General features: G+C 49.1%; 11 protein-coding genes, 1 non-coding gene and 1 pseudogene across 19 annotated transcripts in view; 9 read left to right on the top strand and 4 right to left on the bottom strand.

The window, feature by feature from the left end:
- Positions 1-3,290, top strand: part of CLPX (caseinolytic mitochondrial matrix peptidase chaperone subunit X) — a 35,691-nt gene extending 32,401 nt beyond the window's left edge. For both annotated transcript variants that reach the window (XM_037054140.1, XM_037054139.1), the window contains 2 exons: positions 828-934; positions 2,143-3,290. In XM_037054140.1, the coding sequence (XP_036910035.1) occupies positions 828-934; positions 2,143-2,233 (198 nt within the window). In that variant the 3' untranslated portion in view covers positions 2,234-3,290. The remainder of the gene's footprint in view (positions 1-827; positions 935-2,142) is intronic.
- Positions 3,291-8,721: 5,431 nt separating this feature from the next.
- Positions 8,722-21,197, top strand: PDCD7 (programmed cell death 7). Its single transcript, XM_037054138.1, has 5 exons — positions 8,722-9,610; positions 12,480-12,618; positions 17,824-18,060; positions 18,316-18,403; positions 20,271-21,197. The coding sequence occupies exons 1-5, from the start codon at positions 8,756-8,758 to the stop codon at positions 20,392-20,394; spliced, it is 1,443 nt and encodes a 480-aa protein (XP_036910033.1). The 5' UTR covers positions 8,722-8,755; the 3' UTR covers positions 20,395-21,197.
- Positions 21,198-23,925: 2,728 nt separating this feature from the next.
- On the top strand, positions 23,926-44,383 carry UBAP1L (ubiquitin associated protein 1 like). 6 transcript variants are annotated; one of them, XM_037054136.1, is made up of 7 exons: positions 23,926-24,075; positions 25,239-25,417; positions 29,692-29,974; positions 35,706-36,269; positions 38,413-38,619; positions 42,039-42,140; positions 43,015-44,383. In XM_037054136.1, exons 3-7 carry the CDS (start codon positions 29,855-29,857, stop codon positions 43,147-43,149), a joined length of 1,128 nt encoding a protein of 375 aa, XP_036910031.1. In that variant the 5' UTR covers positions 23,926-24,075; positions 25,239-25,417; positions 29,692-29,854; the 3' UTR covers positions 43,150-44,383. The 6 variants fall into 6 exon arrangements, with proteins under 6 accessions (XP_036910031.1, XP_036910026.1, XP_036910029.1 ...); XM_037054131.1 differs by lacking the exon at positions 25,239-25,417 and adding an exon at positions 24,333-24,474 and having other exon boundaries at positions 29,854-29,974; XM_037054134.1 differs by lacking the exon at positions 25,239-25,417 and adding an exon at positions 24,333-24,474.
- Positions 44,384-60,694: 16,311 nt separating this feature from the next.
- On the bottom strand, positions 60,695-62,947 carry KBTBD13 (kelch repeat and BTB domain containing 13). The gene has a single exon (XM_037054130.1). It carries the CDS (start codon positions 62,812-62,814, stop codon positions 61,306-61,308), a length of 1,509 nt encoding a protein of 502 aa, XP_036910025.1. The 5' UTR covers positions 62,815-62,947; the 3' UTR covers positions 60,695-61,305.
- Positions 62,948-68,598: 5,651 nt separating this feature from the next.
- RASL12 (RAS like family 12) lies at positions 68,599-82,071 on the top strand. The gene is made up of 6 exons (XM_037054128.1): positions 68,599-68,743; positions 69,016-69,125; positions 71,099-71,155; positions 76,627-76,700; positions 77,393-77,583; positions 80,243-82,071. Exons 2-6 carry the CDS (start codon positions 69,023-69,025, stop codon positions 80,616-80,618), a joined length of 801 nt encoding a protein of 266 aa, XP_036910023.1. The 5' UTR covers positions 68,599-68,743; positions 69,016-69,022; the 3' UTR covers positions 80,619-82,071.
- Positions 82,019-93,132, bottom strand: SLC51B (SLC51 subunit beta). Its single transcript, XM_037054129.1, has 4 exons — positions 92,963-93,132; positions 86,225-86,436; positions 85,002-85,092; positions 82,019-82,357 (listed from the first exon to the last, which is right to left on the bottom strand). The coding sequence occupies exons 2-4, from the start codon at positions 86,343-86,345 to the stop codon at positions 82,213-82,215; spliced, it is 357 nt and encodes a 118-aa protein (XP_036910024.1). The 5' UTR covers positions 86,346-86,436; positions 92,963-93,132; the 3' UTR covers positions 82,019-82,212.
- Positions 93,133-102,323: 9,191 nt separating this feature from the next.
- Positions 102,324-119,993, top strand: MTFMT (mitochondrial methionyl-tRNA formyltransferase). The gene is made up of 9 exons (XM_037054127.1): positions 102,324-102,587; positions 104,367-104,576; positions 106,402-106,524; positions 108,242-108,344; positions 109,804-109,879; positions 112,879-112,970; positions 116,917-116,995; positions 117,865-117,947; positions 119,578-119,993. Exons 1-9 carry the CDS (start codon positions 102,367-102,369, stop codon positions 119,761-119,763), a joined length of 1,173 nt encoding a protein of 390 aa, XP_036910022.1. The 5' UTR covers positions 102,324-102,366; the 3' UTR covers positions 119,764-119,993.
- Positions 119,994-127,936: 7,943 nt separating this feature from the next.
- SPG21 (SPG21 abhydrolase domain containing, maspardin) lies at positions 127,937-145,795 on the top strand. Of its 2 annotated transcripts, none has more exons than XM_037054126.1 (9): positions 127,937-128,167; positions 132,058-132,143; positions 135,045-135,206; positions 136,544-136,624; positions 137,493-137,638; positions 140,416-140,524; positions 141,215-141,322; positions 143,675-143,815; positions 145,069-145,795. In XM_037054126.1, the coding sequence occupies exons 2-9, from the start codon at positions 132,081-132,083 to the stop codon at positions 145,183-145,185; spliced, it is 927 nt and encodes a 308-aa protein (XP_036910021.1). In that variant the 5' UTR covers positions 127,937-128,167; positions 132,058-132,080; the 3' UTR covers positions 145,186-145,795. The 2 variants fall into 2 exon arrangements, with proteins under 2 accessions (XP_036910021.1, XP_036910020.1); XM_037054125.1 differs by having other exon boundaries at positions 127,937-128,195; positions 132,057-132,143.
- A 3,653-nt stretch (positions 145,796-149,448) lies between these two features.
- ANKDD1A (ankyrin repeat and death domain containing 1A) lies at positions 149,449-190,080 on the bottom strand. Its single transcript, XM_037054123.1, has 15 exons — positions 189,923-190,080; positions 184,962-185,065; positions 182,837-182,935; positions 177,863-177,961; positions 173,747-173,851; positions 172,945-173,043; positions 168,852-168,950; positions 167,996-168,094; positions 165,661-165,759; positions 159,674-159,772; positions 158,325-158,423; positions 157,028-157,123; positions 154,896-155,100; positions 152,056-152,187; positions 149,449-151,045 (listed from the first exon to the last, which is right to left on the bottom strand). The coding sequence occupies exons 1-15, from the start codon at positions 189,954-189,956 to the stop codon at positions 150,984-150,986; spliced, it is 1,530 nt and encodes a 509-aa protein (XP_036910018.1). The 5' UTR covers positions 189,957-190,080; the 3' UTR covers positions 149,449-150,983.
- A 29,026-nt stretch (positions 190,081-219,106) lies between these two features.
- LOC118992703 (U6 spliceosomal RNA) lies at positions 219,107-219,212 on the top strand. The gene has a single exon (XR_005067703.1). It is a non-coding gene; the product is annotated as a U6 spliceosomal RNA (small nuclear RNA).
- Positions 219,213-232,693: 13,481 nt separating this feature from the next.
- On the bottom strand, positions 232,694-255,374 carry PLEKHO2 (pleckstrin homology domain containing O2). Its single transcript, XM_037054122.1, has 6 exons — positions 255,237-255,374; positions 248,632-248,781; positions 244,052-244,168; positions 239,648-239,752; positions 238,081-238,179; positions 232,694-235,679 (listed from the first exon to the last, which is right to left on the bottom strand). Exons 1-6 carry the CDS (start codon positions 255,246-255,248, stop codon positions 234,660-234,662), a joined length of 1,503 nt encoding a protein of 500 aa, XP_036910017.1. The 5' UTR covers positions 255,249-255,374; the 3' UTR covers positions 232,694-234,659.
- Positions 255,375-260,343: 4,969 nt separating this feature from the next.
- LOC118992488 (protein NipSnap homolog 1-like) lies at positions 260,344-263,341 on the top strand (annotated as a pseudogene).
- Positions 263,342-266,503: 3,162 nt separating this feature from the next.
- On the top strand, positions 266,504-274,150 carry PIF1 (PIF1 5'-to-3' DNA helicase). The gene is made up of 12 exons (XM_037054121.1): positions 266,504-267,778; positions 268,673-268,805; positions 268,892-269,017; positions 269,140-269,293; positions 269,385-269,499; positions 269,582-269,688; positions 270,901-271,040; positions 271,382-271,488; positions 272,222-272,309; positions 272,450-272,595; positions 273,442-273,633; positions 273,808-274,150. Exons 1-12 carry the CDS (start codon positions 267,242-267,244, stop codon positions 273,868-273,870), a joined length of 1,908 nt encoding a protein of 635 aa, XP_036910016.1. The 5' UTR covers positions 266,504-267,241; the 3' UTR covers positions 273,871-274,150.
- Positions 274,151-281,706: the final 7,556 nt, after the last annotated feature.

Below are 281,706 nucleotides of genomic sequence, written 5' to 3'. Positions count from 1 at the left end.
GAGTCTGAGTCTGAGAAATCCAGCCTATTTTTAGCCACAGCCCACTCTCTTCCTTAGAGTTCTCGCCCCTGCCTGCAAGGTCTGGCTGTACAGTGAGTGAGTCACTATTTCTCTACATGCTCCAAAGCAAGGTCATGTTCCTATTCTCTCTTCAGGATTTCACTGCCAAATATTACTTCTCTCCTCTCAGTGGGACAGTTTGAGATTATACTCTCTAATGAAGGCCTACACTGCAGGTGCTGCTGATCAAGGACAGATTTATATAAACATGCAAACTAGAAGAGTAGGTGATAGCGCTGCCTTTTTTTAGGAAATCTGATGTACTCAACCAGTATTTTCCTTAAGATGGAATATAATCCAGCCCTTACCTGTAGGTGAAACTAGTTTTCTTTAGTAAGCAATTTTAGACCTATTGAAGCACTTGAGACAAATGCTTATTTGAAGTCATAGTCAAAATTAAAGAACCTGGTAGAGATGATTTAGGATTAAATCATTTTTTAAAGTAAGGATTACCAGTTGACCTTCTCAGTCAGAGAATATGCCAGGAATGGTTTTGAAAAACATCTGAATCCAAAAACAGGCAGAGAAGTACAGACAAATAGCCTTCCCTTATAGAATGACTTATTTCTGAATTTAGTTAGAAACTGTTTTAATATGAAGAATATAAAAGCTTTTATGCTGACTTTTGCAACATTCAGTTTGTGGTACATAATAGGGATTCCATAATATTTGTTGAGTTAATGACTTTGATTTGTAGCTGGGAGAATACAAGTATGTTGTGTGTAACCTCAGTTTTCCATGTCATTCATTATTTTTTATCTTTTTAGGAAAAGCTTTTATTAGAACCAATGTTTGAAGTCCCTAATTCTGATATTGTATGTGTGGAGGTTGACAAAGAAGTAGTAGAAGGAAAAAAGGAACCAGGATACATCCGGTAAAGTGTACTGTCAAGCTAGAATGATCTAAAATTTAAGATCAGCTCTGTAGTGCTAGTGGTTTGTCATAAAAATCCTTATATTCATAAGGGAAACAGTAATCATAAATTTTCTATAGAAAAATGTTCTAATTTTGGTTTATAAATAATAATTTGTGAGTCTTTTGAAAACCGAGCTTCAAAATTGGCCTCTACTTTTTCCCCTAATGAAGATTGAAAGAGATACACGAGTAATCCAAATGAAAAGATTTAAATGAACTTTACTGCTAATTCTGTAATTTGTGAATGACTTGTTTTATGTCTTTCACGAGATCAAAACTTTTTAGACATAATTATTCTCTCATTGGTATCATATCAGTTGACAGATTTGATGCATCTTTCACTGTTGATCTACTCCTGGGTCAGCAAACTTTCTTTTTAAGGGCTAGATAAGTATCTGGGAGCCATACAGTCTGTACTGCAACTACTCACACCGTCCTCATGGTGTGATAGCAGCCATAGACAATCTATAATTGAGTGTGTCTGTCTCCCAATAAATCTTTCTTTACAAAAACAGATGATGGGCCTGCAGGATATAGTTTACTGACCTGATCAATAAATATTTATTATACAGTGTTTGACATTAATGTTACCTGTACAGAAATTAGGCTTCTGTTTTAACTTTCACAAGACATGTCTTCTGTTTGCTTATCTTCTAAGATAATTTAGGAGGCAGTTTATTGATTCTGAACAACTTCTGTCATTCAGAGAGACAATCTGTTGTTTTTCAATGACATTACTATCTAAAGGAATTGCAGACTAATCATAATTCTGATTAGTCTGAGTCAGGTCAGGTTTCGTCTGAAGCTGTCATCTTCTTTACCATAGACTTATGTTAAAAGTTAAGCAGTTGAGTTGAAATAATATATTTTAACTTTTTGCTGGAGAAATGGATTTTTTAAGCCTTAACAACTGAAGTTGTTCATTTATTTCAGTAACACATCTGTCAGGGAAAATGTTAGGAAAATTACAACTCTTGGTTGTGTGGTCTAAATCTTTCCCATGTTTCACGACTAAGCAATCTTAATATTAAGAGTGCTCTTAGTATTTTTGTTTGTTTTTCCTTAGTATTTTTATGGTGTTTTTTAGCAAGGTGGATTTATTGAGTCTAGAAATCAGGGGGACCCCTCATTTTTATTTAAAATAACCCTGATGGCTTTTCATTTTAGGGCTCCAACAAAAGAATCCTCTGAAGAGGAGTATGATTCTGGAGTTGAAGAAGAAGGATGGCCTCGCCAAGCAGATGCTGCAAACAGCTAAACTGTCAGACTTTCGTCCTGTATATAAAGCTTTTCCTTCTCATGTTTAGGATCGTGACTGTCCCTGTAGTCTGACATTAAAGCATTGGGTCTGTCTTGGATAGCATACATGGTCAGAAGTCTTTAGGATAAAAATCAGATCATGTGTAATAGGTAACATCATGTTGATTGGTACGGAGGACACTCTGTGGACTTTACACAGTGTTCAGAGATAAAGTGTACATTATTTTGGTTCCATTTTTTAAAAAATATACTTAAACAAAATTCCTAGGAGTTCTTTTAAGCAATGCAGGTGTTGCAATAACTGTGGATTTTACAATAATGTTACTCTACAAATGGGAAAATAAATTCTTTAAAATTGAAGATTGAGATACTATTCTTTAGTTTAATCTTTTTTACCCATATTTCTTTCCTGAAAATACCAAGTTTCCCACTAGTTAAAATTTTCATGGAAAAAGTACCCTGAAGAACCATATTTTAATAATCCCTTTAGCTTTATTCCAATATTCATAATATTCCATTATTATTATGAAGCACCTACCCAAGTATTTCATAATAGTAATGGAAGTGAGGTATTCTTAGTCTTACCTGCTAATGCATGACACTAATTTTCCAATTGGTACTATAAGAAAGGCCATTCTCTTGCTGACTTGTCTGATTTATTTGCTATCTTCAATGCATTTTAATGCCATGAGTGAGCAGATGGAATTGAAGTCTGCCTTAAATCTTCAGGAAAAGATGACATCTAACTCTAAAAGTAGCATGCAGCATCAGTCATACTAACAGCCATGTGCTGAACTAAATAAAGTACCCTAATATTGTGCAGTTACCTAAAGTACTGAGCTAGTTTTTTGTTTTGTTTTATTTTGGTGTTTTTTTTTTGTGCTGGATATTGGTCTAATTCTTTGGCTTCATAGAACATTAAAGAAAATTGTGCTTTGCTGTCAGCATAAGTTAATGTGTTCACACTAAAATATAAATTATTAATCTTCATTATAGAGTGGGGCAAAAGGTTTACTGTTCCTATGGAAAATAATACAACAATTAATAAATAATAATACAAGAATAAACTGTGTTTTGTGTACTCACAACTGTAAACCTACTTTTACCCCACCCTCTATAAAATTAAACATAGGGAAAATTTGGGGGACTTAAAAATGAAAATTATTTGTTTCCATAAATAATAAAATATTTGGGTAACTTTTAAACCTTTTCTTCTATAATGTTGATACAATTTTCTATACTATTCATTCAGTTCAAATGTATTTGAAGTTGTTCAAATACATTGAGGTATTCATTTTTACTTTTTGGTTTCTAAACTCTTGAGTTTTCCTTTTACCCCCCTTTCTTAGAAAGAGAACTTTAAAGCCATTAGCATATTCTCAGTGCTGCTGATGAAGAGTTGGACTTTCTGGGGTGTAGTCAGAGATGTGAGGTACCTGTTTATGGCCAGAGTAGGACCAGGAGTTCACTTTTGCCGAGTGTTTAAGCCCAGTTGCTACAATAGAACAGAAACAGGTATCCTTCTGAGTCTCCCTAGTAATGGTTAAAGTTTTTCTCAGGAAGCCTTTCATATTATAACTGTTCATTATCTCTCTCTTACAGCACCATTATTTACCTTTTGTAGAGTGACAATCGGAGTAGCTACTAAATAAATTAAGGGTAATCCTCCAGGAATGGACTGGGAGACATTTTAGTCACAACAACTAACTTTGGTTTGGAAGTTGTTAACAAAACATTGATGTTTTTAAATCAAACTCAACTGAGTATAACTACAATTTTTATCTTGACACTTATGTTTTAGCATTTGAATAAAACAAAAGGACTAAATGCCGTGTGGTGGTGTGTCCGTAATGCAGTGCCATTTTTGAGAGGACACAGATACTGTGAGCTGCTTTATTCTAATGTTTGGTTAATCCTTGGCACTTTTATTTTATTTCAAAGATTTTTGTTTATTTATTTTTAGAGGGGAAGGGAAGGAGAGAAGGACAGAAATATCAATGTATGGTTGCCTCTCGTGATTCCCCTGCGGGGAACTGGCCTGCAACCCAGGCATGTGCCCTGACTGGGAATTGAACTGCGGTTGTTTGGTTCGCAGGCCCGCGCTCAATCCACTGAGATACACCAGCCAGGGCTCCTTGGCACTTTTATATCCTGCTAATAAATTCTCCTGGTTATAAATTCCATAGACAAAAAGTCCGTCATTAAGGTTTATGTTAAATATTTATTCAAAATCCTTACATAAATATCATGCATGGGCCCCACACTACGGACACAGACCAAGCTTTTCAAGAAGCTTACGAGTCTAGAAGGGCAAGCAGACACAAACATCAGTGCATTATAGTAATGAGAGTGAGGTAAACAGGTGTGGTCGCACAGAAGGCAGTGGCTCAGACGGGTCTAGAAGAGCAAGTAGAACTTTTCCAGAAAGGAATAATGAAAATAACAGAAATTGGAAACAACAACTAGGGAGATTGAGGACTTGAGAAATAGGCAAGTGTGACTTCCCCTACTGCTCTGAGATGAGTGTTTAATATATTCTCTCCCCATTCAACTGAAGACTTTGCTTCATATTTTACTGAAAACCACCAGAACATCGAAGTCACCTTCCCATCATCAAATCTGTAAATCTACCTGCTTTAGGACCCAACCTTTTTTTCTCCTGCTAAAACTGAAGAATCCCTCTTACCAAAACTCAACATCATTAAAGGGGATCCCATCATTTCTCTAGACCTTTATTTCTTCTGTCTGTATCTCTACTACATTGTCTCCTTCGGAATCATTCTCAGCAGCATCTAGACACTGCCTAGTATTTCCTGTCCTATAGCAAACACCCCAAGTTTATTTTCCACTTGTTTGCCTTTCCTACTGCACACGGTGAAGATCATGCCTGTTTCATTAAGTATAACAGCACCTACCAAGGTGTTTCATATATTTATTTGGTGCTCCATACATTTTAAAACAAATAACAGTATCTTGTATACTAGGTTGACTTGTAATTTTATGCAGAAAGTAGTAGGGCATTAAAAGGGTTTTAAATAGAAAAGTTGGACACTATTAGGTGTGTTTTTGGATTGTTGGGAAGGGGAAGCTCTGAGGAAAATGGAGGGAACCACAACTCGAGGCCTGCTCCCGGACATCTCTTCAGCACTTGCCCTTTGTATCTCCTACCTCATCACTTTCCTCCTGTTTTTCAAGTCAGTTATCAGTGTGCAAACAAAATACAACTCCCATGAACTAGAACTCCTCCACAGTAAACTGAAAGTTGGCTCTGCTGTTTCTAATTCTTTTCCAGGCTTTGATTCAAAGTGATGAGTTATTGGAAGGTTTTGCACAGAGAAATGTCATAATTTGACTGAGTTGAAAGACCATTGTGGTGGCAGTGGAAGTGAAGAGACTATAAAGAAGCAAGGATTGAATTGGACGTTTGGGGCCACGAGTATGGGGGGGCCTCCCAGGTGGTGGTGATGGATTGGACTAAGGTGACAGCAGTGGGAAGTGGAGTAGGGAGTGGGTAGGCAGCTGTTTTTGAAAATCTGATGAAAAGGGGTATCCCATGTTCTTCAATGGAGAAACTCAGTATTACAGAGATGTCTTATCCCTACATTAATTTATACATTTAATGTTCCAATAAAATATCAATAAGGTTTTAAATTAAAATTGGCAAGTAGATTCTAAAGTTCATATGGAAAAGTAGGCAGGAATGGTAAACAAGCAAAATGAGAATGTGTACTCATATAGTGCTTACTCTATGTTCATTTAATGCAACCACTTAGGCAGATTCTGTTCACCCTTCTTATAGATGAAACTGAAGCCCAGTGGTTAAGTAGCTTTCCCAAGGTCACACAAGTAGTAACAGTCAGGATTTAAGTCCAGGTAGATTGGTTCGAGAGCCCCTCCGCTTAACCAGCACACTGAAAGAAGAATGAGGAGGTACTGCCTCTGCTGTTTAAAAAAATAAAAAAGAGTTATATATAAAGCTTTACAAATTTGTGTGTACCAGTGTATGAATGAACAGAGACGAAAGGAAAAGCATGTAAAGTCTAGAAATGGATCCCAAATATACATAGGAATTAAATATTGGAAATGGTGGTAGTTCAAATTAGGAAAAGGACATTCAATAAATGGTCATGACAACTGAGTACCCATCTAAAAAATACAAAGTAATAGCTATGCCTTATCCTAATAAACTTTTAAGGTAAGCCTTTAAATGTTATGTAGAATATTATGTAATTACTTAACATGTAAGATACAAGTAAATATTATGTAGACTATTACAAAGGGTTCTGAGAAATATGAGGTCCCTTGGGAAGTGGGGTCAGGCTCCCCTTGGGTCTTTTCACAGTATAGAGCTGGGCTCTTACCCAAGAGGGTATCCATTACCTTTGCTTTAGAAAATAAAAATCTAATTATATGATGCGAGAATAATTGGATGCCATCCAAAGTGGGGCGGGGGAAGAACCTTGGCCTAAGTCTCACCCTTATACAAAAATTCACTCAAAATGAATCACAGACCTAAATGTAAACCTATAAAACGTATAGGAAAAGCACAGGAGAATTTAAGGATCTAGGACTAAGTGAAGAGTTCTTAACACCTGACTCCAAAAGCATAATTCATAAAAGGAAAAAAACTGGTAAGTTGGACTTCATCAAAATTAAGAACTTTTGTTCCACATACACAGTCCTGTTAAGAGGATGAAAAGATAAGCCATAAACCTAGAAAATATTTGCAAAGCATGTATTAAATAAAAGGCTAGTGTCTAGAATATATATAAAGAACTCTACTCTCAACAGTAAAAAAATTAGAAAACGGGCAAGACATCAGATATTTCAGTGAAGATATACAGATGGCAAATAAGCATATGAAAGGGTGTTCAACGTAATTAGTCATTAAGTGAAAATTAAAACCACAATGAGAGCTCTGCATACCTATGAAGATGTCTAAAAAGAACAGTAACATCCCAAAGTGCGAGAATGCAGAGAATCTGGATCACTTATTGCTGGTGGTAATGTAAACTAGTACAGGCTCTCTGGAAAAAAATTTGGCAGTTTCTTTAAAAACTAAACATGCAACTGTCATATGACCCAGCAATTGCACTCATGGGTGTATATTCCAGAGAAATGAAGGTTTATATTCACAGAAGAACCTGTATACAAAACGTTTATAGCAGTTTTATTCCTGATAGCCCCAAATGGAAACAACCCCGAAGTGGAAACAGCTCCCAACAAAATGATTATAAACAAAGTGTGGTTTTTAATTCTACCCACACTTTTATTGCAATAAAAAGGAATGCTATTAGTACAACAACCTGGGTGAACCTCCAGAGGATTATACTGAGTGGAAACTGGTAGTCCTGAAAGGTTATTATTCCATTTATATAACATTTTTGAAAGGACAGGACTTATGGAGAGCAGATGGGTGGTTGCCAGCGGTTCAAGAAGAGAAGTGGGTGTGGCTATAAAAGGGCAATTTAGGGATCCCGGAAGTGATAGGAATATTCTGTACCTTCACTGTATCGATGTCAACATCCAGATTGTGATACAATCTGCACTACAATTTTGCAAGATACTATTTGGAGAAACTGGGTGAAGAGTGCTCTATTATTTCTCACAACTTCATATGAATCTATAATGATCTGAGTTTAATTTAAAAAATCATTAGCATGACCTATCCTTCCCCTCCTGCTTAAAATACCCCAGTGCTTTCCCATTGTTCCTTAAGATATGAGAGCCGGGACACTATCATCGCTGTCCACCTCCAGGGATCACCAGGCTCCCTTCAGAGTTTCTGTGCTCTCTCCGCGCTGGCGTTCATTCTTTCAGTTTCCCCACTAAAACTACTCTTACCTGCTAGGGCGCTTTTACGCATGCTGTCCCCATATGAACGGTGCTTCCCTCTCTTCTATTTAACTCCTACTTATTGAACTCCTCAGATGAAGCATAAATCCATAGGACAACCTTCCCCACCTTTTCTGACAGTCAAATTCTTCTACAAGCTCTCCTCTCCCTGTGTTTTCCTCTTTGGTATTACTGTACTTACATTCACCGCAGCACTTTTGCATTTGTTTGCATAATTACTTGATTAATGTGTTTTCTTTTTTTAAGATTTTGTCTATTTTATTTTTAGAGACAGGGGAAGAGAAAGAGAGGAACATTAATGTGTGGTTGCCTCTGAGGTGCCTCGTACTGGGGACCTGGCCTGCAACCCAGGCACGTGCTCTGACTGGGAATCCAACCAGCGACCCTTTGGTTCACAGCTCGCGCTCAGTCCACTGAGCTACACCAGCCAGGGCTTAATGTGTTTTCTTTACTAGACTGGTAGTTCCAAGGACAAGAACTGTATCCGTTAGTCTCACCGTCTGCAAAGCAGAGGAATCCACACAACGCTCAATTAACAGGATTGAATGCCCACCCTTGCGCCTAGCGCGTCACACTGGCGTCGCGCGTAGTATACGTCACTTCCTCCCGGAAGACTCTCGGGAATCAGGTTCCTGTCACTTCTCAGAATCCTTCAGTGGTAGCCATGGCTCTGCCGCCGTTCTTCACACCAGGTCGCCCCGGCCCACCACCTCCGCAGCCGCTGCCTCCCTCTCCCTTCGGCTGTGCGCCACCGCCGCTGCCCTCCCCCGCTTTCCCGCCTCCTCTTCCCCAGCGGCCCGGCCCCTTTCCGGGAGCCTCCTCTCCCTTCCTCCAGCCCCCACTGGCTCTGCAGCCCCGGGCCCCTGGGGAAGCCTCTCGTGGCGGCGGCTCCTTCTACCCGGTGCCTCCACCGCCGCTGCCTCCGCCACCTCCCCAGTGCCGGCCCTTCCTGGGGATCGATGGCGGCGAGCGCCCGCGGCCGCCGCCTCCAGGCCCCGGGCCACCCTGGAGCCCGCGCTGGCCTGATGCGCCGCCGCCCGACGGGCTTGGGGACTCGTTCCTGCAGCGCCTGCGCGACCGGCAGTGGCTAGAGGCTGTATTCGCAACGCCTCGGCGGGCTGGCTGCCCCGTGCCCTCGCGCGCGCCTGGCGGGCCCAGCCTGGGCGAAGTGCGTGCACGGTTACGGGGGGCTCTGCGCCTGGTGCGGCGGCTGCGAGACCTGGGCCAAGCCCTGCGAGAGGCCGAGGCCGACGGCGCTGCCTGGGCACTGCTGCACGCCCAGGCGGCGCCGCTGCGCGCCGAACTGTCTGAGCGACTGCAGTTGCTGACCCAGGCCGCCTATGTGGGTGAGGCACGGCGGAGGCTGGAGAGGGTTCGGCGCCGCCGGCTGCGGCTTCGAGAGAGGGCCAGGGAACGCGAGGCCGAGCGGGAAGCAGAGGTTGCGCGAGCTGCGGAGCGCGAGCAGGAGATTGACCGCTGGAGAGTCAAGTGTGTGCGGGAAGTGGAGGAGAAGAAGCGGGTAAGAGCTGCGGTGGCGCACGGGGATAAATGGAACGTGAAAGGTCGTGAGGCTTTGCACTGCCATTCCCCAGGGCAGAGCCTTTTTCCTCATTTGTAAAGTAAAAAGATAGTTTGCCTTTCCGATCTTATATCTCCGCACTGATTACGTGTTAATGATGTATAGTGCACAAGCACAGATGCTTCACTGCCAAGCACTGCGAACAAAGTAAATTACTCAGTGGCGTTGCTGGGATGACAGAACTCCTGAGCCAACGTTCTGACATTCTGACACCAACATCACAGGACTAACAATCCTATGGGACCTACACGATTTTAAGAATACAAAATATAGAGTACTTTGGGCTTTTCCTCAAGGAACATACACCCTAATTGGTTGATGGGTCAGTAGTGATGATTTCCCCAGGATGCCTGTGTTTACAAGTTCTAAATCACACATACTGAGTTTCAACAATGGTATTTTTCAGCACTTGATATGTATAATAGGCACTGTGCTAACATTGTTACATACACCAGATGTTGAAACCTTGTAATAACCCTGAGAGGTAGGTGGTATTGGATTGGCCAAAAAGTTTTTTAGCTTTTAGTTTTTTTCTGTAAAATAAAACGTATTTTTCATTTTCACTATAACTTTATTGAATTGGATATTTTGAGTATGCCGGCTATGTCCTGCGTGGTAGAACGCTGATTGTTCTCAGTTAATGTCTGGAGTTGATCACTGAAACTGGTCTACCCAATCGCGAAGCATCGACCAGTGAGAAATACAGCATGAAACTTCACAAACCACTTTTGACACGTTTGATCAGTCACAGCACCTTCTCTATACATTGCACAAATCTTTTTTTTTTTTTGCGTTTCAGTTGCCTTTTTACCTTTGTGGGAATAATAAAGCATAATGTGTTCAAAACATTGCATATTTTCTTACCTTCAATATTAAAATGACCAAACAAAAATTCACCAATTTGGATACGTTTTTTTAAATGCACGCTTATATGACAGCTGCCACATGTATACAGCCTAACAACAGGGGTATCAAACTCATTTTCACCAGGGGCCACATCAGCCTCGAGGTTGCCTTCAAAAGGCCAGATGTAATTTTAGGACTGTATAAATGTAACTGCTCCTTAACAGTTCATGGAAATCTCGCCACTGCAGCCGGGTGGAAACAAGTTGCTGGGCAGATCAAACAAGGTGGAGGGCCACAGGCCTTGTGTTTGCCACCCGTGCTCTAACAAAATTATTTTGAGTGAAGTTAGACAACTAAGCACTAGTAGAGCTATCTTACAGAAAAAAAATGAACATTTTGGCCAACCTAATATCCCAATTTTACAGATTAGGGAATTAAAGTATAGGGAGGTTAACCAGCCAACAATCACACAACTGGTTTATGGCAGTTTCACTCCTGATTTGAGCCCAGGTCATGTGATTCCAAAGCCTGTTGACCTCAAACTCTTAAGGGGGGGCCAGGGTGAAACTGGAAATTGGTCAGATAGTTGTTTAAGACATCCTTACTACTTTTGAGTAGGCATGCTGCACCATCCTCCTCTGTCCACCACCAGCTAGTGTTCCCTCTTCCTCCTCCCGGTGTCTGCTCCTGCCCTAGAGTGTGATGTAACTCCCCCCGCTGAGGTATATGGATGGCTTTGTCTGCAAGCTCCAAAGAATATCAGTGCTTTTAAGAAGAATACTCCCTTAGACTAAGGGAGTTTGGGACAGTTCAGACATTTAATAAGTGCCCCTTATGTACCAGGCCCAGTGCTGGTGTCTGGGGATAGAGATAAATAGGACATAATACTTGTCCTGCAGGGGCTTAGAACCCCGTGGGGGTCATGTCTGTATTGTATTCTGTGTTAAGATTTCAATGGCAGGCACTATAACAGCCCAGAAAAGGAATATCTAATCCTTTGGGGAAGGTAGCAGGGAAGGCTTAGATGATAAAGTGACAGCTGAACTGAGTCTTGAAAGAAAAGTCAAAGCCGAGTGAGAGCAACAGGTGCAGCTCCGGCAGACGGAGCGGCGCGCAGAGTGGAGTGCAGCAGCGAGCACAGTAGAGCTGAAATGGCGAGATTACAGGTGCTGACTTGCCTGGTGGAAAAGAGGTTTGGGTAAAAGACCTTCCCTACCATATATGATGTGGGTGTTGGAGACAGAGTCCCTTGAGTGGTGGCTTGAGGAACCAGGATTACTTAGTGTACGTGTGCATCAACTTAAGAAAAGTGGGATAGAGTCTTCAAATGTTTGAAAGGCTGTCATGTCGAAGAGATCCTTGGCAGTGGAGTTTTTTAGGTCGTCACTGAGCATTATAGAGTGCTGGGCCTTTCCGACCCCATTCCTTATCTTCCTTGCTCACATCAACCTTAGTGTCCGCGTGTCTGCATTTTTAATGAGAGCCCCTACTTAACAAGGTGAGTTGAATGCAGATGGTCCTTGGGCCAGAGTTTGAGAAACTCTGAGGAAGAAACAGAGACCAACACCCACTTGGAAGCTACAGAGAGGGTAGCCCTTTGACTGGACCAGTGTAGAGGGGTGGGTTGTGCAAGCCAAGGAATTGAGATATAGATCCTGTAGAGTCCCTTTTTTTTTAGATTTTATTTATTTATTTTTAGAGAAATGGGAATGGAAGGAGAGAGGGAGAGAACATCTATGTGTGGTTGCCTCTTGCACACCCCCAACTGGGGACCTGGCCTGCAACCCAGGCATGTGCCCTGACTGGGAATCGAACCGGCGACCCTTTGTTTCACAGGCCAGCACTCAGTCTACTGAGCCACACCAGACAGGGCCAGTAGAGTCCTTTTTACCACTGAGACTGTCTGATCCTCTAAAATCCTGCTGCTGGGCAGCTGTTGTCATGGGCTCTCTATCTCCTCCAGGAACAGGAACTTAAAGCCGCTGCTGATGGTGTCTTATCTGAAGTGAGGAAAAAACAAGCAGACACCAAAAGAATGGTGGACATTCTTCGGGCCTTGGAGAAACTGAGGAAACTCAGGAAAGAGGCTGCAGCAAGGAAAGGTAACCGTGGCTTTGCATATCTACTTGCATTTCTTCCTTCATTCCACTATTCCTTCCCTTTCTTTACCATAGTGTTTGCCCTCCCCCAGAATTTTGAAGGAAAATGCTTAATACTTTGTTGTTGTCACCCAGTAGGGTAACAGCATGTCAGTGGTGCCTCAGAAGCTTTGAAACAGGAAACCTCAGAAGGTGTTTAGCTCTTGGCAGCCAAGTTGAAAAGAGAGGCAGGTGTGGGACCCGCTGCACCGTCTTCTCTTTGATTCGTGCTTCCCACCCCAGGCAGTCCTGAGTGAGGTTGCCATGCCGGCCAACTTTACCCACCTGCCAAGGTGAAAGCTGGCCTACCCTAGTCTTACTTGATGCTTCAGAAGGTGTTGAAAACTTTGTATGTGCCTTCAGATGCATTTCAAACCTGAAACCTGGATATTTGAAGAGGCGAGAATGGTTGGACTGGGCAGGGAGTGAGTGCCCCACAGACTGCATGGGTCCCCCCCACCCCCTTCACCCCCTGTCACCTTTGGACTCAGGAAGCCTCAGTGGTCCCCTCTTGCCTCTGTAGTTCCCCAGTTGTGCTTTCCCTTTGCCTGTGTAGATCCTTGCTCTTGCTAATCTATTTGGCTGGAGGCCCCCAGCCCCATTTTTGCTGTTAAGCTCTCTGTATCCTTCAAAGCCAAATTTAGACACAACATCCACCATCCCTTCTGCCCTGGGCAAAGGTGACCTCCTGCTCCTTCTCATCTGGTTGTAAGACATTGGCATTCACCAGGGGTATTTAAGAGTACACAAACACCACGCTGTCAAATGAACTCCTCTGTGTGGTTTAAACTGTAAGTGAAAACTGTGATTCAGACCCTTAATAAAGTTGTGTTGGGTTGTGACCATTGTACATTTAGCTAGGTTCGTTCACTCGCTAAGTGACGAGCTTCTGTGTGCCAGCCTTTAGAGTGGCTGACTCGGATTCAGGCCTCAGAATCAGGTGGTTCCATAGGGCATCCGTGCATCATCTGCTGTGTCTGTGCACGTCTCTTCCCTATGAGACTGCAAAACCTGAGGGCTACTGTCTCATGCTCCCCTGCTCCGTGTCCTCTGTGAGGCAAGGGCCAGTGATGTTTTGCCAGGTTAATTTGCCAGCATAATTTCTCACTATTAGTCTCCCTCTGTTTGGCCCAAAGTAAAGGCAATTGTAGGGGCAGCTAGGATATGTAAAAACAAGCAGGCTCTGCTGCATTAGCTGACTGAGTGTGAAAGTGTTTGGTCACTGCAACCACTGCACTTGTGCTTTAAAGGAAAACAAGAGGCTTTCTAACTCCTCTTTTTCAGAGTGTATGCACCTACATGTAAGTGCTGAGAGAATGAGGCTGGGTGTGTAAGTAGGGCCACATCACTAAGTGTCTTATGGGCTGGGCTAGACTTCTTCCCTGTGCTTAAAGCTGAAGGGAACCACTGGGAGATTTTAAGCAGAGTGTGAGATGGTGACAAAGATCAGGGCCAGCAGAGCGAAGAAAGGTTGGGAACATCCAACAAGGGAGACGGGATAAGGCTGTTGTAGCCTGGGCAGGGATAGTGCGGGAGGGTGAGCTAAAGGCCAGATGGTGAGTTGGAGAAAAGTAAACAGATTTAAGAGATATGAATAAAGTAGAGTGTATTTGTGTGTGTGTGTGTGTGTGTGTGTGTAAATAAGTAACTTGGGGAACTCAACTTGTGAGAGCTGAAGGGGGAAAAATGACTTCCAGTTCTCACTTGATCTACTGAGTGAGTGATGATATCATTGTTAACTGACCAGGGAAACAGGAGGAGGAGGCTTTGGGTTGAGTTCAGCTGGGGACCTCTTGAGTTTGAAGAGGCTATGGGACATCCTGGATGAGGGCTCATCAGCATGTAAACAGACCGAAAGGAGGGTGTGCAGTGAGGGATGAGAGCCAAAAGGACAAAAATCCAGGGGAATGTTAAAATCAAGGTGAATAAAGGCGATGCTGCCATAAAAGAGACTGAGAGAGGTCAGAGGGAGGAGGAGAAGGTAGACCTGCTGCCTCCATCTGCAAAGTGGCAAATGCTTGGAGATACTGAGGAGTCTTGGCTTGTTTACTTAAACTGTGTGCCTTGGTTTCCTCATCTGTAAGAAGGGAATAGTGATGGTGCCTGCCCATGGGCGGTTGTGATGATTAGATTAGGAACCATGAGTAAAGTGCTTGAAATGGTTCTGGCACTTAGTAAATGATGTGTATGTGTCCCATCTTATTTTTATTATAGAGTGATAAAAAGTGAGAAACACCCATGGGAGTTAGTACCCTGCAGATCAGTCATGACTTATGCCTGGGGCTTTTCAGTGGAGTGGAAGGAGTAGAAGCCTGACTAGCGTGGATTAGAGAGGGAGTAGGACAGAAAACAACAGTGAGGTCAGCTTACGAAGGTTTGCCTGTGTAGGAAGGAGGGTGCAAGGTCAGCACCTGGCAGTGTGTGTACATGTGCTGGGGTGGAAGAGGAGGCATCTTAGGGTCATGGGAAGAACTTGCATGTTTAAATGCTGAGCCAAGGAGAGAACAGAGGGAAAAGGGTCAAAGAGGAGCAGAGGAATGGTCGATGGCTCAGGATCTTGCAGGAAGTAGTGAGATTCGTATCCCAGGTGGAGAGATTCACTTAACTGGGGAACAACCCATCTTCCACCGGCATGAAAATGAAGGAGACAAGGATGGGTAGCAATGCAGACGAGTGAAAACGGGCGCAGGAAGTTAGGAGATTTTCCTGCCTGGTGGCCTGTCTTCTCTGGGAAGTAGGTTAGATGGTTTGCTCTCAGAGTCAGTAGAGAAGCAGGGCTTCCAGAGATCTTTGGACTAGCTGCTGTGAGGAATGAGTGACAGCCACGCAGAGACCCGCAGGAGTGTGGTTGCAGAGATGCCGTGGTAGCTGTACACTGACTCCCAGTCATGTGATCAGATGGCTTCTTCCAGGAGAGCTCCCACTGGCACATGAGCACGGAGCACTGGGCTGCTGGGGTTTTGCTTTGTGGGTGACCACAGGTTTGGGGGAGAACAAATGGAAAATGGGTGGAATCTCATACTTGAGGTGGGAGAAGAAGGTGAGAAGACTAGAAGGGTAGGAAATTCTCAGAGAAGAGATTAATCGGGTTTCAGATTTAAGGGGGGAAGTTTTTTCTGAATACGCCAAGGTCTGAAGACTGGATGAAGCCCCAAAGTGCCGGTAGCAGAAGGGGAATAAAGGCGGCTGGTACCTAGGAGCTGCTGGAGTAAGTGGTAGAGGTGGAGATCTAGACCATGTCAGCACATGGGGCCAAGAGGAAGATTGAGTGAGGAGTGCCATTTCCAAGTGAATGTGTCAAGTTAACCAGGAGTGATCCATGGAAGGGGAAGGGAGCTACGGGTGGGTGGCAGGCCGCAGCACCTCCTGTGGTCTGGAGCACTTAGGGACCGACAGAGTGTCACATATTTCCAACATACGGCAGATTTTAGTGGTTGCAAAGAGACTATATGGCCCACAAGCCTAAAGTATTGACTTTGTAGCCATTTGCAGAAAAAGTTTGCTAATCCCTATTCTAGGTAAAGAAACTAAAGCCATGAAATCATTACAGACAACATAATGACAGCTTAAATTTCTCGTGCATAAGAATTTTGTGTGTATTTTGTATTTAGAAAATAAGAGTCCAGCAGCTTAGTAGAAGGTAGAGTTGACTTGTCGCATCTCCGTCTCCGGTGGGGATGAGTGAACAGAAATCTTGTCAAGCAGAGCGGTCCTGAGAACTTGATCTGGAGAAATCTTAGCCTCGGATGAGAGTGCGCGTCGGCCAAAATTGAAAATTTAGTGCCAGAACCCTGTTGAACATCATTTGCTAAATGAATCAGTATTTATCACTTTCTTAGTGTCAAATGTTAGGTACTGAGTAAATGTGTAACTTTTTAAAGAAACAATTTAGTACTGTACTTAGGTCTCAGGTAGCCTTGGGAGTATTCATAAAATTTCCACTCCCGAGAATTTACGTTGTACAAGTAATCAATACAAAGGAAAAACGTAACATGCCCAAGAGTGTTCATTGTAGCATTATATGATCACAGGACCTTTGGAACAGCCCCAGGGTCCAGGAGGAAGGAGCTTATTAAGTAGATTTATGATAGATATATTGATTTGGTGAAACAGGATAGAGCCATTAAATAATTATAAAGAGAGGGAAAGAATGTAGGAAACTGACGTGACGATGTGGAAATTACACACACAGTATGTTGAACTTCGTGAAGTTGCCAATCTATGGGCAAAACGCCTGGAGAATCAACATGAGGAAATCAAAATGCTTGATCATGTCAGTGGGATTAGAAGTCTTTTTTCTTTCATGTATCCGGCATTGTTGAACTGCTGCCGTAATAAATACGTTTTCCTTTAAAATCTTCAAGGATGAGCAGGATGGACCACACTCCCATCCCTCGAAGACGAGCATCTGGCAGCCTCAGTGGCTTTTGTATTGCATGCAGGGTCGATATGGCGGGGCCTGCATGGCTGTGATCTGCTCGAGTGTTCCTTTAATTTAAAACTTTCCTTACAAGATTTTATGAAAATTTTCATACATGCACAAAAGTAACACACCTAACTAAAAAACCCATCATCAATTATGCCATTATCCCATAGAATTAGTGAGAATTCTTGAATATCACCTAGGAACTAGCCTAAAGTGTTCCCAGTTATGGCTCTAGCTATGGTGGCTCTACTATTAGCCGACCTCTCAGGTAAATCAGAGTGGCTGACCAGCCCAGGTCTCCGAGGACACTGGGATTTAAATGCTAAAACCTGGCAGACTGAAACAATCGGTCACCGTTCTCTCAGCAGCAGACCGTGAGGTCCTTGTGGTTGGTTAAGGGTATTTCTTCCTCAGCAACCACATGTGCTCTCCCAGAACCTTGCACTCAGACGGAGGGTGTTTATTAGCTGTGGGAAACGGGAGCCACTATCCAACTGCAGGATCAAAACCATTAGAAATAAACAAAATCAAAGGTTACGTGGCACCGGAGAGAGGACTTAGAAAAAAAGGGAAAGTCGGGGTAGTCAAATTGATTGGAGATTCGAGATCAAACTGACCCTTGAAAATTGGTTAGAATTTACAAATTCACTCCATAAGTAGGACTTTGAGTCTGCTCCTTAGAACACAGATTTGAGGATAAGAAGAAGTTGTAACTAAAATGCTATTTGGATCTTTTTGCCCAGGGGTCTGTCCTCCGGCCTCAGCAGATGAGACTTTTGAGCATCATCTTCAGCGACTGAGAAAACTCATTAAAAAACGCTCTGAACTCTATGAAGCTGAAGAGAGAGCCCTCAGAGTTATGCTGGAGGGAGAACAAGAGGAAGAGAGGAAAAGAGAGCTAGAAAAGAAGCAGAGGAAAGAAAAAGAGAAAATTTTACAGCAGAAGCATGAAATTGAGTCCAAGTTATTTGGGAATCCAGGTAAGTTCTTCTGTTGCCAGTGGAGAGAAGGAAAATACTAGACTGACTTTCTGCTCGGGGCTGACTCTGCCCCGAGCTAAGCAGTACGGCAGTGACACCTTCAGGATCTGCAGTTCCAAACTGTATCCTGGAAATCCTGGATAAAGATGAAACACATTTGGTCATATTGTCATCAAAGACCCAGTTATCTTGCCTTAAGAAATAGATTCTAACTAGGAAGCAGGATGATGTGCTACTGTGCCTTTTCTTTTGCAGGTGAGTTCCCACTCGCTCACCTCCTGCAGCCTTTCCGACAGTATTACCTCCAGGCTGAGCACTCCCTGCCGGCGCTCATCCAGATAAGGTTAGAGGGGCCTCTCCACGACGCTGTGCCTGGTGTTTTCACGTTTCCTTTGAGTTTATGTAAAGTTTCTAAGTTTTAGGGATGCCACAAACGTCTTGTTTAGTCTTATTTCATCCTTGAAATGCATATGGATGTCCCTATTTTAACAGGTAAAGAAACAAACTCAGGTTGTGACCTGCCCTTTTGTATTCTCCCAGGCTGTGCTGACTCAGAGCATTTTTCTTTTTCTAGTTCTCTTTTGCTGCTAAGTCCACCCCCCCTGTAGACTTGCCTGTGGAGACTGTTTAAGACCCATGCTGCTGACCTATGAGTTCTTACAGGTCAAAGTCAGGAGACCCAGGAACGAGGGTCTCATCTGCACATGCGGTTACTGAGGGGCCGAACTTTGCAGCTCTCTGGGTCTCACTTTCCTCACCTGTGAAATGAAAGTGGAGGACTACAATGTGGCCCTCAGACTTTGGCAGTAATGCCCTGTCCAGATGCAGCCTTTGGACAGATCAGTGTGTAGAGTAGTGAGAGTGAGTGAACGGGTCCCACAGGCAGCTTGAATCTGTCCCTGACAGGAAGCACTGTGTTGTTTCCAGGCATCTCCTCGGGGCATCTACTTGGGGCTTAAGGGTCTTCAAATCCTAGTTTGAAAATCACTGACCTAAGTGATCTCAGAGGTTCCTTCCAAAGCCCCCCACGATGCTCTTTTGCATACCAAGTTTGTGTTTTGGGAAAAGTGTATGTATTTCTGGCTAATATACGGGTTTTAGCTTTTAAATGTAAGTGCAGTCAGTCCTGTACGGACTGCATTCTGTAAACCGTGACACTAAAGCAGAGGACCCCGAACTGCTGCTCCCGCAGGACGTGCGGGGCGAGGTCTTCGTGAGCCTCTGGCCACGATGTTTTTGTCAACCGATGGACACATGATATTGTTTTAGGTGGATTTTTTAAAAGATTATGTGTTTATTTTTAGAGAGAGGGGAAGGGAGGGAGAAAGAGGGAGAGAAACATGGATGTGTGAGAGAAACATCTGTCAGTTGCCTCTCACAAGCCCCCAACCGGGGAATTGGCCTGCAGCCCAGGCGTGTGCCCTGACTGGGAGTCAGACCAGCGACCTTATGGTTCACAGGCCGGCGTTCAGTGCACTGAGCCACACCAGCTGGGGTTACGTGTGTATTTTTAAAGACACCTCATTTAACATATCTTGCTGATTGATTGACATCAAACTCATAGCTAACAGCATAATTTATGCCTGAATATAGCTTATCTAACATCTGTTTATTCTCTGTAAGACATGTCATAGCCTTCTCAAGCCAGTTGGCACTTCAGTACTCTACTTGGGGGACATTTTAAATAGCAAAATCACCAGTAAAAAGCACAAAATGCAAAAAAACCACATGGCACTAAATAGACTGCAAAAAGGACACTGGTTTACAATATGAGAGCTAAAACAAGACGGCAGAGTGTCGCCTTGTCTGGCCTCAGTAGGAACGTGCCTGTTGGTGACTCAGGTTTTACACCGCTCTGTGCATATTGGCAAGTGACCACAGAAGCTCCGCGAGTAATGACTTTGGGGTCACAACTAAACTTGAGTGAATAGGCAGATTTATAAATATGGAATCTGCAAATAATAAGGATTGCCTGTGTATTAATTATTTGGTTGTCTATAAGGTTATAAGTTTTGAAGTTCCTTCCCTTTTATTTTCATATTTAAGAATTACAGTCTTTTGCATAATTCCTGGTAATCTAGTTCTTTTCGTGGACTAGTATGTCAGTCGTTCATTGAAACGGTGAATCCTGAAATAGAATACTTAGTTGCTGAACATCTTGCTTGGACTAAAACAGAAATAAATAGTTGTTCTACCATGTTCTTATCAAGGCACGATTGGGATCAGTACCTGGTGCCATCTGATCATCCTAAAGGCAGCTCCGTTCCCCAAGGATGGGTCCTTCCCTCGCTCCCTAGCAACGACATCTGGGCCACCGCTGTAAAGCTGCCGTAGCGAAGACGCCCCAGGACTGTGGACCAGGCGATGCTCCTTCCAGCTCTAAATATTAGTGATGCTGCCATCTCCTTGTGCTGTAGACTGAACATCAGCCTGTGACTCCGCATGGTGTGGCCCTACCCAGAAGTTACATTTTCCTTCTGTGCTCTGTCCTGGCCAGTGGTGCTTCTTGAATCAGGAGAATAATATGGTTCTTTAGGAAAGGACCTAGGTAAACTGGGGCTACGACTACATACCTTGGTTCGCTGAATTTGCCTCTGTTTTGAGGGGCTTGGTCCAGAGTGACTTTATAGTTCACTGAACTTTCTTGAGTGGTGATGGGTGAGTACACGCCATACACTCAACACAGGTGTGCACTGCGTAGTGTAGCAGCCCTTCCCCCAGTACTGAGTGTGGAGCCAAGCTTGATGCAAAACCTCCATACCCTTCCTATCCAAATAGCCCTCTGACTTCCAGGAAGAAAGGTCAAAATGCTGTGTCTTTGATTTTGCGGGTCCCCCTTCCGGTGCACCCTGAGAGGCTGCAGGCTGCAGCCTGGGTTGGCAGAACAGCTGGTGGCTGAGTCAGGTAGTCATGTGGAGAACGAGGAACACCTACGCAGTGCCCGAATTTGGATGGCGTCTTAATGGAGGACGGCTCCCTTTCCCCCACGTTAGAAGGATCCTAATGAAAGGAACTGCTTTTTATGTTCCTAGAGGTCTAGTTCAGAATTCCCAAGGATAGAAATGTATTTCCCAATGGGATTGAGACCTCGACCTCATGCACTCAGTAGGAGCTGGTGTGGCTATGGACTTTTCTGAGGAACTCAAGCTCCAGAAGTATCCACGTATTCAATAGTTAAAGCTAGGGGGAAAGCAGATAAAAATAATGCAGTTTATTTTTTTATGCTCATTAATAAATGCTCTTGTGCCTGGAGTTGATCAGTGGTATAACATGTCAGTTCTTTGTTTTGTTTTATTTTGCCAAACTTATTGTTATTTATATTTACAAAAAGCTAAATAAATATCATTTTTATTTTTTAGTTTGAGCCTCTGCCCCCAATTTGTTGCTGCCTTCCAAATCACTGTACACACTTTCACATTGATGAAACACATTTTTCACTCCAAAATTCAAATGTATCACATAGACATTTTGCCACAGTAGCAGACTTTGTGGAATCCAACTCTGGATAGAGGGAAAGGACACATCAACTGGAAATGATGTCGTGTATTTGGAAGCTGTTGGGTGCAAGATCCTGTCACCTTTGTCCCTTTCCGTTGCTTAATTTGTACTGTGCATCTACGTAGTGTGTGTGACATAGTTAACAGGGTATGAGAGCCAGCTCGCCTCCCGAGTGTGTGTCTAAGCCCATAAACCTGAAAATCCGATATGATTAGCCTCACATAGCCCTTTCTTTATAGCTCTCCACCATTTGCTCTCTGATTCAGGAAAAGTAGAAATGAAAGAGAACTTGTATGTTATAAAGAACTTGTATGTTATGTGTTTGGCATCCAAACGGTCTGGCCAGGGAGCGTGAAGCAGGGACTCAGGAAAACTCAGCCAGTGTAACCCAAGGAGAAGGCATTCAATGCCAGGGGGAAACAACCGTTCTTCCTCTGCCAGCTTTTGCAAAGCTTTAATACAGTGAGTGTTATCTTTGTCTGGTTTTTGTTTTTTAAGGTTTTTCTTGGTTTGTTGCCTTGTGTAGTGGTGTCGGCAGCAATTACTGCTACTTCATGGGTTTAGAAAGAAAGATGGTGGTATCTTTAACAAATTATACATCTGAAAATATAGACAGTGTCATAATTTTATCCTTCAGTCTTTTAAAATAAGTGGAAAATTTCAAACATCAAAAGTAAAGAGAATAGTAGCGTTTTCTCCATGCACCCATCCTCAGGCTCAAAATAATGGTCAACTCACGGGCGGTCTTGTGTCATCTGTGCCCCTAGCACTCACTCCAGATCATTTTGAAGCAAATTGCAGATACCACATTACTTCACAAGTTTTTCAATATATAGCTCTAAACGATATTTTAAAATTTTAACCACAGTGCCCTGTCACAAATGAATCAACTCCTTAACAACATCCAAATTCCAGTCAGTGTTCCGATTTTCTTGTCTCATAAGTGAGTTTTATGCTTCGTTCAAACCAAGACCTAGCTGCGGCCCCTGCATTGCTGCCTGATGTGTCTGGTGATTTTCTCATCCCCTGCAGGCCCCACTTACTCCTGCGCTCTCTTGCACTCTTTCTCTCCCATGTGATGTGTTCCTTGAAAAAATCAGGTCATTTTTTCCTGAGGACTTCCCAGTCTGGATGTTGCTAATTGCATCCTTGTGACAGCATGTTCCTCTTTTCCATATTTCTTATAATTTAGTGGTTAGAGCTGTACTCGGCTATGGTAGCCATGTATGGTGATTGGGCGCCTGAAATTGAGAGTTCGAGTTGAAATCCGTTTGAATTGAGATGTACAGTTACATCTGTGGCTCACATTTCTATTGGACAGTGCTGATCTTAAGATTCGACTAGGTCTTGGATTGGCATTTTGGATCGAAAAATCCAAAAATCTTGGATCAGAATTTTCTGGTGAGACTATTCCGCAGACTGACTGGTGTGTGCTCCGGGACGACTGACATCTGGTTGTCTCTGTGATCTTCGCAGCCATTGACGATCAAGAGCTGGACTTGCTCATTTGCAGAATAGTGATAGTGTCACTCTGCCATTCCTTCTTTATTAGCTGGAATACTTCTAAAAAAAGAAATGTACCCTGGGGTACAATTCATATTGCAAAAGCAAGAGAGAAATATGTAATTTCCTTGATTTCCTAGTTTTCAGAATAATGGTTTCACATCTAAAAGTGAATCAGGAATTTTGTGTTTTAAGTATTAGGATGAACTCAGGTCCAAACATACTTGTCTTTCAACCCATTTTCTTGTTTTCTTTATTGATCGCGTCCCCTTTGGCCAGTGGGAGCATCTTTAACTCAGCCCCTGCGTTCCCAGTCAATCCCACTATTTTCCATGTTTATTTCTCACACTTCCTGTCCCCAGCCTGGAAGCCGTCATTTCCCCAATGACCCCTGGTCCCTCTTCAGTGGAGAAGGTGTCTGTAGGCCACACTCTGCATGGTAGGGACGCCCCTCGTTATTGCTCATCATTGCTAGTCAGGTGTTTTTTTGTGGTTGGAATTAAGAACTACAGTTCTGTTGAGCCTCCAGCCCTTTTCTAAATCATGTGTTTTTTACACCCATACATACATGTTATGTACATTAAACATAAATTAAAATAGAGAAACTCACTCAAAGACTAACCAGAAATGTGTTGCTTCATCATGTCCGATGTGCAAGAATATTGTTTATCTGATGTCCCAGGAGAGGAGACCCTGGACTTGTGAGAAACTTTAACAAAAGCATTTCTTTTTAAGAAATTAAGTAATACAAGGAAGAATAGAAAATGAAATAAAGAGATTAATTATACATTAAATATTAAGAGTTTTCACCCCAAGTGGCTGAGTTTACGACGTCAAACACTTTGCTATAAGCCAAGCAACTTAATCACTCTAAAACCATTCATGTTTCTGTGCCCACGTGACTGCTGTGCAAAGACGTGTCAAGAAGCTTAGCTGGGATTATACCATCTGCTGGGGCAATTCACTCACTTCTGTGAGCTTCGTCTACAGGGCAGCTATCCTGGGAATTACAAGGTAAGTACAAACTATGTCTTGTTCCATTCGCATAAGTGTAATATACAATACATAATATATAGCAAGAGTGTGAATGTTATGAAGTATTAGCAGGGATATACATCTTAAGGACTAGAGATTACACGAAGCATTTCCAACTTTCTATTTTTTTAAATACTTATAACCAATAAACTCCTTCTGTATAATTACATGTTTACTTTTGGGTAGTTCCTGACCTCCACATCTGGCTATCCGTGAAGATTTTGTTTCCGATATAGGTTCCATTTGCCTTTTGGAAAAAACCGGCTTTCCTACAGCCTCTGAAGTGAAGATCTAAGTCTGAGGCAATTGGTGTTAAAGTACGTACTGTGCAGAGCAGGAGACACGCCTCAACTGTAACTCACTGGTGCTTGACAGAATGTAGGTCCCTGGCTTTGGACGGTGGACTTGGGAAACGATTTTTATTTACCATTCTCCTGGTGCCATGTTAGGTGCTGGAGGCAGAGAGAGGAGCCAGCAGGGTTCCTGCCTTCCTGGAGTCAGGGTCTAGAGCAGAGAATCTAATGATCCTGAAGGAAATTTTAGAGTCTGTTGTAATCATGGTAAGTGCCAGAAGAAAAAGTGCTTAGTTACCAACTTATATTTTTCATTGTTCAAATATTAAGTGGCTGTTGAGGCTCAAATAGTTTGCTAAATATAAGGGCTATGGTAACAAGCAAAATACCAAACACATCCTAACACAGATTTTGAGAGAGAGATAATCCAACAATCATGAAAAATACACTGAGTGCTTTGAAGGGCAGATATGGTTCTATAAGGTTAATTAGGCCTTTATTTTCTTTCCATAATGAGTCTTCCATAATGCATTTAAGTGAAATAGTAGAAATATATTATATAGTAGGGGTAAGAATGGTCATGATTCAATTTACCTGTATATATGCTATGTCACAAAGTCAAATGTACTTCATCCTGTGGGTCACAGTTAAAAAAAAAAAGTCCAGAAAAAAAAAATAGTCCAGAAAGCCACTGTTCTAAGTGGCTTATATGTTTATTGATTTGAGGGCAGGGCAGGCAACATCGATTGGTTGCCTACCATACATGCCCCAAGCAGGGATCAAACACACGACTTTTTGGTGTACGGGGGGGGGGGGGGGGTGCACTAACCAATGTAGCTACCCCCCCAGGGCAGAGACCACTCACTTTTTTGAAGAAATGATGTTTTAGCTGAGCTCTGAAGAATAAACAACTATTAACTGTGGGGAAGAGGCAAGGAAGAACATAGCAAGTATCTGGAATATGCAAGGGCACTGTGTTAGGCCAAGAGATCAAAGCTTTGAAGGTCAACATGGCTAGAGCAAGGCGGGTGAGAGGGGAGGGGCCAGTCACTGCACGGCTTGGGAAGCCCTCGTCAGGAATTTGATTTTGCTTCTGAGAGTAGCTGGGAACCTTGGGAGGCTTTTAAGCAGAGGAATGGCTTAGTTTGCCACTTCGAAATGATCACTTTTGTCCCAGCGTGTGGAATAGAATTACAATAGTAGGGCATGAGAGGATACGTGGACACTGGTTGTCCAAGTGAGAGACAGATGATGGGGGCTTGGATTCCCGTGACAGCAGTGGAGGTAACATGAAACGGCTGGATTCCAAAAATTTAAGGGAAAAAACTTGGCAGGGATTTGAGATGAGTGGCAGCTAAGGAGAAGAAAGTATCGGGATGAATCCCAGGCTTCTGCACCTGAGACGTTCCTTGAGATAAGGAATCCTAGGGGATGAGGAGCAGTTCAGGGGAAGGGAAATGAGGGGGTCACTTGGCATACGTTGTATTTGAAGCACCCTTGAGATGTCTTGGAGGAGATGTGTTGTAGTCAGTTGTGTTGACGAGTTTGATCTCAGAAGAGAACTGGAGAATTTTATTATAAGTCGTTGGCACATAGATTAGTGAAGCCATAGACAAGCATGAAATCATTTAGAGAGTATTATGGAGACCTTTAAAAATACTAGCATCACTGCCTGGGGTCCTGGTAAACTGATTACTATAACCTCCACCCGCTCTGCCCCTTGTTCCCAGGCTCAGACGCAGCCAAGTGGGCACAGACCCAGGGACTGGTGTTGGAGAGATCCTGTACCATGCTGCTCGCTAAAGCACCAGACTGGTGTCCCTAAATCCCCATCCCCCACTCTCACTCCACCCCTTTGGCCCCTTCGGTTTTCTCCACTGCCTGCTGAATGGAGTCAGCACTCAGCCTAATGTTCAGGGCCCATGCAGCTTTATCCCAGTGCAGACTGCCTCCCAGCATGCACCACCTACTTGAGTCAAGCAGCTTAGCTCCCCCTCATTCTGCCCTGCCTCTGCTCCCTGGCTCAAGTTGCTTCCTCCCGGACTTAATACTCTTCACCCCACCTTTTCCCTGCTCCCAGGCTGTTCCCTGTCCCCCAGGGTCCAGGTCAAGGCCCACATTTCCTGAAGCTTCTAGGATACTCACCTTCCTCTAAAGAATATGGTCACATAATGTCACATAATGGTATGTACTTCTCACCTGGTACTTAGCAGAGGTAATCATCATTTTAGAGTATGTTCTAACTAGATCACTGTAGTCCTTGCTATTCTTAAGAGATGTATTTCCAGAATCCTCAAACTCTTAAACTGCTTCAGGAGCAAGGTTAGAACTGAGTAGAGAATATCTATGCAGGACGCAGGTTTTGGGTCACAGGTAAGGGACAGGAAGTTCATACTGGGGTCTCAGTAAAACTGTGGTGCTTCCCCATAGCTCAAAATTCTAATGGTGACAGAAAATCTGAGTGATAAATCCAAGAGTGCCAAGATTTGCTAACTTTCTTGTGTTCCCTACAACCCCCCATTCCTTGATGTCCCCTGTAAGAATAGGGTGATGGGGCAGATCACTTACTGATTACCCTGGGCCCTGTCTGATTCTGTAGCACAGAGAGACACTCCAATGTGCTGGGAAGCAGTCTTTTGCGTCTTACAGACAATAAGACACCGACAACAGTGAGTTTACAGAGGAGATGTGGGAATTAAGGGATTTGTCCATCTGGCCTCATTTGACCTCTCCACACTCAGATTACCTAAGATGCTAACACATGGGCATGGGGATGACCGCAGTGACCCCTAGCAGCAGGGCTTTGCAGCATCCTGGTGGGGAGGACAGATGGTACTAAGCCAGAGGTGCTCCCTGGTAAACCCTGGATGTTTGCAAAACACCCGACTGCGGTGAGGACCGTACAAGGGATTAAAACATATATTACAGGCAGTGATGAGCTTGAATTCTTGTGCATGAGTGAATTCTTGTGCATAAGGCAACAGAATCTTTATTTAATGTTGTTTAAAACTATTTAAAAATCAAATCCCTCCTCTCGTGATTATTAAACTGAAACATACTGCGCTTGATCTTAGCCTAAAGGCCCAGAAGCTGTGTGGGAATGAGCTTTTCATTCCTGGATTTCAGTGTTGGGAGACGCTGTTGACTGACACTCGCCGACTTCCTTACCAGAGGTGCACGAGAGTTCCAGATGTCCCCACTTTTCCTATCCCCTGATCCTGTCAGGCTTTTTAAATTTTGACTGTTTGAGCGTGTACGTCCATGTGTAGTGATATCTGATTGTTTTATTTTGCATTTCCCTGATGGCTAATGTGGTCAAACGACTTACCCAGTTATTGGCTATGTGGATAGTCTCTTTTGTGAAGTACGTATGAAAACTTCTTGCCTGCCCTGGCTGGTGTAGCTCAGTGGATTGAGCACAGGCCTGCGAACCACACAATCGCGGTTCAATTCCCAGTCAGGGCACATGCCTGGGTTACAGGCTGGTTCCCTGCAGGCCAACTCCCAGCAGGGGATACACGAAAGGCAACCATACATCGATGTTTCTCTCCCTCTCCTTCCCCTCTAAAGATAAATAAATAAATAAAATCTTTAAAAAAAAAAGAAAACTTCTTGCCTATTTTTGTATTGGGTCTTTTTCTTATTGATTTGTTTATGCTGAATATGAGTCCGTTGTCATTACATGTGCTGCAAATCTCTTCCTCTGCTCTGTGACTTTTTACTCTCTTAATGGTATCTTCTGATGAAGAGAGAGTCTTAACTTTAACCCAACTTACCAGTATTTTCCTTTATGGTTAGTCTTTTGTATAATCTGTTTAAAGAATGTTTGCCTATTATAAAGTCATGAATATATTCTCCAATTTTATCTTTAAGCTTTACCTCTTTACCTTTTATACCTTTTATATTTAGATCTACTGTCTAGCTAGAATTGATTTTTGTATATGACGTGAGGTGAGAGGTCAAGATTTTTATATTCTAGGTGGACATCCAATTGACCCAGAACAATTTACTGGAAGACCTTCATCTTCCTAGTGCTCCGCAGGGTCATAGGTCAAGGGTCCGTGTGTCGGGGTCTGTCTCTGGCCTTCCTCCTCTGTTCTGTGGGCCCTTCAGAAGTGCTCCCGTCAGGGCCACTCTGTCTCACTTCCAGTACCTTTCAAGTAAGTCCTGACATCGGAAAGTATAAGTCTTCCCACCGTGTTGCTTCTCCGTAAAGATTCTCTTGGCTTTTCTTCACCCTTTACATTTCATTTGAATTGTAGAATTAGCTTGCCAATTTACACCAAAAAAATTGATGGAATTTTGATATGTGGGATCTGTAAATCAATTCAGAAAGAGTTGAAATCTTTATAAGAGTGAGTCTGACCATCCATGGTCATGGCATGTTCCACTTAATCTAATATTTCATAATTTTTTGTCTTACACATCCTATGCTATATTGAGTCCTAGGTAGTTGATGCTAATATAAATGGTACTTTTAAAAAATTTCAATCTCTAATAAAAATTTTAAAAGATAACATTGACATAGTTTGATATTTGTGTATAGATACATAATTGATTCTTGCGTGTTGCCCATGTAGCCAATAACCTTCATAAATTAACTCATTCTAAGAGTTTTATTCTTACAGGATTTTTTTTTATTTTCTACATATAGTTATGTTATCTGTGAATAATGATAGCTTCATTTATTTCTTTCCAATCCTTATACTTTTGTTTTCCCCCTCTCTTATTGCACAGGCTAGCATCTCCAGTGCAATGCCGAACAGGACAAATGGTGGGGACTCCTCACCTCCTCATTCCTAATCTTGGGGATGTCTACCAGCTTTTCACATTAAATGGGATGTTTGCTTCAGCAATTTTAGAGATATTTTTATTAGGTTAAGGAAATTCTTAAGTTGCTAAAGAGTTTGTTGTTTCTTTAAATCATGAATAGGTATTAATTTTGTCAAGTACTTATTTTTGCATCTGTGGAGAGACATAATTATATAATTTTTTATTTTTATTCTATTGATGTTTACCTTTCTTCCCACTGATTGATTTTGGAATGTTAAGCCAACCTCTCATTCCTGTAATAAACTCAACTTGGCAGTAGTTTTCTATCCATAATTATTTTTGTTCATTTTCATTTATGATTTTTTTTCATTTATGTTCATGAGAGATGGCCTCTAATTTTCTTGTCAAGTTTGGTATCAAGGTGATGTCAAATGAGTTAGGAAGTATTCCTTCCTTCCTCTTTTGGAAGAGTTTTTGTAATTTGATATTTCTCCCTCAATTGCTTAAGTGAAAAACTCTTTTTTGACAGCACTGGCCACTTTGCCTTTTCCCCCTTGGCTGTGGGACCCAGCTAAGTCACAGAGCACTGAGGCCACCTGAGGGTCCTGAGCCTGGACCTCAGGGCTAGGCTCTCTGCCTGCCACCCTGCAGCCCACCTCAGCCTGCTCCCCATCTCCACACTCCTCCGCAGGATGAATGCCCTCGACGGTGTCCCTTTCAAGGTGTCCAAGGGCTTTGTGATAAGCACAGAGCTTCTGCCTGGGCCAGAACTCAGTGTCCCAGCCTGCAGGGAACTTCTGCTGGGTTCTATGGTAAGTGTATCTCTCTGTCTGTCTGTCTGTCTGTCTATCTCCTAGTTCCTGGGTCTGTGGGTCTGACACCGAGCCTCATGGGACCTTGATCCTTGATTTTAAAGGGCAGCTAAGCCTGCTCTGGTATATTCCATGGAATTTGGAAATAACCCAAGAGGAAAGGTGTTTCCTGAGGAAGACTGGTGATGGGGACTATTTAATGGGTCTTATTTTAGCCTTAGAATAACTGGAAGGTTGCCTATATAAAGTGAATGAGGCTCATTGCACAGATGTTCCAGCTCCTCTCTTCTCCGTCAGCCTGCTATTATGTCTAAAATTCCAACATTAGCTCTGGGTGGTGTGGCTTAGTGGATTGAGTGCCGGCTGGCACACCAAAGGGTCACTGGTTCAATTCCCAGTCAGGGCACATGCCTGGGTTGCAGGCCAGGTCCCCAGTATGGGGCACATGATAGGCAACCACACATTGATGTTTCTCTCCCTCACTTCCTCCTTCCCTTTTCCTCTGTTAATAAATAAATAAAACCTTTAAAAAATAAAATAAAATAAAACTCCACTATTAGGCCAGGCCTGGCCAGTGTGGCTCAGTTGGTTAGAGCATCATCCCATAGATCAAAAGCTTGCAGGTTTGAATTCAGTCTGGACACATGCCCAGGCTGTGTGTTCAGTCCCAGTCAGGGCACATATAAGAAGGCATCGATGTTTCTTACATCTGTATCTCCCCCCCACACACACACACACACTCCCCTGCCCTTACTCTCTAAAAACAATGAAAAAATGTCATAAGGTGAGGATAAAATAATAATAATAGAATAAAATTTCACCATTAGAATGACCCCTCTAGGTTAAGACACTAGATCTAGAATCCTCTGTTGAAACACAGAGTTGCCCAGGACTCATTAGAAAGGATTACTATTCCCCACGTCTGTCCTAGTGGCACCCTTAAAGCGCCCCCTGGCTCCCACCCTGGACTATGCTCCCAGTGTATGTGGTCACATCACATACCGCCTTAGGATAAACACAATTATTTAACTTCCAGGAGAATTGAGTTTACTTGAAGATTTACAGGGGAACCTACTGCATTTAAATTGTAACACAGATGTATCATTGGGTAGAATGCAAAAGTCATATGAATTCTTTAAAAATGAAAGAATAAGATTGCCAAGAATGTGGAGCTGGCATTGGGCCTCTTGAGACTGAGTCCTCAGGCTCTTGGGTGCTCCTTCTCCACTCTCTGCTGGGTGCTTTGTGGGAAAGTTTTGGGGATCTACATCAGCTCTCACTCATTTCGAACATGAGGAACCTGAGGCCGAGGAAAAGGAAATGATTTGTCCAAAGCTAGTGGCTAGACTAAAACCCAGATTCTGACTGCAGATCATTTGTATTAGCTAAGAGCAGGGTTGGAACACGAGGGACACCAGACAGGTTATGTTTGAAAGCAAAAAAAAAAAAAAAAGGTTGGGGGNGAAAGCAAAAAAAAAAAAAAAAAGGTTGGGGGGGAAGGTTCGGGAAGTCAGGAGCAGAGAGCACAGGCCAGGCAGGAGAGGCCTGGGCAGAGTCAGGTAGAGGGGCTTGAGTGGCCTGGGGCACCGGAGCAGGAGACCAGGTGCAGTTTTGCTTCATCTGCACCCTGGACTTGCACTGAGGATCCTCAAGTCAGGTGTCCAGAGTTGACATAAGCTTTGTAAAGCCCAGAGCGCCCTCTGTGGGGCAGGAGCCCTTGCTCTCCAGCCTGTGCTGTGGGCGCTCTCTCTGGCAGTAGAGCCTAGTACTGGTGGGAAAGGAACTTGCTTTACTGAGCTCCAGGGGAGGTGGGTTATCGCAGCCTTTCCCTCCCTGATGAGCTCAAGCGAAGCTGGGAAGAAGCCAGTCTAGTAGCAGAAAATAGGCACCCTTCTGCTAAGTCCATGTCTAGTGTCCTAGCCAAATTCTGACCTGGCTTTGCCTCCTCCTCCAGGGTGGGCACCTGCAATTCCTTGAGCCACTTCCCCTTCCTGAGCCTCCATCTCTTTTCCTGTTGGCCCAAACTAAAAAATAGAGAAGCACGAGACTCCAAGTATGATTTACAGCCTCAAGTTCACTGCGCTATATTCCCAGTGTTAAGAACTCGAAATACATTTTCCCATAACAGTGGTGTGATACATGGTGGTTAGATTACCAGATGAACCTATAGTGGCCTAAAGGGAAAAATAATAACAGCTATCATTTACTGAGCACCTGCTAGGCACCAGGCCCATGCTAGAACCTCTTTACATGTTCAGTCTTCTCTCTGATTTGTATGACCTTTTAGCATCTGGCTGTTCCTACCCCATGGCACAGGAACGAAAGCTCCCATCTGAGTGGTCCACAGGGTCCCATGGCTGACGAGCAATGCAGACAGGATTCCCACAGGGGTCGGTGGGACCCCTGAGCCCTGGCCCACCCCTTCACCCTGCTCCTGCCCAAGGAGCCTTTCCTTCCACACTTAGAGCCTCTTTAAATCTGTTGTGTGTGTGAATAATATATACATGTTATGTATTATATATATACACATACACATATATGCAAATTTATATGTATGTATAAAGTGTTATAGAGCAGAGTTGACAAATATTTTCTATAAAGAGCCAGAAGTAAAAATTGTCGGGAAAGAGCAGGTTTGAGTAATTGCCAGAGTTTTTATAGACCTTAGGGAAAGGAGAGGGTGGGCATGGCTCTGTTTCAATAACACCTTATTTATACAGACAAGGTGTGGGCATCAATTTGGCCCCCAGGCAGTTTGCCTACCTGCCACTGACACCTTCCCATCTGCCCTGCCCCCCAGCTTCGCCCCTTCCCTGATGGCCTCTGTTATTCATTCTTTATATATTCTAGATTCTTACATGTGTATATGCAAGCAAATACAGCTATTTCCTCCTTTTTATACCAAAGGTAGCACTTTATAGAAACTGTTCTTGATTTTCTCACTTATAAAAATCTCCCATATCTGACCATAGAAAGCGTCTTCAGTTTCGTTGTTCACTGAAATATTGCATTATGTGGACACATCACATTTTGTCACCTGGGTCCCTCCTGATGTACACTTAGATTCTTCCAAGGCTTTTCCCACTACAAATAGTGCTGCAGGAAATGAGTATATGCAGATGTCCTTTCGAATTTGCTTATGTAAATTGTCAAACCCGCTCTGGCTCTGCATAGGGGTTGTCCTGATTTACATCCTGACCAGCAACACACCGTGACTGCCTGCACCTCCCACACGCCCCAACAGGATGTCATCAGAATTGGGTCTTTGCCAAGGGACAGGCGAATGGCATTTCAGCATAGTTTTCTTTTGCTTTCTCTCATTATGAGTAAGGTGGAGCAGCTTTTTCTGTGTTTAAGAGCCATTTGTATTTCCTTTTCTGTGGACTGTCCATATTTTTTTTGTCCATTGTTTTCTGTTTGGCTGTTGGTCTTCTCTATTAGTAAAGTTAGCTTTTGTGTGTGATGTGGGTGCTGTTTCCACTCCACTCCCCAGCCCCCCAGTTTGGCACCTGCCTTTGACCTTGCTCATGAGGCATATTTGCCCTGTGGATTTTGGGTGCATGCCTGTGTGCATGTGTATGGCTTCCAGGTTTTGATTCAGAGAAGAAAGTCTGTCCCCATTTGAGGTTGTAAAGGGTTTCTGTCCTGTTTTCTCCTGGTACTTCTATGGTTTAATATCACACATTTGAATCTTTGATCCTTTTGGAATTTTTCCTTGTGTATACAATGTGAGAATGGATCCAACTTTATTTTCCCCTGAATAGCTAACACCATTTATTGACTAGTTCCTCTTTTTCTCATTGCTTGAAATGCCATCCTTATTATTTGCTAAAGCCCCATAGATATTGAGGTCTATTTCTGGGCTTTCTATTCTCTACTTTTAATCCATCTTTGCCAGTATCCTAGCTTTAATTATTGATGTTTTATAATATAATAAAACAGCTGAGAGGGCCAATTCTCTTTATCTTTTCACCTCCAGAGATTTTCTATCTATTCTTATTTGTTTGTTCTTCATATGAACTTTAGAATCATCCTGCTTAGTTCCCTGAATTATGTTGGTATTTTTATTGGGTCTTTGTCTCATTTTATCCCCTAAGTCCCACCAGCTTAGTGTCTTTCTCCGCAATTCTGCCTCATCAGTTCTGAAGTTGTCTTTTTCCTCCTCTGTTTTTCACGACTCATCTATTTTGCTCCAGCGTCTTTCTCTAGCCATGTATTCATCACACACACTTAACTAATGTCCACTCTGTGCCAGGCCTGCCTGCCCTGGGCCCTGAGGGTACAGAGCAGAGTAAGACACAGTCCTTGACCTCAGTCAGGGAGCCACTCTGGACCAGCTACATGATGCTCTCCTCCCCAACCTAGGGTCAGGTCAAAGGCGGGAAGGTGGCAGTGTCTGTGATCTGTGTCCGTTTTCGTCTGTCTGCCTCCCCTTTCGCACACCACTTCCTCCCGCCTCTCTCTTCCGTAACTGGCCATCACAGAGCATTGAGATTGCCTTTAAATTTTTAAAAATATTTTAATGGCATTTTATATTCTTGGTTCTTAATTTTAAAGGTAAGCAATGGGAATATTTTATTTTTGCCTCAGTTTTAAACTCTCAAGCTAGATTGTATATGTGGACTCCAGACCGCTTTTTTAGGTGGCCGGCTATGTAGTGGATAAAGCCCTATAGTCAGATGGACAGAGAAATCCCATCTTAGCCTCCAATCTGACCTCCAGCAAATTAAATTTTCTGAGCCTCATTTTCATAATCTGGATGTAGGAATACCGGTAATACAAAAACCTACTAAGTAGGATTCAATAAAGATTAGTGAATTTTACACGTCCTGGGTCCCAAAGTAACCTCGAATTGCAGCTAGGACGTTGGAGGAGGGTATTATTCCAGAGGTTCCCAGCCCCCCAGGTGGAGAACCAGCACTGGTCTGTAGCCTCTTGAGAATCGGGCCATGAGGGAAGCTCGCCTGAGCTCCCTCTGGTGTCTCCATCCCATACCACCCCCGACCCTGTCATCAGGAGGTGAGGGGCAGTGAGCAAGGATAGCTGTTGTGAGCTCTGCCTTCTGCCCCCAACCCCACCTGAGCTCCGCCTCCTGTTACCCGCCCCCATTCTGTCCCCCCAAAAAGGTTGGGGACCGCTGTTTTACTCCACAGGGAAGTTCATTTGTCTGGGCGGGTCTCCAAGGCTGGCTGTTTACTGACAAATGATGCATTTGCTAAATTAAGATAATTTTTTGAGAGGGGAAGGGAGGGAGGGAGAGAAACATCAGTGTGTGGTTGTCTCTCGCTCGCCCCCTACCAGGGATTTTGCCTGCAACCCAGGTATGCATCCTGACTGGGAATGGAACCAGGTACCCTTCTGTTCATAGGCCGGCACTCAATCCACTGAGCCACACCAGCCAGGAATGCTAAAACCCCATTTTACTGGAGAAAGCTTTTAAGCTGCTACTGTTCAATTACATACTAAATAGGAAAGGGACTTAGATACTAGATTTCACTACATTTCACTGTGTCCGTTATGCAGAGGTTACCGTTACTTTGTTACTGATGTCTGTCTACTCCAGTGTTCACTAAAATGGGGGTGGGCTGTGATGGCTGCCTGGGGCTCAGAATTGGGAGTGTGCAGGTCTGGCAAGTCTTTGGCTAACAGGGGCTCCGGAGACCAGACGGTAGGGGTGTGCCCTCAAGCCCTGGCTTGCCTGCCTGATCCTCATGTAGCCTTCTCTCTGCAGCACGACTTCAGCCTGGAGAGGAGGACTCTCTTCTGGGTGGAGGCTGTCGTCCGGGGACCCTGCCAGTTCCAATGCGATGCCGCCGGGACAGCTTCAGCCCCTCCTGCCTGGTACCTGCTGGCTAGCCCGGAATACCGGCCGACACCTGCGCCGGCCCCGGCCCCAGCCAAAGGCCCTGAGGCTGGACCCCAGGAGCAGCTGGAGGAGAAGGGAGAAGAAGAGGAAGAAGCCTCCCCTGCCAGGGAGGGAAAGCCGGGTCCTTGCAGCCCCCAGGCCAGCGCTCCTGCGAGTCCCAGCTCAGGCCGTCACCGGTCCTCGCTGGACTTGCTGCGCGGCGTGAGGCTGGAGTTGGCGGGTGCCCGGCGGAAACTCTCGGAGGGCAGGATGGCTTCCCGTCCCCGCACCCTCCTGCAGCGCATCCGCCACCGGGCGCTGAGCCTCTGCCCCAGCCCCGAGCCTCCCCAGGGCGCCGAGCCCCCGCTCCCCAGTGCACCCGCGCCGCCTCCTCGGCCCTCCACGGCCGGTGCCATGCCCCCGCTGCGGAGCCACAAGCCCACGGTCGCGGTAAGGAACTTGCCCGCTCTGCCAAGTCTGCAGATCAGTAGCGAAGCCCCCACTGTCTGAGGCCCCAGCCTGGTCCACGGCCTCAGTCCCCTCTGGTCTGCGCTCTTCCCCGTTACTTTATCTGCTGCTCTCACCAGGCGCTGTAAACAGTGCTGTTGTTCTTCCTGCGGCCCTTTGCCTAGAATATTCCCTGCTCAGAGGGCCCCCATTCCCTCTGTTTCCTTTGAGCCTTCTGTGCCTCTGTTAAGGCGCATGTCACTTAAATGGCATTATCTCGTACCTGTGTGTCTCTCTCTTCTAGTGGAATATGAGTTCTTTCAGGGCAAGGGGCGAATAGTGTTCATTTTTGTTTCCAGAGCACCCAAGAGCAGGCTTGGCCGATAGGGGGCGCTCAATGAATGTCTGTTGCATTAATGAATGTGACTCAGATCCAGGGCTTGCCAGGGGCCAAGGCTTGCTGTAGACTGGGAGAGCTGGAGTCTCAGTCAAGAAATAGTCGCCGTCCCTTAGTTCCTGCCAGACACTGGGTTGGAAGAGACAAGGTCAAAACCACTGGATGAGGAGAGTTTCCCAGGGGGCGTGGGGACCAGGCAGCACTGTAGAGGGGAGTGATCATGTGCTGAGAAAGGTGAGGGTTGTGAGGGTTGTGACGGTTGGAAAGGCTTCAGGACAGGTCTGTACCTGTAACAATGGGAGCAGAAGTGAACTTACCGTGAAATCAATGAAGCTTTAGCCTCTTTCCTGGCTTTGCTCTATCTGAAGCTTTATGCCTGATTTATGTTTGTAATTGTGTCTGTTTTCTTTAAGAGGTACAAATTGTGTACCCATAAAATTCCACACAACCACGATCTAGATCAGATGGGGCCGGTCAGGACTGGGAACAGGAGGTAGGGACAGGGCACAGCTTTTTGCCCCACCCCCAGCAGCCCCACAGCCAAACCAGGAAGCACAAGTCCAACAGGAAATTAAATACAAAAGAGACCCGAGGTCTGGTTTTTCTGCTCACTGGTGTCACTGAAGCGCGCGCTGAGCCATCCCTTTTCTACCTTGTAAAGAGGGCCAGCAACCCTGCACACAGTTGTTTGGAGCAAATGTAGGGATGGGGCTCTGTGAACTGGACCGGCGATTCCCACATCAGGGACCAGGTGCAGACACCAGGGTGGCTCTTCCCTGATCCAGACTCCGTTTAACCCTAGCAGCAGTCCTGTCTGTGAGTGTGTGTGTTGGGGGTCCGGGGACTGGGGACAGGTTCTGTACAGAAGGAAACTGAGGCTGAGAGCAGCTAAGACTCTTTTTTGAGGTCACAGCATAGACTCAGATCCTAAGATTTGGATGTTTTCCACTCTGGGGGTAAAGAGTAGGCCCAAGGGTGAAGTCACGGCAGAGAAATCCTGAGCAGATGGGAATGGGTGGGGCAGGAGGGGACAGGTGGTGCGTTCAGGGCTGGCAGATAGGTGCTTCTTCATAGGGGAAGGGTGAGGAGTGATGCCATCCAGACCAATTGAAATGCCCTTAAGCCATCAGTCTTAGCCCAGGGTTTGTATGGGTCTCTCCAGCACCATGGCTGTGTCCTGTCTCTGCCCCACTCTATGCCCTGCCAAGCCTCAGCCAAATTCAAGAATGAGGTCTGGCCGGAAGATCCTCCTAGCGGGTGAGGTAAAGAACCCTGGATTTGATTCTGAGCAGGGTCTGGATTTGATTCTGAGCAGGGTTCAGGTCCCAAATATGCACAGCTTGCCAGGTCATTAACTTCTCTGAACCTTGATTTCAATACCAGTAAGGTGGGAAAACAGGATGGATCTATCCTGTTTCTCTTACAGGGTTGTTCTAAGCTATAAATGAAATAATTATCATGTACTGGCAATTTCTGTATGCCAGGTCTTTTGCTAATTACTTTTCTCACATTGGCTTATAGCCTTGTAACAACCCTTGAGGTATCTAAGTATGTTTGCCTTCATTTTACATGTGAGTAAACTGAGTAAACAGTAGAGATGTGGGGTTCAAACCCAGGTCTGCAGGACTCCAAGCTCTTCACAGCATTAGCCCCCGGACTCTGTAGAGAAAGTGGCATGCAAAGGCACCTTTAAAAATGTGCTGCCTGGCCAGATGATAGCTTGACACATTCAGCTTGTCTGTATTTCAGTCCCTCAGCCCATACACCTGCCTGCCACCTCTTGGGCGGGAGCCCCAGCCTCTCGTCACCCACAGATTGCATCCTGATTCAGCTGACGTGCTGTCTGCCCTCAGCCAGGAGGAGCAAGACCTCATTGGGCCAGTGGTGGCCCTGGGGTACCCGCTGCACAGGGCCATTGTGGCTCTGCAGAAGACAGGGCGGCAGAGCCTGAGCCAGGTGAGTGATCGTCCAGAGCTGGGGGGCTGTGCAGCCGTAACCCGGTGGGTGGCCATGTGGTTTTATCTTCACCTTGAAGAAGTTTTGTTTCCTTATCTTTAGAGGCAGAATCTCGGCCTCTAATTATCAGGGGTTGTGAGCAAGTTTCTAGACCCTCATGCTACCATTTCATAGGAGTTTATCAGGAACCCCCATGCCCACGGGGGGAGTCTCCATAGTCTCCTCCTCTCCTGGTCTCTGCCCCAGATACAGGGGCTGGAGCTTCAGGTGGCCAAGAAGCTCTCTAGAGCTGCCCAATAGAACTTTCTGCGATGAGAGAGATATTTTATACTTGTCCAACACAGTACCCTCTAGCCATGGTTACTTGAAATGTGGCGAGTGTGACTGAGAATTTTATTTAATTGTGATTAATTAAAATAGTCACCTGTGGCTACTGGATACTATATTGGATGGTGCAGCTCCAATCACTTCCCTCAACAAATGGTTTGCCCATACTGATCTCTCTTTTCATCCATCTGCCCATCTAATCGACAGTACTCATCAGGCACTTCCTGGGTATTTAGATGCAACTAGGAGGTATGGGACACCAGAGTACGTAAAAACCAGTGCTGTGTGTTGGAATCCCCAGGAAGCAGACTCAGGTGGAGGATAGGATAGGATAGGATAGGATAGAATAACTATCCTATGCAGGATAGTTATCAAGGAGGCTGTTGGGGCCAACCCCTGGCAAAGGAAGTGGACAGAAGCAGAAGTGAGTAGATGGAGACATTGAACTTTGTAGACTCAACAGCATCGGCTAAGCCTATAGTTCTGGAGCTTACACGGCCTTTCAGAGTCACTTGAAGGGTGACCGAGGTGGTTAGGTCTTTATATCCCTGTATCCATCAGTCATTAGTGGCACTGATATTTTGTAAACACCTTCTCTGTGCCAGTTCCTCAATCTGAATGTATACAATTAGGCCTCCTCAATTCTGCATGGTTGCTATTGCTGTCCCCACTTTGCAGATGAAGAAACTGAGGCTGGCCTAACTCTGAACCTGTGTTGCACAGTGCCCTTCTCTCATTTTCTGTGTGAGAGCCCACACTGACCTGAGATTTAAGAATAGATCTCAAGTTGCCCCTACCTTCAGCTGCCACCGAAAACCAGGACTGTGGCTAATAGACTAGCCAGAGGATTGTGAGGCAACTGGTCCACAGAGCGGGCTCTGACATGCCCCGCCCCCCAGTCTCTAGGTCCTGTGACAAGGCTGAGGTCTCATCACTGTGAAGCTCTGAGGATGAGTAGGAGCCAGCACAGGCACTGGCCTCCCCATGGGTGGGCTGGAAGAACCCACCTCATTAGGAACGTGGTGTTTGCAGACAGACTGACCACCTGCCTGGCCTGCCAGGTCTCTGGGCAGCGCTCTGCCCTGGTGGGCAGTCAGGGGCTATGCCCTGAGGGGTGGGCCGGAAGGTCCATTGGATAGCTTCATCTACCCTCCCCCACCAAGTACATCTTTCCCTCTAGTCTGCAAAGTTCCACCACTAACTAAGCAACTCCTTTGGGTTCAGGTTCCTTCTCCCCTTGAAAGATATATGCTGCAGTAAATCCTTTATGGCCAGAGACAGTCCACAGGGAAGGGCACCAGAGGGTCTTCACTGAGAAGAGCCAGGAAGAGCGGAGGAGACATAGACGATAAGCCCTGGCCATCACTCCTTCCCTTTTTCACAAGGGTCAAAGTGAGGGACGGGCATGGGTGGCACCTGTGAGGCCCATAGGCCAGGTCCAGACTTGTGATGGGGCGTCAGGCACGGGAGCGCCCCTCCTCGAACCTCTCCTTATTCACAGATTGGATGGAGGAGAATATGTGCTGATCATCAGTGACTTCTGGGGTCCCATCCTGGGGTCTGAGGCAGGCCTGGTGGCATTTAAAGTCCCACAGGTCCCCCAAACTGACCAAGTAGCAGAATCTTTACAAATGCAATCAGCACCAAGGTCACAAAGCACTGCTGTGGGTGAGCTAAGAGATGAAGGGAGCACCCCCATCTGCCCTTAACCCTGCTCCCATTTTCATCTTCAGAAACCCTGTCTACACGCAAGCTAGCTCAGGCCCCTCCTCCAGCAGCTGGCCCTGGGAGAGTGAGGTGATCTAGGCTCTAGTCCTGGGCCCCGGGGCAAGCTGCCCATGTTGCCTGGACCTCAGTTTCCTCGTTGCGCAAGGAAGGCGCAGCTGGGTGGTTTTCCAAATGTGCTCAGAGCAAGGTCTAGGTGTTCTGGGGCAGATGCTTGGAGAGTTCGAGAGCTGAAACCATTAGCCTATATTGTCTGTGCTTTCTGCCCAGCTCTGAAGGTCTGCAGAAACCCAACCTGCTTCCTTTCTACTCGTACCCATAATTTTTAAGGTCTGGCGCCTTCATTTGGCACCGACTCCCTACAAATCCTGCTCTGGTTCGCCTGGCCCTTGTGATTTCCTATATCTGGTTTATCTCCCCCACTGAGCTGTGAGCTCCTTGAAGGTAGTTCTTAATTCATTTTATAAACACAGCACGTATTTACTGAACTCCTTCTGCCTGCCATTGGGGTGCGGGGAAGCGGTGGTGAATAAGACTGACACAGCCCTTCCCTCAGGGAGCAAAGTCAGTGGACAAAAAAGATGAGGAACATAGTAGGGCAGTCACACAGGTACGTGCCGTGGGAGCGGCAAGCAGGGCGCCTTGGAAACGGGGCACAGTGGTCCCCGATAAGAGAAGTGAGGCTGGCCTTGGGGAGGGGGCTGGGTCTACAGAGGTCAGGGGGCTGGGGCTAGAGCTGAGGCAATGACATGACAGGGGCAGGAGCAGGCAGGCCTCTGAGCCCTGGTTGGGAGACAGAGCTTCATCCCGACCTGATGACTAAGTAGGAAGTGAGCCGAACAAGGGTCCAGCCTTGAGATCCTCCTCCGCCCCCTCACTTTCTGGCACTGAGGCAGGACTATTGTGTGGTGGGGAGTCAAGAAGTCCTGGGTGGCAGAGATGCACTCGGCTAGGGGTGGGGTGGGGACACACAGGTGTGGATGGCACCTTCACACAGGTAGGTGCTTCCCAGGAGGGTGAGCAGGCTGGGATGGGTGGCGGGTGAGACGCCTGTTTTGCAGGCCTGTCCCCTCCCAACGTGGGTTCTGGGAACACCTTAACTCGCCCTGGCAGTCCTTTTCCTGGGTTCCAGCCCTCAGTTTGGGATAGTTGGTCAGGACTTGCTTTCCGCCTGTCTCTAGAGGAGACCTTGGTTTCTCTTCTGTTGACTCCTGGGGTTTCTGGGCCTATGTTGGGTGTGGTGGGGTGTCTAGACAGCTGGTCTGAGCTCAGGCCTCAGTGAGGTCCTTGGGGTGACTCCTCCACTCCGCCCGCTGCCCCAGCCACGCCTCTCATCACCCCTCCCTCTTTGCCCCTCTCCAACGCAGTTTCTCAGCTACCTCAGCGCCTGTGACCGGCTGCTGCGGCAGGGCTATGAGGAGGGCCTGGTGGAGGAGGCCATGGAGATGTTCCAGTTCTCTGAGAGCCAGGTCAGCCCCGCCCCCTGCCTGGGCCCCAGGGAGGCGAGGGATGGGGGTGCACACGCAAGCCTGGTACGTCAGGGGCATGGTACCAGAGCCAGCCTGGGGACCGTAAGGAGACGGTGCAGGGAGATGAAGCACAGAGGTGAGGGGACAAGCTAGGGAGACAAACCAGGGGCAAGGCTTCTGTACTATTTAACAGAATCAACACAGGTGTTATTGAGTGCCCGCTCTTTGTTAGACACCCAGGTGGGAACCACAGGCAGCACAGAGATACTTGAACTTGCTGCTCAGGGAGTCTGCTGCCTGCCTGGAACCCGGGGTGCAGGCAGCTGTGGCTCAGGAGTCATTCTGGGTGGTGATGACTATGACCTGTCCACACTCAGCAGCTGGTCTGGGATCCTCAGCAGCTCTTTCCAGAGGCCTAGGGAGGGACCAGTGAGGGGGCAGGATACAGGAGGGAGGGAGGAGGAGCAGAGAAGTTTTAAGCACTGGGGCCACAGGAGGAAGGAAAGTGGAGGCTGTACTCTGTGAAACACTGGCAGAGTTTGGGGTGCGGGCAGAGACCCCAGGCTGTGCATCTCTGGGCACCAGGATTTGACCTTCTTTCCCTCCCTGCCCCAGTGCCCAAGCACAGGCAGTCAGCAGTGAGCTGGAGTCAGGGGGCAAAGCCAGGACCAAGTCAGGGGCCAGGCTGGGGCCTTCTTCCTCGGCACAGAAGAGAGGTCCAAGCCCAGGTCACTTCAGCAGCACAGGGGAAACACGGGTGTTGCCCAGGATCAGGCCACAGCTCTTTGGGAGCAGATACAGAGAGGACACCAGGGCAGGGGCTCTCTGGAATGGAGACCGAGCCTCAGTGGCCTCTCTGCCTCCCCTTCCTCAGGCCGGGGAGTTCCTTCGCCTTTGGGAACAGTTCAGCGACATGGGCTTCCAGCAGGACCGGATCAAGGAAGTGCTGCTGGTCCATGGCAACCACCGCGAGCAAGCCCTGGAGGAGCTGGTGGCCTTCGCCCAGTGACCACTGGGGCACTCTGCAATGCCCGGGCACCCCAGACCTGTGCTAAACCCAGCAATCCGAGTTCTAACTATGGACAACATAAGAATGACAAAGCGATGCATGTTCACTACAGAATGCAAACAGTGCCAAGGGGTGGGAGCAAATACTATAGAAGGAGGCAGCACTTGGCACCTTGGGTTTTCAACTAGACCAGTCAACGGGAGAAAACCAGCTTACTGGCACACGTAGCGCACGTCATGTGGGAAGAACCTCAGGGAAAAGTAGCTCAAAGCAGCAGTTTAGATCTCTGGTGTATGTAGCATCAACAAAGAACAAATTTGCAGAGAGATAACAGGATACAGGAAATCGGTTTAGGCTTCCAAGAATGGCAAATTCTTGGAAGGTGAACATGGGAGGGACCTAACAGTAAGGTTCGTTTGCAGATTCATTCCTCTGGTGCATCTCTGGAAGGAGAAACATCTGTCTCAAGGAAAGGGAGATTTTTCTCCTGCCTTTAGACAGAAAAGGGCAGGAGGAACTTTTCCTACATTTGCTGCTGCTTCATTGCCTTCAGCTCAAAATAATCTTCATGTCAAAGAGACATACTTTGGGGTGAGATTCTGGTCTCTTTCAATACCAAAAGAATCAGCTAAAACAGTAGCCTGTGGGGAGGGGCAGATGGGAGGGTGTGGGCATGGAGTAGCGTTTTCTTGTGCAAACCTTGTAAAAACTACCTTGGTTTGACTCTTTAAACTGTGTGCATTAGCAACTTTGCTTTTGAGAAACTGAAAACAAAGAAGGAATGATGGGCAATTCTTTGGGGTCCTCTGGGCACCTGGTCTAGCTGTGAAGGAACACCTAACTGTGGGGCCAAAGATCTCATTCCTGGTTTTGGGTCTGCTGATGACTGGCTCCATTTCCCCAGGAAAAGCAGAGACCAGACCTGGCCGCTGTTCACAAGAACCCCCGGGGAGGGCTGTAAACAGCTGCAGGTCCCACTTTTGGGTAATCTGACTCAGAAAGTTCAGCTTGGTGGGCCCTAGGGATCTGTTTTGTTTTTATAAGAAGCTCTCTGGGGATTTTTTTAAAGTCTTTTAAAAATATTTGCTCTTTGTCATTGATGTTTGCCTTCACTCATTTCTCCCACCCCCTGCCACCTCCTAGCCCCACCTCTGGCAACTGCTAATCTGTTATCTGTATGTGTGAGTCTGGTTTTTTATTTTTAGATCCCACATATGAAATCACACAGTATGTATCATTCTCTGACTACTGTTTCATTTAGCATAATGCCCTTGAGGTTCATCCATATTGTTACAAATGGCAAGATTTCGTTCTTTTTTTATAGCTGAATAATAATTATGTATAACTATTATATATATGACATATGTATATGTCACTATTTCTTATTTATTCCTCACCTGAGGACATTCTTATTGATTTTAGAGAGAGGGTAAGTGAGGGAAAAGGAGGGAGAGAAACATCAACTGGTTGCCTTTTGTAACGGGGGACCAAACCCACAACCTAGGATATGTCCTGACAGGGAGTTGAACCCAAGACCTTTCAGTTTGTGGGACGACCCCCAATAAACTGAGCCACACTAGCTGGAGCCACAATTTCTTTATTCATTCACCTATTGATCTATTCATAGACACTTAGGTTATTTCGATATCTTGGCTGTTGTAAATAACACCGCAGTGAATATAGGGGCATATATATATATCTCTTACTGATTTTGTGTGTGTTTTTTTTTTCTGGATAAATCCCAGATTTGAGATTGTATGGTTTTTCTATTTCTAATTTTTTGAGGAACCCCCACGGTGTACATTCCCACCACCAGGGCACAAGGGTTCCCTTTTCTCCCCGCGTTTGCCAACACTCCCTTCTTGTCTTCTCGACCACAGCCGCTCTAACAGGTGTGAGGCGGAGCTCGCTGGGGTTTTGACTTGCGTTTCCCTGGTGATTAGTGATGCTGAACATCTTTTCACATATCTTCTGGGCATCTGTGTGTTCTTTGGCAAAATGTTTCTATAGATCTTCTCCCTATTTTTTAATCTGATTGTTTTTTGCTGTTGAGTTGAGTTCTCTATGTATTTTTGAATATCAACCCTTCATCAGATCTGTGATTTGCAAATGTTTTCTCCCATTCGTTGCGTTGCTTTCCGCGTGGCTGATGGTCCCCTTTGCAGAGCAGAAGCTTTCTAGTCGGATGTCGTCCCACTTGTTTACTTTTGCTTTTGTTGCTTTTGCTTTCAGTGTCATATGCAAAATATTGCCAAGACCTATATCAAGGAGCTTACCACCTATGTTTTACTCTAGAAATTTTATGGCTTCAGGCCTTCCATTTAAGTCTTCAATCCATTTTTTGGTTAATTTTTGTGTATGGAGTAAGATAGTGGTAGAGTTTCACTGTTTTGCATGTGGCTGTCCAGTTTTCCCAGCACCAGTTTGCAAGAGACTGTCCTTTTGCCATCGTATATGTTCTTGTCTCCTTTGTCATAAATTAATTGACTACATATATGTGGGTTGATTTCTGGGCTCTCTATTCTGTTCCATTGATCTACATGTCTGTTTTGATGTCAGTATCTCTCAGGATGCTTATGCACTGAAATGGGCCCGTGGCTAGTGTGTGTGACCCTCAGGGCCAGCCGATCTGGGCTGCCTTCTGCTCTGACAGTCTGTGGTCCTATGTCATTCTGTCCTCATCTGGGGAATGGGCCGGTTGGGAGCAGAGTTGTCTTCGATCACCCAGGCCTGTCCTCTGGAGGCCCCAGGGATTGACGGAACCAGGTTTTGGAGCTGCCTGTGACTCAGGCAAGCAGAGGTCAGAAGCCAAGACACTGGTGTCCCTGCCCTTCCCAGCTGGCCCTGCACAAAGGCTTGCAGCAATTTCCACAGAGTAAAAACTTTTCACCCACTCCAGCCAGCAAACAGGGCTGGACCTGGAGTGGAGGCCTGTAAAAAAACAAATGAAATCTCCCACATTTGTCATGGCTTCGACCCAGACACCTTGTCTGAGCGCGTAGGGAGGATTTCTGGAGGCACACACAGGCCTAACAGCAAGTACGGGACTAGAACCCAGGTCTCCCGAGGCCCAGCCAACTGCCGGCTGCCTTCCACTAAGCCTCAATGCCTGCCAACTGGAAATCACACTGAAAATATTCGTTGCCCTTAAAACTTGATTTGAATAACTTGCAGCAATAAAAAACTATTTTGAGAAAATCAGCAAAGTGTTCTAACGTTGATCAAAAATAAAAGTGTACTTGGAAAAGACCTTAAAACTAAGTTCAATTTCTATGATGAAACATTAAATCCAAAGCTATTTATGTTTTGACTAAGGCAGTCTGGCCTCAGCCTGCCCCTTTATTAAGTCCCCTTGGCTAGTGGGAGCAGTGGGCAGCTCTTCATGCCTGTCACGTGTCCTGCCCCCACGCCTCTCCTTTCACCCTTCTCCCACCTGCCCCACACCTCCCCATCCCTGGAAAACTATTGTTTGATTAAAAAGTCAGACATCAAGACATCATTGTCGGGCCCTGGCTGGTGTGACTTAGTGGGCTGGGTGTCCTTCCACAAACCAGAAGGTTGCTGGTTTGATTCTGGGTTGGGACCAGGTTCTCGGTGGGGGTGAGCAAGGGGCAACCAATCCACGTTTCTTTCTCACATCAATGTTTCTCTCCCTCTTTCTCCCTCCCATCCCCTCTCTCTAAAAATAAATAAATAAACCTTTTTAAGCCCTGGTGGTTGTAGTTCAGTGGATTGAGCATGGGCCTGCAAACCAAAGGATCGCGGTTCAATTTCCAGTCAGGGCACATGCCTGGGTTGCAGGCCAGGTCCCAGCAGGGGATGCATGAGAGGCAACCATACATTGATATTTGTCTCCCTCTCTCCTTCCCTTCCCCTCTAAAGATAAATAAATAAATAAATAAATAAATAAACCTTTCTTAAAAAGACATCATTGTTAGTTTAAAATATTTTTTAGGAGGTAGAGTAGTGTGGTAGTTAAACACATGGACTGTGAGGTCTCACCTGGGTTGAAACTACCCAGGCGAAACTACCAAGTCCTATCATGAATTTGCTGTGGGACTTTTTGAAAGTCACATGACCTCTCTGTGCCTCAGTTCCTACTCCATAAAATAGGAGTGTCGAAACTTCCCAACTGGGATGATTACACGGGATACTGCTTGCCCTGGCTGGCATGGCTCTGTGGACTGAGTGCCACCCTGCACACCGAAAGGACAGTGCACAGAAGGCTTGTGGCATGGTCTCTAGTGGCTACTTATTTGTGCATATGTATGCCCTGCCCTGTTGTGTAATCAGTACCACCTTTACTCTGATCATGCTCCTCCCCATTGTCATGGCTGACAGATCTCCAGCATTTACAACCAAACTCAGAAAACCTGGGAGAACCTTGCTCCATCTCTGGTCAAGGGGTTTATGAAGGTGGTTGGAGCAGAGGGTTCTGGGAGTAACACCTGGAAGAAAGACAATCTTTACAGCTAATACTAAGGGTCCGGTTGCTGCATTAGTGGCTCCTTGAACTAGCAGCAGATGCCACACTCAGCCTCCTGAAGGCAGAATCTAGACAAAGTGATCCTTGGAGAGAAGACAAGGAGAATGGCGGGTCCTGGGCGCTAGGTGGTAAACCAAGGTCTGACCCAAGAATGAAGAACGAAGTAAGTTCTGCCTTGATTCTTGCTCTCACTTCTGTCCCCTTATGCTCTGTCACTTCTGTGTCCCCACTATGTTCCCTCCCTCAGGGGCCCAGGGCCAGCAGGTTGAAGAAGGCCTTTGGACTCGGATGGGATTATGTCGGGCCCACCTGGATAATCTAGGATAATCGCCCAGTGCAAAATCTTTACCTTAATCACATCTGCAAAGTCCCTTTTACCAAGTAAGGTAACAGGGACATGAACATCTTCGGGGGACCATTCTTGGGCCTACCACAGAGGGGCAATGCTTAACCTAAAATAATATATGACTAATGGTGGAATTTCACGCAGTAGTCATCTGGAGTTTTGGTGTGTTTTGTTATACGAAAGACATTTCTATTTTGGAGCAGAATGACCGAGGAGGAGCCTTACCCAGAGGCCCGGGTCTCAGGCGAGACTGGACCCTCCCCCTGCTCAAGCTCAAGCTGACACAGCTGGCTCTGATCCGTCTCACCTCTGCTAGGAGCCTCCCGGGCTCTTGCTGCAACTTGGGTCAGCCTCCTGCGCTGACAACTTTCTCCTGGCACCGGAAGCAGGGCCCACTGAGGGACAGCCAGAGCCTCCTCTCAGCCTCCCCTACCTTCCACTCTGGGGAGGGTGGAGGGGGTATCCCTTCAGGTCACAGTTGGCCTCCCAGGATCAGCGAAGTCAGGAGCTTCCTCTTCTCAGACCCCCCCTCCCCTCTCAGCCCCCTTCCTGCCACACTTCCTCCCAGCCCCTCTGCCCAGCCAGACCGCTAGCAGCCCTGTCCTACGGTCTTATCTGGTGTTAGAGAATTCCTTTGCCGGACCCTGCAAGGAACACTATTTGCCATTTAAGAGGATTTAGGGAGAGGGTAATGTTTAACTCACGGATGGTGGCCCCTAAGTGGTGGGGTTTCACTCTGGTGAGGGCTGGCAAAGGGAAGGGGTGGCCCTGCCAACTCTCCCTCTCATCGAGACCATCCATGCTCTGTCGGTAAGACCCACCACGGAGGAGTCACATCTTCGGGGAGCTCTGGAAAGCTTTCTCTCCTGAGGGTTGGGAAAGGCATCGACAGCCCTTCCCTCAGCCTGGGGACCTCCCGGTGTTCACCTCTTCTCACCCTCAGATCCTTGGGGCCAGAGTCTTTGTTCCCAGACATGTGGGGTCAGAGGACCACAGGCCGGACTCTCCCAGAAACTAGCTAACTCTCCTTCTCATCGCTGTCTCCATCTCTCTCCCCTCCTCTTCCTCGCATACACACTGTCCTCAAGGGGAGTCAAACTCCTGCCACAAACATTACCTGGCGTAGTTTTGGGGTGTGCAGGCCTTCATGCTGGGGACAAGAGGGATCCTGAATGGGGCAAGAACTGACCTCTCAGCTCTACTCGAAGGCAAGGCCCACTCAACCCCAAACCCTTTGTCAAGCCTCCACCATGCATTCAGCCCTGCCCTGGTGCCTCTGAGAAGACACAGCCCAGCTGATGAGCCAAAACTACCCCTGAAGAACTTTCACTTCCTAATTCTTCCACAAACCTGGATTGCATATCAGCTGGCTGCCAGGCCTAGCGGGGTCCAGGAATGGGGAGATGTGGGAAGAAGAAGGAGGAACAGCCTGTCCTGAGGTGGAAGGTCCCCAGTGCTAGCTGGACAGTGCAGGTTAGCACGACAGCTGGCTGAGAGTGCACCTGGCTAGTGCGGTCAGTGCCTGTGCGGGTGATGATGGCAGTGAAGGAGGACAGGCAGGCTTTGACCCAGTGAAGGCCTGTGGAGGTGGCGCTTTGCCAACTTCCCCTGAGGAACTGGGTCCTAGCCAGCACCCCTGCTGGCTCCACTCCCAGGCCAGCGGTGGGACACAGCATCCCCCTCTACTGGCGGGTGGCCCTGCCTCCTACCCACTTTCCTTCTGAACCTGTCCTTATAAGGCCACCTACTCAGGGGACGTGTATTTTCTGTCCTCTGGGAAGTTGCCCGTACAACGTCATCTGCTGTTCTACTGCTCAAACTTTTTAACTTATGATTTTTTTTCTGTCATTAAGAAAATGTTTTCAGGCTTAGCAGAGATATGAACTGGGCACCAGGTGCTGATGGAAGGATGGAAGCTGGGGCCTGGGGAGTCAGGGTCCCAGAATCTGAGGCACAGATTCGGTATAGTCTCAGCCGCTGAGTAATTTGGTGAACCTCAGCAGGCCCTATGCTGGGCACAGGAAGGGATGGAGGTGAGCAAGCCCTCAGGGACTCTACCAGGGGGACAGACAGCTCACAAGCCATAAATTCCAGTGCAGTGAAGGTGGCTTCCGGGCAGACGAAAGACCTCACACTGTAAGATTTTGAGCCAGGCTGAGAGATCAGCCTCAGGCTGGCACAGGCGTCTTCTCGGAAGGGCCACAACTGAGCCAGGCCTTGTAGGGTGGGCAGGCGTTCTTTATATGGAGAAGTAGAGGAAGGAAATACCAGGCTGCAGTCACTCAGGCATGCGACATCCTGGAACAAGAGGGGCCCTTGGGGAGCTCCTCAGTGTGCCTGGAAGGTGGGGACTGGACCTTGAGGAGTTTGGAGATGACGTTGATACTGGGGAGCAATGGAGTGAACGCAGTGCAGCCAACAGGGGTGACGGAAGGGAGCCTGTGGTGGTCACTACTGTTTTCTGGTCACCTACTTAGGGGCTGTTTCTCCTTATTCTTTTTTTAAAATATATTTTATTGATTGTGCTATTACAGTTGTCTCAATTTTTTTCTCCTTTGCCCCCTTCCACCCAGCAACCCCCTTCCCTCCAGCAATTACCTCTTAGTTCATGGCCATGCATCATGCATATAAGTGCTTTGGCTTCTCCATTGCCTATACTTTCCTTAACATGCCCTGTCTACTCTGTGCCTACCATTTATGCTTCTTAGTCCCTGCACTTTTCTCCCATTCGCCCCCTTCCCCCTCCCAACTGACAACTCTCCATGTGATCTCCATATCTACAATTCTGTTCCTGTTCTGGTTGTTGGCTTAGTTTGTCTTTTTTAAGATTCAGTTGTAGATAGTTGTGAATTTGTTGCCATTTTAATGTTCATAGTTTCAATCTTCTTTTTCTTAAATAAGTCCCTTTAACATTTCATATAATAAGGGGTTAGTGATGATGAACTCCTTTAACTTGACCTTATCTGGGAAGCACTTTATCTGTCCTTCCATTCTAAATGATAGCTTTGCCGGATAGAGTAATCTAGGTTGTAGGTCCTTGCTTTTCATCACTTTGAACACTTCTTGCCAGTCCCTTCTTGCCTGCAGAGTTTCTTTTGAGAAATCAGCTGACAGTCTTATGGGAACTTCTTTGTAGGTAACTCTTTGCTTTTCTCTTGCTGCTTTTAAGATTCTCTCTTTATCTCTAACCTTTGACATTTTAATTATGATGTTTTTGGTGTGATCCTCTTTGGGTCCAACTTGTTTGGGGCTCTCTGTGCTTCTCGGACTCATATGTCTATTTCCTTCACCAAATTAGGGAAGTTCTAGTTCATTATTTTTTCAGGTAAGTGTTCAACTTCTTGCTCTCCTTCTCCCTCTGGCATCCCTGTGATTTGGATGTTGGTATGTTTGGAGATGTCCCAGAGGCTCCTTAGACTCTCCTTTTATTTTTAAATTCTTTTTTCTTCTTGCTGTTCTGGTCAAATGCTTATTTCTTCCTTATGTTCCAAATGGTTTATTTGAATTCTAGTTTCCTCCCTCCACTGTTGGTTCCCTGTAGATTTTTCTTTATTTTGCTTAATGTACCTTCATTTCTTCCTGGGTCTTTTTTACATTGTTGCCATATTCAGTGAGTTCTGTGAGCATTCTGATCACCAGTGTTTTGAGCTCTGCATCTGACAGGTTGGTTATCTCTTGTTTAGTGTGTTTTTTCCTTTGTTTAGTGTGTTTTGTTCTGCTCTTTCATTTGGGCCATATTTTTTGTCTCCTCAATTTGATAGCCTCCCTGTGTTTCTTTCTGTGTATTAGGTAGAGCTGCTTTGACTCCATGTCCCGGTAGCATGGCCTATTGTGGAAAAAGTACCTGCAAATTGTGTGGGGCAGAGCCTTAGGTAACGGCCAGGGCAGGGCAACCCATTTCACTGCTTTGCTCTGTGCAGGAGGAGGGCTCAGTGAGTAGACAGTGCTGCTCCCTGGATTCTGGAGGTTTGCCTGGCACTCACCCCATTTCAGTCACTTCACTCACTCCCCGTAAGTGACTGGTGCCCTTCTAGCCATTGCCTTGGTGCTGAATTCCAGCATGGATTGGGTTTGTATACATTCTAAGTCTGCACAGGTCCTTTAAGCCAAATCTCCTGAAAATCCAGCAGGTTCTTCTGCCGCCCTAAACCCCACTGGTTTTTACACCAGAAGTCATGGGGATTTACCTTTTGGCACTGGAACCCTGGGCTGTGTGGTCTGGCCTGGAGGAGGGATTGCTCGCTCCCAAGGTGTCCCTCCCAGTTTCTATGTACCACGTGCGAATGTGGACCGCCTATTCCACTGCCACCGCCTCTCCGCCACACTGCCTCTCCACCCATCCTGCCAGTCGGGATGGATGTGGCTACTTCCAACCCTTGGTTGTCAGACTTCCATACAGTTTGATTTTCTGGGTGTTGTTTTGAGGTCTAGTTGTAATTCTTTCTGTGGTTGCACCAGGAGGCGAAGTGTGTCTACCCATGCCTCTATCTTGACCAGAAGTCCCTCCTTATTCTTAAGTGACACCTGGTAAACTTGGGGGAATTACCTCTCCTGCCACTGTGGGCCATCTTAGTGTGCTATCAGCCACAGTGCCCGCCTTTCCCTGGCAGGAGGGTGGGCACAGCCAGTCACACAGGGCCAGGCTGACTCTGACGTGTAACCCTGGAGTCTGGGCACCCTCACCCTGGCTGCAGCCTCAGAGGGACTGGATGCAGTTCCTGCTGCTGCACACCCTGCTGCTGCACACCCTGCTGCTGCACACCCTTGCAGCTACTGGGCTCCTGTCCTCTCCTAGCCAGGTGCACTCAGCTGCCCAGGGGCACCTGGAGCTACCAAAGTCCTTCCAGTAGAATCTTGTTCTTCTAAACTTTGTTGACCATCAGAGCTCCCTGCTGGATGCATTGAGAGAGCATGAGTAAGGGCAGTGGCCAAATGTGGCAGAGAATAAGTCCTGCCACCCCTGGAACCTAGAGAAAGGTCTCAGATGGCAAAGCAGGACAGGGCAATGTGGACTTCCAGAGGCTTGGAAGTCCTGGTCCTTCCTATCAGGAAGTCCCTGATAGAGGGGGGCTATCTCATCAGGGAATTCTGTTGGGAAGCCCTGGGGGCAGGGACTGGACCAGGTTTATCTCCATCCTCCGCCCCCAACTTGTGGTTAGAGCAACTGCTCTGAAGTGTTTGCTGAATGAAGAGGAACAAAGGGAGGCAGGAAGGGAAGCCCAGGAAAGCAAGCCCCCCCCCCCCCCCCCCCCCGTGCCCAGGAGTGGCCCTNCCCCCCCCCCCCGCCCACCCCGTGCCCAGGAGTGGCCCTCACTGGAAGGTTTACAGAGAGGTTTCACAGAATTGCCAAGAGAAGGCCTCACCAGAAAGTGTTACAAGAAGTTCTGGGTACTTGGTCTGTCACTATCAGTGAGGTGATGCCAGGGGACAAAGGCAGCCATCTCCATCCCTTAGTGCCCAGCCCCTCAGAGCCTGGAGGGACCACACTGCTGGGCCTGGAGTGAACAAGAGATCCTGGTGGCTGCAGGGAGAGTCCTGGTGTCCATCTGCACAAGCCCCCTAGTGCCCCATGGAAGGGACAGAAGTCCAACCTTGTCCATAGCCTTCCGTAATATGCTCCTGTGGGGAGCACATGGCCCCTTTGCAATGGCAGCGGGGCTGGGCAAAGACCAGTGTGGGTCACCGTCCCTGGCGTGCCAGCAGCAGTGACCATGCTGTCTGCAGTGGGCCAGGCTGAGCTCTGAGAAGCAGGGTGGGTGCCGCTGGCCAGGGAAGCCACCACCTCTGTCTCCATGATGAGGAGCTTTGCTCTGTCCGCCTCACCCCCAGTGTGGGGAGTGGGGTAGGAGGTACAGGGGGATGAGGTCAGGGAGATGGCTCAGTGGCAATCCAGAGCTATTTTCAGGGTTCAAGGTAGGTCACTGCTTCTGAAGCTAAGAGAAGCATTTGAGCTCCCCAGGGATGCAGGGCCTTCAGTGACAGGGGCTGGGGCCCAAGGACCGTAAGGATGATACCTTCTCAGTAACTGGTGAAAGGACTCACATGCCTGCCCTCCCACCTACCTGCCCTATGTCCCTAAGACAGTGCAGGGTCAAGGAGATGATGCCTACCCGGAGGAATAGTGGGAGATGTTTTTAAGGCTGAAAGCCCTGACTTTGGGGCTCCCAATCATGTAGACATTGTTTTCCTTCTCCATCCGAAGCCAGGCAGACTGCTACAGCTGAGATACACCTGCATTGCTACTGTCCTCCCCTGAGGACAGAGGGCTTTCTGGTTTATTGACACTCGCTGTGCACTGGGAACCGTTCTAAGCTCTTTCTGGTACTGTCTCACTCACTGCGGCAGCCTCACTGACGGACGCCACCTGAGGCTCAGAGAGGTTAACAACTACACAAGGTCACATGGTTAGGAGTGCTAGAGCTGGGTTAGAATCCAAAAAGTCAGAGCTGGAAGCTGGAGCATCTTAGCTCCCCTCACCTGACCACACAGCAAACATGTGCACCACATAGGGGCTGTGGTCTTCGATGACAGGTGCAAAGTTGGGCACCGAGAGGTGGGGCAGCCAGCAAATGGGTGGCAGGGCTGGGCCTGGCATGTGGGGACCCAGGGCCAGGGTCAAGGCCAGACCAGAGAACCAGGTCCTACTAGAGGCAGGGCCTACAGCCCTGCCTGGTCCCCCACTTGGCAGCAGTCAGCAGACACTGTGCTCCCTGAATCATATGTATCTGGTTCCATTTCCGTTCCTAGCCACTCCACCCAGAGCTTCTAAAGGTCACTTTTTTCCCCTCAAATTCAAGTGGCTTGGGAGGCAAAGCCCTAGCTTCCGGTCATGAAGGCACCACCCTTTCTGGTAAGACATTCCCGTGGTTCTCATCACTATGTAATCAGGCCAAGGCACTGAAATGGGCATTTTCCAGTATTCTTTGCTGTACCCAAACCAAACCACCCAGTGACCGAGGCCCAGAGAGATAAGAGCCAGAGGGGACAGGGCACGGTGGGAAAGAGACAGCACACTCCAACTGGGTCCCGGGAGGAAGCAAAGGAAAGAAGCTGTCTACAAAGAGTGAAGCTACCATAGAGCTGTGTCAGGCTGGTGACAGTGGGGCCCTCGCCTTTCCTACACCTGGGAGGGGCACCACCACCTGGAGACTGAGAAGACAGCACAGAAAGGGCCACCAGATGGGGCCTGTGGCTCTGGTGAGTGGAAGGACAAAGGTCAGTGTGAGGCAGCCCTGCAGGGAGGGATCAGGAACAAGTGAGACCTCCCACTTCTCTCCACCCCCACCTCCTGCTAGAGTCCCCCATTGGGAACCAGAGTCAAGAGAGCCCACTGATACAGCCCTCCTGGGGTGTGGAGCGTGAGAAGGGGACAGTGAGTCTGGAGGATCAGACAGGAGCCGTGCAGCACAGGGAAGGACGAGGGGCTTGGGATTGGTATCCGTCTTCTGTGGTCACCACCTCAAACACTTGCTGTGGCTCCCCACCTCCTGCAGAGTAAGGCCTGAGTTCTGAGCCTGGCACTGAGGGCTCTTCACACTCAAGCCGCCTCCCTACCCGGAGAGCTACAGGTGCTCCACACAACCTGTCTGCACAACTCTGCATACAGTAGGTAGATCCCATCATCATCAATATTTTATACGGAAACCGTTTGCCCCAGATGGCACAGCTGCAAGTGGTGGAGCTGGCATATGAACCCAGGTCCCCTGCCACCAATGCTGATGCTGACCCGACCCACTCTGCCGTCCTGCCTCCTCACTGAGGGGTAAGTGCAGGGACAGCAGAACCAGGTGCATGCAGCTCATCTGACCCATGCCTGCTTCACAGAAACGGTCTCAGTAAAGGGCTGACGGGAAGGAGTAAAAAGGAGGGGAGGAAGATGAGCATAACACATGCTGGCCTCTAGGTTCTCATTTTACTCATAGGCGTCAGAGCCAGGGTTTGACTCAAAAACCAGCCAACTGCCCGGCAGGCAGAGCTAGCCTCTGCAGAGCGCTGCCTGCGAGATCCTCTGCCCCTTATTTCCACCCCAACCCAGTGCTGCATCCCTCTCAGAGCACCTGAAATGCCCTCTGCTAATGTCGGCTTGGAGTTAGGCACAGCTTAGAAGGCTCCTGGTAGAATGAAGATGTTACTGGAAAGAGAAACATACTGAGCCAGTGGCATCGAGCTACCTTAGAGCTGTTGAAATGTGTGTGTGTGTGTGTGTGTGTGTGTGTGTGAGAGAGAGAGAGAGAGAGAGAGAGAGACTGAGTTAGCTGAAGGACCCAGGAGCCCAAATACCACCATGAGAGATTTGGGGGAACCTCCCTCAAGGGTGTCCTGGAAGGCAGCACAAGACATGCAGCATGGTGTGGCGAGAAGAGGATTCTAGAGAGGTGGGTTTGGCTCAGGGTGCACCACTGCACGGCTGTGTCTCCAGGGGACTTACTTGCCCCACCTTGACTTCCCTTTGCTCCCTGTAGAAAGAGAGGGGTTGGATGAGACGCTTACATCCTGTTCCAAGACCCTGTGGCCTAAAGGCCCATTACCTTTTATTAGCTGCTGAGACCCCAGAGAGGGGCTCCCTCTGTTCGCACACCCCCATTCCAGCTAGGGCAGAATCATGAGGGCTGCAGAGGACACTGTTCGAATGAGTCCTTGGAGACCCCCTCCACTAGGGTCCCATAATCCCATGCCCATGACTGGCACGCTCCAAGGTGGCCTGTCAGGCTACAGCTGTGTATCCCACCAGCACAGTTAATTCGCCACTGCTGTTCCTGTTCAAGTGACAGCAACTTGAAGCAAAGCAATTAGGATGAAAAAGAGGCCCAGCTGCTTGGGGCCAAAGGAAAATAAACAGACCGGCCCTGTGTGTACTCCACCGCCAAGAGGAGCAATTCTTCACGGAGTGATTACCACTTCCAATTCCAGTCTCTGCCCCTCCACTGAAGGCAGAGAAGTGACCTCAGCTGCTGCTGTTCTCAGATCTCGTTCTTCCCAAAGTGTATGGTGGAATCGGTGGACTTGATAGCTCATCACCTCCTGCTGAGGGTCTCCCCTAATTACCTGGCCCACAAACCCCTGCAGAAATGATACCCTCTACTCTGAGATCTAATAGCCTCTATGAGTTTTTCCTTTGATTGATCGATCACTTCACTCATTCTTCCGACATCCACTGAGCACTGTTCATTCATTCATTCACCCAATATTTATTGAGCCCCTTCAATGTTCTAGTCACCGTTCTGGGATCTGGCTGACCCAGCAATGAACAAACATGGGGCTTGGTTTTAGTAGGAGGAAAAGACACTAAACACATAAAAATATAGCGCAGTAGACAATTCTAGATGCTATGGAGGAAAGCAAAGCAGTAAAGGGGAGGGAGAGAAAAAAGAGGTATATTTTAAAGATTTTATTTATTCATTTATTTTTGAGAGAGGGGAAGGAAAGGAGAAAGAGGAGAGGAACATCAATTGGTTGCTTCCTGCATGCCCCCCTACCCCAGTAACCCAGGCATGTGCCCTGACCGGGTATTGAACCGGTGACTTTTTTCTTTACAGGACAACACTCAACCAACTGAGCCACTCTGGTCAGGGTGGAAGAGATTTTAAGTAGGGTAGTCAGGAAAGGCCTCTGAATGAATAAACAGAGGGGCTCCCTCTGTTCCCATGCCCCCACTCCAGCTAGGACAGAATCATGAGGGCTACAGAGAACACTGTTTGGATGAGTCCTGGGAGACCCCCTCCACTGGGGTCCCATAATCCCATGCCCATGACTGGCAGGCTCCAAGGTGGCCTGTCAGCCCACAGCTGTGGGCTGATATCTGACAAAGGCCTGTAGGAAGTGGGAAGTGAGCCAGGCAGCTAAGTGAGACAGGTGTGCCTGGCACAGGGACACCGAGCGAAGGCCCCGAGGTGGGAGTGTGCCCTGTGTTTGAACTCCAATGAAGGTAGGCTGGATTATGAAAACTTCCCCCACACTTCATGAGAGGGAGGGCCTCAACCAGTCACCAACACCCTCATGACGTGGGCCCTTAGTCTCCTAGCTAGATCCTGAGGCAAAAGAACCCAGGGGAGTGAATTTTCCCATCAGGAGGAGGTAAAGGGTTGGATCCAGGTGAGCAGATGAACCCTAAGAAGAGAACGTGCAGAGAGAAGGGTAACAGAGGGGAATGTTAAGGAGACAGGCAGGAAAACCGTGTCCATCTTGCTTGAGATGTCAGCCAAGCAAGGAGACAGCAAGAGAAAATAAAACATGGGGCCCTGGGTTCAAAGCTGGATTCTGCTACTTCCTAGTTGTGCCTCTTCCAATCGCATAACCTTTGGGTAGTTGGGGTTTTTTATTTTTATTTTTATTTTATTTCTTTTTTAAAGATTTTATTTATCTTCAGAGGGGAAGGAGAGAGGGAGAGAAACATCAATGTGTGGTTGCCTTTTGTGCATCCCCTGCTGGTAGTTAGCCTGCAAGGAACCGGCCTGCAACCCAGGCATGTGCCCTGACTGGAAATCGAACCGCGATCGTCTGGTTCGCAGGCCCGCGCTCAATCCACTGAGCTACGCCAGCCAGGGCTGTTTTTTATTTTTTATCTTTTTATTTTAAGAGGGGAGTGGGAGTATTACTGAGCTGCCTATCACTTAAAATTCTTACAAAGCTTAGATAAGTCACCCATGGGGAAAGCTGTGAATATCACATTATTATGCACAAAAGACAGATCAGAAAAGGCTGCTCTGGCTCAAGGAATGACCAAACCTCAGGGGGCCAGCAGGCCCCCTCTGGGCCGGTCCATGCAGCCAGCTGCAGAAGCTGACAAACACCAAGCTCTGTAGGCCGAGACAGCAAACAAGCCCATGGATCTCGAGACTGCATGTTCAGGGTGGTCAGCACTGGGCTGGGTGGTCAGCACTGGGCTGAGCAGAGAGAGTACTCTGCGCTGCTGAGCCAGCACAAGGAGGGCTGCACGACCTTCCCGGGTCATTTGGGGGCAGAACCGAACAGCTGAGGGTCACGTCATTGTCTAGGGGAGTATACTTTTGTTTCATAGTTCACTGCTGATCAAGGTCCTGACTTTATGAACTTATATGCTGACATGTTAGCTGCGCGTACAAGTATGTATGTGCATGTATGTGGAGATACAAAGGGTTTTAGTCAAGGAGAGAACCAAAGTAGTTATGGTTTTATTGCCCTATAAGACATTAACCAGCTTTATTTCTCACCTTAGCAAACTTATTTATGTCTTTTCCAACTAAATACACAAATCTCTGTCTCTCAAATGCTCCTTTGATAAACCAGTTTTACCATTCTTCTGGGTCCCTGTTCACTGAGTTAAATACATAGATCTTGGACATGCGGTAAAAGAGATTACACTTGGACAAAACCTAGAAGTGAGTGCTCTGCCATGCTTTGGCATGGGCCAGTCCCTCAGCCTCTGCACCTCCCATGTCTCATCTGCCACCGGGAAAAGGTACCTAACTCCCAGGACTGAGGCAGGGCTGCAGTGGGAAGACGGATGTGAAAGTACCTTGTACACCATTAACAGGATGCAAAAGTCAGGATTTATTGTTGTGACTCATCAGATTAGGCTACTCCCGAGCTAGAACCACCCAGGCTTCTGAGGGCAGCATTCTCCGAGGCTTGAGACATAGGTCAGGTGGAAAGGTAGCTAGGGGCAGCCCTGATCCTAGACTCCATGTCCAGGCAGTGCCATGCTGATGCTGCGTTCTCCACTCATGAGGAGGCTGGGATTTCCCATGGGCCTCAGATCCTGGAGGATGGAGACCATTCAGGACCAGTCAGAGAAGTCTGCCCAGGGGCATGGAAAGAATGGACAGGGGTGGGCATCTGATCAGGAACCAGGGTCGGGTATTCTGAAGGAGGGACAAGAGTCTTCATCTAACACCAGGTTCTTAATTAGTGGCCTCTGGAGCATGGGTACTGTCAGGACCTTACCATGTTACTCTGTAGGCGGGAGAGTGCCCCAGCTCAGCTGACGGCACAGTGGGATCACTGCCCTTGCTGTGTGCACACCTGTGTGGCTGTGCGCACACACACTCAGAATGACATCGGTCAGGGGTTCAGTAAGCAGTATGGGTGGCCAAGGTCAGGACCAGCCAACCCTGAGCAGAGAGGGTAGGGACAGAGCCAACAGAAGGAGAAGAGAAAAGGCATTCCAGGCCCAGGGAATAGCAAGAGCAGAGGCTAAGAGGAGAGAATTAACCTGTAGAATGTGGGGGAAGGATAGGATGAGGCAATTAGACCTGGTCAGGATTGGCTCATACCTTGAGTGGCCTGTACCAATGGAAGGGAATAGTCTACTGCCCCTGGGGTGACGAAAAAAATGAGGGGAGGCAAGAGGCTTACAACTGGGTTCTCCCATGCAGATTCATACCCTATAAGGGGGTGAGGAAACCCCTTTTCTCCTCACAGGTTTCTCTCCAGGTTCAGTTCAGTTATTGTCTCTACAAGCCAGCCCAGCCTTGGCCCCACCCCAAATGTCTCCACCCACAGCTGCTCTGCCTCAAAGGCGGGGTCCACAGAGACTCCCCATCTGCTGACCCCTTCCCTCATCTCTCCTCTCCTGGGCCTTCTGAGCTCACACTGTCTCCACCATATGGGCCTCCCTTTCAGCAGCTAATCATCCTGCCTTTCTTCTTCACATAGTATACCCTCCTTCCTGGAATTGCTTATTTTTCCTTTCCCTGTTTACTCTTTGCCCTAATTTTTTCAGTACGTTGTTTTATATTTATATTACATTGTGGGGGTTTTTCTTTTCTTTTTCTTTCTTTCTTTCTTTTTTTTTTTTTGCATGTTGCCTTCAATCCTTTGTGGACCAAGACAGGTATGTGTATATCTTTTGTCGTCCTCTAAATGTTCTGTTAGGATTGAGTTTTTCTGGGCTAAACTCTAAGTTTTGTGGACCTCTGGCTGGCAACTACAAACTACACTAGGGGAAGCAGTGTGCTGGGCACATAGTAGTTGCCTAATTTTTGCCTAGTGATTGGCAGTTTGATTAACATCACTTAATCCACTCCTACCCATGCTCACTTCCTGGCCCACTCACACACAAGCCTAGATGACATCAATTCCTCCCCCCCCACCAACCACCACCACCACTGACATTGTGACCCACCAGCTTTCAGCAATGCCCAAGTAATTTGAGGGCTCAGACCCTAGCATCCTCTTTGCTCCCTGAGTTTCCTGGACATGTTTACACCACCTGACAACATGAGATCTGATCGTCTCAAGCAGGAAGAGAGGAATTCCCCGCTGCTCCAAAGGCCCACCTCACAGACTCAGCCATGACTCAGGGAAAACTCAGGAGGTCGTCCCCTCCTAAAGCCCAGTCCAGGAGTCACAGTTCAGGTGTTGTTGAGGCCACAGGCCCCTGAGCACCAGTAGGCAGCCTCAGGAGAAAGGTCTGCAAGGAGCCGGGCCGTGGGAAGCCTGCCTTTTCCCTGAGCAGCCGCCAGGCACTGCCCTCGATGGCATACAGCAGTGTGAACATGCGGTTGACAGTATAGACGGTGTCACCACGCACCACCGCTGTGAAGAGCGCCCCCTTGCTGTTGACAAACTGTCCGGGCAGCGCCGTCCACTGACCCGTGGCCAGGTTGAAGCAATCGATGGCACAATGTAGAAAGTCGTCGGATGGCCCGTTTCGCACCACGTAGAGGCTGTCGCGGTGGGCCACCATGCAGTGGCCATAGCTCTGAGGACGTCGCAACTCAGCCACCGGCAACCAGGCGTCGGCCCGCACCGTGTACTCCACCACAGCCGTGGTGTCAGCCGGCCGCCACAGACACACGAAGAGGCGACCACATGCCTGGGCGCAGGGCACGCCGGCAGCCGGCTGCGGCAGGTCTGCCACGAAACTCCAGCAGGCCGCGGCCGGGTCGTAGCGCTCCACGGAGCTCATGGGCATCCTTTGGAACTCGCCGCCGATGGCGTATAGGCAGCCATCGAAGCCGGCCAGCGCTGTGTCATAGCGAGGCTGATGCGGGCTGGGGAACTCGCACCAGGTGCCACTCTCAGGGTCGTAGCAGAAGCCCAGTTCCACCACCTCCTTACTGGGACCCCGCACGCCTCCCACGATGTAGAGCTTGTTGCCCAGCGTGGCCACGCCGGCCAGCATTGTGCTGGCCTCCAAGGGCAGCATGGCCAGCGTGCGCCACGCATCCTCCTCCTCGTCCAGATAACACACCGTTCGCGACTGGTCCTCCAAGAAGCCAGGCGCGGGCGTGTGCGTGCTTAAGGCCACGTAGCTGCTGGGCCGCAGCGCCGCCACGTACGCGCGGGCCTCGGGCAGCGCCAGCTCGGTCGCCAGGTCGCGCGTGCCGTCGCGGATGAAGAGCGCGGCGCTGTGGAACACCTCTCGCAGGCCGAAGGCGGCGGCCGCGTCGCACAGCAACGCGCAGTTGTCGGACGTGAGGCTGTGCTCCAGGAAGCGCGCCAGCGCCGGCGCCTGCAGGAAGGCGGCGCACTCCACGGCCTGCAGCAGGTCGTCGGCGGCCTCCAGTGCCGGCCGCTCGCCGCGCAGCACCTGCAGCGTAGTGCGGAAGCCGGCCGGTCTCAGGGCGCCCAGCCGCACCTCGGCCGCGCGCGCCTCCCTCATGCCGGAGCGGAAGAGGCCGCGGAAGAAGCCGCAGTGCTCCACCAACAGGGCCTGGTCGGCCTGGAAGAGCTGGCCACCCACCCACACCTGCACCGGGGTCTCCGGCCCCTGAGGCATGGCGAGCGGGGAGGGCCCAGGCCGTTGCCGCGGGCCTGGATTCAGCGGCCACTGACTCTGGGGCTCCCCCGTAGCAGAAAAAAACTCCCCCCGGATATAAATATCTCCCTGGCTAAAGATAGTATGGCTCATGTGATGTGGTGGCTAGCGGGCTGTATGGTCCTGGGCCCAGAGGGCATCCAGAGATCTTCACGGTCACTCAGTCCCTCAGGGGAAATGATAATAGTGAGCATATACTAGCACCTGCCTGCTGCCTGCTGGGCACCGCGAGGGACCCTTAACCTGCCCGAGACCAGCTGTATGCCCTTGTGCTTGTGCAAGTGCCCTAACTCTCTGACCCTGTTTCCTCAAAACGGGGCCATGGTACAGGTATCCCCTGCTTTTTGAAAGTTCACTTTATGCCACCCTGCTTTCTCGAAAGACCTACATTAGTGTCCGCCTTCGCTAACTAAAAGAAACTCTGAAAAGTGAAAATAGCGTTCAGTGTTTCCCAGCCAGTCCTTGCAGAGGCGGCCTATGCACCCTGAGCAGCGGGGAGCGTCCCCCTCCGCACTCTTTCCCTGGGAGCTACGCTTAGCATCTCAACATCCAGCCGCAATAACTCTGAACTGTGTCTGTGAGCATCTGTGCTTCATCTCGACTTATTTTCTGCATCTGTTAGCAAGATGAGCCCTAAGGTAATTGCTTCTTTGCTTTAGGCCATTTCCATTTACAAAAGGTTTTGAAGGAATGCTCTATTTTCAGATAGTGGGGCAAGCCTGTATTGGGACAATATCTGTAAAGTTTTCAGAGAATTTATGTGACTTGTTCAGGGTCATTCAACTGGGAAGAAGCAAGGACAGGATTAATGCCTAGCCCACCCCTTCCACTGGTGGGCAGGGGGTACTTGGGCACTGGAGGGAGGAGACACAAGTGGAGCAAACAGAATAAGACAGGTGGGGTCTGGAGCAGAGTTCTAAGTTGGCCCGAGCCCTGACTGCTGGCTAGTCTATTCTCATTTTGAGCCCGGATTCCTTCTCTAAAAATAGGAGGGTGGCAGGTAGTGTCCAATAAGCCCCTGAATGTGGAAGTACTTCCCGAACTGAGATGGGAATGGGAAGCTGATGTCTATATTCTCCACTTGCCAGCGCTTCATTGCTGTGTCTCTAAACCTTAGGAAAAGCAAAGTGGGGCTGCTGATCATATAACTATGAGAGAAAAGAAGGGCTTCATGAAATAGAACAGCTATCACTTAAGTTGCATGCTGTCAGACACTTTTGCGAGCACTTTCATTCCTGTAACAATTCCATGAGTGCATGCTATTATTTTCTTTGATTTCATAGATACTGCTTATAACAACACTATGAGTGAGATATTATTAATGGCCCCATTTGTTAGATTTGAAGACTAAGGCACTAAGAGGTTTAGTCACATGCTCAAGGTCACAGGGCTGGCAAGTGGCAGAGCGAGGACTGGTGCTCAGCCAGTCTGACTCAAGAGCATGCGCCCTTAAACCATGGCCTGCTGTCCCTCTGTGCTACAAATGCTAAGCCAGGGGGTCGAAATTGGAAGGAACTTCTAGCTCCTGTGGTTCAGCCCCTTCATTTATAGTGAATGACCAGAAAGAGAATTGCCCAGGGTCATTTAGCTTGGGACACAGTCTCAGGCCATCTGCTGCCCAGCCCTGGGGCACTTTCCCCACTGCACTGAACTTTCCTGGGTGACCAGCTAAGACTCTGGGTTCCAAAATGTCAGATGGAAGGGAGCTTAGTGATTACCTTCTCCTGCCAACTCCTTCTACAAGTGGGGAAACTGAGGCCCAGACCCATGGACCCATGTAAGGTGGTATTCGCCATTCTGGAGATGTTCAACTGCAGGACTTCTCCAGGAGGATGGAGAGGCTCTCGATGACAGAGCTGGCATTGGGAGGGGGCAGGGGAACTTCCCTCCCCCTGGGACACAAGTATGCACACGTCCTCACGTATGAATCTGCAGACCCAACACAACTGTGCCTCCCCTGCCAGAGAACTCCCACCCAGGTCACTCCATCAAAGCAGTCTGGGGTGTGGGGACCACTTGTGTGAGCCTGGGAAGCCGAAGGCCTGGAGGAGGCAGCCAGAAATATCCCAGATGCTCTGCCCTAGGGACCAGACAGGAAGAAGAGGAGGAAACGGAGGGGGTGGCAGGAGTCCCCATGAATACTATCCCAGGCCCTCTGCCAGCTTCTCTCCTTCCCCGAGGCCAGCCTTTGGCCGACAGGGAACAGTTCTGACAGTCTCCCTCTTGGAGGAAAGTAGGCTCTGCAGTGCCTGGTCCTAACTGTTCTTCCTATCAAGGAGCTAGTGGGCTCCTTGGTAGGAAGAGGGTGTCTGACTCTTTCCATGTCACAGATGAGAAAGGGGAGGCCTAGAGGTGGGATGGACTTTTCCTTGATTATGACTGAAGATGTGGGACAACACTGCACCCTGTCCATGACCCCAGGTCCCAGCCCAGCTGCCTCTCCTCACCAGCAATAGCCTTGTTTCAGAGGAGAGAAACTGCTGTCTCCGGGCTCAAGCTAAGAGGTGGTGTTAGGGAGGGGCTGACCCCCAGGGGGCCTGTTTCAGGCACTTAGTAACTGGCAGGTGCAACCAGGGGAAGACACTGCCTGGACCTCTCCTGAGAGCAGCAGGGCAAAGGAGAGCAAATCCCTCCTGGCTGAAGTTCCCAGTCCCAGTTTTTTCCAAGGCCAACCCTGGCCTGAGTGGGCTGGGACACTGGTGTACAAACCCAGTTCCCACCCTCAGGAGCCAGGCGGCAGGGGGAGGTGGTCGCAGAATGTGGGGGTTGTGGTTCTGAGGCAGAGCTGAGGATCAGGCCTTTAGAACTGCCCCACGGCCCCAGCGGGGTGTTGTCCGCAGCTGGTGAGTTTCCTGCCCCCAGACAGTGCACGTCCCTCTGGGACTTGGAGAGGACAAGGAGCTGTCCTGGCTGTGGGCAGCCCACGGAGTTCCCAGGCCCTGCCCAACCCCACACCAACATCTGTCTGCCCTGCGCAGCCCCAGCGCTGTGCAAGGCGGGAGGTGGGGGCGAGGAAAGAGGCTGTGTGTCAGACTCTCTGAGCCTTTCTAGAGCACACATTCAGCCCTTTTCTCTATCCACAATAAAGGGTCTGTTAGGTGGACTCCGGGGCGCTGAACTCAGTCGGAGTCCTCAGTCTGATAGAGGACACACAACCCCATCCCAGGAGAGCCTCTAGTTGAAAGAGGAAACACAGCCTTGCCCTGGGAGACACCCCTGCCCCTGTGGCCTGATGGGGTCCCCTGGCCTTTGCTGCCCCTAGTGGTATTTCTGCACACAGGGCAGTAAGGAGCTTGCCTGGACCTGAAGAAGGAAGAGCACTGGGCTAGGAATACCAGGACTACTGCCGGGCTCTGGCGCTGGAACGACCACTGACTTGCAGAAGCTTCCCAACCTCTGTGGCCTCGGTTCTGCATCTGTAGAATGGATCTTGGGTCTGACTTCTAAGATCCTGTTCAGCTTTGACATCTGGATTTACTGTCATGTAGCCACAGGAGTGGTTGTCATATTGTGCCTCCAGAGAATGCACTGACATCACAACAGATGCACTGACATCTCAAAAGCTTAGCTTTAGGTGGCATGGCTCCTGGGGGTCGGGTGGCAGAGGTAGGACGTGGCATCCAGAAATCCTCACAGGCTCTCCCTATCTGGACCTGTCCATGCCCCCCTGTCCACTGCAGAGACGTCTTCTGAGCACCTGCCACAGGCCCGCTGCATTCGGAGATCTCGAGGGCCTCCTGCAGGAGCCTTGAAGGGGGCGGGGTAAGGAGGGTTGGGCCACTTGCCCAGCAAATAACCTTTCTCTTGACCTGAAGCGTCCAAACCTGTGGTCACTAAATGGTTTGGCTTCTTGGTAGGTGGGTGTGAGGTGTGTGCTATTCATGTCCTGGGGGAGTGGAGGGAACTATCGTCTGCTTTTCTGGGCCATGCGCCAACCTCTGTGTGGAATACTTTCATGTTATCTCATCTAATCCTTAATATTGTCCCTGTTTTAAAGATGAGGAACAGAAGGGCAAAGCAGCTTATCCCGGGGTCTGACAGTGGGTGATTATTCCAAGGGCCTTTGCAGTCCACAGCAGTGGCACTCCCGGGTGTCCAACAAGTGGCCCACAGCTGAGTAGCCCTCAGGCAAGGAAAGGGACTGGTTGCAGTTTCCTCCCAGCCTCAGAGGAGGGGCTGGTACTTAGCAGTCACAGCTACAGGCCTGAGTAGCCAGCTGGCAACTGGTCCAAATCATCTCTGAACTAGAAGGGAATTAAGGGTCATCTCATCCCCTCCTGCAAGTCATGATAGAGTCCCCTCTACAGCACCTCCTTGAAGTGGTCACCCCTGGGTTGCCTTCAATCTTGAGGAGCTTCACATGGCTAGAGTTCACCCTCACACTGAGCTAAAACCTGCCTCCTTGCAGCTCCCATCTACTTTTGAGCCCAGTTTTAAAGATAAGCAAAGTAACTCCTCCAGCCTCAAACAAGCAGAGAAGTAGGGGAACCCAAGTTTACACCTGGTTGGGCCCGTAGGTGTCCACGGCAGACCCTCTCTCTGGCAGCCCTCCAGTGAGACTGGTTTCTCTTCCCACAGACCCTACATCCAGAACCAATCTGTCCTCACAGGACTGGGGGGAGAGGGGGAGGCCAGGGATGTGCCTTGAACTTGGCTCCCACCTTCTCTCCTCCTACAACTTAAAGGAAAATCCTTGGCCCTTAGCTTTGTGAGCAATTCTGGCCCGAGGGTGTAATCTAAACAAATTCCTTGCAACACCTTAGAGTCTTAATAACACAGCTGTTTTACCATGATGATCTCCCAGGAGCACAATTATTGCTTGAGGTTGAGTCAATATTCATGTCCTGTCCTGGAAAATAATGTTCCTTCTCGGTTGAGGAGTTGTTACCAGCAGGCTCCGATGCCCTTCCCCGCTTCCCTGCCTGCTGACCTGGGTTTCCGTGGTTTCTCGTGGTTTCTCTTGTGCCCGCTGGTGGGGGTGGGGTGGCGGGTTGATTAGCAGGGGTGGGGGAGGGGAGAGGGAGGGGAAATGGGGCTTACAGAGAGAAGGGCTGCAGTGAAAGGTCTCTGAGACTCTCAGCCCCTTTCCCACTCTAGAATGTGCTGTATCCCAAAAGAGGCCCCACAGAATTCTAGAAAGCACTCGTCTGTCACTTTCTATTAAGCCAAACTCCCATCACAGAATTTTGGATTTATTTTCCCCCTCTTTAGTATTATAGGTGGGGACAGAAAAGCCCAAAGAAATGAGAGGACCTGACCAAGGTCACCAGCGAAGGAGCTGGCACTAGATCCTGAGTGTGTGGACTCCCCCCACACATGGATGCCTTTGCCATCTCTCCAGCATGACTTGACCAGCTTTACCCTGAGTCCCAAGGGGAGTGACAGGTGACCCTTGCCAGGCTCATCCTCCAATCCCAGAATCATTACCGGCAAGACAGAGTGCCAAATTTTAAGACAAATAAAACGCCCCATTTATACACTAGGCCACAACACATGCAACTCATTAACTTGATCAGGCAGCAAACAGTAATCCAAGATGGGTTAGGTTTCTTGAAGTTGGATCCATATTGACCATGAAACATTAGTAGAGACCTCTCCTTCTCCCGCTTAGGAGCCTGGGTTCTGCGTGGGTGCTCAGTGATGTCTGGGGATCTCTGTAAGGGCAGGGCAATGTGGCTCTGGAAGTTGTGTGCCAGGGCTGAGCTGGCTGTTACCTAGGAAAAGGGTCAGGCTTGGAGTTGAACCCAGCAGGCTTCCCGGAGGAGGAGGCGGAGGCAGCTGGGTAGAACAAAGGGAGGGAGGGATTTTCTGGCTAGAGGGAGAGAGTGAGTGGAGGTTCCTACTAGGCTGGAAACATCCTTCCTCTCTTATCTCCCAACCAGGGGCCTCCCTCTCTCTGGTCCTCGTCCTTCCCTGCCGGGTCTGGGGGAGCGCTCCGGGCAGTGGCAGCACCCCTGCCTTCGAGGCCAAGCACGTTGGGCTGCGCTGGCGGTCGAGCACCCTCCCCCGCGTCTTCTACGGGGTGAGTGCGCCCCGCGGGGTGCTCCTGCAGCCCTTACAAGGAGTTTGGCGGCGCTCGGGGCGGCCCCGCCCGCCGTGCTCCTCCGGCCCCTCCTCCCCCGCGCTCGGGCTGAGCCGCGGGGAACACAGTCCGCTCCTCGCGGAGCTCGGGGCGCAGACACCGACCGGGCAGAGAGTGCCGGGGGAGTCCAGGGTCGCCCGCCCCGGAGGGCCCCGACGGGCGGGCACGCTGACTGGGGCCTTTCGGCCAAGGACTCGCATCCCTCTTCGCAGCGTCGCCATGTCCTCGGTGTTCGGGAAACCCCGCGCGGGCAGCGGGCAGCAGAGCGCGCCCCTCGAAATCAACCTGGCCATCCTGGGGCGCCGCGGCTCCGGGAAGTCGGGTGAGTGGGGCGGGCGCCAGGACGGGAGGGGGTTTGGTGGGGCCCAGGGAGGCCACGAAGGGATGTGGACGCTGCCGTGGGCTGGAGGGCAGACTCTTCCATTGGCCTTGGGGGGTTCCCGCACCCAGGTAAGCTGGGCGCCGTGATTTTCTTCTTTGCCTCAGTTTCTCTGTTGCTTGGCGCGCTCTCCGCTTTGTTCTCAGCTCCTCCGTCTCTCATCTGTCTTCTGTTCCTTGCCTGGCTCTCCCTCTGCGACTCGTCCTCGGTGTCTGTGACCCCAGCTTTCTCTCCCTTCTGTCTCTGGCTGTCTCCCAGCCCTCTGCCGGTCTCTCCCTCGTGGACCCCTACCCTCTATTACCTCTCCCTGGGGCCAGCTCTGGGCTTGACACCAAAAGGCCACGTTAGGCACTGACCCCAGCCCACAGCCCCTTAATCACAGCCTTGCTCCTCCCTGATTTAGGCTGGAGGTGAAGGAGCCACTGGCCCCTGAAGGGAGTTGGTAGAATCTTTGGCTTTGGGGGTTTTCCAGGCCACACTCCCCACTCCCCTCCTCAGTTCCCTGGGATTCTGGAATAAAGTGTGCATTCTTATCAAATGTATTTGTTCTAAGTCAGACCCCTCTCTTGACTTTCTGGAAACAAATTGAACTATGGTCCCAGGTGCCTGGAACTAACCTCTACAAACCCAGGTATCATTTCTGTCAGCACCGAGCTCTGCCTTCACCACTCCTGGAAGCTCTCACCCACCTGGAGCCAGGGGGTGGAAATGGGGGTGTCACCACAGGCAGAGACCCAACAAAAGGGTCCAGCCCTCTCCTTGCCACTCACAGTCCCAGGCTGCTGAAGGTGGGAGGGGAGAGGGGGCCCTTCCACTGGCCATTTTCCAGGTGCAGCCATTAGTGAGTGGCCAGCACCAGCTCAGTTAGCGCTTGATGCCCTTCCCCAGGGGTTCTTTGGAACTTGCTGGGAGCTTCCTCTCTGCTTGTTAAGCCCACCCTCTGGCTCAGAGAGGGATGACTCTGAATCACCTTGTCCTACAGAAAAGATTTGCCCTCTTCCCTTTGAAAATAAAATTGTTATTTGGAGCTCTATCACTGGTACAGTTTAGCCAATGGCTACATGAATGAAGAAATTTAAATTAAAAAATATGTATTCCCTGGGTATGACTTTGCAAACTGACACTGGTAGGAATCCTGGGAAATAATTTTTAAGATTTTCTTTAAAATATCGCATTACTTTTTAAGAGTTCAGTATAATAGTTGGCTGGCCCTTGGCTTTGTGTGATTAAATTCTGAACAAAATCAGAATTCTGTTAATGTATCGCACCTGGGGAGAAATTCCTTCTAGAGCCTTACACGCTTTGAGACACCATGGTGAGTGGGGAGGCCCTGGAGCGGAGACTTGAGGGCTGAAGGACTGAGGACTGCAGTGTGTTTACTCGGGACACAGATTGTGCCTGGAAATCCCAGGCCCTCCAGGGGTCACACTGCCCCCAGGGATCATCCGCTGATCAACTTGGCCCTTACTCTCTTTGGCTGGTAGCCAAAACTGGAGTAAACGCCCCACTACGTTTCAGAATCTTCATGACTTGTCCAGGATGGAGGCTGTCTTTCTTCGGTTGGGGCTGACCCTAAGGTAACTGGTTGCCTGGGTCCTGACCCTATAGGTGGATCTTCACAGACATCCCTTAGGCTTGCCTCTCATTGCTTTTCTTGCCATTAAAAAACAAACAAACAAACAAAAAATCCCAGGATGCAACTGAAGGGACACAGTTCTCCATATTTCTGGTTTCTTTTGAGTCTCTCAAACCAACTCCTCAGCTCCCAGCCTCATTCCCCCAGAGACTGGAGCGTGGGGCCAGCCAGGGGTCACAGAGGCCAGATTAGGCCTTTCTGAAATGAAAGGGTTGGGCTCCAGGGGCCAGCAGCCAGACACAGCAGGGGGACTGAGCTGGTTTCTCTCTGCTTCTTACAGCCCTGACCGTGAAGTTTCTCACCAGAAGGTTTATCAGTGAATATGACCCCAACTTGGGTAAGAAAGCACTCCTCCCTGTCCCCTCTGCTGTGCCTCTCTCGGATCCAACCCCCTCCCCACCCACCCTGCTCCCAACAGACACCTACACTTCGGTGGGCCCAGGTCCAACCAGGACCCAACATCTGGAGGCAAAGGGCAGGAGCCACCAAACTTGGCGGTTGGCCAGATTCAGAGAGCTGTCTGATTTGCCCTAAATTATGAGGTAAATTATTCCTTTTTTAAAAATTGAACATAGCAGAGCATCTACATCCACCAAGTGCTGTTTTTCAAGAGGGTCACTCGGTGCACTTTTGCAGAAAAGTTCGGCAAGACATTTGAGAAATTCTTTGGTGGAACTGGCTTCCGAACCAGTTTTTGAACTACACAAGAAAACTAGTCTTGTTTTATTGACATATCATGTTATAATGACAAAAAGGATGAGCTGGTGTTGGTTAGAGCTGAGTTTGAGTCCTAACTCTGCCACATATTGGCTGTGCAGCCTTGAGGCAGTCACTAACATCTCTGAGCTTCTGTTTCCTCATCTCTAAAGCAGCCATAAAAAAACACCTATCTCAGAGAATTACTGTGGGGGTTAGAGATAACACATGTAAAAGAGCTAGCTTTGTACTTGACCCACAGCATACGTGCAATGAGCATTCATTTCTCCCTCCTCGAATGGTTTCCCTTCTATGGTGGCTGAGATTCCCCCAAATTAATCAGATCAATGTTTCTGAAAATTATTTTCAGCAGCAGGAACTTTTCCTTAAATAACTTCTTACACCCTAATATCTAAACGTTTCCTTAAATAACTTGGCACCCTAATATCTAAAATAAATAAATGCAGAGCTTTATTAGTATACAGGTCACCTAAAGCTCCCATTTATAACATTTGTTATTGTAAACTGGGCACTGAGAAAAATGAGTTCTCTGAATCTCTTAGCCTTTTGGAAATGAAGGTTTCGGTCTTGGATTCTTTTCTCCATTCATAAGAATGGAATAAAGCACTGTGGTACCCCCGAGGACCCCCGAGGAAACCTGGGACTCGGAGCTCAGGCCAGATAGCCGCACGGTGGGGCACTTCCTGCCGCAGGTGTCTGAGCACCACCATGACCCTGAAGAAAAAAATTCCTTAGCCCATGGGGACCACCAGGCCCTCAGTTCAGGCTGGAATGTTGAGTCCCAGTGTCTGAGCAGGACAGGACCTCAGGGCTATGTAGGCCAATGGTTTTTAGAGTATTTTCTGTGAGTACTAGAATCCCTTCTTCTGACCAGGAGGTTCATCCTTGGATATGACACCAAATTGGGTGAGGAACTTCTTGGGTAAGGACATCTTAACAGAACCCCGGGGTGCTAAACAGAGAAATTGAAAGGGCTCCCCCAGTTAAGTCGAGTGTGCAAGGCAAGTGACTGGCCAACAGCCCCTTAGGAGTTTGTCCCTCAAAACCTGGCTTGCCCACCAGTGCTCCAGCAGAAGCCCTCCATGCCCCAGTGGAGGCAATAGGCCCGAGGAGCTGAGGCTTCTGCGTGAAGATCACACAGCAGGTCTGAGGAGAGCTCATTTGACTTTGCAAACTTGACTTTGTGGGAGCGGACACAAATGTGACTGTGTGCTGGTGGGGTTGGGAGAAGCCAGAGCACGAAGTCAGATGAAGTGGGGGCTCTGAAGAGGGCAGGGGGGACAGAAGGTGGGGGGACAGAAGGTGGAAGGAAAGGCGCCCAAGCGCGAGTGTCTGGGAAGGGAAAACAGGGAGTCTCGAGAATGGCGCCCCAAAAGGCAGGCTCTGCCCAGCTCAAATACTGCATACACGTACTAAAACTTATCTGTGGTCTATCTGAAATTCAGATTTAACTGGGCACCCTCTATTTTATCTGGCAACTGCCTCCGTTCTCTCTCCCTCCCTGCCCCCTAGTCCACACCCTTCAGGCAGGGTCCTACCAAAGGAGCCTGTCACAGTGGTGGTCCGAGCTTCCTGACTAATTGTGGAGTTCTGACCTGCTAGTGGAATGTGTGGTCAGACTGTTTGGGGGGCAGTGGCTTCATAATGGTTAGTCGTCCTACCCTGAGTGCCTCTGAGCTGGAAAGATGACCAGACGCTCGCCCTCAGTTGTTCCGGGAGGCCAGTGCTACTCCTGCGGGTTCTGTGTCACTGTCTAAACACTGTGGCCACCATCCCATGGCTGCTCCCAGCGACAGTGGGGACTCTGGGGCCAGAGCCTTTCCTTCTGTGCAGAAAGGTCTGAGTGTCCAAGGGCAGAGTTAGCCATCAAGAGGTGGAGAGCCACTCTCCCCTTTGCAAAGGTCTGCCTAGAGCCTGAGCTCAGACGGAGGCTCCCGAGGGTGGGAGCTTGTGTAACTTGTTCCCATTGCCAGCATGCAGCACGGTGCTCCATACGACATAGATACTTGTAAACATGAAATCGAAGTTTGATTTTAGGGTTGTCCTTTACAGAGCACCTTCTATTATTATCCCCAGTTTACAGATAAAGAAACTGCGGCAGTGGTTTGCCTAAGATCATGGAGAGCCTCAGGTTCAAAGGAAGGAGAGACACCAGCCCAGTTGCTCCCCACTAAGGGCAGCCTTGTGCTGTAGAGGGCTGCCCGAGCCTTGGTTTCCCCATGTGGCAGATGTGACTACCCAGACTCTGTGTGTGTGAAAGCTGTGCCTCATTGTGGGTTGTGACTGATAGAGCCAGTGGGAGCCAAGAGATTCAGTGCCTGCCACAGGACTTTGCCTGTGCTGAACACTGGGGGCGGGGGCGGGCCTCCAGGAGAACACCCTCTTGCAGAGAGAGGCCTGCAGCCCTCTCACCTGGCTTGCCCAGGACAGTATGATAGCTACTCTCCCGCATCCTTTTCCAGTAAGGACATAGGCATCGTTTCTGAGACATCGTCCTCTTTACACTCTGACCCGAGCTCCTTTTAAAAGATTTTTACTGTACCTGGCTGGTGTAGCTCAGTGGATTGAGCGTGGGCTTGCAAACCAGGTGGTCGCAGTTTGATTCCCAGTCAGGGCACATGCCTGGGTTGCAGGCCAGTTCCCGGCAGGGGACGCACCAGAGGCAACCATACATTGATATTTTTCTCTCTCTCCTTCCTTTCCCCTCTAAAGATAAATAAAGTCTTTTTTTTAAATTTTAAAAAATAAAAGATCTTTACTGTAAATGAGAGAAAAATGCTTTCAGAAAAGAGTCTTCTACCAGCACTAAAGTCCACAGAATGGTATTTAGAACTAGAAATGATGAGGCCCACATATTTAAAGACACCAGAATGCCCTTAGGACAGGGACTAGTGATGGGAAGAAGGGATGTTCCTGTGACTTGGAAAGGAGCCCTCACCTTTCAGAGTCACCTCACTTATAAAGCGCGAGGAAGCTGGATACGATGGCCTCTGAGCTCCTCCCAGTTCACCCATGCAGTTCCACATCCTCAGCCGAGCTGGGAGCTTCTGCTCTCCCCCTGTGCTCCGCCCAGATAGAGCTGGAAGGTTGACTGGCCCACCAAGCAAAGGGAGTGAGGAGGTCCCAATGGAGAGGCAGCCCAGCCAAGGGTCCACAAGTTCAAGTTCCTTTGTGGACAGATGTTGTGTGGCTGTGGCCGAGTTCCCTCCTTCTCTGGGCCTCACCTCCCTGCGTCTCTCTGCCTCCCTGCCATCTCTGTGCTGTGCACCCAACAGCAACCTTGAAAGGCTGTTGTTCTATAAAAGATGACAGGAGACCAGGACCAGGGTTGGGCTGATATTTTTCCTTGGACTGGGCAGGACACAGTGCCTGTTTGGGGCCAGGAGCTGTGAAGTCTCAAAAAGGGGTGCATCAGACAACTTGGGCAGGAAAATCGGAATGAGATGTAGGCATCTAGGGGCAGCACTTCTTGTACCAAATATAGTTAAACATTTAGGGCATATTTTCCATTAATTTTTTTTTGGGTCTTTGAATAAGAGCGGCATTTGTCCAAGTCCCCAAAGCAGGCTGGGGACGGGAGCTGTCTGTGATTCCTGCTGGCTGCTGGAGGAACTGGCAGGTGTCCAGGCTCAGCTCAGCTGCCCATGACCCTCAGAGAGAACTATTTGACTCAGCCAGGGTTGGGGGGTTCTCTTCTCACAGCGGCTACTGCCAGGAAGACCGAGCAGGCCTCAGTTATACTTAGAAGGGTTTTAGGGTCACTTGGGGCATGGGGACACCCAGGGAAAGGTAAGGACCAAGTGCACTCCCACAGGTGGGCCAGTGGCACGGGGCAGGGGAGGTTGGGACAGTGATTGTCAGTGTGGCAGCAAGGTCCTGTGTGCATGCCTGGCCACTTGCTGCTTTCCCAGGTTTGAGGTCCTGAGCGCTGAAAAAAGTAAAAACTCACGAGATCCCAGTAAGACCAGTAGTTTAGTTTATAGTGTGGTACCAATGTCAACTTCCTGGTTTTGATCACTGTACTGTGGCTATGGACAATGAGTTAACGTTGGGGGGATGGGCTTGGTGCTTGTGCACACGTGGAAACGGGTGCACACCCATGTTCACTCAGAGGCTGCCCTCGGCCCCGCTGGGGGATGGTGCACAGGAGCGCTCTGCATCGAACACTGTCACATAACTCCTGTAATACATGAGTCTACGGTTATTTCAAAATACGAGGTGGAAATAAACCACCTGGGAATGTGGACCTGCCCTGTAAACTCTGGAGCACCACGGTCCCCACTGTCCGTTACCAGGCACTTGTGGAGGGCCAGGGCCCCTGCGCAGGTGCCCACCCAGTCCCCACACAGCCCTGTGAGATAGTGCAGGGGCAAGCATTCAGTGCAGTGCCTGGCACGGAGCAAAAGTTGAAGACTGTTAGCCAGTGTTATCAACTTATCCCCATTGTAAAATGAGGAAATAGCTCTTTTCAAAGAGCTGAGGTGACTTCACCAAGTCACACAGCTAAGTAAGTAGCTGAAGTAGGGTTTGATTCTGTATCTCCAACCTAAAACTTTCAACGACCAGATTCCTCTGCTATTATTTTGACAAGGATTATTTGTAAAACCTCCTTGGGATTTCTAAACAGGGTTCTTTCACTGGGGGCAGGAGGACTGTCCTTGGGGACTTCCTGTGGTAGAGTGGTCAAAGGTGGGGAGGGTGCGGAAGCTGGGAGTTCAGGAGGAAGGGGCTGGCAACGCAGCTCCTGAGGCCTCTGCTGCTCCCTGGGCCCATGGCCACACACTCCAACCTGCAGGCTTGCTGGGTGGACACAGAGCACAGTCCTGTCCCCCATGGCATCTGCTGCAAGTGGCCCCTGTTGCTCCGAGTCCTGACAGGTGAAACAGTGCTTCCTTGGCGGGAGGTTCCGCTCATGTCTCCATGTGGGTGAGAGCCAAGGTTTTGCAGTGGCCCAGCTCAGCCGACCCTTTGTTAGGTCCCCCAAGCTGCACAGGGTCCAGCACAGAGGGAAGCTGGGATTCAGGCCAGTCCATCGTCAGCTGAGTGGCCTGCTCTGCCTTTAACCTGGCTGTCTATCTATCTGTGTTGCAGAGGACACCTACAGCTCGGAGGAGACTGTGGACCACCAGCCTGTCCACCTGAGGGTCATGGACACTGCAGACCTGGTAACGTTACCCTCATGACAGCTGAGAGTCAGGGCAGCCTCCTGAGAGTCCTGGCCCCGTGGTGGGGGCGCCTCAGATGGGAATATGTATCCCTGTTAAGCTCCGGTTTGCTGTGTGACCCTCTCTGGGCCTGAATCCCTTCATTTGGCAAATGAAAGGCAATGCACCAGGCCTGGGGAGGCCTGATGATCGTGGCGCTGGCTCTGAGCCCCTGTGCTCTGGGGCCTGATGCCCGTGCACATGTGGAGACAGGTGCACACACTTGTTTACACAGAGGCTTCCTTCGGCTCAGGTCCCCCCCCATACACATCTCTCCCCTGTGTTCTCACCACCTCCTGCCAAGGCTGGATGGCAGTTCTTCTCAGAAGCCAAAAGGGCACCGTGAACCTAACCCAAAACCAGCAGTGCCCGGAGACAGCCAGGTCTCAGTAGGGGCCATGCTAGAGTGTTGGCTCTGTACCCCAGAGGTCAAGGTCTCCAAGTCTCTGAGTGGGTGGTGGGAGGGAGGCTCACGAGACAATGTCTCCTTTCACACCAAGCCAAATCCACACTCAAGTGCCCCTTTGACAAGGGCTGTGCTGGGGAACAATATACAAAGACCCAGAGTGGAGAGGTGGGATGGGGCAGCTCAGGTGAAGGCCTTTACCCTGACCTCCCCTGTCCCTGACCGGGGCTTTCCTCCTTTGCCCCAGGACACCCCCAGGAACTGTGAGCGCTATCTGCACTGGGCCCACGCCTTCCTGGTGGTATACAGTGTCGACAGCCGCCAGAGCTTCGAGGGCAGCAGCAGCTACCTGGAGCTGCTTGCTTTGCACGCGAGGGAGACGCAGCGCAGCTACCCCACTCTGTTGCTGGGCAACAAGCTGGACATGGCCCAGTACAGGTGAGTGCAGCAGTTCACCCCACAACTGGAGAGCCCCCTTTCCCCCTTTGTGAAGTCTGGGCATCATCTTCAGGGGTTATTTGGCTGCTAAGAACAGTAATCTCTTGAATTTATGTAAAAGAGGGTGTGTTGTGAGGGTGCGGCCCTCCAGGTAGCCCTGGCCAGAAGGGAAGGGTGTCTGGGCAGCACAGGGGCTGGACCCTGAAAGTCAGAAGAGAGGCCACTCCTTCCATCCTCATGGGGCTCTGCGGTCCCTCTCAGCCTCACCCTTTCTTGCATGAGTCTATGTGACCCTCTGTTCCCACTCGGCTCGTCATTCTGTGCCCAATTCCAAGTCTAGGGAGGGAGACTGATTGGTTTCTTGGGTCAGGTGTTTACACTGGTCCAACCAGCTCTCGCCTCACCCAAGCCTGGCCTTCAGGCTCGCTTCCACAGCCGGCTGTGCTGAGGAAAGCTTCTCTTAGGAAGGGTTGGACTTGAATCAGAGGTCACTGCCTGGGCCAGGGGGAAGATTTCCATCAAATATTGCAGCCATATTTTGCTTGGCCAGCACTGTGTTTTCAAAGACCTGGAATCGAAATGCTTCAAGGTGGTGCCTGCTCTTTCTAGCCGACCACAGGCCTCACCACTCCCCATGGCCCACCTCTGCCCTCACCAGGCATTTGAGTGGCCTGCCCACCCTGAAGCATCTGAGACTGTGATGCCTCCACTGAAATCCCATGGGCCGCCTTCTCCGGGACTAGCCTATGTCCTCTACAGCCAGTCCACCTGCGATGTATGCCACCTCCCACCAGCCTTCCACCAGTCCCTCCTGCTCTCCCAGGCCCCAAAGATGCATTGACTGGTGGTAGCAAGGAGGGGACCCTTTGTTTAGCGCAGGTCAGATGGACTGTGGGAAAAAGGGGTTGCAGGCTTAGGCAGGGGCCTTCAAAGGCGGGCGAGTTCTCGAACCCAGACATAGTCCATCTCAGGGAACATGGGGGCAGTTGGGTGATCTGAAAGCCTAAAGGAACCCCAGAGCCACAGAGCCTAGAAGAGGTGTCAGAAGACTGGACCGAGATAAACTAGTTTCTCCACAAGGGAAAAATACAAAACTTGACTGTTGTTTTGATACCAACCTTTGTCAAGCAGATTGTCTAACAGTGCTTTAGGAGCAAATCACAAAGGATATGGGCTCCAATGATGTGGCCTCAGTTACCTAAGAACAAGTCAGTCTATCCCCATTTCTGCCTTTGACCAGGTCCCTAGGTTAAGGGGCCAGGACTTGATGGGCATGGCAAATCCGACCTGAGCTGAGCATCCATCAGTGTCTCCCATGATTGCCTGGCAGCTAAAGAGTAAAACATAGTTTAGAGCTGTGGTTTCCAAAGCACTGATGACATTTCCACCGGGCTGCCACAGAATAAAACAAAAAGGACAGCACTACATACCTGTGTCACCCATTCACACACAAGTACACATGAATGCGTGCATGGGATTCTTGTTTCTGAAAGTCCCAATGACAAAGTTTCAGATTCAAGGTTATTATAAAAAGTAAGTAATATTAAATATTCTTTCTAAGGGCCTTCCTCAGGAAGCGGTGAGCTTACAGACAGGACACCAGCCGGGTTGGGAGGGGCCAGGCGCTCTGCCCTGACCCTTTTTGTCCCAGTCACACTGTCTCTCTGGTGCTGCCCTGCTCAGCTGGCCCCCTCCCAGCCCCCTGCTCCTGCCAAATGAACCTTGGCTCCCAAACCCTTTCTCACCAGCCCCCACCCTAGTGTCTCCTCTCATCTCATGGGCTGCGCCATTGTCCTCAGGAGTGGAGGGGGGGGCAGCTCAGGAGCGGGGCCCAGTCAGGAGGATTCAGCCATTGGATCTTGGCCTCAGCACTTAAGGGACCCCCTGCCCCTTCCGCCTTCTGGACACCCGGCCTGCCCAAGAACCAGTCTTCTTTTTCCCTTCACCCGGTTCCCACGGCTTCCAGGCCAGACGATTTCAGGACCCTCCCGGCTGCAAATGCTCGATCCCACCATCCTGGCAGGTGACCTAGGACTGAGCTGGGAGTAGGTGCTGTCCCCTCTCTCCTCTCCCCATGAAATGCCATCCCCCTTTCTCTCCTGCCCTCACCTGGGTGGGCAGACAAAACTCTCCACGAGTCCCGAGAGCCTGGCCAGCCACAGGCATCCTGAGTGACCTTGGCCCTCCACGCCTCTGGGAGACGCCTCACACCCTTCAGGCCAAACCACTGCAAGGCTGATCCCACAGGCAAGGGCTGAGGGGGGCTCATTTCCTGGCCAAGGGCCCCGAGTGGGGGCAGAGGAGAAGTGGGGCTGGGACGGCTGTCCTCCTCCAGCCACAGGCAGGGTCTGGGCAGGGCCAGCTTCTCCCTTGCCTTTAACTTTGTTTCTAAATTCTGGCTTTGGTGACATCAGCCACCACTGATTGAGCACTGACCTTGCCTGGTACCAGGCTAGGCACTCAACACAAGTTACCTTTTTAATCTTAACAACCCTGAGAGGCAGATGCCATTATCCCATTTTACTGATGGGAAAGCTAAGCCTCAGAGAGATGAAGATGACCTAATCCCTAAGCCAGTAAGTGGGAGCCTGGTGTAGGACCAGGCCTGCCTGACTGGCATGTGTGCTCCTGACCCCATCTCGCCCTGCTTCCCCACCAGGCAGGTCACCGAGGCGGAGGGCGTGGCCTTGGCGGGCAGGTTCGGGTGCCTGTTTTTCGAGGTCTCCGCCTGCCTGGACTTTGAGCGAGTGCAGCACGTCTTCCATGAGGCGGTGCGGGAGGCCCGGCGGGAGCTGGAGAAGAGCTCTCTGGCCCGGCCCCTCTTCATCTCCGAGGAGAGGGCCCTGCCCCACCAGGCCCCACTCACTGCCCGTCACGGGCTGGCCAGCTGCACCTTCAACACACTTTCTACCGTCAGCCTGAAGGAGATGCCCGCTGTAGCCCAGGCCAAGCTGGTCACCGTGAAGTCATCCCGGGCCCAGAGCAAGCGCAAGGCACCCACCCTGACGCTCCTGAAGGGCTTCAAGATCTTCTGAGGAACCCCCTGAGGATCCTAGGCTCAGAGGCTGCAGGATGGTGGCTGATTTCTGGCCACTGGCTTTCCTGCTGATGGAACAATAGCCTGCAGTGGACAGCTGACCCCTGCTCCAGCATCAAGCAGTGTCCTGGACACCCAGTTCCGTGTGTGAGCTGGAGGGACAGGCAGGAATGCTGCTTCTGTTCCCTCTGGGGCCTTGGTTTCCATGGTAACCACTGCATTCTCTGCCATTGAAGGGAAACGACTGCTGGGACAACCCAGACCCCTGGGGTCAGCCTTAAGTAGGAGGAAACTGTAGTGTCCATTGTGGTGTCACCCCTCTAGGTAGACGGCTCCAGGAGGCCCTGCCTAAGTGCAGGCCTGAGAACATCCTGCGAGAAGGGCAGCCCTGAGGTCCTTGAGCCACCTGGTGGACGGAAGGGCCGGGTGGGTGCAGGTTTTGGGGGGGTGGGAGTCTGGCCCTTCCATTGTCTTCTGACCTCACAGAAGCCCCAGGCATCAAACCTCACAGTTTATCCAATTAATAACTGGTTTAAACCTATGGAACATCCTGTGAGAAGTCAAGTCACAGGAAGGGCTATTTCCAGTACTTTGCCTCTCAAAGAAGGTAGAGGGAGAGGCTGTGGGTTTTTCAGGATAGGGGGCCTCTAGAAGTGGTCACCAGAAGGCAGGGCCCCCCTATTTTCCCACCTTAAGTTAAGGACTGTCCATCCACAGTCGGGACCAGCCTTCTCAGTGTTGTGACCAAAGCCATGGAGCCAAGCCATTCTCTCCCGTGGGGGCGACTGGGTCCATGGGCAGAAACAGTGGGCCAATTTGTAGCCTGGCTCGACAGGACTCGGTACCCTCGGCAATAGGTCTGCATGTTCAAAGCATTCTCTTGTAAGATAGAACCTGAAGCCTGTGTGGTTCCTAAAGCAAATTTTTGCATAAATTATTTGGGGTTGCCCCCTCGGCTTATACCACAGCACTGTGGCTCAGACAACATCGGGACCCTCCCTCAGGATCCTGTGGTTAGCATGATAAGGGTCTCGTAGCTTTCTAACTCTGTGTACCATGGGACCCCAGGCCTAACGAAAGTCTTTCACAGACCCTCAGTGGATAAGCAGATCAAGGAGAGGGCTCTGGTGGGAGGAAGGGGCTGGAAGGAATTCTGAGCTCAGAACCCTGCTCCTTCCAGGAGCTTGGATTGAAAGCAACAGCTCTAACCCAGCGTCCAGCCCTGCTTTACAGAGGTGGGGGGACTGGGGTCTGAGGGAGGCTGTGAAGCCCTCAGGACCACACCACCAGTCCCAGCAGGCTTCCCGACCCACGGGCTGGCTGTGGGTTTCACATTTCCGCTCCCCACCGCTAGTGTGGGGACCACCACCATGAACAAAATGCAGTTCCAACAGCCCATATCCAGAAGCATTTTAATAAAAAGGGTTTGTGTGGGTTTTTTCATAACAGAATCTTAGTTTGATGGCTGTTCCTTCACTTTATCTGCAGACAGCATGGGGGCGCTGCTCTGCGCTCCCACTCATTCTCTGGTTCTGGGTCTGGAACAAAGATGTGCACACCCTCTTTCTTCCTTCTCTCTCTCTCTTTTAACCTCATAACTCAATTTCCTCCTGGGCCAAATCCGGCTTTTCTGAGAGCAGGGTCTCTCTTACGATGTTCACACTGTTGTCATCTTTGGTTCTAATCTCAGCCAAGACCTCTGGAGCTTGTTTTGCTGGTGGCAGCTTCTTTAGCTTTCTGGGAAGAAAGGAAACACTGCTGAACGTGAGTCCCCAGAGCTGGGGGTACTGAGTGGTTGGGGCACATTCGAGTTTGAGGGGAAATCCAACAGGCAGTTCTGGGAACTCTTGGGGGAGAAAGCTGAGGTGGTTTGAAGTTCTTTTGGCAGAGAAACAGCTAAGACTCGCCCGTGCCTCTCCCACCAAGTGCTCACTGCCACCTTCGAGTTCAACTATCAATGTCATTGCCCCTCCTTACCAAGGAATTTGGCTCAGAGAAGCACACACCTGAGACATGCATCTAAGTCTCCTGACCCCAAGTCCTGTGTTTTCACCAAATCACATTTCCTCCTCTCTCAGGGCTGTCATCGTTCTTAGTACAGGTCCTCGTCACCCCATCCCGCATCCCCAGACACACTGCAGGAAATTCCCAACTAATCCTCCTGCCTCTGGGGGCCTGCTTCTCCAAACCAGCCTAAACACACCAGCCATGGTTCTAAAGCCCCAATGTGCGCACATCACCCCCCAGCTTAAGCACCTTCAGTGGCTCCCCACTGCCCACCTCCTTAATCTGACATGCAAGATCCAACCTTTCTTCCAGTAACCCCCAAATGTTCTCCCTTTGAGGTGGTTATACTGAAGGTGCACTTCCTGGCCAGGGTGGAGGCACCCAGCTGTGGCTAGAGCTGACCACCCAGAGAATCTGCTTGGGCCGGAGGGGGAGCATCTCTGTCTGCTGCTCCTGTGGACAGACGCCTTGTCTCTGAGTTGACCTTGGTGAGAGGGATGCTTCCACACAAGATGAGAGGCAAGGTCATCTTAGGGGTACACCCCACTGGGCCCTTGTGCATGCAGAAGGATCTTGCTGAAACACACCTTTCATGTCCCTGTGCAAAGACCTTCTCATGAGCTAGAACCTGAACTCCTAAGGATGGCCCTCAGAATGTGCCCACTCTGAGTCCTGCCCCCTCTCTTCCTCCTTCCTCTGCCCTCCTCACCCCGGGGCTAAAGCCACACAGGCCCCCCCCTCCCACCTCAAGCTCCGTGTGTGTGTGTGTGTGTGTGTGTGTGTGTGTGTGTGTGTGTGTGCGCTGTCCCTTGGTCTGGAGGGCTTCTGCAGCCCACCCTCCTGTTTGCCCTGAAGGCCCCAGGTTCCAGCTCTGTGCTCCCACAGTACTGTGTATGTCCTGGTCACCATTTGTCACCTTGAACTGCAGTCATCTCCTCGCCAAACTGTAAATTCCATAAGGCCAAGGCTGAATCTATCGGGGCCACTGCTGTGGCCCCCACTCAGCACAGAGCTTGGCATAGAGCAAGTGCTCAGCTCGAGTCTGTGGAATGATGAACAGGCTGTAGCAGTTCCTGATGACTAGTTCTCGGTGTGAACTACGTGGGTTATTTCTTTAGCAGGACTTCCTAGCAGGGCTATGGGGGAGATTCATAGATGACCAACTGTGGCACAGAAGGAAGGGCACGGGGGTTAGGCTGGATCCTTAAAGACCTTATTCTGCTCAAGGGGAATGAATGATTTGTACCTGTGCCACCTGACAGAGCTGTCTTGGGGGTCAGAAAGAGAANTGGAATGATGAACAGGCTGTAGCAGTTCCTGATGACTAGTTCTCGGTGTGAACTCGTGGGTTATTTCTTTAGCAGGACTTCCTAGCAGGGCTATGGGGGAGATTCATAGATGACAAACTGTGGCACAGAAGGAAGGGCACGGGGGTTAGGCTGGATCCTTAAAGACCTTATTCTGCTCAAGGGGAATGAATGATTTGTACCTGTGCCACCTGACAGAGCTGTCTTGGGGGTCAGAAAGAGAATGCGCAGAATTACAAGCATGATACAGATTTGAGGGAGAGATTCTTCTTATTGTTTCAAAGCTGCTGACGGTGGTGGCTGACGGGTACAGAGCAGTTGTTGAGAGAACGAGTGAGTGAATGAATGGGGTGAGCGAACTAAGTATCTACTGAGTGGTTTCTGGGACTAGACGCCGCACCAGTTGCTTGGGGAAACAAAGCGGAGTCAGATGTGGCCCCTGCCCCCAGGATCTCCACTCAGAGTGGAGTCACATGTGGATCTCTCAAGCATTAGCCCCGGGGCCACCCAGGGTTTAACCAGACGCCCTGCCCGGGTCTCACCCCTTGTGTCAGAATCTCTGAGGTGAAACACAGCGTTCTGTGTTTTTAATATTTCTCCTCGGAGATGTTGTTGTGCATCCAGAGTTAAGGAGCGTTGTAACTATAGGAACGTTAGCATTGCCCGAGGAGCCTCAGCTGCTCTCAGGTCTGCATCTGAGGCCTGCATTTGGCCTTGGAGCAGGGCAAGGCTTCTCCCTTTAACAGCATCCCCAACTCTGCCATGGCCACCACTGAGCACAAGGTGCTAACCACAAGGAATTGGTTGTAACCACCACTTATAGGAGAAACTGGTTCAGAGGCACTGAGTGTACAGCCCTGCTAGTGAGCTGGACAGAGCTGGGATTTGAACCCAGGCCTACATGACTCCAGGGTCAGCGGGTAGTAACTGGGCACAGTTGCTAGTTTTCCCACAATTCTAGGTTCTCAAAGGACCCTGAAGGCTGCATTTTTCTGCCCCAAAGGGTGAATAGCCAAGAGCCATAGGGTCCCCACCTTCCAGAGGCCACCCCCAGGCCAGCTCCTCACCTCCTGGTCTTGATGTTCCTTCCCAGGAGAACCATGCTTATCACGACCACCACACCCACCAGGACCAAGATGGAAATATTCCAAGGAGATGCTGGGGAGGGACACACAGGACAGGGAATGAGGAGAGGCTAGATGCCCCTCAGGCCCACCAACAGTTGGGGGTTGGGCCCAGACACAGTCCACAGCATCAACTGTCGCCTGCTGTGGATCAAGTGTTGTAGAGACTAGTTAAGGCGAAGCCGAGCCCCTGCCCTGTGGGAACTCAAGCATGTGTGTGGGAGGGGGTGGGGGGAGCCGGTCTCTGTCTTGGAGCAGCTCCAGTCTAACGGGGGACAGCACCGAAGCTGGATGACAGTCAAGCCAAACTTCACAATCTTCCGGATTTTGTCAGGGACTGGCAACCCTGGGTGGTGCAAGGGAAGGAGAGAAGAGATGGATGGAATGAGAGGGGGAGGGATGGAGGGAGAAAGGGAGGAAAGGAGGGAAAGAGGAAAGGAGGGGTGGCAGTTAAAATGGATTCAAAAACTGCCCACCGGTAATACATGAGGTGGCCGATCTGGATCATCAAGGTTTGCCCACACTGGACGAAAATGAGGCAGGACCCAGCCTCGGCGTTTGCATTTGCTGTGCCCTCTACCGGGAGTGTTCTTCCCCACATAACCTGCGCGGGGAAAACCCTTCACCTGCGTCAGGCCTTCGCTCAAAGTCACCGTCTTAGTGAGGCTTCATGACGGCACTACCTACCCTTGCTGCATACTTCCTACTCCCTTTCTCTGCTGAATTTTTCTCCTTGTTTTTTCTCTTAGCCCTGGAATCATCCAGAGTTTCACAAAATGCCACTGCCCAACTCATCACCAACACACTATGCATTTTTGTTGTTTATCCTGTTCATTCTCTTTCACTAAAACATATGCTTCATAAAGGTAGAGGTTTTGTTTTATTTATTACTGGAACCCCAGTACAGAAAATAGTGCCTGGCACACAGAGGGAACTTAAATATTTGTGACTGATTGGATGGGTGAATGAATGACCAAGCCCTGAGAGAAGGAGGCTGAGGGCCAGATACACCCTTTGGGCACTGGGACCCTCTGCCTCAGCCCCTGCTCTGAGGGAAGTGTGCAGCCTGCTGGGGCAGTGGCCCTGTCCAGGGCTTCAGCCAGCGTTCGCTGTTTGCATCGTGTGTTGAGAGCACACACCCCACACGCCAGGCCCCTGCCACTTACCATCTTCTACCCGAAAAAACCAAAGCATTTCTTCCAGCAGCTTCTGAGGCACGGCAGTACTAACTGGGGCTTGGGTGGCCCCCTCTCCAGGGTGCATGCCCTGCTCCTGGTTGGGGTACATATCTGACAACAAAGCCCTTAGGCCCCTTTGTCCCCTCAGCTGTCCTCTTGGCCTCCAAGGTGCTGGCCCCTGAGCAGAGCCTGGAAGACCCCTGGAAACAAAGCAGAGAGTGTGACTGGGGGTTGAGCTCCCCCCAAACCCAACTCTCTTCTGGCCCAAAGTTACAGGAGCAGAACGGCCAGACTCCAGAGCAGGTGGGGCCTGGGGGTCCGAGACCACAGACTTGGGAGTCACTCAAACCTTTAGCAAAACCCATCGCATGTGGGGAAGAGCCTGACCTGGGAATGAGGAGGACTAAGCCACCAATGGGCTGTGGGACCCTCGCAGGGGACATTCCCACTTTTTTTACCTGCTTGGCATCCCGCTTCTATAGCTCACACCTCCCCTTCACCCTGGTTTCTTAGCAAATTGCCCCATCCCTTGCCATTGATTTTTGTGCGGTAGCCAATCACAGGACCCTCATGACAAAGGCTGGGCCTATCACAGTCTCTTGTCTGGAGATTGGCCCGCCTGCCAGCCAGAGCTGAGAAGAGGAGAGAGTGCAGGCAAAGGGTAGCTGTTGACGGTGCTGCTGAGAGCTGAGTGCTCCCGCTCCCCAGCTGCCATCCTCGGCCTGATCGTTAGTGCTGCTCTCAGGTCAGCTGCCCCAGATCAGCTGCCCCATAACTTCTCTTCTTTACACACGTTATCAAAATTGCTTTCATTGTTTGCAGTGGAAGAACCTGAATCCATGCTTCCTGGTTAATCCCTTCATTAATTTCCACCTGTTTTCATCCCCACAGAACAAAGCAGGTTAAACAATCTGTGTTTACTAAACCCCAGTCAGGTGTTGAATCCTAGTAATAAAAAATAATAATTCCAATTTTGGATGTTGACACGAAGCCATGTCACTATTCAAGGAATCAGCACTGAAATTCCAAAGAGACTTACGTCCATACGGGAACTTGAAGCCAATAAAGGTAGCCCTACATCGGCGCGGGGTGGGGGGGGAGGGGAGGGGAAGGACTGCTTAGTGGAAGGTGTCAGGAAAACTGGCTCACCATGCGGAGAAAAGGAAGGCTGGATGCACGCCTAACACACTACATACAAAACAGGCTCCACAATTAAAAGCCTAAATGTAAGAGAGAAAAATACAAAGTTAATAGAAGTGGGGTAAAACTTTTTTTCTTTGCCTGAGGATACAGTTTGTTGTTTTGTTTTTTTAGACAGAGAGGAGGAGGGGGAGAGAGAGAGAAAGAGGAACATGATGTGAGAAACACTGATTGGTTGCCTCTCGTTTGTGTCTTGACTGGGGATTGAACCCACAACCTAGGTGTGTGCCCTGAACCCACAACCTTTTGGTGCACGGGACAATGCTTCAACCAACTGAGCCACCTGGCCACAGGAGAAGGGTAAAATTTTAAAACAAAGCCATAACAGCTCAAATCATTCAAAAAACAACAAAAAACTGATGCATTGATTATATCAAAAATAAGATTATGTGCTCAATGAAGAATACCATCCATAAAGTAACCTTTCTGACTGGGACAAGATATTTGCCACACTTAAACCAGGAAGAGAAGGATATATCTAGGATACACAAAGAATTCTTGGAAATTAATAAGAAAAACACATGGTCTCTTATAAATGGATAGAGATCTAAAACCTGCAGCTTCCTATTACAAAATAGGAAGCCCAAAGGGCTAGTGAGCATATGTAGAAATGCTCAAACTCTTTGGAACTCAGAAAAATGCAAATTACTTCCAGCCAAGATGGAGGCGTAGGTGAAAACACTGTGCCTCCTCGCACAACCAAATTTAAAAACAACAAAGATTTAGAAACAAAAACACAACCAGAACAAACAGAAAATTGAACTGTATGGAAGTCCTAACAACGAACCATTCATCCAGACGGGTAAGGGGGCGGAGTTGGCAGCAGGTGGAGAGAGGTTGTGGCAGGAAGAGGCGGTGGTTTGGTGGACCAGGGCACAGGGAGGAAACAAGCAGACCCAACCCAGTGAGGCGTGCGAGGCGGTTGGCTGACCATAGTCACACATTCACAGATATTTTCCCAGATAAACCAGGGAAAAATGGTCAGCGAGACAGACTGCACAGCCCAGGGCCCCAGTGCCAGGAAATAAAGCCTAAAAGCACAAATTGAAAAAACTTGCAGGGGTTGAGGTGCTGGGAGAGAGTCCCAGTCTCATAGGAGAGTTTGTTGGAGAGACCCCCAGGGTCCTAGAATGTACACAAGCCCACACACCCGGGAACCAGCACCAGAAGGGCCCAGTTTGCTTGTGGGAAGCAGCAGAGGGGACTGAAATCTAAGAGAGAGCAGAGCAAGCACCATTATTCCCTTTCTGACTCCGCCCCCACATACAGCATCACAACCCAGCCAGGTGGGTTGCCCTGCCCTGGCGAACACCTAAGTTTCTGCCCCTCATATGTAACAGGTGCAACCAGACCAAAAATTATGGCTCAAACAGAAGAAAAAAATCAAAGCCCCAGAGCCAATACTTTTAAGTGACAAAGAGATAGCCAACCTATCAGATGCACAGTTCAAAATACTGGTGATCAGGATGCTCACAGAACTGGTTGATTATGGTCGCAAATTGGATGAAAAAATGAAGGCTAAACTAAGTGAAATGAAGGGAAATGCATAGGAAACCAATAGTGATGGGAAGGAAACTGGGACTCAAATCAATGGAGTGGACCAGAAGGAAGAAAGAAAACAACCAAACAGAAAAGAAGGAAGAAACAAGAATTCAAAAACATGAGGAGAGGCTTAAGAACCTCCAGGACATCTTCAAATGTTCCAATATCCAAATTACATGGGTACCAGAAGGGGAAGAGGAACAGCCACGAGTAGAAAACTTATTTGAACAAATAATAAAGGAGAACCTCCCCAGTCTGGTAAAGGAAATAGACTTCCAGGAAACCCAGGAAGCTCAGAGAGTGCCAAAGAAGGTGGACACAAGGAAGAACACACCAAGGCACATCATAATTACATTAGCCAAGATTAAAATGAAGGGGAGAATTCTAGAAGCAGCAAGAGATAAGGGGACAGTCACCTACAAAGGAGTACCCATCAGACTGTCAGCTGATTTCTCAAAAGACACCTTACAGGCAAGAAGGAGCTGGAAAGAAGTGTTCCAAGTCATGAAATGCAAGGACCTACATCCAAGATTGCTTTATCCAGCAAAGTTTTCATTTAGAATGGAAGGGCAGGTAAAGTGCCTCTCTGATAAGGTCAAGTTCAAGGAGTTCATCATCTCCAAGCCCTTATTATATTAAATGTTAAAAGGACTTATCTAAGAAAAAGAAATAAAAAATATGAACAGTGAAAGGACAGAAAACTCACAGTTATTAACAACCACACCTAAAACAAAAGCAAACTAAGTGGACAGCTAGATCAGGAGTGGAGCCATAGAAATGGAGATCACATGGAGGGTTAGCAACAGGGAAGTGGGAAGGGGAGAAGCGGGGGAAAAGGTACAGAGAATAAGTAGCATAGAGGGTGGGGGGAAAATAGACAGAGGGGAGGGCAAGAGTAGTGTGGGAAATGTAGAAGCTAAAGAACTTAAGACACATGGAGATGAACTAAAGGGGGGAGTGAAGGGGGGAGAGGGTGTGCAGGGTGGAGAGGAGTGAAGGGGGGAAATGGGACAACTGTAATGGCATTATCAATAAAATATATTTTAAAAAAGAAAAATGCAAATTAAAAATGAAACACCACTTGACACCTATCAGATCAGCACAGGTTGAAAAGCGGGTAACGCTGTGTGTGTGCGAGGCTCTGGGCCACCACCTCGTGCTCTGACGGGGTGTGGGCTGGGGCCGCCATCTAGCAAGCAAAGTAGTCACAGTAAGTGTGCACAGTCACTCTGCTCCTGAGTGTGTATGTAATTACAGTTTTAATGTGTATGTGTGTGTGTGTGTGTGTATATATATATATAAATGGTCTGTCCGGAAGAAGTCCAGCCACTGTTAATATAACAAGAATGGGTTTTCATGACACCAATGTAACCTGACAGCCAAGGAGAGTGGACTGGAATGGATATGTGTGAACAATGATGACTTCACTGTACTGCAGTAGACGCCATGAGTGAGCGAGCATGTGTCCTGTGTGGCTATTGCATTCAAAATGACTGAGTGAGTAGAGCAATGAATCTGCATCAGATTTTGTGTTAAGCTTGAACGTTCCTCCACGGAAATTATCTGGACGATTCAGAGGCCACAGCTGTGGGCACTGGTGATTGGCAGCTTCATCACGACAACCCTCCTGCTCGTGCATCACATCTGGTGCAAAGTGTTTTGGTAAAACATCAAATCACCCAGGTGACTCAGCCCCGCTACAGCCAACATTCGCTGCCCTGAGATTTCTGGCTTTTTCCAAAACTAAAATCACTTTTGAAAGGGAAGAGATTTCAGACTGTCGATGAGATTCAGGAAAGTAGGATGGGGCAGCTGATGGCAATTGGGAGAACTGTGAGGTTCCGAGGTGCCTACTTTGAAGGGGACTGAGGCATCATCGTCCTGTGTACAATATTCCTTGTATCTTCTTAAATAAATGTATCTTTTTCATATTACATGGCTGGATTCCTTCTGGAAAGACCTTGTATGTCCCTCAAACACTATCCCTAGGTATCACAGGGGATGTGCCATTTATGAAAATGCAAAATACACACATACAAAACAACACATATTTTACAAAATTTCTTGTTCCCTTAAAAGAAAGGGAACAAGAATGGTGATAAAAGTAACTGAAAAAGCAGGAGAAAGGTTTTGAAGAGACCAACCACAAAAACATGTGATGGGGCAACTACAAGAAGGAAAGAGGTCCCCGGACGGTCTCTAGCCCGCCCACGTGAACACTGCCCTCCGAAATCGCCTTGGAGGCTCCACTAGGGACAGTCAAAAACAACTGATGGCAAACGGCCAAGTGGAAAAACAGAGCACTAAAAAAAGGACTAGCTTGACGTCGGAGTTTTCTTCAACTCTAAATGCTCTGAGAAAAGAGACACCTACAGATTTTGAGGGGAAATATTTTGACAGAGATATAATACTGAGCTAAGTTTTTCGTATGTGACGGATCACTCACCTGTCCAGGTGGCAACAGAATTCAGGGAGGAAGACCTTGTGTGGACTTCCAAGGACCCAGAGCAGAGCTACCTACTTGCCCTTTTGAGGGATATATGTATATATGCTGGATAATGAAAATGCCAAGTTACAGGGATGGCTAAATGGTATGGTCTTGTTTCCAGCTCCAAGTGTCTGTTCAGAGCACTCGCTAAGAAGGGTTGTGACTTTCTGTCCATCTTCAGATGCAGGAGTACCTGGATTAATTAGTAACATTGCCCACAGGCCCCTGTTGTATATGCAGACCCCCCACACCCACAGAGAAAAGAGTGCGAAGGTCCAGAAAGCAAACACCCACTCCTTCTGGGGAGGTGGGACGGGGCCTGGACGCATGGGAACACTTTGAATACTTCTGTACTGTATACATTTCTCATGAGTACATACTACCTTCATGAAAACAATACATGGTATTATATATTTTAAGTGTATGTATTTTGTATATATATATTTAATATATTTTCTGTATTTGCATGCATTTTTAAATGTATACATATATTGTATTTATGCCTTTGTAACTGCAATTCCAATTTTTAAAAAATCCTCACCTGGGGCTATGTTTATTGATTTTAAAGAGAGAGGAAGGGAGAGAAAGAGAGAGAAAGAGGGAGAGAGAGAAACATCTATGTATGTGAGAGAGAAACACTGACCGGTTGCCTCCCATACACACCCTGACCAGGGATCGAACCCACAACCTAGGTATGTGCCCTGACTGGGGATTGAACCCATAACCCTTTGGTGTACAGGTGATGCTCCAATCAACTGAACCACCAGATCAGGGCACAATTCCAATTTTGGATGTTTAATTAATAACACTAATCAAGATGTCAATTCTTCCCAACCTGACCTATGGATTCGATACAATCCAAATCAAAATCCCAGCAAGTTATTTTATGGATGTCGACAAAATGATTCTAAAGTTTATATGGCATGGCTGAAGACCCAGAAGAGTCAACACGACACTGAAGAAGAACAAAGGCGGGGGACCGGCTCTGCCTGACTTCGAGGCTCTCTGTAAGACTGTGGAATCCGGTAAGCGCACACATTTGTATGCAGGCTGATCCGCAGTGGAATGTGTGTCTTAAATATGGTAACATAGTTACAATAAATATATACCAACAAACAGAAAACTGAAGTGACAAGACGGATGCAGGTCCAGAAGCGAGTCCACCCTCCCGGACCGTGTGAGGCGCCACAGGAACAAAGACACATTTCCCTGAGGACGCTTCATCAGTTTCCTTCCCGATGGAGCATCATATTAATACCCCTGCTTTAAAAAATGTAACTAAATCTCATGATTTATTTGGATTTTACTTTCCCATTAAGGTCTTTTTCTGGTCCAGGATCCCATCCAGGATATCATATTGCATTTAGTAGTCCTGTCTCCTTAGGCCCCCCTGGGAGGTTCCTGCACTTTAAACAGAGCTAACCATCTGCCATCGGGCTGTGGTTCCTACCAAAGCCCGGGGCCCGCCCATCCCCAAGGGAAGCTGCAACACTCACCCCGGGGCCTGCCTCGATCTGCGGTAGGGAGCAGCACTGACTTCTGTGTCTCCTTCCTCCTCCTCTCACGGAGCCCTGGCTGGTCTTGCCCTCGAGCTCTCCCCAGGACTGTTGCCTGGGGCTGGGGCTGCAGAGCTGGTCGCAGCCCAGCCCACCTGGGAGCCCTGCTCGGGCACACGCCCAGGCTTGCCGTCTTCTCTGCTCTTCTGGGATGACTGACCTCTTGAATGAGTGGCCTCAGATGACAAACAGGCTCCACCCAACTTTAGTAACTTGAAAGAACCAGGAGTCCAATGCTTTTTTCTCACATGTTGGCCCCAAATAAAGAGAAAACATCCAGACCCCCTTGCCAGCACAGGGGAATGGACTTGAAGGGACACTGGGTCTGGGGGCTCCAGCATGGAGGGGGGCTACATGACGTGCCCTCCCCAGGCCTCTGTCTGCTGGTGTTATCAATATTTAACCACAGAGCAGGGAGCCAAGCCTGGCCTTTTACAGCCTGCTCGTTCTCACAGTCACGGTCATGGACTTACATGAATTCCACACAAGAAGCTATAAAAGACCTTTGGAGGGCCAGGGGTGGGGAAGGCCAGGCATGTGAGGCTGTGTGAGGGATACAGAAAGTAGGAGGCAGGCCAGGCCGAACAGCACAGAGTAGGGAGTGTGTGGTAGGGAAGCGGGAGTAACATGCTCCCTCACCAGGCCAGGCCCATGCAGTTCCGACCATCAGTGGGCTGTGGGCTTTTCCACCCACTGGCTCCTTGAATCTCCAACAACCCCTGGAGTTGGCTGGGCAAGGAGCAGGGTTCCCACTTCACATGTGAGGTAACAGAAGTTGAGTGAGTTCGAGTAACGGGTACAAGCTGCGCTAGGAGTTCAGCGGAGGTCGACAGTGTGCACAAGACCAGGGTGCAGAGGGAAGGGGGCCCAACGAGGGGGCTGGGGGCCTGCAGGGAACTCCAGCAACTCTTCACTTTGTAACTCACTCACTCACGAATTCGTTCATTCAGTAAATATCATCTGAGTACCTGCTACATAGATGACATGGTAAACAAGACAGGCACGAACCCTGCTCTCCTGGAGTTCACACTCTAGGGGGGATAGACAGACAACCGAAAAGTTACCAAAAACTTATACAAGATCATTTCAGCTGGTGTCAGTTTCTGCGAATCATTTAAACAACAAAATGATACAGAAAAAGATGGGGCCAGAGAGCTCTGATTGCCGAATTCCCATACTGAACACCGGCATTAACGAGGAGTGAGCCCCGCAAAGACCTGGGACAGGTGCAAAGGCACTGAAGAAATGAGCTCAAGGAGTCTGAGGAACGAAGGGGAGGGCCCGGAAGGGCACGGGAGCTGGAGGAGGGTGAGGAGGGGCAGAGGCATGGAATGAAGTTGGAGGGTAGACAGAAGCAGATCTCACAGGACGAGGAGTTGAGACAGGATGTAAAACAGGACGAGGAGCTGAGACGTCACGAGAAACCACTGGAGGGTTTAGGCAGGGAAGTGACGTGGTCTGACTGACATTCATCTAAGATCACTGGTCTACTGGGTGGAGAGGGATGGGGAGACCTACTGGGAGGTTGTTGCGTTCGTCCAGGTAAGAAAGAGGTAGCGGTGGTTTGGACCCGAGTGTGGCTGTGGAGATAGTGAGAAGTGGTCAGATCCAGGGCACTTTTTGGAGAGAAAAGTTGCTGATAGGTCTCAAGAGGAACTCAACACCCACTCTGTTAAGCACCAAAGGAATTCAAAAGGTGACTATTGGCTTGTACAACTGGGAAGAGCCAGGGGGAGCTGACCTTAGGGAGAGCTGGAACCAGGAGCCTGAAGATCCTTAGCTCTTTCTCTCCCTAGCTCTCTCCCTGCCTCTCTCCAGATATCAGGCCCATCCCCAGAGACTAGCCATCTCTAGGAAGCTGGACCAGGCTGCAGGAAGTTCCACTCACACCCTGACAGCTGGAGGAGAAGGGGTCCCTTCCCTCAACTCCATTTTGGCCATTTCTGAAAAAGGGATCTCCTTGTCCTGACCTGAGGAACTCAGGTCACATTCCCATGTTTCAAATCAGTTGCTTTAGCCAAGGCCAAGGTGCCATGGGTGACCAGCTCAAACCTCATGCCCATCGGGTCACCAGGAGAGAAAGGCTGGGAGCTAGACAGCCATTCCAGGAGGGATCCCTGAAGCGATCCCTGACCGAAAGTCTCCCTGTGAGCCTTGGAGGAGAATCACGGGGAACCTGTGCCACCCCAGGTTTTCCACTCCTCTGCCTGTTTCTCTTTTATTCCTCCTCTTACCCTAGTTCTCCCCAACTGTAGCTTTTCTAACCACTATTCTTCTGTGGCTGCTCTGTGCCAGGCATTATGCTAGTGATGGCCAGTCACAGACGATGCCCCTGACCTCATGAAGATTTCAGTCTAGTGGGGAGACACAAAGGTGGCCACACCAGGGATCCCGTAACTGCGACTGCGGTGTGACAAGTGCCTCAAAGGAAGTATACATGCCCACCAAGCTCTCCTTCCCTCCTAGTTTCAAATATCATTCTGGACAAGTCAATTCTGCCTTAGAATCTTCTTTCCTTATGTTTCCAGTCCCCTGTCCCGCTGCCTGGAAGATGGTGGGCAATTAGCAGTGCAATGCAGTGGAGTGCAAAGGGCTTTTGGCCTTTCTGTGCTATTCTAATGTCTGCCGTCGTAATATCTTCATAATTCTTCCAGTCTCGGCTTACGTGTCATCTTATCTCCAACCCTTTCACATCGGTTAAAAATTGTGCTTGGCTCTGGGTCACAAAGACCCAGTTGGAATGGTTTAAACACATAAGGGCATATGTTCTCATACAGGGATTTCTGAAGTAACCAGTGACTGATGTCTAAAGCTCAAGGAAATCAGGCCTGAGATTTCTGAGTTTCCCTCATGGCCTCAAGGTGGCTGATGCAGCCCCAGCCATTATGCTAAGTTCCAAGCAGAAAGAAGGAAAAATAAAAAAAGGACCACAAAATGGACCGTAGGATGTAATGGACAAATAACCTCCCAGCAGGTGAATCCAGACAACAGTGAGAACTATGGACGAGGGCTGACAGCCCCGAAGGCTTCATGGTGGCAGAGGCTGCTCTGTGTTCCCAAGTCCGCCTGCTCTGCTCCCTGGGGGGGGGCGTCCACCACCAGCTGGCACCAGCAGGGTGGACATGCCCTTGGCTAGCTGTTCATTCTTTTCTTCACTTCGATAAGCATCAGTTACACTCAGAAATCCATTTAATGATTTAACTTGAACAAGTTTCTGTCAAGTTTCTGGTACCACATTCTCTTCTTGGTAGAGAAAACTTCATGGAAAATAGAATTAAATCTAAAAGCGCTGATGTGAGGAAAGGTAACACACAGGAGCAGAGAAAGATGCACAAGGACATCCATTGCAACTTTGTTTAAGATGGTGAAAAAAGAAACAACCCTAAATGTTCAAGAGCAGGGGAGGGGTTGGTGTATGGTACCAATGGAACAGCATATTTCTTTTAGGGGCCACTTTTTATATTAAACCCAGAGGGGAAAACATAGAGTAGAATTAGCTAGGGCATTTTTGAAAATGTAGGGCAATTAAGTCCAAAATTATCGGCACTTCAGCACCGGCCTGATGTCTACATCTGCAACGGGGCGGCTGAGAGGAAGGGTGGGTGTCCAGCAGGAAGCCATCTACACACTGAAGTGAAATGATCTGAATGAACACATGCTCTTTCTTATTTATTTATTTACTAGAGAGAAGGCGGAGGCAGGGAGAAAGAGAGGGAGAGAAACATCAATGTGCGAGAGCCGTATCAATACGCTGCGTCTCTCCCACCCTCAGCTGGGGACCTGGCGGGCAACCCAGGCACATACCCTGACCAGGAACTGAACCAGTGACCTTTAGGTTCACAAGGCCAGTGCTCAATCCACTGAGCCACACCAGCCAGGGTGAAATGCTCTTTCAACAGACATGTTTTGCTGGCAGCATTTCAGGAACACTTACAAAGTATTGAAAGTTTGGGCGGAAACTGACGTGAAGCATGACACAAAGCACGTGCCTTCTCTGTGGAAGGTCGTTCTGCAGCCACCACCTTTACCCCTTTCATCTCACCTATGTGTCATGGGAGACTCCCCATGCCACTGGCCCCGCTTTAGAAAGCTTAATACTTTGTATGTCTTTGACCTCTTGTTTCTGGTTACACTGTAACTAAATATCTTCTTCAGTCCCTGAATAAATCAAAGTCCAACAGCAGAATAAAATCAAAGTGCTCAGCCTTTTGTTTTAATTACAGGAGGTACTTGGAGCTTAATCATTCCCACAAACCGCAGTCTGAATAGCCTCCTCCGGAAGAGAACTTGCTCAGTGTGTTTGAGGAATGTCAAAGAGCTTGGTAAGTCAGGCTTGGGTGTCACTTTGCTGAGTGTTGTGGCTCCCAGCTTCCACAGGCAAGTCAACATTCTTCGGGGGGACAGAGGGGGCATATAGTTGTCCCCAGTACTAAAGAAAACACTTCAGACAGTTCAGTTAGGACTATTTCATTAATCAGAGTTCTATTACAATCTTGCTGTAAGGGCAAAGGCCTCTGGCAGTCCCACCTTAGAAATTCACTTTCGGTGAATGGTTAGATAATAGTAATCAGTCTAGATTTTTTAAAAAAGAAAAGAATGTTCGATTAAAAGGTCATGGAGACTCTTGGCTGATGTCAGTTGGGTGAGTGGGTGATTAGTTTTCCAGAACAAGGCTTAATCCTCTTAAAGTTTACCAGAAAATTTTCTAAGCATTTTTACAGGAATCATAATTTCTTTCCAGAAGGAAGTTGTGAATTAAACCATTTAACAAGGAAAAAAGTTCTGTCCTGCATCAGATTCAGGACACTTTTTCTTTAAAAAAAATTTTTCAGCTACAGTTGACATTCAATATATTAGTTTCATGGTAGTTAGACATTTATGTAACTTCCAAAAGGCTCCCCTGATGAATCTGGTCCCCACCTGGCACCACACACAGTTACTACGGTGTTATTGACTATATTCCCGAAACTGTGCTTTACCTCCCCGTGATTGTTTTGTAACTGCCAATTTGTACTTCTTAATCCCTTTACCTTTTTCACTCGGGCCCCCAAGCCCCCTCTCATGTGGCAACCATCAATTTGTTCTCTGTGTCTTTGAATCTGTTTCTGTTTTGTTTGTTCATTTTGTTTGTTTGTTTATTCCACATATGAGAACATATGGTATTGGAACAATTTTTCTTTTAAAGACCCTCCTTTTGGCTCAGATAATTTTTGCAGATCTCTTTTGGTTTAAAAAAAGAAATCTCTTTACATTATTTAATTTCTTGCCCAGTTGAACACTTTTTACATTTTTTCCACAAACGGAGGCAAGTAGGCATACAAAATATACACAATCGCTGATGCCGGAAGTGTTTGTACCCATATTGGTATTATTCCTTTGTTAAATAAAAGCCTTCATGGACAAAATATTTTCTGAAAGAAGGGTCTATTTGGCCATATGCTAGCCAGAAAAAGGACTGGGTCCCGGGACAGACCATCTAAACCACCAGAAGCAGGGCTGGATGGAGGCGCCAGACATGTCCGTTGTCCTGGAGCTGACCGAGCTCTTTGAAAGGTGCAGCGGGCCGGTTCTAGGATAGGAATGACAAGGAGACACTTCTGAGACGTCCTGAGTGAAATCACAGCAGGCCGGAGGGTGAAAGGGAGAGAACAGAAGTTCTCCGGTTAACAACTGCAAACCAAAAGCAACAAAAGACTGCTTGCACTACTTAATGTTTAAACTTTGCATTAACTTTCAGGTGGCTATTTCTGCAGTTACTAAAGCAAATAGCCAGTAGCCACTGACCCCCAGGAGCCTCTACTTCTTGCTTGCACTTGAGCGTTCCAGACTGTTGCCCATGACCAATCCTAAAGGACAAACACTTTTTCCTTGGATTCTGCACCCCTTGAGGAACTAGCACCACTTCACCTTCTCCCACCCCCTTTATCTGTTGCCAGTGTGGATTCTCTCAAAAACAATTTACGTCTTTCTCCCCCTACCTGATTACAGAGAGGCTGTCAGCCCCAGGATAGCAGCCATGTTGCCTTCTCTATCTAGACCTTTAGAGTTCCTGCTCCAGCACCTGGTCCTTTTCTCTCTAGCATTTGGTTCAATAAATCTTTTCCTTCTAAAAAGCATTTAGTCATGAGAGTTTTTTGTTTAACAGGTGCATAATCCATGAGAAAGAAATATTTATGCTTCTGGATTCGTTGTGGACGATATTTATCTCTCCTTTGGTTGTGGGCAATATTTAGATTTCCCTTGGTTCATTAGGTTGACTGTCAACAATAAAGGTATAGCTCCTTATCCCTAAGCTGCTTCTCAGTCTTGTAGTCTCACATCTTGCCTCCTGGAGGTATCATGTGACCTCTCCAGTCTCTCTCCTCAAGGTCAGACACCCAGTCCTGCTGGCCCGCCCTGCCTCTTTAGTGCTCCCAGTCTCTGGGGGCGGGGGGGGCGGTCTGCTGCATAGAACAGCCTCATTAGTATTTCTCCATCATCTGTGGGCATGGGGCATGGCCAGCGTGTCCCGGTCTGTCCCCAACGGATGGCCTTGCCGCCCAGGCCTGCTTTATAGAGAGGCTGGACAGATTTTGGAGTGACATCTCCTACTGAGACCACAAAGGACAGTAACAATACAGATGGCCTAATCAGAAATCAGAAGCGAGGCTGCTTTCAGTTATCCCGCCCCAAACCTGTCAATGACTAAAAATGTTGGTGAGCAGCGCCCCCTCTCGGGCTTCCGCTGCATCCACAGGCAGGAGGTGGCATTAGTACAGTACATGGAAGTTCTCACTAAAGGCTTCATCCCTAAAGGCTCCGCTGGGCTGTGCCCCTAGGTTCAGTTTCTGCTCCTGACGTTGGTCCAATGCATGTGTATGGCAGACCTTCCCCTGGTCAAATGTGGCATGGTTTCCCAGGCCATATTCAGTTCTTGTGGATTCAGGCATCTGCCACCTTACCAACCAGAGCTCTGACCATTTTCCTCCTCCTGCTCCTGCTCCATCTCCCCCAAGGCTCTGGCTGCTCCTCCTTTTTGACTCTTAAAGCCAAAGGGCTGATCACACACACAAACACACACACACACATTTAATATGGCAAGTCTCCCCACTCCTCAGAAATCATACACACACATAGTTATGGTCAGGGTCTGACGATGAGGAACACAGAAAGGAGCTGTTTCCTACATTTTCCTTCCACTCCTGGATCAGCTTTTTTACACCAACCGCTGGCCCGTCCTGGAGGAAAATCCCATGTTCTAGATTTCTACCAAACGTCTCTACTTGCCTCTCTCACCACTTCCATTTCAAAGCATACAAAGCTGAAAGATTTTCATTGTTACCACCAAGCCAGTCATTCTCTGTCGGTGACATTGCTCTTGTCTTGCCACTCAGACTCAGAATTTGGAGTAATATCATTGATTTAATGTGCACACATTCTCCATTCATCAGGGGAGAGAAATTTGTGGAAACTAGAGCAGCAGCCAAATTAGCATTATCTTGGGTGTGATTTCTGGACGTCTAATTTTATTACCTAAAACTCCTTGCCATTAGGCGTTCTCATCCTCTCTGTGTGCTTTATAGTTAATTCAAGCAGTGGATTTGTCTGGGCTTGGGAATGGACACTCCTCTCCAACCCCACGCATCTCTAGCTTACTACCAAGAGTTTCAGAATAACTTCCATTTTATCATCCTAGGAAAACTTCAATCGTCACAATAATATTATTTTCAATAAAATAGAAGTCTGCTGCAAATCAAAATTAGATGTCTGTGGCGGGCAGCCGCTGTGTGTGGACGATGTCGGCCCCTTAGACTGAGAAGTCACCATGTGGTCGGCAGAGGGCGCTGTGAACAGTTCGAAGCAGCTCTAGGGGACAGCTGCTGAAAATTGAATGTAGCAATACAAGCTCTCTAACTCAAGGAGAGAAATGACATTAACACAAATATAAAGAGCCACAGTTTAGACAGCAGCCGAGTTCTAAGGTGAAAACCCAAATGACTATTTCGGTTGTATTTGTAGCTCATGCTGTACTGGAAAGGACCATTTTTTAAGATATTAGAATCATATTCCTCTTAGCCTAGGAGACGGTACTGAAAGAGAACTCAATTGAAAGAGTAAAAGGTTTGGGGCCCCACCTCACTTTCCTTCTCATACATGATCAGATGAGAAGAATCACTGAAAATAGTCTCTCCCTTCTTCTTTGCCCCTCTCTATTCAAGTTACAAGTGAATTTGTCAATATCTATGTATACATTAGACAACTTCCCTTAGTAACTCCAAACTGTGTGACAAGCAAAAGTCCCCACAGAACATCAAGGGGATGTGTGCAGAAAGACGTACAATGCATACAGTCAAGAACTCAGGGGAGTATGTCTGAACTTGGTATTGAAGAACAGATAGCACTTAGAGAGCAAGGGAAGTAGGGAGGGCATGTAGGAAAAAAAGCATGAGCAAAGGCAGCGATGTGCAAAGCTCATAGTTTAGGAAACAGGACTGGTCCGGGGTCACTGGGTTTAGACCTGTGTGATGGGGAAATTTGGTGATAGTGACTAGAAGGGAATCTGGTCTTCTCTCTATAGCCAGGGTGTGTGACTACATTTAAGGAGTCCACTGCATGGGCCTCGGGAGTACAGAATCTAATTACTAGAGGTCCTTAGAGGTCTTCTAAGAGCACCTCCCGCCCCCACCTATTTTCCCTAAGAATCTCCTATATGGTATCCTTCTGTGCCTTTGATTCGCCAGAGTAACTATGAGAGCAAGTAATTGAGCCACATTTTCCACATGTGCAAAATACGGATACCGACTTTCATAGTACATTGGATTGCTGTGAATGGTTAGGACCACGCTTTGGAGCTACATGGGCTAGCTGTGAAGTCCTTAAGTAATTACTTAACTTTACGGAGCCTCAGATTCTATTCAGTAAAATGGTTGGAATAATATCTAATTGGTATGGTTGATATGAGGATTAAGGAACTAATCAAAATGCTTAGTCAAAGAGCGACATAAAGTAAAATATACAGTAAATATTAGTCATCATGGCTGAGAAAATGACACAGCATTATGGAAATAAACGAGATTTTATTGCCTGAAACACATGATTTGTTCCCAAAAGAGTTCTCTCGGGAGATTAGATAAATCGTTCAAATAAATGCAACAAAAATCAGGTGGACTCTTAAAACCGGCAAATGCCTTCACCATCGCCAACACGACTGGCCACGCCTCCAATCAGGTAGACCCCGCCCCCAATCGCTGGCAGATCCCGCCCACGGGGCTTCCACCTCACCCCTCCGGAGTCCCGCCCCGCGAGCCTAGCTCGCTCCCTGTCAGCGTGACGCGCCTGCGCGGCGTAGGCGCCCCGCGGAAGGAATGAGGGTGCTAGTGAGGTGCTGCTGGGGACCCTTGCCGGGCAGTGGCGGCGCCGGCCGAAGGCCGAGCCCCCAGTGGCGAGCCCTGGCCAGCCTCTGCGGGTCCCCTGGCGTGGAGGACGGCCGAGGCGCCCGAGTCCGCGAGAAGCCGCCCTGGCGGGTGCTCTTCTTCGGCACAGACCAATTCGCCCGCGAGGCGCTACGGGCGCTGCACGCCGCCAGGTACCAGGGCCGGGTTTAGGGGGCCCGGCTGCAGAGGGCGCCGATGTCCAGCCTTTGCGGCCCCTCCCGACTGTTTGGGCTCCCGTAGGGGAAAGCAGCGGCGCCAGAGTTGGGTGGGCCCAGATCTCGGCGAATCCGGGCGCCCGGAAGGTGTGCCGCCCAGGACTGTCCGGACCGCAGCCCACACTCCAGGGCTCGTACGTTCGTTTCCCCGAGCGCTGCCCGGCTCCCCGCGGTGCCGGGTGCTAGCCGCTTTGCGGGCCTCACTTTCGTCCAGTCCTACCGCCTCCCTGTCCGTTTGCTTGTAACGAAAGCGGAGCTCAGAAAGGTTAAGCGATTGTCCAAGGTCATCAGCTGAACTGATTGGGACTAAAATGGGGTCTAACTTTAAAGTCCTCCCCTTTCTACTTCTTCGGATTCATCTGATTTGTACCCTCGGATCCCTTGGGCTTCGTAACAGGCACAGGCCTCCCCTTGCACACCCATGTCTTACGCCGTCGCTCGCCACCTGCTCCCTGTGTACAGCCAGACCTAGTTTTCTGGGGCCGGAATGAGGACGTAGTCCAAAAACAAACTGTTTTCAAATGAATACATTTATAAATCAGAACTCTTAGGTATACATTTATTATTTCTAAAATTTAACAAATCCTGTTTACTGGAAAAAAATTATTTGTGATCCAACCTGTCCTGAAAGCCAGTGATATGTGGTGTCTATACCCGTATATACTGCTCTGCCTCCTTTCCCCCAACCTCCATTTCATATTTCCCCACTTTTTTTCCTGCTGCATCCCGCCCACCACCCCCACTCATTTCTGTCTTCTCACTCCATCAAGTCTCCCCTACAAATACTGTACTTCACAGCAGCCCCTCATACTGACTTCCTTCTCAATCCCCTTGTATCACATTCCTCCCTCCACACACTGCCGTCTGTACACACACCGTGGAACACTCCCTTCCTACGTGATGCCTTTGCATGCCCTCCATAACACCCTCTCCGCAGGCCACTTTACCCATATTGCCTCCCACAGCTCTCGCTGTGTGTATGCTCACCCTGCCGCTGATGCTCCACTTGGAGGACTTGTGGGGTAATCTTGTGTACTCCTTTTCTCCTAACTTCTCAACGTGAAATGCAATACCTGCTAAATAAATGAACAGCCCCTGGGAGATGGAATACTATACAGCAAGTAAAAGGAATGGGTAGTGCAGCATGGACTATCATGGAATGATTGATGCCCATGGAACACGTTACCCCCCAAGAGTTTATTGTTTGAGTAACACACAGTTATGTATAGAATTCAAAAGATTCAAAGGATATGCAGTGAAGGGTGAGTTCCTCCCACCTCTGTTTCCCAGCTCCCAGTTGCTCTCTTCAGGGACAGCCACTGTTTTTAGTTTCTTGTTTGAGAAATGTTCATTGCATATATAAGCAAATGTATAATTAACCTATTTTTCAAAAGACTCCCATAATAGCATATATAGTGTTAAGAGGGGAGAAAAACAAAACCAAAATACAGAGTAGGATACGTAATATCCCAGTTGTATAAAATGTCTATACTGTATATGTTTCCGTGTGCATTAAGACATGTCCAGAGCCATGCTGTCTGAACAGTAACCACTAGCAGCATGCAGCTATTTAAAATAATCAGAATTAAATAAAAATAAAAACTCAGTGGCTTCGTGAATTTGGTCATAGAAATACTGTAGAAGTGTGTGGAGTCATTTAGCTTTGAGCTGTCATCTTAACACTATCATATTTTCTTCCAATCTTCACAACTTAAGGGAAAACAAAGAAGAAGAGTTAGTTGAAAAATTGGAGGTGGTCACCGTGCCTTCCCCATCACCAAAAGGACTGCCAGTGAAGCAATATGCGGTCCAGTCTCAGCTGCCAGTGTATGAGTGGCCAGATGTGGGGTCTGGAGAATATGATGTTGGAGTGGTCGCTTCATTTGGCCGACTTTTGAGTGAGGCTCTTATTCTTAAATTTCCCTAGTAAGTCTTATTTATAAGGAAATACAGTATAGAGACCTTGGTCTTTATATATAGACCTGGTGTCTCTGAGATGCAATGACTTGAACTCTTAATTCTGCTCCCTTTAGTATTTTCTCTTAAAATAAAAAATTTTATTAGTGGTATGAATTATTAAAGTGTATCATGTTCTTTATCATTATCTTTGGGCTTTCACCTACCCTCTTTAAATTCCTTGTATATGCTGACAATGCCCCAATTTGTCCCTCCAGTTCAGATCTCTCCCTGAACTCCCGGCCCCTGCTACCCACTGTCTCCTCCACAGCCCTGTTTGGATGTCTAATAGACATCCAGCATTTAGAGGTGCAGAACTGTATTCCTGGATTTTCCCCCAATTCTGCTCCTCCCCAGAATCTTCATCTCCGCAGATGGCACCTCCAGCCTTCTAATTGCTTGGTCCCCAAACCTTGGAGTCACTCTTGATTCGTCATCTCATACCATGCATGCCGTCCATCCGGAAATCCTGTTAGCTCTGTCTAGACTCTGACTGTTTCCCATCACTTTCACCACTGCCACTCTCACCTGTCAGTAGCTTCCTGACTGGTCTCTGCTTTCATCCTTGGTCCTCTCAGTCTTTACCAGTGTGGCAGCCAGAGTGACCCCTTTAAAACATAAGTCAAATCAATCATTCTGCTCAAATCTGTGGTCGTTTTACATCTCACTCAAAACAAAAGTTGAAGTCCGTATATTGGCCTATGAGGACCTGCCCACTTGGTTTGGTCTCCTGCTGGCTCTGGCCTCATCTCCTACTACTATTCCTCAGGTTCACACCACCCCAGTGCACCAGCCTCCCAGCTGTGCCTTGATCTTGCCATCGTTTACCTTCCTCAGAAAGGCTGTATTTAGCGTCTGCTCAGCCTGAAAAGCTTGTCTCCCATGTATCTGGCTGTTCATTTACACCCTTATGCTTTTGCCCACTGTCTTCTTATTGATAAAACCTCTGACCACAATTAGAATTATAATCTCCTACCCAATAGTCCTAGCCCTTTCTCTGCTTTATTCTTGTCCACAGTCCTTAACCCCAGCTGAACAACTTTTTACATATTTTATTTTTTTAACACCCATCTCCCACTCCTTTGCACATAAGCTCCCTGAGGGCAGAAGTCTTTTTGTTTGGTTCACTGTTGCTTGTATCCTCAGGATCTTTGACCACTGGCAGCATGTGGACTGTGCTCAGCTAATACTTGAGTGAGACTGAGCTGAACAGTGGAACTTAGAGTATAAGACTGTCTCATATACACACACTCTCAAGCGAATGCTCATGCTGATGAAGACCTCATTAAACTAATGGCAGATCAGTAAATTATTTAAGTTGTTCATTAATGGGTGATGGGTGTGTTGGGATTAATAGTGAAGGTGTCGGGGATTCATAAGAAGCTTGCTGAGGCATTCTGTACGCAAAACTAAAGGAAGTGAGCGTGGTGATGTAAGTAAACTAAATACGACTCACACCCTCCATGTGCTGCCCACATAATGGGGTTTGGGTGGTTTTCATACGGTAAAAAAAATGTTTTTCGTTTTTGTTTTAAAAACTCCTAGACATCATGAGCCACTGTGTGATAATCTTTGGAATAATGAGTAGTTTTTCTTGCTCTGTTTCTAGTTTAAGTTTCACTGGTCTCGTGGTAAGAGAGAGAACCTAGTTTTTCTGATAATACAAGACTAAATTTAACTTAGTTTTTCAAATTTTCTGGGAAAGTTTAATGATGAAGAGTAGTATATTAGTTTAGGTAGCGGCACTAAATGGTGCAGCCCACTTGCATACTAATTTCTGCTTTTTCTGACTCAGTGGCATATTGAACGTCCATCCCAGTTGCCTCCCAAGGTGGCGTGGTCCAGCCCCTATAATCCACACCGTGCTTCATGGGGACACAGTTACTGGAGTAACGATTATGCAAATCAGACCTAAAAGGTAGAGCTTATTTTCTCTTCTGGAGATTCTTTTGGTGACTTTGAATGTTGACAATAGACTGTTTGGAGGAGTATAATTTCTTAAACTCTAGAGTTCTTCCTTTGCTTTTGTCTTCTTTCCATTTTTCCCTGGTTTCTTACATAAGCCATGTGTGTTTTGGTGTTTATGCAGTACCTCTTTAAAGCTCTTGTGAAGTTTTTATTAATTGAAATAAATTGTATTATCAACAACTGGATTTTTATCTAATATATTATGTAAGTTAGAGATGGATTTCTGTGTGTTAGTTGTTATGAATCTTGTTCTGCTGGCCTTGGCTTCAATAGTCAAACTATGGTCTAAAAATTTTGGGAACCTGACATAAGAATATATTGTATATGGCCCTGGCTGGTGTAGCTAAGTGAATTGAGTGCCGGCCTGTGAACCAAAAGGTTACTGGTTCGATTCCCAGTCAGGGCATATGCCTGGGTTGCAGGACAGGGGCACACAGAGGCAACCACACACCGATGTTTCTCTCTCTCTCTTCTCCTTCCTTTCCCCGCTATCTAAAAATGAATCAATAGAATCTTTTTTAAAAAGAATATATACCAATAATTGTCTTAAACATTTATTTTTTTCTTACATCTATAATCTAAGGAGCAGTTATTTAAAATCGCTTCAGAAATGTATGAAGCCTTTGCAACTGTCACCTAATGTTCCATCAAAAAGAGTAGTTCATGAGTTCACAAAAACAACTTAGTATCTGGGATTTGCTTTAATTTACTTCAGAAAGAAAGGGTGGACTAGATGAAACAAGAGTGGTGAAACTCTGATAATTCTAAAGTTTGGGTAATAAATATATAGTGACTCATTAGACTGTTCACTGTTTTTCCAGATGTTTGTAATTTTTCATAATAAATATTTTATCAAAGCTCATTAGTTAAAAGTAGAATTAACAGAATTACAAAGTTAAATATCAATATTCAGAACAAAGCATATTTCTAGTAAAGGCTAATGGCCAGTATTTACAGAGCTTGGTGTAAAATATAGGACTTGTGGGATACAAATACTTGTACCTACTTAAAATCAACAATGATTATAATCCACACAAAACTCTTGTCCTTCGAGAAAGGACACATACAATAGAAAGAACTAATTGAAGCCCCAACTGGTGTGGCTCAGTGGGTTGGGCATTGTCCCACAAACTAAGAGGTCACTGATTTGATTCCCAGTCAGGGCGCTGCCTGTGTTCTGGGTCAGGTCCCAGGCTGTGGGCATGTGAGAGGCAACAATCGATGTTTCCCTTTTGTTTATCTCCCTCCCTTCCCCTCTCTCTAAAATAAATAAAATCTTTTTTAAAAAAGAAAAATTATTAAGAATTTCTTACTTGTACTTCCTTGGAAAAGAAATTTCTTGCTCTATGCTTTCATTATACAAATAGAGATTTTTTCATACTATTTATTACTAATGGTAGAATAACCTATAATTGCAATGAAATCCTTGATATGCAACTTTATATTTTTTTGTCTTTTAGGAAAAAATAAATTTAAAATATAAATACAGGCCAGATTTTACTCACCCTTCTTTGAAATTGACATTTATCCCTTGCTAATTAATGGCCAACAGTCAAATTTGTGGGCAAGGGTAAACTGTCCTTGTGATATGTAAACATGTCGACGAACATTTTGATTGTAAGAAACTGTCAGTAATCGTGTTGTTGCTGTGTTTTGTTTTTTGGCAGATTTGATGTGGGCCCAATACTCAAACAGGAAACCATTCCTGTGCCCCCCAAGAGCACCGCAAAGGAATTGGAGGCGGTGCTGTCAAGACTGGGCGCTGACATGGTACAGTTCTCTGACGTTCCGCCGCCTTCCATCACTTAGTACATCTCCCAGTGGTTATGATGAAAAGACCAATGTGATGATATGTAATTTTAAGTTTTTGTTTTCAATAGTGATTTCTATCCCTGACTTCCTAAAAATTAGCGTGGCATTTGTGATCTCATGTAAGTCTTTGCAAATTTACACAGAGTGGGTACTTCATAAAGGTTTTCAAATGAAACCCAGGTCCTTATATGGGCCGCGTTTTACAGCGAGGCTTTAGCCTGGCAGTTTTCAACCTCTTCCATTTCATAACAAACCCAAACTCATTACAAAAACTCTGTGCCACCCCCAAAATTAGATTTTTTGGCAATTTGACAAAAATAGGCATGATTTTGATTCATTCACGCCAGAAAGCTAATGTTGTATCAGCCATTGTCTTTTTTTTTCTTTTCTTTTCTTTTTTTTTTTGACAGTCTAAGGGAAAAGAGGTCAGTGCCCCTGACTAAATAGGTATTGCACACTTTAAAAATTCCTGCAGCACACCAGTTGCAAATTGCTGATTTAGACTATTCTTCCCAATTTTACTTTCCTCAGTCACTTAGACATTCTTTTCATCCCGGTCGAGCTGAACCAACTGCATTTCCCAAGTGATGCATAGCTTTCCTCCAGGCCGTTCTGTGCCTGTGTCCCGGTCATTTGCGTCCGTGTGCACTGGAATTCTGCTGACCCCAGTTGTAAATGTACTCCAGGGCTTTGCATAGCTCATTGAATCTGTATACAGTAAGGTCTGAGTACTTGCTTAATGACCAAATTAATCATTTTCATGTGAACTAGTTAGTTTTTTGTAGAGGAAAACTTTTCCCCCAACTATTTGTATAGATGACGCTTCCTGTTCTAGGCACTCACCTCGGAAATGCTGTTATTATAGTGGTCGTTCATTAAGCACTGCCTTGTGTGCCCGGACTGTCCTAGATACTGTATAGACTTGTTTTTTACTTTCCCAACAAGCCTTGGAGGTAGCTCTTGCTATTGACCGTTTTACAGGTGATGCTGTTGAAGGCCACAGACAAGTAAAATAACTTTTCCACAGTGACACAGCTAGTAGGTAGTGGAACTGGGGTTTGAATACAGGACTGTATGATTCCAGAATACACTCTACTGCTGTGAGGCTCCACTGCCTTCCCCATTGCGGGGTGAAGGTGTGCATAACTGAGCATACTCTGTCCTGACACCAGAAGCTTGTACAGGCAGGCAGACCTCAGCATTCACTGGAAACAAACCAATGACCTGCACTCCGTGGAGAGCATCATCTCCACTGCAGCCTCGCCCAGTAGACACACATGCTTTAAAGCCGAATCCAGTTTCCTACCTTCCCTCCCACACAGCTCTTTCAAAGCAGTAGATAACTTTGTGATCCTGACTTGTGATGTATTTCTGCTTTTGTTCTTTCCATCTTAAATATATTGCTCTTCTTTTTTAGCTTATTTCAGTTTTGAAAAATTTGCCTGAAAGTTTGAGCCATGGAAGGCAGCAGCCAACTGAGGGGGTGACCCACGGTGAGTGAAGGCTGCCGAGACTCTTGCCTCTCCCGGAGGTTGGTTTGTCTCGGTGGCATCTGAACAGTCTGACTTCTTCATTTGCGCCTTTCCCTTCGTTTTGACTAAAGGTTGAATGCCCACTTGTATGTCCTTTTCTAAAGAATGGTTGGTAGGCTCTCCTCCTCCCTCTTAACGTGCAGCCTCATGAAAGATTGGACATTTTTTCCCTACTCTTTCTGCTGATGAGATTCAGATTCAGGCTTAAAGTTTTTGGAAAGAGTATTTTGTAGATGATACTGTGTTTCAGTGATATTTGTTTCAGTTCGTTTTTAATTTTAAGGATTGCTTTTTAAAATTTATGAATTAATTTTATTTCTTTAGTGTGCAACACATTTACATGATTTGAAAGTTAAAACTATTTAAAAGGATATGCTCAGAGTAGCCTTGCCTCTGTCCCTTCTAAATCCTAGGGTGGTCACGTGAATAAGCCCTAATACCAGGCTGCATCAAGGCTAATGAAGCCAAGTTTGATCACTTGGTTGAGGTGGATTTTTTTTCCGTGTAAGAATGCATTTCTCCACTTGCAATTAGCAGGTAGTCTGTGGGGTAATACTTTGGTGCCATGCAAAAATCCTGTTTCCTAACAATTTTTCACATAACAATTTTAGCATAAATTGATGCTCCTTCCCTGAATTATTTTACTACAGTCTGCAAAAGGGGTTTTCCAACTCCTTTTACATTTATGTTTTTTAAAGATTGAATTTACTTATTTTTAGAGAGAGGAAGAGAGGGAGAGAGGGAGAGGAACATCAATGTGTGGTTGCCTCTCGTGCATCCCCTATTTGGGACCTGGCCTGTAACCCACTCCGTGCCCTGACTGGGAATCGAACCAATGACCCTTTGGTTCGCAAGCTGGCACTCAATCTACTGAGCCTCATCAGCTGGGGGCCACTCCTTTTACATTTGTTAGTTGGCATTGTTCTGTAAAGAAGAGCTTTATTGATTGGGGGTGGATTTTAGTTCATCCTAAAATAGCAGGATAAATGCTCAATGTTTTTCTCTGTCAATTTATAGAGTCAGGAGATGGTGCCATAATTACTTTCAGTTATGGTGGCAAATGAGGTTTTTAAAAAATTATATTTGGCTCATGAATCTTCATTTATCAGGTTTTACAGTTAATTACATTCATAATTCTTTGTGCTGCTCAGGTTGCCACAAATTGACCAGTGGGAACCTCAACATCGGCTCCCACGTCCTTTTGACACCTCCCTACCCCACCCCCAGAAGGAATTTTTGAGTGCTTCCTGAATTTCCGTCCCAAGATGTCCCAGGATCAGCTTGTAAACTCTCTGTCACACATTTTAGTGGGGGACGGCATTTGGGAACCACCTGGTACAATAGTGTGCTCCAAGGAGAGGTGTGAGGGGACAAGGGAGGCATTATAGCTTGAAAAATGTTTGAGTTTGTATTGTTTTTTGATTCAAATTTTATCTGATTCCAATTTTAAATTACAGGGATTTTTAGGTATATTTTTTCTTACACTAAATATCATTTTTAAGTTAATACTACTAAACTGTTTATTTATTTTCCATGCATGAAAGTTTCAAAATTATAATAGCTGTATTACCACAAATAGTAAAACTACTAAATAGGATTTAAGATTTCTCTGCAGTTTTTATTGGTTTTTTTTGTCCTTAGAATATAGCCTACTAAGGGTATATAGTCAGAGTGTTATGTTCAAAATTTACTGGAGGTAATTATTTTTTCCGTATGATTTTGTTTTCTAGTTTGGTGTGTAGTTAGGTTTATTTGTTTCATTTTGTTTTTAGTTTTCAAGGTTGCTTTTTTTCTTTATGATTAAAATCCTATTTTTGAATATAGCAAACATTTACATGATTCAACAGTTAAAACTATTTGAACAGGTATATTCAGAGGACTCTTGCTTCAGTCATTCCCTAGCTCCTCCAGTCCCGTGCACGTCCTTCTGTGAGGTAACTGTTTTTGTTAGTTTCTTATTTAGGCTTCCAGTTGTTTCCTTTGGTCCAAATAAGCAAGAATGCAGGTATTGAAATTGTCCCTCCCTACCCCTCCAAAAGGTGGCATAAAATATGCAATCTTCTGCACCTTTGGTTTTTTACCTAACAGTATATCCTAGAGGTCATTTCCTATCAATAAGAAGAGGTTTCCCTCATTTCTCTTTATGGTTGTGGAGGCCTCACTTATAACCTCCTGTTGGTGGACGTCTGGGTTGTTTCCAGTCTTTTGCCATTTCAAATAGTGGATGACTTTCTGCATATGTTACTTTCTACTCTAATAGATAAGAATCGCATTTTGGAGTAGTGTTAAATCATACTACCTCTTAAGCAAGGTTAAGGATCTTTTCATATGTTTAAGGATTTATTTGTATTTCTTTTTTCTGGGAAGGGTTTATCATATCTTTTGCCAAATTTTCTGTGGTTTTGGTCTTTTTCTTCTTAGTTTTTAGGTACTTTACATTATTGATATAAATAAATCTATTTTATAGATATAAAGTATCTATCTATTTTTTATAATAGCTGTAAAGTATCCCAAAAGATGATAATTATATATAAACGTCATATTTGTTTTATAGCTATATGTCATATATATCTATATACATAGATATAGAGTGCTGTGATATAAATTGCAAATACTTTTGGTTTGTCATTTGTTTTTTTGACTTACAGCATTGCTTTTTGTCTTGCAAAAGTTTATTTTTATGTAGTCACAGCTCTCATCTTCTTCTTCACTTGTTTTTGGATTCTGAATCATAGAGGATTTATTTCTATACCTAGGTTATAAAAAAGTTCACCCATGTTTTCTTCTAGTACCTGTATGATTTATTGATTTTTACTTTATATTATGGAACATTTCAAACATTTTTGAAACTGAGAAAATAATATAATGAATTATCTTGTGTCAGTCATTCAGCCTCCACAGTTATCAGTTCATGGACATTGAGCCTGACATTCACTCTTGCCATTGGCTTTGTCTTGTAGCCCCTAAGATTTCTGCTGGTACCAGCTGTGTAAAATGGGAGGGACAGACTTCTGAGGAAGTACTCAGGCTTCATCGTGCCATTGGAAATATAGTAAGTGGAAAGTCAGATTGCAGTTTTACTTAATTGTGTGTGTGTGTGTAAGTGTGTAATTCACTTTCAAAATATGTTTAGTAATGAGTCTCATAAACCAAACCTAAAAATCCTAAAATCATTTTTTAAATAATGTTTATTGTGGTAAAATATAAAAACATAAAGTTTAGCACTTTAACTACTTTAGGTGAGTAGCATTAAGAAACCTCTGATCTTTAGTTTGTTCATCAGAAAATTAGGGCTAATATGATGTATTAAAGCATCTAGAACAGTATATGGCACAGGTGGGTGCTCATTAAATATCTTCTATTATTTATTAATTCATTAAAGAAAATATTAAAGGCCTATATTATGTCAGGCATTATTCTAGGTACTAGAGATAAAGGTGATATGGGAAGGAAGACAACAAATAAGCAAATACACAAAGTGTCAGCATATTTTTATAGTGTGCTGATATTTTTATCATACAAAAATATGTGATAAGTTCTTTGATGAAAATTTAAAATGGATGTTATAGACTAACTAGAGGTTATTTTATTTTATTTTAGGTTTTATTTATTTTTAGAGAGAGGGGAAGGGAGGGAGAAAGGGAAAGAAATATCAATCAGTTGCCTCTCACACACCCCTATCCACGGACCCGGCGCGCAACCTAGGCATGTGCCCTGATGGGGAATCGAACTGGCAATCATCCAGTTCATCAATCCACTGAGCCACACCAGCCAGCGCTGGAGGTTATTTTATGTTGGATAGATGGTGAGGGCCTCTCTGAACTAACATTTAAGCTGAGAATTGAAAGACGATAAGGAGCCAGCCATGCCAAGATCAGGAAAAGAGCATTCCAAGCAAAGGAGCAACTAGTACAAAACGTAAGGTAGGCAAAAGCAGATAAAGACATTACAAGAAAAGAAAACTAAATGTCAATACGCCTTATGAATATACAGGCAAAAACCCTCAACATATTAGTAAACTGAATCAAACAACATATAGAAAAGAATTATACACTATTACTTAGTGGGATTTATCCAAGGAATGCAAAGTTGGTTCAACATACAAAAACCATATTAATAGAATAAAGAACAAGAGCCACAGAATTGTCTCAATAGATACAGGAAAAGTATTTGACAAAATCCAATGCCCTTTCGTGATAAAAATGTTCAATAAACTAAGCATAGAAGGGAATTTCCTCAACCTGATAAAGACACCTACAAAAAACCACGGTTGAAGTACTGAATGGTGAAAGACTGAAAGCTTTCCTCCTGAGATCAGGAGCAGGAGAACGATATCTGCTCTCACCACTTCTGTTCAACATGGTACTGGAGGAAATGGCCAGGGCAATTAGGCAAGGTGGGGAGTGGGGGGTAGGGGGTAACCAGATTGGAAAGGAAGAAGTAAAACTATTTCGATGTGCAGATGACATGGTCTTATACAGAGAAAATCATGAAGAATCCCCAAAAAAACTGTTAGAGGTAATAAACAGTCGAGAAGACCTTAGCAAACAGACCTCTGTGTTCACGGACTGGAAGACTTACTGTTGCTAAGATAGCACCAGTCTCCACAATCCCTATAAAAATCCTAGTTAACTTCTTTGCAGAAATGTCCAAGCTGATTCTAAAATTCATATGAAATCCTAAGAGGCCCAAAATAGCAAAAAATTCTTGAAAAAGAAGAACAGAGTTGGAGGACTCGCACGGCCTGATTTCAAAATGTGCGACAAAGCCACAGTAATCGAGCCGTGTGGTACTGACCTAACGGTAAACATGTAGCTCAGTGGGGTTGAACTGAGAGCCCAGGAATAAACGCACACATTGTGGTCGATTAATTTTTTATAAAGGTGCCAAGAATAGTCTTCACCACATGGGGTTTGGACAACTGGATATCCACAATCAAAAGAATGAAGTTGGACTCCTACCTCATAACATTTATGAAAAATGAACTCAAAATGGATTTAAGACCTAAATGCGGGAGCTATGAAATTCTTGGAAGAAAACATAAGATTTACCCCATTCTTGGGGTAAATCTTAATGACTTTGAATTAGGCAATGGTTCTTAGATATCTAATGGATAAGCAACCAAACTAAAAATAGAGAAATTGGACTTTAAAATTAAAAACTGTTGGCCTTCAAAGAACATTCTCAAGAAAATGAAAAGACAACCCACAGAGCAGAAGAAAATATTTGCAAAACATATATCTGGTAAGGGTCTAATGTCCAGAATATATGAAGAACTTATTATAGCAAAAAGACAAATAACCTGATGCACAAAGGATCTGGCATTTCTCAGGAAGACATGTAAATGATCAATAAGCTCATAAAAACATGATCAACTTATTTAGTCATTAGGAAAATGCAAATCAAAAGTATACTGGAATTCTGTGCACCTACTAGAATCACTGTAATTTAAAAAAAAAACAATAGCAAGTGTTGACATAGAGGTGGAGAAATTTGGAACCCTCATACACTGCTGGTGGGAATATAAAATGGTGCAGCTGCTGTGGAATACAATTTGACATTTTTTCAAAAAGTTGAACACAAAGATAAATTATTACATGATGATCCTTATTTCTGCAATTCACCTTTTTTTTTCCACTGAGAAAAGCTTGTGCTATAACAGAAGAAGTACTTTTCTTGGAACCAGAAGTGAGATTTGATTCCCAGAGCTTCCAATTACTAACCAAGAGCAAAACCCTTTTCTTCTCTGAGCTTCTGCTTTTTCACCTCCAGAACATGGTCAGTGACTCTGTCCACAACTGTCAAGATCAAAGGAGATAAACTGAATTTAACTCCTTGCAAACATAGGATTTTGATGGTAATGAAGGTAAACACTGAAGTGACTGTTTTTACCATCTGTTTCCTTTCTGCAATGCCCTGATGATAGAGGAAGGTAAGCTTTACCGCCTCAAGAACAAGAACTGTGTATTTGATTACATTCCCAGCATATTTATAGCTGTCAGTATATATAAATCTCTTTTTAGTCAGTAAGCATGTTTCCAAAACACATTGAGTCCTTTGAAAGAAAAAAGACACACACATGAAAAACCTGTCATTGGGAGCAATATGTGAGCAAAGCAAAGTGAGTCAGCAAGTTGTAGAAGAGGGTATTATATCAAAATGTGCCAGACATAAGATTATGAACACCTATGAACTTTTCTTCAAATCTGATTTTTTAAATTTAGTGTTCAGCCCTGGCTGGTGTGGCTCAGTGGACTGAGTGTGGGCCTCCAAACCACAGGATTGCTGGTTCAATTCCCAGTCAGGGCACATGCCTGGATTGCCGGCCAGGTCTCCATTTGGGGGTATATGAAAGGCAGCCAGTCGATGTATCTCTTGCACATTGATGCTTCTCTCCCTCTCTTTCTCTTTCCCTTCTCCTCTCTCTCTATAAATAAATAAATAGCTAGATAAATAAATAAATAAAAATTTTATGAAATACTATGCAGCAGATAAAAAGAGTGAATAGGTGAGTGTGTACTAATGAAAAGTTGCCCACTGTTTTATGCTTAAGTAAAAAAAAATTATAAAACTGTAAGTTCTAGATTTTTAATAATAATATTTGTTTTGAAAAAAACCTTGTACTTGCATGTGTCAAACTGTTAACAGTGGGTACCTCTGGGGGTGGGAGTACAGAATATTTTCACTTTCTAAATGTTTTAATATAATTGCTGTAATGTTTACATTTTATAATGTGCATATGTTTTTAATTAGCAATATTAATAAAGATATAAACATTGATTTAAAATAGTATTTAATGTTAAGATCTTAAAAATCCTGGAGACTGATGTAGAGGATCATTTGTGTATTCTGTTTGGTAAGATTTAGAAACTGAGTTCCCAGTTCCTCTGTGATTGGGAGATAAGTCAGGCCCGATTGACACAGAACAGTTTTAGTTAAAAAGGATTGGGAGGTGGAGGGTATTTCTTTAATCATACCTTCTTTAATTATATTTGCAGATTCCGTTGCAGACACTCTGGATGGATAATACCATTAAACTTCTGGATTTGATAGAAGTTAATAGTTCAGTCCTCACTGGTACTAACTTTTGAATAGCTAACATGGAAAATTATTCACTGTAGTCTGTTTGAAAATGTGCCCGTTTTATCATAAGTCACATTTACTTAAAATAAGGATTCCTTTAGGTTGTTTCGGTTCAACAGTGATAATACTTTACATTCATTTAGTCTTCATAGGGTTGTATTTTCTCATTTAATCATCATCGGAACCTGGGAAGTAGGCAGAGCAGTGTTACCATCCCATTGTTAAGCTCTGTGGTTTCCTACACTAAGGTTTTCAGGGAGTGCAAAATGACTTGGTTAATTTGAGTCTGGTAAATATCCTAATGAAAATGTCTGGGCAGCTCACTGAGGCTCTGAGGCCAGGGTATAGCATTTCACACTACAGGCCTGTTCTGTGGTCCATCAGTGCCCCCCACACACACACACAATGTGGTGGACTGAAGGAGTGTGAGCCATAGCAGGCGCTGCTGTAGTTCAGAGGGAGTCAGTTTCCCAGAAATCTAGGAATTGGGATTTGTTTGCTCATGGGTGAAGGGCCAGCTTAGAGCCTAAGCCTCCTGTGTATCTCTCCACTGGTAGCTAGTTATTTTCCCCAAATGGTCAAAACTTTAAGAGTCAACATTTTTAGGTTGATCTCTGAGAAACTGAGTAAAGGACTCATTAGCTTCTTATCTGTACGGGAAGCTTCTCTCTGGGTCTGAGATACGCACAGGGCACTATGGCTGCATCGTAAGGTTTGGGTCACAGAGTCGGGCCATCAGCAGATGTGTTCTCTCTAGTGTTAGTACTGCCTCCCAGGATGTTTTTTATCTTTAAGAAGCACAATGAAGTTGTATAGTTATTCTTCCTCTTTCATATCTTTTTCCCCCACCCTTCATTCTTTAGATCCAAAATTAACAGGACAGGCTGTTATTCCAGGATCCATAATATACCACAAACAGTCACAAATACTTCTGGTTTGTTGCAAGGTACATCTCCTTTACTTTTAAATTATCATACTTGCTTTATCGAACTTATATCATTTATCAATTTGTATCATTTATCATTTTTAATTAGGACTTCACTGAACTACTTTTCCATAAGATTGAGTCAATGGACAGTTTTTCCTAAGAAACAGCAGAGTCTTGCCCCGGCTGTGTGGCTCAGTTGGTTGGAGCGTCTTCTCATAAACTGAAAGGTCACAGGTTTGATTCCCTGTCAGGGTACCTGCCTAGGTTGCAAGTTCCTTCCCCTATGAGAGACAACTGATCAGTGTTTTTCTCTCACATTAACATTTCTCTCCCTCTCTCTTCCCCACTTCCCCGCTCTAAAAAGAGTAAGCATGTCCTCGGGTGAGGATAAAAAAAAAGAAATAGTAGAATCTCTAGTATAATTTTTTGAAAGTGATGAAATTTGCCAAGGCATTATTAGTCAAACAGTGAAAGGATATTCAGTAATTTTAGCACTTCCTTAAAAGCAACTTCTGTATTCTAATTAATCCAATTTAATTAAAAAACTCTTGTTTCAAGTACAAGTCATCTTGTTAATAGGGCTGTCATAAAAGTCGTGCCAGAGTACTGAGTTGAACTACAGTGCATGTGTCCCACTTGCTTTTACTGTTCAACTGTGGTTAGATGGGAGATTTCTTAATGATCTTAAATGACTTTGGAACCATTATTGTTTCATAAGACAAGGGTGCTTTCCTAAGAAGTGTTCCACATCCCTTCCATTTACTTCACGTGGTGTTTATGAGAGAAGTTTTGTGCTCATGGAGGGGTGTTTAAACTGTGATAGATTGAAATGACCTACACAGACTGCAGACACAAAACTCCTGCCTCAGCCTTTCTTTGTGTTTCTTGTGGAAGAACATTGGGTGCATATGTCTCCTCCTTGTCTGGCTCTGCAGTTTGCTCTCATAGAAGAAGCTGGTGTTGTTTGAAGATGTGAACGTAAGTCCCACCAGTTACGTCACCTGGGACCAGTCACTCACCCTCTCTGGACATTAGTTTTCTCTTCTAAACTCAGCTTTCTCTGTAGCTGGTATTGGCTCTGTCTACCTTCAGAGTGGTTGTATTTTGATGCCCAGTCATAATAAGATACATGGACCCACTCTGAAAACTGTAAAGTATCATGTAAAAATACCTTTTTATTCTGCTCCCCCTGTGTTTAAATAGGTTTATACAGATCTGTACATTTGTTATCATTCCTTAGGAATAAACTTTTTTTAAAGATATTATTTATTTATTTTTGAAAGAGGAGGAGATAGGGAGAAAGAGAGGGAGAGAAACATCAGTGTGCGAGAGGAACATCAATGGGTTGCCTCTTTCATGCCCCCAAATGGGGACCTGGCCAGCAACCTAGGCCTCTGCCCTGACCAGGAACTGAACCAGAGACCCTTCACTTTGTGGGACAAGGCCCAACCCCCTGAGCCAGGCTGGCCAGGGCAGGTAATAAACTTTTGGAGACAAAGAATCATATATGTTACAGTGCTCTTTGCAGCTAGACATTCAGTAAAGATTTTTTGATTGGATGATTTGTTTTCATGACAAAGTTGTATAAACCAAAATTTACGTAGTTTTACTACCATTTCATATTCATTACTTGTCTTTTGTCCTTTAGGATGGCTGGATTGGTGTTCGGTCAGTGATGCTCAAGAAAACACTAACAGCTACTGATTTCTACAATGGGTATTTGCACCCCTGGCACCAGAAAAATCCCCAAGCTCATCCAAGCCAATGCAGGTTTCAGACTCTCAGACTTCCAACAAAGCAGCGGGGAAAATTGTTGCTGTGCAACAGTGCATGAAGTAGTTAGGAAGAAGTGGACAAGACCTTACACATTTGTAATTTATTAAAAGCCTTATTTACAAGGAAGTACTTCGACTTTCAAAGAATGTGGCACTATTGGAGAACAGAAGATTATTGTCAAAAAGATTGATTACCTCACTTCCCACTTTTTAACAGTAATTAAAAGTAACTTTTCTACCTGAATAACAAAAGAAGACTTAATAAAACTTTTATTTATGTCAAAGGCAAGGAGAGTGTATCTTTCCCTAAGAGCAATTAGAACTAACTGGTATGCATATGTATACTAAAGAGAGGTGCCTTTAAAGAAAAGCACTATTAAATGTTTTAAATTCATGTCCTCATTCTGATTATCAACAAGTAGTAAAGTCAGTTTTTTAAATTCCTCTACCATTTAGTTCCCATCAAGTAGTAAACAGGTAGAAATAATCTGTCACATAGATCTTTACCATAAATTTAGATTTTATTTTTATTTTTTATTTTTTAATATTTTTATTTATTTATCTTTAGAGGGGAAGGGAAGGAGAGAGGGAGAGAAATATCAATGTATGATTGCCTCTGGTGTGTCCCCTGCTGGGAACTGGCCTGCAACCCAGGCATGTGCCCTGACTGGGAATCGAACTCCGATCGTGTGGTTCGCAGGCCCGCACTCAATCCACTGAGCTACACCAGCCAGGGTAAATTCACATTTTACATCTAAGTTTTCTTGAGATAGGAATGTCCTAATGTTTTTTCAACTTATTTATGCAATAAAAGTTATTGAGCATCTGGTCTGTATAAACTCACCTTCTCTGTCTCTAAGAGAGTCAGGAACTTCTGGAGGAGGTGCCCCTCCTGGAAGTGCGCCCCCTACTGGAGACCTGGCCTACAACCCAGGCATGTGCCCTGATTGGGAATCAAACCAAAGACCCTTTGGTTCACAGGCCAGCACTCAATCCACTGAGCCACACCAGCCAAGGCCAGCTATTGAATTTTTATTTGCAGATATTTATGTATCAGCTTTTCCTGCCTAGATTCTATCAGTTAAAATCTCTCCGCTCATTCATTCAAGAACATTTATTGATAGGGCAGTCGTATCATTGATCATCTAAATTAGGACAGGTTTGTGAGTAGAAGGAAGTACCCGTAATAATTACTCTTGGACCAGAGGCATAAACCAGGCCTCTCTCAAGTAATACCAGGTTGTATGGACTCCACATTTATTGAGCACTTTCTATGTAACTAGCCTTTATGCTGGTCACTGGTTACTGGAGATGAAGCAATCAAATAATATTTGGAATGTTCAATCCATTGGGGAGGCAAACATAGCAAACATAATACCTTTATAAGTGCCACAGTGGCATCACGGAAGCACCGAGTCTCCCTCAAGGGAGTCAGTGGAGGCTTCCGGAGGAGGTAAAGCTGAATCTGAGGTTCTAAACAATGAGTTCACCGCAGACTAAGGCCTGGAAGGGCGTTCTAGCATGTGCAGAAGCAGAGTCAAAGAAACGCTCTCACATGGGGTTCTAGTAGTGCTCTCAGACTGGGCAGTGGGACCGTGATTGCCTTTTATTGTTCTTTACACCATAAATTTGCCATACATTCTCTTCAAATGTATGGGCTAATTAAATACTTACATAAAAAGCTGCCTGTGAAAAAGGTAACAGTGAATCATGGAAGAAACACAAGGAAAAGAAGTGTCTAGAAGAATTGGTATGAATTGGTATGAATGAATGAGACGAAGAGCAAGACTAGATCACGTCATGGAGGACTATTTTGTATGCAAGTGGCTTGATCAGGAAGTCACATGACCGGATCTGCATTTTTGGGTCAGGTAACTTTGGCTGTGGGGTAGAAGGTAGATTGGAGCTAATACCTGGGGTAGGAAGACCTGCTGGGAAGTTGGAAATGTGAGGATCTGGATTATAGCTCATTACGGGGGTGGGGCAAAGGGTTTAAAAGATTTTTTCTGTGAAATTGAAAGAACATGGGTATTTTATTCTTATGGAGAGTTTTGACCTAGCCACTGATTGCTCTTTGATCTCTGACAGGTTACTTAACTTCATTGAACTTTAGATTCCTCGTGTGTGAAATGGGGCTGAAGATAAAAAGAACTAATGAAAAATGAGAAATCAGGGAATGAGAATCAGTGCCCTCTGGGAGCTTGTAGGTGTGTGGTAGTGGGGGTTTCTGCTGAAGACCTAAGGAAGCTAAGGAGTAGGGGCCTGTGGGTGACTCAGTGTGAGCTGGAAAGGGAAGTTGGTCATCATGGTGGACATACTTAGGACTGTATGAAATACTTTTCATGCATTTGAAATCGTGAGGCAAGAGTGCGAAGCCATCCTGTAAAGGACAGTTTCTCATCTAAAGAGCCTTGAGCCCATCCTGGGACTGGAGGATAAACACCAGGTTTAGAAATACCATCTTCTAGTGGGCAGCCCATTCTTTGAAAAAGTAGAGTGTGCACATCCCAGATGGGCCTTAGGAAACTATATGACTCACTGGGTTCAAGGATCAGAAGCCACAGTCCAGTGTGACTGAGCAGGGTTTCTCTGAATGAAAATCACCTGGGGTACCTGTTTAAAATGTAGATTCCTGGGCCCTACTCCAAACCATGAGTCAGAATCTCTGGATATAAACTCTACATTTTATCACCCTCAACAAATAATTTTTATACTAGAGTGGTAACAGCTTTAACTAGCCTGAGAGGTAGGCATGGATGCTGGCCCCAAGGTCCAGGGTCCTCTCAGGGAAGGTGGAACACAGTCTGTTCTGTGCTTTGGCTAAAAGGATAGATTTTCAAGCACTTTCCTCCTTTGCAAGATGCTTCTATTTTGATTCTTGTCATTGCTGAAAAAAACACTAGACTCAAAACAGAATTCAGGTATTCGTTATTAGTTAGGTGGCCCAGGATAAATTTTTAAAAAATTTAAACTAGGTTTCTCGGTTTAAGAACATGTGTAATACCGCCCTGGCTGGTGTAGCTCAGTGGATTGAGCACGGGCCTGCGAACCAAACAATCGCATTTCGATTCCCAGTCAGGGCACATGCCTGGGTTGCAGGCCAGTTCCTGGCAGGGGATGCACAAGAGGCAACTATACATTGATGTTTCTCTCCCTCTCTCCTTCCCTCCCCTCTAAAGATAAATAAAATCAGAAAAAAGAAAAAAAGAACATGCGTAATACCTACCTTGAAGAATAGAAAAACATATGGATGGAATATGCCCAGGGAATTGCCTGGCTTATAGTAGACACTCAATAAACAGTAGACAGTCTTGCCACCACAGTCCAAAAACACTGTGATTCCTTCTGTGGACCTGCAACAACGGTCCTCCTCTGAGCGGCAGCAACAGCTTGCCCAGGTGCTTTTAGACCAACAGAAGGGAAAGAATTTCAGAGTGGGGAAGGATGTACAACTGAGTGACTCAAAGTTTCATTTTCAGGATGATGAAGCAGGAGTCCAGCAACAGCTAGCTACTGATAATACTAAGATTAGAAACCTGGAGACCATGGATTTTGTTCAAATGGATTTTACCCTTGATTGGCTTTAGGGAACAAAAGAAATGTTCTGAATATAAAAAGGAGCTCTTGAGAATGGTTGCCAAAAAGGATGTTTATTGTTTTTATACTTTGTATGTAAGGTGGTGAAACCTATTTTCACCATTTTCCTTTATGTTAATCAAACAGTTTCAAGGTAAAAATATATTATTTCAAGAGGCAGAATCTTAGACTCAACGAACATGGTGTGAGTCCTGGTCCTGCCATTAAATAAGCCCAGGCTAGTTATCCACTTTCTCCAAAATCTGTTCCTTTATCTATGAAATAAAAATTGTACCAACTTTGTCATAGGGAATAGAAATAATATATGTAATACACTTAGCACAGTGCCCAGAACACAGTAAGTTCTCAGTACTATTATTTTTTAAAAGATTTTATTTATTTGTTTAGTGAGAGGGGAAGGAAGGGAGAAATAGAGGGTGAGAAACATCAGTGTGTGCTTGCCTCTCACACGCCCCCTACTGGGGACATGGCCCAAAACCCAGGCATGTGCCCTGACTGGGAATCAAACTAGTGACCCTTTGATTCACACGCAGGCACTCAATCCACTGAGTCACACCAGCCAAGGCTCAATACTATTATTATTAGCTAACATTTTATGAGTTCTGGCTAGGTTTCTAAGGGCTTAACCTGACCTATATCATTTAATCTTTTCAACAACCCTCTGAGCCAAGTACTGTTAATGATCCTTGTTTTTCCAGAATGTTCAGTAGCTGATAAGTGGTGGAGCTGGAGTTCACACTCCAGTAGTCTGACACCAGTCTGTGGTCCTAACCCTGGGCTACCCTGCCTCTATTTGCAAATGTTTTTAACTTTGATGAGCAAATTTAATGTATTAGACCTTTGTGCTCAGGAACAAAGACATGGAGCACATTTTGAGTGCCCATTATGCAAGGACTGTGCTAGACTATTTCAAAAACAGTTTACTCATTTTAGTTACTGTTTATCCACTGTCTTTATTACCTCTGAGAATTCATGAAGTTTTCTAGAACTCTACAGCTCTGTTTTGTATTATTTGTAGTGTATTCGTGCAGCTCTTATTTTGTAGGGTTACTTATTGCTGTTCTTCAAAGGTAGATTATCACATTGTTATTTATGGAAGAAAAGAGATGAAAGGTTGACAGGTGGTATCTCTGCTTAGGAACTTTTACTTTAAAAAGAATAATGGCTCTGGCTGGTGTGGCTCAGTGGATTGAGTACCAGCCTGCAAACTAAAGGGTCAGTGGTTTGATTCCCAGTCTGGGCACATGCCTGGGTTTCAGGGCAGGTCCCCAGTAGGGGGCGCATGAGAGGTATCCACACATTGATGTTTCTCTCCCTTTCTCTCTCCCTTCTCCCCTAAAAATAAAGAAATAAAAATCTTTTTTTAAAAAATTAACAATGGACAAACATTTATTTATCTATGAAGTTAAAATACTGTCTCCATTAAAGAGGCATTTTTGTGACACTTTTTAAAAGTTTGGTAGGAAAGAGAGAGGGTGAGGTATGATTATCAGAGAGAAGCAACCTTGAGGAAAGGCTGTTGTAAAAAGTCTGTAATACATCCCTCATAAATATATAAAATCTGAAATCTTAAAATGGGAAAGAACTTAGAGATCATTTAGTCTAACCTTGGCCTCATTTTATAGTGAAGGAAACCACCCCCACAGAGAGGAAATGTCTTGCCTAAGGACAGAACTCAGGTTTAACTCGCAAATGACAATAAATTATTAATTACAAATAACTGTATACAGCTTATTTGATAGGACACTTGGATGCGGGCTGTAGAAGAGTCGTATCAGTACCTTCCTTGGGCAGTTCTAGAGCCCCTCCCTCTCTGGGTCTGATCCCCGCACTCCAGTGCGGCGTGTGTTTGCACAGACTGTCTGGCAATGGGGACACAACGTTCATTTTCAATCTCTGGTGTCAGCTTAATTTGATACGTGACACTGCAGTCCATTGTACCCCGAGAAGCTTATTAAGAGGATGGTATTCCAAGAATTGGTATTAGTGTGAATACTTAGTGTTTTTGTGCCCCTTTCACCTTTTCACACACCTACAGTTCTGGGGGGTAAAACAGGGGTAAGTCACTGGTGGGTCAAGAGAGGGAGGCACCTGGCACGCCTGTATATAAACACCTCGAGGTCTGAGACCTTACAGAGTGTTCAGGGCCCTTTGAGAGAGTCAGGACTGCTCCAGACTGTGCGCCTTGGACTTTGGCTCCAAGTGGGTAGCTACTGAAGGATTTCAAACAGGGTTTAGGGCAGAATTTGAAACATGAATATAGTTGCTTTTAATTATTTCTATCACACAATAACATATGAATACATTCTTATAGAAATTTAAATACTAAATCTAAAAGCCAAAGTTCTCCTTTGCCACTCCGTACATCCCCATTTTCTCCTTAGAGTACTGTTCTGTTTGGTGTGTATAACATGTATTAGAGATATAGCTAGGATTATTGTTATATATGTTTTAAAACAAGTATCCATCCAGAGATCAATTTGAGGGATAGAGCGTGGGTTTAGGCATTCTGAGAGCCAGCTGGCCATCTGTTTATTTCAGTTGGTGTCCAAGGAGTATTTTAAGTGGAATTCTCACACAGGGTACCCTGGGAACCACCTGGCAGACTCCAACTATGACAGTTGCAAACCAGCCCAGCCTTAAACACCAGGTCCGTCTGTGCTGTGGCCGGCCCCGGACCAAAAGTTTGCTCTTTGCAGTTGTGCAGTCACAGGACAGCTGGAATTCGCAGACATTAAATGTCTCTGGTTGAGATCAGGGAACAGACAATGTGCTTGCCATGTGCTGCAGAACAACAGGAGGATCCAAACATGACCATCGGGTCCTTTTCTCACGACAACAAATTATTTTTAGCTCGATCTCTTACATTTTAATAAAAGCATATATGTAACAAAACATATCTACATAGTGAAGTGGTTTTTCATTATCAACAGTCAAGTTAAAAATTATTATTACTAAACTAACAGAATAAGGACTTATATCTGAGCATATATATACTAAGGCTGTTACTAAAGTGAGGTCTGGGGTGTGGGATCTAAGAAATACAGTTTTCAGAATACATATGGATAGATTTATTTATTCTCTCATTAAGCCATTCAATATACATCGAGTACCTATTATGAGCCTGATCATTTGCTAAGCACTGGTTGAGTCCCTCTGTTCTCTTTCTTCTCTTTTCCCTGAATTAAAGCCTCCAGCCCAGTTGGACAGGTAAGGTCATGGGTGCTCATAATGGGTTTTACATACAGACAGTGATTTGCCAGTTACTCCATTCATTAAACTGTTCCAAAGTTTTGAGGAAAAGCTCCAAGGTTTAAAATCTTCTGTGGAGTCCTGGCTGGTGTAGCTCAGTAGATTGAGCGCAGGCTGTGAACCAAAGGATCACCAGTTGGATTGCCAAGGTTGATTGCCAGTCAGGGCACATGCATGGGTTTCCAGTCAGGTCCCCAGTGGGGGCCACGTGAGAGGCAACCATACATTGATGTTCCTCTCTCTTTCTCCTTCCCTTTCCGTCTCTCTAAAAATGAATAAACTAAATCTTTAAAAAAAATCTTCCGTGGAAACATGCCCTATCACCTACGTGGTGTTTATAATAAAAGACTGCTTCCTGTGACTGATTTTAAATTCCAAAAAAAGTGATGGTGGGGGAGGGGGCGAATGTTGTTACTGTGCTGTTGGGAAATGTTTTGGGGATTTGTCCAAGTTCTACACTGAGACCCAGGAATCCTGAGCAGGAGGGCGGAGGTCATAACCAAGGATGCAATCTACTAGGATTCTCCCCTGACCTTAATCCCATACATAAACAGTTGTCTGGGGTAAGAGCAAAATCGAAAGGTATTTAAACGGGGTACAAGCTTTCCCTAAAGCAGATGAGAGAGAAGCACTTTCAACAGGGCCTTGCGGTAGAATCACTTAAAACTTCAAACACGAAGATTGAGTAACAATCTTCAAACACGAAGATTGTTACTCAATCTTATCATATATTGATTCAGTAAATATTTTACTCAAGAAGTCCTGACATCTGCAACATCCTGCTTAAGAAAAATGATTATAAATATATCAATATTCTCTACTCCTTAAGGTAAGTGACTCAGGAGCTGGAGGCTCCGTGGGAGCTGTTCCCAGAAAGCTCCCGGAAATCCCCAGATGGTCAACACAAGTCTGGAAAGGGGCGTGGGCGCGTTACAGTGGAAGACCAGGGATGGCGTCTGTGGCTGTCCCAAAGGAGAAAAACTTGCTAAGAAAAGAGAGGATGCAAAACTCTGCTCACCCAAGCCTGGAATTAAAAGGGGTCCCCCACACAGTTTTACACGGCAGAGAGGGAACCTGCTTCCTCCAGAGGACGCGAACTGAAGGCACAGGCAGGTCCCACAGGGGCTCGACGACCCCCTCCTTCCATTCCCATAACCTCTGCCTCGGCGCCTACGTTAGATAGGTGACCCAGACCTAACCCAGGAGCAACTCAGACCTCCTCTGCCCCCAGAGCCTGCCTCCAGAGCCTAGGCGGACCTCGCCTTCGCCCTCTGTGGGAAGAAGCAGGAGCGCTAGGATTCTGGCTGGTCCGTCGCCATGGTGACCACGGGAGCCCTGCAGCCCCTCCCCTTCCTCACGACGTGACCCCACCCCCTTCAAACCCGGAAGCGAGAGAGTTGCGCCTGATGCGCGGACGTTTCGGGAGGAGGGAGCGGGGCGGCCCAGGTTCGCCCGGCCGCGCGCCCCGCCCCTCGGAGGCCCGCGGTCCCGTGCGCCCCCACTGCTTGCTGCGCCTTCGGGTTCCGAGCGCTCTGGCCGCCGGCCCCCACGCGGTCCCAGCCACCTCCCCGGCTCGCCCCCGTACTGGAGGGAAGAGCCGCCTTGGGAAGGAGGGTAAGGGACGTGGGGGCGGCCACGGCAGGTGAGGGGTGGGCGAGGCCCCGGGAAACGGGGGGGTGTGGTGTGTGACGTGTAGGGGGTTGCGACTGCCTCAGTCGTTGTGACTTTGTGAGTGGTCCGATCCATGTGACCGTGCACGTGATCACATGTCCCTCTGCGTGTGTATGTGTGTGTATGAGAGAGAGACTGAGCTCAAGTCGAGTTTTGGGGGGTGGTTGATGTGCCTGTGACCCTGCCTTTGTGCGGCTGACGCTGGTGTGACTGGGAGAGGATCCGGGTCCGTGTGGGGATCGTCCGGGATGAGGGTAGGGGGCGCTTGACCAGGGCAAGCTCCTGTAATCCCATCCTGGGTCTACACTGCTGCAGCCCAGGAACATGTCTTCCAGTAAACTTTTAAGAACTCTGAGCCGAGGCCAGTTGTTTTGGAGTTTGTGCCTGAAAGTGACAAATGAAGTTAGGCCAGGTGTGAGACTTGTGAATAGGGGCTGAGAAAAGTAGAAAGGCTAGAGTGTCTCTTTTCCTCTTCTCATTTCCCCGAGGAGATAGGAGTTCTGCATTTATGCTGCTTCTCCACCTACAATACTGCAGCTCCTGTTAGCACAAAGATTCGAGAGACTGAGGGGTAACTTAATAGCTGTGTGCAAATTTCCAAAAGCTTTTATACCAAGACAGCACACAGGATGAGGTGTCGCAGAAGAAATGTCAAGTAGGCAGTTTTTCCTCCCATGAGGTTTAGAAGATAATGAAAAAAAAGTTCATGAAAAAAAAAGAGGTCTAAATCTTCCCCTGAAGAGATCTAAAGAAAGATAGCTGTTTGCTAGTGTGCTAAAGTATGGAGACTTACTTTAAAAAGCCAGTTGCATGGCCTGGGGACTCTCAGGTTTGATATTTTTTTATTGTGGAATTAATAATCACACATTGTCCATATGTAGATCAACTACAGATTGAGATAAAGGATCAGAAAACCTCTGACTAGTTAAGCTAGTTATGTGACAAATTCCTAAAGGTGATTTCATTGACTGTAAACTGGCAGGTTCTGTTGAAACTCTGAGATGTAACTGCTGGTAATTCTTAGTGAACACCAAAACTGTCAGTTTCATTTTCCAGCAGCTCTAGGGCCAGGGAGGACCAAGTGTCCAGAGCTCTCCAGAAGGAGGGGCTTCCTTGAGCAAGAGGAAGGTTAATCTCTGTGGCCCTTTCCCTACCAGCATGAACAGGTGCTTTTGTTTTGGGGAAGAATTGAATTGTGAGAGATCGAATCAGTGTTGAGCTCATGGCCCACATTCTTTCCTTTTTAATACCGACCAGTTTGGTCACAATCTCAGTTAACCTTTTTTGCCATACACAGAATGTTACTCCTGTGACTTGGAAAAGTATACCCCTTAAGTTGGTGAGAGAGGGCTGGGAGAACAAACTTTCTTTTCATACTGCTCACAGCTGCTTTCCCCTTGCAGCAGTGAGCTTTTTTTTTTCCCACTTAGACGTCAGTTGGTCATTTGCAGCATTTGGTATCTGTCTTACCTTTCATGTGCTGCCAAACCAGCACAAGTGTTAAAATCACCTGCCACTACAAAAATTTAGTCACAGTTGAGTGGAATCTCTCCAGGAAGATTTGTTATAAAATGTTATGGTACTGAGGTGGTTGTGAATAACATTGAGGACTGTGGTAAGGAACATCTTTCTATTTATTGCTTTGGGGAGAAATGGGTGACAGTGACTGTGTGTACCTGTGTATAGTAGTTTGGTTAGTACATTGCAGTTGATTACAGACTGTGAATAATTTGTTTTATGCCACATTTGGTAAATCTAGAGGGAAGCTTTCTGGTTTTAATTACCCATGGTTTTTTACAAACCTATTGAGATTTTCTTTTTGCTAAACATGTCTTTGATATTTTCTTATGTAAAATAGTACTTGTGTATAGTAATGCAATTGTAAAAAAATGTTTCCACTGGGAAGTATTTAAGATGATAGAGAAATATTTCAAATCTGTCCAGGTTGGAAATATTGCAGAATTACTATATGTGCTAGTTGCTTTCAATTATAAGTAATAACCAGCTCAGGGAGAGGCTGTAGCTCAAATAGCTCAAGATTTTTTAACATGTTAATATTTAAGAGAAAAGGGATATGCAAAGAATGGTTTTCTTTATTTCAATGTGGATAACTGTGCACACTGATTTTCAGGGTAAGACTAGCTAATAATTTTCTTGGTACTTTAGAGCAACTTATGAATGTAACACATTTTTCTAAAAGTTCCATCCTAGCCTTGAGAAAAGAGACCATTATTACAACACTAAGATTGTGAATCAAGTTCAGTATTGGGTATCTACATTTACTATTTCCTTGGAGTTCGGGTCAGTAACCTCCCCCCACCCCCACCCCCGCAGTGTTGGAGCTGACAGCAGAGGCCCCTGAGGGCCCATGTGCCTGAGGCAGCAGGTGTGGAGGCTGAGAAGGAAGGGCTCCATTGGGTTTAGAATCCCCTGCCTTTGGTCGGTCCAGAGGAGCTTCTGTAAAATGTCAGAAGTTAGGTCCTGGGGCTTCAAACGCATCCCAGCCCTGCTAGGAAATCCAGACTTGCCCTGGGGTAGAGGACAGGGTACATTGCAAGTATTTGAATCCTTTGAACCAATGGGTGGAAGTTCCTCATTTGGCAATAAGAGCCTGCAACAGGGAACTATAATTTCAGGTTCCTGTTATGGCATAACACAGATGCCTGAGCAATGAGAACAGCCTTTGACTTGAAGATGCCAGTTCAACACCCATAGTTGCCCAGGTTAGAAGGGACTCTAGGATTGCCTAGTTCAGTGTCCTTAAGACATAGTCACTCATTTAGTCAATAGATAATGTCTGCTGTGTGCCGAGCACTATTCTAGGCTTTGGACATAACATAGCAAAACAGTCATAAATGAGAAAATGAGCCCAAAGAGGGTCCGTGACTGTTCCAAGGTCACACGTTTTTCCTAAAGGCACGTTTTGTTTGGTTGCTTCTTCTAGTGCCTTCAAGCCTACCCTGGTATATTGTCATAGATCTTTCGGAGGATGGTATATCATTTTTTAAAAGATTTTTAAAGTTTATTTTCAGAGAGAGGGGAAGGGAGGGAGAAAGAGAGGAAGAGAAACATCAGTGTGTGGTTGCCTCTCATGTACCTCCTCCTGGGAACCTGGCCAGCAATCCAGGCATGTGCCCTGAGTGGGAAATTGAACTGGTGACCCTTTGGTTCCCAGGCAGGCACTCAGTCCACTGAACCACACCAGCCAGGGCAGATATGTCATTTTTAATCACACCTATATGAACAGCAATTTTCCTAGATTTTGTATTAAGAACTACATGGGAATTTCTGATGTTATGTTCCACTAGAGTTAGATTTATGGCATTTGGTGAATTGATCAGGAAGCAGGCTTACGTTAACTCCTTTCTCTAGTGTGGGCTGTTCCCTGTAATTCTGTCGGACAGGAACAGCTTTACTGAAACGGACTAATAAGGCATTAAGGCATTGTCAGAGGCAGGTGACGGTGCTGCAGTTTGGAGTCATTTAACCAGGACAGGCAACCTGGTGTCAGAAGAGTGTCTGGTCCTAGCTCCGCAATAGCCATGGGATCTCTGGTATGTCATTTACATTTTCTAGATCAGATTCTTCTTCTGAAGGAACTGAGGAGGTTTGAATAATTATGTCAGGGCTCCCTCCTGCTCTACAATTATATCACATTTCACTCGGTTGTTTTCTGTAGTTTAAGTATATACCAGCAGTGGAAAAATAGCTCATTTTCTTGGTTTTACGCTTTAAAGTATGTATTGTTGGTGTAAGCTAGACCAGACTCTACATTTATCTCTGATGTAAACATGAGTTCTTGACATGAAACATCACATGCTTTTCATTTCAGGGTTAACCTCCACTTCAGCCAATCATGGGAGAGATTAAAGTCTCTCCTGATTATAACTGGTTTAGAAGTACAGTTCCCCTTAAAAAGGTAGGTATACTTTTACTACACCTCTTTTTTTGCAAAATCTTATGTTGTTTTTGTGTGTGATGTAGATGTTCTGTTTTAGTCATGTTCGGGAGGAAAGGTCGTTTGCCAAGTGTCATGACTTTGAGTTGCGGAACATAAAGGTCACCCCGTCTGTCAAGTACAGTCAACTTTTGAGACTTATTTAAAAGTAAAAGTGAATATAACTATATTCATTATTTTATAATTATTTTTACATATTCAAGCAAGCAAAATATGTGTATTCCTCAGTATAGCTTAGTGGAAAGCTCACAGCGACAGCAACTATGCAGAAAAGGCAATGAGATACTATTATAAAGCACTTTTCTGTACCTCGGATTTAAGATTTATAGTGGATTACATTAGAGATCCTTCATTAGCAATGGTGTACTCACGCTGCCATGGTCATCTTCTGGAAAGTTTCTTTCCCTGGGATGTCCAAAAACACCAAACACTAATTTTGAAATTTCACTATTGACTCTGAATCACAAATTAATTCTAAGTGATTGGGATTCATGCTAGACAAAGGCTGTTGAAGTCGCAGAGGAAGATCTTTGCTGACAAAAGTATCAGAGTACAAGGATCTGAAAATCATCTATGTCTCTGTAATTTTGTCAGGGTAGACAGCTGTGAAGTGTTAGTTACATTTGAATTAATAACAAAATTACTCTCCATGTAGAAATTTGAGGTACAATTCTCCAAGTATAGACAGAATACCTTCTGTATACGTGGCACTATTGTAGGAAGTCCCTGGTATCTCATTTAATTCTCTCAACATAGTCAGTACTGGTGTGCCCATTTTACAGATGAGAAAACCGAGGTTCACAGTGGATTAGCTTGTTATAAAGGTCACACAGCCTGGTAGGGTCTGGATTAAACTCAAATTAATCTGGCTTCAAAGCCAAAAGTATTTTGCTGCTTATTGAAGGGAGCCCTTCCTTCTTGCTACCAGGGAAACTCCTTACAGCCCAGTGAAGAGAAGACTTGGCCTCTGGATCCCCTTGGCTTTGTCCCATCCCCTCCAGTTAACCCATGTGAGCTCCTCTTGATGGGCTCACCATCAAGCTGATCGCCAAAACCAAAACAACCCAAACTCACCTGAGTAGTCTCAGAAGCAGTTACAGGAGGTTGTTTTATTGATGTGATTTTCTGCAATCGTCATGTCAGTTTGGTCCACCAAAGTCATGATAAATTAATTGATAAATTTAGTGGTTCTAGACTTTATTTTATTTTATTTATTTAATTTATTTATCTTTAGAGAGGAAGGGAAGGAGAGAAACATCAGTGTATGGTTGCTTCTCGTGAGCCCCCTGCTGGGAACTGACCTGTAACCTAGGCATGTGCCCTGACTGGGAATCGAACCACAATCGTGGTTCTCAGGCCCGAGCTCAATCCACTGAGCCACACCAGCCAGGGCTCTAGTGGTTCTAGACTTTAAATTATCAAACAGATACTGATTGATAATTTACTATTGACTCTGAATTCCAAATTAATTCTAAATGATTTAGAATACAATTATATCTCAATAAAATTAGGGGGGTGGGGGAAGAAAAAGAGACTGTGCTATTTTTGTTACTTTTCTTCCAAACTGGATGATTGAAGTGCTTTTCTGGAAAATTTTGGAGATCTTTTCTCATGTGAACTTTGTTAAGGCAAACTTGAGATTTACTGTGTGCGCTGACATAGGGCACTGAGAGATTTTAGCACAATAACAGGAAAAAGACATGAAAAGCAAAAATGTGAGTGAAAGATACAAAGGGTAAAAATATGAGCATGAGATACTACTGTGACCACCTGTGACCTTTGGACTTTGGGAAGTCCAAAAGGGAAGGGTCAGGGCCCTCTGGACTTCTCCTCACCCAGTTTTCTGCTCCTGGTAACATCAGTGACCGTGGTTAGTGCGCTGCCACCCAGTGACACAATGGGGGTCAGGCCACTGCCAGCTAGGAGATCTCAGAAAAATAGAACGTGCAGGCCTTGAACTTTTGGATAAATATTGATTGCATTGGCAAAAGTTCAAGCCATTAATGTACTTTCCCAAATAACAAAAGTCAAAGAAAACAAAACTTAAACCATCATTCAATGGATAACACTAATAGCCAGCACTTATTGAAAACCGAGCATCTGCCAAACTCTGTGCAGAGCATTTGAGTAGTTTCAGCTCATTATTGCTCATTGTCTTCCCCTGTTGGGTCCAAAACCTTTAAATCAGGAAGGTTTCTGATGACCTTGCTCCTTTCCATCCACTTCCCCTGCTCCAAAAAAAAAGAAAGAGAGGTAGTTTTCCTGTACTCACTCCCTGCCTCCCACTAAATGATTTGAAACATTCTCCTGGACAGTGATACCCACACCCACCTTGCCCCTCCTCTCTAGCAAAAGTCTCCCCTTTGGAAGTTCTGTCCAGATCAGGTTCCTGAAGCATTTCCTGAGTGGTACTGTCTTTACACTGTCTCTCCCTAAGGCCTGAAGTCTTGCCTCCCCTGACCATGTGCTGACCCTGCTGATCCCACTTGGTTTGCTGGGCCAGCCCTGGAGAATGACCCTACAAACTGCCCTCCCCCCTCGCACACAGACGGGGAAGAAATAAGATGCCATGTACTGAGTTTACTGTCTAATGGTAAACCTAAGAGATTTCATATAATCACGGATAGAAATGAAGATCAAAAACTGGAGGAAGAAGCAGCTCTGTGGAATGCTTCCCTAGCACCACAGAAGGAAAGCGAGACCAAAGCAATTCATTTTACATACTGATCTGGTGTGATTCCCAGTTACCTTTTAATAAACAAGGCAGTGGTATTAAACTTGTCAGCAAAATCACAGTGTGAAGTTGACCATACAAAAACCAAATCGGTAAGACTTTCCATTTTTCTGTAACTTCCCCTCCAGATTATCGTGGATGATGATGACAGCAAGGTATGGTCGCTCTATGACGCAGGTCCCAGGAATATCAGGTGTCCTCTCATCTTTCTCCCCCCGGTCAGCGGGACTGCGGATGTGTTCTTCCGGCAGATTTTGGCTTTGACCGGATGGGGTTACCGGGTGATAGCGGTAAGTATTACTTACCGCTAATGATTCAGCATTCCAGTTCGGGCCTTTGTGTTTTTTGTGCTTCTGTTTTGATTGACTGTAATGCAGGGCGCGTTTATTTTATTGAGGTAAGATATTGTTTCCCTTTTTGAAATGAGAAGCGAAGCCTTCTGGGGGAAGGTGGTACAGTAGAGACTACAGTGATACCAAGAGACACACCTCTGTTGGGAATCTTCTCCCCCCCCCAGCTTTTCTGTGTGTCTGTCCCGTAACTCTGGTCAGTAGGGAGCACTGTCCTTTTTCAGCGAGGAGGACACTGAGGTCCGGGCCATTTTCGTGCTCGCCGCAGGTCACACAGCCAGTGGGTGGTGCAGGGAGCGCCCAGCTCAGTCCTCGGACTCCACTTCCGCTCCTCCTCTGTCACACCAGGGAGGTGGACGTGGAATACGAGACAGCAAAGAGATCCTCTAATGTCCAGGTGGCTGAAAGCCTTCCCTTCAACCTTTGACCTTTGAGGTGAGGTTCACTAATGAGTTCATAGCCTTAGAATTTGATTAAGAGCTTTTTGGTTTCTAGTTGTTATTTTACCACTGAGTCTGGTCTAAATCTAGTTTCTCGTTGGTCATTCTTGAGTCGTCTTCCTTGGGAGGACGGTGTGGGTGGGAAGGCCCCGTAGCTGGTGACCGGTGTTTCTGGCACGCCTGCACCCTGGAAGGCGGCGGTGGCGGTGGGGCCCCGAACTTCCGGAGAGGCTCCTCTGCTGTGGAGCTGGCGGTTGTCTCTGGGGCCCGGAATATTAACATGTACGCGATACTTCCTGTGGGACTACCGCTGTTATTATACATCTTATTTCCTACTTAACGAAAGGAAATGTGGGCCAGATCTCTTCTCTGGAAAGGTAACCAAAAATTCTACTAAGGTCACCACCAGCTGGGGCCACACAAAGCAAATCCAGTTCCTCTTCCTCCTGACAATGCTTTTCTTTCTTGAGAAAACTAGTTATTATCGGCACACACCGCCGGCTGCCTTCCTCCCAGGTCTTGTCTTCTCTGCTTAAATTTTTCCAGAGTCTTGAACCATCTCTGGTATGGCTGTTTGCATCCCTGCAGCATAACCTCCCTTGTTTTAGGTTCTCAGCAGTCCCTTCTGGTGGATGGCACTCTGTGAGAGCAGGGGTGGGCCACCTTGTCCCAGTGCCCTCGGCCTCACCTGTGACCATACCTTTCCTGAAATCAGATGCCACGTGCAGAGCCACTGAGAAATGCTATTAGGAGAGGCCTGCAGTTTCCAGATGTATATGAGCTACAGTTCACCTTTAGAGCTTTTAAAATAAATTTTAAAGTTTGTTATTATTTCAGTTGCAATATCCAGTTTATTGGGACCATCTTGAATTCTGCGATGGATTCAGGAAACTTCTAGACCACTTACAGCTGGATAAAGTGAGTACCACGACACTACTTACGTGTGACCCGAACGCAACATTTACGTTACACAGCCTGCTGTTGCCTTTCTCTTATTTTTTAATAACAGCTCGTTGAAGATGAAAGTCTCAGAGCATACCATTTACCCTTTTTCAAGTGTGTAATTCAACAGTTAGTACATTCACAGAGATGCGCAGTCAGCACCAGAGTGGGTTTCACTCCACTCCAGAAAGAAACCCTGCACTCAGCAGTCAGTCCTCCCCCTCCCTCCCCCTAACCCCAGCAACCCGCTGTACTTTCCGACTCTGTGTTTTCCTCTTCTGGATATTTTGTATAAATGGAATCATTCTATCTGTGGTCTTTTCTGACCGGCTCCTTTAGCCTAGCATCACGTTTCTCAGTTCCATCCGTGTGTCAGTGCTTCATTCCTTTTATTGTCAGATCATAGCCCACGGTATGGACATGGCACCTTTTGTTTATCCATTCGTCAGTTGGCGAACTTTTGGATTGTTCCCAGAATATTTGGCTGTTATAAATAACGCCACTGTGGGCGTCCCTGCATGGTTTTGGTATGGACGTGTGTTCTCCATTTTCTCCAGTATAGAGTGAATCATAGTTTTCTTAAGCAGAAACTGCTAAGTGATTTCATTTTCTCATGCAATCTGTGAACTGTGTCTTTTAACTTGTATAATTTGTACACACAGTTGTATTGTTTTCTTGAGAGATGTATAAACTGCATCTAAATATAGTATTTCCTAAAATTCTAACAGCTGTAGGTATTTTAGTCTATTGGTTGGTGACAGTTAAAACAACTTTTTGAAAAAATACATTTATGTTCAGGATTGGTCGTTGTTATGGGATCCTCCTTGTGTTTGTTTACAACTAGGTTCATCTTTTTGGGGCTTCTTTGGGAGGCTTCTTGGCCCAGAAATTTGCTGAATATACACACAAGTCTCCCAGAGTCCATTCCCTCATCCTCTGCAACTCCTTCAGCGACACCTCCATCTTTAATCAGACGTGGACTGCGAACAGGTGAGAGTGTGAACATTCAGCCAAAAGTCTTCCTCTGTGTTCAGTGGAAGTCTGAAAAGGTTAGCTTTTGTGTTTGTCTGTTTGTCTGTTTGCTGCACCAGGGCAGGAGGGAGGGCAGTCATATCTACTTCTGTCTTCTGACACTGCCCTGGCTTTTAAAATTAGAAATAGTCACCTTTGCAAGAGAAGAGAATTGAATGAACCCTGAAGTCAGCTACGTCATTTACTCTGCATTATTGTGGAGCTCTGTTTACTAGGCATCCACATGCTCTTGCCGCTTCTCTTTGGTGCACACGCAGCTTTCTCGTGTCCTGCTTGTTCCAGTCATTTTGGGCAAACAGTTCTGTGTATTGACCAACGCGGTTTCTTTAGGCATTTGGCTTCTCCCAATTTTTTTTACCATGTTCCACCGTAAGTCTCTGTACAAATTACCTTTTCCTTCCCTCCCTGGGTTATTTCCNACTGCCCTGGCTTTTAAAATCAGAAATAGTCACCTTTGCAAGAGAAGAGAATTGAATGAACCCTGAAGTCAGCGACGTCATTTACTCTGCATTATTGTGGAGCTCTGTTTACTAGGCATCCACACGCTCTTGCCGCTTCTCTTTGGTGCACACGCAGCTTTCTCGTGTCCTGCTTGTTCCAGTCATTTTGGGCAAACAGTTCTGTGTATTGACCAACGCGGTTTCTTTAGGCATTTGGCTTCTCCCAATTTTTTTTACCATGTTCCACCGTAAGTCTCTGTACAAATTACCTTTTCCTTCCCTCCCTGGGTTATTTCCTTGAGATATGCCCTCCAAAATGGAGGAACTAGAGCATTTGGTCTGTCAGCAGGAATTCTGCCAGACCTGATACTTACTATTCATCTGCTTTTCAGAAAGGTGGGGACAAGGACTGCTTTGTGGGGCAGCAGGGCGTGTCTGCTTCCTCCGAGCCGCCCTTTCATTGATTTTGTCATTTTAATCAGTCTGATAGGTGTCTAATGGTGCCTTAAAGCTCACTTACATGCATTTCTTTCATTGCTAACAAGGCTAGGCTCTACCCTAGGAAAAAGCTCAGTGACCAGACATACCTGTGTGATCAGGTTGGTTTTCACGTAATGTTACAGGTAAATGATATTTTCGTGATTTTCACATCTACTTAAGATTTTTTAACACTTTTCCTGATGTCATCTTAGTAGTTTACTCAGCATTCATGCAATGATTTCTTGTATATGTCAGCCACAAGTACATCATATCCAGGCTATGTACTGAAGCTCTTTGATTATTTTTGATTATTTTTTTTTAAAAGCTTCTAGAGCCCTGGCTGGCATCGCTCAGTGGATTGAGCGTGGGCCTGCAAACCACACCATCTCGGTTCAATTCCCAGTCAGGGCACATGCCTGGGTTGCAGGCCAGTTCCCAGCAGGGGGCATGTGAGAGGCAACCACACGTTGATATTTCTCTCCTTCCCTCCTTCCTTTCCCCTTCCCCTCTAAAGATAAATAAATAGAATCTTTAAAAAAAAGATTCCATTTATTTATTTTTAGAGAAAGGAAGGGAAGGAGAGAGGGAAAGAAACATCAATGTGTGGTTGCCTCTCACATGCCCCCTGCTGAGGATTTGGCCCAAAACCCAGGCTTATGCCCTAGACAGGTGACCCTTTGGTTCACAGGCTGGCACTCAACCCACTGAGTCACACCAGCCAGGGCTATTTTTGATGATTTTTAATGTTTCAGTGGTTAGAAGCCTAGACTGATCTCATTTCGTGTTCTTGCAGATTAGCTACTTTTTATCAAATACCTGAGCACTTACTACACGCCATACACTAAGGCCAAAGGGGTGAACATAGCCAACAGGGTCTGCCCCTCACAGAGCACACCTATGCGTTGTCCTTTTTAGAAGATAGGAGAGCTGTGGGGGCAGGTGGGGAACTCCGGTGAGTGGAAGGCAGCCAACTGTCCTTGTGAGGGAGGCTCCGCTGCCCACGAGGCCATTCTGCTGAGTGCATGCATCAGGAGGTGGTCTGCACGTTTCATAGTCTTTTCAGTGTAGGCTTAGAGAAATTAGTGCTTAGCCTGCATAATGGCTCCTCGCATTTGTGATTAATGAAATAAACATCAACCAAAAATCGAATAATAGAAATCCATAAAGATGAAATTGTCTTGAGTTAGCCCAGTTGAATCTAATAGCAAACTTTGGGAGGTACAGTAACTCTTTCATTTCGCTATTTTGAAATATCAGTCAATCCAAAGGTGATGTAAACATGAAGGTTGATATCTTAAGTTTTCAGTCTTCTAAAGGAAATAGCGTAACACTGGAAACAAGGCTGGTTGGAGGGGGAGGAAGTCTTGGAATCAGAATGTGTACCTTAGTAAAGGTATTTTGAAATATCACTTTTAATTATTCAAATCCTCAAAAGTTTAATCATATTAAGCCATAACTCTGGGAGCTCTGGAAAGTTTATATAAAAACAAGGTGCTGCCCTGGCTGGCTTAGCTCAGTGGATTGAGCACAGGCCTGCAAACCAGAGGATTGTGGTTCGATTCCCAGTTAGGGCACATGCCTGGGTTACAGGCCAGTTCCCTGCAGGCCAACTCCCAGCAGGGGACGCACGAAAGGCAACCATACATTGAAGAAAAAAAAACAAAACAAACCAGGTGCTGAGCCCTTTGAAAGAAGGGACTAGGTCTTTTTTATCTCTAAACCCCAAGTGCCTAACACAGTGCTGCAGGATTGGATAAATATTTGCTACTTACGGGTAGTCTTGGCAGTTTAAATGATGAGGTCTCTGTTTTACAGCTTTTGGCTGATGCCATCATTTATGCTCAAAAAAATAGTTCTTGGAAACTTTTCATCTGGCCCAGTGGACCCTGTGATGGCTGATGCCATTGATTTCATGGTGGACAGGGTAAGGATCATAGCATTGGGGGCGGGGGGGAGCGGAATTTTGTACTGGGAGCTGTCGTGTTTGTTTGGTTCCTGAAGGTAATCTGTCTCGTGTAGTATGTATTAAAGGTGCTTGTTAAGTAGACTTGAGTATTAACTTTAGTAAACCCAAAAGATATTATCGCTGGTAATTCATCAGAATCACTGTGGGGAGCTTTTCAAAGTATAGATTCCAAGGTCTCACACCAGACGATTGGACTGAAATTCCTGGGCATGGGATTCTTGTGTTTTTATTCCACTCCTCCCACCCACCCCCACTTTCTCTGGGTGAATCGGATGTAGCATGTCTGTAGACTCGCATTTAGAAACTACTGGACTAGATGATTTTTCTGAGGTTTTAGCCAGCTCCAAGGTCTCCTAAATGTTTATCTGTCATCTTGGAGCTGTGGGAACTGGCTTGCTGCCCACGGGCATGTAGCTGAAGAAGCAGTTCCAGCTGAAGACTGTGAAAGACAGGTTCCCAGGAGAGGAAAGCACCACCACCCGAGAGGCCTCGCTGATGTCTCTCAAGTGCATTGTGTTTCCTTATCCGTGACCTTTCTGGCCCCACCACATGTGGTACCACTTTTATAAGCAGATATTGTCTGTGGATTTAATGTAAATGTGAAAAACAAAATTAACTTAAAAACTTTACCTGTGTTTCTTTCTGTAGCTGGAAAGTTTGGGTCAGAGTGAACTGGCTTCAAGACTTACCCTGAATTGTCAAAATTCTTACGTGGAACCTCATAAAATTCGGGACATCCCTGTGACCATCATGGATGTAAGCTTCCTTTTAAGTCACGTAGATGCTCTGTCTTTTCAACTGTGCATGTCAAGCTCCTCCTCATGATTATTGTATAATTTTTCAATGTTCTTCAAATGCAGCCTTGAGATTTTTTTAACTCCCCAGCTTTCTTAATTGCAAAACAATCTGTTTATTGCTTATTCTGTATTTTTTCCAGCAGCAGTAACACCATTGAAATCAGAATAAATTTAAACAAACATGGTAGTTCTTACCCACTATGGTGTGTTTTTGTTATTCTTAGCAGCAGCTCAGCTATCACACCTCTGGGCAGCAAAGAGAAGGTACCTCAGGAGGGCAGAGAATCAAGAATTCCATAAGTCTAATTAGCACAAAAACTTCTTACATCTTTGAGTTGTGGTAAAATATGCATACAAAAGTTCACAATTTTTTACCGTTTTTGAGTGTGCCGTTCAGTGGCTTTAAGTACATTGACAGTGTTGAGCAACCATCACCATTGTCTGCTACCAGAACTTTTCATCACCCCGACCTACAACTCTGTGCCCGTCACACAGCACTCCCCATTGGCCCACCTCCCAGCCTCTGTAGCCATGTGGCAGCATGTGTCAGAATGTCTCCTTTTGTAAGGCTGAGTCACATCCCATCGTATGTCTAAACCACATTTTATTTATCCACTCATCTGTCGATGGATTGTTTCGGCCTTTTGGCTGTTGTGAATAATGCTGCTCTGAACATGGGCACGCAGACATCTGACTCCATACTTTTAATTCTCCTGGGGCTACACCTAGAAGTGGGACTGTTGGAGTTGTATAGTGATTTTGTGCTCAGCTCTTTGAGAACCCATGATATCATCTTCCTCGGTGACTGGCATTTCACACCTCCACCGCAGCACACACAGGTCTGGCTGTTCCACATCCTCGCCGACACTGGTTCTTTTCTGTCCTTTTGACAACAGCCATCCCAGTGACTGTGAAGCAGTATTTCACTGTGCTTTTGGCTTCTATTTTTTTAATATCATAGAACTATTATGCCTCAAAACCTTATTTATTCCTAAATTCGAATAATTGGGTATTTTTAAAAGTTCATTTTTGTCAGGAAATTATTCATTATGAGCATGTAAACAGTAACTTTTTATCATTTTACACTATAATGTCTGCATTCTGACGCTTACCATGACATGGAGCAGGCGTTTCAGGGCTCTCAGTGAGATCTTTGCTCCTCACAGCACATTTGATCTGCTTGCTCATCCTTTAAAACTGGGCCCACCACTTGGGTGTGGGCCCACCACTTGGGTGTATGCCCACCACTTGGATGTATGGTCATTAGCATACATGGATGTATAAGCATTGGCAAGTTGAGGTGCATTTTTTATTGCTTCTTTTAAATTACTTTTTGAAACATTTTTGCATATGTATATGAACATCAATTTGTATGGGCATTAAAAAATACCTGAAATCATATGCCCCAAACTGCTAGCAGTGGCTCTAGACTTTTTCTTATACTCTTTAAATTTTCTTAGATTTTTTTTTTACTGAACATATTCTACTTATGTAGCTGTGTTTAATAATAAAATTAAAATGTCCTTTTGGGGTTTTATCGTATTTTTTGAAATTAATTGGCAGCCCTGGCTGGCGTAGCTCAGTGGATTGAGCACAGGCCTGCGAACCAGAGGATCGCAGTTCGATTCCCAGTCAGGGCACATGCCTGGGTCGCAGGCCAGTCCCCTGCAGGCCAACTCCCAGCAGGGGACACACAAAAGGCAACCATACATTGATGTCTCTCTCCCTCTCTCCTTCCCCTCTAAAGATAAATAAATAAATAAAAATTAAAAAAAAAAAGAAATTAATTGGCATTTTCTTTTTTAAAGATTTTATTTCTTTATTTTTAGAGAGGGGAAAGGAAGGAGGGAGAGAAACATCAATGTGTGGTTGCTTCTTGTGCACCCCCTACTGGGGACCTGGCCTGCAACTCAGTCATGTGCCCTGACTGGGAATTGAATTGGTGACCCTTTGCTCTCAGGTCGTCACTCAGTCCACTGAGCCACACCAGCCAGGACTAATTGGCATTTTCAGTAATGTTTGTTCACTGTTAATATTGTATTAATTTAATTAGCTATGTTTGAGGAAAAAGAAAATTCATGGGAGAATTTCTCCCCATAAATGCAAGAAACGTTTGGCAGCAAAATCTGTAGTTAGCGTCATATGTTGGAATTAGAGTCACCAGGGGTCAGCAGGAAGAGGTGCCCCAGACTGCATAGGGGTCCCGTGAGTGGCTCCTCATGAGAAAGAAATGCTGAGGGTCATCCTTTCCATAATGTGAAAAGAACATACCAAAATACCAGTAGGTTTCAACCTTGTCTTTCTTAAAAAGGTATTTGACCAGAGTGCACTTTCCACTGAGGCTAAAGAAGAAATGTACAAACTGTATCCCAACGCCCGGAGGGCTCACCTGAAGACAGGAGGCAATTTCCCATACCTATGCAGAAGTGCGGAGGTGAATCTGTACGTACAGGTGAGTCCCAGCTTGGAACCCAGAGCACTTTGAAGCCCAGTCTTTGATTTGAAACATAAAACTTTTTTTTGATAGTGGAGTAGGAGAACTACAGAATTCTCTGTAGGAATGAGGCATCGATTCAATAAAGTTGGCTTACGTTAATAATTTATTGGAGTAGATAGATTAGAGATACCCGTGTTGCTGTGTTCACCATCCCTTTTCTAAGAACTGCAGGCCCGCCTGCCTCTACACACTGAAGCAGCCATTTGATAGGATGCGACCTTGACCCCTGACACAATGAGTTCAGTCAGAGCTGGACACCAGACAGAAATGGGGTCAATCTAAGTTCCATGAAGCAACTTCTTGATCTATTTTTAACACATCCAAAACCCCCACAAAAAATAAAAAATACTACCTCTTCATCCTCTCCCTAAATGGATGTTAGATCAGTGAGACCAAGGTGAGGGAGGGATGGAAGCAAGGGAGGGAGGTGGGTTTGGCTCGGGGGGGGGGGGGGGGGAACCTANGATGGAGGTGGGTTTGGCGGGGGGGGGGGGCATAAATGCAGACCACTGTAATTGAATAGCAATAAAATCATTAAAAAACATATATATCATACATAGACAACAGTGTTGTGATAGCCAGAGAAAAAGGGGGCTTGGGGGTAGGTAGGGGTGGGCAAAAGCGGGGGACGGGGTGAAATAGGGATGCAAAGAGACTTTGCTTGGGGCAGTGAGTGCACCATGCAGAGTGCAGGTGATGTTTTGTTGAGTTGTACACTTGAGACCTGTATAAATTCAATAAAAAATAAAATTAAATTTAAAAAAGAATATCAGTGAGAAATCATTACTTTGGCAGAAAGTATCAAGAGTCTTTAAAAAAACTCACATCCTTTGAGCCTGTCCCCACTGTGGAAATGGGTCCTAAAGAGAGGATCCTACATACAACTGGATGCCCAGCCATCACAGTGTCAGGCGGAACGGCAGGGGGTGGGAAGGCCCTGCTGTGCAGCCGCAGGGTGGGGTGGGGGCGAACCCCCACTGGAGCGCCATGCACCACTTAAGATATTTATGAAGTTTGTCAGAACTTGGAGAGACTGACTACATATTAAATAAGGAACAAAACCCCCAAATTGTGGTTTTAAAAAAATACTTCGACTTTTCTGTGTTCCCCAATTTTTCTTTAATTAGTATGGATTACTGTAATTTTAGGAGTACAAGGCATTTATAGACTATGGTGACATTTAAGGTAATGATTCTGCATTTCTACAGATACATTTGCTGCAATTCCATGGAACCAAATACGCGGCTATCGACCCATCGATGATCAGTGCGGAGGAACTCGAGGTGCAGAAAGGCAGCCTCGGCATCAGTCAGGAGGAGCAGTAGCTGGGGCCGCCGCTGGGGCCGCCGCTGGGGCCAGCAAGGGGCTGGCGAGGGACCCGCGCACTCGTGCACAGTCAGTGACATCAGTGCGCACCGGTTGGCCCCCTGCTCAGTTTGTCAGGCTCCCCCGTTACCACTGTTTGGAAGTAGGACTGATTGTCATCTCCATGACAGGCGGCGGCTCTTCCAAGCCAGTGTAACTGTTCCCTCTTCCGTTTTTTTAGCTTTTGAATTTGAAGAGGTACTTTTGAAGAGTCCTGTTTTAATAATTGTGAAAATTTTGCTACCAAAAGTCTTCACCATCATGTTCTTATGTGAATGTTAATTTCTGATGTTTGAGATTTTGGGGGGGGTTTTTTTGTCTTTTTCCCTTTCCTTCTTATTATGTTATTTGTTGTAAATACCATACATCCAGATTGTGTATCAGAAGGACATTGGTTGTTTTGACGCTTTCTTGGTTATGACGATCACCAGAGTGCCAAGGCTCCCATCACACCGTTTGCTCTCCTGCAAATCAACTACTTCTGATTTCCAGTTATGCAATTTTTTTTTAGTTTTAGCTCTTGTCTTTCTAGCATTACAGTCATTTGGAATAAAAATTCAATTTCAGTGAGTGGCTTTTGTAATTACTGTAGCAGGCCAACCAGGCTGCACAGGCACAGGACTTGCTGAGAAGCAGGCCACGGTGTTTGCCCACTTAGTGTAACTCTGGGTAAATGACTTAATTTCTGTAAAGCAGAGTCCCCAACCCTGGGACTGCCAGACCAGTGTGTGGCCTGTTAGGGACTGGGCCACAAGCCAAGCTCACCAGAGCTCCGCCTCCTATCTCCCTGCCCACCCCCCCCCCCCCACCACACACACCCAAATCCCCTTCCCTTACATGGAAAAACTGGTCCCTCATGCCAAAAAGGTTGGGGACCAGACCGCTGCTCTAAGTTTGGTTTGCTCATTTATTGAGCTGCTACTACATGCCAGGTAATTTTCATATATATCTTTTCTCTTTAATGGAAAATTTTAGACATGCATAAAGTAGAAAAAATAATATCATGAACCATGTCCCAATCACCAGCTCCAAAAATTATCAACTCAGTTGTGTTATCTCCCCCCACCCACCGTCGCTTCCACACCTGCCCCTGTCACTGGGCTACTTAATGCAGTTTCTGATACCATGTGCTTTCACTTACAAGTATTTTTATACACCCCTTCAAGAAATAAAATAATTAGCCCTGGCTGGTGTAGCTCAGTGGATTGAGCGCGGGCTGCGAACCAAAGGATCGCCAGTTCAATTCCTAGTCAGGGCACATGCCTGGGTTGCGGGCCAGGTCCCCAGTGGGGGACACACAAGAGGCAACCACACATTGATGTTTCTCTCCCACTCTTTCTCCTTTCCTTCCCCTCTCTCTAAAAATAAATAAAATATTTTTTAAAAAGAAATAAAATAATTATAATGCCATTACCATGCTTAAAAATTCACCACCAACCCCTTATGTCATTAGTCAATGTTCTCATTCACCAGTATCTCATAAATGTCCTTTTGTGATTGACTTGTTCTCATCAGTTTCCATGCAAAGTTCACACTTTTTATTTGATTGAAATGTCTCTTAAATCTCTCTTAAATTATAAATTCCTCTGCCCTCTATTTTTTTCTTACCATTTATTTGTTGAAAGAATCTAGGCTTATTTGCCCTACAGAATTCACCACAGTCTGGATTTGGCTGATTGCAGCTTCACAGTGTTCAACTTGTTTCTCTGTCCCTGGTGTTTCCCATAAACTCCTTGATCAGGTTCCAGCTCACTGTTTTTGGCAGGAATGTTCCACAGGTGGACTTGGGTGCTTCTTGTCAGGAACTTCAGGAGGCACATCGTGTCTGTTGGTGTCTGAGTTCTTAAGATTTCTCAGTGGCTTCAGGCATCAGCCTGAACCAGTCATTGGAAAATTCCCCTGATGGTGTAGCTGCCATTGCTGATCACTGCACGGCAGCATCCCTTCCTTAAGGTTACAGGACTGTGATGATACTCTTGTTTTTATCATGCCTGCATTTATTAACTGGAGTTTGCTTATTAAGCAAAAAACTCAGGTTTCCCTCATTAACTATTCGGTTTCTCTGAGGACAATTTAGACAAAAAAATCAGCATGTATGCTTCTTTCCCTTCAAGTTTTCAGAATGTGGAGTACTTTTTAAGGTTTCATCCCCACCACAACCCAGAGTAAGCTGATTTTACAGGTGAGGAGACAGGTGAAGAGAAAGCTCAGCGTCCTGCAGTGAGGATTGGAGCTGGCATGCCACGCTGGGTCTTAAAGCCAGTGATTATTCCACAAAGGCCACAGTATCTTCTCTGACTGCCTTGTGACTTGACAGCTGTGGGAATTATGGAAGCAGTTGCTAAACCATGAAGGCAGGACTTGCCATTTCTATCTGTTGGCACTGGGTCTTCCTTGAGGCTGCTGCGCTTTCACTGTGTGTGTCTTGACTTCCCAACAAAACGGGAACTCCTGCAGGCAAGGGGCAAGGCCACTCTGCGTGTGATCAGCAGCCCCTCCCCTCGCCTGGTGCAGCAATGGACCAGGACCGCCCTCCACCTTCTTTTCTTGTTCTCCCTTTGTGAGTCATGCCCCCTCCCAGCTTTAACTGTTCCCTGGCTCTACAGCCTGACCACTGCCATTTCCGGCCCTGGCAGACTTTGAGTGCTCACTCTGAGTACCTATTCAGGTGGTCTTAATGGTCTTAACCGGCACCCCAGACTCTACTGGCAAAAGCCATGCTTGTCCCCACTGCTCAGACCTGCCCTTTCTCTCCCAAACTCCATCATCTCAGTTCCCAGCATCACTGGTTCCTCAGATTTCCCAGCTAGAACTCAGCCACCTTGGACCCCCATCCCCACAGCCCCCCCTTCCACCCCACCCCTCAGCATGCATCGGACTGAAGCAGATGCTGAGATGAAACTTGGGATGCAAGACGTTTATTGAGGGTCAAAGGAAGGAAAGTTGCGAAAGGAAGATGGATTGGGCATTTGTGACACAGGCCCGATCAGGCACAGGCTGACAGAGAGCGCGGAGCTCTGGGGCGCGTAGTGCCCACTGGAATAGTCTCACAGAGGGCTGAGAAGGCCCACCCTCTACCCCTCCAGCTCGTCTCTCCTCCTCTGTCATTGCTTATGGTGTTCCAGCCACACCATTCCCCAGATACGGTTCCATACCTCAGCGCCATGGCACAGACTACTCTTTGCTTGCAATGTGCTTTGTTTGCCCACTTCTATCTTCTCTGTGAGCCTCTCACCTTCCTCCCCCTTACCTTCTCCAAGGAAGAATAAATTCCATAGTTCTCTGCACATTCCCATCACAGCACCAAATGCATTATACTCCATTATTGGTGTCCAAGCCCCTATGCCGCCCAGACCACCAGCTTCCAGTGGGCAGGAACTGTGGGCGACTCAGCAGTGCTCCCCGGCTCCCAGCAGACTGCCTGGCACGGAGACGGTCAGTATTGACTGCTGATCACAAGTTGGAACAGCTGTGGTTACATAGAACCAATCCACAACAGCTTGGGTTTGAAATTTTGCCCTAGATCTCCCAAACAAAAGAAACGAGTATTGAATTTGAGAGCTATTTCAACATTTCCATTTTATTTTAAGAACTCATTATTTTTGTCTCAAAAAAAGTACAAAATTCATCGTGCAAAATTCATCCAGATAAATGTTCTAAGTCCCATATGGTACAAAATACCTTTTCCAAGTGGAAGATGGAAGAGGAGCGTTTCGTACCTGGACACAGCACGTGCAGAAGAGCAGGTTCCTCGGGGCCTGCAGGCCGCGTGTTATGTGGGGTTTGGGGGGCATTCTGAGGCCAAGGGTGAACTGTAAGCCTCAGGCAAGACACATCTGTCAGACCATAGGTTACTGCCTGTAAAATGGGCTTGTTTCAAAGCCTCTCTTTTTAAAAGTTTCGGTTCGTGTGTGTTTTATTAATAGACTTTATTTTTTAAAGAGCTAAAACAATAGCAGATAATACAGAGTTCCCGAATACCCCTCTCCATGGTACAGTTTCCCCTGTGCTAACATGCATTAGTGTTAGTACATGTTTGCAGGTGTATCTGTAGGATAAATTCCCAGACGTGGGGTTGCTGGGTCAGGGGGTAGGTGTGTCTGTAATTTTGTAAGTAATGAGCACCACGTTGCCTTTCAGAGGATTATACCCTTGTGAACTCCCACCAGCCACGCGTGACAGCTGAAACCCCTTTGAGCTCTAACAGTTTTTGTTCTCCCTGCTTCCCAAGACTCAAGCCAGTGCGTAACCTTGTGGGGAGTTTTTCGAAGAAGTGGGCTCCCCTGCCAGCTGTGCCACATGCAAGAGAGCTCGAGTTAGACAGAGAGAGCTCGTAGGCAGGATTTCTAGGTTTCCAGCACAGACGCTCTCTATGTGCTGTGAAACGGTACAGCTTCCAAAGCCACATTTCCCTGGAACCACACGCTCAGATTGGTGTGGCTGACCTGCACAGTACCTGTGCTTGCCTGTCACCTAAAGTGAACCGCCAGACCAGCCTGTGCCATCCCATATGGCTGACACTTGCACGGGTGCCTATTTAAATTTTAAATAATTAAAATTAAATAAAATTTAAAACTCATTTCCTCAGTCCCACTTGCCACATTCCAAGGGCTCCATAGCCTCAGGTAGCTAGCTTGTCAGTGGCGAGTCCCAGGGGGTCCAACCTGCAGCTCTTGGACCACATGCCGCTCAGAATGCCTGTGAATGCGGCCCAACACAAAAGCGTAAATTTACCTAAAACATTATGAGATTTTTTTGTGTGACTGTGTGTCACAATGTATTTAACCTGTGGCCCAAGATAGCTCTTCTTCTTCCAAGGTGGCGCAGAGATGCCCGAAGGTCGGACCCTCCCCCTGGGAGTGCACAGCATTAGTCTGGAACACCCCCATCACCGAGGAACACTGTGTAGAATAGAGCCACTCCAGAGAGCTAGGCTTCATGTTCATGGGGGGCTGGAAAAGGGAGAATGACGACTAAATGCTGGGTGTGATCCTGGACGGGGTCCTGGTCCAGAAAAAGGACATGAGTGGTTCAACTGACCACGCTTGAATAAGGTCTGAAGAGAAGCTGACAGTATCATGTGCGTTCCCTTCCTGGTTTTGGAAATTATAATCTGGTTATGTAAATGTTAATGCTTGGGGGAGCTGCATTGTGAAGGGTGTTTGGATGTTCTTCATATTATTTCTGCAACATTTTTGTACGTCTGAAATTATTTCCAAAAACAGTTGTAAAACTTTTTAAAAATCTTAAAATCGGAGGGAAAAAATGAGATTGTGTGCCTCTTGGAACTGTCCGAGTGTACGGACAGACTTGGGGACAGACGCAACTGTGGAGGAAGCTGGGCATTCCTAAAGGCCAGGGAACGAGTCAAGGGAGGTCCATTTTGTAAGTGATGGATTTCACCAGCCTGGGGAGACAGCAATGCTGGGTTTGACGCCTGACCTCGCCACTCGATTAGCTGATTGTCTAGCCTGAGCCCCTGTCCTTGCTGAAAAGACACCCCTTGCACCCGGCGAGGTTCTGAGATGATGGAGGTGAAAGTGAGCTGAGAGGTGTAAAGGACCATACCTGTGAGAAGGGATTATCAGCAATAATCCCTGAGACAGGCCCTGCCTGACCGTGAGGTTCAGGGAAAGCAGTTGGAGGTTTATTAACTTGTTATCAGTGGTTTTGTTTTGAAGCCCTTAAATGGTGCTTGTCTTCTGTTCAGTGGCCCCTTCTCTGAGGTCCCAGGCTCCTGAAAGTCCAGCCCCTCGGGTCACATGGCTGCACACTTCCTGGGGGTGATCGGGTCAGCACTTGCTTCCTTCCTGATGTTTTCTGCAAAAGACAAGACTCCTATCGCCTCACATTGCCTAAGCTCTGCCTCCCAGGTTTTAGGGCTTAATTGGCTGCTAGAATTTGTGTTAAAAGAAGCAGCAACAATACTATTTAACATCTTGGAAAAGGAAAAAGTTATGCCCAATTCCTCCACCCTGCAGTGACTGTTTTTCTATCTTGCCTATGGCAGCTGTGAAATAGCCAGCGTGCCTGGGCTTTCCTTTTGCCCTCCTTAACTTGCCGTCAATGTTTTCCCTCATTGCCACATGGCTAATGTAGCCTCCATCACCGTTGGTGACTGCCTGATACCCACCCTGCAGCTGTCCCATGAACACTATGCTAACGGACATTATGGTGGTTAAGGCTTTGTTGTCCTGAGCTGACCCTGTTTTTCATGAGGGATTAGTACTAGAATCTTTTATCCCTCTTGCCTGCTGGTTCCATGGGGTGCCTTGCATACAAGCCAGGCTTTGGGGATTGACAATTGTTTTCCTTCTTTCTTTTTTTTCACTTACGAAATTCATTTATTTCATTCTTTTTGTTTAATAGCTAGAATTCAAAAGTTGTGATGGCCTTGGACGTTTTGAGATCTGACTGGTTCGACTCATAGTGAGCCAGTTCTGGTCTGTGTCTTAATGTTTGTGAAAAAGAGCTTTGCAGGCCGTTTCCAAACTGAAAAAAAAATCAAAGTGTAGAGGCCTGGAGAGGAAGAGATGGTAGTGTCATTGGCTTTGGGCCTGTGAATGCCATAGGGGTCACCTGGGCCAAGACCCTCTGCCTAGACGGGGAAACCGGGGCCGGGAGGCACAGTGATTTGCCCAAGGCTCTGCCTGAGTTCCAGAAAGAGGCAGGGCTGGGCCCAAGAGTCTGGGAAGCTCAGAGCCAGCGCCCTGGCACTGTGGTTTGCATAACCCTTGGAAGGACCTGCTGCATTCCAGTGGGGGCCATGCAGCCCGGACCCTGGGGCTCAGCTACACCCTGAGCAGGAGCTGGGCAGAGGGTGCTCTTACCAGCCAGGTCCCTCCTGCCAATGGCCACGAGGCCCTCAAAGAGCGCTTTGCTGGGATTCTCACCCACCGTGGCCACACCATGCAGCCAGATGAGCAGCATCCGATGGCCATGCTCCTGGTAGCTCTTGGTGCCTGAGGACCATGAAGGAGAAGAAAGAGAAAGGGAGAAAGGGCCAGCCTCACCCACTTAGCATGAGCCAGGCCTCAGCACGTGTCTACACTGCCCTGTACTGCCTCCTGAACACCAGGCCCTATGGGCTCTAGCAGAGTTCAGCCCAGAGCTGGGGACAGAGGTTGGGGGATGGTCAGAGCGGCCTCAGATGGGATGGAGGTGGAGGTTTTGTGTTGGGGACCCTTGAACCTCCTCACACCCAGGCTTTCTCCTAAGCATCTGCCATGCATGCTGTTGGTGTCACTTTTAAGAGAGAAATGATTGGCTCTCATTGTGACATCGTGATGCTCATGACGGCACGCTCCATCTTTGGCTGCTCAGGACAATCTGCCTCGCGTGCTAGTGGCCCTGTTCTACAGACGAGAAGACCACCCACTCAGGGACAGCTGGCCGTGTTCTTTCCCCTGCACCAGGGGTTCGCAACCCAAAGTGCCCATTGGGAACGCCTGGGAAGCTTTAAAAAATACTGACACCTGGGTCTTTCCCCCACCCACCCCCAGAGATTCTGAAAAACTTGGGTCTGGGCATAGCCTAAGCACTGACTGGGTGTTAATGCTTCCCAGGTGACGCCAACACACAACCACGTTTGGAAAATAAGTGTTCATGCTCTTCAGTGCCGCTGGTGGGGTTAACTTGTTATTAAACTCTGTAACTAGGTCTGCTCTTCCATCTGGGGACACCCACACTCGGGCACAGCAATGGGGTCTAGGTCCGTCCTTTCACAGTGTCCTCTGACCTTCTGGCCCTCCGGGTACCCTGAGCATGCACTTCCTCATGGTGCTGCCCTTGGCGTGGCAGCCTCGTTTGACCTTTTTATTCACTAGCCTTTGCCCCCTGTGTTCCTTTGTCATCTGTGAAAGTTCTTATGTGTAATAGAGTTTACTTTCAGATGCCTGGCTCTATTCCACTAATTGGTTTGCATATTTTTGTATCAGGATTCTCTCTATACTAATTATTGGGTTGGCCAAAAAGTCTTTTACTGTTTGATGACTCTAGCAGTGCTTAGTTATCTTAGCTTCATTTGAAACAATTGTGTTACACTGTATTGTGACAGTTGTCATATTAGCATGCATTAAAAAAAGCTTATCAGCCTGGTTGGTGTAGCTCAGTGGATTGAGCTCAGGCCTGAGAACCAAAGCATTGCTTGGTTTGATTCCCAGTCGGGGCACATGCCTGGGTTGCAGGCCAGGTCCCCAGTAGGGGGTGTGCTGGAGGCAACCATACATGGATGTTTCATTCCCTCGCTCTCTCCCTTCCTTGTCCATCTCTCTAAAACTAAATAAATAAAATCTTTTTTTAAAAAAGCTTATCAAAATTGGTGAATTTTGGTGCAGCCATTATAATATTGAAGATGGAAGAAAATCCACAACATTTTCAGCATGTTATGCTTTAACATTTCAAGAAAGGTAAAAATGCAACTGAAACGCAAAAAAAAAAAAAAAAAAAAGATTCGTGCAGTGTATGGAGAAGGTGCTGTAACTGATCAAATGTGTCAAAAGTGGTTTGTGAAGCTTCTCAGTACTATTGACATTTTGGCCAAATAATTATTTGCTGTTGAACTGTCTTATACATTGGAAGGTGTTTAGCAGCACCCCTGGCCTCTACCCACTAGAAGCCAAAGCTGGAGATGGCCAACTTACTCAGAATATCCAAATCAATAAAGTTATTGGTGAAAATGAAAAATATGTCTTTTATTTTTCAGAAAAAAAAACTGCAATGGACTTTTTGGCCAACCCTATATTTTAGCTTTATAAACACTTAAGTCTGGTCGGGTTAGACTCTCTTCACTTTTCCCCCCCAAAATATTCAGAAATAATATTCCCTGTTTTTTCTTTCATGTAAACTGCAGAATCTTTCAGTCAAGTTTCAAAAACCTCCTATATTCGTTTGATTAAAACTGGATCAAAGTTTTAATGTAATTTGGGAAAAATCAATCTCTCTACATGACACTTTCTAGCCAGGAATACAAAATGTCCTTCCACTTACCCAAATCTTCTTTCATGGTTTAACTAATTTTTATTGTTCTACTCATACGTCAATCATATCTCTTTCTACAAATACATGCTAATGAAAATGTAATCTCTTTTAAAAAATACCTCTATATATTTTGCCCATTTGTTAATAGTACATAGGAATACTATAGTATTTGTATATTTTATCAAATATTTAGCCATTTCATTGAGTTATTTTATTTTAGGAGTTTTTCAGCTGATTCTTCTGGACTTGCTGTATAGATAATTACAGCATCTGAAATTAACAAATCTCTCTCTTCCTTTCCAATATTTGCTCTCATTTCTAATTCTGTTTCATGCCTTAGTACCAAGGCCAAAGTTTCCAAATTGATATTAAGTAATAGCAGCAATGGAAGCCCCTGTTTTTACAGGGAGTGTCTTTAGTTTCCTGTATGAATGAGAGTGATCCGCTCTGGCTGATTCATGAAGGTGAAGTTCACAGTTCAATGGGGAGGGAAAGGCAGAAGGCACAGCCTGTACAAAGGCCTGGAGGAGTGAAAAAGCACGTGGTGGCCTGGAAATGGCATGTGGTTTCATGTGGCTGGACTGTGGGTTGCACAGGCTTTTCCCCCAGAAGCATAGAAAACTGAACACGCCCCAAGCACCCCTTCCCCTCTGCCTGCTGGCTGCTCTGAGGGGCTGAGTCAAGGCGGTACCTGTCCACTGTTGCTCGATGGCGTGGATGTGGGCCTCAGTGAACTCCCAACAATATGCAAGCTTCTTCCACTCCTGTGGCCGCAGGTACCTGGAGGCCAGTCGCCACAGCACAGAGCGAAGCTGCTGCGTTTCCTGCCGATGGTCCTGCTTAAAGGTCAGACTCTTCCCAGAGGGATCACTGGGGTCCCTGAATGAGAGGTGGTCCTGCAGGGCAGATCCCAAAAGTAGCAATCTGGGGGAAACCTCTGCCAGGCTCTCCCCGATGATCCTGGACTGGGGTGTCATCACTGGCCCTGGGCTTACTGTATGCTACTCTGGTTTGTGTCTCAATGCCTTGCCTTGACCCTTGGACTCCAAGCTTCTCTCACACTGTTCCTCCATTCAGAATTCTTTTTTCACCTTTCTGTCCCCCAACTCCATTGCCACAGTCAAAAGACCCCCCAAATGCCACCTCTTCCAGAAAGGCTTCCCAATTCTTCTCTTTTCTATGTGTTTTTATATAGCATGGGTGTCAGTAGAGTGACTCAGCAGTTGTAGCTAAAACCAAGCAAGCCAGGAACCAGGCACTGGACTTGCGAAATCCCAACAAGTACTAAAGGGTAGGACTGTGGAATTTCTTTTATGCAAAGCAGGTGATAAAATGAGTTACAAAAGAATTATGTAATGACATAAACTGTGCCCACAAAAGCCCTAGGAAGCCCCTCTAAAGAAAGTAGATGCAGCATTCTGGTTGTTCAAAAGCTCAAGTGAGAAAAGCCACCCTGGTGTCTGCCTGTTACTGGTCAGGTATCTATTTGGCCAGTAACCTGTGAGGTGATGACTCATGCGTGAGCTTGCCTCTCACCTGGGGAGGTAAAGACCAGTTTCTAAGAGCTGTGTGCCCAGCTGCATCTGTGCATTGGGCTCATCCAGGAGCTTTAAGAACCACCAGTGCTTTGTCCCCAGGCCAGAGATTCTGGAATTGGCCTGAGAGTAGGGAGGGGGAACTCATGATTGTAATTGCACCTCTGCCCTAGTTGAGAACCTTTAAAGAGCGAGGTGGTTTAGAATTAAGCACAGGAATGCATCATCTCATCCAACCTTTGGTATGAATATCTTGGTGTTACATTAAGGCATCATCTATTATAAAGAGGTTGTAATGTGTATGAGAATCTTGCATGTCGGTGAAAGAGAATATCCCATGATGACCATTGAAGTTGGTTATCCACCAACTGATTTTAGAAGAGATTTTTATTTTAGAGGTATAGAGCTAAATTTATAAACAATAGTGAAATGTTTAGGATGTTTGAAAATCACTTTATAGGTTTAATTAACCAGATTTACTAGAATAATTTTAAAATTTAGGACACATGTGAAGTACTTAAAAAGATAATCCATTAAATTTATTCATTCAGTTTTAAATGTTTGTGGTAGTTTAATTAACTAAATTTATACATGGGACCAAACGCTAATCAAAAGCCTTCTTTTAATGTGACTACTTCTTTTAATTTACTAGGTTGTATAAAAAGAATAATAAGACTTATAAAATTAACTTTAAAGTTTAAGAAAAATTAGTTTTTAAATTTGTAATAAATTAAAAAAAATTTTAATTAGCATTAATTTTTAAAGCTGAAGTAAATGTAAAAAATTATTTTCTCTGTGTAAAAACAACCCTCAGAGGCCCCCCAAACTCCCTACCCCGCCCGCATTTGCTGACCACTAGGACAGCAAACACACGGCCTTACACCCGCCACTCTTCCCTCCCAGTTCCGAGGCAGACTCACTAATCACTCCCAGCACACTTCCCTTCTGGGCTCTGAACGCTCCCTGAATACAATGCCCCCAGCAGTAATTCCACTCGCCTGGAGAGGGCAGTGAACTGGCACCAGCTGGCCATCCCTTTTTCCCCATGCATGCCTGTAGTCATCCATCAACCAGGGGCAATAGCAGTGTCCATGGATCTCTCCACACTGGTGTGGACCTCAGTCAGGCTTGTTTTGGTATGGTTTGGACGCCCCCCATCTCCAGACCCTCCCTAACAACCCCTGCGGAACCCAAGGGGCCCCTGAGTCGGTCAAAGCCAACTCCACCTGGAGCCAAGGTCACTGCCTTTTTTACAAGGAGAGACCAAGTGCAGAGAGGGTCTCGGTACCTTCTCCCACTTGTAGAGGCGGTCGGCTTTTATGATCATGTCCACCAGGATGACGTGGTTGCTGCGGGCGGCCACTGCCAGAGCGGTTTTCCCTTGCTGCAAGTGAGAAGCAAGAAGGGAAGCTGGAGTTTCCACCAGAGAGGTGTAAAGGAGCCTCTAGCAGTGACTACCAACAACACAGCTGCCCCGAGAAAGCAACTTCCAGTCATCTGCACTGGACAGTAGAAAGGCTTTCCGGTCCTGACGAGGGAGGTGGAGAAGTCACAGGTAGAATAAGGCAGTAATAGTAATTCCAGCCCTGGCTGGTGTGGCTCAGTGGATTGAGTGCTGGCCTGTGAACTGAAGGGTCACAGGTTCGATTTCCAAATTAGGACACATGCCTGGGTTGTGGGCCAAGTCTCCAGTAGGGAGCGAGCGAGAGGCAGCCACACATTGATATTTCCCTTTTTCTCCTTTTCCCTCGAAAAATAAATAAAATCTTTTTTAAAAAAGTAATTCTAGCCACCACCTCCTATGTTCTTTAGAATTCGTGAAGCCTTACTGTTTATGAAACTCAGCCTGCATAACTCTTCAACATCACCTGTGAAATAGGTGTTCCTAGCCCCATTTCTCAGATGAAACCAGAGCTCAGAGAAGAGGCTTGGGTTCATGGTGCAGCGTCTGCCTACCTCTCCTCAACCTCCAGCCCTTTGATCCTGACCTCCTGCACAGTGCTGACTCAACCAATCCCAGGGACCTCTGTGAAGATGGGAAGTTCCACTGCCAAGGTTGGGCCAGCTGCCCTGGGGCCCAGCTCAAAGCAGAGAGTCCCTCCCAGCTCCAGCCTCAGAGCCTGGTCCTGCCCCTAACCCTCCCCACACCATCCCAAGGGCTGGCCATGCTGGGCCACATGTGCAAACACCCTTCCCCTCACAAGCCTCATACTAAACCTTCACTCTTCTCAGATCTCCAGCCACTGAGGAGGTCGTCACACCAGAGGCACAATGTGCTGAGCAGCTTCCCCCTCCCCACCAAGTGACTCAGGTGCTCCAAGTCTGATGGAGCCATGAAACTGAAGACATCCATATCAGAGCCCCAGACTAGGAAAGGCGGGAGCCAAGTGCTGAGGGCACTCAGAGGAGGCAGGGGAAAGTGATAGAGGAGTAGGAAGGCTTCCTGGAGGAGGCTGCATATGAGGTGGTATTCAATATAGGGGAGGCTTTGAACACTCTGAGATCAGGCAGCATGGGCAGCAGGGTCTCTGGCGAGGAGGGAGCCGTGAAAGCTTAACAGGGCATCTGGTTGTGGACAGAGGTACCTTATCTCTCAGGTTTAAGTTGACCCCCGCAACCAGGAGCATCTCCGCTATGTCCTGCCAGGCGTGCTCCGCGGCGAGGTGGAGGGGCGTCTGCTGCCTCTGGGAAAGAAGCCAAGCGGACAGGGAAACAGAAGAGCACGTAGAAGCAGCCTGGGGCTTCACCCCAGGACAGGAACAAAGTGCGTAAGCTCCCAGCGGGGCCCTAACAAAGCTTCTCTGAGACACCACGAGGGAGGGTACACTGGGTTTAATCATAAACATGATGCCAGAGGAAAGTTGGTAAAAAACAAAAAACAAAAAAAGAACAAAGAAAGAACTACTCACTAGCCCACCTAAGTCAACCTCTGTAACGGCATTTCTTCTAGTCTTTTTTTTTAGTGCAGAATGTTCTTAGTTTGTTGGTTCTGGTTTTACATATTTTTACATATATACTTTTGCATCTATTTTCCTACCTAACATAACACTCTACACACGTTATAAATGTTGGTTAACAACAACATTTATCATAGCCCCATGATAGTCTATGTCAGTACTGTAACTTACCTAACCATTTCCCTGTTATTAAGCAGTTGGGCCATTTTCAAACTGAAGACTGATGACCAATGCCGCAATGACTATCTAGAGGCATGAGCTCTTACTATATTTCTTGAAGCTCAATTCTCGGATGTGAGGACACTGGCCATTTTAATGGTTCACACTATCTCCTGCCAAACCACTTGCTACTGCAGGAGGCTGCTGCGCAGGCACTGAGGACCATGGGGTTAGGGGGTGGCTTGTGGGGACGTGGGGGAGCGGTTCTCTAGTTAGTGCACAAGACTGCCCCGGGCACCCCTGCCCTGGAATTCCCCACAAGGGGGGAAAACCAATGAAAGGAAAAGGTTGAATAGAGGAAAGTGTTAACTGTAGTGTTGTATGTTTCATGGCAGAAACTAGGAAATAGTCAGAATGTTCAAAATAGGGGAATGGTGAATAAAGATGATGCTACCAGCCCTGGCTTGTGTAGCTCAGTGGATTGAGTGCAGGCCTGCGAACCAGAGGATCGGGGTTCGATTCCCAGTCAGGGCACATGCCTGAGTTGCAGGCCATTTCCCAGCAGGGGACACATGAGAGGCAACCACACATTGATATTTCTTTCCCTCTCTCCTTCCCATCCCCTCTAAAGATAAATAAATAAAATCTTTAAAAAAATAGAAGACACTACCCTCAACAAATATTCAAACAGCTTTTTACAACCTACAGAAGCAATTCCTCAGCTCTGGGTCATGCTGGTAGACGGCAGTCAGGCATCACCAGCCCCGGTGGGTGCCCAGAGGCTCCATGGGAACCAGGTGGTTTCTGCTGCCACTTACATTGTCGGTGGCATCCAGGTCACTGCCAGCATCGATGAGGAGCTGAACCAGGGCGGGGAAGTTGTGCCTCACGGCAAGGTGCATCGGCGAGGCTCCCTGCTGCGGTTGGGGGGAGACAGGGATCAATGGCTGGGTCCCTCCCAGGACTGCCCTGCCGCGGGAGGGGGCAATAACAGCACTTCTAGGTTTGGTGGGTGCCCCGAGGCACTTACAGCCCCAAAGCCTGAATCCCTGGGGTCCAAACACTGAACCTCAAGGTGGATGGGGATCTGAAGACCCAAGTTGGAGACTTTTCTGTGCCAGGAACTCACTGTGTGACTTTGGGCAAGTCATTTCCCTTCTCTGCTACTCTCCACCTGGTGAGCGCTAAGGTCCTTTCTAGCAACAACACCTCAATGTTCTCTAATGTCTCATTTATGAACCTAGAAGTCACATAGGGATGGTATTCTTATTAGCACTTTCACCTTACACACAGAAACACTGAGGTTCAGAAAATTTACGCAGCTTGCCAAAGGACACAGCTAATAGACACCTTGTGCTATTGAACTTCCTACCCACCGCACCTGGGTAGACGCCTGATACCCATTTATATATGAACGAAATGAAGGAGAGAGCCAGCTGTGATCTCACTCCAAGGCTGGAAGACTCCCTCCACTATGATCCCCTGTGACCGCTGACTGCAGGACAAAGGGGAGATTCTGCCACAGCATCCCCTTCTCCAGGTGACACCATGACACACCTACTGTGCAATAGTACAAAGCCAGTAAAACTGATAGTATAGATCTATACGGCTGTGGAAAAACACCGTCACACAGCGAGTTCAGAAAGGTTACAAAACAACACACACACCCCCCCACAACAAGAATGCCCAACTGGCCCTGGCTGGTGTGGCTCAGTGGATTGAGCGCGGGCCTGCGAACCACACGATCGCGGTTCGATTCCCAGTCAGGGCACATGCCTGGGTTGCAGGCCAGTTCCCAGAAGGGGACGCATGAGGGGCAACCATACATTGATATTTCTCTCCCTCTCTCCTTCTCTTCCTCTCTAAATATAAGTAAATAAAATATTTTTTTAAAAAAAGAATGCCCAACTGTTGCCATTACTAGCTTAAGACAGGGAACAAAGGTTTATAAATATTGGAAAATGAGATTTTAATGATACCATTATCTGTAGACAATGTGATTGTTTTAACATAGACTAGTTAAAATAGTTAAAATCTACTCTCATAAAAAAAGCCCTAGTAGAATTAATTTTAAAAATAATACAGAAGATAAAAGCACCTACGTAATCGTAATAAATGTGGCCCTCTGGCGGCAGGTGTGGATAAGAAGGGACGCTCTGCATATGTGGGGGCAGGGAGCATATGCGAAATCTCTACCTTCTGCTCAGTTTTGCTATGAACCTGAACCTGCTCTGGAAGTAAAGTCTACTCAGAAAAATCCCGATGACGCGGCTGGATCAGGGGACACAGGAGCCAACAGAAAGGGTCAGAGCTGAAACAGTTTGAGCAACAAAATGAAGTAATACTGGATTATAATGCAGAGTATGGAATAAACATGAGTCCATGCTGATGTAAATAGATGATCGATGGAATAAATAAGTAAATGGAGGTGAATAAACAAACCCCCCACTCAAAAGAATCCCAAATAATTTATGTAGCTACGTTGCCCTCAAAGAGGTGGAGCATAGAACTCCCCATTCCTTACACGTGTACTTCCCATGGCGACTTCCTTCCAAAAAGCGCAGGATGGAACGGGGACAAAGAGAAACCTCGTAACAGAGACACCGGACAAACACTCCCTCAGCCGGGTGATCAGGGCCAGCGACAGCACCTGCCCTCACCTGTGTGACACACGTGAGTCCTCGCCTCTGTGCTCTTCCTCTTAAAAACCCGTCACCCCGTGTAATCACAAGGAAGGACAACAGCAGACAGGTCCCGGTTGGGAGGCAGTCTACAAAATACCTAAGTACTACTCAAAACGGTCCCGGTCATCAAAAACAGTGCAGGTGGGAGAGACGAGCACAGCCAAGAGGAGCCCCAGAAGACAGGACAATTGAGCAGAATGTGCTGTCCTGCCTGGGGTCCCAGAACAGAAAACGACAGGAAGTAGAAACTAAGGAATCCGAAAGAAGTAAGGATCTGCATCAGTACTAACGTGTTGGCATCGGTTCATTAATTGTGACAGACACGCGGCACTAACGTCAGGGGGTACTAATAGGGGAGCTGGATGGGGGGTGCATGTGGGGAACCCGCTGCACTACCCACCTCTGCAACTTTCAGGTAGAACTAAATATATTCCAATATAAAAAGTTTATTAAGAACTGCAGAACTGTGTCGTGACTGCTGTGGCTCAGTGGGTTGGGAGTTGCCCCACAAGGTGAAATATTGTCGGTTTGATTCCCGGTCAGGGCATCAGCCTGCATTTGGGGTTTGGCCCCCGGCTTGAGGGAGGGGCATTCAAGAGGCAGCCAATTGGCATTTCTCTTGGACATCAGTGTTCTCCCCCTCTCTCTAAAAATAAATAAATAAATAAATAAAATCTTTTTTTTTTAACTGAAAAACAGTGGGAATAGTACACTAAGAAAAGGTGGGAAGAGCCACACGAATGTGGCCGATCGATTCTGAGAGGTGAGAAAGCAGTTCGGTGGAGGGAGGTTAGACGGCCACTTCAACAAGCGGCACTGGGGCAGTGGGCCTTCTGCGGGCGAAATAAGGAAACAAATAAAGAACTAAGAGCTTCCTTTGACCGAAACCTCACACCTTATACAAAATTAACTCAAAATAGACTACTGACTCAGATGTAAAACTCTAAAACTTTTAGACAAAAACACAGAAGGAAAACTTCAGGATCCAGGACTAAGCTGGGTTCTTAGAGCTGACACTGAAAATATGACCATGGAAGGAAAATATGGATGAAACGAACCTCATCAAATTAAAAATGTTTTACTCTGCTAAAGATCCTGTTAAGAGGAGGAAAAGACCAGCTACAGATCAAGAGAAAATATTTGCAAGTCACATAGTTTACGAAGGCTAATTCTAGAACATATAATGAACCCCTTAAAACTCTACAGTAAAGAAAAATTAGAAAATGGGCAAAGACATGACTGGACGTCTCACTGAAGAGGACACTCATGTGTCCAACAAGCACATGAGAAAATGCTCCACACCGGTAGCCATTAGGGAAGTGCAGGTGAAACCACAACGAGATGGCACCACACACCTACCAAAATCGTTAAAACTTAAAAAACAAACCAGTGAGAACATGTTGACAAGGACGTGGAGAAACTGGGTCCCTCAGACATCGCTGGTGGGAATGCGCAGTGGTGCAGCCCCCCTGAACGTACAGTCATGGCTTGTCTGTAAAACTAAGTGCGTACTAACATAGGACCCAGCAATTACATTCTTGCCCTTTATCCCAGAGGAGTGAAAACTCACGTTCATACAAAAACCCGTACGCGGATATTCATAGTGGGTGTACCCATAATAGTCCAAAACTGAAAACAACATGGATGTCCTTCAGCAGGCTCCTATGAACCATTGCAAATAGAGAATAACCCACGGGAAAAACGGTCAAAGGATACAAACTGACATTGGATGGAAAAGGGAAGGCAGATGACTCCTAGGAGGAATGAAAACTAATACTACAGAGAGACGGAATCCTTCACTCATCAGATTGGCACAGATTCAGAGGTTTTGCCCGATGTGTTGACAAAGCCGTGGGGAAACAGACACCGCCTTATATTACTGGTGTGAGTCCAAACTGATACACTCAGTGGTGATACAGTCTGTGTGATACAGTGAGCAACATGCACAGGAAGTGCGAGTGTACGTGCCACACGACCCAGTACATCTACCTCCAGGCATTTATTCTGTAGATTTGTGCCCACACACATGGGAGGTTATATGCACAGGTTTTTGTGGTGGTATCGTCTGTAATAGGGAAAGACTAGAATCCACCTTTACAGAGGAAACAGTTTAATAAATTATGGTCCATTCATGCAATGGAATACTATGCAGCTATAACAAAGGATGAGGATGTGTTTTAAAATATATACTTATATGGAAAGATCTTAAAGATGCAGCTATGATAACACAGCAAGATACACATTCTCCAATAAAAGGTACCATGGCTTCCTGGAGAAATGGCTGATTCTAGGACTGGGACAGGAAATGACGTAGGCTACGTCTGGAGCACCTTATAGTGACAGAAAGTCACAAAGCTGACCAGGATGGGCAGGTGCTCTCCTCCATTGCTGCTGGGAGTGTGAAATCGTACAGCCACTGTGAAAGGCAGTTTGGTAGCTTCTTACAAAACTAAACATACACTGCAGCAGTCACGTTCCTCGGTATCTCTCCAAAGGAGTTCAAAATTTATGCTACATAAAAACCCACACGTGGATGTTTATAGCAGCCTTATTCATAATTACCAAAACTTGGAGGTTCCTAAGATGTCCTTCAGCAAGTGAATGAATAAATAAAGTATGGTACATCCAGACAATGAAATATTACTCAGTACTAAAAAGAAACGAGGTGCCAAGCCATGAAAAGACATGGAGGAACTGTAACTGCATATTACTTAGCAAAGATGCCAATGTGAAAAGGCTACATACTGCATGAATCCACCTGAGTGACATTCTGGAAAAGGCAAAACAACAGAGACAGCAAAAAGATCAGTGGTGGCCAGAGGTCGGGCAGTGGAAGTGGGGGATGAATAGAGCACGGAAGAATTTTAGGGCAGTGAAAACATTCTGTGTGGTAGGATAATGGTGGGTGCATGTCATCGTATATTTATCCAAACCCATAGACTGTACAACACTGAGAGTGAGCCCCAGGGTAAACTATGGACTTTTTTCTTAGTTGGGAGAAAAGGTAAAACTTAGTACACAATGTTGGCGCCAGGGTCAGGAAAGGCGGCCCACACTCTGCCACAGCTCTGCATCCCGGCACAAAACATAGGACGTGATTCAGTGTATACAGCAGAAGCTGGAAAGATGTTCACAACATTTGACCTCAAACTCCCTCTTCTGTTTGGAGAAGTCATGTATTATGCAAAAGAAATAAAAAGTTATGCCATGAAGGTGTCCATGAAATCATTGTTTATAGTGGCTCAGTCAGAACTACCTTAAATATCCCACAGAGAAGGATCTGTTATGTGTGATGTGGACATTGAGGCCCATCAGGCATGGTCAGCGCCTAAAAAATGTCCACCAGGAAAACTATGCAGCCACACTGGGTGCCTGAGCTGGGCAGACTCAACTGGACTGGACTGGTGTCTTGATGGGGAAAAATAAAAGGCATCCTCCTTCCACAATTCTGCCTTAGCCTAGACTTGTTCTAGCTGGAGGTGCTACTGTACATACCAGGAGAAACAGAGAGGGAATAAAGAAAAGTTACTACTTTACTAGGGTGTCAGGATTAAGGATGCCTTTTTCTCTATATTGCAATGAATTGTGGTTTTACAATAACTTTAAATGGAGTATTTATTTCAGATATACAAAATGACCTCTTTCTAATTTAAGCAACCAATAGTTCCTCATTTAAGTAATGGGAATAATAACGGTACCTACAGATAGGAAACAGAGGTGCAGGAAGGTCAAAGCTGCTTGCCCAAGGTCATCCAGTTTGTGAGTAGCAGAGCCAGGCCTCAAAACCAGGTCTGACACCAAAGCCCACGTCTTAGCCGCAAGGTTATATTGTTGCCTATGCTATACTGCATGTTCTGCAACGTAACAGGAAAAAGGGAACAACCGAGAGGCTAAATCTATAATAAGATCGTTACTAAGATCCAACGATTAAATGAGAGGAGAGCATGAGCAGATGTTTCACTGGGAAGAAGACGCAAGCTGCCTTCAATCCCATTCCACTGCAATCTTATTTGACTCTCCTACGGGCTGCCAGTTGCCTGGCCCAGACCCCAACCCCAATCGATGAGGTCACGAAAGACTTTGCAGGAGGGACACGGTTCAGTCCAGGCCCCCACACTTACACGATCGGGCACGTTGGTGCAGGCGCCTGAGTGGATGAGCGCCTGGGCCACGTCCTCAGAGCCGCTGAGGGCTGCGTAGTGGAGGCAGCTCTGCTCTTTCTAGAGGAAAACGGGAATCAGTGCACCTACCTAAGCACCCCCACAGAGCGGCTTACTGGAATTCATTACGCCATTTTCTCTCACACCCCCACCCCGGGTCTATTACCCCACTTAAACTCTGACGCTAAGTAAATCAGTGACTTGCCCAGGCCTGGTGACCGGTGACAGGGGCTATGAGCTCAGCCTTTCCCTGCCTCCTGTTACAGACTGCAGAGCACAGGCCAAAGTCTGCACAGTTTCTTAGCTGGTAAAGACACGCAGAGCATGGATTCTGAGGAGCTGGTTGTCAGACGGGGACAAACAAGATTTGCCATCACAGGGCAAAGCCCATGCGGCACATGCTGCCTGGCTGGTGCTGGTCGGGCTGTCCCAGCTTGTCCCTGGCAGGGCCAGGTGAGGCCTTCTTCCCAGACGGGCCTTCTGTGTGCTCGCCTCCACTCAGAGCCCACGCCTGGCCCAACGAGGATCTCACATAAGACACATCTGCTCGCTGCCAGGCAGGCCCCGCCAAGTGACCAGCTGTCCCAGCTTGCCAACATGGGGGCAAACCAGGACCAGTTGTCACCCTCACAAAGTCCTGTCTGAGTGCACGGGGTGGGTGGGAACTAGTCCACTTCCCCATGGGAAGTACAGTCACTCTAGGTGTGCCCCTCCTCAGGGACCCTGCTATTCGACACTTCAAGGGGTGGGAGTTTCGAGGCAGAACGTGGCCCCCGCCAGAAACCTCAAGCCAAGGCTAGAGCACAAGGCCCAGTGAAGTGGGCAGCCCCTACCCCACCAGCGACCACTGTGGGCTGGACGCAGCGTCCCCGTCTCTAAGTTCCTGTGCTTCCTCCGATACAGAACCCGCCCAGGACAGAGACTGTGCTGGGCACAGAGAAAGGGCCTCGCTGCCCAAAGAGCAGCCCCAGAGGGACACGGCTGGCGACCTGGGGCAGCTACTTTTCCCCTCTGGGCCTCGGTGTCCCCCAACCCCCACGCACCCCAGCCAGTGGCTCCACACCTTCTGAGGGAGTTCTGTAAAGTAAGTGTTTTGTGGCTTGGAAAGCATTATTCACACCTAGGGCGGTTTAACACCGATATTATTAAATTTACATTTTCCATTTTGTTATTTATTTTCTGTATGTCTCCTATCTTTTTTCTTCTGTTTCTCCTTGACTGTTTTCTTTCACGTCAAATAAATATTTGCAGCCCTGGCACCTGGTGTAGCTCAGTGGATTGAGAGCCGGCCTGCGAACAAAAGGATCCTGGTTCGATTCCCAGGCAGGGCACATGTCTGGGTTGCAGGCCAGGTCCCAGCAGGGGATGCATGAGAGGCAACCATATATTGACATTTCTCTCCCTCTCTCCTTCCCTTCTCCTCTAAAGATAAATAAACAAAATCTTTAAAATAATAATAATACCTATTAAAATATTTGTAGCATACCCTTTTAATTCCTCTTCTTTTTAATTTTTTTTGCTATTATTTATTTTTGCCTTATTATTAAAATTTGAAACAAAGAATTCCAGACCCTGAAGCAATTTAACCAGCCAAAAATCTATTTGTCATTGATCTAAAAAAAAAAAAAAACAACAACAACAAAAAACCCCAAAAATACAGACTCTCAAAGTAAAGGCCATGGATCTCCTTTTTAGGACATAGGGGAGCGTTTCTGAGAGTGGCTGACTTAGGGAGCGCAGTGATGAGGGAGAGAAGGGGCCTGCCCCAGAGTCACACCTGGGCCTCCTGTTGAGGATACACAGTGGGTCGGGCAAAGCCTCCCTGTGCTCTGGACAACAGGCTTCTCAGACTCAGCTTTGCTTCTGACCAGCTTGTGACCTGGGAGAGTCACTGACCCTCTGTAAGCTGCCTCTTCCTCGCCTGCAAAATAGGGGACGCTCTTTTCAGGCACTCTGTGGACTGTCGAGTGCCCAAAAATAGGGAGCCGCAAACAGGTGTCGAGCTCCTATTATGCCCGACACTGTGCCCTCGACCCTTAGGTTTAATCCTCATACCAATGGAAACAAATAAGTGTATATCATCCCATTTTATAGTTGGAAAAAGAGGCTCAGAGAGGTTAAGTCGCTTGCCCAGATCACAACAGCTCAGCAGTGGCGAGGCCAAGACCAGAACCTGGGCCCACTGCTGCACAGCCTCTGTGCACACAATGATCAAAAATAACTGCAGCTATCACTGTTGGCATGGTCACAGCTCAGCAGCCCAGGGCAGACGTGGGTCACGGGGAGGCCCAGCTACCTGGGTGAGGGCATTCACGCTGCTCCCGGCCCCCAGGAGCAGCTGCACACAGTCAGGGTGGACTCCTTCAACGGCCACGTGCAGGGCAGTCAGACCTTCCTGGAAGACACAGGAGCGGTATGAGGACAGCAGGAGGCTGACGCCAGACCCTGAGACCAGAGGACACCTCCATGCCAGGCTCCAGGGCCCTTTGAGTTCTGCACTGCCCAGTTATTGGGGACAGTGACCGAGTTATCTGCAGTTCCCTGAGCCCCACGTCTTTGAGGGGCATGTGGTACATTCGTGTCCTCCTCCATCCCCTGCTCCCATTCTCCTCACCCTCTAAGCTGCCTCACACAGCTCTGTCCATTCCCTCCCACTCCAGGAAGCCGTCCCTGACCATCCTGGCCATGGAGACCTCCTTTCTCTGAGCACACACGCTGTGTGCACTACTTGGTTGTCCCCCATGCTGGCCAGTGCCCCACCAAGCCTGGAGTTTCACGCCACTGCTTAGCTTTTCCTGGTGGGCTGTTAGTTCAAGAACATACAGGGTCCAACAGAAGGAAGGCTTGCTTGAGTGTGGTTGGTAGGGTACGTGAATGTCCCACAAGAGATGGACAGCAATTTGAACATTTCACCTAAAATGCCATATGGTGTGCTTGAGTGTGATGCTGTTATGTTACAGAATTACATGGTTATAGTTTTCAATAAGAGATTTTGTAATTAAAAGGGGCGTTATTTGTGCCATACCCTGTGTCCATCCTCAGCTCCTGGCTTTGACCTCTACCAGGGAAAACCAGGCTGAACCATAGGTGGTGGGTTCCTTGAAGGTGGGGAGTGAACGTCACCCACCTGTGTCATCCAGGTGGCAACTCACCACATTCCTCTCCTCCAAGTCCAGCCCAATGTCCACGAGTTGCTGCAGCACAGACAGGTGGCCCCTGCCAGCGGCCAGGTGAAGGGCTGTGTTCCCCTCCTGCAAGAAGGGACCAGTAGCATCACAGAGCTTCCCAGGCTCTGGGGCTGCTAGAGCCACCCCTTATTTTATAGGTGTGGAAACTGAGGTCCAGAGAGGGGAAGTGACATCTCCAGGTCTCCAAGCAAGGCCGTGACAAGCTGCAGCCCTGAGGACTGGGCGAAAAACTATGCCCAGGGGCACTTTCAAGGGCCAAATGCCAGTCTCTCTTCCCTTGCACTTCAAGGCAGACACATTACTTTTTTAAAAATCCCTACTTTCCATGCTTCTGTCTAAAGATGATCCCTCACCAGTGACCCAAATCACCAACCTCTCCCTCTGCTCAACGCCACAACTCCAGAGACTCTCCCAGGCAGCCACATGGCCCAGTCACTCACCTCCTGGTCTTTGCTCAAGACACCCTTAGCTTCTTGTTGAATAATGGGCCCACCCTGACCAGTTTATAACGGGAATTTGCACCTCTCCTCCTGATCCCCCATCCTGCTCAACTTTTCCTTTTCTCCACAGCCTTCTGATGCCTTTAGCATTCATGTGTACGCTATGCTTTTTATTGTCTGACTCTCTTGTTAGAACATAAGCACCACATGGTGGGGATTTCTGTTTTATTCTCTGAACTTTCCCCAATGCCTAGAATAGGACTGGGGCACATGGCAGACACCCAACAGGTATTTGTTCAATGAGTAATAATGTGAAGAGAGCTTGACATGTGTCTCCGGGAACCTGAGAGCCAAAGGACTGGTAGTTGCCTCACACTTGACAAGTCCAAAGGTGACAGTGACAGAGCTGAGAGGTGGCTCCATGGGGTCAGGGGAAGGCACAATGCTCTCTGTATTAGAGGTGGCCCCTCCAAGGGCAGCCTGCTTGGGGTTAAAGAGATCTTACTGTGGAAGGGGCCCCAGCAGAGGAGGACCGCGGGCAGTGCCCAGAGATAGGATATGCACCTAAAGAGGAACGCCGGATGGAGGCCAGGGCAAGAACCCCTGAGGAACCCACAGGAGCATCCAGAAGCAAAGATGCAGCTTTGGCTATTCTTCACACCCCAGAGGCCCCTGGGATGCATCCAGCTGAACCAGTCATGGGGACCTCCTAGCTCAAGCTCCTCCCCGCTCTGGCCAGTCTGTGTGCCTTCAGGAGGAGGGGCTGTTCACAGCTGAGCACAGATCTTTAAAGGGCCCGTTGAGGATGTGAACATACACCACAGCCCAAAAGAGTTCAAAACATATCCCCTCTCCCCCGTGATAGATTTACACATACACAGAACAGCTATAATTATCTTATTGGAATCACAGATGAAACAATTAAGTTTCCTTTATTGGGGGGCAACTTTGCCCTCAAGTCCCCCTGTCTGCCATGGATGAAAGTAAACACTACCAAGACACTTTCTGCTTGGGGAGGAGAGGTAGCCAGTGTCTCAGAGGGAAAATGCCAGGAGCCCCTTCCTCCAGGGGCTTTTATTGGGTTATAATACACAGGAATACAGGGTGGCAAGGATCAAACAGTAGATAACATTTCAAAGAAATCTGAGGAGTTAGTCTGAGTCAGAGTCTGTCAGGAAACGGGCTTTGCAGAAACTTTGGGAGACATAGTCATTTCCTGCTCAGCCCCTTAACATATAAATGAAAGCACTCTTTGAAAAGCAGGTTTCACAAGACTTTTAGGAATTCTTTCTTATGCCAGATTTACCCTGGATACCACTGTAGCTGGCAAAGGGCTGCACTGCCTTCCCCATCATAGGTTTTCAGGCTTAAGTGGATTAGAGCCAGGAAGCGCTTCTCCCAGAGGACATGGGGACTCGGGCTATGTCAGATAGCCAGCGGGGCAAGGGTCCATTGCTCCCTCTTTGTCACAGCACCCCCCCCCCAGCTGAGTCCTTCCATGATGGCCTCCCAAGTGATCAAGTCTGGCTTAGGTTGCCCCTCGCTGTGAGGAGTCTTATCCGTCATTGACTAGCCAACCATACTTTGGGGGCAGGGGAGTAAACTGAGGCAGTGTTTGCTACCAGAGACAAGCTTTGTCTCCTATGGCTTATATTCCGGAGGTCGCTAGCTCATCCTTAGCCATGGGAGGTAGTTACAATTCCTGAAACCAGGCAGAGCGGTTCCCAACACTTTATGACGATAGTCGTATTATATTAATAAAAATCAAGTTTCGAAAAGCCTCCCAGCTCTGTTCTGCCTCTCTCCCGCCTGTCTGCAGATGAACAGGCAGTGGGCTAGTCAGCGCCCTGCAGCAGGGGGGGAGCAGGCTGTGCACTGTGGCCCCAGGGGTGAAGTCTCTGTGTCCAGAGAAACGCAAACAGCCTGAGCAGGGCCCAACGTGTGCTCCCGGCTCACAGGGCCATGGACACAGGGCAGGGCTTGCTCCTTCCTTCTGGTTTATAAACACCCACATCCTGCCCTTTGAAGCTGCAGGTGGCAAGGACCCCAACGGGGCACTTGAACTCTGCCTGGCCTGGGCAGGGTTGGGAGTGTTCAGAGGCAGGAGAGCCAGATGGAAGGAGGGCTTGGCCTTGGGCCCAGTGTCCTCTGCTGTGGCTGCACCCAGCCTCTCAGCATCCCCTCCATGTTCCCAGTGGAGTTAATCACTTCCTCTGGACCCCCAAAGCCCCCCTCCATTGCAGCGCCTGTGACACACCACATGTTGTCGTCATGTCGCAGTGGTGTTCTGACAGGTGGGGTCCTAGCAGGAGTCAGAGCCTTGAAAAGCTTCCTGTGCCAGATGAAGTTTCGAATGAAAATATTCCTCATCTGAATACGTAAAACTTGACAGGGAAGTGCAATTTGAAATGTGTCTTTCTGGAATTTCTGATTGCAAGGTTCTGAGCAAATTCACCCAAGCTGGACTTTTCTTGTTTTCCGCTTTGGGTGCTCTTCTGGGTCCCCAAGCACAATCAGTTTTTGCCTGCTGGGTAGCTGTGTCCTGGCAGGGCCTGTCCTTTCCCCTCTCCGTAATCCCACCCCCAGGCCCTGTGCCTCGCATTGAGCACACCCATTTCCAGCCGCTTTTCCAAAATGAAGGGAGTCGGCCTGATTCTCAGGACCCGACTCAGCCTTTTCACCCCAGGAGGGTGAATGAGGACAGATGGATTCAGTGTGGGCCTGGGGGCTCAGTGCCCCAGGAGACAGCCTGGTGAGAGGGCGAAGCCCAAGGCTAGGCATCAGAATGCTGGTTCTAAACGCAGCTGGACCTTCACCTTGCTGTGTGGCCTTGGCTACAGCATCCTCCGCCCTGGCCCCCCGTTTCCACATCTGTGTGAGAGGTTGAACTGGCCCTGCTGGAGATGACTTCCAGCTCAAAGACCCCGAGGTGTATTTGTCTGTGAGCTCTCGGTCCACACACAGGGATCAGAGGATTAAAAATGGAGTTCGTCCCTCTGTTAGAAGTATTGTTTAGAATCTGCGGCAACATATTTGCCTAATGATTCATCGTGGACCATAGATGCAGGGCAGTCCCTCCCAGTCTCCACCCCTGACCCCTTCTCAGATTCATTAAATCCACCAGAACAAAGTGCTCCCTCCTTAGTGCTCTCGTCCTGCTTTGTCCATAATCATACTTACTGAACAACAAGGAAAGCAAAGAAAGCCACAGGTGTGTGTGGCTACCACCCCTTAACTCTTCCCACACCCCCAAAACAGATGCTCCCAACGGGATCCAGCCCTCTCAAACCCACTCCAGGCAGCACTACCAGCCAATCCGAGTGCCGTCCTGACTCCCCACACAGGACCACAGCTCTTTATGAGGACTGTGCTATTGAGTTCTTTGGGTAAGAAACTGTGTCTCGGGCATCTCTGTGTTCCTCACCTGGAGCTCAGCGTTGGCCCATAGCACGTGCTCAAAGAGCACCTGCTGGATGGACATCGGACCTGTTCCGGTCTTTGGGCTGCCTGCCGCTCTAACAAGTTGGAGTCAGAAGTAGTCACAGGTGAGCTGCCAGTACCCACCCGGAGCAGGAGCCCAGAGCCCGGGCCTCCCCTGGGGCCCACCATCACAGTACCTTGTCTTTGACACTGTGGTCACAGCCAGAGCCCACAAGGAAGTCCAGAGCATCCAGCTGCCCGTGCTCGGCGGCCAGGTGAAACGCTGTCCTTCCCAGCTGTCCGGGAAGAGAAGACAGCGAAGCTTTGTGCCCTGCCCACCTGGCCTCTATTCCCTCAACCACTCTGGGCTTGCAGTGGCCTCTCCTGCCCCAGCCACTCCCGGCTCCCCTCACCCCACACACCCTGCCTGGAAAGCCCAGACATGACTTCCCAACAAGGCCCTACTAGGGGGTCCCTCCCCACTGAAATCTCCCTGTGGCTGCCTGCCACCTACTGAATAAGGAAGAGTCCGCAGCAGGGGGGTAAAGATTTCCATGAGGGACCCCAACAACCCCTTTCCACCTCTAAAGCTCTAGCAATGCTCTCTCTGCCGTTTGTAACGCCCTCCTGCTTTCTCTAACTTTACCGATCTAATTCAGTTCATTCACCGCATGCTACCTCCTCCCAGAAGCAGAAAGCAGTGGCTCCCTTCTCTAACTTCTCCCTTGTCTAACCCATCCGTCATTATCAGAAGGAACTGACCATGCTTCTGTCAGTTCCTTCTGATAATGACGGATGGGTTAGACAAGGGAGAAGTTAGAGAAGGGAGCCACTGCTTTCTGCTCATCTGAGCCCTATGCCCCTCCCAAACCAGTAGCTCCTTGAGGCGGGGTCCAGCCTGCACTAGCCATAGCTCAAAGGACACACCCAAAGAATGGGCACAAGCGACCCCAGGAGCCCCAAGCTCAGTGGAAAGGACATCCTTGACGCCACACTCACCTTGTCAGCACGGTCCAGGGCCACATCCTCCAGGTCTTCCATTATGAATGCCAGCACCTGCACGTGGCCTTTTTGGGCTGCGCAGTGCAGTAAGGTGAGGCCGTCCTGGAAACAAGCCCAGGGTGGCCCCTGCAGTCTGCAGGGGAGGCCCTTCTCACACACTGTGAGGAAGGCGGTCTCTTGCCCCAGAAGCAACTTAAGTGAGGGAGGTTTGCAAATCTGCTCACGGCCCAGAGCCTCTACCCTGGCCTTGCACTACAGCTAGAGATTATTTAAAGCACTGCCTTCCAAACAGACCGCAACAGTCAGCAGGTCACAAAAACCAACGAACGATGTTTTACGTCCTGACATCGGTTTGGAGCACACAGGACTAGCATTTGTCAAATCTCAGAGAATATAAATTTAAGATTCGTGTATTTCACTGCAGGTAAAAAAATCCAACCCTCTTTACTGGCATGTTTGCGGAAGTAAAGATAAGTATCCTAATGTCTGTAATTTATTCTTAAGCACATCAAAAATTTATAAAGAGCCCTGGCTGGTGTAGCTCAGTGGATTGAGCTCGGGCCTGCGAACCACACGATCGCGGTTCGATTCCCAGTCAGGGCATATGCCTGGGTTGCAGGCCAGTTCCCGGCCCCTGGCAGGGGATACATAAGAGGCAACCATACATTGATATTTCTCTCTCTCTCTCTCCTTCCCTTCCACTCTAAGATAAATAAATAAAATCATTAAAAAAATAAAAATAAAAATAAAAAAATTTATAAAGAACTCTAAAAACTCACCAATGAGAAATTAAACAACACAATTAAAAAGTAATTTGGAAATGAAAGAAGACAATATGGCAGAAAAATAAGCACATGAAAAGATATGTGACATCAGTTAGTCGCTACTGAAATGCAAATTAAAGCCACAAAGAGTTTCTAACAATGGATAACGGAGAGGGAGAACGCCCACATTGCAGTGGGGAAACCTGGCTGACACTGCTTTAACCAAGTGACCAAGAGCAATATTATGATTTATAACAAGAAATATATATTTAGTTTTTGTCCATGTTCCTGGAACAAGGCTCCTAAAACCTGCGGAAAAAGGTGTCTTTTGTTACGTTAATGAGACTGGGAAAGCCCGCCCCCCAGGTACCTAAGGATGTGGGCTGGTTGCCTGGGCAACCAACCTTGATTAGAAGGCTGAAACTTTCAGTCCCACCCCCTGACCTGTAGGAAAGGACAGAAGGTTGAATCAAGCACCAGTGGCCAAGGATTGCATCAATCATGTCTATGTAAGGAAGCCTCCCCACCCACACCCACCCCTGGGGGGCGGGGAAGAGGGAGTTTGGAGTTTCCGGGTTGGTAAACCAGACTGCATCTCTGTGCTGGGCTCCAAGCTCTATGAGGACAAGCAGCTCCTTTGCTCCGGATCTGATCCTGTGAATTTCTTCATCTGGCTAGGGATGATTTACATCCTTTAATATCCTTTGTAATAAACTAGTAATTGAGTAGTAAATGAGCATCCTGAGTTCTGGGAGCCACTCTATCAAATACTTTGGACCTGGGGAGGGGTTAGTGGGAAGCCCAGATAACGACCCGGACTTGGGATCGGCATCTGAAGCTGTCTCTGGGTAGAAGGTGTCAGAACTGAGTTAAATTTGCGGGACACCAGGTCAGTGTCTGTGGAGAACTGAGTTAGTTACCGGGTGGCATGGAAAAAACACACATGGAGGAATTGGTGTCAGACTTGGATCAAAGTAACAGGCCAGTGACAAATCATGCTGAGGCTGGGGGACACAGATGTGAACAGAACAAGGACAATGGGCTAGGTACAGAAGGTCACCAGAGCAAAAAGCTCCAGGTGCCTAGCAATGGACGAACTTGGGAAAACAAGGACCTTGTCTCCAGGGTCACCTTCCCCTACTAGCATATTGCATGATCTTTTATATGACTCGTGAGCTTTCCTCCCCTGGCATGTCACTAGTCACGTGGTAGACCCCTGTAGAGGAAGAAGGAGGGGCAGAAGAATAGCCTCACGGAACCCCCATGCAAGCCCTCGCATGACTCCCCCAAGCATTGACCCCTCGGGATAACATCTCAGTTGTGTTCCAGCTCCAGGCCCAGAAAAACAGCAAAACCAGACAAGTGGGCAGACCTCAGCACCGGCTGCACTGACTAATGAGCCTCTGCACTGCACTGACCAATCAGTGGAAACCACTACCCTGAAAGGACACACCTGGCAAGCTCATGAATATTCTGTTGAGATCCTCCCCTGGAACCGCCCCTAAAATCTCCACCCTTAAAAGCCTTTAGGATGCGGACCCAGGGTGCTCTCCCTTGGGGAGCATGCCCTAACCTCGTCCTTTTCCCAGGCCGGGTACCGTCACTCTTTTCTCTCCTAAGCTCCCAGGGCCCCCTCCTTTTGCCTCTGTTCTAAACAAACTTTATCTTACACTGTAAGTCTTGGCTCTGAGTTCTTTCCTCATGAGAACTCAAGTACTGAGCTTGCTGAACCAAGGTGTGGGTGACCCCACCCATCTAACTTAACACCTGGCTTTCTCGCCGCTGCAGCGTCATATGCCCCCTGAGAGCAGGAGGCGAGAAAGGCACTTGACCGCTGTTCTTCTTCCCGAGATTCTACCGCCCCAATCTAATCACCAAACATCAGACAAACCAAAATGAAGGACATTCTATAAAATACTTGACCAATACTCTTCAAAAGTGTCAGAGTTGTAAAACACAAGGAAAGACAGAAATTGTCACAAGATTAGAGGAGATGAGGGAGCAAAGATGACTAAATGCACTGTAGAATATTAATGAGAAGACTAATGAAATTTTAATGCCGTCTCTAATTTAGTAAACCTTTAAATATCACCGATGACTTGGCAAAGGCAGCCAGGGAAAGAGAAAGCTTCCGGCTGAGCAGACAGGAATAACCAACAGTCTTGGGGCCCAACCCACGGCAGCCCTTCTGAAGGTGAGATGAGAACCTCAGGGGAGGACCCGGACAAGCAATAGAAAGTAGGACTGGGCGCACTGTTTGCAAAGATGGCCACAGCTATTCCTTACTCTTGGAAACACCCTGAGTGATGGGACCATACTACTTCTGTCAAGAAGGGGAGCCCAATGTTCTCCTCCCCCCAAATCTAGGCTGGTTATGATGGATTTTGAACAATAGAATGTGGTGGGCACAGTATCATGTGACTTTCTTGCCTTGGCCTCAAGAGACCAAGCCACTTCCCCCCTTGCATTCATTCGTCATTGAAAGAAATGCTAAATTTTAAGGCAGAAGTTAGTGAAAAACAGTTCTTTTCCCTGTCCAAATCCCTGGATCCCTGGATTAGAAGGACCCAGGCTGAGAACCCCTGCCTGGCGGCACTGGGCCAAGATGTTTGCACTTCCTTTAGAACCACGGTGCAGGGATCGCAGGCACTCTGACTGTGGCTGGCCGGGCCCTCCTCGCTCAAACCACAGCCCACACGTCTGAGCAGCGAGGGACTGCTTCCCTGCCACCCCAGGCTGCCACTGCTGCTGCGCCTGAGACTTTATACACAGCACTGCACTGCTCCTCCCACAGCTCAGAGGAGGGTCCTAGCATCCCCCTTTCCAAAGGGGAAAACTGAGACTGGGGTTGGGGGGGGGTGTAAAGTAACAAACCCAAGGTCCCAGGGTTTGGTAACTGGTGCTTTCTTCCTACCCCTCCACCCTGAGCACGAAGGAGGCAGGGCCCTTGGGGAGTCGGGAGGAGGCCCTTTGCCCTGTCATTTAATCTTCCTGCCACCCTCTGAGGGTGTTACTTGTGCTTGTCTTCTGGGAATAAGCAGGCTGGTCAGACAACTGGTGTCTGTCCCGACATCCAGAGTGGTGGAGGACAGTGTACAGTGTTGATGGAAGAGGCACCTCAAGCCCTTCTCTCGGTGCCAGTGGAAGCAGAGAGGGCCCCAGCTTCACCGGGTTGAACTCAGCTGGTTTTTCAGGAGGCAAGCTGGGGCAGGCGGAGGCATGTGGGGGACCAAAGGGGGCAGCAATGGGGCAGGTGGCAGAGGTGGGGGCAGACCTGTGCAGTTGGGGGGCAGGGGGAAGAGCCGGGGCGGGGACAGTGGGTCAAGCGGGCTGCCAGCTGGGGCCTTACCTTATTCTCACAGTGGATCTTGGCTCCCGAGTTAACCAGGATCTGAAGAATCTGTAAGTGGCCGAACCAGGCAGACAGGAGAATCGCATTCATCCCAAACTAGGGGGGAGGACAGGGGGGAGGAGGGGAGGAGGGTGTGAGGAGGCATGGCTGCAGTGTGAGATTATACCACGTAAGGGGCCATAAGTGCCACCAGGCCAAGGAGCTCCCAGCTTCAGGAATTGAAAGTCCAGGAAATTTTTTAAAAACGGAGGGTGGCCCTGGTTGGCGTAGCTCAGTGGATTGAGCGTGAGCCTGTGAACCAAAAGGTCGAGGTTTGATTCCCAGTCAGGGCACATGCCTGGGTTGCAGGCCAGTTCCCTGCAGGGGACACACAAGAGGCAACCATACATTGATATTTCTCTCCCTCTCCTTCCCTTCCCTTCTAAAGATAAATAAATAAAATCTTAAGGAAAAAAACAGAGGCTGATGTACTATAGTGGATTTCTGCAGGGTGGGGAGGGCGCTAAATAAAACTCAGTGAAACAGATACTATCTGCTGTCACCATCATCTCATACGGAGGGACCGTTTCAACACACAAAAAAATTGAAAGGAGCCAATCTCAGAACATACTCTTTGCAAATACAGTTTTCACAAAAACTGCATTACATTGCTTTTATTCTCTGATTTCCTGTGATGGGTGAAAACCACCTCCTGGGCTGGCGTTTGAGAACTGGCTATTTAAATCTCCCACAGAACATCCTTTAGGCTGATGGAGCAAGAGAGCCCACGTGCCAGGACAGCACCTCGCCACCCACCGCACCAGACGGCCACCGTGAGAGAGCCCCTCCCTACGCTCTGCTTCGATCTGCATCCCCGTGCTTTCCGCCCCACCGGCCCTTTGAGGCAACTGAGGACGTGCTGGGGCCTCCGTCTGATGGCGGCCCAGCGCGTTTGCAGGGTGCTCTTCCTCAACACCTGCAGCGTGCTCCAGGGGCATCAGAGCCCCTTCACTGACCTCGGTCCTCATGGGGTCCTGCCTCTGGGGGCAGCCCTCGCCCCACTTCCTCTGAGTCTTCCCCGCTCTGTGAAGAGCGCCCCTAAGCCTCCAAACTCACCTCCCAGGTGCATCGACAGCGAGCCGCCCTCCGTGGTGATTTTTCGCTCTCCTTCCCTGGCTGTGGTGGTACCAAGCCAGGTCTGAACAGAACAGAGGCCTAACGGACCATCGCCACTTTGGGCCCAGAGACTGTGCTGTTTTCCCTCAGTGTTGGGCACCCCAAGGTGTGTCTGTAAGTCAGGTGTTGTTCATAGGCCAGAAATGTGGCTCTAGTCCCCCAGCAAGGCCCAGGGCCTGTTATACACAGAATGAGCCCACAGTGGGGCCTCATTCTGATATCAGTGCCAAAGAATCTCCCCACAAGCAGAAGGAGAAAGGCGCCCCAGTCCAGCTGGGACCAAAGATGCGAACCCCACCTCATGAAGAACCACTGTGTCGGTCAGTGTCCCCCTACTCTGCTCCCACGCCAGCACGCTCCAAGCTCCTAGGTCCTCGGGCAGCACGCAGAGGACGGGGCTGGCCGGCTCCAAGTCCTGAATCAGTCTCAGTCTCAGTCTGGACCTGGACAGGGTGAGGGGCATCCCAGAGCCTGTATGGAACTCCCTGGTCACAGCTGCCTCCCCACTGGCTCCACGGGAAGGGGTGACAGGAAAGGGGGTCTTCATAGCTGGCACCGGGACTCCTCTTAGGTACCGTGTTTACATAAAGGCTTTGACAAGTGGTTGGGGTGAGAGGTGAAACCCAGCAGGCACCGGAACACCCAAAGCAAGTTTCACAGCTCTCCTTTAGAAATGGGCAAGAACTGGGGGGAGGGGTGACAGAAGACAAGGGCAGGACTGAAGGAGGACGCGGGGGCGCAGGTTGGGCTGGGGGAGTGGAGGCTGAGCCCACGACAAGGGAAGCACCAAAGGACTTTAAAGAACAGGAATGTAAAAGAGGATTTTAAGATTTTTACATTGTCTTCATGTAAATCCCCTCCATCCCTTATTTTGGACGGCCTGCCCCACACCAAAAGCCTTGTGTGCGGGTCTCCGTGGAAGTCAGGAAGAGGAGCTGGGATCCACGTTAGGGGGGATGCCAGGGTAGAGACATTTATTTTTTAAATGATTGGCATTATATTATTGTTTCAGGTGCTCCACCCCGTGATTAGACATTTATGTAACTCACAAAGCCACCACTCCGATAAATCTAGTACCTACTGACACCGTGCATACAAAGTGGGGCAAAAGCAGGTTTACAGTTGTGAGTATGCAAAACACAGAGTTTATTACATTATTATTTACTAATTATTGCATTCTTTTCCATGCAACTGTAAACCTACTTTTGCCCCACCCTGTAGTTATTATAATATTATTTTTTAAATATTTTATGTATTTATTTTAGAGAGATGGGAAGGGAGGGAGAGAGGGAGAGAAACATCGCCTGGTTGCCTCTTGCAGGCCTCGAACTGGGGACCTGGGACAGACACGTGTGCTCTGATTGGGAATCAAACCAGCAACCTTTTGGTTCCTAGGCTGGCACTCAGTCTACTGCGCCACATCAGCCAGGACAGTTATTACAGTATCGTTAACTATATTCCCTATGCTGTAATTTCTATCCCCATGACTATTCTGTAACAACTAATTTGTACTTAACTGCTTCACCTTTTTCACCCACCCTCCCAACCTCCTTCCCATCTGTCAACCTTCCAAATGTTCTTTGTATCTACAAGAGACAAAGGGGATTTTTTGCAAAATTTAAGAGGACAGCAAAAATTGAGCAGAAGCTGAAAGTAAGAGCCAGCGGTGACCACAAGAATTTAAGACCTTTCTCCTGAAATATTAGGGAAGGTGCAGGACCTGCCACAGCACCACGGGGACGGGAGCTGGCCTTAGCTAGAGCAGAGAGGCTCAGAGACCCAGCTGGACTCAGAGATCAGCCCGGGGAGAACATCAGCAACCGTGGGCTGGCTGGGCGAGGGAGGGAATGGATAAGCCTAGGGCAGAATCCTGGAGCTTGGGAATTGAAAGGGTTAAGGCTCCTGGCTGGGGGAGGAGAGTCATGCAAGCCACAGCCTGCTGCCACCCCGAACCCCAAGTGCTAGTTCCAGGCACTTCCCAGAGCAGATCCCCTGGGCCTATCACTGAAGACCAACAGCAGATTTCCCCTCTCCTGTGTCTCCTCTGCCCCCGTTACCACCAGCCTCGTTATTTTTGAAGACATATTCATTGCTATTTGCAAAGAAAACAAATTTATGGAAGCACTCTCTTACTCTTCTTCCTCACGTCTTCTTTTCTCACCCAGCCCCTCAAGGTAGGAATCACTGAGCACAGTGGCCACCGTGGGGGTCTTTGTGGGCAGAGGGCTGACCAAAGAGGGTCCGGAGTTTTATTGGGAAACTCAGATTAGGGGTCCCAACATCCCCCTTTCACAGTCACCTCTGAGCAAGGCCAGAGCAGGCGCGGGGAGGAGTGGGGAGGCAGCCTGCAACCAAGCCCTCCCCGCTGAGGGGCCTGGAAGCAGAGAGAAGCCAGGACAAAGGAAAGAATTTCCATGAATGCTACGTATCTGCCAGGAAAAGTTTATCATTTTTTTGTTTGGTTTGGGTTTGTTCATTTTTTTCTTATTGCTCTCATATATAATTTATGCCTGCTTTTTAAAAATTTTTAATTTTGTTCAGGTACAGTTTTCTGTCCTTTACCTCCATCTCAGCCCACCCTCCCCCGTCCTCTGTTTATTTTTTATTTGATCTCAAATAATTTTACTTTAATTTTACTGATGTAGTTAACAGTTTTAATTATAGATGCATTTAAAGGAATTTTCGATTATAAAGAAAAACAACTATGATAATTGTTTACACAATGATAATTATTTAAATTGCAATGTGGTATCTATGGGTTTATTTCAATATATAATTTTTAAAATTTAAATTTAGGTTCTTTTTTTAATCCCCACCTGAGGATATGTTTTATTGATTTTTTTAGAGAGGAAGGGGGAGGGAGAGAGAGAAACATCGATCTGGGGGAGGAACATTGATTGGTTGCCTCCCTTATGCATCCTGACCAGGGCTCGAACCCGAAATCTAGGTATGTGCCCTCAAACCTAAAAACTTCTGGTGTATGGGATAACTTCCCAACCAAGTGAGCCACCTGGCCAGGGCTAAATTTAGACTCTTAAATGTATCTCTGTCCAATGGCATTGTCAGATTCAGCCCTCTCCCCAGACCTGTAGAGCTAATTTTGTGGATCCCGTTACTCTTCAGGGCTCTGTTTCAGCGATATGCTGCTTGCTGATTTGTTAAGTAAGACTGTTAGTCTTTATGCAAAGTGTTGGTTAAAGAATTAGCGAGAACAGGCCCTGGCTGGTGTGGCTCAGTGGACTGAGTGCCAGCCTGTGAACCAGAGGATCGCCAGTTCATTCCCAAACAGGGCACATGCCTGGGTTGTGGGCCAGGTCCCCAGTAGGGGGCGCGCAAGAGAAAACCACACATTAATGTTTCTCTCCCTCTTTCTCCCTCCCTTTCCCTTTCTCTAAAAAGAAATAAATAAAATCTTTTTTAAAAAAGAAGAATTAGGCAGGACAAGACTGTGGCATAGCATGGGAGAATTGCCTCCTGCTGCCTTTACTAATAAGGCCTTTAATAATCCATCCAATTATCTGTTCTACAGGCCAGGTCTCTCCTTGCTCACACGATATCAGGAGGAACTGAAAAGGCTCTCTGAGAACTGAAAGGCCCCTGAAAATGGAAAGATCTTTATAACTGCAAGGACTAAGGGGGGCCAGTGCAGTGTCAAAGCCCCTAAGGGCTTAGACTTCCCGCCCATCTGAGTGTCGTCAGCCACCTGGCAAGAACAGCTGGCTCACAGACCCAGAATGAGCTCTGATGCCCCTCCCCTACCCCTAGACAGACAGATAGACATGCACACTCAGACACGCTTCCACAGGGGCCTCATACCGCATCCACGTCGTCCACAGCGGCCTCGTGCTCCAGAAGCAGCCGTACAGCTTGTTCGTGCCCTGCACCTGCGGCCCAGTGCAGGGCCACCCTGCCCACCTGCCAGGAGTGAGAGGAGCCCTGTAAGGCGCTGGCTGGCTGCCGGGCCCGACGCCCACACTCTCCCCGCCACCCGGCCAGGAGGCTGCTCTGCGACAGAAGGGCCTTTGCTGTCGCTGGTGACCAGCCCCACTCTGGCCCCCTCCTCCTCCACACAGCAGCAGCTGAAATGAATGTAGTAAAACACAAGGACCAGATCCATCTGTCCCCACCTAAAACTCTTCACAGCTCCCACTGCTCCTGGGACGAACTGCATGGCCAGGCCTTGCCTACCACTGCCTCAGAAATGCCAGCTTCCCCTCTACGTCCATTCCTGTGGCCTAGTCTCTGAGGGCCCCTGAGGGCTGGGGTTCTGTCCCCTCCTCCCCTCCAAATGGGGCTGAAGGGGCCTGACCCCTCACCTCATTCTCAGGCCACCCTGGCAGCTCATCATGGTCTCTGGCCTTGGTCACGTCTGAGCAGACCTGGGGGAAGCCAGTGTCCCTCCACAGCGTTCTGCTTGTGAGGGGACAACAACAGGAAACAACTAATTTTCTGTGTGGTGTCTCTGAGGACCAGTCATTCCTTCCTCAAGGCTTCTGCCCATGCTGTCCTCCCTGCCCAGAGCACTGTCCTTCTTCACTGGCTCCTACACAAACACCTCTTCCTCAGGACGCCTACCCTGACCCCTGGGGGCGGGCGGGCCCCTTCAACCCCCACATGCTCTCGACTTCATTGCAGTGGGAAGGAATTGTTTGTGACACTCTGTTTACTGTCAGTCTGCCCCGCCACACTATCAGCTCCAAGAAGGCAGGCATCACGTCTGCCATGGGTTCCGCTCTGTTCCTGGCACCTAGCGTGGTGCTGGCACGAGTTACCAAGCCACCATAATTACATATAGATTGAATGAATCAGTGAATGAGTGAATGAATGAATGAACAAGTCTGGCATTAGCAGCCTATCACCCAACAAGTCCATGCTTCCTTGCTGGTGCTCATCCAGAAACTGAGGCCGAGGCGCCAGTCACCAGTAACTTGCTGTGTGACCTATGATGACTTGCTGCCCTCTCTGCGCCTGCCTCAACATATAGGCAGGACTAATATTTTCTGCCCCCCTCACCTCTCCAGGGGTGAGTGAGGACCACCAGGAAACAGGCAGACAACTATCCTGAAAACCCCAGAATGCCTGTTACTAAGCACTGGGTCCCAGGCAGGGCCTGAAGACCCAGGTCACACCCCTGCTATGTCACCCCAGGAAGAGAAGCTTCTGCTGCAGTCAGAAATCCCGGGTCCAAACCTCAGCCTCTACTGACCAGATGACCAAGCTGTCATCTCCCCTAAGGTGCTTCTGACAGCCAGGGCCCCAAGGCGGGGAGATGATGCCGCCGCCGGTGGTACTTAGGATGATCCTCAGTGTCCCCCACCAGAAAGAACAGCTTTTCCCTCTGTCCCCTTCCCCAGGAGGGTTGTCAGCCCCCCCTCACCCGAAACCTTCCCTGAGGCTTGGTCAGCAGGGCTAGTCTGCCTCCCAGGCTAGTCTTTGAGTCCCCAAGGGCAACTGGGGGCCCACAGCAGCTTTACATGTTCAGTGGGCACCAAGGGCCCTCAGAGATGTGAGCTAAGTTTCTGCTTCATGCATGTGTAGTCTGTTTTGGTCTGGTCTCAGGTGGTCTCAAACTGCTGGACTTGTGACCAGAGCCAGCGTACCACCTTTGTCCCTCCAGGTGTTTGCCTCTATCAAACTACCTACCAGCCTCTTACTCTTGACCTTTGACCCCCTGATGTCCTGACTCTAACTTTTGTTCCTTGGGCATCCCTTTAGGTGGGTCCCAGGGGTTAAGACTATAAACTCCGGAATTGCAGAAGTGTGGCTCAGAATCCTTACCCTGGCCTTGGGCGAGGCCTCGGAGACCTTAAGACAATGTAGACAACGTGAGCCTCGCTCAAGTTAACCCATGCAAATGCAGGTTCCATGAACTGTCCCTCCTTGGTGGAGACATCCCCACCACGCTGTCCCCATCCTGAGCTGGAGGAGCCTGTTTACTCACCTGGTTTCTGGCCCTGACGTTGACTCTTCTCCCAATCAGCTCCTTCATCATCCCGATGTTGTTCCGGCGGGCAGCCTCATGGAGCTGCCTCTCCAGAGGGTGCACTGAGGGGGCAAAAGGGATGTGGGATGAGGGGAGTCCCCACACTGCATGTCGAGGAGCAGTGAACAGAACTTCCCAGGCCCTGAATGTTTCCTGGGCCCGGGTCTTCCAGAGGAATGGAGAGTGGAGGTGGGAAGTAAATACCTCTTCTCTGTCTCTATGTTGGGACTTCCCCAGACAAGTTGTTCTCCTTCTTTTTAACAAATTTTTATTTGTTGATTTTAGAGAGAGAGAGAGGAGAGTCAGAAAGAGTGAAAGAGGAACATCAATTTATTGTTCTACTTATTGACGCGTTCACTGATGCTTCTTGTATGTGCCCTGACTGGGGATTGAACCTACAACCTTGGCATATTGGAACGAGGCTCTAATCAACTTATCTACACAGCCAGGGCCAGTTGTTTTTCCTTCTGACTCACCACATGTGCACATGGCCAGGATTCGGCAACTCCTGAAGATGGGAGACTACAAGCAAGACCATCCACAGAGCTAAGTGTGTGCCCCTCACCCTCAGAGGTGTCCATTGATCCAGGTCTCGTGTCTTCTCCCTGGAGCTGCTCTTAGGGGGGGAGTGGAATTCAGTCCCCCTGGAGTTGATAGCTGCCTTTTTCACTGTGTTGTATAGAAAACAGCCAGGATCCACCGAGCCATCCATTGCATCAGGCCCTGCAGAGGCCAGAGGCATGTTCACCGGGCTTCTTCATTTTCATCTCTCCACCTTTTCTCCCCTCTCCCAGCTAGGGGCCCACTCGGATTTGTCTTCTCTGTGGTCTCTCTGCACACTTCTCCCCCTCATCATTGTTCCTTCACCTAAGACAGTCTCAAACTAGACAGAACCTCAGGGCTTCCCTGCCAGGCCCCTGCCATGGGCAGTGGTGGGCTTGGAGCAGGGACGTCACTCTTACTTTCACCAGGAGCCACATCAGCCTCGAGGTTGCCTTCAAAGGGCCAAAAGTAACTTTAGGACTGTATGAATGTAACTACTCCTTAACTAGGGGCAAGGAGCTTGGTGATGCTGCTGGGTAGAAATAAGGCGCTGGGCCGGATTCAGCCCATGGGCCTTGTGTTGGCCACCTGTGGCTTAGTGAGTTGGTGGCCAAGTCAGGACGAATCAGGCCTGGTGACCGCCCCCCATGCTGCTATCATCCTGACTGCTCTTAGCTTGTGAAGGTGTCAGATCTCTGGCTGGGCCTCAAGCTCCATGGGGGGCCTGGCCACACAGGACAATCTACCCATAGCTCACAGCAGGCCCAAAGCTGGGTACAGGGAGGAATCCACAAAACTCTGCTTTCATGAATGACACAAATAATCTCCAGACTAATAGATGCCCACCCCTCCTTCAAAAAGTTCAGACACACTAACACAAGGGACAGTATGCCCTGGCCCTTGGCACAGTCATCACAAGGAGGTAATCATGTGGTTTTCTTGCTGCCAAACCTACATCCTATGTGTGTGGTCCAGTGTGAATGTCCAGACCCAGCTACTATCTATCTGGGGACAGGTGGCCAGCGTCTGGCAGGGAAGGCTACGGATGCATCAAAGTAACAGATAGACCTATGCTCAGTTTGTTTTTCCTGATAAATTCTGCATGGCTTTCCAGATGTGGGAGAGGGTCCTGGGCTTCCCGAAGCCTCATAGATACAAACTGTGGATCTCAGAACTGCTACCCCCAGGGCAATCAGCTCTGGCTGAGTCACTTCCTGGCTGTATGACTTAGTTACTTAATTATCCTGTGCCTCAGTTCTCTCATATTTCAAATGGGGACATAAGTTGCTCTGCAGGGGTATTGCTAATGATTAGATATGAAACACAAAAAGCTTCTGGCATGGTGTCTGGAAAACAGTGCCATAATCATCATCACTAATATTTCTCCAAGGCAAAGGGTCAGAGATTCAACCCTGGGAGCCAAAGACCTGAAAGCGTCCAGACCTCCTTCATTCGGGGCTGACTGAACCAGCAGAGCCCCAACCAAGGAACGTACCCTCCCTACCAAACCTCCCTGTGTTATGGTCCTCCATAGCACCTCTCATCATTGGCAGATGCTATATTTACAACTTTAACTTTATTGCCTGCTTCCCCCATCACAATACAAACCCATGAGGGGAGAGATTCTTCTCTGATTTGTTAACTATTGTATTCTCAAATGCAGGCCCTGGCATTTCTCTGTCGAATGAATGAGTGACACACAAACCATTACATCTTTTCAGGGGCCTTTGAACTATAAAATGCTGCCCAGTGAAGGCTCATTAACCCCATAGAAAACCAAGTTTTAAGCTCAGATAAATTGTTACCGAACAAGGGTCGGGGGGGGGGGCAATACTTGGCCCACCGAGGGATGCCAAAAACTGCTACAGAAAACAGGGGCCCCTCCCAAGGAGGATACACTAATATCTATAGGGCTCTTCTGTCCGCCGCCAATTGGAAAGACGTCTCTCAATGCCAGAGATTTGTGAAAAGGAAACAAAATGTTTATTTAATGCTATTCAGGCCTAATGCCTTCCTTAAAATATTAAAGTCTTTAAGGGTATACACCTACACACACACACACAGCGCTCCCTTCTCCCACTGTCCCAACTCCGGGTACCGTAAATCAGGAAAAGAGCACAGGTCCGTTTTTTTCAGGTTGCTGGCACTGTGAGCTGTGTCACCTGCCTGTCCAGGCAAGATCTCCAATTAATCCAAAGTCATGTGGCACCTTTTACTGGCAAGAGTTCTTTGTACCAAGTTCCAGTCAAAGTCTCTCCTGGTTTCCAGGCCACTTGGTCAAAGGGAGCGTCTTGGAGCTGCGTGGGCCTCTTCTACCAAAGCTGCACTCCACCAAAAACGCGTCTCTTCTTCACCTGGCCGCAGGGATCTCCATTCTGGCAAAGCTGCGTGGTCTTCCCTTTCACCTGGCCAAAAGGGGGGGTCTGCACTCTGCTGAAACCGCGTGGCTCTCCCTCCTAATGGCTACAGGGGTCTACATCTTTCCAAAACAGGGTGGCTCTCCCCCTCACCTGGCCAAGAGGGGGTCTTCACTCTGCTAAAGCCACACGGCTCTCTCGCAGGCACTCTCTCAGAGAAGCAGCCCCAGTTCCAGCCTGGTTAGCCGCCACTCACTTCTCCCCTGGCCCAAAACTTGGCCACAGCTCTTTAACATATCTATGAAACCAGTTAAAGGTTATAGATATGTTAAATGACCATTCCAGAGGTTAGCTGCAAAACTGTTGCTATGCAAAACAGCTCTCAATAGCCCTGCTCCATTCTTCCCTTCCCCCAACTGACACCTTGGTGGGGGAGGTGAGGACATCTTAATATTTCCTCCAATATTCCGGTACACTTTGAGTTCTGGACACCATTCCAAATCTTTTCTGGGCCCCCCCTTGGCTGCACCCTGTATCAAAATGACAGGAGAAAAAAAAATCCCCAGGGGAAAGCAGCTTCCTGTCGATACTTTAGGGGATGGAGAAACAGCAGCTTGCAAGTGGGGTCCACATTGGTAGCTCCAGCCTTCCCCCATGCCAAAGCAGTCTGCCTTCCCTGCAGGTGAGACAATCCTTCTGGATGGACGAGTCCCTCCCTTTGAAAGATCTCAAATCTTTCCGGGAGGCACTTGGGTCCCGAGCTTTTCTTTCCTTAACCTCTTGGCTGAAAGCCGCCGTGACCCAGGCCTGGGAAAAGAGCTGGCGCTTCAGGTGTGAGCTTAGAGAAGCTGGGGTTCTAGTGGCCACACTGACACTCTCTTAGAAGCAGGATCCTGGGTTAGTCATGAGCCCCTGGGGTGGGCGGGGGCAGGTCTCGGTTTCTCCAGCTGTATAACTGGGGGACCATGAAGAAAGTGATCTGAAGAGATCTCTTCCAGCCTAGACTCCCTTCCTCTCAGAGGAAGCCTAGAGGGAGTGGTCGGTTTTGTGCTGGCAGACAGCCAGCAGTCGGAATGGGAGCCAGCAGTCCCTACAGAGCACCAGTGAGATCAAGTGTCATCTCTTCCCTCCACCGCCCCCCATGCATCCTCTCTGTGGCCACACCAAATACCCAGGCACCGCACCCTGGTCTCTAGGGCCTTTGACAGGGCTGGGCCCTTTGCGAGACTTCCACCCCACACACCCCAATGAGCCTTGCTGTGCATAGTTAAGGTCCTCATCACGTGATCCTCTCCCCCACCATGAAGAATCTGTACACTTTGAAACAGCACCTTGACAGAGCCCCTTGCCCAACCCCCATCCCAGTGAGGACACTGGCACCAGCCCTTCCACCCTTCTCCCAGCCGAAGCCTCCTAAGGCCAGCTGATGCCCATGTGGAAGCGGCTGCCTGACCTGGGGGCCCTGGCATTGGGCCCACCCCTTGAGCGAGGTTGTGGGGTGCCCTAATCCCACCGCAGTACACCATCGCTCCTCTCCTCTGGGTTTCAGTTTCCCCGTCTGGTACGGTCCCCACTCTCTGACCAGCCCCGACATGCTCGGGAGGCTGAGGCCTTCAGCTTGTCTTCCACTTAATGACTGTGTGCCCTTGGGCCATTTATTAAACCACCCCGTGCCTCGGCTTTCTCTAATGCAAAAACGGAGACAGCACTAGGTCCTATCCATTGGGCCGCTACGAAGATCAAAGAGCGTGCCTGTCCTGGCTTGGCCTGGCACACAAACTAAGTACTCAACAAAGGATCGCATTACCATCTTATTTCTAGCTAATGTCTCCGGCGCGGGGCCAGTGTGCCCTCGGCCCGGTGCGCGTTCCTCTCGCCACCACAAAGGAGCCCAAAACGGAGGTAGACACGCGTACCGTGCCAATCCCAGCCTGGGTCGCCCCCACGGGGTTCGGGGGGTGCTCCCGGCCTCTGCCCGCTCCCACCCCCCACCCCGGCCTCCCAGCGCCGCTGACTCACAGCCGTCAGTCTCCCACGACAGGTGCTCCCCCATGGCCGCCGCTCCACAGCCTTTGCGCGCTCCCGGCTCGGAGCCAGCCCGCCAGCGGCGCGTCCGCCCAGGCGGGGCGGCAGTGGAGGGGAGTGGGCTCGAACTGGGGCGGGGAGCAGCGAGAAACGGGCGGGCGGCAGCCGCACCTCCTGATCCCTCCTCCCGCCTCGGCCCCTGAGGACGAAGTCGGAGCAGCTCTGCAGCCTCTCCCGCCCCCCTCCATCCCCGGTACAGGCTGCTGGTCCCTCCTCGGGCTCCCTGGTCCTCTCCACCACTCAGCGCCTTTCACACCCATTGACCGGCAGATAGGGGCCGCTCTGGGCTCCGCAGGTCCCCCTGGGCGTGCCTCTCCCCCTAGGAGCTGCCCCAGCCTCTCGCGTCCAGTGGTGCAGGCAAGGCCTCCCGCAGGCCCCATCCTCGGGGACTTGGGGAGGCTTTTAAGGAACAGAAATGCCAGCGAGCCTGCAAACGTATGAAAAGATGGTCAGATTTCTTCGTGATGAGAAAAATACAATTTAAAATAATAATGAGATACCGCGTAAACCGATTAGGTTGACAGAAATTAGAAAGCTGAATAATGCCACATGTTGGTGGGGACTGAGGAGCTGTCACAGCCAAGTCACTGCTGGTGGACATAGCCTGGGACAGCCATTCTGAAACACAGTCTGGCAACAATGAGGGACATTGCAGACAGCAAACTGTGACCCTAACATCCAGCTCCTCCTCTTCCTCTTCACCTGTAAAACCCATGGGTTGGAGGCAGGGCCTGTGAACGGTCCAGCCTGATGGTCCCTGGCTGGGCACGGCAGTGACCTTTCTCCAGGTCACTCATGAGGAGTTGAAGGCCCCCCAACACTGATGACAGGTTTCTCCACAAGACAGGCCCTCCTGGCTTTTTCTTGTTCTTACTTCATGTCATAAGAAATCAGAGGCTTTTGGTCTTTGTTTTTTTTAAAACAAAAGAAAACTGTGACTGGTGTTCTGCAGTCTGCTGGGTTGATTTCACACTCCTTTGCTATTTGAGTTCTGTGAGAAAGGCGGCGTCCCAGGCCCCAGCCCTGCCCTGCTGAACCCAAACCTGCATTACAAGGTGCCCAGTGACTCCTGCTCATGCTGAACTAGGAGAAGCACTGCTCTAGGCTGTCCACCCCACTTCGTCCCAGCCCATCTTTTACAGGCTTCTACCATGAGACCCTCCACAAGCAGACCCAATCTCTTGCCCTGTCTGCATTTACCAACCGCCAGATCTGAAGCAGCCCCTGTGTCGGCCCCGGGTCAGCACCATCTCCTGTACTCTGCCCACCTGCCCTGTGAGGTAATGCTGTTATCAAATTCTTTTTTCAAGGAGAAAATTATTGTGCACATACAGTCTTAGGACCTGGGGGACCACAGGCTTGAGGTGCCCACAGCCAATAGGTGGCCGATTCAAAACCAGCAGATAAGCTGCAGAGCCGCCAGCACTGAGGGCAAGGCTGTGGCGCCTGCTTCTGCTCATCCCCCTACAGGAAAACGGGAACAGAGTGTCAGGACACAGTCCACGATGGCCCATGTCACCTTACAGTGGTGGACACCTTCCTCTCAGAGTCCCAGACTGGGAGTCTGGGGGTCACTGCTGGGGTCAAATGCACTGCAGTCCTCAGAAAAGCCCAAGTCTGCAGTGCATCCTGCCTGCTCCCCATTCTGAGATACCTTGGTTCTGGGCCTCTGAAACTGGGGTGTCGCATACTCTGGGGTACACAGTGGTGGACAAGGGGCACAGGTAAACCCAATCAAAACCTCACTTTTACATGATGCCTGGGAGGCAGTGGAAAGGTTGCATTTTTTTAAAAAGCAACCATGGTTTTACAAGTACAGGTATGGATGCAAAATCCAGTGGGTCATTGTGGACAAGACCACAGAGCTCTGAGTGTTCTCGCTGCTCCATCTCTGGGGGTATTGGGAGGAAATACTTGGGGGAGCCAGACACTGGCTCGGCCCTTTTTCCGTTTCTGCCAGGATGCAGAGCCCATTTCACCGTGCATCCCCAGAACTCACCACACACACAGACACACACACGTATACACATGTGCACACACACGTATACACATGTGCACACACACCTACCATTTCCATGTCATTCTCAAGGTAGGTAGTACCCAGCTTCACATATGTGCTGCCTCCATCCCTTTGGCATCAGAGACTGTGGGGTCAAGGGACAAGAAGAACATGTAATTCAGAGACCACCAGGGTTGACATGGATGGACAGAGGGCCTGAGAGCACAGAGCGGGGCTTTTGGGGTAGGGGATAAGGGGTCGCTTCAGGACCTGTGTGAGTCTTGCAACAGAGGGAAGTGATTGACCTTAACACTGATTAGAAATAAGGGGGAAATATGAGGAAAAATAGATGAAAAATTTGGTTTGGACTTCTGGTCAAGATGGCAGCATAGGTAAACACAGCTGGCCTCTTCACATAACACATCAAAATTACAACTAAAATATAGAACAACCATCAGACACCACCAAAAATTGTGTTGAATGGAAGTTTGACAACTACAGAATTAATGAAACCACTTCCATTGGGATTGGTAGGAGGGCCGCAGATCCGGAATGGGCTGGTCCCTTCCTCACCCACATGTGGTGGATAAAAGTTAAGGAGGGATATCTTGGGAGCAAGGAGTCCCAGCCTGACATGAGGCCGCCCAGCCCAGGGTTCCAGTGCCAGGAAGATAAGTCCCCACAACTTCTAGCTGCAAAAACCAGCAGAGATTGGGTAAGTGGAAGAAACTTCTGGAGACCCAAGCAGTTCCTCTTAAAGGACCCACACATGGACTCGCCTACTCAGACTCACTCCCTCTGAGCTCTGGCACTGTGGCAGCAGCTCAAAAGGCACCAGTGGCAGTGAGGGAGAAACTGAAGTGTCTGGCATCATGGCAAACAGATGCCACTGTCCCTTTTCTAAACCTTCCCCCTACAGAGTCACAGAGCCAGCAAGCTGATGCCGCATCTGAGACTCCATCAACCTGGAGAACACTGTTTGACACATCCTGGAGATCCCCAGAGACTCCACCGCACCCAACTTTTGGTCCCAGCCAAACTTCTTTTCCATATAAATGGCTGGTTTGGGCTCATGCTTCACAACTTGTTAAATCCTCTCAAACAAGCAACAGCTGGCCTCTGTGAGCCCCAGGCCCAGCACTAGCAGCAGACAGCTTAGATTCACACCTTCTCTTTGCCTGGGGATCTCCAAGCCCAGCATAAGCAGTAGCCATTGCAGATTGCTTTATAGCTCAGGAAGGGTGGCCCAGGGCAAAACACAGGTGGGGGCTGATCTTGGCCAGCACCACCCGGGAAACCCGAGAGAGCCTACGCACCCAGTGGACAACTGCAAACTACGTCAGAATACTGCCACCCTTCCCCTGCACAGCTGATCCTCCACAGAAGGTGGAGGTTGGCAGTAGGTGGTCAGAGCTAATCCTTACAGCTGACTGGCCTGGGTAAATCCCTCCCATTGATCTGCCAATAGCAACCAAGGCTCAACTACAAGAGGAGGGTGTACTAAGGGTGTACCTCTGGGTACTTGAGGGGACACTGTGCCACTGGACCCTATAGGACACCTTCTACATTAGGCCACACTACCAAGACACAGAGACAAAGCAGCTCTACCTAAAACATAAAAACAAACACAGGGAGGCTGCCAAATAAGGAGACAGGGAAACATGACCCAGTGAAAGAACAGATCAAAACTCCAGAAAAAGAGCTAAATGAAACGGAGTTAAACAATCTATCAGATGCAAAGTTCAAAACATTGGTTACAAGGATGCTCAAGGAACTTAGTGGAGACCCTAACAGCATAAAAAAGATCCAGTCAGAAACGAAGGATACACTAATTGAAATAAAGAACAATTTAAAGGGAAACAACAATAAAGTGGATGAAGTCAAGAATCAGATCAATGAATAGGAACATAAAGAAGCAAAAAAAAAAAAAAAAAAAAATCAACCAGAACAACAAGAAGAAAAAAGAATACCCAAAATGAGGACAGTATAAGTAGCCTCTGGGACAGCTTCCAGAGGTCCAACATTCACATCACAGAGGTGCCAGAAGGAGAAGAGAAAGAGCAAGAAATTGGAAATCTAGCTGAAAAAATAACAAAAGAAAACTTCCCTAATTTGGTTAAGGAAATAGATATGCAAGTCCAAGAAGTACAGAGAGTCCCAAACAAGATGGATGCAAAGAGTCTCACTCCAAGACACATCAGAATCAAAATGCCAAAGGTTAATGATAAAGATAGAATCTTAAAAGCAGCAAGAGAAAAGTTAGTTACCTACAGGGGAGTTCCCATAAAACTGTCAGCAGATTTCTCAAAAGAAACTTTGCAGGGTAGAAGGGATTGGCAAGAAATACTCACAGTCATGAATAGCAGGGACCTACAGCCAAGATTGCTCTACCCAGCAAAGCCATCATTTAGAATCAAAGGGCAAATAAAGAGCTTCCCAAACAAGAAAAAGTTAAAGGAGTTCATCATCACCAAACCATTATTATATGAAATGTTAAAAGGACTTATTTAAGAAAAAGAAGATAAAACTATGAACAATAAAATGGCAAAAAATACGACTCAATCAACAACTGAATCTAAAAAACAAATTAAGCAAATAAGAAGAACAGAGACAGAATCATGGATACAGAGAGCATTTTGATGGTTGTCAGGTGGGAAGCAGATGTGAGAGAATGGGTGAGGAGGTGAGGGGACTAAAAAGTAAAAATGGGTAGTTACAGAAAAGCCATGGGGATGTCAAGTACAGTATAGGAAATGGAGTAGCCTAAGAACTTATACACATGATCCACGGACATGAATAATGGTGTGGGGATGCCTGAGGGAGTCGGGGCTGCTGGGTGGAGGGGGGCAAAGGGGGAAAATTGGGACAACTGTAACAGCACAATCAATAAAATATATTTTAAAAAAAGAAAAACTTGCCCTGGCTGGTGTAGGTCAGTGGACTGAGCATGGGCCATGAACCAGAGGGTCGCCAGTTCAATTCCTAGTCAGGGCACATGCCTGGGTTGCAGGCCACGTCCCAGGAGGGGGAGTGTGAGGAGCAACTACACACTAATAGTTCTCTCCTCCTCTTTCTCCTTCTCTTCCCTTCACTCTAGAAATAAAAAATAAAATCTTAAAAAGTAAAAGAAGGCTTTTAAAAAAGAGAAAAACTTGTTTTGTCTGTGGAAAAGTAATGCCAATTATTGTCATTTATGAGATTAGTTTAGTCTGTTAACTTGGTAGCTTAGTAATGCATATCATTTCAGATGTCTTTTATTTTAATTCTCAGGGAAGGAAAAAAACAATAAAGCTAAACTGGTAAAAGTTCCTCCAACAGAATGATATTTCCTGTGGCCTGTCGCAGAGCCGTGGCACTTGCTAATTCCCTTTTGCTCGGAACAGCTCTTATTAACCCTTTTCCATGGCTGGCTACTTGTCATTTTTCAAGCCTGGCCTAAGTGTGACTCTCCCAGTGTAATTGTGCCACTGCCATCTCCACTGTCCCTCTCACAGCAGCTTGTCCTCCAAAGCACAGTCACAGTGTGTCATTCTATGACATACGAATAACACTGGGTTCACCTGGTCATTTTACCCATCGTCCTGTCATTTCACAGTCAGAAGAAACACTAGTCTTGTTCCAAAACCTTGAAAATAAATGCGGGTCATTGTTCCTAAAGTAGCAAAGAATGCAAGAAAATACAGACGCAGCCCTGGCTGGTGTGGCTCAGTGGATTGAGTGCCAGTCTGCTAACCAAAGAATCGCTGGTTGGATTCCCAGTCAGGGCACATGGCTGGATTGTGGGCCAGGTCCCCAGTAGGGGGTGCCCAAGAGGCAACCACACATTGATGTTTCTCTCCCTCTCTGTCTCCCTCCCTCTCCCGCTGTCTAAAGTAAATAAATAAAATCTTTGAAAAAGAAATGAAAATACAGACATGTGGGAGCCCGCCAGGCCGCAGGGGACCAAGGACAGAGCCCCCACTGTGAAAACGGTGGTGAGACTTGGTTTCTGGTCCCTGGAGCCGGCGGGTATCTTGACATCTTCCAGACCTTCTCCTTCTCAGCCTTGAAGGAAAGAACAAGATCTTGGCATATGCATCATGTTCCAGGAAAGTGATAGTCATGAGGACACTGCTGTCTTTGGGCTCATGTTCTCAGGATATGAGAACATCTTGCCCTCTTGATAGCCTTCGGGAATGTACAAACTTTTGTAAAACAGCATTGTTCTCAGGCCACTGCAGTTCTGCATATAGGCCAGCAGTTCCTTGAATAAAGTCGCCATTTGCCAGCAGAGCACTTGGACCTCTCCATTCTTTTAATTAAGTTAAGTCCATCGCCTCACCTCGCGACCACCCTTGCTGCCGCGGGCGGCGGCANAGGCAACCACACATTGATGTTTCTCTCCCTCTCTGTCTCCCTCCCTCTCCCGCTGTCTAAAGTAAATAAATAAAATCTTTGAAAAAGAAAAGAAAATACAGACACAGCAAAACACCCTCAAAACGGTACTTCCGCATGTCCCCCAGGTCCAGTCATCCCAATAGGGCCTGCACCTCCCCTCCCAGGCCTCCTCTGACTCTCTTCTCCCTCTAACCAAACTCTTTCTCAGCGTGTGTAACACCTAAAAGTTCTCCTCCTGGCTTTGTTTCTTATACAGAATTATTTTGTCTGCCCACTCCTTCTGCCACTGGAATCTCCACCAACACCCTAACAGCCCTACGGGGCACTCACAAACAGCAGCAAGTCACCTCCTTCAGAGGCTCGTTTCATACCTCTGAGCACGCCACGTGAGTGCTGTGGATGAAACAGAGGCACTGCGACAACTCTAACCGAAAGTGACCTCTCAGGGTTATAAATTCCTATCTGATTACAAATTTCTAACTGGGCAGGTCGTGGCGGGTAGTCACACCTCAGGCCTATAACTTCCCTCGTAAAAGGTTATCTTTGCCTCAAGCAAGCCCGGCCCATCCTCTAGGTCAGTGATCTCAAGCGGTGTGCTGCAAGAAGTTTAAAAACAAGCAAAGCCTGACTATTTAGTCAGGGCACTGACCTCTTTCCCCTTAGACTGTCAAATAAACAACAACAACAAATGTCAACAGCCAACAAAGCAAGAGCCATACCATGTGAACGAATCAAAATCATACCATTTTTGTCAGATTGGCAAAAACTATACACTTTTTGGGTGTGCTGCAGAATTTTAGTAATTCGTTTTCATGTGCCTTGAAATGAAAATATCTGGTCTAGGTTAAGATATCTTTGAAATGTCTTCTTTTCAGGCCCCTTGGAAGCTTAATCACTTTTGGGAGAGCACATAATCTTAATTCTCCTATAATCCAAAACCAGCCTGGCTTTCTCCCCATCTTCCTGTAATCCTGTTGTCTTCCTTACTTCCCTCCTTAATTCCAAATGTATTTTATTTTTTAAGGTTTTATTTATTTATTTTTAGAGAGAGGGGAAGGGAGGGAGAAAGAGAAGGTGAGAAACATCAATGTGTGGTTGCCTCTCACGTGGCCCCCACTGGGGACCTGGCCTACAACCCAGGCATGTGCCCTGACTGGGAATCGAACCGGCAACTCTTTGGTTCACAGCCCATGCTCAATCCACTGAGCTACACCAGCCAGGACTCAAATGCATTTAAAAAAAAACCCTGCAAACCATCATTCTGGGAAGGATTTTTCTCAGTCTGCTGAGCTCTATGCTTTCAGGCATATCCTCTTTTTAACTCAAATAAACTACTAAACTCTAATTTTAAAAATTCTACAAGTTTGGACATGACTTCCATTGAAAATATTTATTTGTTTACTTACTTGCTTGTTATTCAACTCCCCCACTTCCCTTTAAGCACTTTTGTTCACCACTAAATCACAGGGAAAGAAGGAAGGAGAACAACAGTGGATGGCAAATCTCAATGGCACATGATTCTCCAAGGTAATGGGAGCCCTGGACATGTCGGTTTGAAGTTATAGGTGCCCCAGGTGACATAAGGAATCCAGATACCCCTGGCTTGTATCCTTAGCTCTGCCTTTGCTGGGTTTGGGGGTGTTGCTTCATATTTGTTTCATTTTGCTTTTTAGATATTTTAACGTTAATTTTGTTTTATAAGTGTAGAGTAAGAGGAAGCAGCCTGGCTTCCTCACCCAGGTGTCTGGGTAACTAAGGGGAGCAGTGTTCCCATAGCCTTGAAGGGGCCTGATAAGTAGTGTTCTCATAGCCTTGAGACTGGGTCTGATAAACTGTTCCCATAACATGAAGTGGGCTCGCATGCACAGAATTATGTAATGTTCTGGCATTTTGCCAGCTTTGTTCACCTCTAGTACTTACAGCAGTAAGGGCTTCTCACTAGTGACACACAAGGGGACCCTTGCCATGATGGGTGCCATGTTAGGGAGCAAGGGCCACAACGGGTGACATGCAGGGAGACATGCAGCTTGCGGCGTGCATGGCTCACCCACCTATGAATAAGGTCATGCCAGGCATCCCAACGGCTCTGTGGATATTTTCCGTCTGCACAAATACCATGAACTTGCCTGGCCTTGAATGGTTACAACACAATCAGTATGCAAACTATTTACATATTTCAAAGTCAAGTCTCTGAAAGTTGCGATCGTCAGTTGTCATAGACCAGCGGTTTCCTCCTTCACTCCATATCCAGCTCTTATTCCCAACGGACGATCCAGCTGACCAACAGCAGCCCCATGCCACCCCAGAGGCATTCTCTACCCTGAGGAAACGGCTCCCCATAGACCTCCCATGGCTTCCGTGGTTCCATTTCAGCAGCTGGACGTACTTGGTTTCTCAGGTGGACTGGTTAGTGACTCCTCCGATCTGCTAACCCCGCTTCTCATGGCTGCCTGCCCTGCTCCTTCTACAATGGTACAAAGCCTGTTACTGTGATAAAGCCTCTATCCCATCATTTAAAGTGATTCTGCTCCCCGACTGAATCCCAACTGACAAAATGACATTTTTGTTGTTGTTCCTTACTCTTATATTATTGAATTCAACGATGTGTACGTGTACTTTATTGTATATGTGTATGCTATAACATGTATTTTTTTTCTCCCTTTCCTATAGTAGAGAGGGGAAGGGAGGGAGAAAGAGAAGGTGAGAAACAACTTTCTATATGCCACAACTTTTCTATATACAAGCCTTTTTGGTACCAGCTTTGTTGAGATGTCACATGCCACACAATTCATTCGTTAAGTGTACCATTCAATGGTTTTTAGTATTGGTAATTTTAGAACATCTTCATCGTCCAGGAAAGAAGCCCCGTGCCCTTCAGCTCTCACTCCCTCGCCACCACCGCCACCCGCCCCAGGCAACCACTGCCACTTTCTGTCCCTGCAGATCTGCCTGTTCTGGACCAAACAACCCACACCCACGATCTCCCCACAGTAGTATGTTGTGCCCTCCCACATTCCTTTCGTGGCCTCAGAGTCATCCATCATGTGGCTTACACACCCACTTCCTGCCCATGGACCTTTGCCCTGACTCTAGTCTCTTGCCATTACAATAGATTTACAATGAGTCGCCTGGTTCATGTATCATTTGGTATTTTTTTTAACTGATGCAAAGCTATAGGGTCTATTCATAGAGGTGAATTTCTGGGTCAAAGAGTAAATGCACACATGAGTTTTCCAGCTATTGCCGAATCCCTTCCACGTGCCCCGTACTGTTTTGGACCCTCGTCAGCAAGAAGCGTGTGAGAGTACCTGTTTCTCCCGGGACACGCTCTCAGACTCGGACTTTTGCCAATCCGATAGGTAAAAAATGGTAACTCTGTAATCTTAACCTGCATGTCTATCATTACAAGCAAAGTTGGTTATCTTTTCTACATTTAAGAACCATTTTCACTTTTTCTTGAGAACAATCTGTTTATTTCATTCTCCTCTAGGATTGTTGGCCTTCTTCTTAAGAGAATTTTAAAACAACATTTGTTTCTTGTCTTATTAATAAAGTAGTGTTTGTTGGTTACCAAAAAATTTTTTAAACACAGGCAAAAAAAAGTCATAATTCTTCCATTCAAAGACACCCCTGGAAGTCACGTGCTGTGTGTATATTGTGGTAGCCCCTTTACAACAAAAGAAAAAAGTTACACACACAGCTTGCTGTATGTAGTGCTTTTTTTTTGTACGTAGGTTTAAAAGGATTTCAGACCCACTGGTTTATGACATAAGTGAAGTTGTTTTAATCCACCTGTTTATGACAAAGAGAAAAAATTGTTTTGATAGAAGCCCGAAGCCACGCCAGGATGTCATCGTTCCACCTCTGCTGCCGCCGATACGCAGTCAACAGCCCAGAAGCTGAGTGACCCCCATGGGATTTTCCATGAGAAAGTGTGTGGAAGCAGTGATGGCAAGTGAATATTTACACTATAAAAACTGACTGTTTGTAAGGACTATTTGATATTGGGCTTGGGTAAGATGACTCTTCATGAACCTAAAAACGTCCCAAAGACCTTCGGGGCTTTTGCCCCTCTTGGCCTGACCATCCTAGTAGAGACAGTGGCACCAAACCCCAGGGCTGCCCAGTGAAAGAGATCAGCTCACCTACCAAAACTGGCCGTTCCCAGGCAACGTGCACTAGCGACAGAGGACTTGAGTTCTGGCAGCTGGAAATCAGCTCTGGCTGGTCTGCCTACTGGTATAAAAAGTCACACCTATTAAACATGGACTTTATTCCTTCATTCCCCCCTTGTTTGCTACAACACTGTGATCAATTTGTCATTTGTTCATAGTGTTATTTCTGTATTTGGCTTGTTAAGAGATATTATCCTATATGCCATTGACTTAAGAAACTGTTATAAGTCCCACAGTGAACTTGTGCTAAATAAACTGCCAGCAAAGACAACTTAGTCTCTGAGCATCACTTTTGCCACCCCCAAAATAAAACACACAAACACACACACATGCACACAATGGTAAAATATTGCCGATCCTCTGCCAGCACTTGGGAGTCAGAGGCTGCACTTGTCTCGCTGCTTAGGGCATCAGCTCTGTGAGGGGAGCGAGGCCTGGTGTGCCTGGAAGAGGAAAAGAAGCAGGCGGCCCCAGAAGGTTCTGTCAAGTGGGATTAGGAGCAGCCAGTGGACAGCCCCTGGAGAGGTGCCCGTACTGAGTGGGAAGTTCAATTGTTAGTGGGAAGGAGCATCACTCGGTAGAATTGCTCACCCAAAAGGAGCAGGGTGGGGGTGGGGGAACCACAGGACTAAAACTAGGCTTCCAGTCCAGTTCTGGGCTGCCCAGCTCTGTGACGCTGGACAAGTCTCTCCCTCTTTTCTTAAGGAAGTAGGCCTGGATGGTCTTTTACGTCCCTTCCCATGAAAGCATTATATTGAGATGGAGTGAATACCCATCAGAGGAAGAAAGCACTGATTAATGACCCAAAGAAAGGCAAGGCTGGATTATTTTCAGGCCTCTGGACACCCCCTAAACTCACAAACCTTAGACACCCACCTACACTTCCCAGAACTTGCACCCGCATCTTCCTTCCCAGCTCTCCCACTCTCTAGCTGTGGGACCCTAGGCAAATCACTAAATCTCAGTTTCTTCATCTGTGGATGATACTTTTTTACAGGGTTATTTCAAAATGTCTAGGGCAGTCCCCGGCTAATGAATGCCTCATTACGGTGGCGATCCTTCTCTCTACCTGTCACCTGCACTATCCCACTGAATCAACTTGACAAGCCTGTGAGGCAAGTGCCAGTAAATCTACCTTCCATTTTACAGAGGAGGCAAGTGAAGTTCAGCGAGGTAAATGACTCGACCAGGGACACGCTGCAAGCAGGTGAGAGCTGGGAGTGGCATCCAGAGGTGCCTCTCTCCTAAGAAAACTCAGTGGTCTCCAAGGTGTGCACCTCTCGGCGTCGGAGGCGGAGCTTTCCGGTAGGGCACCCTGGCTCTAGAGGGCGACTTTCTGGCCAGGAAGGGAAGCGATCTGGGGGGAAACCTCAAACCAGAGCATGCAGCTTCCCTGGTGGGGAGGAGCCCGACGAGAGAGTGGGCCCCCACCTCCGCCAAGCTGAGCCTCATCCCAGAACTACGCCCTGAGTGGGCGGAGCCGGTTCGGCCCTCCTGAAGTTCCTATTATAGACACACGGGGGAGCCAGAGCCGGGGAAGAGCTGCCCTAAAAATACCGTAATTTCCACTGGCGCGCGCACGAGTTATCTCTCCCCACCACATTCAGGACCTCCACGTAAACTAGAGGGGCAAGCGAAGGGAGAGGCTGGAGGAGGGAAGGAACGGGCTGTAGTCTGACCTGAAGTTGGTTAGGTTCGTGGGTGAGGAAAGAAGCACAACGCGGAGAATCCGGTTTCCTGCGCGCTCTAATTCTCTCCCAGCTGGGCCCTGCATCGGGCTTCCTCCTGCTCTGCTTTCTGCGAGTTTCTACAAATTGCCGGCGGAGGTCCTGGAATGCTAGACTAAGGACTTGGGCGGGGTGAGGGAGGAAGAGTTGCAGTGGAAATAAAAGTAAATATGGGTTTAACTGCCTTGGGACTTTCTAAACCAGAAGGAAAAGAGAATACCTGTTCACACAGGAGGTTTGGGAATTGACTATGGCAGGGGTCCCCAACCCCCGGGCCGCAAACAAAGCTCGACTGAGCTCTGCCTCCTGTCTCCCCGCCCTCTGCCCCCCTACCCCCAGCCCATCCACAGCGGGGGAGTGAAGCTCACCTGAGCTCCGCCTCCTGTAGTCCCCTTTTATAAAACCGGTTCGTGGTACCAGAAATGGTGGGGATCGCTGGATTATGGGTTCCTGTTATTGTAATACACATTTTTTAAACCGCAGAACAGGGCAAATGCTTAACCCAAAAGAACTTCTAAAGGCCTAATTTCTGAGAGAGGTTTTGCCTGCAGAAGGGATGGGACAACCTGGCGTTCCTGGGTTGGAAAGTGAAGCAGCTCTGTGAGGTCTGGGCCCCGAAGCAGGAGCAGGGGCCAGTCCACGTGGGCACATGGGGTTGGGGTTCCAAGCTTCTGTAAGAAGAAGGTTGCCTAGCCATAGGCAGTGTCCATAGGCAGTGCCCACCACCCAGGGTTCTGGTGAGTAGTGGCAGGGGGTGTGGGAGGGCAGAGGGGGAGACGATGGGGGAAGCCCAGGAGCTAGGCAAGACTTTCATCCTCCAGGTCTCAGTTTCTTCGTCTGGAAGGAGATGGAGGTAATACTACTGCCTACAAAGAGCTGCTGTGAGAATTTAACGAGCAGGTGCTCCAGCACATGCTCTGCAACCAGAGCAAAGGGTGGGCAGGAAGCCTCTTCCGTGGAGGCCTCTCTGATTGTCCCAGCCCCAGAATGCCGCTCTTCCCTGGGGCTCCCAGACCCATGGTCCAGCCTTTGGTTGCAGCCCGGGCTTTGGTGGGATAATTATTTGTTTTGCATCTATCACCCCCATTATTACACTGCTATCCCCACTCCACTCCCTGCCAGACTATGAACATTTCAGGGCAGGTATGGTGGCTAATTAAGCCTTGTATTCATTCAAAACAAGGCCTGATAATACTTGGCCAAATGATACTGGTTCACCTTTAAAAAAATAAATTTGTGCAAACGGACAGCAAAGTTATGAAAACAAAAGCTGCGGAGGGAAAAATGGGACCAGATATGGAAACACCAGACTTCTAAAAAATGCATATATATACTTTATGCTCAAAAACTCCATTCCTAAAACTCTACCCCACAGAAATAATAGCAGTGATAAGACAAAGATAAATATGCAAGGATGTTTGCTGCAGTATTGTTTTTCATATTTATTTTTTGGAAAGAGGCAGAAAGACAGGGAGAGAAACATCGATCATTTGCCTCTCAGTACACACTCCAACCAGGGCCAATCCTGCATCGATTCTTGGCCTTTTGGCCAAGATCAAGGTGTAGGACCCAACCTGCAACCTGAACATGTGCCCTGACTGGAATCAAACTGACGACCTTTCACCTTATGGGACGACACCCAACCTCCCAGGCCATATCAGTCCAGGCATTTGCTGCAGTAGTGTTTGCAACTGTAGCAAAGAACTGGAACCAACCCAAGTCCATCCAGAGAGGATGGTGAAATAAATTGAGGTGCAGCCATACAATGCAATGCTGAACAGTGGTTAAAAAGAACTGAGTGGGTCTGTAAGCGCTGAGGTAGGAAGAATCTCTGAAACACAGCAAGATGCAGAACAGGAAGTACGGTATGCATCCATTTCTCGAAAACCATTCCACACCACTGCCTCGGTTCTTCATTTGTCAAAGCTCCCTTCCCTGTCCCACCCAGGATGTCAATCTGGCAGATCCTTTGCTACGCAATCCATTTAGGATATTAAAAGTCTGGTCTAACCCAATTTAAATTCCAAGCTCTTTGCATCTTCAACATGGATATAGCACAAATACATACCAGGCTTGTCATTTTAACTCATATATTTCTCACAGCAACCATCTGAAGTAGGTGCTATGAATATCATCCCCATTTTGCAAATGAGGAGGAAATTATGGTGCAGAGGGAAGTTAAACAATTTTTCTCAAGTCACACAGATCATAAATGACAGAGTCAGAGTCTATGGCTCCAGAATCTATGGCTCCTAACTACCCTGTTTTGTCCCTCTAGGCTCACAGAATCACGAATAGGACTTGTTCTTGTCTTAGGCTTGCAGCAGGCATAGAGTATAAGTATAACATTAACTAGATAACTAGGATTAACTTAGCCATTCTCCTAATGATGGACAGATACATTGTTTCCAGCCCTGTGCTCTCATAAACAATGCTGCAATGAATGTCTGTGTTCCGGTGTTTTTACACTTATGCAGACATTTCAGTAGGTTAGTTTCATAGAATCTGGGGAATTGCTGGGTTAAAGGGTAAACTTAAATTTGGAAAGCTATTTCACATATGGCTTACCTATGGCTGTATAAGAAAGTACTCCAAAACTCAGTGCCTAAAACCATTTTATTTTACTCCTGATTTCGTGGGTCAGGAATACAAGAAGGGCTCAGCTGGATGGGTTTTTTTATTTTTTAGAGTACTAAGCTAGATTTTTTCAAAGATTTTATTTATTTATCTTTAGAGAGGAAGGGAAGGAGAGGAGAGATTTCTAAATATCGATGTATGGTTGCATCTCATGAGTCCCCTGCTGGGAACTGGCCTGCAACCCAGGCATGTGCCCTGACTGGGAATCGAACTGCGATCCTCTGGTTCGCAAGCCTGAGCTCCATCCACTGAGCTACACCAGCCAGGTGGATGGTTTATTTTTTATTCTCTTCCAAGCTGGTTCATCAAGCACATGATTGGACTTCAGTGCTGTGAGACCCCTCTGTCTCCAAACGGTGTCATATTCTCCAGGGCTTCCCCACGTGGTTTGGACTTTTCACAGCACAGTGATGTCAGGTAATAGTAGCTCAAGTAAATGAGCAGTTGGTTTTCAAGAGGTAAGAAGTGGAACCCACTGAGCAAGTTAAGGGATACACACTTGGAACTAGGCATTATCACTTTTGCTGTGTTTATATTGGTCAGAGAACTTAGAGACCAGCCCAAATTCAAGGGAAGGAAACATAGACCCTACCTCTCTCTGTGAGGGGTGTCAGAGTTTGGCTACGTTTACTCAGCAACAATAGCTGTTTCCAAAGGGCCTTCCAAAATATTGGTTGATTTACATTCCCATCAGCAACGTAAGAGCCTTTCCTCATGTCCTCGCCGACATGGTACATTGTAAAACATTTTCATTGATACCAATGTGATGGTTGAAACTAGTATTTTATTGTTATTTTATTATGCATTTCTTTAATTATATGTGAAGTTAAGCATCTTTTCATGTCTACTACTCTTTTTTAAAAAAACTTTTTATCCTCGCCCAAGGACATGCTTATTGATTTTAGAGAGAGGGGAAGGGAGGAAGAGAGAGAGGGAGCAATCATTGATGTGAGAGAGAAATATCGATTGGTTGCCTCTTGTACACACCCCCACGGGCAGCCTGGGTGTGTGCCTTGACCGGAAACTGAACCTGTGACATTTGTTCTCCGGCTGACACTCCAACCAACTGAGCCAACGCCAGCCTGGGCTGCTGTTCATTTCTCAGTTTTCTTTCCTTGTGATTGTCTTTACTCCTTTTAAAATTGTGTTGCCTTTTTAAAATATTAATTTCTAAAATGTGTATATTAAGGAGATTAGCCCTTTATGTGACAGTATGTTACAAAGTTTTTTCCTAGTGTGTGACTTTGACTTTGCTTGTTGATAATTTTCTTCATTCAGATTTTTAGTTTTTATGTGTTCACATGACCTGTCTTTTACTTTCAGACCTCTAGGTTTTTGTGTGGCATGTTTTTTTTTCCTTTTTCAGAATTTTCCTGCTGGTTTCAAATGTTTCTTTTTCCAGAGGAAGCTTAAACTCGTTTCCTGAGGCCCCTCCCCAGTCCTGTTGGTACTGGGACCAAAATAGCTTTCAGTTGTTAGACCCCTCAGAGAAAATGTAGATCTTCACCATGGGGGCACCGAGCTGGACGTCACCTTGCTTTGAATCTTCTCTTCTGTAGATTATTGACGCTTGTGGAGGGGTGGCAGTGATGTGGAAGCTTATGGAGGGGCGGCAGTACCATCTCAGGAAGGCCGGGCACCCTGGGCTCCTGTGGGGGAGGAGGCCAAGAGCCCAGCAAGAGCAGCCCTCTGAGCAGGCAGGCCGCGCACAGCCCTGTCCCTGGGAACTCAAGGCCTGGCTAGGGGAGGCCAAGAACGCAGCCCCCAGCCTGCATCTCCAGGCCTCCAGGACTTCACTGCAGGGTGAGTTCAGGCCTCCTGGAAGGAAACATTCCTTGGAGGCCCAGGACAGAGGCCAGACGAGCCCTCAAAGAGCTGATTCATGAGGTAGGAGATTTCACAGAGCAGCGCCTTGTTCACAAGACCAAACGCAGTAAGGCCTTCGCCAAGGATAATCCTACTGGTCTCAACATCACAGCCTCAGGGAAAGGCAGGCATCTGCTCCAGAAGCCACAGGTTCGGGGGTTGTTCTGGGCACAGGCTTTCCTTCCCTCCCCAGCCAGGCTCTGCTGGCTTCTGTCCAGTCCTGAAGCCCCGGATAGCAGCCACCCGCCCACTCCCCACAGGCAGGGGCCAGAAGTGCCCTGGGAGACTGAGTGGGCCCTCATTTTTCAGGGGCTGCTTACTGAGCGTCTGCTATGCTCCAGTCAGTGTTCTTGGGATACAGCATAAAATGAAAGGAACTAAAATGTCTGTTTTCTGGACCTTGCAGACAATAAAAATAACCACGGTGAATAGGTAAATAGGTTAGGAGATAAGTCCCATGGGGATGGACAAGGAAAGAAGACAGAGTTGGGAATTGGGGGTGGGCGTGGCTAATGGTAAGAGGACTTCCATTGGCCCTCCAGCCTGGTCCACCAAGTGGGAACCCATGCAGGGGAGCCAGGAGGAGAGGGAGGTGTTTATGTCCCTGGTTCCCTCCCCGGTGGTCCCCGCTCCTGTCGAGTGGCCTTTCCCATGCCTTTCCCATGTTAGACAGACGGGGAATGGAGAGAGGAAGAGAGGGAGAGAATCATTGATGTGGGGTTGCCTCTCGCGTGGCCCACCCTGGGGACTTGGTCTGCAACCCAGGCATGTGTCCTGACTGGGAATCGAACCAGTGACCCTTTGGTTCACAGGCCAGTGCTCAATCCACTGAGCCACACCAGCCAGGGCCAGCAGTCATTTCTTTTCCTCCCCCTCAGGCCTGGCAGTAGCAGAGGTGCCCTTGCTCCTGGGCAGGCACTGCGCTGTCCTCTGGGGTGTCCTTACATCCCATCCACACCTTTGCAAAGAGTCCTGGAATAATCCTGAGTGCTCTGTTCTGCTGAAATGCTGAGACACACAGTGACAGCTGAGCAGGCTATCAGGCCCTGCAGATGTCCGAAGAATAGTGTTCCAGGCAGAGGGAACCACCAGTGCAAAGGCCTGGAGGTGGGAGGTTAGGCCTGGCCTGTTTGAAGCAAGAAAGCCTAGAGGCTGGAGCAAAGGGAGGGACAGGGAGAGGGGCAGGAACTCTTATCAAAGAGGGGTGTGCTGAGAGATGTGGGCACGGCTTTTGCTCAGAGTGAAGTAGGATCCCCTGAAGGGCTCGCCTCTGAGGACTGACATAATCTTTAATACGATCACTCTGGCTGCTGTGTGGAGTGCAGACCCTGGGGGCCAACTGTGGGAACATGGAGGACGTGGACACAGAGAGGCCATGCCCTGACCAGAGTGGCTCAGTGGGTTGGGCATCATCCCACAAAGCGAAATGTTGCTGGTTGGATTCCTGGTCAGGCAATTGTCCATAGTACAGGTTCGGTCCCCCACTCTGGGCGTGTACAAGAGGCAACTGGTTGATGTTTCTCTCCCTCTCTTTCTCCCTCCCTTCCCCTCTCTCTAAAAAGCAATAAAATGTTTTTTAAAAAAAGAAAAAGGGAGGCCAGTGAGGAGGGCACTGTGATATCCTTGGTAAGAGACAGTGGTGGCCCAGCTGGCAATGGGGAGCAAATGAATCAACAGGATGTGCTGAGGTTGGATGTGGGGTGTGAGAGAAGGGAGGCAAGGGTCCTTCAAGAAGTCTGCCTATTGGGTTTAGCAGGGCTACTAGGTTTGTAGCGGCTTTTCTGCATCGTCCCATCCAGGGCCTCATGTCCGACTGTCCCTTTGGGCAGCATGTGTGTGCCCCCAGTTCCTGGGCTGTACGCTGCAGACAATCTCTTCTCTGGCAGGTGTAGAGGCCTGCCAGCCTCTGCCAGGAGGGTCCTAAAGCAAGTCACAGCCCCTCTGCTCAGAACCACCTATCTGCTCTTCCCTGGGCCAGGGGCAGGAGCAGACTCAGCCCTGGGGCACTGAGAAGGGAAGCTAAGCCAGATCCCCAGAGGCAGCCCCAGTGAGATGACTGTTGTTAAGTTGGCAGTGACCTGCTTTATGGGGCATTACCAAACCAATGTTTTCTTCAGCTGGCTTTCTTTCGGGCTCCTGCCCTCTGTGGGCCTGCTCAGGGGTGGCCCAACCCCCCTTCCTCATGGCCCTCAGCAGTATTTGCCAACCCCCCCACCACCACCACCAAACTCACACATGCTATACACTGGATGTCATCTTTTAGAATCCCAGTTTGGGGGGCCTCCTCCTACAGCATCCCGTGCAGTCACTTGGCCGGACTCTCACTGCCCCAGTCCCTGAATGCAGGCTGTGAGTGCCTTCTGAGCCAGCCCAGCCTGGCCTCCATTGGTAACCATACCACCGCAGAGCACTTTCCCCGGGCCAGCTGCGTACTGAGCTTTCCACAGGCCTGCTGAGGTCCGTCAGATGCAGAGGGCTGGTTATAAGAGTGGGTTCTCGGGTACCAACTCTGCCACTCACCTGTAGGTGACCTTGGGCAGTCACCTAACTACTTCAAGCCTCCATTTCCTCAGCTGATCTCACGGTGGCCCTGGCACAATGGAGACCCTTGTAAGTACCATCTGGATAACTTACTGCATGCAATACACTTAACACAGTGCCTGACCACATAGTACATGCTCAATAAAAGTCAGCTATTTAAATCACCCCCATTTCCAAATGGAGAAGCGGAGGTTCAGGGAGCAATGGAACTTGTCCAAGATCACAGAGCTGGAAAACAGTGAGGCCAGTTCCCCCGCGCCCTGACCCTTCTCCTCTCCCTCCGTGAGGCCAGCACAGGGTAGGTGTCAGCCCCAAATGAAGAAGCCAGAAGCTTACACTCTGAGAACCCCTGAGGGGAGGAAGGCCCTTGTCATTATAGAAGATGAAAAGATGAATTGAACACAGTCTCAGCCCTCTCAGGAGGCATGCCTTCCTACATAGAGGGTCCAGGTAACCTCCATGGAAGCTGCTGCCTTGGTTCCTGCTGACTGGCTCATTGCATCACACAGGAAATGGTGACGGCATAACCTGAATTTTTATTTTTTTATTTTGTTTATTTTTAGAGGGAGGGGAAAGGAGGAAGAAAAAGAGGGAGAGAAATATCCATGTGTGAGAGAGAAACAGATTGGTTGCCTCTTGCAAGTCCCCAAGCAGGGGGACCTGGCCCACAACCCAAGCATGTGCCCTGATGGGAATTGAACCACCAACCATTTCAGTTTGCAGGACAATGCCCAACCCACCAAGACACACCTGTTAGGACTCAATCTGAATTTTTAAAGACGAAGTTTCAACATTCTGTCCCATTGTTGGAATAAAGAGTCAATAGCTCTCAAAGAAGACAATATTGTGGCACCTAAATGACTTCGCACAGCCAGATGGACCACAAAACCCATGTTACTTCCCTGTCCTGAGCTCGACTCGGGACAGCAGGGGTCTCCATTGTGCCAGGCACACGGATGCCGGCTGCCCCATTTGGTGGCTGTGTGCATGCTCACACACACTAACATCAGCCCAGGCTCAGGTCGTCCTCTCTTGGGCCATTAGGGGATTGTGGCACCCTTGCCCCTTCCAGCAAGGATCCTAACCACAGTACTGGGCACTGCAATCTCTGGAGAGGCCTTTTGAATCCTCAGAGATCAGAAAAGAGTCTCTTGCCTTGCACACGTCTCTCTTTCTTATTTAAGATTTTATTTATTTATTTTTAGAGAGAAGGGAAGGGAGGGAGAAAGTAAGGGAGAGGAACCTCAATGTGGTTGCCTCTCATATGCCCCCGACTGGGGACACTGCTGCAACCCAGGCATGTGCCCTGACTGGGAATCGAACTGGTGACCCTTTGGTTTGCAGGCCGGCACTCAATCCACTGAGCCACTCCAGCCAGGGTGACTTGCACACTTCTTGTCAGCGTGAAAGGCAAGTCCTGGCCTAGGCTGCACCAAGGTTGCAACTTGACTGTGTCAGCTAGCTCCCTCAGCATGGCCGTGCAGCCGTAACCTTTTGATGCAGACCTGCCTTCCACGTTGACTCTTGCCAGGACTTTCAGTTTCGTTTTCTGAGAGCAGCAGTGAGTCCTACCCTTTTCCTCTGCTGCCCTCCACACTCTCCTTCCTCTCTCTTGTCTTTGTCCTTTTTTCCCTCTCTGGCCCTGGTGGAAAATAGCACCCTGGCCCCTGGCTCTGTGGAAAGGGGGTAAGGGAAAGAAGTGAGGAGAGTTGCTCAAGAACTCATTTCATTTTCAGGGCTCAGAGGCCACTCACAGTTGTGCAAATTATGTACTGCACAACTTTAGGGGAAGCAGCAAAATGATGTCACTAAAATTTGCGTAGTTTCTGGTTCATTTTCAGGTACGTGGCAGGCAAGTGTCCTGAGAGGGGGCATCTTTTCCTAACTGTCTGAAGTGTTCTGAGTAGGATGAAGGAGCTGAGTGCATTCTGTCTCTGACCCCCCAAAGCCCCAAGCCAGCCAATGTCCCATAAGCCACTTCCCCCTGGGACTAGACCTCTAACCAACTTGTCCCTCATTGCTCAATTTCTCAGCTGGCCTAGAGCCCCAGTAAGAGACTCTGGTTCAAAACAGCCTGGCTGATCACCTCTAGGGCCATTTGTGGGACCCAAGCAAGTCTCTTTCTTTCTGGGCCTCAGTTTCCCTGTCTGTAATAAGTGGACAAAATAATCTCTAAGGGGCTCTCCAGACTTACATCTGAATCTGTGCTGAGGGTGCCTGGGAGGCAGACAAGTTGCACCTGGGTTCAACCTCAGGCTCATTTTTACTCAGAAGGAAGGAGGTTATTGGTCCCCTAACTAAAAGCAGGGCTCAGAGAGGATTCTTCTGTTGAAAGATGATGGTAGGGACCCCAGGAGGCCACCCAGAGGGACTGCTGTGACCTGGGCAGGTCCCTTACCGTGGCTAGACTTCAGTTTCCTCCCCCACGAAATGGGGTGACAATACTCAGATTGCAGGTGGCTGCGAGGATTAAAGGGAACACTGTGTGCACAGGCTGCCACAGAGGACGTGCTCAGAGAAAGGCCGGGCAAAGGGGCTCCATGGGACCCAGGGGAGCCAGGCCCTAAACCTCTAATGGAGGCTGAGCCTGTGAGACGGTCACTGCCTGAGCTCACGTTCCAGGGCAGGAAACCTACCTCGTTTCCTCTGGGCCTGACGAGCCCGTCCTTCCTCCCACTGTGGGCTCCCCTCCCCTCTCTTTGCGTGACCACACTTCCGGGAGGGTGCCTAGGGCCTGCACGGCTCTTTGGGCACCCCAAAGAACTCAAATCCCTTAGCCTGGCATATAAGGCCCTCCCCTAGGTTGCCCTCGACAGCTGCTGCTCCCTGGTTACCTTGAGTTACCTGACACCCCCAAACAAACCAGGCCTGGTCACACCTCCATGCGGTTGCCCATGCTATATCCTTTCTCGTCACATGCCCTTCCTTCTCCCCTCTCCCTGCCCCCAGAAGCTAAATCCTGCTTATTGTTTAGGACCCAGCTCAAATGTCACCTTCTCTGGGAAAGCTTCTCTTGTCCGTCCAGTAAAAAAAAAAATAATAATCACCCTTCCTGTTGGCTCATTCAGCCCAGGACTGCCAGCCGGGAGTCCAGTGGAGCCGAGTCAGTCAAATCCCTGTGGAGCCTCCCTGCTCTTACCTATAAAATGGAGGCAAATCACCTCCACCTAAGGGGAGGTGTTGGAACAGTACAAGGGGGCATGTAAAGCCCCTAAACACAGTGTGGACACACAGTTTGTGCTGAAGAATCCCTGGTCGAAACTTCAATTCTAGCCAGTCAACCCTGCAGGGAGCAAGAAGGGTGTGTCAGAAACCCTTTCCATTCATTTCAGCTCCTTTCAGTGGCATTCCCGCCCCAGGACACTGCCAACACACAGCTCACTGGCACATCAACAATGATTGACAGGCTCCAAGCCCAGTGGCTGACCTAGTCCTTCCTGGCGCTGGTCCTCTGCTCCTCGGCCCTCCTTGGGGCCTCTACCTGAGGAAGGCAGAGACCTGGAGTCGCTTTCAGGGATAGGTCTGATTTCCACGGGCAGCCCTGTGTTAGCCCCGGCGGACGACATCCCACTGGTGACTCAGGTCTGCTCCCCACCCTTCCCCTTCAGGAAGCGGCCCTGTCATGATCGCAGTTCAGCCACATAAAAATAGCTTCAGTTCACAGATACGTGAACACCAGGGCTTTGAGCTGAGGGAAGAGGAAGGCCATTTCCCCATGAGCTCTCCCCACGGCCCTGCTTCAAAAATGGGTCCTCTGGGGTGGGGTCCTAACACTTCTCAGTGGATGGCTTCAGCAGCTGCTTCCTCCCCGCTTTGGTACAGAGGCTTTTTGCCGCTTTGCAACCAGCTTCTCACATTTTCTCCTGTGACCCTCACACCAGCGATGTGGAGCTGAGTGGCTGAGGTTACTGCACCCACTTTGCAGGTACAGAAACCCAGCCCCGGGGAGGAGAGGTGACTTGCCCAAGGTCACACAGAAAGCTGGTGATGGAACCTGACGCCTCCCACAGAGCTTCCTGGCACAGCATAGGCTTCCTCCCTGGAAAATACTGCGGCCACAGCTGGGGCAAAGACAAAAAGGAGAGGAGAGAAAGGCTAGACAGAGCACAGATTTGAGGAGCAAGACATTCATGCAAAAAAACATTTGCCAGGGTCCTGCTACATGCCCGGCACCACGCTAGGCACTTAGGGATACAACCAGGAATGAAAAAGAGGATCCCTTCCTGCCCCCATAGACCTTACAGTTTAGTGGAACGAGAGCTAACATTTCCTGAGCATGTTCTTTGTACCAGATGCTTTGCTAAGCACTTTTACATGGAACTTATTTATTTCTCACCAACATCCCCATAAGTAGCTTATTGGACATTTGTCACTTCTGTTGGCCACCCAGCGTCTGAAACCCCTTTGCTCTGTGGGGAGTAAGTATTCTCCACTCATGAGGGAGAGCCCAGCTTCCATTGCCAAGGTTAAGTACACCAGATATTTTCTTTCCTAGCTTCCCTTGAAGCTAAGGATGGGCACGTGATCAGACTTGGCCAATCAGCATGACCACCCCAGACCTGGTGTTGAAGCACCAGTGACTGTGCAGATCCATCATGGCAGTCAGTTGAGGCAGTAACAGCAAGAGCCTCATCTGGCTTCCAGGGGCACCAGCAGCCATTCGTAGGGGTGTGGTCCCTCATTCACTGCTGGTGGGCCCACTGTCTGCCTGGTGTGGGCAGCTAATGATGTCCTTCTAGCTCTGCAGAGATTACTTCTCCACAGCTGGTTTATAAAGTAGGGGGGTCTCTGCTGCTTCCCCTGAGAGAAAGTGGGTGGGGTGGGCAGCTCCTGGAAATGACAGGGAGTCTGGGGCAGGGGTTGGGCTTCCTCTGAGGCCTTTCAGCCTGAACTCAGCAGCCTGGGCTGGGGTGGAGGTGGAGTCTGGGTGGTCTCAGAAGCCTGCACCCCATTGCTGCATAATCATCTTTGACCCTATCTATTCTCAAGCTGTCTCCCTTCTCTCACACTCCCTCCTCTCCATCTCACTGCTCCAGGCCTGGTGCTAACCCCATGACCCCTGCCTGGACACCTGTAACAGCTCTTCCTCGGTTCCCCACCTCAGCCTCGTATCCTTGCAACCAGCCCTTAGCATCCTTTATCCTGGAATCACAGTGAACCTCCGGAACACATAGCAAGGGATTCACACCCCTCCTTAAGCATCTTCCAGGACATCCTGGCACCCAAATCCCTTTGCCTGGCACTCAAGGCCCTTCCAACCTCTCTGACCTGCATGTCAGTCCTCCGGCACCATCCAGATCTCTAACCACACACCTCTCTCGTCAGTGGCCTCCTGCTCCATGGCCACCGTGCCCTTCCCTGGCCCTTGCATCTTCTTGTACTACATTAGCTCATGCTGTTCCTTCTGCTAGGAAAGCCCTTCTTGGTCTTCTCCTCTCTTCTCTCTAATAAAATCTCATTCATTTTTAAAGTAGCTTCAAATGCCACCTTGTCCATGAAGCTTTCCTCAAGTCTAGGCTTCCAGTAATATTATTGTTTCCTTTATTTTGTCCGTGAGAAGTTCGGTGGCATTTTATGGGTGTGCAAGATGCTGCTACCCGGATCAGCTCCTTTGGCATGGAGAAAGGCATGCCTGTGCAATTATGAATCTAGGCTGTTGGTCAAACAGACCCAAGTTCAAATCTAGACTCTGCTATTTACATGCCGGGCTACTGTGGTCCAGTGAGTTAACTTCTCTAAGACCCCATTTCTTCAGCCTCACTGTGGCTGTGACAAATTGGTGGTTTCCCTGTCAGTCAGCCCTGTGAACTGTGTATGAGCAGCCCCTCTAAGACAGGACTTATGGGCATCTGCCATAGGGCCCAGCATGCAGTGTGGGCCTTTACCACCATGGAAGCCCTCCCCGGTACCCTTGTCTCAGCTCCTCCTCTTTAAACCCACTCTCCACTGTGGAGTAGAAGGCAGGTCAGAGGGCACAAGGTGGGAGCCTCTGATTGAGCATCTCCTGGCACAAGGAGAAAGACCCAGGCATGTCCAGTCTGTGTACCTAAATGCTGACTAGTACAAGCAGGTGACTCTGCGTGTGTGCACGCAGCTGTGTACCAGTGGTTGGATGAGGGTGTGAATGTGTGTATGTTGGGGTACATGTGTTCATCTCTGTGTATGTGTGTAGCCTCTGTGGTTGTCAGCTCACAGCAAAAATGCCCACACTTCCTGCTAAGAACCAACAAGAGCATATTTTAGAGAGGCCCCAGCCCCTCCGAGAGCACCACCGGAGCTGGAGGAGGGAGGTGGGAAGGCAGGGCAGGAGGGAAGGGGCAGAGGGCAGGACTCTTAGGCTCTCGTCCCACTCTGCTTCCAAATCATTGCATAACCCTACACGAGTCAGGGCCTCAGTTTCCCTTTCTGTGCAAACAGGGTGAGGGATGAGATTAGGTGATGGCTGAACCCTCCCAGACCCCTCACAGTTGGAGACTCAGATTAGTATCTCGAGTTCACTCTTCAAAGGGAGGCACCAGGCACAGTCCAGATATCCCACCAGGCAGGCCCCTGACCCCCACATTAACCTAACCCTTCCCAGACCATCCTTAGAAACCCATAGACTCTTCCTGGCGGTGGTGTGCGGGCAGGAACCAGGAGGAAGTTTCCAGTGGAGAAGGGTTCAGTGGCAGCCAGTCTCCCACCCTCATCAACAACTTCCTCTCCAACCCCAACCCCACCCTGCCCTGCTCCCTCCCGGTTCCCACATCCTCAACCAGAAGAGAAACAAATTAGTTACTCAACAGGACAAGGCAGGAGTCCCTGCCCCGTCCACCCACCCCATCTGCACTGGGGGAGAGGAAGTGAGGGAGATGCTGGGTTCACAGTCAACGCAGGCCCCTGGTTTTACAAGTGAGAAAGCCCGTGTGCAGAGAAAGCCAGTGACTTGCCCAAGGCACAGGGAGACAGTGGTAATGCCAGCACTGAACCCAGCTTCCCACAAGCCTTGTCACATCCTCAGGTGTCCCCCACCCCATGAAGGAGGCGCCCTAACTAATTCCCATTTCCACTGAGGGTGGAACCCAAGTACAGGAGCTGACACTGCAGCCTGGGGACCTGCGATGACCCAGGAAGCACTTCCCTGCGATTGTAGACTCCAGGACAGGTGTCAAAGGAACACACCTCTTCCCAGACAAGCCTTTAGTGGAGGACATCCTGGAACGCAGTAGCTCCTTGTGGTTAGGAAGACAGTGGAGAGAGCAGGCTTCCTGCCTAGGTTATCCTGCAGGGAAGTGGGTTGGATTCCAGGAGGAGGAAAGCCACCATGGCCAGGCCCCTGTGCTCGGTACTCACTCCCATGCCCATGACAGCTGTGGGAAGTAGGATTTTACAGCTGGAGAAACTGAAACACAGAGAGGTTAAGTGACTTCCTGAAAGTCACACAGCTAGGAAGTAGTAGGACAGGACCCACAAATCTTTGTCTTCCCACTGACTAATTTCCCAAAACATGGACTACGAGATGAATTTAAAAACATGGTCCATAAGGTGAGTTTAGATGATATGGGGATGAACTGTTTTGTTTCTGTTTTTTAAACAATATATCAATCCAAATGTAAATCAGGAAAAAATTAATTAGCTCATCAAAACTTGTGATTTCACGGGTATTAATGCTTGGAACTAGGCTAAGTTCTGAAAGGGATTGATTTAAGGAAAAATATTAAATGGATAATAATTTAGGTAGCGAAAGTCTGGAAAGTGATTCACGAATGGCCGAAGCTTTAGAAACAATGCTTAAAACCTCCTGGTCAGAAGCAGTGAGTATGGGCCTCTGTGGGCAAACCCAGGGGTGAGTCCTGAGTTGCTCCCACCCCCACCACCAGGCCAGTCCTTCCCAGGCGCAGCACCGGCTCTAATGTTCTGGTGCATGTGAAGGGGAAGGTCATCCTGGGTAATGCCAGCCCTGGGGAGGTATGAGATGGAGGAGAGCTGCTGGCTTGGGGGTGGGGGGAGGGCGGTGGAGGGAAGGGAAAGAGGAAGGGCAGGCCTGCAGGGGCTCACAAGTGTGAGACCAAGCACCTAGGCGCCTGGAGTCAACTCTGAGGAGAGCCGGAGCTCTGTCTGCACTTGGCCTGTCCTGCCCAGGTGCCCCTTCCCTCTCAGTTTTAGCTCCTCATTTTGGGTCCTGGTTCCTACTCTCCTCTGTCTCTATCAGTTTCAGATTTGCTCATTTTGTGAGGAGCCATCTGGGCAGTGGGGAGACTCTGGGTCTCACTGAGGAGGCAACTCCACTCCGGGGCCCTCCATCCCCAGCCTCCAGGCCTGGCCGAGGGAGCCAGTGCAGCTGAGCAGCAGGCCTGGCAGCAGGCCGGCCTCCCGAACCCAAGGGACTGAGGGAGGTCGCAGAGCCCAGCCAGGGCCTGGCCGGCTGACCCTGCAGTGTGAGGTCAGCGCCCCGGGGGAGGCCATGAGGAGGCTGGGTGCTCTCACTCCAGCGCCAGGGCCAGGCCGCCAGGCCGAGAGGAACCTCCTCCATGTCAGTAGGAAGCCATGCGGTGGTGGGGTCGGGGGTGGGGAGGGCTCTGCCTTCCTTCCGTCAGTCCCCTTATCCCACTAGCCCTTAGGCCCGCCCAGTCTGCCTTCACTACTCATGGCCTCTTTGCTCACTCAGTATTTAAATCCTGAGTGATCAGGATCATGTTCATTAACAAATGCTTTTCGGATATTGCTCCTCAAAGCTCTGGCTGGATGCTCTTCACACAGGATTTTACTGAATCCTTACAGCACTGGGTCTGGATCCTGTCATTATCTCCACCTAACAGAGGATAAACTGAACCTCAGAGAAGTGAACCGTCTTGCCCAAGGCCAAACAGAGGGCGGGGGGGTGGGGGAGGCCAGGATTCTGTCCAACCCTCTGTTTCTCCCCTTCCCGTGAAGGGAGAGCTCACCCCTGGAAAGGAAGCAAGACCTGATTCCCAGTTTAAATACAAAGCCTACTGGGAAAAGCCACCCTGAAGCTTTGTCAGTTGCTTAAACCTTGGTGTGAGTGAGTGGGCGATCACTGTGACTTAGAACTATAAATGATTTCCCTCTACCATCTCATTCAGTCCGTGTCAGTGAGAGCAGACAGAATCACGCCTGTTTTGCAGCAGAGGAACCAAGACTCAAGGAAGTGCAGGAATGTGTCCCCCAGTGCCCTGAGCAGCCCCAGCCCCAGCCCCTGTGTCAGGACTGCCCCTCCCTCCTCATCACCATCCTCTCTCTCTCAGAGCACATTTTGACAGGAGAGAGAGGGGGGCCAGTGTGAGGACCCGGGACCCCAGAGAGGGGAAGTGCTGAGCAGAAGAAGGAAGCTGCAAGGAGAGAACAGAGACTAGCTGGTCATTCCCGGCCACCCTGATTCCAAACCTGTGTCTTTGCTGGACTTTCAGAGCTGTGTGCAGGAACACAAGGGCCACCCTTCATCAAAGCAAGACAGCTGTCCCCCATCCTCTCCCCTGCAGACCTCCACCACCAGCCTCTTTTCTAGCCAAAAAACCCTCTGTCCCTTAACTGGCGCTCTTAGGGCGCAGGGCCCAGAGTAATTACGGAAAGCACACATGGTATGAAGAAACGCGTGCCGAGGGCTCCAGGCCATTTCTCAGTGCAACAACTCAAGTACCTGTTGGGGAAAGATTCTCCTGCTCACAGACAGAGTGTTCGGCTGGAGAGCGGTAGATGGGTCCCTGTGCAGTGATGGTGGGGAGTTGAATTTCACTTGCTTAAATAAAATAACAAGATCAGTGTTCAACTTTCTTCTTTTCTAAGATTTTATTTAGTTGTGCTCGCTTCGGTAGCACATAGACTAAGTTGGAACGATACAGAAAAGATTAGCAGGGACCCTGTGCAAGGATGACACGCAAATTTGTGAAGCGTTCTGTATTAAATTATATATATATAATTTAATTATATATATATATAATTTATTTTTAGAGAGAAGGGAAGGGGAGGAGAAAGAAAGGGAGGGAACATTGATCGGCTGCATGGCCCCAGCTGGGGACCTGGCCCACGACGCAGGCATGTGTCCCAAATGGGAATTGAACCGATGACATTTCACTTCCCTGGCCACCGGCACTCAGTCCGCTGAGCCACACCAGCCAGGGCTCAATTTTATTATGTAACTGGAATGTAGTCCTTAAAAAAAGCAGGATCCATTTTTAAAATACAGGTATCTTGCAGAATACAGCAGGCAGACCTACATCGAGGGCTTTTGCTCCAGGCACACGCCAGAGCCTTGGCGTCGCCTGGTGCAGCCTGTGGGCCCCTTCTCTGGATAATGTTCTTAAATTCACAAAATAAAACAGAAACAGAACCACAGAAATGGAGATCACTTGGAGGGTTAGCAACAGGGGAGTGGGAGGAGGAGAAGAGGGGAGAAGGTACAGAGAATAAGTGGCATAGACGGTAGGTAGAAAATAGACAGGGGGAGGGCAAGAATAGTATGGGAAATGTAGAAGCTAAACAACTTATGACACATGGACATGAACTGAAGGCGGGGAATGTGGGTGGGAGGGGTGTACAGGGTGGAGGGGAATGAAGGGGGGAAATGGGACAACTATAATGGCATAATAAAATATATTTTAAAAAAATAACACAGACTTATAAAGGAAACCCACTCTATTAAAATGTAGTCATCACATGTTTTTAAAAAACAAATGTTTGATGTAGTAATAGTGACTAATTAACGCATGAAATATTAAGACCTGGCGAGAGGCCTAATAGCCACTGCGATTTTGAACTAGGGATAAATGTAAACCATATTTTGAAACATTTAAGAAAATTATCATGTGGTTTGAAAATATTCACGATTCTGTCAGTGACACCATCACAGGTCCTGCTAATACTGCTGTGATTTGAGGCCACATCACTGGAGGGAAGACATTCAGGTAGAAGCCAGTGAAAATACAGATGTTTTTTCCTCTTCCAGATGTTTAGACCCCTTAAACTCAGTCCTTAGGTCTTTGAGGGTTCCACGGATCCCAGATTGAGAACTCCAGACTAGTTCTCTCTTTCACTGTATAGCACATATATGTAATCATATCAAATGTTGTTTTCAAAATCTGATTAAATTTACAAACACATAAGTGCCTGGCAGGTAGTAGGTCTCAGTAAATGGGGGCCCCTGGGGCCCCTGTTGTGGTTTCTCTGCTAGGCTTTCTTCTGGGGAAAATGGGGCCTCGGTTTGCTCGCCCCGGAAAGTGGAGCTCCAGGCTATAGGGAAGCCAGGCCTTCCTCCACCAGCGTGGCCCCTGTGCCCCTCCCGACCTGATGCCATTAATTAGGTCTGGGGATACTTTGGCCCTCCATCCTGGGAGGAGGGCAACTTCACAGCTCAGCTCTAGGGATCCCAGCCTCCAAGGCACCCCAAGGCCTTCTTCACCCAGGCCCCAAGAAGCCTGCATCCCGGGAATCCCCCGGAAGCCCCTGGACGTCTGCTTCCCCTCTTGACTCATTCGTGGTCACACGAGCACAGTCACGAGCCAGCATGACTGGGTCAGTGTTGACAGGCTCGTAGGACACTTGGCCAGGAGTCAAGCAGTCAAGCAGCAGACATTGGCAGCCAGCTGGGAGGCCCTCAGGGCCCAGGCAACAGACACAAGCCTAAGGGAGAGGTCCACCCCAGCTCCTCAGGCTTCGGGACAGGCCCAACCAGAGCTCCCCAGAGCTCCCCCGACTCTTCCTGTGTGGCCTCTCCCCCCTGCCAAGCACCCTTCCTCCTGCTCAAGCTATCAGTGCCCTTGGAATTCACAATCTCCCCTCTAGCCAAGGTCTGCCACTCGACTCCCCTGCTCCAGAAGCTTTCCCCCTCGTCCCTTCTACTTTCCTATCAAAACCCAGCGGTCGGTATCTGCTGTCTAAGGCAACTGTCTATTATCTGAGGAACACAGGACTTTGACCTGTACTCAGGTATTGGTTCTAATAGGCTGATGTCCTCTGCCTCTCTGAGCCTCGCTCAACATCCTCCTCTTTCACAGGGACATGTTTAAGCTGCTGCCCTACCTTTCATAGCCGTGCTGAGGATCAAAAACGTTTCTAGGGGTGCGGTCACTCTATAAACTGTAAAGCACTTTCATAGCTATAATATGGGACTCATGGATGGCAAGTTGATGTGTCTCAACTTACCAGGGTCTTTCTGGAGAAGTGACACAAAGGACTGGCTTTGGCGGAGGTGTTGCAGGCTGTGGGGAGAGCCACGTGACCAGAAGGCCCGACACATATTCCCACCCCCACCCAAATCACATCCCAAGGAAGACACACCCACGTGGGCAGTGTGGTCTTGAATCTGGGTAGGAGTTGGAAAACTCCGGAGGAATGACCCTCCTGAACCCGACACACGAAACTGACCAAGGGGTGTTGAGTTTGATACAGATCTGCTTCTGCTTCAGGTGTGATTCACCCTGTTGATCTCAATCACTGTTGATCAGAGGGGTGATGGAAGAGGAAAGTCTGTTTCTGAGAAGGGAAACCAGGAGCAGTGGTCCATTCCCAGGGGCAGAGGCTGGGCCTCAGGAGGGCACGCTCAAACTATTTGTTAGCTCAGGGGCCTGGAACACGACTTGCTAGGAATGGTGCGGGGTTTAGCACTAGAAGACCTGGATCCCAGACCCCGAGCTGTCACACCCAAACTATGTGCCTGTGGGTAGGTCATTGGTTATCTCTGGGCCTCCATTTCTACCAGTGAAAGGCCTGGGACAATCCCCAACTCAGCAGGGTCTCCTGATGATTCATTTGTTCACAAGACACAGAAACGCTTGCAGCTAGGTTACAGGGTGAGGTGTCTACACACCCCACCTCCCAGGGTGCCTGGCTGTTACCAGACTTGACCCTGAGCAGGTTTGCCTAGGGCCAGCCAGTGGTGTGTGTGTTCTTGACCTCACGTAGGAAAGATTTCACAACAGGAATCCAGGTGATTTTTAGAGGATGTTTATCAAAGCTGGGGACAGTGAAACAAGGAAGGCCTTACACAGAAGCAGCAACAGGAGAGGGACTGGGTGGGGAAATGAGACTAGGTGGCTGCTTTAGTTCACTAAGAAGACAGGGGCCTTGAGGACAGGGTCAGGGGGTTAGCCCCTGAAAAGCTGCCATTAAGGTTTAGGAGATGCAGGCCTGTGGGGAAGGAGCGGGGGAAGGGGAAGGCGCAGCCTTGCTCCAGAGAGGAAGAGCACCAGGGACATTCGTTTAAGGGGTTTTAAAGGCTGGGGGTTGCGGGGAGGTCTTAGGGGAGTGTAGATCTCAATAGAATATTCATCAGTTTTATGCTGATGTAGCAAAATGAGATTTATTCCCTTCACTTCATCTGTCCTTGGGTGTGGTTGGTAAACTGCACTAGTTGAATTTTTGCTATTTATCTCCCTGAGTAGGGTGACTTAACTATTTATCCTCTGGTTGGGCAGAAGTGCAAACCATTTACTGTCAAATGCCCTTGGTTTAGGGAAGATAAAGTTTACCAGATGGCTGCCAACTGCTTGTTTAACGATCTGTCTCAGTTTCCCTCTTCCTCTTGTCCCGGCCTGCTAGCCTGTCTCACAGCCCCTGGGCTGCCACCCAGCACAGCACTTGTCTAGGCCTCCTGTGTATCTCTTCTCACTGGGCTGGCTTCGGCAAGAGAGAGCAGTGCCTTCTCATCTCACTCACATGCAACCAATGCAAGGCCCGTGTGGGCATTCACACTGTGCGCTGGCTGAATGGAGGGAGAAGGACGGTGCACCCGAAATTATTATCCCAGAACTCACTTTGCAGCAGGGCCAGAAGCCGAAGAAGGGCTATGCTCACATGTTTACCTGTGTGTTGTTTGGGGACATTTCTTTCTCCTCTGGGATCATAGAAAACCCCGCCCCCAGCCAGCTGCTGCCCCAGTGTCTGGGAGTGTTTTCATCGGGGCCTTCTCTTCTTCTTTGGAGCTAGACGGTCTGGTTCAAATCCCAGCTCTGGTACTTATGAGCTATAAACTTGGACAAGTCAGTAACACTCTGGGCCTCAGTTTCCTCACTTGTAAATGGGAATAACAATTCAACCTACTGACAGGTAAATGTATATTCAGTTTAACCAGAAAATGTGAAGTTGTTTTTTAAAGTAGTTGTGAGAATATATAACTTTATATTTCCAATAAGCTGTGTTTAAGAGCTTTCATGGTCTGCACTCTCTGCTGCCTTTGTATTGTCGAACCTTTGTCAGCCAGATGGATGTCAAAGTGATCTTCCTTTACCATGCTTATTCGTGTTTCCCTGAAAGCTAATGAGGCTGAGTATGTCTCCATGTTTATCAGCCATACATGCTTTTCCAGTGAGATGCATCTATATGTTTCGTTCATTTTTCTATTGCATTGTCTGCCTTTTTGATAATTGATTTATAAGGGTTCTCTGTTTTTTTCTATATATTCTTAATTCTAATCCTTTATTGGTTATATAAAATAATTCTTCTCTCCCAGCTGGTAGCCTTGTCTTTTGGCATTATTCAAGATGTCTTTTGATGAGCAACTCATTAATTTTAAGGAAGACAGCAAAATGATATTAATCAAATATTGTTTCTAAAGGTTTTAATATTTAACTTTTAAGTTCTTGATCCATCTAGAGTTGATTTTTTGTGTGTATAGTTTGAGGTAGGGATTTTTGTTGTTGTTTCCATATGGGTAACTAAACTTTCTTTAAAAAAGAAAAAGATACCTGGCTGGTGTGGCTCAGTGCATTGAGTGCCAGCCCGTGAAGCAAGGGGTCACTGGTTCGATTTCCAGTCAGGGCACATGCCTGGGTTGTGGGCCAGGTCCCCAGTTGGGAGCGTGCAAAAGGCAACCATGCACTGATGTTTCTCTCCCTCTTTTTCTCCTTCCCTTCCTATCTCCTTAAAAATAAATAACCAAACACATCTTTAAAAAATAGATTTTATTAATTTATTTTTAGAGAGAGGGGATAGGAGAAAGGCAAGGAGAGAAACACTGATGTGTGAAAGAAACATTGATTGGTTGCCTCTTACATGCTACCAGCTGGGGACCTGGCCCCGCAGCCCAGGCATGTGCCCTGACTAGGAATTGAACCCACAACCTTTCAGTTTGGAGGACGACACTCCAGTCAGGGCTCGCTAAGTAAATGTTCTAGCTCCATTTGTTGAACAGCCTTAGGGCCAGTCTTCTCTCTTTTTCCTCCTGGAGTCGATCTTAGCTGACCCAGAGGGGCCAGAGGGAGGGCCCAGCCGGGGCCTGACTGACACAGACGGCCCTCTGCCCCTGGCCGGGGACTTCCTGGGGGGGGCTGCATCCAAGGAGCCGCACGTAGCTTTGCCTAAGCAGCTCTGCCTGCATCTGAGCTCAGCGTTAACCACTTTGTTAACAGACCTAACATACATGTACAGCAAGTAATAATAATAATTCAGAGTACTAAAAAGTATCACAAGAAAAATTAAATTCTCCTACCTCCAGAACCTCCCCCAGAGGTAATCACTNTGACCCAGAGGGGCCAGAGGGAGGGCCCAGCGGGGGCCTGACTGACACAGACGGCCCTCTGCCCCTGGCCGGCGACTTCCTGGGGGGGGCTGCATCCAAGGAGCCGCACGTAGCTTTGCCTAAGCAGCTCTGCCTGCATCTGAGCTCAGCGTTAACCACTTTGTTAACAGACCTAACATACATGTACAGCAAGTAATAATAATAATTCAGAGTACTAAAAAGTATCACAAGAAAAATTAAATTCTCCTACCTCCAGAACCTCCCCCAGAGGTAATCATTTTAGTAGTAAATGATTTGTACGAAGCTCTTATGAGATCTCTCCCTAACTGCAAATGATATGCTTATGCCTCTATTTCTTCTTCTTTCTTCCCCCTCTCTATGTCTTGATGTATCAACTCTGGAATAACTAATCTCTCTGCTGAGAAGTTTGTTTCCTCACATCTGCCCCATCTCCCTTCTCCCTCATTTCCAATATTTGATTTTTTTTTAATGAAGGTTAAATGTTACACCAACTCATGCAGCTGCTGCCAAGGCAGTGTTTCAGGAAGTCCAGCCCTGTGAGGACATCAGGACACTTCCCATCACCTCGTTTCCTGATTCCAGGCACCAACGCTGAGTCACACAGAGGAAAAACAGCCGTAGGTTATCTGGGTCTCTTCCCAACAAGGGTCCTGGGAAATGGAAAGACTGGGACTGTTCTCTGAGGGGCTGGAGAACCCTGGGAGGGGTAGAGGGGAGTGCCACTCGGGGCTTCTGCAGGCTCCTGGGTGACATTTGGCAAATTCTTTCCCTGGCCTCTTCCTTCATCTGCAATACTGGGTCACGGAGGCTCCTCCCACCATAGATAAGATCTTTCAGTGATAAGATTTAGGGTGGCGGCTCCGGAGAGGACTTTCTGATCCAAGTAGAAAGGCTCTCCAGAGACACCAAATGTGAACATTTGTGGCCAGGCACCCTCCAGAACTTTCACAGGCATGGCCTTGCATAACACTCACAACCCCAGGTGGGTGCGATGCTCCTCATTTAACAGAGAAAGAAACTGAGCGTCTGTCTACTAGGCCACTTGTCAGAGGTCACTGGGCCAGATGGTCTGTGGCCCCAATCCGGTCCGTGCTGAATCCTGTTGGAGAACCCGGGTATTTGGAAATGCTGAGAAACTCCTGGGGCCCTCGGAGCCTGCAGAAACTGGTCGAGTGGCAGCAGTTCACCCTCCCTGAGCTCATGGACGCCCTGCTTCCCAGGGCCACTGCAGGGACTGACTCTGGCCCAGGCCCAGTAGGCGATTCTGAAGCCAGTACCTTTCAGGGGGCCTTTTCATAGCCAGAGAAGAGCAGGGGGCTCCTTGGCCTGAGGTGACCTTTGTTCACTCAAGCAGGGACCCCAGAGAGTTCAGAAGGGTTTAGGGGCTATTTCTCTCCCTGGCTCTCCCCAGAGGCAGAGCCATTTACACACTCCTCATCCCACTGACAGGCACACTCTTGGCCACATTACTTCCTGGGGACTCTGGGGACCCACAGGCCTTAGCTTCAGCATGGCCTGGCACCGACCAGAGCCCGGGGAAGCCAGCTTCCCTTCAGACTCAAGGCCACAAGTCTAAAAGGAAATGAAGGTGGGAGGGGCTCAGAAATGCTGACTTGGCTGGAAGGCTGCCCCGGAGGAAGGAAGCACAGAAAGGCCTGGTCCAAGGCTGCGGGCAAAGCCAGCAAAGCCACCCTGGCGTCTCTGTGGATTTAGGGCCATAGGGCTTCTCCTTGGCCGCCCAGCCCCAGCTTAAGGCTGGGAGGCTGGAGGTAGGACTCTGACTGGGTCACACTGTGAGCGAGGGACTGGAATCAGAGCCCGGCCCCGGCTGCCCAAACTATGGGGCTTTTTCCCTCACCAGCAGCCAAGGGGGGTGGCTGGTGGGCAAAGAAAGCCCCACACCTTAAACAAGCCCCTTCCCTGTGTGTCCATCCTGGGAATCTCATTTCTGAGACCCACATCAAAAAAACAATAAAACAAAGAGAAACAAGCAAAGCCTCCTTGCTTTTGTACGAGGTCAGGAGCCTCTCCAAGCTGGGGCAAATCTGATAAAACCCCAGGGTCTTGATAGAAGCTGCTGAAATCCCCTGCCATTGTGGCCCACTAGGGACTGGTGTCTTACACACCCACAGGTGATATGTCACTCACCCTGCACACCCTCCTGGTTGCAGTAATGGGACAACAAATTGTCCTTCTAGGCCAGGATTCCTCAGTCTCAACACCACTGATACTTTGGGCCAGTTGTGTGGGAAGCTGTCCTGTGCACTGTAGGGTGTTCAGCAGCACCCCTGGCCCCATCCGCTGGGTGCCAGTAACCTCCCTCCCAGTTGTGACAAACAAGAGTATCCCCAGATGTTACCAACGTCCCCTGAGGGCAGCATGGCCCCTGTTGAGAAGCACTGCTCTAGATTCATTCTTCTTTCTTGGTAATGAGACTTTTGATTTTCACTGGCGCGTAGTCACCAGGTTAAAACATGGAGGAGCTACAAGAGCATCCTTGCGGTGAGGTGCAGCCATCTGTGTGTCCTTAGGACCCCTTCTCCCCTCCCGCTGGTTGGAATACAAGTGTGGGGACTTCAGTCAAGTTGCTTGTGGATCATGAAGTGGGTGTCAATTGCTAAGATGGTAGAACAGTAGGAGAGAAGAAGCCGGGTCCCGGGCGACTGTGAGCTGCCAGGGCAGAGATGGACTCTGCTGCTGGACTTGACTCACATGAGAGAGAAATGAGCTCGTGTCACTGGCCTTTCTCCCCCAGAGCCCAGATTTTAGCTTCTGATGAACTTTCCTGACACCACAGCCTCTTGGCAGTCATAGTAAATCTAATCCTAAGTAGCATATCAAATATAACTCTGCCAAGCTTGTGGTTTCAGTCACCCACCATCTAGATGCTCGTGACCTTCAGATCTGCCCCAGCCAAGTTCTGGCAATTCACCAGAACGTTCCACATAGTTGCAGCCCTCTCCCCAACGGACCCCTCCCCTGATCCTGTCTATCTCAGTAAAGGGCATCTCCGCACCCCCAGCATCCTGTGAGCTGACTCCAACTTCCCTTCTTCCCACTCCATCTCTCTCACATCCACAAGACCCCGACTTCTCCATTCTGCTTCCTTAAAAAACAAAATCTCCTCCTCCTCCACTCCACCTCTGAAGTCGCTGTCGCAGCTCAGGCCCTCAGCATTCCACATCTGGTCCATGGCAACCACCCCCTAACTGGTCTCCCTGCCCTGGATCTCCACCCCACAGCCTGCCCTGCCCTCTTTAACCTTCTCATGAATCTTGCTGGTCTCCAGGACAAAGTCCAAGCTTTCTCGGTGAGCATCACAATCCCCTGCCTCTGCCACCTGGTCTCCCAGTTCCCCATCCCTCCCTCAGCACCTCTTCCTACAGGATATGACACAAAGAATTTGCCACAGCTCCAGTAACATGTTGTGATTCTGGTTTTTGCACATGCTGTTCCCTCCATCTTAAATGTTCTCCTCATCTCCTGGGCTTGGCAAACTCTTACTCCTCCTCCAAGGCCCAAGCAAAGGTCACCGTCTCCACGAGGCTCTGCCTGATTCACCCAGTGACAGCAGCTTGTTGACCCCTGCTCTGTGCTGCTGTGGGACTTGCCCATCTAACTCTGGGTTCAACTCACTGCATTCACCAAGTTCAGGGGTCTGTCTCCCTGACTGGCAGGGGGCAACTGCCAACAAGGAAGGGAGCCACTTTTATTGTACTTGAAACCCGCAGTACCTAAGGTAACGTTGGCACAGAGAAGGTGCCCAGCACACAATGTTGTCACCCATCTACTAAGTCTCTACTATGCGCCAGGCCCTGAGTGAGATGCTTTATCAAAATTACCTCATTTTATCCTCAAAATCACCCCGCTGGGAGACATGGGGTAGAGATTCGGGGAGGCTGAGCAGCTGCTCGGCTCACGCAGCCTGTGCACAGCAGTGCTGGAGGCCGACTGTCCACCTGCCACACGTGGTTCCCCTTGGAAGCTGGCCTCGCCTCATGCCCCGGACACGGCCTCCAGGGAGCCGCCAACCCCCCCCCCCGCCCCCGCCCCCGGAGCCAGCCTGACCTGGCTGTGGAACAGGCCTTTATCCTCTTATTCAGCAAACAAGCTGGGATTACTTAAAAAGAAACTTCTAATAGTAGACCAATGAAAAGCCACCCAAATTTATTTATGTGTAATTCATGTACCTAACTTATTTATATATGTGATGTCTTTAGTTTTACTATACCGATAGGCAAATTCAGGTCTTCCCTCTGAGTTGTGACTTCCTTCTCTCTGAAACCTGGAGGGACTGGATGAGCTTGAAGATTCTTATCGGTGCTGATATCCTGTGATTCCATGATTAGTTTCTCGGATGGATAGTGGGCTGGTGAGTTCTGTTGGTGAGGACAGTGTACCAGGGGCACAGCAATGGGAGAGGGCGGATATGGCAACCAAACAGCCCCATCCCCTCCCCCATCCCTTTATGACTTGAGGTCCACAGAGAGAGGGGGCATTTCTGAGAGCCTCCTCCTGCCTCCTCACCCGGCCCTCAGGGGGCCTTGGCCAGTCTGAGGGCAGAGCTGGGGCTCGACAGGCCCACGGCTTGGAGTCCAGACTGTGCTTTTCCTGCTCGCCTCCAAGGGTCCTGCCCCCACGGGTCCTGCTCCCACTCTGGGACTCAGTTTATGCATCGTCCCCTCTTTGGACCGCCCACTCTGGCCTCCCAGGTTCTGGCTCCTCCTCCTCTTCCTACTAGTGGGACCCTCTGGAAAGCCCCGCTCAGCCCAGCACAGACACAGGAAGGGGAGAGAGGAGGCTCCTGGGCAAGTTCCTGCGGAGGCCCAAGCCCTCAGCTGTGGCTGTTGGAGCCAGTCATTTCCCTTCCCCCGCCCACCCAGCTGGGCTGCTGAGAAGTTTCATCACCGCTGAGTTGTTGTCCTTATAAGGGAAGGGCCTCCAGAGCCTCTCCCTTGGGCCACAGCTGGCTGATAGAGAGGCAGCTGCCTCAGGGTATCCTCCAGCTGCCAGGAAAGGTGGGGATACCCCAAGGCCACCAGAAGTCCCCTGGGCCAAGAGTCCATCTGAAGTCACAGACTCTCCAGAAAAAAAGCAGGAAGCAGTGGATTGTGGCCCCAGGCCAGGACCCTAGGGCATCTGTTCCCAGGTCCTAATACTAACTTGTGGTCTCCCAGGCAAACTGTTTTAAGTCTCAGTTTCCTAATCTGTAAGCAGAGTGAACATAAATACGTCTCCCTCATGAGGCCCTGCGGCGACACCGGGAGACCAACCCAGGCCTGCCCAATAGCGGCTGCTCTGTGAGGCCGGGCTGCTGGGCTTTAGCAAACGTTTTCTGTGAGGCAGGCCATGGGCTGCGAGCAACCCTGTGACCAAAGGAGAACTAGCCCGTTTTACAGGCAGGAAAAGCTGGGGCTCCGTGTGCCTCAGCTCACTCATTCATGCCTGGGCTTTGAGTCTAGATGTGTCTGTCTCCAGTTGTAGTAAGTCATGGTTTTTCTGCTTATCCCGGGCTACTTCCCCCAGGGATGTTGCCCCTTTAGTAAAACGAGAACAGGGAGGAAGTCCCACCACCACCTCTCTGTCCTCTGTTCCCCCACAGGGCCTCTCACAACACAGAGAAGCCTCCACGTGAGTTTATGTGGCCTTTTCAGGCAGTCCTGTCTCACGTCTCATGNAGGCAAACTGTTTTAAGTCTGTTTCCTAATCTGTAAGCAGAGTGAACATAAATACGTCTCCCTCACGAGGCCCTGCGGCGACACCGGGAGACCAACCCAGGCCTGCCCAATAGTGGCTGCTCTGTGAGGCCGGGCTGCTGGGCTTTAGCAAACGTTTTCTGTGAGGCAGGCCATGGGCTGCGAGCAACCCTGTGACCAAAGGAGAACTAGCCCATTTTACAGGCAGGAAAAGCTGGGGCTCCGTGTGCCTCAGCTCACTCATTCATGCCTGGGCTTTGAGTCTAGATGTGTCTGTCTCCAGTTGTATTAAGTCATGGTTTTTCTGCTTATCCCGGGCTACTTCCCCCAGGGATGTTGCCCCTTTAGTAAAACGAGAACAGGGAGGAAGTCCCACCACCACCTCTCTGTCCTCTGTTCCCCCACAGGGCCTCTCACAACACAGAGAAGCCTCCACGTGAGTTTATGTGGCCTTTTCAGGCAGTCCTGTCTCACGTCTCATGGAGTGAGGAGAGAGGCTGGAAAAACTTGGAAGAGGCACAAAACTTGGTGGCTCAAGAAAGACATGGGCAGCTTTCAAGTCCACGGCTCAAGTAGGGACAAAGATGCGGGCAATCTGGATGCCCCTCCCCACCAGTCCCTGCTCCTGTCCGAAAGTGGCCACCTTGTGATTTGCACTTAACCACCCACAGGACTTCAGGGCATGGAGATAGCACAGCCTGTGTTCAAAAGGATGACTACCTCTGCACACACCTCTGGCCCCCAGGCCCCAAGGGAAAGTCCTCACCACACCCTCACTCTGCCCTGTGGCTGGCTACTGACACTTTCCCAGCCACTGTCCCCTTTGAGGAAGTCCTCCAGAGAAGACTGTGTCTCTGGGCCAGGGTGGGGGGCACACCCCAATAAAGGCACTCCTCTCCCTCACCTTGGTTCCTCCTCACAGGTAAGGGGCCCATGAAGGTGAAGTGATTTGCCTGGGGTCCCCCAGCTTCTGCTGGCGCCTCCCTCTGTATGGTTGTCACATGTCTGGCCAGCGGCAGGGGAATTCAGGAGACACCAGGGTCATAGCCATAGTCGACAGGCCCTCGATCAGGTGCTGCCTGTTACGTTGGCCACAGGGACAATCCAGCAGCCCTGAGGAGGGAGGGAGGCAGCCTTTGGGAGCACAGTAATGCTTTCCCACATAGGGGAGTGGGGAGCACTGCAACTCCCCTTTTTTGGGTAAAGAAACTGAGGCCCCCTAAGGCTGAAACTCACCAATGCCCCTGGGTGGGGCTTGAACTTGGGCAGCTTGATTTAGAGCTCTGTCCACTGGCCAAAGAACACTCAGTGAAGCCCTGGGGTCCCGCCGAGATGTTTTGAGTGCAAAGGGCATACACCAGGGCCCCAGCTCGCTCCTAACTTGAACCAGGTGCTGAGATTAAAATAACAGCTGGAATCACTTTGCACCATCATAGGAAACAACTGTGCAGGCACACGTCCTCGGTGGAGGCTAAATCTAGGGGGTATTTGATGAGACGCCACATATTTGTGCATTGTCTTAAAATGTCTTCCAGACTGCTTATTAGTTGCAAGAGAAAGTCATAAGTCTCCAGTAGAGAAACCAGACACCTTGACCAGGTGATTGAAATGAACATCATCACCACGGGGAGGATGGATGGAGGCAAGTCTCCAGATGTGAAGCCCGGAGTAGGACCTAGTCGTTCCTGCGCAGTTTTCTGGCTGAGACTCCGTAACCTCAACCCAATTATGAGGAGCCTTCAGACAGGCCCAAAGCGAGGAACGTTCTATTACAAAGGGAGGTGGAGTGTGGCGGGGAGGACTGTCTTCTTAACAAACATCCATGTCATGGAACACAAAGGCTGCAGAGACATTTCAGATTAGAGACGAGAGAGACATGTATGCAATACCCAATCCTACACTAGAGGAAACATATACAAAGGATATTATTGGGTCAAATGACAAAATTGGAATATGAACATAACTATTCCATCAGTGTTAAATCTTCTGAAGTTGATCAATGCATTACGGTTAAATAAGAGAATATACTTATTTCTGGAAATAAGTCCCATAGAACACTACGGGAGGGCAAGGCCCCGGCCAGCCTATGGGAAGGATGCTCTCGAATGGGGTTTGGAGGACCAGCGAGGCCACTGATCAACTGCCTACCCCCTGCCTCCTTGACGTCGGCCCTGGAGCTGGCCCCTGACCAACAAACAGGCTTGCAGCACAAAAGTTCCATAAAAAGGGATTTATTACCAAACATCAAGAAAGGCGCTTCATAAGCAGAAGACGTGGAACACCATCTTCCAGGAGGCAGGCAAGGCAGCCCCTGCATATTTCCCACCCTCCTCCCCTCCGGCCCCTGGAAGCTGGCTTCCCCACTGGGGTCCAGGCTGCCCGGGCATGGAGACCCCGTGAGGACCTGGGGCATTAGGCCACTGAGGCTGCCCCAGAGCTACTCCCTCAGCCTGGTCACTTATCAGAGGAGGAAATGAAGGCTCTAGTCCCTGAAAGCAAATGACTTGGCTAAAGCCCCAGTGGTCCCCAGAGAGCTGTTCCCCAAAGCGAGAGCACAGGGACCACAAGATCGGGGGTACTGGATGCCATTCTTGCTCTTGTCCTCGAGACAGATGGAGGGCCAGGCAGACTGTGGCACAGGAGCCTAGTGTATCCAAGGAGTGTGGTTTCGGGAGATCCATGGGGGCTCACAAGCCACGACACTGCTGCTCACACCCACGCCTGCCCAGTACAGGTTGTGGCAGGGACACCTACCTGCCCCTCCTGGTCCTTGGCTACCACCCTCAAGCACACAGTAGGAGGAAAGGCATCAACCTGCACTGGCAGGCCTCAGCGGGCACCACGGGGCGGGGGCGGGGCGGTGGGCAGAAAGGCAAGAGCCTCCCTCTCCTCTCTCAGTAAACGGAAGTGCACATGCAGAACCCCTCCCACCCCCAGCAGGCCTGTCAGGAGCTGCTCCCACTCCCGCCAGGGAGACTGGCTGCGGCCCTCAGGGCCTCTGCACCCGCAGGCTCTGCCCTCAGTCCCGCTGCCGCAGCAGGACAAAGACAGGGGGGGCTCTGGGAGCCAGGGGTGATGGGGAAGGGTGGGTTGGCGGGAGGCCCAGGGTGCAGGCATGGGCCAGGAGAAAAGGCTCCTTCCACTAGGAACTTCAGGAGGAGCAGTCCATCTAGGGCCTGAGCCACAGGGGTGTGAGGGGGAGTGGGGAGACGGATGTGGTTTCCGGTGCCAACATACCCCCTTAGCATTAAAAGGAAGGACTGCTGCTCTATCGGACCTGTTTGGGCCAGGGAAGAATCAGAGGCCCAGACACAAATTCCATCTGGGGAGGCACAGAGGTTGGGGTGGCTTCTCTTCTGAAGGCTGATTGATAATGAATTACATACAGGATTTTCAGACGTTGAAGGCAGGCCGTTTTGGAGTCCACCTCTATAGGAATGTGCAAAGCTGGACACAAATTGGTCCAGAAGCAGGGGCTAGACTAGGAGAACTTTCAAGTTCCTCCTCCACCCTGGAGTCCTCCAGGCACAGCTCACCAGAGGGCAAGGCCCGCAGGATAGGAAGGCCCAGGGAGGGGCCACATGGCACAAGGTTTTCTCACACAGATGCCTCCGACCTGCCCCGAGGCCACCGCTGGGTTCCAGGTCTCATCTGAGGAAGGAACCTACCGTCTAGACCCGAGGCCTCAGCCGCTACTGGGGACAGGTGGGTGGGAGGGTCGGTTATGACCTGGAGCCGCCTTTGCCATGAGGCTCTCTGCCAAGGGACACCTGGACACAGAGGCTGTGGGGGCTCAGCTGCACTTTACTCTGGAGTCAAGAATGTAAACTACTGGGGGAGAGAAGCAGAGATGATGCCACCCCCAGAATCCCCAGGGCTGTGCCACGGCCGTGGGTCAGTTGTTCAGAACAACCACGCAAGCACAGAAATCCTGAGTGTGTGCTCCCAGCCCAAGCCAGAGACCAGAGGCCAGGCCAGGCAGCCAGACAGTGGCCTGGGTGGCACCTGGCACCACTGGCTCAGCCAGGGCAGGAGGGTACCAGGAGTCCCCATAGGTCCTGGCCAAACCCTGACACGGACGATAGCCCTTCAATGGCCTGAGCAGAAGCACATTTCTTGGCAGGGCTGGGCTTTGGTGGACAGGGCTAGCTGGGAGGGACCATGCCCTGGCCTGGGAGGCCCTAGGGTGCACTTCTCCTATAGAGGGTCACCAGCTCCTTCCTCTTCTCCTGTAGCCCAGGTGCTTCCTGGACATGGCTCAGCTCTCCCAGACCTCGGATGTCCTGCAGGACCTGGGTGGCCTGCCTCAGCTGTTCCACGGCCTGGCTGAGCAACGTCTCAGTGCTTGCTGGGGCTGGCTCGCTGGCCAGCACCTTATTCAACAGTTTCTCTGTCTGTTCGGAGGCCACCTGCACCTCCAGCTGGGCCCGGTACAGCCGTTCCCTAGGTTGCCGTGGACGCTGGGGGCCTTCCCCAAGCAAGTCCCCCATAGAGGAGCAGCGGGGATGGAATGGAGAAGACAGGTCCCTGGGGAACAGTGTTGTAGACGTTGCCTTCTTTGGGGAAGTTCCTGGGGTGTCTGCAGCCTGGGACAGTTTGTCAGGCTCAGGACCATCATCCACTCCATTCACTGAGACCTGTGCTGGGCCCGGGGCTGAGGTCTCAGAGGCCTCCGGACTCTGGGCCGGCCCTGAAGCCTCCACCCCGCTCATGGAGGCTCTCAGTTTCTTCGATAAGATCTTGGGTGGGGGTGTAGGGGGCTTCCCACCCTCCTTGGTCGAAGCCTCAGAAGTCTCAGAACGGGGCACCGAGGATGGTTCTGCACTCTCAGGGTCAGGGGGCTCCTCGGGGCTGGGGTTCTCCCAGCTCACCTTCAGTTTGTCAGGCAGGACCTTGGTGGGGAGCTGCCCAGGGAAACTGTCCTTCCCCACTGGGGTCTCTGAGTCCTCTTGGCTCTCAGCGTGAACCTCAGAGCTTGCTGAGACAGGGGTTGGGGCTCTCTCCCCGACAGGGGTTTCCAATCTGTCATCAAGGATGGCCATCTCAGGCACTGGGGAAGGCTTGGTAGGAGGCAAGAGGGGCCGGGGCATCTCCCGGGGCTGGGCCGGACTCACTTCGTTGCTGGGAGCGAACACTGGCGGCCTGTTGTCCAGAACATCGAGGTCCAAGCGTGTAAGTCCATCAGAAGCTGCATTGGCTACCTGGTGAGGGGCAGCATACAGCATCATCTTGGGTGACTGGCCTTTGGGTCTGGTGTGCCCACCTACAGAGGTACTAAAGCCTTCTCATCCTGGCCACCCAGGTCCCCAGCCCCCACTCTCCAGGGCCACTAATGAAGCCTCTCCTCTCTCTCCCACAGAACCCATTTCAGAGTCACGGGCCAGGAAGTCTGAGCCACGGTGCCCTCTTGGTGCCCCAGCCTGGCTTCTTCCAGCCAGGGAAAGAGGTCATTCTTTTTAGTGGCTAACGTCCTGGCCTGGGCAGCAGAGGACATGGTTTTCCAGCTCTGTTTCTGACCCTTCCTGGCTATATAGCCCTGAGAGTGTCCCTTCCCTGCAACCACACATCTGGGTTCCCTCGCCAGTGGGCACGGGACCAGGACTCAGTGGAGGTCTCCAGAACCGTCTGGCGCTCACTCACCTCTGCTTCCCCTCCCTGGAGCCTCTGTCTGCCCACGAGCCCCTCGCCCAGCCCTTCGGCCCAGATCTCTCCAGCCCTTGCCTGCCCAGCTGCTCAGCAGCCTGTGCCCACTTTCTTCACACAGACAGATGTGGCCCCAGACACAGGCGGCCCCAGAGTGTAGCTGACTGCCAGAGGGGAACAGCTGCACCACGCAGACAGCTGCCACCAACCTGGCCCCAGGGATCCACAGGGACACCCAGCAGCCGCACACGGTCATGCGGACCCTCTCAGGGTGCCTCAGGCCCTGGAGTAGGGCTGAGCAGTAGGCCTCTCCAAGGTCCCTCAGAAGGTGGGTGTCCTGGCTGAGCCCCCACCCCCTGTTACAGGCATAGAGGTGATCTGGCTAGCACAGGCGTTCAGCACTGGGGTGAGAGTCCCTCCCTGAATTCAAAGGGTCTCCCCTCCGACACCTCCCAGACCCTCCCCCCCCACCGCGTTCCTTTTCTGCTGGTGATTTCATTTGTTTCCTCTGCAGGCACTTCCCCAGGCTGACAGACACGCACAGGCTGCCTCACCTCGAAACAAACTCTCTGATGACCTTGGCCCCTTCCCTGCCCCCTCTTCCCTCCTATGGCCACCCCCTCTAGCACCCTCAGCTCTAAACCCCAGGTCATCCCTAAGCCCACTCCTCTGAGAACACATGCTGTGAACCAGGGGTGTCCAACCCACGGGCCCAGGATGGCTAATGCCCAAGACAAAATCATAAATTTACTTAAAACCTTTTTTTGCTCACCAATTTTTGTTAGTATTCATGTATTTAATGTGTGGCCCGAGACAACTCTTCTTCTTCCAGTGCGGCCCAGAGACACCAAAAGGTTGGCTGCCCCCACGTTACCGCCTCCCCACGCGATTTGTGGCTGCCCACCTGGCTGATGATCCCGAGGCCCCATGCCCTTCTCTCCCCAGATGGACCAGCACTCAGCTCTCTGGCCTCCTCTTCCTTGGCACCTACTGACCCTCTCCCCCAAACGTAGCACTGGCTGGGCTCTTTCCCGACCTCCGAGATCTCCGCCCCCATCCTCAGCAACATGGGTCTGAAAGGGGCTCCGCACTTAGCCCTCCCCTTGCCACGCCTTCTCCCAAATTCCCTGTGCCTGAGGCCTCTGATTGCCCAGCCTCCAGACTTGGGGGCACCTCTGACAATCCTACTCCGTACAGTTTGCCTCCCCCAGTCCTACAGTCAATCACTAGCTCAGGGGACTGTTGCTTTCTAGTCTCATTCCCATGGGCCCCTCCCTTTTCAACCCCTTTGGAAGCCTGGAGGCCCCACTGTTCCCCTTCTTCCTGGTCCCCTGCCTTTCTCTCCCTCAAGCCAACCCGCTCTACCCTGGGCTTCAAACTGACCTCCGCAATACACCCTCCTATCCGCCTGTCTGGTCCTCCGTTCCCTACCCCTAACCCCACACCCCTACAGATCTCCAGTCAAAGGGAATTGGCGCTCCACGACCTCTCCTGCCCCACGATTCATCTCACACCATGCCCTCCTCCTGCCCTTCCCTCACACCACACCTGCCGCCTAAAACCCTTCCCATCCTTCAAGGGTCAGTGGCAATGGGCCCTCGGTGGTCCCTTTTGCCTCTGCCTCCCCTCTGCACAAAAACTGGACGCAGCTCCAGCGGGAACATGTCTTCGCTCCAGCTGGAAGTTGAGCTCCGAGAGGCAAGAGCTAGCCTCGGGGGTCTCAGTTTCGGGCACCGGCTTTGGCTGAGACCAGTGTGTGGACCCAACCAGCAGGCCCATCTATACCCTGAGCACACCTGACACGTATGCTTCCCCGCAGGCCCCCACACACCACTCAGGAAGCCCCAGCTCCAGGAGTCCTTGGGAAAAGGGGGAGTCCTGAGCCTGGCAGCCATCCGAAGGACCTGGAGTCCGAGGCAGCTGACCTCCCATCTGTCCAAGCTGGGGGCAAAGTCTTACCTCCTTCAGGTGGATTCTTGTAGGTGGCCGGCGCCGCTGCCCCCCACGCACTCGGTCCCGAGTCACATGCTCCAGGGCACAGCTCTTGTCCACCTTCACCTGGGAAGGAGAAGGAAGCAGGTCAGTCCCCACCAGGCCTTGGGGAGAGAAGTAAATGCCCAGGGATTAACTCAAAGTCAGAGTTTGCACCCGTACCCTCACTTCACAGGGTCAAGAGCCCCACTGCTGCCTCCGTCTCTGAAGCATCTCCCCACACCCAACCTCCACTCTCCTCCCTGTTTCTGCACTGCCTTTGTCATCTCTGCAGCTTGAGGCTCTCCCTCTCTTTGTAGCTGTCCTCTTTGCTTCCGTCTTCCTGCCTGAATATGGGCTGTCAGCCCTTGCCCCTCAGTCTACTGCAAATACACAAGTAGCCCTGATGCTGCTTTTGGGCTTAGCTGGGGGAGGGGGGAAGATAGCCCATGATCCCCTGGTGCCTGCTTTCAGAACAGGCCTTGCCCTGGCCCCGGCCACTCTCCCAGGCCCTGGGGAGAGGCCCAGGAGAGCAGAGCCTCCGCGCTTTGGGTCAGAGTAGCGAGAGGGCAGCATCTTCCCTCTGAGGGTAAGGAACAGGGGTGGCATAGCCCAGGACCCAGACTCTGGACCCCGGAGCAGCCCGACCCCTGTGATGGGGGTGGGCTAAGACTGTGCAGCCGCCAGGTCAGGCTCAGAGCTCAGGCCACCTGGGGGTCCAATTGTCTCTGCTCTTCAGAGGAGGAGCTGACCAGCTCCACCAAGACTGTAGGCTGAGGCCCAGCCCACGTCACGTCCTGTGGCCCGCATCGCCCAAAATATGTCCCATCACCCCTGTCCTGTCAAAGGGGAATTTCTCCCCAGCAAGTGAAGCACGGTCACATAAGACATGACTCAGGAGCCAGGGCTCCAAGTTGGGGGCCTGGGGAAGATTTGGCTCCCCTTGGGTCTCAGAGTTCAAGGGTCACCTCAGGGACCTCCAGGTCCGTCGCAACCCAAATAGCTGTAAATCCAAGATGTCGAAGATAATCCTCCCTAGGAGATCTGGCCTCAGGGGACACCTTGCCTGACCGTGGTCACTGTTGCCACCATCACCACTACAGCACAGGGGGACGGGTGGCCACTGCAGACAGACAGGCAGGCCCAGGGCCAGCGACAGCCTGGCTGAGACTTCATGGCCACACTGAGAAGGAGTTTTCTGGCTCTCAGCTCACCCTCCAGACCTCTCTGGCCCAGGCCCACCTGCCATTGCCAGCTAAGGCTAGAAAGCTCACTCGGCTGCAGCCAGCTCTGCTCTACCCAACACTTACCCATGTTTGCATTTCAAACATGTCACTTAATTTCCCTACACCTCAGTTTCTTCATCTGTAAAGTGGGAATGCTACCACCTACTTTGAGGGGTGTTGTGAGGATTAAATGAAGCAATGACCACAGGTGCCCTGTGTTGGTTTCAGTGACATAATCGGGGGCTGTCCGGGCCGAGGTGGGGGGTCCTCTCTGAGCTCCCATGCAGGGGGAAAGGGAACGTGAAACTGTCCACAGAACTTCATCACACCTCATCGAAAGCCTTGTTCTTGCCTCGGTTGATCCCTTCATTGAGGGCTTTGATCCAGGATTCCTTCTCCTCCCCACTGGGTGCTTGGAATTTGATGTCGCTGACCTGCAGGGGGTACAGGTGGGATAGATGTCAGGTATTTAACTGGAATCACATTTGGGGTCTTAAGGAGGCTTCCTGCCCCAGATCCTAAAGTTGGTCATGGAACAGCTGGCTAAGGAGCAAACCAAAGGACCCCTACAACAGCTCTAACACTGGGACATCAGGGCACGGGAGGGACAGACCCCGCAGGGAAGGGCTCTCTCCCTGCGTGCAGCTGTCAGAGACGGAGACTAGAATTGGCCTTGCTCTGTGGAAAGAGCTCAGATATGGTCTTGTTCCATGTGACAGCCTGACCCGGACCAGCTGCCTGACCTCTGGGCTACAATTTTCTCTGAAGGAGTCATCCTAGTCTCCTGGGACTGAGGGGACAGAGGTGATAGGCATGAGGTGTATCCATTGGTGAGGGCCCACTGGAACCAGCACCACCATCAGCTTCCCAGTGGGCCCCACAACAGCCTTGGCCCCAAGTGAAAAAGTCCCAGGGTCTCCTTTCTGGCCTTGAATCATAGACTATAAGAGACTCTAAGAAAGGGTATTGAAGGTCAATTCCAACTCCCTTACTACACAGATGAGGGAACAGAGGCTCACAAGGTGGGATGAGGTTTGGCCATGGTGGCCTAAAGTAACCCCATGGCTCCTGACACCACACTCCTTGACCCCACCCCCAGGTCCCCTACCACCTCAAGCAGGAGCACTGAGTTATTGTGTCAGAATCAGAGGGCAGCTCACAGGGCTCCCTCCCTACCGGACCCCAAGGTGAGAGGAAATGATGGAAGGAATGAGGCCATGCAAATGAGAGGCGACTTTGCATGGTGGACAAAGCAATAGGACCTCAAAGCTAGACAGACCACCACCATGACCTGCCTCGTGGAGCTTGGGAAGGTCACTGACATATTAAAGTGTTAAATCTGGATCCTGGCCAGGTAGCTCAGTTGGTTGGAGCATTGTCCCAGTAGGCCAAGGTTGTGGGTTCAATCCCTGGTCAGGGCACATATATGAATCAACCAATAAATGCATAAATAGGTAGAACAGGAAATCACTCTCTCTCTCTCCCCTTACCCCCTTCATTTCTGTCTCTAAAATAAATAAATAAATAAATAAATAAATAAATAAATAAAAATAAAGTGTTAAATCTGGAGTTGAGCACAGTGCTCAGCAGTGGAAATTATCACCATGGTCTTCCTTCTGGACAGAACAGCCCCAGTTTCCTCATCTGAAAAAATGCAAGAATCTAACCTACTGAAATCCAGGGCTCAGTGCATAGTAAGTACTCAGTAAATAGTTACTGAATAAATGTGCCAACAAATGAATGAACTAGCCCACGGGTCCTTTCCATGCCCTGTTTTTGGGCCGCTGCCCACTCTCTGACCTCAAGATGGCCTAGTTCTTTGTCCGGTATCACCAGCCTGCCCATCCCCCGTCCCAGCGTTAGTGCCTTCCCTCCTGCCACTCTACTCTCCCAGTTATGTAACACCGAAGTCCGCCTGGCCCCTCAGCATCCTAGTTATATAATTTCCTCCTGGCTGCCTCCTGCCTCTCCTCATACAGGCCCCGGGTCCCACCCACCTCCCCAGGCCAGGCACAGCCAAGTGCTCATTTGCATGACCAGGGTAAATTCGATCCTGGCAGCAGATCTGCAGTTAAGTCGGAAACCCCAGGGCACCTTAGCAACTGCCCCTTAGCTTAGCCATTAGGGCTGCTGGGAGCTCAGGGAGGGACAGCATCACATTCGGGCTCTGTGAGGGCATTTCGAGGGCCCACCCAACCCTGTGACGGGGCTGTGAGACAGTGGACCAGGGCCAGCTCCTCTGAGCTGCAACGGTGGGGCAGCAAAAGGGCACTGGCCTAAGAGTCAAGATCACAGAGTTCTAGTCTCATCTACCTGCAGTGGCAGGCGCCCTGCACACTCAGGGCTTCAATGGGACAAGTACAGCACCACTGGACCCAACCCAAACTGCAGCCTTCCCCATTGGCCAGCCCACCTGCAGTGGGCCAGGGGTTGAGGGGGTTAGGGTGTCAGCCAACGGGCTGGGCTAGGGGAGGGAACACAAGGTTAAATGGGACCCAGCCCCACCCTTGGGAACCTGGTGATCCTGGCTGAATGAGCCAGGCCTCCCACAAGGGTGATCTTGATCAGCACAGGGGTAAGAAGGACACCAGGAAGTTGCTCCTCCTGCCCCATCCCCACTCTCAGGTCCTGAAGAGCCACAGGCTACACAGGTCCCTGCCCTAGGCATTCCAAGAAGGCCCAGGGGCAAAAGAAAAAAAGGGTCTGGCCACAGAACAGGCCAACACGTCTGGGAAAGGAGAAAAGGGAGGGAGTATAAAATGGCAGAAGGGGAAAAAGTGGGAGGGGGAGAGGAGGCAGGGAAGAGGAAAGGGCCAAGCTGGCTGAGACCAGCAGGGCAGCAAGGCCCAGCAGAGGCCACCCTGCTTTCTGGCAGCGTCTGCCTGTGACCTCATGGCAGGGGCGTGGGGATGGGGAGGCAGGGGGAAGAGGAGCATGCAAGACACTGGAGTCTTTGTTTATTTGATTAGAAGAAAAAAACAGGCCGCCTCAGGACCAGACAGCCGGGGTCATGTGACCTCCCAGCCAGCAGGCAGCCTCACTGAGGATGGGGAACACCCAGGGTGACAGAAAAGGAGGGTGAGAGGACAAGAGGGATGCGGTACTCTGCATGGTCCCCTGTGTACCCTCGGAGAACTCCCACACTCTGTGGGATCCTGGGGTGGCGAGGGTCAGGGGGCCCTTGAGCGGGAATCAGGGTGCACTGTCCTCCGGCTGTTTTGCAGCCCACTGCCGGACTGATCACACTGTCCCCAGAGTCACCCAGAGCCAACCTGAGCCTTGAAGAATTGGGGAATGGGAGGGAGGGTACTGGTTGAAGCAGGTAAGAACGCGGCTGCACAAACAGACCTCTCTGAAGGTGATGCGCACCCTGCAGTGGGCCTGACCCACCCATCCCACCACAAGCTGATTCGAGGAGCAGGAGAAAGGAGGCGGGCCACAGGACAGCACTGGCAGGGGACAGAACAAGGCCCCCTCCGCTCCACACCCACATAAGCTCACTAAAAGACACACAAAGACCCACACGGAGCATGGCCAGGTGAACATACACCCGCTGGAGACACAGGTGCACACCTCCGCCCATAACGAACTCTGCACATCTCTCAAACACACATATGCAAATATAGTGTCCACTAGAGAGAAAGCAGGCCCACAACAGGGCAGGGGCACCAGGCGTGAAAGACTAAAATAGGGCTCTCCTCTTCTTCACAAAACTCTAAGCAGCAGAGGTCAAGTGAAACCTGGGCCCCATGAACCCTCATGACGCTATAAACCTGCCCCCACCTGGGGCTCACCCTCAGTCCCAGGGTCAGAGACCTGCAGCTGCTTCTTTGCCCCTACCCAGGGCAGAGCAGGACAAAGGGTTAGTGACAGAACAGCATGCTCTGGACTGGGCTTCTGGTCCTGAGGGCTGGGGAAGAAACAGAATGGCCTCCAGCAGGCCCAGACGAGGCCAGCTCCCCAACCCCCAGCCTCGGTGACTCAGCCCCGCTCTGGGAGGCTCCACATGAAGTGCAGAGGTTGGGAGAGGCGTGACCCAGCTGCAGATGGGTGAGAGCTGGCGAGAGGTGCCTCAAATACGACTCCCTCCTGACATCTGTGAAACTGCACCATGTGTCAACACCAGGACTCCCTGCCAGAGAGACATGTGGTACAAACAGCAAACTTCATCTGCACTCACAGCGTGTCCCAAGGAAGAACCACTCAAGCAAGAGGCTTTCTCCGGTATTAGCCAAGAAAGGAAAGTGCAAGGGGAGGGAAGCTGCGAGGATGCATGTCTCTGGGCAGAGTCCAGGATAGAAGGCCCACCCAGGAAAGCCTGGGGTAACGGGAGGCCACACCTTCCCCTCGGGCCTAGGCTGCATGCTTCGCGGTATCAGAGGCCTGGTAGAATAAAGGCCTCATCGCTAGCTTTCCTGCCTCAGCCCTGGGCCTCCTGCGTCCAGGGTGTGTAAAAGAACCAAGGGACCCAACTCCTAGAAGGAGAGAGGCAAATGGAACTCTCAGCAGAGCCCTGAATGCATCTCCTATCAAGCAGGGGCTGGGAAGACTCCAAAACAGAATGAGCATAAGATCCAACTTGTGAGGGCCCCAGATCTGAGTCTCAGGCACGTTCCCGAGAATGCGCAGGCTGCATCCAGGGGCCAGGCCTGTCTTGGAAAGCCCCCAGAGATGCTATTCCCAAGCACACCCCAGTCTGGAGGAAGTTTGGGCCACAGCAGGCACAGCCCTACCTTGTTCCCTGGGGAGCGCAGTAGGATGAATCGGTGCTTCCGCTTGAGGAGGGCACGAAGGTCCTGACACTTCTCATAGCTGCCCAGCTCCACTGTCTCCACACACTTCTGCTCATCCTATGGAGGGACATGAAATGTTAGAGCTGGACACCCAGCCCCTCAAACAGCCGGGCCCCACCCCAGAACATGGTCGCATTCGGTGAGGGCATCGCTGGACCCTGGGCTACCAGTCAATCACCAAGATGAGACACTCAGACCCTGGCAGTCTGTGCCGGCTGGAGGGACACCCACGAGGCTCATGTGCACGTGAGATGCAGGGTTCAACCGGAGGTGGGGAGCGGGCCTAACTCAGACATGTCCAAGGCCACAGGAGGAAACATGGGAGGCTTGGGAAAGGGTTCTTGGGGGTCCCTACAGGCCCAGAGACCAGGCAGAGATGTGTGAAAAGGGTAGCCTGGAAGAGGGAGCAAGTCATCACAAAACAAGGGGAAAAAAGAAACCACTTTCGGGGCAGAGCCGCAGAGGGAAGCATGAACAGGGCGCACGTGGCCTGCCTTCACCGCAGTGACCCTGAGCTGACTCTCTGCTGGCATGTGTCTCCACTGACCCCTGGCTTGGGGAGAGAGGCACTCTCCTCGGCCTGCACCAGGAGAGTGCCAGGGCTCCTTTAAGGGCACGCACTCCCAGGGTGTCATCCCGAGGCTGCATCGGTAGAAGGGCCAGTGGCCAGGACAGTGGTCAGCCTCTTCTAGGCCACCACTGGACACTGGCTAGACTCCCTGCCTGCCTGCCAGCCCTGGCACCTGAGTGTTTCCTCCACCAGATGCCTCTCCAGCAAGCTGCCTGGGACAAGCTCCTCCCTCAGTGGTGATCAGTTGGTTCCTCTTCCAGGAACACCGAGTTGGAACAACTTCCTGGATGTGGCACAGTCTCACCCTGGAGACTCCAGGGAAAGAGAAGCAGGCCCTGGATTGGTGCGGGGTGGGGGGGAATGGGGCCTGGGCCCTGCCCTGGAAACTAGCCAACAGGTGAAGGAAGCTCTTACTGTTGGACATCGCACAGAGAGCCAGCAAGGGCACCCACCCAGGGACCCCCTTCCGTGCTCTGCAGTTTTGGGTAGAATATCTGGGGTGCAGTGACTCAAATATTCGCAGAAGAAATGCCGCAATTTCCCTCCAGGAATCTGCACGTACACTTCGCCTTTTCTATTGGTGGGTTCCACATCCAGGTTCAACCAACCTCCAACCAAAATTACAAAAAAGTTACATTGTTGCTGACATGTACTCTGTAGTTTGGTTTACTGCGGTTGCTTCTTGTACAGACATTTTTTTCTTGCCATTATTCCCTAAAAAACTATTTATATAGCATTTATATTGTGTTAGGCATCATAAGTAAGCTAGAAATCATTTGAAGTATATGAAAGGATGTGTGTAGGTTATATGCAAATAGTATGCCATTTTACATAAGGGCCTTGAGCGTCCATGGATTTGGAAATCCACAGGGGTCCTGGAACCAATCCACAGTGGACACCAAGAGACAACTGTGCTACAAAACCCTGACACTTAGAGTTTTTGCATCCCTGACTCTCCTGAGCTTCTCAATCACCCTGAAAGCCTAGAGTCCCAGGATTTGCTTCATTTTATACAGGAAGAGGATGAGGCTTGAAGGTGAACTGTTTTGCCTTAGGGGCACAGACTCCAATATAAGGGGCAGGGACAAACTCAAGCCCACATCATCCGAATCCCAGGACAGAGCTCCTCCCAGCACAGCGCACTCCTCCCAGCCCTGGGCAGAGGCTGGGCCAGTGCCTTCGCAACGGGTTGCTCTGCACCAGGGGTCCTCCAAGTGTGGAACCTGGTCCAGCAACAGCAGCAGAACCTGAGAACTTATTAGAAACGCAAATTCTCAGGCTCCATTCCTACTGAATCATAATCTTAGGGGAATGGGCCTGGAAATCTGAGTTTTAACAGCCCTCCTGCTAATTCTGACGTATACAAAACTCTCAACCTTGGTGGCACTGGGACCTTTAAAAACCCCAATACCCAGGCAACGTCCCAGACCAATTACATCGTCATCCCTGCCAGGTGGTGAGGGTCAGTGGGGGGGCCCAGACAGCAAAGGATTTTCCAAACAGGGGACTGTACAGCTGAGGCCAACAGCTACTGGTTTTTAGCCCCTCAGGGAAAGGGGAACGGACAGCCACGGCAGCCTCATTTTCCCCATCCAGATTCAGTCTGGTGTCTTTTCCATTTTTGCCTCTACACATCTCTTTCTAACGCCCGGTCTTCAAAGCCTCCACATTTTCCCACTCTACACGAGGGACAGTATAGTCCACCTGGCCCAGGAAGCTCCATCGCTCACCCCAGGAGCCCGGGCCAGGTGCTCCCTCCCTCCTTTGATGCCCCCCATCCACAGTGCACCTGCCAGGTACAGGCACCAGTAGAGGGGCCACGGGGAAGAACAGCCCTAACTCCCTGCTGGACCATGTCTCTCCACCCCGTGCTGAACGTCTTCTTGTCTTCCTGTTCCCCCATAGCGCCCTGCAAAGAACCAGCCCTCAAGAGCAGCATGTACAGGACCAGTTTGCGGGGCCAAATGCCTGAAACAGAGTGAGACCCCAGGAAGTCCCCACCTACTGGGCATCCAGAGGAAGGGAGATGCCTGGGAAGGACCCCTGGTTGCAGAGAGCGCAGCTCACCTGCCTGTGTGCACGCACTTCCCCCAAATGGACAACTACCAACCCAAACAAAAAGTCAGTCCCTCTCCACCACCCAGTCCCTCTCCCCACAGGCTGCCTGACCTGGGTCTCCTCTCCACCCAAAACGCTGAATCATCTGGCCCTTCTGCAGCTCAGAGAATTGGATAACCCAGCAGGCGCTGGGCGGGGGCAGCATTTTTGGAATGTCAACCTCAATGACAGAAAAGAAACAGCCAAGAACCATTCCCACTAGCCTAGTTCCTCGCATCAAAAAAGAGGAATTGAACTAATAAGCATTTCTCAATTCCTACTCCTGGGCCAAGCTCCCCATCTCTGAGGGCTAAGTTCTTGAAGCTGCAATGAGGTTGTTCACAGTGGGGCTTTTTTTTGTCATTTTCTTTAAGCGTGATTTAGATTTTTCAAGTTCAGGGGATGTGAAACCCTCTTTCCTCCCCAGCTTCGGCCAGATGTGGAGGAAGCCCAGGCAAGTCCAGCAGCGCCTGACAGGCTGAGAGCTGGAGAACCTGTCACTCAACTCTTAGGCAGCTAGGACTGGAGGATGCTCCGACAACACCCTTTATTTATAAAAACATCCCCCTGCAGACGCCACAGCACACCCTCATTTGGAGAGAGCAGTGTGTAGAACCCCCAGGAGGCTGTCTGCACAATTCATCCAGCTGCTTCTGACACCCCAACTTCACGAGCCTGGGCCTCGGGCAGCCAAGGCAAAGTGCTTCTCTCAAGGGTAGCTCCTTTAATCACAGAGATCTGGATGCTCAATCCCTCTTGGCCTGGGACAATTATGAATTTGCCAAGACACCCTGAGGCACGCTGAGAGAGGCTGATGAGCAACGGGCAGGATGCCCTGCCTGCCGCCAGGCCAGTTCCTCCCCGTGTATTCCATCTGTCAAAGGCATACAGCGAGAGCCCATTTTCAGCAGACGGGCCCTCTGATAGCCTCCACCCCGGAACACGGACATCGTTTACGAGTAAAAGCCAGAGTAAAAGCCACCATTCGCCCTTGGTCTTCACCCAGGGCTTTGTTAACTCTTAGCACAGAATTTTAGCACCTTAGTGGTCAAGCTCCGAGCCTACTCCAAAGAGAAGGGACACAAAGCCTGACATGGGAAGATGTGAGTACTGTGAGAGGACAAGGACAGAAGAAGTGGCAACTGGTAGCTTGATGTTAAAGGAGAAAGAAGGGATGAGAGTACAGTCTGATTATAAGGAACCCTGAGCCATCAAGGAAAGACTCAGTTCAGGCTAGTGCCTTCTTCTGAAGGCAGTGAATACTCAATACGTTTCAGAGGACGTCCACCAAAATAAGATGTGTACTGGCTGGCATCGTCGGGTGGAAAAAGCACTGCGCTGGCTTCTCTGAACCTGGCTCCCTCCTTCACTGAGGTGCTGAACAGCCACCTGGCCATCCTCAGCCTCAGGGTCCATCTCTGTTGAATGGGACATGATGACCACCACATGGGACTGTCATGAGCATCATACGAGAGCTCAATAATACATACACACGAGAAGTACTATTTTTTACTATCATCAACATATGGAGGAAGCTTCAGTTTTCAGGAATATGTACATAAGTGGAACCTAGTCCAGGTGGAGTTGCAGCGTAGAGTTGAGAAGACACACACCCCTATGCACATATACTTCAGAGGGCCCCCCATCCATGAGCCCTCGACCAGCGCCTACAGGCAGCAGCCCGTGCCGCAGAGACCCAGAGAAGGGCAGGTGCTCACCCAAGGTTGCATGGCATAGCAAATACGGAATGCACCTTCCCGCCCCCGTCCTGGGCTGCCCCTGCCAGAGTAAGCTGCCCTGCCCTCGCCCCCCGCCCCAGCACACCCGACCCCGGAGCCAGGCAGGTGCTCACCTCGTTCTCGCAGACCAGCAGCTGGGCCTGGCAGAGGAGCAGGTAGCGGTCTTTCCAGAGCCCCAGGAAGCCCCCGCTGCTCTTCTTGATCCAGCCAGCCTTGTCCGCCGTCCGCGCTCCCCGAGGCTTTTCGCCCCCGGCCTTCACACCCTGGGAGACAGCACGAGAACATGCCATGAGGGTTGCCACCATGGGGCCACACAGTCCACGGGCCATACTGGGGACATGTCCCTCTGATGGGTACCTACTGATGCCTTCCCATGTGAGCATCCCCACAAACCCAAATATTCTTAATCCAGAATTAGAAATATAGTAACAGTTGCGACAACAGCATTAACAGCAACCACCTTGTATTGAGCTGCCACGTTACATTTTCACACGCTGTCTCATTTAGCCCATACAACAACCCTCCGAGACAGTGGCATCGTTACCTACATGTCCCAGCAAACTTAGAGACGGGTACCTTGCCAGAATCACACAGCTGGAAAGACAGAGCCGGAATTTGAGCTGGGACTCTGGCTCTGCGTTCTTCCCGCTCCACTGTGCTGCCTGCCATGGGCTTGCTCACCTGGCCAGCCAGCACACGCTGTACGGAGCACCTGCAATGTCACAGGCACTGGAGGCCACAGGACGGAATAAAAACGACGGGTCTCTGCCCTCAGAGAGCCGGCAGTTTGGGGAAGGAGGAGCCAGACAAATGAACACTAGACACAAACACATTAAGAAGTGTGAAATGCTACAAAGGAAATAGTGAAGGGGGTTGGGGGGGGCGGTGAGAGAGGACAGTGCAGGACCAGATTCAGGTAAGAAGGCCCAGGACGGCCTCCCAGGGGAGAGAACATTTAAGCAGAATCAGAAGGATGAGAAGAGAAGCCGGGTAGCGATCTGCCTCTCTATCCCTGACCTTCTAAAGGACACCCTCCAGCCCTGGCTGGGTGGCTCAGATGGTTGGGGTATCATCCTGTACTCCTCAGGTGGGGCACGGACAAGAGGCAACCGATCGATGTTTTGATCAATGTTACTCTCTCATCTCTCTCCCTCTCCCCCTCCCCTTCTCCCAAAAATAAATTTTAAAAAATATATCTTTGGGTAAGGATTAAAAAAAATAAACAAAGAAACAAAGCCCTCATTGGTGTGGCTCAGTGCTTTGAATGCCAGCCTGCAAACCAAAAGGTCTCTGCTGGTTCAATTCCTAGTCAGGGCACATGCCTGGGTTACAAGCCAGGTCCCCAGCTGGCAGCATGCAAGAGGCAACCAATCGATGTATCTCTTGCACGTCAATGTTTCTCTCCCTCTCTTTTTCCCTCCCTTCCCCTCTCTAAACATAAATAAATAAAATCTCAAAACACACGCACACATACACCCTATGAAACCCCTGCTTCTGTCCCCAAACAGGAGGCTCCTCTGCCCTCCTCCCCACCTAAGCCCAGGACTTTGGGGCAGCCACCCCACCTGAGGGCTCCAAGGACTCTGCCTTCGACCAGAGTCTTTCTCTAAGACATGGCAGCCACCCTGGGGCCCCCAGGCCAGCCACTGACATCTTGTGCCCATTGACTACCTCCTTGGGTGGCTGGGTGCCAGGTGGATGCCTGCTGGAGGGGGTCAGAGTCACCTCTGGTCCCGAGCACCCAGCACTGTTCCACTGCACATAATGGGCACTCGAGAAACATCTGAAATGAAAATAAAGATACACCCGATTTGCTACCCATTTTGCTTCAGTGACTGGAACCCACAGTACTGAGTGTGAAGGGGAAGGTGGAGCAGAGGAGATCAAGAGCATGTCAGAATCTAGAGGACACAACAAGGAAATTAGCACTAATTTTGACTACTTTATAATTTACATAAAGCTCAAAAAAGTAGCCGCAGTTAAACAGCACACAGCTCTCCCCAGGGGATGCCCTGTGGCCACAGCTGCCTCTGGAAGGACAAGCCCAGGCAGATGGAAGTGTGGTGAGTTGTCAGGGGCTGGTAGGGCACAGCCTCCCTGCCTTCTGTCCTGGTTCTCACTGTGCTCCCCACCCCTCTGAACTACACACCCTGGCAGTCGGGAATCTGAGCCTCTGAAGCCCAAGTTACACAGACCAGAGGCAAGTCCCCTGATCTCTCTAAACTTCAGTTTCTTCATCTGTGAAATGAGGGCAGGGCTTCTGTTTTGTTTACTGCTACAGCTTCAGTGCCTAGACAATGTCTGGTACACAGTAGGTGCTCAATAAATGTGTGTTGCTGAATAAAGATAAGGCATACAAAGCGGTGCCCGGGACACCCTAAAGTTAGTAGATGGAGCTTATTATTGTTGCTGTCACCACTGCCATTCCCTCTGACTCTCAGGGACCCTCTCTCCCTGGGCTTGGTTCAGAATTGAGAACAAGGCCCTTTCTGGGCTTAGCTGCTGGACATTAACACCCCAGGAGTTCCTTGGAATGTGAGGTACCCCTCAAGGTCTCTCCCTAACTTGTATATGACAAGAAAAATGGGGAAGTGAGATGGTCCCAAATGGTCTTCCCAGATGGTAGAATGAGGAAGTGGAAGGCTCGCCTGCAAGCTAGCGTGAGCCACGCTGACCGGGAGAAGAGGGGACGTCAGGGCCTTTTACGAGAAGAGGGGGCCTCTCACATCCTGTCATCTACCCACCTCCCCTTGCCATGCCACCAGAGACCCTGTGTTCGGCCCTGTGGGCTGTGTGACCCACAGAAGCTTCATCTTCCCAGGGCTGGAAGGGATGAGGTGGGAAACAGGAAACCCCACCCCCACATGTCACACATCATACCCTACTGTACTGTTGGCTGCTTCCTACGCCAGAGGCCTATAGGTCTCTCTCAAACTAGGCAGCAGGGATGCTGCTGCCTGGGTGTCCCACCTCTGAGCTCCAAGCTCCCCTCCTGCTTTTGAGGGGCCCACCCGCTACCCCATGGATCTCACACCCCTTTCTAAACCCTCTCTGCGTGTGACCTCCCCTGCCTGGCTCACCCACTGGACAAGAGAAAACTTCCTGCCAGCTGGAAGCTCCCAGTTTGCAAAGCTGGAAACTTGTGCCTTGACCACTGTCCTCTCTGCGTGTAGCAGAGCGGTGTCCAGTGAAAACCATGGCTGGATTATCTAGAGAAGCCAGCCCTGGGCCCTAGGGATGGGTGGGGCCAGGATGGGACTGAGGAGAGAAGGTACTTTGGGATGGGGCAGTGAGGAGTGCGGGCGGAAGCTGGAACCAAGGCCTAGGGAAAGGTCTCCTTATCAGGAGTCAGCCACAGCAACAGCCACCTGAAGGGTGACCTGGCTGGAGGTCCTGCCGGCCCACACCCTTCACCCAGCTCCTCTCCCTGCCCCTCAGACTTTCTCCCACCAGGGGGCCTGGCTGTGCTCCAGTAAGTTTTAATAAGTGGCCCCTCCCCTTGGCAGGGCTCACAGGGGAGGTTTTGTCCTGTCTGGCTTACTTTGTCCGCCTCCTCTCCTCTTGTTGACCAGCTGACCACGTTCTTCCTGTCTCGCCCTCTCCTCTCCCATCTATCCCCACTCGGGCACTCCCCTGCCCATTGTGGGCAGCTTCTGAGGCACCCCAGACACAAGCCTGGCTCCCCCTTGGCCTGAGGTGAGAAGGTCTCTGGGTCATTTATCAAAAAGAAAAAGAGAAAGCGGCCAGTCACCCTGCCCCGTGCATGGAAGGCTGTGAGTAGGCGGAAAGCCACACACAGGCCATGGCAAAGGGACAGAGAGCAGAAGAAAACTTGTTGGTACCTCACAGAGCAGCAAGCTTATGACGGTGAGCTGTGCCCGCCGACTACACCCAGTGGTGCTCTGACCAAACTCTGCTAACAGCCCACCACATCGCAGCCTTGCAATGGGGCAATCAAGGAGGAAGCACAGGCTCTGCCCTCGGGGAACTTCCAGTCTGATGGGGGCAACGTGATGCTGGGAGGGACAGAGGGCCTACCCAGAGGGATGCCTGGGTCCCAGCTCTCTAATGGGATAAGTAAGGGCCTGGGGTTAGTTTTGGGAAGCCCTTGCAGAAGGCAAGGTTTTGGTAGGACTATGAAGAGGGAAGGAGACATACACCTTGGCCCCAAGAGAAGGAAAGATACAAAGGCTATCAAAGATCCTACACTTTCAACTCTTTCACTATAGAATGAGAAAGTACAGCCCAGAAAGATCCAGAGATTAGCTCAAGATAACGAAAGGTTGTCCTGGGCCTGGACACTGCCCGCAGCCTCTCTCTAGATGGGAAAGGGTAACTGAGCAGCCTGGAGCCACTGGAGGCCAAACCAGGAACACGCATGACTAAGAGGACAGAGGTGGAACCTCAGGGCAGAGACAGGAGAGCCTGAGTCCAGGGTTTGCAACTGGACCCAGGGTCAAGAATACCTCACACTGATCTTTGCTGTTCCCTCTGTACATACAATGGCATTTCTAAACCATCCACCCCCCTCACATTATAGGTGGGGAAACGAGGCCTTGAGAACACAAGTAGACAGATGCCCACAAGAAGTGCAGTACCTAGACCTGTACTTCTTCCCCAAACCTCAGCCTGACAGGGTCTACCAACCCACTGTGCAGAAGAGGCCACTGAGGCTGAGGGGGCTTGGCACCGGGGTGACTGGGGCATGGGGAGGAAGCCCAAAGCTGGGGGGAGAGCTGAAAGCCATGTGGGAGTGAGATGACAAGGCCAGCCCAGGGCTGTGGGGAAAAGCAGGTGACTATGATCTAAGGGGGTTTTAGAGAAACAAAGATGGAACTCTAAGACCTAAAGAAACAAAGGGGCCCTGACTGGTGTGGATTGAGTGCTGGCCTGTAAAGCAAAGGGTCGTGAGTTTGATTCCCCATCAGGGCACATGCCTGGGTTGCAGGCCAGGTCCCTAGTTGTGGGGCATGTGAGAGGCAACCACACATTGATGTTTCTCTTCCTCTCTTTCTCCCTGCCTCCTCCTCTCTCTGGAAATAAATAAAATATTTTTTAAAAAAAGAAAGAAAGAAATAAGGGGGAGTGAGTAGGAGAAGAAGTGGGAGGAAAAGAGTTTGAGGTGCCAAAGGGGGGATGTAGGGATTAGGGAGCCCCTGGCGGGGTGGGGAGGGGGTGAGCAAGCCCTTAGATAACCCAGCTGTGCAGGAATTTTTGGTGCAGTCAGTAAGTGGCCAAGTTAGAAACTCAGAACCAGAGGGAGTGCAGGGCTGGGCGTGCCAAGAGACGTGCCATGGGCCCAGGAGAACTTCCCTTATTGGGGCCAGAGCAGATTAGAAGATAGAGTAATCCTGTCCCACGTCCTCTGGGAGAAGGGGAGAGGGCACAGCCAGATAGCCCAGCCCTCCCAACAGGGGCCTGGGGCAGGGAAGGGTAGCCCCACCTCTGTCAGCAACAAACCAAAGCCATTTACAGTGGACTGACTTTGCCCCTTACTTCCACCCACTCTGAGAGAAGGGGCCACAAGCACACTGTCAGGACCTCGGGAGGAGGCCCTCAGGCCCTGTATGTCATAGAAGAGGAAACACAAGCTGAGAGGGGAAGTGACTTATCTACCATCCCACAGAAACTCAGGGCCTGGCCTGGAGGGAACCCTGATACCCTAGCTGCCCCTGAGCCGTGGCCCCAGGACATAGGGAAATGGGCACCAATGGGGACACAGGCAGCCCCGGGTGGCCAGGGCTGCCCCAAGAGTGAAGGCTTCATCTTTCCTCCGCATCCACACAGGCACAGACATGTACACCCTTCCCCTTGTCTGGGAGGGACAGAAGCTGACACCCCCTCGGAGGACAAGAAGCAAAGTCCTCTAGACCCAGCAGGCCCCTCCTCTAATTTATTCATTCCACAGGCAAACATTAAGTGCTTGCATTGTGCTTGGATGACGGGGCTACTGGGAAAACTGAGTTTGCAAGTAAAAGGCAAGAGTCACACAGTGCCTGACCCCACCCCAGACCAAGAGGGTCCTGAGGGGGAAGAGAGAGGCTCAAAGAGGCACTGCTGGTCCAGCTGACAAGCTCCTTCCCCATAGTAGCCCTCCCAGGGGTGCAGGGAAGGCAAGGGCAAGGATCAGCCCCTACTGGGCCGGCTCTAGGGTAGATGACGGGGGTAGGGTAAAGGAGACTCACAGGATTCATACACGGGAGAAAAAAGCAACTTCCCCAGTCCTCTGGCCACCAGATAGGGCCTCAAGATTCCTTCAGAAAGGTACTCCAGGACCCACAGACCGCCCCACCGGCCATCACCACCACACACACACCCAACACAATACAGTCTGTCCCCTCAGAATCCAGCCTGGTGGCAAGGAGAGTCTGCGGTAACCGTGGTTCGAGCCCAGCACCCTAGGCCACTTTCAGCAGAGCCTCAGTCTCCCCGTCAGTCCAATGGGAACAATAACATGCCCAAAGTTGGTGAGAGAAGCCAAAGAGATAATGAAGGAGGATGGGTCGTTAGAGTGCTGGACGCGATCCCTACCCCCACCCCTGCCTACCCTGCCTAGTCTCTGCCTCGGTGGAGGGCTGGAAGGTTGGGGGAGGTGTGCTGATGTCCCGAGACCCGCGGGAGAGGGGCTGGCTAGAACAAGGGCCTGAGCCCGGGACCCCAACCGCGGTAGGAGGCTCCAAGACCCCCGCCCAGCCCCCCCGCCTGGCCGGCCCCTCACCTCTTCCTCCATGGCGAGTCCGCTGAGGTCCAGCCGATCGGCCGCTCCGCTGCTCACTCCCAGCGCCGCGCGGGCTCCGGCAGCTCCATCCACGCCCGCCGGGCGGCGGCTCTCAGCGCTCTGTCCCGCGGGCCGCCGGGGGCCCAAGAAACTTCGGGGGGGCGGGGCCAGGGGCGGGGAGAGGCTTCCGGGGGCCTAGGGGCGGGGCCTAAGGAGGGAATAGCGGGGCCCGGAGGCCGGGGTTGGGACTAGAAGCGGGCGTGGGGGGGCTGGGGCGGGGGCGGGGTCGAGGTTGGTGGAGGAGCTGGGCGGGGCCCGGCGAGGGTCTGGGGACTGGGAACCCGAGCTGGAGGAAGAAGGAGGGACTGCGCGGAGAGAGGCTTCCCCGACCCGCAGAGGGAGAGGGACGGGGAGGGCAGACAGGGTGTGGGGGATCCGGAGGGGAGCAGGGGAGGGGGTTTCCGGCCAGAGGCGGAGGAGAGGGTAGCGGGCGGGGCCCAGGGCGGGGTCGGGTGGGGCTGAACCGAGCTGACTCTCTGAGCCCCGGCGGTTTCTGCCTTTGAGGTCTCCCGACCCGAGTGGCCTAGGGTTGCCAGACTGGGCCAAGCCGATCTGAGCGGCCCAGAGATGAAGCCACCGAGAGGCCCCTCTTATTTCCTCCCCGACCCCAGGGCAGTGGCGACGACCCGGTTCTCTTCGCCCTGGAACCTCCTGGCAGGGCCGGGCCTGGAACTTGAGTCCCATCCGAAGAGTAATATAACCGGAAGACCTGGCGCTGAACAGCCGGGCTCTAGAGTCCGTTTGGGGGAGGGGTTTTCTCCCTGGCTCTCAGGGTTCCCCTAACCCAGTGTTCTCCAACCTTCGTTGGGCATTGCTCAGAACTGTACCCCTCTCTGAATCCAGTATCTGAGGGCCAACCCCATCCAGCGGCAATCTTACATCCTTGACAGCCTTGCTAGGGACTGAAACGTAGGGACCAGCAGGGAATGGTGTTAATTATACCGTGCACCCTCATTTTACACTTAGAGAAACAGATTTAGAGAAAGTGACTGGTGGCTCCATCCCATTCCCCAGCACTGTCTCCCCCCACCCCCACCTCTTTCCCCTTAGCTCTCAGGTCACCCCTACCCTCCCCATCCCTAGCCCCCCCCCCAACCCGTGTCTCAGCAGGAAGAGTTAATAGCCTGTGGGATCAATGATGATCTCCTTCGGCTCTGGCTGTCATAGCAGCAGCCGTACTAGTTGATTGAGCTCTCCTTTCACTACCTTCTGATGACTCTCAGGCTCCCGGCCATTCCCAACTCTACTTGGAAAAGAGCAGCCTGGGGACCCAGGGCCAAGGGAAAAAAAGATAGGAGCACACTTTTCCCTCAGCCCCGGGGCTGGGCTTCTTTATCTTAAAGGGATGAAGAATCCTAGCTGATGTGGCTCAATGGATTGAGTACGGGCCTGCCAAGTGAAGGGTTGCTGGTTCAATTCCCCATCAGCGCAGATACTTAAGTCCAGGTCCCAGTTGGGGGCGTGGGAGAGGCAACCCCATGTCGATGTTCCTCTCACTCTTTCTCCCTCCCTTCCCCTCTCTCTAGAAATAAAGAAAATCTTTAAAAAATAAAGGGATGATGAAAATCCATCCTGGAGATCTGAGAAAAGCAGTATATGCAGCAAGCTCTGGCAGCTGCCACATGGTTTTATTCTCTCAGTCTGCAGGGCTATGCAGCTGTTTCGCCCCATACCTGAGGACTCAGAAGTCCCTGTATCTGGAACCTCAGAGTCCCCCGTAGGAGAGCAGATACCCTGGGGAGTTCATGTCATTGCACAGAAGCAGATCAAGGCAGGGGTGGAGATGAGGTGGGTTTTGTTATCCAGCCAGCTCTGCCACTGCAAAGAATGAGCCACTGATAACCACTTTGGCCTCAGTTTCCCCATCCAGCCCAGGCTGGCCCTCTGGTTGTTGCCTCCAGACCATGCATTCATACAACACAAATATTTTGTTTGCCTTGCATGCTTGTCAGGCCTGCACTAATAGCTGGGAGATAATGGAAGGACCCAGGTCCCTGTCCTCCAACAGGAGAGAAAGGCATTTAAACAGATAAGAAAATGTACGTGTTAAATGTGAGGGTAAATAAGGAGAGAAAGGACGCCAAAATCAGGACAAAGGGTCAGGACAACTATTCTAGGCAGAGGGGACAGTGTGAGCAATGGCATCAAGGTTTGCCACAGTGTGTGTGTGTGTGGTGGGGGTGTGTAGGGAGGCCAGGCTGGAGAAGTAGACAAAGGTCAAGGGCAAGGGGAAGTCATCAGAAGTTTTGGGCTGTGAAAGTGAAGAAGTCTGTTTTGCATGTGCACCATATATAATCAACCAAGTTTATTCAGTGCTCTAAGTGGGGTGTTTTCCAGTCCTTCTTGCTGGCATTTATCCATTCACTGAATAGAAAAGAATTTAGGGACTCTCTCTTACCTGTTCACTATTCTAAACTCCTCACATGTGTCTCATTTAATCCTCACACAAGCAGGTACCCATCCATGAAATAAACTGTTAACCTCATTTTATAGAGCTAGAATCCAAGGCTTGGACCTGCTTAAGGTCACTTGACTGGTGAGTGGTGGTCCAAGGACTGAAACCTCACTTGACTGCAAAGTCCGTGCTTTCTACTAAATAACCTGTTCTGGTAGCATAGTGTGACTGGGCCAGACAGGACCCGAGCCCTGTCTTGGAGAGCTGATGAGCCCGTAGGAGAGTCCTGAGAAGGGCTCTGATGAAGGAGTTCACCATGTGTGGTGAGACCTGGTTGGTTCCCACAGGGAGAGGCTAGAGTGACTTGTATTCTAGTGGGGTTCTTGGAGGGAGGGAGGGGGGACAGAAAGAGTTCAGGAAAAGGGAACATCTCACAAAAATGAGAACTTGTGAAGCATCTCAACTTGTTAGGGGAAGTGTAGGCAGATTTGTGTGGTCATGCATGTGGCGGCAGTGGAGAGTTTGGACAGACACCATCCAGGAGGCGGCAGGAGCTAGAGCACTTAGGGCTTTGAGTGCTGCCCAAAGGGATTTGAGATTCCTTCTGCAAGTAGCAGGCGGCCACTAAAGCACAGAAGCAAGGCCTGGCACTACTTTCCTGACTTCTGTGTGAACAATGGTAACCGGGCAACACAGAGAAACCCATTAGGTAGGAGATTGTTACAGAAATCCAGATTAGAAATGATGGAGCCTGAACCATGCCAGTGGTTATGAGGATGGGAGGGACAGATTCAAGAGATGGTAAAGAGATAGAAGGATCAGGACTTACACAGAATGGTTTCATTACTCATTGATTTTCCCATTCAATAAATGTCTGTTGAGAGTCTGCCATGTCTCAGGCACTGTTCTCAACACAGAGCACAAAGCCATAAACCTGACAGGCATGATCTCAGCCCTCCTGAAGCTGGGAGAGATAATAGGCAAATAAACAAATACACATTGCAACAGAATGTGGTAAGTTCTCTGAGGGAAATAAGCAGGGTAATAAAATAGTAACTGGGAGCTCATTTTATCTACAATGTGTGTGATGGGGGAAGCCTTTCTGCAGAGTGGATATTTCAGCTGAGACCTAAAGATGAGAGAGAGGTAGGGTGAATGGGGGTTCTTTCATGCAGAAGAGAGAGCATGTGTGAAACCCTGGCATAGGAAAAGGCTTTGGTGTTCAAGGAATGTCAAGGAGGCTGATGTGACCGGAGCATGGTAAGGGAGAAAGGGGTAAACTTTCTCCTGGTGAGAGGGATAGAGAGAGTTGGCCCCAGGCCATTGTAAAGACTGTGGATTCTATTCTAAGAGAAATAGCCTGGGGAGGCATAGAGAGCTTTTTAACTAGAGCAGTAGTAAAATATAATTTACATGTTTGGAGAGATTCCACCTGCTGCTGTTTGGAAAATGGGTTGTAAGGGGCCAGACTAGAAGCCAGGAATCCAGTGAGATTAGGAGATTTAGCTGTGATCCCAGGGCGGAGATGGCAGGCTGCTAGCTCCAGGGAATGGGGTGGAGATGGAGGCAAGTGAATAGACCCAAAATGCATTTGGGAGGCAGAAACAGGTTTTACTGATGGGTTGGATATGGTAGGTGAAGAAGAAATCAAAGACATGATGCAGGTTTTTAACTTGAGCCAAAACCAGTGATGCCATTTACCAAGGTGATGAAGACAGGAGAAAACAGGTTTATTTGGTATTGGAGAGAGATTAAAAGGTCTGTTCTGGAGAAAGTGAGTTTGACATGTCGATAGGCACTTTTGTGGAGATAGCAGGACAAATGGAGATAGAATATGGAGTTCAGGAAAGAAGAGCAGCCTGGAGATATGACATAGGGAATCAGCATGTAGTTCGTAATAAACCATGGGATGGGAACAGATGGGGCAAAAACGGATAAAGTCCTCCTACATTGAGAGACCTGACTGAGAAAAAGTGGTTGGCAAAGGAGACCTAGAGGAAGCAGCCAATCTGTAGAAAGAAACAAGGGGGAGTGTTATGGAAGAGAGGATTTTAAGGAAGGAGTATCAACAGTACCAGAGGTTCGATAATATACGTGTTTGGTGCCCAATGATGAAGTCGTGCTCTGGAAGGTGGAAGACCTTCCAGCTTCTCTACAAGACTGTCCTTGTAAGGTTAGGGCTGTAAAGGTGGGAGGGCAAAAGTTTGGGGAGAAAAGACCATAAGATAGAGGGGAGGAGCACTTCTAAGTAACAAATGAGATAACATGGAAATGCATTTTGTAAACCTCCCAGTTCTCTGTTAATATCATTGTTGTTTTCGCCAATGAGCTGGGGATTGGACTGAGACCACCGGTGTGAGAAGGTAGGTAAGATGCAAGGAAACAGTTCCAAAGAAGGAAATTGCATAATGAAGAAAATCCCGTTCCTCCGGAGAGCTTGCGTCAAAACCAGGTTTCCGCTTAAGCGAAGAGATCCGGGAGCAGTGCTGTAGTTCACGCCAAACTGAAACCTACGAAGACAACAGCGAGCAGAGTACCAGGCGGATGCCGAAGCTGCCTAGGGCCGGGGGAGGAAGTCCGGCCCCAGACGGGAGGATTTCCTTTGGCTCCGCCTCCTTCCTCCACCGACCAATCAGCATTCAGACGAGCGGGATGGCCGCGCTGGGGCGGGGAGGAGGGTGGAGCCTGAGGACCGTTATTAGTTCGCCAGGAGCAGGTATCCAGTTATTTATTCCAGTCCTTCCCCTACAAGGATTTAGTGCAGCTGCTCTTACAAAAACCTGAGTGGATGTATACTCAATTTTTAAAAAGCTCTGGCAGTTTCATATGAAACTAAATATATACCTATTCTATGACCTCACAATTTCTTACCTAGGCATATATTTTAAAAAGCATAAAACCACAGAAAGCCCAAATAACCATTAATAGAAAAATGGATAAACTAGCATGCCCACACAGAGGAATCCTATTCAGTAATAAAAAGGAACCACCAAAGGATACGCACAGCGACATGGATGAGTCGCCAAATGATTATGCTGAATGAAAGAAACCTGTACACACAAAACGATATCTTGTATAATTCCATTTATAAGAAGTTCTAGAACAAACTAAAATAATCTATGGTGAAAACAAAATCAGAGCAGTGGTTGCATGAGGACTGAGAGGAGGAATAGACTGCAAAGGGGCATAAAGGAACCTTCTAGATTAAGGTAATGTTCTTAGAACTTTGTGCAGTGGAGGAAATGTCCCGTATCTGTGCTGTTCAACAGGGTAGCCATGAGCCATATGTGGCTACTGAACACTTCAAGTGTGGCCCGAGCACATGAAAACTGTTTTTTTAAATTGTTATTATTTTTTTAGAGTTAGATTCTTTATTACAAATAGCTTCTATCAAAAGTTTATCAATTAGTAAAATTAAGCACAGAGAAGTTAAATTGCCTAATGGCACATAATAGTAAATAGTAGCCTTTTCTCATTCACCACATTTTCTAGCCTGAATTTGTAAAATTCAACAAGGTTTGAGAAATTGTTCAACATTCATTACCAATTTTTTCAGCATTAAATGTTCTTGTTTTAAGATTTTATTTTTATTTATTTATCTTTAGAGGGGAAGGAGAGAGGGAGAGAAACATCAATGTATGGTTGCCTTTCGTGCGTCCCCTGCTGGAAGTTGGCCTGCAGGGAACTGGCCTGCAACCCAGGCATGTGCCCTGACTGGGAATCGAACCGCGATCCTCTGGTTCGCAGGCCTGTGCTTAATCCACTGAGCTACACCAACCAGGGCTATAAATTATTTTTAAAATAGTTTGTTTATTTTAGACAGAGGGAAGGGAGGGAGAGAGGGAGAGAAACATCAGTGTGTGGTTGCCTCTCACATGTCCCCAACTGGGGACCTGGCCCACAACACAGGCACATGCCCTGACTGGGAATTCAACCTGCAACCCTTTGGTTTGCAGGCTGGCACTCAAGAAAACTGCATTTTTAATTTCATTTCATTTTAGTTACTTTAAATTTAAAATTAGCCACTGTAGCTAGTGGCTGCCCTTTTGAACAGCACAGTTTTATATCCTGATAAAGGTTTGGGCCTCACAGGTATATTGATCTGTCAAAACTCCTCTTACAGAAGCTTAAGATTTATGCATTTCACTATATGTAAAAGTTTACATTTAAAAAATAAGCATAAGCTCTAATTAATGCTATGGGTGTTGAAGTGTTTAGACAGGAAATATACTATTGCCTACAACTTTGAAACGCATAACAAAAAATGGATCAATGAATGGAGGGATGGCTAAGTTGTTAACGGATGGTAAAACATTAATTAATTGTAGAATCTTGGTGGTAGATACATGGGTGTTCACTGTAAAATCTTTCAACCTTTCTGTGAACGTTGAAATGTTTTCAGAATAAAATGTTAGGGACACCAGGGGCTGGGAGGAGAAAGGATTGGGAAGGTATTGTCTAAGTGGGTACAAAGTTTCTGTTGAAATGATGAAATTTTTTTGGAAATAGAGAGTAGTGATTGTTACTTAATGGCAATTCATTGTACACTTAAAATAGTCAGAATGGTAAATTATATATATATATATTACAACTTAAAAAAAGTCTGAGAGCCAAAAGAAAAAGAAAAGTGTTGGGGGAAAATCCGTGTGAGTTTCTGTGCCTTTTCTAGAGGCAGTCTGGGCTACTCACAGAGAGGAGGGGGCACGGGGCACGCTGCGGGAGTGAGTGTGCTAGGCCAGCTTGGAGGGGAAGGTGGAGGGGAGAGAACACCGTCCGGAAACTGAGAGATCTTGGTTCACAATCCCGGATCTTTCACTTTCTACTTATATAACTGCATTTGTCTCCTTCTCTCCAACATGGCTCAGCGACTGTGCAACATCTCTGTGGTGGGAACTTTGCAGCTGCCCCTGGGCCACGCTTCTATTCCAAGGGCAATGAAGATAACTGGTCCCACTCCCTGTCCACCCTGCTGTTCAAGGAGGAGACCAGCAACCTCTACAAGAAGACCCAGTTCCACAATGTGAAACCCCAGTGTCTGGATGCCTACACCAGCCTGATGGAGACTGTGTTGCCCAAGCTGCACCTGGATGAGGACCATTTCCTGCTGGCTAGGGGGCAACTGGAACACAGGGTACAGGAAGTAGGACCAGACAGTGCACCTGTGGCATTTTCAGGCAGCTACCCAGCCCTCATGGACTGTATGAAGAAGCTCAAAATCTAGAAGTACCTGGAATCTCGAAAGGAGTAGAGCCAGATGCTGCTGACCAGGAGAAACCAGATGCTCCTGGTTCTCAGCTCCAGAGTTCAGCTTCTGATAGAAGCCACAGCCTAGAGCAGGCCCCAACATCTATGAGCTAAGGACATACAAGCTTAATCCAGGAATCATGATTGAGTGTAGGAACAACTGGGCTGGGCTATCAAGTACCACAGGAGAACCAGCAGGCAGTGGGCAGCTTCTCCCAGATAGGAGGGCTCTACATTAGGCACCATCCCTGGGCCCATAGAGACCTGCGCTCTTGGAGGGAGACTAGAAATGAATGCTATCTGGAGGAGGAGTGGCCGGGACGAAAATATCTACTACACAGTTCCCTTGGTGCAACACATGGAATCTTGGATCATGATCCCTTTGAAGATCTCACTTCTCCAGTGATGCTGCCGCTATATCCACCTCCTTCCGATTCTCCCTCAGGGCAGCCTGAGCTCAGGGGAGCTCCCAGTCCTACTGTCTTGGCATTCGCTAGGATCTGGGAGGACTCTGGGGACCAGTGCGCACGCAGCTCAGGCAATGGGCTGACAGGGTTTTGAAGAAATATGAGCTCTTCCCAGACCCTTTCTACCTTCTCTCTCCACTCCTTCACCAGTGCAGGAAGCAGCTTTTAATTTCTCTGAATGAAGAACATTTTTAAATGTCTTCTCACATTTCTCCATAAAATTCTTAATCTCAAGGCTGCCAGTCCCCCATTATCAGCACAAAAATCCTCAGTTTAGTTGCACACAAGGTAGTGCGTTCAGTGGCTAGAGGTAGGGTGGGAAGGAAAGAGGTCCAACCAAGCCAAGCTCTCAGGAATTCCCTGGTTTCCACTGGGTCACCCACTTGATAGACAGTCTGAACCAAGTCCCTCCTGCTAGGGAAAAGCCTAGAAGTGCCTCAAGAAGTAAGGGGGAGACCCTCAAGTTAGCAAAGTCAGCAGGAAGTTACCTATTCCACCCAGAAAGGCTGGGAAGAGGGAGTTGGGAGGGATAAGGGGGTGGGAAACAGAATGGAACAGGAACAAGAATCTGGAACCAGGAACCCGGAAGGCAAAACTTAGAATTCAGAACTTGGGTTTGAACTGCAGTTAGAATACAGAATGGGGAAAATAAAACAGGGGACAGATCGCTTGAAGAGGTTCCTAATACAAGACAGTTGGAGAGAGGCTCATCTGTTTCCACATGAGGTTGAAAACATGAATGTGTAGTTCCAGTCCTGTTCAGGGAGATTCTCCTGCCTTTCCTTTTCCTTCCTGCAGGCAAAAGAGCAGGTCGGGGCCTGTATTTCCCTCACCCTGCTTCACTTTTCTCCCTCTTCACATTCAATCAGCCCCACCCCCATTCTACTGGGCTACCAGGTGTGTGGAGTGAGGTCAGTGACTGGGCCTCCTCAGTGACACCCACACCTCATGAACTTCTGGATAGCTTGATTCTGCCTCCCTTTCAGGAAAAGTTGTGCTGGAGTTGCTGATGAAACCAATTAAATTAAAAAGCCCTGGCTGGTGTGGCTCAGTGATTGAGCACTGGACTGCAAAGCAAAGGGCTGCCAGTTCCATCCCAGTCAGGGCACATACCTGGGTTGTGGGCCAGGTGCTCAGTAGGGGGCGCACGAGAGGCAACCATGCATTGGGGTTTTTCTGATTCTCTTTCTCCCTTCCTTCCCCTCTCTCTAAGTAGAAAGAAAGAGAGAGAGAAAGAGAAAGAAAGAAAGAAAGAAAGAAAGAAAGAAAGAAAATGCCGCCAAAACTTGAGTGCTGCATTTTAAAAAATACATTTGTTTCTTATTGCTGTTGCTACTGTATCAAATTACAACAAATTTAGTAGCTTAGAACAACACAGATTTATTATCTTGTAGTTCTGGAAGTTTGAAATGTGTCTTACTGAGTTAACATCAAGAGCTGCACTCTTTTTGTCTGGAGACCCTAGGGGGCTACCCACTTCCTTGTCTTTTCCACCTTCCAGAAATCTGTATTCTCTGGCTTGGCTCAAGGCCTTTTCCTCCATCTTCAAAGCCAGCAGTAACATCTTCAAATCTCTCTCTTTCATCCTCCCCACAACCTCTGCTTCCTTCATCACATCTCTGACTCTCCTGTCTCCTTCTTTCCCTTATAAGAACGCTTGTGATTCCATTGGGCTCACCCAGACAGTCCAGGATAATCTTCCCATCTCATGAACCTTAATTTATTACATCTGCAATGTCCCTTTTGCCATGTAAGGTAACATAACATACTCACAAGTTCTGGGGATCAGGATGTGGACACGGGGAGGTAGCCTTTCTCTGCTTACTGCAGTGACTTTGAAATTTTACGCTACTTGCACTTATAAGTCAAGACTACACTAAAGAGGAAACATATTTATCACGATTTTTTCCTGATAGTTTTATTGAGATATAATCCACAAACCATACTTTACCCGTTTAAAGCAAACAATTCAAATAGATTTTTCAGTAGTCCCAGAGTTGTGCAATCATTACACTTTCACCTTTTTCCTCCGTGTCTTTTGTGTTGTGTGTTTTCACATTTGTGGAAACAAAGGCTTGAGGCATTAAGGAAACTTGCTTAGGGTAACCTCTAATGGCAGGACTGGGGCATTGCAAGAGCCGTCAGGAGCTGAGATTCCACTCCTGGCTTGGACTCCCTTACTCAAGACCAGTAATCACCTGGGAGCAGCGCGGTGCAGTAGTGAAACACACAGGTGCTTGGGCCGCCTTAGACTTGGGTTCAAGGCTTTATTTCTGCTATCTACAAGCTATGCGATCTTTGGTAAACCTCTTGGAGCCTTGGTTTCCTTATTTGCAAAATGAGGGCTATAAAAATAAATGGGGAGTTGGGGAGAGGAGACCGGACCTACCTCTAAGATCCCTTCCAAGGGATCTTGTTATGTAATTCCAAGCATCGATGACGGAGAGAGGTGGGATAATTAAAAATAAGTTCCCCAAGCATCTGGGGCAACAGAGGGATGGATAAGTATTTTCTGTAGACGAACTCAACGCTTCCCTGGCACAGGCCTCAGAGTTCCTTACTGTTCGGCCTCAGCAGGGTGGGATAGACAATGCATAAAACGACCCTTACAAAGGCATAGAAGGGGCGGGAAGAGTTGAGGCCTTGGGTGATCTCCCCAGGAGTAGAAACGGAGGTGGGAGGAATCGATGAAAGCTCTTCCCCATGGCCAAGTTCAGCCGCTGTGTAAGGGCTAGATGGGAGGGAGAATGAGTAGGAGAATGAAAATAAATCTTCAGAGCTGGGTTGGGTGACACCACACCACGTATGGTGCAGCTGCAGCCCCCCGGCTGTCTCGCGCCACGTCCACTTGTCCACAAGACTTGGTGTGCTCCGCCACCACAATAAGTCTCCTTCCTCCGGCGTGCGATTGGTACAGCCCAAGTTGGGGTTGCGGGGGGCGGGGGCAGGTGCGGGGCAGGAGACACGCCCCTGGCTCTGATTGGCTGAAAAATTTAAAGATCCAGCCACGGATAGGGTGATTTTTCTACTGCTAGTATTTGAAAGTTTCTAGAGCCTGAGTAACGCCGGCAAGTCAGCTCTGTTCAGCTGGTTCGTCCGAGTACCGGCGCAAGTGAGTGTCCACCCGATCGCAGCATTGGGAGGAAGAGACCCCGCTTCTTTGCGGGGTCTCTGCCGGGCGGGTGCAAGCGAGGGGGTTAATCGGAGGGAACACGCGTTTCAGGGCAGCAGCGTCCTCACCGCGATTTCCCTAGCCAAATACTCTGCCCCTTCCCCACCTTGGAGACGGGAAGCGCCGGAGCTTCGGAATCGCACTACCCGGGACTCCTATCAGCCGTGTGGGCTCTCCCAGTCCGCTTCCACTTTGGTAAACCGAGAATAGTGAGACCCGCCCGGCTGCGTGTAGACCAGTGAACGTACCTGGAAGGCGACAACTACCTGTCAGCCCCCTTGCTCATTTCCCCACATTCGATTCCCCTGCTTCTCGGGGGAAGGACACTGAGTATCCCGTGCTCTCCCTGGGTCTCCTCGAAGCTGACTTCTTTGCTGATCAGGGTCTCCCTTCTTCTGCGGCCTTGGCCGGACAGCCGAGGCTCCTACCCCCGAACCAGGGGGCATTTGACGCTGCCCATCCGCCGCTCTGTAAATTATTTTGCAGGACAGTAATTTCTAAGTGAATTTCCTAAGTTGGCCCCAGGATCCTTTATCCATCACTGTGACCTCTTTGTGTTACCTGTGTGGCCTTGACCGGGCTCCTCGTCACGGCTCTGTAACACCTGTTAGGAGTCCCCGTTACCCCTGAGCTCCGATCCTTTTGCAGACTTGCAGAGGTGGTGGCGATGCTGTCGGACACCCTGGCAGCGGCAGGCGAATGTGAGGACTCGGAGCTGCAGTGCCGCGTGACTGTGGAGGAGCTGAGCCCGGGCGGACAGCCGCGAAGGCGCAAGGCCCTGCGCACCGCGGAGCTGAGCCTGGGTCGTAATGAGCGGCGCGAGTTGATGCTGCGGCTGCAGGCGCCCGGGCCCGCGGAGCGGCCCCGATGCTTCCCCCTGCGCGCCACGCGCCTATTCACACGCTTCGCCGCCTCCGGGCGCAGCGCGCTGCGGATCCCGGCAGACGGTGCTCCCGGAGCGGGCGCGGTGCAGTTGCTGCTCTCCGACTGCCCCCCAGACCGCCTGCGCCGCTTCCTTCGCACTCTGCGCCTCAAACTGGCTTCGGCCCCGGGTCCCGGGCCGCCCTCCTCCCGCAAGCAGCTGCTTGGCCCGCGGTCCCGCAACTTCTTCACCATCAGCCCTGTGCAGCCGGAGGAGCTGCGACCCCCAGCGGCCACCCGGGGCCCAGACACCAAGCCGGTGAAGCGGCCCACGGAGTCCCAGGTGGGAACAGAGCCCAACACTGTAAGAACAGGACAGGGGGAACACCTTGGAGACTGGGTGTGCCACTAAGTTGGAAAAGACCAAGGATACCCAAGTTTGGGGGGAAGATGTTGTCTCAGAGGAGATGCCCACTGGACATCTGAGTATGACAGAGATGCGGGAATTGGGCATGTGTTTCTCACAGTGAAATCCCTGAGACTAGATAAGCCAGAATAGGAAAAGGGGGCCCAGGTCACATTAAAAGAGAAAGCAGAGAAGGAAGGCCTGAAAAGGAGACTTCAAAAGAAAATTTAAGAATGTAGACCCCCTGGAGGAGAAGACAAGCTTTGGGGGAAATGAAGTGGTCGGGAGTACCCAGGCAGCCAACAGGTCCAAACAGATGGAGATAGGGACAAAGTGTGGTGGTCTTGACAGTTTCTGAACTAGGGCAGATGAATCGCAGACCACTGGGATTTGAGACTAAGCTGGTGAGAAGTTGAAGATGGGGCCAGAAGGGACCCTGGCTGGGCGAACTTTTGCCTGGGTGTTTCAAGATCAGAGGTAAGTTTGTGGCAGGAAGAGAAGTGAGGAGGAAGGATGGGGGAGAGGACCAGAAGAGGTAGGGAACCCTCCGGGAGGGAGCTGAGAGAGGACCCAGACCCACACAGTGGGGTCTTCATGGAACCAGGAGTCAGAAGAGACCCAGGCGTGGTCCCTTCCTCAAGGAGAGACCTAGACTCCAGTTGTTACTGGCAAGATCTCCAGGTGAACCAAGGCTGCCCAAGGGTTCCAAGGAATGAAGCCAGCAGAGATACAAGGGCCACCAGGCCTAACATCGCACCTGGGACAAGATGGGGTGGTGGTAGCAATGCCTAGAGTGAGGCAGGAGGCTCTGAGACAGTCCTATCTCCCCAGGAAGGCCCAAGGTGGCCCCTGCCAGTGAAGAGGCTGAGCTTGCCCCCCACCAAACTACAGCTTTCTGAGGAACAGGCTGCGGTGCTGAGGGTCGTCCTGAAAGGCCAGAGCATTTTCTTCACAGGAAGTGCAGGTTGTTGGGGGGCAGAATGAGGGGGTCAGAGAATGGTGGTGGGGTAAGATGGAGGAGAGGTGGTCTTGACTTTGCCCTCTGCCCAGGGACAGGGAAGTCTTATCTGCTGAAGCGTATCCTGGGCTCACTACCTCCCACAGGCACTGTGGCCACTGCCAGCACTGGGGTGGCAGCCTGCCACATCGGAGGCACCACCCTCCATGCCTTTGCAGGTATGTGAGAGCCCCTGGGGCTGGAGCTGGGAGCAAGCCAGGCCTGTGGGAAGGGAGGAAGGGAAAGTCAGGGTTGAGACAGGGCTGGGGTCTCTGCCCAGGCTGACGAACGTCCCTCACAGGCATTGGCTCAGGTCAGGCTCCCCTGGCCCAATGTGTGGCCCTGGCCCAGCGGCCAGGTGTGCGGCAGGGCTGGCTGAGCTGTCAGCGGCTGGTCATTGACGAGATCTCCATGGTGGAGGCAGACTTATTTGACAAGCTAGAGGCCGTGGCCAGGTCAGTATGTGCAGTGAGGGCTAGGATCTGCTGGTTTCCCATGAGGAACCTGCCCACCCTCTCCCCTAAAGCATGGCTTGCTTTTCTCCAGAGCTGTCCGGCAGCAGAATAAGCCATTCGGAGGGATCCAACTCATCATCTGTGGGGACTTCCTACAGCTGCCACCAGTAACCAAGGGCTCCCAGCCCCCACAGTTCTGCTTCCAGGTACCTATCACTCACCCTCCTGTCCTGCCTCCCCACCCAGAGATCTGCTCTGCTCCTTGACACCCCCACCTTCCCTCACCAGGCCAAGAGCTGGAGGAGGTGTGTCCCAGTGACCCTGGAGCTGACCAAGGTGTGGAGGCAGGCAGACCAGACCTTCATCTCTCTGCTGCAGGCTGTGAGGCTGGGCAGGTGGGCTCTGTGCATAGAGAAGGGGTCACAGAGGAGTATCCAAGTGTGTGTCACAGAGGAGTATGTGGACCAGAGAAAGGGAAGAAATGCTTCTGTGAACTGAGACCTTGCCTCCCCCAGGGTTGGGTCCCCATCACCCACACGGGGCCTGGCACAGAGTAGGCATCAGGGAACTACAGGCAAATGGACACACAAGAGTTCAGCGATGTCAACACTCTTATTTCACAGATGCAGAAACTGGGGTTCAAAGAGGTGAAGTGACTTGCCCAATGTCACAGCTAGGAAGTGACTGAGCTGGGATTTAGACCTAGGTCTGAGTCTAAAACCCAAGTTCCTTCCACCCTTAAAGGCTGTGCGGTCACTTGGTGGGAGAGGGGAGGTTGCAGACATGACCCCAGCCCAGCTAGGACAGAGGGCTGAAATGCTGGGACCACTCTAACATGGGAGTGGACAGGCCAGGAGGGCAGATGACATGCGCCAGAGCTGAGCCTTGAAAGCCAGGTCAGACTGGGACGGGCTTGAGAGAAGATGGTGGTAGTGAGCCGCTCTCTGTGCCTGGGGACAGCAGGCAGGGAGGAAGGTGCACAGCTTGCACCAGCATGCATGGGGGACAAGAGGAAGGCTAAGCCGCAGAGCAGGGAGGGCCCAAGGTGGCCCCCCTCCTCCTATGGGAGTTGCTGCTGCACCCAGGCTTCCCTGGGTGAAGGGAGGCTGGAGGAAAGCTGGAGATGGGGGTGAATTAGAAACACAGGTTCAACTTTTTTCCCCTAAGGCAGCAGGCCAGGGGTTAGAAGATTGTCCTCTAGGGGCTGATCTGATTAGGCTACCAGCATCACAGATATCAACATCGGTGCCTGGTCTAGGTCCTCTAAGCCTCCAGACTGTGCACACTCAGCATGTCACATGTCGTGGGGAGCACTGGGGATGGGAAGGTGTCTAGCTCCTTCCTGGGGGCAGGCACAGGAAAGGGTGCCCGCACAAGACCATAGCCAAGCACCCCATATATCCCATACTCAGTCCCCATATACAGGGCCCAAGTAGCAAAAAGATAAACTGGCCAGCCTGGGGTCAGCCAATCTTGCTTTGGTGCCCCTTGACTGTCCCTAGACCTGACCCATGGACGGCTACTTGGGCCGTATCACCCATGTGCCCCACCTTCCCTGGACCTGGTGTTTTCGGGTGGGCTCTTCCCTAACGGCCCAATCCCCACAGGTGCTCAGAGGAGGTGACCCGCCAGCTTCAGGCTACAGCCACCCACCAGGTGGGGCGAGATGGGATTGTGGCCACGAGGCTCTGTACCCACCAGGATGACGTGGCCCTTACCAATGAGAGGCGGCTGCAGGAACTGCCAGGTGAGCAGCGAGCCAAGGCTGGGCAAGACCAACTGGGAGGGGCTCTTGGGCAGGTTATGCCCCTGTCCCCCCAGGCAGCCTGGGCCCTTGGGATCATGTAGATATCTAGGCCCCAACCTCTGTGGCCATAAGGCCCTTACATTTGCAGAGGTAACCAGTTTTGAGTGGTGTGATCTTGAAAGGGTCAAGATGGAAATGCAGCTGGAAATGAGTCTTAAATCCAGGTCTCTGATTCTAAAGCCCCAGCTAGGCCTAAGCTACCTCTACTACCTTCCCCCATGCCCTGGTCTGATGTGTTTTTGGAAACTAAGCCATAAGTGACTAGTAATCTTTTTTCCCAGGTAAGGTACACAGCTTTGAGGCCATGGACAGTGACCCTGAGCAAGCCCGGACCCTGGATGTCCAGTGTCCTGTTAGCAAGCTACTTCAGCTAAAGCTGGGGGCCCAGGTGAGTGGAAAGCAAGGCCTAGACCCTGGGAGCTTGGGCCTCCCCAACCTTTGCCCCTCTGCCCAGGCTGCTCCACAGCCAGAGCGCCCAGCTGCGACCACAGCAAACTCCCTTCCTCCTATTCCCACCCACCTTCCTGTCTTCAGCTTTCCACTGCCCTCCTGTTTCTCTGCCTGGAGCTCCAAGCAGTGTTGCTTTGGATAAGTCCCGTGCCCTTGCTGGAGCTTGGTTTTCTCATCTCTAAATCAGGGAGTGAAATATCTACCCCACACAGTTGCCCTCTGTACTACACCCTGTAATGTGCGAGTCTTCCTTCTACCATGTTGGGGCTGGGCCAGATGGGAGCCTTTCCTCGGGTTCTGAAGGGCAACCTAAGGAGAAGAGGTAGTCACCGTGTGGTCGGAAGAGGAATGGCAGGATCTAGGGGCTATTCCTCAAGATTGTGGCCCACACACATACCCCACAAGAGATGTGAAGCTTTCAAAGCCATCTGTTACCTTATTGCTCTTTACCCGCTCCTGAGCAAATGCCTTTCCCCTTGACACAAGGGGAAACTGAGACCTTGGGAAATAAAGCATATTGCTGCAGGGGTCACAGTTAGCTAAGGATTAGGACTCAGTGTCTCTCCATGACAGGCCCCGGCCTCCCAGAACCGCAGTAGTGACTGCTGCCCCTGAGACCAGGCGTGGGAATGGGGCAGCTCTCCATGCCTCTTGTTCTCCTTCCCCTGCAGGTGATGCTGGTGAAGAACTTAGCGGTGTCCCGAGGCCTGGTGAATGGCGCCCGCGGGGTGGTAGTTGGGTTCGAGACGGAGGGGAGAGGTGAGTGAGGGGGATGCAGTCCTACCGTGTGGGGCAGCAAGTGCCCCAGATAAATGTGAGGATGGAAAGGTGAGGACTGCACCTCACCTTTGAGCCCCAAAACAGGGCTGAAAAGTTGGACTTCTCCATGCCTCCCTCAGGGCTGCCCCAGGTGCGGTTTCTGTGTGGAGTCACCGAGGTCATCCGTGCTGACCGCTGGACAGTGCAGGCTACTGGGGGCCAGCTGCTCAGCCGGCAGCAGCTACCCCTCCAGCTGGCCTGGGCAATATCCATCCACAAGAGCCAGGTGAGTAGCTAGTGTGGGAGATGGGGACAGGGCAGGGCAGAGGGGGTACGAAATAGGTCTGGGACATGGTGAGGGAGCCTTAAAGGCTTTATGAGGGTTGGGCCTGCCCTGGATGGGAAGTTCCAAACCAGTTATAGATTCTTTTCTTTTAGACTTTATTTATTTATTTTTAGAGAGAGGGGAAGGGAGAGAGAAAGAGGAAGAGAAACATCAATGTGAAAGAAAAACACTGATTGGCTGCTTATAGCACACCCCCAACCAGAGACCTGGCCCGTAACCCAGGCAGGTGCTCTGAATGGGAATCGAACCAGTAACTCCTCAGTTCAGAGGCCCTTGCTCAACCCGCTGAGCCACACCAGCCAGGGCTAAACCTTTCTCAGGTGCATTTCCTATACCATCTCTTTCCATTTCCCCTCTCTCGTCTCCTGCCTTGCCGTTTTCTGAGCCACTACCAGACATGTTAAATTTAATACTTCAACAACTGTATGAGGTATAGATGAAATAATCACTCCTGTCTTTACAGAGGAGGAGACCGAGGCTCAGAGAGGTTAAGTAACTTGTCCAAGGCCACACAGCTAGGAAGAGGCAGAGCCAGGATCCCTTTCCATGGCTGTCTGACCCAGGCCTGAGGTCTACCTTTCACCCGTCCCTCTCGCTCATCCTGGCTCTGTCTCCTGGAGCCCCTCCTACACAGATGCCCACCCAGGGTCACCAGGGTTGCCTTGAGAATCTCTGGACTGGGCATGGAGATCCAGGGGCAATAGCTGAGCTGGTGACACAGGGTCAGGCTCTTGGACACAAAGACTTCGGGCAGAGCTGGCTCCACCGCTGTCTCTCCAACCGCAGGGCATGTCCCTGGATTGCGTGGAGATCTCTCTGAGCCGTGTGTTTGCCAGTGGCCAGGCCTACGTGGCCCTTTCCCGGGCCCGCAGCCTGCAGGGCCTGCGTGTTCTGGACTTCGACCCCACAGTGGTTCGCTGTGACCCCCGTGTGCTACGCTTCTATGCCACCCTGAGGCGGAGCGGTGACCTTGGACTGGTAAGAGTGAGTTACCCAGCGGTGGGCCACATGGCTGTGGGCCGCCTAGGAGTGGCGGAGCCTTCTCTGGCTCTGCTGGGGACAAGGGCAAGAGGAAGGAGATGCTGGTTCCCCAGATTGTGTCCCTGAGAGACAGCGGAAGTCTGTGACATTGGCTCTCTGGCTTCAATCTAGGAGTCCCCAAATGACGACGACGAGGCAGTCTCAGACCAGGAGAATGTGGACCCAAATCTTTGAGCCGCAGAGAGAAGACGAAGGATGGTCTCCCCCTCCTCCTGCTCCCTGGCCAGTCAGGGCCCAGGGATGGCAGGGGGAGGCTGTGCCCCTTTTTCCCTTTACTGGGGCCTCTCAGCCTCCTGCAGGGATCTGGACAGAGTGCTTCCCACCCATTTGCCCTCTGTGCCTCAGTTTCTCCCCCTTGCCCTAGGTGAGCTGCTTCCAGGGTCAGAAGTAGGTCAGAAGTGCCCATTGGGAGTGGGCCTGGTGGTAGAACACAGAGTTGTTTGCCAGGGCTGGCCGCAGGGCAAACTTCGACCCCACAGTGGTTCGCTGTGACCCCCGTGCTGCAGGGGGGAGAGGTGCCCCCTTCGGGCTGCCCCCTTCGGGCTGCAGAGGGGAGAGGTGCTCCAAGGGCAGGAGTAGGCCACATGGAACCTGAGGTGATTTCCCAGCTAGGACCAGCCTAGCACAGCCAGGACAGACACCTCCTGAGCCTGGCAATGTGAGGACATGCACAGCAAACTGTGCGCCTGGATCTTAAGCTGCTTTTAGGGATAAGAAATAGTGTGTAGGGATTGAAATGGATGTTCTCAGATTGTATTTATTTTGGGCAAATAAACATGTGAATTGCGTAAGGACTGTGAGTTGAGATGTCTGCTCCCTTTAAGAAGGTTCCCCTCCCCAGGGCACTGGCTGTTCCTGGTCCCCAGAGGCTAAGCCTGTGGCCCTGCCCCCTGCCCTGCCTGTGCACCCAGGTGTTAATGCCCTAGTGGCTGAGCTCCCGGACCCTTTTGTGAGGTTTTCTTTTAACATTTATTTATTTATTTTTAGAGAGAGGGGACAGGAAGGAGATAGAGAGGGAGAGAAACATCAATGCATGGCTGCCCCCCACGCGTCCCCCACCGGGGACCTGGCCCGCAACCCAGGCACGCATCCCAACGGGGAACGAACTGGTGACCCCCTGCTTCACAGGCCCTCGCTCAATCCACTGAGCTACACCAGCCAGGGCTTGAGAGGTTTTCTTAATGTCACTGGTTACCAGTGTTTGGAAAGCTGAGTGACCTGAGGTCAATGATTCACTGTGAAATGACCAGGTGAGTCACTGCCACTCGGCAGTCAGATAAGACAAACTGGAGAATCTGCACGGTGAGAAACAGGCCGTTGCGGCATCTGAAGAATGCTGGGAGCTGGGCTGAAACTTTCCCACTTTGGGCCTTTCTGAAAACCTAGCCTGGACATTCTGACGGGGGAGGGATCACAAACAAACTAGCTTCAGTTGATCACAAAGCTGATGGAAGTTGCTCAGGGGCCCTCCCAGACTGCTGGAAACTGTTAAGGTTCCCTGCTCGTGAGCAGAAGGTGTAAACCCAGTTATGGCGGAAGCATGGATTGGCAGCTCCATAAAGCGATGACTGATAATGTAATAGAATCTCCAATGATGGGAGGGGTCGAGAATAAGGAAACCATGCTGGTGGCTGGGGAACAGGAAGTGTGAGTGTTTGAAGGCATTTATCCTTGTCTCTCAAAGGCCAGTGGAGGCCCCAGTGAACAGGGTGGGTGCTCAGGGAGTGTCTCCTTGAGTGGTGGAGGCCTTTGACGTGGGGGCTCAGTGCTGTGGTGGTTCAGAGGGGCTGCAGGGCCTCACAGCTTCACTGTGGGCCTCGTGGAGGAGGCAGGGCTCCAGCCTGTGAAGAATTTGATTGATGGTTAAAACTCAGAGGATAGACTTGGCTTTGCACCCTCGTTTTGCCACTTCCCAGCTGTGTGACTCTAGGCACGTTACACCACCTCTCTGAGAGGGTCTCCTCACTTGTAAGTGCAGGCGGTAACTTCCTGTCACAGAGGGTCGTTGGAAGAGAGGCCCGCCACGTGGCAGGAACTCAGTAAGTAGCCTCCACTACCAGTTGTGATTACCAATGGTTATCGCCAGTAGGTCTGCTTCCTACACCTGCTCCTCTGCAGACGAAATCCAGAGCCTCGGAGGGGTGCCAGCATGGCCCCTGGACAACCTCTGACCATCTGACTCTTGCTACCACCCTTCCTGACCTTGAGGAATCAACTGTTCTTCCATAGCATCAACCCTTTTCTCTGCCCCCAATAGCAGACACTCTTAGGAGAAGCCATGCCCGCAGGGTGACCCCCCTCAACAAGTGGCAGCCATGAGGGCCTTTAAATGTGGTACCTCGAGGGCCAGGGTGTTTCCTATCTGCCCGCATGACAGCCTTCCTCCCAGGTCCAGCTGTTAATAGGTCACACCGTCACCCTGCCCTCAGGAAGCTTATCATCCAGTTGCACCTTGCATTTTTCACTCCTTCCACCTAACACACAGTTTGGGGACATCCAGTTCAGCACAGATGGCATTGTCTCATGTTTTCTAGAGCTCTGCATCTTTTGGGGTTCTTGGATGGAAACAGGAGAAACTGACTCAAGATAACTTAAGCAGGAGAGGAAGGTAATGGAACGGAAGGCTAGCTCAGAGAAGGGGTATGAAGCCCAGAAAACCAAAGCTTGGAAATAAGTGGGAACCAGGGAGGCTAGAACCACTGGCAAGAGTGGAGCTGGGAGCCGCTGCCCAGGAGGACCTTTGTGGCCACCCCTGGACACCAAGCGCAGCCACCAGGGGAAGGAGTCCTGCTCTCTTCTGCCTCCTCCCTCATCACCCATCCCAGACCTAAAGGCATGTATGTGACTGGGTGGGCGTGGTCTCCCACGCAGGCCCTGCAGCCACCGGCAAGAGGCTGAATTCAGTGCAATGAAGGTGCAAGGGGTAACAGGGCTTCTGGGGGCAGATGGCTCTTCCATCGTCCCCCAGAGCTGGACTACTGAGCATGTCTCTCTTGGAATTCTCTGTGCCTCCACCCTCAACACACACTGCCAAGGCCCCTGCCCCTCCCAGCCCTATCCTCTCACCCAGGCACCGATGTCCACTTTCCCCGGTCTCATGTGGACCTGCCCTCCTTCGAGATGTCTTCCTCACAGGACTGCCTGGTCAGAAAGTCCTGCCCTTAGCAATCCCTTCCTATTGTGAAGAGACTCCAGAAGGCCCCTGGAGAAAGGCAGACATGCTCTCTGTGCAGGGACGCTCCAGACACACCTGCCTGCCGGGGCATTGTCTGGGGAGAGGGTATCCAAACAACCACACAGCTCTTTATTTTCTTGACATCTAATTTAATCTGACTTCTAGCCTGTATCCCTGGGGGTGTCAGGAAACCCCATCTCCATCAGTATTGGGGGCTCCCCACCCCCAGGGTCATACAGGCAGGGAGGGGGCTTTATGGGAGCAGGCCTTTCACCTCCAGGGCCTCCTGGTGGCTGCTAACACCCGCAGCGACCAGTGCAGTGACCAGCGTCCACAGGCCATGGCCCTGCTCAGGCTGAGGGCGGGGGTGGGGAGGTTACTGGGGACTTTCCAAGAGCCAGTCTCTCCAGGGGCCTTGCACCATGGCTTCTGGAACCCTGCCACCTCCCCATGGTGCTCTCAGGGGACCCTGTAACCACTCACCCCACCCCAGTCTTGAAAAGCCTCCTCTTTCTGACTCTCCTTCCCCCCAACATAACCCCCTCAAGGAACTGGACCTAGGAAGCAAAAGTCAGAAGAGTGGGCCCTCAGATAGCTTCCTTTGAGGCAAAAACCAGAAAGGTGTGGTGACTCCTGAGGGTGCAGGGGCAGGAGTGAAAAGATAAGTGTGGGCAGAACAAAGGAGGAACCATCCCCAGTAATCTTGTCATGCTGAGATAAAGAAGACTTTGTCTCATTCATTCAGTCCTTACACAAACCTTTATCTGGTGCCTCTAGTAAGCCAGACGCTGGACTAGACACTGGAGACGCCCCAGTAAACCAGAGTGATGTGGCCCTGCCTTGGGACCCTGTAGTGAAGGGAGGGAGACCAATTCTAAACATGCAAACAGGATAACCTCACATTTTCACTAGAGCTGAAGAATCAGGTAACATCAGGTAACAGAGTACCTGCTGAATGAAGGAGGAAAGGGACTCTGAGGCAGATGCCTTCCCTGCTCATGCCTCCCTGACTCGGCTGCATGATTCTAGCAAATCTGAAATGGCCAGATGAATCCTTCATGACTCGCCTGAGACATCACCTTTTTTGTGGCCCTGCCCCTTCCCAGACAGAATGGCCCGGTCCAGCCACTGAGCACATCCATTGTGCCATCCTTGGCTGTGTGGGTCCTCTTCTGTACCACAAGGCTCCTGAGAACAGGAGTGAGTCAGTCCCCCCGCCTCTCTCAGCCTCAGCACCCAGCCCAGCACCAGGAATGGGGTGGGCTGAGAGCAGAGAGCAAATGCATAGAGGAATGAGTGCAGAGAGCCTGAGGGGGCGCCATGAGCCTGCCTGAGTATGCTGCCCTGATGATGGGGGTGTCCCACTACCTGGGGGACCCCTTGACTTCTGTTCTTTCTCCCTAGTTGCCTACTCGTATGGATTTCCTACTCTCTCCCCTGATCTCCAGAAGGAAGGCTGGAGGTGAGTCTGTCAGGGGGCGAGTTGGAGGAAGTCATTCAGGAAAAGGAAACTGCACAGTACACACACACAGAGGTGTGGAGGATGGGGTTCCGGGGCCCTCTTTATTACAGACTTTAAAGCAGGAGATGGGCGCTGGGGGAGGGAGGCCGACCTCTGGGGGCTCAGCGCGGGGTCCCACTTCCCGCAGGCCCCCATAGCTTTCTCTTGCCTCACAGTCGCCTCCTCAGCACCCGCTGTGGTCTGCCTGGAGGGTAGTGATCAGTTTGCGAGTCCATCTCCCCTTAGAAAAAAGTGGGTCCCTTGGTAGCAAGAAATTTGGCCTAGCCGTATTTGTGTCCCCACAGCACTCAGCATGATGACTTTAGAGAGAGGACACTTCATAAAATGTTTGATAAATGAAAGCACACACCACAGAGCCAGGTCCCTTGGGAGGCAAGGGATGGCCTCTCCAATCTTTCTACAGAGGCAGGCAGTAGCCAGGCTGGACCCAGAACCCTGGGGCTGCCCCTTGGGCTTCCTGGAGTTGTTCACCTTCACCCTACCCTCTGAGGGTGACCAGGCGAGGGTGTGGCAAGGCAGGACCTCCTCCTTTCTGAGGTCCTGGCATAGTTTGCCCACCCCCACGGGGTCAATGATTATGCTCTAACCCCCAATCTCAGAGCAGCCAGGTCCTCTCCCCAAGCACCATACGCCGTGGGCCACTAGGTGGTGCCAAGGGGTCAGTCAGTCCTTTCCCAGAGACCTGGCAGGTCCTTTGTCTCTCAGTCTGTGTCTGGTTGGGGCCCAGGGACACCTCAGGAGCTGGGAGCCCAATAAGTGTAAGGAGGGGGAGGCCCCTTTGTTGAAGGGCTTGCACTTGGTACCTGCTGAGGTTTGTGTCCATCAGCCCTCTTGTTTTTCACAGTGAGAAGGCAGTGGGGCACCATCCCCGGTGCGGGGAGCGCAAACTAACCTCCTGAGAGGTTAGGTGACTTGGCCAAGGCTACACTGCCTGAGTCCCTGGATCCTGGGATTTTTGCAAAGTCAGCCGAGGGCCCTGAAGTTCGGTACTGGCTTCACCCTTTCCCAGGTGACCTTGAATATGCTGCCTAAATCCTCAGCCCCAGTTCCATCATTAGTGAAATGGGGCTAACAGCAAATCCAGTTAGGACTGGTAAAGAGCTGGGGGTGGGGCCAGGCTCGAGGTAAACCCTCCTAGTTAACTCCTATTGACCTTTGTTACTCTTACCCCAAGTGGACGCCCTGCACCCGTCCTCCTCACCCCTACCCTTTCCCTACTTCCTGAGTGGCCTGGAGAATAACAAAGAGAATTACCCGGAACCCAGAGTAGGTGATCACTTCCTTGCAGTCTTCCCAAAGACACGGGCTGTGCCCACCCACTACGGGAAGAGGGGAAGCTTGTCCCCTCTCCATCTTCCAACAAAGACGAGGACTCAGCCCTGGTCCGTGTGTGCATTTGTTGTAACTGCCCCTCTTTTTCCCTCTGTCTACCTTCTCGCCAGAGTGTGTATGAGGGACACTGTCAGGTGTAGTTCATGGAGGAGACGGAAGCTCACAGTGGGCAGCTCAGGGCCTCAAGGCTCTAAACGGCTAGGCCAGGACGGGTACCAGTGTGTCTGAGACCTCCCCTCGGTGTTCAGGGCCATCGCAAAAGGAGCACGCCTAGGAGGCCTCCTGGCCCGGCCTTGTCCCAGAAACCTTGCTCTCAAGACTTCATTTCTCGGGATTCCAAGAGCATCACCTGCTGAGACAGAACCTGCTGGGAAGGAGGCCCTGAATAGAGGAGTGACCCCCAGGTGTCAGACAAGCCCTGCGGGGATGGGGAGGGAAGGCAGTGTCTCTGCCCGCTGGCCCACCTCCCCCTCCTCAGCCCCTTACCCCCGGCTCCAGCTCCCTCCTCAGCCTCACAGCCTCCTGGCAGATGCTTCCCCCAGGGCTGTCCCTCAGGCCCCTCCCCCCACTGGTGTTGGGTTTGGTAAGCAGAGCCCCAGGTTACCTGGGAAGGAGAGCGTCCAGTTACAAGCTAGGGCTGGGGCAACCTGGGGGCAGGAGCCAAAGGCCTGGGAACTGCTGGTGGGGACAGGTGGCAGGAGACTCCGAGACACCCCGACCTGCAGAAGTCCCCACCCCTGCTACAGGAGGCCCTGTCTCCTGGGTTCCTTGCCTCTCTGAGCACCTCCCTGCTCCTGGGGCCTGGGGTGGAAAGCCCACAGCACCCAGCATCACATGCCGCCTGGTACCTAGTGCATGCCAGGTCCCTGAGCTGGGCCTCAGTTTCCTCACTCTCAGGATGGGGGTAGGGTGGGAGCAAGCTCTGCCTGACCCTCTGCCGGCAGGGCGGGTCCTGGGACTGTGCTTAGTAAACTGGAGGACTGCACGCAGCCTGGTGAGGCTGCTCCCTCCTTCAGCCCCGCTCCTTCCCCTCCACCACTCAGGGTGGCCTCCCCCTCCCCCACCCTGGGCCCTGGCACAGCACTCCATGCCTATTTAAGGCAAATCTCCTGATCTCTTTTTAAATAACATTCTCTCCTTGTTGTGGAGAAGACAAGCAGGGCTCAGGGAAAGGGGAGGAGAGCCCCAGGGATCACATCAGAGGGGGAAGGGGAGATGTGGGGGTAAGGAGGCATGGCTCCCCTCCTCCCACAGTGAGGCTGGGGAAAGTCTTGGCCCTCCGCATTCCCCAGAGCCCCATTTTGGTCCCCTCCATGCACCGGCCCTGGATTGGTTCAAACCTCTTTAGAGGGGCTGGGGCAGCCCCTTGCAACTGTGGGGGTGGAGGATGGGGAGTAATGCTAGTCAGGGCCCCTTGGGGTATATGCTTGGGGGAAGAGGCAGCGGTCAGTGAGGGGCCAGGGAGGGTCTGGGGTCGGACTGAAATCTGATCTCACAGCTGCCCAGCATGAAGGAGGAAATGCAACTGCTCTTTGGTTCTAGAATCCAAGGCTCAGAGTGGCCAAGAGACCTGCCCAAGGCCGCACAGTTAGTGAGTGGAAGGGTCTGCAATCCAGGCCTGCTGGCTCCAAATTAATTCTTCCCCCGCTGTCTACCAGGCCTCCTTGAGCCTGAGGTTGAATGTGACACCGACAGTGACTCTCGCCAGGGACCAGCCTTCAAAGCCTCCTGCACACACCCTCCCTCTGCCTATTGCACCTCTCAGGTGGGGCCCTGGCTCCTTCCCTTCGGCCTCCCTCATCTTTTCTTCAGACCCGGCACACCTTTTCTTCCCCTTCTCCTCCATTCCAAGCACACCCCAACAGCCCTTGGGTCATGCACTCAGAAACTTTGACCCGATAGGTGGCCTGTCCCACGCCCCTCCAAAGGACCCAGGCCAGGCACCTTCCCTTGGCAGGAGCCCAGCTCAGTGAGGCCCAAG

This window comes from Sturnira hondurensis, unplaced genomic scaffold (assembly GCF_014824575.4).
Source record: "Sturnira hondurensis isolate 20B ecotype Veracruz unplaced genomic scaffold, ASM1482457v3 Scaffold0008196, whole genome shotgun sequence".
NCBI lineage: Eukaryota > Metazoa > Chordata > Mammalia > Chiroptera > Phyllostomidae > Sturnira > Sturnira hondurensis.
The sequence above is the reverse complement of the archived record's forward strand: the minus strand, read 5'-3'. Positions and strand labels throughout refer to the sequence as shown.

Bases quoted from the DNA above. Each gene is read 5' to 3' on its own strand.
- PDCD7 (XM_037054138.1), top strand. From the start codon at position 8,756: ATGGCTCTGCCGCCGTTCTTCACACCAGGTCGCCCCGGCCCACCACCT. The intron at 9,611-12,479 runs GTAAGAGCTGCG...TATCTCCTCCAG, and splicing joins AAGTGGAGGAGAAGAAGCGG to GAACAGGAACTTAAAGCCGC. The intron at 18,061-18,315 runs GTAAGTTCTTCT...TTTCTTTTGCAG, and splicing joins CAAGTTATTTGGGAATCCAG to GTGAGTTCCCACTCGCTCAC.
- UBAP1L (XM_037054131.1), top strand. The intron at 29,975-35,705 runs GTAAGTGTATCT...TTCTCTCTGCAG, and splicing joins AACTTCTGCTGGGTTCTATG to CACGACTTCAGCCTGGAGAG. The intron at 42,141-43,014 runs GTCAGCCCCGCC...CCCCTTCCTCAG, and splicing joins TCCAGTTCTCTGAGAGCCAG to GCCGGGGAGTTCCTTCGCCT.
- KBTBD13 (XM_037054130.1), bottom strand. From the start codon at position 62,814: ATGAGCCATACTATCTTTAGCCAGGGAGATATTTATATCCGGGGGGAG.
- RASL12 (XM_037054128.1), top strand. From the start codon at position 69,023: ATGTCCTCGGTGTTCGGGAAACCCCGCGCGGGCAGCGGGCAGCAGAGC. The intron at 69,126-71,098 runs GTGAGTGGGGCG...TGCTTCTTACAG, and splicing joins CCGCGGCTCCGGGAAGTCGG to CCCTGACCGTGAAGTTTCTC. The intron at 76,701-77,392 runs GTAACGTTACCC...CCTTTGCCCCAG, and splicing joins TCATGGACACTGCAGACCTG to GACACCCCCAGGAACTGTGA.
- SLC51B (XM_037054129.1), bottom strand. From the start codon at position 86,345: ATGTACCCCAACCAGGAGCAGGGCATGCACCCTGGAGAGGGGGCCACC. The intron at 85,093-86,224 runs GTAAGTGGCAGG...GTCCCTCCCCAG, and splicing joins GTTTTTTCGGGTAGAAGATG to CATCTCCTTGGAATATTTCC. The intron at 82,358-85,001 runs GTGAGGAGCTGG...CTTTCTTCCCAG, and splicing joins AGGAACATCAAGACCAGGAG to AAAGCTAAAGAAGCTGCCAC.
- MTFMT (XM_037054127.1), top strand. From the start codon at position 102,367: ATGAGGGTGCTAGTGAGGTGCTGCTGGGGACCCTTGCCGGGCAGTGGC. The intron at 116,996-117,864 runs GTACTAACTTTT...TTCATTCTTTAG, and splicing joins TAATAGTTCAGTCCTCACTG to ATCCAAAATTAACAGGACAG. The intron at 117,948-119,577 runs GTACATCTCCTT...TTTGTCCTTTAG, and splicing joins TACTTCTGGTTTGTTGCAAG to GATGGCTGGATTGGTGTTCG.
- SPG21 (XM_037054126.1), top strand. From the start codon at position 132,081: ATGGGAGAGATTAAAGTCTCTCCTGATTATAACTGGTTTAGAAGTACA. The intron at 135,207-136,543 runs GTAAGTATTACT...TTATTATTTCAG, and splicing joins GGGGTTACCGGGTGATAGCG to TTGCAATATCCAGTTTATTG. The intron at 136,625-137,492 runs GTGAGTACCACG...GTTTACAACTAG, and splicing joins ACCACTTACAGCTGGATAAA to GTTCATCTTTTTGGGGCTTC.
- ANKDD1A (XM_037054123.1), bottom strand. From the start codon at position 189,956: ATGGGGGAGCACCTGTCGTGGGAGACTGACGGCT. The intron at 159,773-165,660 runs GTAAGTGTGGGG...CCCCAACCGCAG, and splicing joins GCACCAACGTGCCCGATCGT to CAGGGAGCCTCGCCGATGCA. The intron at 158,424-159,673 runs GTAAGTGGCAGC...CTTCTTTCCCAG, and splicing joins ACCTGGATGCCACCGACAAT to AGGCAGCAGACGCCCCTCCA.
- PLEKHO2 (XM_037054122.1), bottom strand. The intron at 239,753-244,051 runs GTAGGGCTGTGC...TACCCCCTGCAG, and splicing joins TGCGCTCCCCAGGGAACAAG to GTCAGCGACATCAAATTCCA. The intron at 238,180-239,647 runs GTGTGATGAAGT...TCTCCTTCCCAG, and splicing joins AGAACAAGGCTTTCGATGAG to GTGAAGGTGGACAAGAGCTG.
- PIF1 (XM_037054121.1), top strand. From the start codon at position 267,242: ATGCTGTCGGACACCCTGGCAGCGGCAGGCGAATGTGAGGACTCGGAG. The intron at 271,489-272,221 runs GTGAGTGGAAAG...CTTCCCCTGCAG, and splicing joins AGCTAAAGCTGGGGGCCCAG to GTGATGCTGGTGAAGAACTT. The intron at 273,634-273,807 runs GTAAGAGTGAGT...GCTTCAATCTAG, and splicing joins GGAGCGGTGACCTTGGACTG to GAGTCCCCAAATGACGACGA.